The 235,248-nt window shown below is 38.4% G+C and overlaps 4 protein-coding genes across 10 annotated transcripts; 1 reads left to right on the top strand and 3 right to left on the bottom strand.

Moving 5' to 3' along the window:
• Nucleotides 1-14,941: 14,941 nt before the first annotated feature.
• On the bottom strand, nucleotides 14,942-59,211 carry NEK1 (NIMA related kinase 1). 2 transcript variants are annotated; one of them, XM_066317608.1, is made up of 34 exons: nucleotides 59,021-59,211; nucleotides 56,320-56,468; nucleotides 56,146-56,242; nucleotides 54,050-54,147; nucleotides 52,399-52,482; nucleotides 51,924-51,991; nucleotides 51,715-51,801; nucleotides 50,588-50,642; nucleotides 49,015-49,215; nucleotides 46,507-46,567; nucleotides 44,758-44,915; nucleotides 42,464-42,523; nucleotides 42,281-42,328; nucleotides 42,117-42,188; nucleotides 38,930-39,111; nucleotides 38,716-38,847; nucleotides 34,890-34,992; nucleotides 31,891-31,974; nucleotides 31,265-31,348; nucleotides 30,678-30,755; nucleotides 29,567-29,662; nucleotides 28,898-29,071; nucleotides 27,366-27,434; nucleotides 27,052-27,283; nucleotides 25,785-25,937; nucleotides 24,960-25,145; nucleotides 24,253-24,373; nucleotides 23,970-24,052; nucleotides 22,831-23,048; nucleotides 22,113-22,267; nucleotides 21,023-21,234; nucleotides 18,896-19,029; nucleotides 18,484-18,616; nucleotides 14,942-16,501 (listed from the first exon to the last, which is right to left on the bottom strand). In XM_066317608.1, the coding sequence occupies exons 2-34, from the start codon at nucleotides 56,434-56,436 to the stop codon at nucleotides 16,488-16,490; spliced, it is 3,849 nt and encodes a 1,282-aa protein (XP_066173705.1). In that variant the 5' UTR covers nucleotides 56,437-56,468; nucleotides 59,021-59,211; the 3' UTR covers nucleotides 14,942-16,487. The 2 variants fall into 2 exon arrangements, with proteins under 2 accessions (XP_066173705.1, XP_066173706.1); XM_066317609.1 differs by lacking the exons at nucleotides 14,942-16,501; nucleotides 18,484-18,616; nucleotides 18,896-19,029; ... (3 more) ...; nucleotides 23,970-24,052; nucleotides 24,253-24,373 and adding an exon at nucleotides 25,597-25,657 and having other exon boundaries at nucleotides 25,032-25,145; nucleotides 30,678-30,770.
• A 368-nt stretch (nucleotides 59,212-59,579) lies between these two features.
• On the top strand, nucleotides 59,580-121,663 carry CLCN3 (chloride voltage-gated channel 3). 4 transcript variants are annotated; one of them, XM_066317610.1, is made up of 14 exons: nucleotides 59,580-59,881; nucleotides 69,974-70,149; nucleotides 97,940-98,097; nucleotides 99,081-99,180; nucleotides 100,759-100,946; nucleotides 101,593-101,715; nucleotides 103,019-103,225; nucleotides 104,796-104,876; nucleotides 106,048-106,593; nucleotides 110,618-110,804; nucleotides 112,098-112,496; nucleotides 114,305-114,521; nucleotides 116,846-116,921; nucleotides 118,587-121,663. In XM_066317610.1, exons 2-14 carry the CDS (start codon nucleotides 69,990-69,992, stop codon nucleotides 118,743-118,745), a joined length of 2,601 nt encoding a protein of 866 aa, XP_066173707.1. In that variant the 5' UTR covers nucleotides 59,580-59,881; nucleotides 69,974-69,989; the 3' UTR covers nucleotides 118,746-121,663. The 4 variants fall into 4 exon arrangements, with proteins under 4 accessions (XP_066173707.1, XP_066173709.1, XP_066173708.1 ...); XM_066317612.1 differs by lacking the exon at nucleotides 116,846-116,921 and having other exon boundaries at nucleotides 59,583-59,881; XM_066317611.1 differs by lacking the exons at nucleotides 59,580-59,881; nucleotides 69,974-70,149 and adding an exon at nucleotides 84,863-85,122.
• Nucleotides 121,664-123,657: 1,994 nt separating this feature from the next.
• HPF1 (histone PARylation factor 1) lies at nucleotides 123,658-132,482 on the bottom strand. 2 transcript variants are annotated; one of them, XM_066317607.1, is made up of 8 exons: nucleotides 132,397-132,470; nucleotides 131,086-131,245; nucleotides 129,048-129,234; nucleotides 128,466-128,564; nucleotides 127,290-127,440; nucleotides 126,487-126,574; nucleotides 125,710-125,882; nucleotides 123,658-123,907 (listed from the first exon to the last, which is right to left on the bottom strand). In XM_066317607.1, the coding sequence occupies exons 1-8, from the start codon at nucleotides 132,451-132,453 to the stop codon at nucleotides 123,776-123,778; spliced, it is 1,047 nt and encodes a 348-aa protein (XP_066173704.1). In that variant the 5' UTR covers nucleotides 132,454-132,470; the 3' UTR covers nucleotides 123,658-123,775. The 2 variants fall into 2 exon arrangements, with proteins under 2 accessions (XP_066173704.1, XP_066173703.1); XM_066317606.1 differs by lacking the exon at nucleotides 123,658-123,907 and adding an exon at nucleotides 123,916-124,411 and having other exon boundaries at nucleotides 132,397-132,482.
• A 59,499-nt stretch (nucleotides 132,483-191,981) lies between these two features.
• Nucleotides 191,982-212,689, bottom strand: MFAP3L (microfibril associated protein 3 like). Of its 2 annotated transcripts, none has more exons than XM_066317604.1 (3): nucleotides 212,637-212,689; nucleotides 200,821-201,222; nucleotides 191,982-197,185 (listed from the first exon to the last, which is right to left on the bottom strand). In XM_066317604.1, exons 2-3 carry the CDS (start codon nucleotides 201,101-201,103, stop codon nucleotides 196,323-196,325), a joined length of 1,146 nt encoding a protein of 381 aa, XP_066173701.1. In that variant the 5' UTR covers nucleotides 201,104-201,222; nucleotides 212,637-212,689; the 3' UTR covers nucleotides 191,982-196,322. The 2 variants fall into 2 exon arrangements, with proteins under 2 accessions (XP_066173701.1, XP_066173700.1); XM_066317603.1 differs by lacking the exon at nucleotides 212,637-212,689 and adding an exon at nucleotides 203,789-203,838.
• Between the last annotated feature and the right edge of the window lie 22,559 nt (nucleotides 212,690-235,248).

Raw genomic sequence — 235,248 nt, 5'->3', positions numbered from 1 at the left:
AAGTCATACCCGGCTCGCCGGCCTGCGGCTGCCAGGCCCTGCAGAAGGAGGAGCCGGGGTGCCCGGGGCCCGCGGCGGCCCGCCCAAGGAGACTGCTCACGCTGGGCGGGCTTGTGCGGGGCGGGGGACCCTCCCGGAGCCTCCCCCGGCCGTGCGCCCGCGGCTCCCGGCGGCTCGGCGGGACGCGGTGAGGCCGCGGCGGTTCCCGCTCCGGGGGCTCGGGCGGCGCCGTGCCGGGCTCGGGCAGGGAAGGGCACCGGGCTGCCGTGTCGCGTCCATCGCGGCCCTCGGGTGCGGCTGTGCCCCCCGGGCCGTGCAGCGCGCCTCTGGTCAGCTCGAGCGAACGTGTCCGTGGGCATGGTTACTGCTGGACTTGGCAGTGCTGGATTGGCAGCTGGACTCGCTGATCTTAAAGGTCTGTTCCAAACTAAACGATTAAATTAAATAAATGATGCCAGAAAATTGGTGAGTGCCTCTCTTCACATACTCCCCCTCACACACACAACCACACACCTCTGTATTCAGGAGATGATGCACTTGCTTTCGGGGTGTGTTGTGTGAGATACTTTTCTACAAGACTGTTGGAGTGAAGGAGGAAGTAAACCCTAAGATACATACAAATCACCATAAAACAAAAAGAAGTTAAAGCCTGCTCTTTTTAAATCAAATGAGACCCCTTGTCTGTGGGCGATGAAAAAGCCAGACAAATGTTTAAGTTCCAATTATTTGTCTTGCCAACTCCAGCTCAAAAAGGAAGCAATCCAAAAGCTTGTGTGTAGTTCTAGTTTTCAAGCTGACCCTAGGAAATGGTATGAAATTGTGTCGGAGGAGGTTTAGGTTGGATATAAGGGAAGGTTTCTTCACCCAGAGGAAGGTTGGGCACTGGAACAGGCTCGCCAGGAAAGCCATCACAGCTTTCCTGTGATGATTGACTGATTGATGAAAGACTGATTGAGTTCAAGAAGCATTTGGACAAGGCTCTCTGGCACGTGGTGTGATTTTTGGGGATGTCCCAGCAGGGTCAGGAGCTGAACTTGATGATCCTTGTGGGTCCCTTTCAATTGAAGCCATTCTATAACTTTAAATTTGCTGTCATCTTTACTGAATTCTGTGTATATATAAAAAGTTGCCCTTTTTTTTTTTTTTTTTTCCTTTTTCACACATGGATTGTGTAGGTTTGGATAAGCTGATAGCATGGTAGGCTTTTCTGTCTTACTTTCTGGATATGCTAACTTGGTTGTTTCCAATGGTAATTATATTCTCTGATTATTAGGATTTCCAAGTAAGTATTCACACTGCATCTCTAATATTTTATTTTATTTTTCAGTCACAGTAGTGGAAATATTGAAGCTGCTAAATATGTACAATTCATTAAGAAATAAGGTTTCCTCCCCCATGAATTCTGGAGTTTAGGAAAACTGATACAGATGGGCTTCTGGTTTATGTCTGTGCTTTCCAGGGAGTATTGTAACATAAATAGAAGGGTATAAACATCTGATACATAAGAATATTCCTATGTCTCATAGTATTCCTCTGTCTTGCCATGTCAGTGCTGTTGCTACAGAAAAAAAGTGACTTTTTGAAATAGAGACTTGTTGAATCTAAACAAAGTCTCATCTCACAATTGAATTTCACTTTTGGACACAGCTTCTTCAAAGTATCTCATGGTAATAATTTGCCAGCCTTTCTAGCATAGTTTTGTAAGCAAGACAATTACTGTTGTCTAAACTTAGTTTGCTGCCTAAGGAATGTAAAATATCTATTAAAACAGTAAAGGAATTTACAACACAAGTGGTGCACCAGGGAAGCAAGATGAAAGTTCAGGGAAGCAGGATAAAAAGATTACCCTTTTATCAGGGCTGGTCTTTGATAGTGTTTTATGTAAAGTCTGTAAAATACTAAATACATTGTGGAATACAAACCAAAGCAGTAAACACTCTGAAGAGTATCAGGTAAATATGTTACTTCCTGAGCAGCAGCTGTAGTTAATTTTCAAACAATTATGATCCATGTAAAAAAAATTGTGGGCGTGTGTGCACATGTGTGCCACTGCCCTCTTACACATGAAGTGTTTGACTCCGAGAGGCTGGAATATTCTGCTGCCAGGACTGAAAGGAACAGAATTGCTGTAACATTGAAGCATTTATTCTTTTTACTACCAGCCATAACCAGTGAATTGCACTCTTCAGACATTTTTACATGAGAAGCCTCACTCCTTGAAATTGTCCCATCCTTATGCACAGTTCATTAGTTCCTTGTACAGTTTTTACTAAGTATATCATGCAAAGAGCAGAAATCCCTTAAAAACACAGATTTGAAAGATGAGGCCTTCCACTTATTCAATCACCTGTATTTCTAACATTATAATGTCTATTAATATTTGTTTGTATTTTACACATTTTTAGTGTAATGAATTATACTTCTGTCAGTGGGTTTCAGGCACAATTTTTTTTCCAATGTATGTTGTTTCTCTTCACCTGGAAGCTGTAGAGTAAAGGAAGAAGCAAAGGACAAGAAGAATAACAGCAAAAGACAATGTCGGTAGCAGAAAGAACTGGTAACACCTTTTTCTTTCCTTTTTTCTGTGTCAGCATTCTTAGTGCAATAAACCCACTGTGTTCTCTGCATTCCTTCTCTTTCACCAACACCTTCTTTTTCTCTCTGGGCCGAATAGCCTAAAGGCCTCTTCAGCTCACTCCGTTGAAACAATCACACTTTCTATTTTAACTAACTTACTGCAATAATTCCTGGTTTTGGTACATTTCCAAGTACCCTTAGTTTTTCATCTGTCTTTAAAATGTGAAACAGTCTATACTGTGCCTGGCTTTGAGCAACACTGGTTAATTGATAAGTTGGCAGCTCACAAGCAAGAGAACAACATCTGCTACACCCTTTGCTGTAGGAGGGACATTGAATATTAGATTATTTTTTATATGACCACTGTTTTCTATCAAACCTCTAGAATCTTAATATCTTTCCAGATATTCCATTAGGTTTTGCCAGTGTATTTTTGGGAAGAGGGGCTAAGAGATGCACTCTAGAGTCATCTGCATCTAGTTTCTTAGGAAATTTAATGGATAGGTAGTGTGGGATATTTCAGAATTGCACATTTTTTGACACGCAAATCTTAAACATAAAGACATTTGGCAACTAATCCCCTAAATACACTAATGCACTACTGAACAACACCAGGTCCAATCTTTATTCTAATCCTACAGAATGCCCCTGAAGATTGTTACCCCTGACAGCAGGGATAATCCATGTGCCTGAAAAAGTCATGTTACTGCTACATATATTTAGAGTAATAAAACAAAACTAAGTGCCATGTAGAGAAATGCAGGCCTGCAAGAATAAACATATGAAGGCATAATTAATTAATTTGTGAATTCCATCCTGACAGTCTTCAGATAACTGCAAAAGGCTCAAACATAATAAGACTCACAGAACAAGAGGTGTTATATCCTATCAAAAAGAAAACACAACAGTGTCTTGTGGCAGTCATAGCCTGAATTCATTTTATTTGTAGGTTCATAAGCATGTTTTTGTTTTGAGCTACATTTTTGTACTAAAATATTTTTTAGTATTTTTTTTAAATTTAGTTAGAAAAGATCATGTTTTTTCATTAGCCTGTCTTTCTCATGCAATATAGATCTCAAGCACAGACCAAAAAGATTAATCTTATTTCCTTGTAAAATGATCCCTGGAGATATGGTGGTAATACCCTTTCAAAGGCCATGCAAAATTCCCACTGACATCCCCTTTAGTGAGAGTTTACTCTGCTGATGGCCACACTCATCTTGCTTTACACTAGCAAGTACAGCACATCATGAAGGATGGCCCATGACAAACTTTCTTAGGTCTCTGGTGGAAATGAGCAAAGATGTTCTTTAATGACTTAATTCCTTTTTCATTAAAGAGTTGATTTTTTTATTTATTTTGGGGGGGGGAGATGTGGTTTTGTTTTCAGGTTTTTAAGGAAGCTAGGAGAGGACTGCAGTTTGATTTTGCTTTGGTGTCCTCGTTTATTTGGTTTGGTTTTTTTTTCAGTTAGTACCAGCTTTAAATTATATAGTCAGAGTTACTGTTGGCAACAATTCTAGGAGCAAGGAGCTCAGCATGGTTGATACTGATCCAATTGGTTTGCTGGAAAACTGAATTTTATGCTATCCTTAATGCACTTTCTGGATTGTGAACTAGTTTTAACTACATCAATGACAAATATACTTCTAAGGCTTTTGAATTCTGCCAGAAGGATCTCTGCTGTTCAGGTATTGGTGAGGAATTGGGAGAAATTAGTTGAAAAACTAGAAGCCAAAATATACTGAAAGCCAATCTTTATGCTGTGTTCTAGGCATCCAGCTTTCTTGATTACAGTATCATTTGTATATTCATGTTGTAAACCAGTTCTCACTGATAAGGTGAAACTGGGATTGTAACTTTATACATAATGCTGCTATTGTAAGAACTCAATTTGAGTCACAGGGAGGAAATGTGCAATACAACAAGTGTCTATGGCATTAAGGAATAAACATGTTACAAGTTCTCAGGGTTTGGGTGAGCTTTTTGTTATAAGACATTCCCACCAGGTTAGTCACAGGAAAACACTGTGCTTATGGGTGCTTATGATCCCCATAACCTAGTTGCATCATTCAGTGCTGTACTTGTAGAAATGCTATAAAGTGTTGGGTTATGTAGTTGGTCAAGAACTTGATTTAAATATTCATTATGCTGATGGAAAAATTGTGCCTGCATCTCATTAACCAGCAAGCTTGAATTTGCCCTTACTACAAATAAGGTTAAAGGAAAAACAAAGGAGAATGCATGTTTAAAGAAATTAAGCTAGATGGTACAGCTGTGAAGATTTTAGAAGAGGAGCAGAAATTAGAATCCATTCTTAATATGTTTATTCTAAAATCAGAATAACTTTTTCCTTCCTTGCATACAGCTGATAAGCTACAGACCTAATCTGTGAAGCTGCAGAGTTGGCCCTAATGCTCCTTTGCCCCTCTAGAATTGGTGCTCTCTCCACAGGGGAGATTCTAGTGGGGACAGAGCATGGAAGACTGTGTTCAGTCCTGCTCTAGGTATCTGCCAGCCCCATTAAGGTCTGGTCTCTGAAAGATTTGTAAGTGATTCAGGATGTAGTTTTAGAATTATTGACTGCCCTAGACATTTTGGAATGCTTACATGCTGTTTTAATAGTTTGCTATATTGTTAGCAAATTGTAAGCTATTAAAAAGCTATTAGTATTTTCCCCACTTGCAAAGGCTGCATTCCAGACACAGGGTAAAGCTCTTTCATATGAACAGTAAACCAATAATCATATAAATATCGAAGTAAAATTATCATGTTACTGACTCTAGACTGAGATCAGGCAGAAATGTAATAAACCACTTCCAGTGATAGTGAGCTGGAATGACTAAAGTCCTGTTTTATCTTGACAATTGTTTGGAGTTTTGGACACCTAAATGTGTTCAAATACACAGATGAGAAGAGTTGCACGACATAAAACAATTCTTCTTTTTAAATAAGCAAAAATATCATGGCAGATATTCAACATTCATCGAAGTTTACTTAGTCTTCATTACCATTCCTCATTACCAAAGTATCTGGAAGAAGCCAAATGTCTGGAGAGTGGATACTTGGCACATATATTTTTTGGGGAAGAAAAAAAAAAAAGGCAATTTTAGATAGGAGAAAGAATTTCTGAGAAGAGTCAGAAGCACTTTTGCATGTGAGCTGCAGAGAAAGAAGGAGGCTGTGGGTTTTAGGAGATGTCTGTATCCATCATGTCAGGTTACAATTCCTAGATTCTGCCTTGTTATATTTTGTATTTCTAGAAACACACTACAGCTTCGCTCTTAAAATCCCGTGAGAAGATAAAGCTAGTCAATAAGATTCACATACAGGGAAGAATTCACAATACTGTGCTATTTTATCTAGAGGGCCCTTCAGTCAAATTAACCCTCCAAGAGCAAACATCCATGGTCAAAGCCTTGGGGTCCTCCAACAAGTAACAGCGTGGAACCTCAGATCTATTCACACTTTCACACCAAATAAATCTTTAGAGCATATTAAGCATTCTTTTCAGTCTTTCTAGATGAGAAATTTTCATGTCCACTCAGAACATAGGATCTACAATAGGTTATGTAAAGGATTTTATTTCTCCTTTGGGTAACTGCATGACAACATAATGAAAATTCAGAAATTTCTGCAGGTCTTAACACACACCTTATCCAAAGTGTCTTATTGCAAGAGAACTTATTGGAAGTGCATTTACAGAGGCAGACCTATTTAAAACCACTTATGCTTTTGTGGTCATGAAAGCTAAAGTGTGACAAATGTGTAGCAATAATGTATCTGTGGTGTGGTTTGTGTTGTTTTATGATGAGTCCTGCAGTTCCTCCTACTGTCCAAATCAGGCAATCTGTTGAAAAGTACCGTAATCCCTTCACCTGCATCTCTTCTGCAGAGAGTTGATTTGGATTTTGTCCCGGAAGAGTCTGTAGCTGTGTTACACTCTCAGACTTAGGAGCAAGGACTGGTAAGATGCTCCAGGATAAATATGTGACATCTTCCCATGTCACATGAATTCATGATTCATAGGTTTATGAATTTCATTAAATTCATGTGTTTTTAGAGCAAAATCTACAAGATTAAATTCTAAACTAAGTTATTTTAGAATTTCAAGTGCTGCGACAGTTTGATCATTTGCCAAAAAAAAAAAAAAAAAAAAAAAAAAAAAAGTTGTCATGTTAGTTCTTAAAAGCATGCACAGCTAGTTTTTTTTCAGTGAGATTTATTTCCCTAAAATAGCATTTTCTTACTAAAAGTGCCTGCTGGGCAGAGCTATGTGACAGGCAAGTAGGATTATCAGCAAGTTTACTTTTCAAACATCTCTGCCACACTTGAACAGTTCTGCTGTGCTGTCATACATTAGTGATGAGATAGATTGTGAAAGAGTTTGTGTACTAGGACATAAAAAATTTAAATGTTACGGCCTTTAATGTGCACTACCATTTTAGTTCCAAACTAGTCAAAGCAGTATCATTGTACCAAGGGAAAGCATTTTCTCTGACTTTAGTATCCCATTTTGGAATGTACCCTCAGCTCCAAGGAAAGTTGCAGCCTCATTTGCACAGATTAGGTGTCTCTTGGTTGTCTGAAAGGTACAGAAGCTCCTTTAGAGCTTTGGTACTCTGCATTTCCTGGTCCACTTGTGAAAGGATGTAGGCAGAGGTTTGGATGTGATCAATGTATCAGCCACATACTGTGCTTTTGTCCATGATATCTTGGAAGCAAAAAGCAGGGATTTCTGATGTAGCTTGACTTTGAAGGAAAGTTTTTACTTACATTGGGATGAAAGTAAGGGAATAAAGGGACAAGTTCCCCAGTGATTTTTTGCAGAATCACTATCATTCTGCTACTACAGTTCTTTATAAACAGAGGAATGTAGAAAAAATGACCCCAAAACTATCTTTGTTCAAAATAAGATTAAGGAAGTGAGATAAATTTATGGAGTATTCATGGCATTACTTTGGATTTCTTTCATAAAGCTTGAGACTTGGCTTCTAAGTCAATAAGGACATTGAGACACAAAATGACTTCTCCGAGGCCGCTAGCGCTACAAGTCTGTATAATCACTTTGTGATTGCCAAAGATTTCTCTCTCTCTCTCTCTCTTTTTTTTTTTTTTTTTTTTTTTAAGGATTTGTGTCACTTTCACTCCCACACATCTGGCAAGAGAACTCTGCACTGGCTTAGCAGAAAAATCTTATCTCATAGATCATTACTAGCAGTAAATTCCAGCCTTTGTGCTTACTTACATTGTCCCACAGCCTTGAGTCGCTGATTTTGTAGAACTAGGAATGTGGGCTGTAAAATATTTACTCACTAGCATGTCTCCACTGCCAAAAGAAACCCCAATCCCAAAAAAACCATGCCATGCCTCAAAACCAAGCCTCAAGCTCTTTCATTGTGAAGTCAGCTTTGAAAATGTAAATCACATGAAACTGGCTCTTGAGGCCAAAGAAAACAGGCAGCTGGATTCCATCCCCCAGCTAAGAATCAGCCCTTAAATGCCTCTTACATAGACACTTTATATGAGCTATAGTCAAACTCATTTTCAAGTAATGTTTTCCCACGTGTCTCAGAAAATGCAAACAGCAACTCTGTGTGTGGATGGACTGGGGCACTGACAATTGGTAAGTGTGCCAAAAACCTGCAAACTGCTAATGCAGTTCTACCACAATTCTTCTCTAAGGTCACACCTGTGCTAAAAAACTGATGTATTTTTAATCCACATCATAGTCCTTGTATATAGCTAAGGCAGCTGTGCTCTAAAGAACTGTCAGCAAATGGCCTGTGCTAGGTCTTTTCCTGCATACTAGTTCATACATTGGTGAGCATTTTTTTCTGGTATTGTCTTCTGGAAACATTCTTATTTATGGGATTTCTTGTGCTGATCCTTTTCTATAAGACATGTGTGGGGAATAAAAATGCAGAGTTACGTCATATGTGGAAGACTTGGCAACTTGTTGCAAAAAAGACTGGAAAGATAAGAGAAGGTAAGACAAACAAGACAAGGACTAGCACACATGCATTTATCTCTACAGGTTCAATTAAATAATGTGCTGGGGAGGAAGCAAAAGTAAACTACAGATCTCCAGTTTAGCAACCTGTCTCCGGGAGTAGAATTAATCCTACTATTAATAAGCAGGATCAGCGTTAATTACGACTAGCAAGTGTTGCTGGGCAGCAAAAGCATTCTCTGGGTGTGGGGAAGTATGGTATGGAGACACTTGAGGTGCAACATACCCTCATATTCCTCATAACCAGATTTCAGAGGAAAAATTGGCAACTGGCATATAATAAAGCCAGAATATTTTTCAAGAGTCACAACAATCATTCTTGAGTAGCTTACCCCAGCAAAAACCCACAGAATAACCAATCAGCTAATAATGAACATGAAATGCCTTCCCCTTTGTTTTTGTAGGACAAATTAATGTTTTGACTCTAGGTAGTGTTGCATAACATGAAACGTGTTAGTTTTAACCAATATACCAGCACAATCCAGGAACAAGCTATAACTTAATTTTTGGCATCTTTATTTTCAGTTATCCCAGTGACTATTAGTGAGTGCATGGAAATATTTTTTAATCAGTCCTGTTACACATTCACATATCCAGCCATCAAGATTGAGGTTAGCGTGTTATAGCTGCTCCGGGAACCTTAACTCACTTGCATTGACTTTAGGAGGATTAAGTCAGAAACAATACTATTTTAATGCCATTTTTTTGTATTTACTTGGCAAATACTCTTGTCAATTTAAAGTTTCCCATGGGAGGTATCAAGAGGTCACTGAAATCCTCCTGGGCGAGGGAGGGAGAGTTGTTGAAACCATGGCCTCCATGCTGCTTCCTTCAGTATTTTTCTTCATGTCATTAGTGCTGTACTCGGCACTTTCCCCTCAGCTTCCCTTGGAAGAGAGAGTGAGCAAATGTAAAAATGTTAGTGAGAAATGGAGGCAAGAAATATAGAAAAGGCTTCCCTGCTGTTTTATTTGGCTACTTCTAGGCCTCAGTAACAGTAAACTTAGCCACAGAAAATTAGTATAGAATATATTGTCTAGTATGCACGAAACCTCCCAGATGCTTTCAGTGCATTTTTCCCCCAGTTCACTCTGTTATTCTACACAGTCTTCTGGCCAACGATCACAAAACCTTCTGACCTCTCTGTTATCCTATGGCAAGAAAATACAGTTCCCTAAGGATGCAAAAGCATCAAGATTTCCAGAAACAAGGTACCTGCAATTTCCATGACCATCAGTGTAGCTGTGAGCAGCATATTCTTCACCCGCAGACACTACTAAGACATAAATGCAGAATGGAGGGATAGGGAACACCCCACATCTTACAGGCTTGCCAGTCTCCTGAATTCCAGCTGAAAGTACCTGAGTTTAAGTGTCATAGATCGCTTTGTTAAAGCTAGTGACTGTAGGAAGTGATCTGACATGTGTCATACTATGGATTACTGTGATCCTCTAACAAGCCTCCATGGGTTATTGCGTGATAAGCAAGGAAATTACACAATTAGTAAATTATTTCAGTTATACATTTCTCACCTTTTTAACTGCTCTAAGGCAGAATAGAACATCTGTGGGGATTTTGCCAGCAAGTGAAAACAAAAATAGTGCTAAGTAAATACATTATAACTTGATTAATGCAAGAAAAGCACCATAGGCTACACAGATTTTGCTCCTCAGCTAGCCTATTTCAAATTGTATGTTCACACATAAATTTCTCTTACTAACACTGCACAAGCAGTCTGGCACCATCCTTGACAGATGAGCTTTAGGAACTGTTACAAAGTGGTTTAAGTTATAGCTCCATCTGTTATATCCCATCCTTCTGATGGAGATTATGTTCACTGTGGCAGAATAAGCAGAATGGAAGATGTGTTCATATCCTCACCAACTGCAGCTCAGAGTCTGGTGCCTTGGCTCACACCCATCTTCTCAGCAGTTTAATCAATGACGCTCTGCTTCGTGCCCAAGCTTGAGGGTGGGCGAACATTTCCTTCTGCTGGTCCTGATAATCATCAGCAGAGGGAAAGAACAGACTGTGGTGAACAGGAGAAGCTTAACAAATCACAATGGGACCTGACTCAAGCTTTCTTTAATTGTACTGTGAGGAAGGAGGCCTTATGACAGTGCTCATCCATGCTCCACTACTGTTTTGTACAGCTAGACCAGGGTTGTGGTGGAAAGTCTGCCATTAATGATCCGAGCAAGGCAGTTACTACAGTATCACTGCATGGTTAACAAAGGTTGTGGGCCAGGACTGAACTGTGCTTCCTTTCCCACCTGGCAATGTTTGACCTCATAGTCTGTGGAGTCAGAATTTGCTGAAGTTTCTGGACAAAGAGGATTATCCAGTGTAGAGAAAGCAATAGTGGTTGCCTCAGGAAATGTGACAAAGCAGTATTAAGTGAATAAAGTGAGTTAAGTTATTCAGGACATTGTGATCACGAACTGATGTACTAAAGGCCACAGTGGGACTGGATATATAGCCTAGAGCAATCAGGCTTTTCTACAGCTGGAAGAAAAGTACTGTATTACTAAGCTAAAAATCACATCAGGGATATTTTAGTGCCATTGAAATAATTCTCACGTATGTAACAATAAACAAAAGTCTACTAAATAAGGCTTAAAACTACTGAGTATAAAAATAAAGTATACTCACATTTCTTATAATTAAAATACATAAAACTATGTCCAATGTTGTGTCCAAATTTACTCTATTGAGAAGCTTGACTGTCATAGATTTACTCTTTCAGGTTCTTCTTACAATGTTTAAAGAAGAGGATTAAAATACTCCAGATGACTATGTAAGCTATCAAAACTGATGTCAGTGGGAAAGAATCAATTAAATGTGTTATAATTGTGGCAAATTAGTTGCATTTTATTTCTGTCTCTCAGATATCTTTATCAAGAATTGTTACAGATTCCCAGAATAAATTATATTGGAAAAGACCTCTGAGATCACCATTGTCACCTAGGCCATGGCAGTAAGTGTCATGTCCAGTCTTTTCTTAAACACACCCATACAAAGGAAGAAACAAAATTTAGAGGAAATAAAACACCTACAGCAATTGTTAAAAAGCAGTTTTAAGGAGGGCTCAAGTTGGTAGAGCTCCACAGTAAACATAGTTGTGGGTCATCATTAATGGCACCTCAGGTTTTCTGTCCTTTCTGTATCTATATCAAATCAATCACTTCAGAAAACAGCTACATACCTTAATTTTGCAAAACTTCTCTGTAGTTGCTGCTACAACCAATCTGAATAGTTGAATAGCAATAAAACAAAGAACAGTAAGAACATTTGATTGCTCATGTGGGGAGGCAATAGAAAAAAAGGTATGGCATCCTTGAAGTATTGCTTGAGATTGAAATTTTTTAAGAGAGATAGAACCACAGTCTTTTAGCAAACAATTTGAATTTAGGGAAGTTTTATTCTGTATCAAGGACACAGCCAAAATGCATACTTCATCCCTTCCCCTTAGGGGAGAGATTACTGTCAGGACTGTGTGCAGGATACAGCAAAAATTAGGGTATGATTGGTTCTCTTCTCTTCAGAGCATGTCTGCATCAGCTCAAGCCACAGTCCTATTTAAATCTGAACTGTATTTTTTCCTGGCTGACTACAGTCCCTAAGGGAACATCCATCAGCCAAGCAGAAGTGAATCACACAACGCCCCAGCCTCACACTTGATACAGTCAACCTCAGGGATGACTTACAAAAGAACCATCACAGCCATCCTGAAACTAAGGAAATGCTACCTCGCTGGAGCTTTCCCACTCTGCAGCCTGCCCATGGCTTTAGCTTGTGTTGTGCAGCTCATGTGAAAAAACTCTCCAAGTCTTTGGCTCTGTGAGTTCTCTAAACTGTAATGTTATAGAGAGTGAATGGAATTGGCTAAATCCCATCTTGGTTTAAAAACGTCCAGGAAATAAAATCTGGAAGAGTGAACCAGATCAGAGGTGCTCAAGGCAAGCAATTTAGGAGCAGCAGCTGAACTCATATATACACACACATACATATATATATACATACACATCTCATAAGTAACTGCAAATTAATATATCTTTGTGGATGCAGCTCAGTTAAGGCTTTACTTGATGAAGAAGTGTTTTTGAGACTCTTGCACAAGCCAGCCATTTTAAGTGCTACAATTTGAATTGATGAACCCATCAGCTCAGCTGGAAAACATATCAGCTTGGAAATGCATCTGAAGGGTGAACTGCATTAACACACAAATTTAATTTAAAGAAAGCTCTTTATGGGTTTTAAAACTACTACTTAAACTATAAAAATTGGTCCATTTAAACTGCTTTGATAAGAAATGGCAAAAAATGGCTTAGAAATGGTAAACACTGATTTCTATTTCACGCTAAATTTGAGTCTACATGGTTCATGAATGAACAAATGGTAAAAGAAGATTTGAGAAAGCAGTTATTTGAAAAGAAAAATATTTAAAAGGATTGAAAAGTTACATTTCTATATATGCCTTTGGTTAATCACAGCTAATAAAATTAGGTAGAGTGTAGCTTTATTTGAGCTCTAATGTAGTGCTTATAGTGGAGACAGAAGTCAAATCAATAATTTAGTCAGGGGCATGCTTCTACCCCAGACTCTGGAAGAGGGGAAGATTATACAGAGCCCAACCATGCATTTCAACTGTTCTAAACGTCTTATATTTTATTTAAATTTCCATCTAGTAATTTGTGGAAACTGGACATACCATGCCATAAAGCTACTAGAGAACATCCAAAGCAGGGCTACAAAAATGGTGAAGGACCATGAAATGAAGCCATATGAGGCACAGTTGAGATCACTTGATCTATTCAGCCTGGAGGAGACTCCACTGCAGTTACAGTTTCCTCCTGGGGAGAAGAGGGGGGGCAGACACTGATCTTTTCTCTGTGGTGACCCGTGACCCGAGGGAACGGCCTGAAGTCGTGTCAGGGATGTTTAGGTTGGATATCAGAAAAAGGTACTTCCTCCAGAGGAAGGCTGGACACTGGAGCAGCCTCCCCAGCATGACCGCCAGAGTTCCAGGAGTGTTTGGACAATGCTCTCAGGCACATGGTGTGATTGTTAAGGGCCAGGAGTTGGACTCTACGATCCTTGTAGGTTCCTTCCGACTCAGGATATTCTGAGTCTATGATCCTCCTATCCTCCAGGAAAAAGAACGTAAAGATTTGTAAGCAGATCAAGAATTGTGTATTTCCAGAAAACGGCCTTGTACAAGGAAATAAATAAACCGCAGGGCCTTACGGATCCCTGTCGCGGCCCGGCCCCGCCGTGTCCCCCCGCAGAGCGTTCCAGCCGAGCGGGGCCGGGACGCCGCGCCCGCCCGCGCTGCCACCCGGCGGCTGCCGGCCGGCACAACACCCCCGCCCCGCCTGCCACGGAATGCCGGCAGCCACAGTGTGTCAGAACGGCGACCTGAGTGGAGAACGCGTGATGGAGCAAACACACAGCGTTTATGCTCAAATGAGAGCAAGAGGGACACAGAAGCAGTAAAAGCTGAAGTAAGAATTACTAATAAATAATGCAGATCTCTCAAGAGCACGACGAGCCCTGTTAGGAATGAGGAATGTGGTAGACTGGAACTTGAGTTAAATCAGCCATTCCCTTACCACACCACAGAAAAACCTGCGCTCTGATTTGGTTCACGCTGCCCAACCAGATAATACATTTTTCTGAAGTTTCTTCTAGTAGTAACTTCAAATAGGCACTCATCAGGCCTCTTCAGGCTTTGTTCTTCAAAAAAGGCTTCAGGCATCAGCACTCGTGGTAGAGTTCTGTACCTATTCGGCTCAAACCAGCTCATTACCCAGCGTAAGGAATGAAGACTGTCAATAATGGTATGATTTCAATTTGAAGGAAGTGAACACGGCCCAATCCTTAACTCCAGTAAGACTGTATCACCTTAAGGTGATTCAAAACCATACAGGACAGAATATACCAGTTGTATATTTTGTTGTTTCCATAGTTATTCTATATTATTTTAAATCTAAAGGTTTTGAGTCCTCCCTTCCTCCAAAAGGTGGGCAAGGCATAATTTGAAAACTCAAACCTGAAAAAGGAAAATAATTCAGAATCATTCTTTAATAGTGTCTTTAGGGTACATTTGCAGAATGTCATGAGTGACATAGCTCATGAGGATCATATCTCTGAATAAATTATGCAGTGAAAAGTGGAATGGAAGAGAAGCCTGGTAAAGGTTTATTGTGGGAAGTTAAGAAAAAGGAAATAAAGGAAAGGGAATGAGAAGAGAGGCAGCATAGCCCAGAACCAATGCTGTTTTCAACAATTGATCACAGTTTCTCATCAGAAGTAAGAGGTGTTTATCGAAGAAATAAAGATATAAAGAAAAATCTATTAAAGGCAATTTATTATTATTATTATTAGTTTAATTCTCACCGCAGATTCCCACGATACTGCTGAACTAGAGTAAGTTTGGTATCCGTCTAAAAAATTAACACTTTTCAGTGAGCAAAATTTTAATAATGACACCATAAAACAATTATACAAAAATCATATACATATTTTGACAGTTTAAATAATATATATATATATACTTGTTTTTACTTTGTGGAAAAGCAATTTTTGACAGTTTTAAATTATGACTGGTTGTAGCTGAAAAAAAAAAAGAAACCAACCTATTTTTCTCTGGTAGGGCACTTATAAGTTTGACAGTTTATCAAATTCATAACAAGAGACTTACTGTAATGGGTAAAGCTGATGCAGAGATGATGACTGGAAAACAACAGAATCCCTAATGTCTACCCTGTATAGTACTGCTTTGACACAAGGAACAAGGAAATGTGTGTCAGAATAAACCTGGTTTTGCTTGTAGGGTGGTGGAAACCAAGCTATACAATACAGGAGCCAGAAGATATTAGGTATTACACAGCACTTGTGGCTGCAACGTTTCAGTTTCTCCTGTGGCTGCTGGAGCAACGACCAGAACACTCAGACTTCAAAGCCAAACTGGAAACTCCCTCCCCTCTTCAGTTCAACAGTGTAGTACATCATCTTTGACCAGATTACAAAAATTCAAGAGAGGTAAACAAGTGGGATTTTTGGGAAGGGGATAGGAAACGGGAAGAAGAAGAAAAAGAAGGAGAAAAATTTTGGTAAACAGTATTCTAGCTCCAAATGGATTTTACAACCTCAACGCCCCTCCAGACATTTCAATGAGGACTTTTATGTACCAGTTTGCCCTGATTCAGAAACACCACCAAGATATTTCAGATATCACAGAAGCCTCCAGTTTCAAAATACAATAAAAGTGAAATGCTTGAACTGAACCACTAGATTAAGATACTATTAAAATACAACCATGAGAGTCAATAAAAACAAAATAATTTCTTTGTGTAGGTGCAAAGAAAAGCTACTTGAAGTATTATGAGTAAATAGCTAGATGTATTTCCACAAAACAGTAATTCTTCCAACTGTTCTACCATACCAGCTACCTGTTCATACGGCAGAAATTGTGTTTTAATTATAGGTCTCAGTTTTTATCAGAATATATACAGTTACTTATTTCTCTCTCTCTCTCTCTTTTTTTTTTTTTTTTTTTTTTTTGAGAGGTTACAGATTTGGGTTTTTTTATTTCATTTGTTGAAGTTTTTGAGTTTTGTCGATTTTATTTTGTTGTTGTTGGTTGGTTGCTGTGGGTTTTTTTAAAATTTGGGCACTGAATATTTAAGGAACACGTATGCAAATCCACACAAGAGAACTCTAAAGGTATCTCAGTTTAAAAGGCATGTTTTCTCTCTTTCATACAATCAACACTCTTTTTTGAAGTCTTGCCTCTCCTGACCCATGCTACATTCTCCACTACGATTTGTTGTTCAGCTGTGCAAACTTCAGTCACTGATACGTAGTAAGGACTAATAAATTTCCTGAGTCAAGTTTATTCATCATTACCTGTAAAAATAGAAGAGGGGGAGAGTGTGTGAAAAAGAGAGAGACATACTTTTGTAGCCAAGCCAAGCTAGGGCTACAAAACAATCTAGAAACCACAATTCAGTAAGCAATAACACAAGAATCCACTAAGTCTGTCACCAATGAGGTGACCATGACCAAGCTGCCTTAAAGCACTACACACAAATATTGAACATCATGTCATCTTGAATTAATGAATTTAAGGTAGCTGCACCTCAAGTGGCCTGCTTCAGTTAGAACAATCCTCTTAGGAAAGAGCAATGGATTTTCTCCCAACATTTCTTATTTGAAAAGTATAAGGCTTTTGAGACAGAAGCTCATGAAGATCCTTCTATTTGTCACTTGTCCTCTCTCCACCCCTATTAGCATAGGACTTTTTAATTGAAGTGTCTGAAATGTGTAGAATTACTTTTTCTTATCATTTTTTGGATGCTACCACAGATTGGTAAAATACAGAATTAGAACTGAATCTAATAAAAATAGCCACTTGTTAATCAGCATTTTGCAAGATGAAAGTCAGCTCATTTTAATAGGATTCATTCAGACAACAGCTTATAATTTATATGCCAACATTTCAGCAAATTTTCATTTAAGCCTTTTAGCACTAGTTTTAAAATATCCTTAAGAGTAGCAAGAAAAGAAAATGGTGACACTATAATAACCATTTTCTTGTTATTCTACATTGCCAGTCTTTTGGACACTCAAAAAATGAACTACTACGATGTATCTTTCTAAATCTGTTATTAAATCAATAAATTGTGCCTGAAAAATAATTTTCAGACATTTCTCTGTCATACTTCTCTAACACAGCATGAAAACAACATGGAACTGATTGTTCTTACCTAGTAGTTCTATATCAGCAGAAAAAAAAGAATCAGGAAAATGTAATTTGGATTAGAATTTAAAAAAAATTATTATGTTTTTATAACTAGTTTTAAGACACCTCCCCCAAGTATTTACATATAAAAGTCATAGAAAGCCTTACACTTACTTGACCTTGCCCTGCCAATGTAACACATTTGTAAAAGAATTTAAAAGATGCAGAAGGTACTTATTGGTTAACATACATTAGAATATTGTTTTGAAGATTGAAATGCATTAAATGGTGATCATTATACACACTTCTAAAGCCAATATATGATGCTTCTGATTTCTATAAAACTGATTAGAATTTTAAATTTCTTCTTTTTCCCCTCTCCAGTGAAGACTTTCGCCATTAGAAATCTAAAAGTATGTAACAGCAGTTAAATTTTTGACATGAGAGAAATGGAAGAAACCAAAACCATCCCCTCACTGATGGTGGTCTGAGGGGTTGTTCATAAGAGTGACTCTGAGAGATTGAGGAACATCTGCCTTGTAACCTGTGCTAAGCTGGGCAGGGCTCCAGAGCAAAATAAATTATTTTCATGTATTACTGAGATGCACCAACTCAGATGGATGGTGCACACACATCAAGGTCTTTTGAAAAATGCTTATTATAGGATAAGGAGCTTCATGAAATTTTCAGAAAAGGAGTGATGGTGCAACATATTAAAAGTAACATTAGAGAAAGCATAAAATTATTTTAGCTAAAAGTTCATTAATTCTTAAGATAAAATTGGTTTTGATTCTGCAAGTTTTGTGCTGGATTTCCTTTCTCCCATCTGTGAAACTAAACTGTTTTACAGAAATTAAATAATTATACTGTACCTTTTGTAAGCCAATTATTGTTACAGTTGACTCTACATGCAAATTCTGTTAAGTCAGAGCGGTCAGCAAAGTTTGCCACATTTTGTTACAGGAATAAAAACACCCTTTGTTAAAAAAAATTAATTAATAAAGCCAATCAATATACCAAAGCACAGATATGTTGTATATTCTGTGATAGCATGATAATATATATAAAAGTATATTGGAACCTGTATTGAATATGACCAAGAAAGAACACAAGATAAGCCGTAATTGCCAGGATACATTGAGATTACCTTCTTGGTAGGCTCCATCTGCCATAACAAGGTGAAGTATTTTGGCATACAGGTGTTTGTGTTCATTTCCAAGAACAGTCTGAACTATGGTTGAACAAATATCAATATTTTCATCTTCATCTTCAAGTATAGACTAGGGGAAAGAACAAACCATGTTGCCAAAAGTAAAATGGGTATAAAATTAAATAGTTCAAATTTATTAAATGCAATTCATGGTATAACCCAATGCTTTTCTCTTTAACCCAGTGGCCAGGCATCTTCTCTGTTAATATTTTAGTGTGCCAAAACAGTTTAGAAGACTATAAAACTCCCCTTTTATTCTAGTCACACAAAGAAATTAGTTAACTGGCACAGCAAACAGTTCTAGGTGCTTGTTTCTTAAAATATTTCCACTTGAGTTCATTCCACAAACCTTTATTTTCTCATAAACTTCAATTAATTTATCAAAGCCTATTTCCTGTTCCAGGTTATATCTCAACTCTTCTAAATGGCTGAAGATACTATCACATTCTTCACATTCACTGGCAATCTCTCCATCACTATTATCTAGAAAGAAAGAAAACAACAGTAAAATCCCCTCAGTTTTCCTACATTCTTGATGTTGTGTCTAAATCTCTAAAACAAATATCCTTTAAAAGCAACCAAACAGGTAAGCTCAGGAGCACTGGATGATGTTGGCAGACGTTCTGACAATACGCAAGAGAATAGGAATAGTCCCTTTCTTGAAAAAATCCCAAATCCCAAATGGGAAGCATCCAGCTACCCCCTCCAAATCCCCACTCTGACAATTAGCCATAGGGGTATTCAGCCTGAAGGAAAACACAGTATTGTCTTAAAGTAAAATTCCAGTTAGCAAACTAGGTCAAGTTCCATACCACCACTATAAATTTCTGAGGTGAAACTCATGAAGGGTGTGGCAGCTGTCCCACACAGGGGAAAGGACTTCTTTAATGAAGCAGCTGTCTTCCAGCAAAAAGTAAGGACATGCATGTTACCCATCCATTACTTTCTGCCCTGAGATACATCTTGTTCCATGGAGAAAGTCTAAAAAGCCTAGTACTAATTTAGCCACAGAGTTCCTTATTCTTTTATAAGTGCAAATTAAGTGGTGCAATAAGATACAGGAGAGAAATGAGGGTAATTTTGCTTAGGCTACAGAAACCTTAAAAATAGGTTTATAATAGTAAAACATTAGGCAAATCTAACAAAAAGGATGTTTTAAAACACACAAGACAGAATCTCTGTGTAAAATTTCATTGTAAAATGCAAGAAAAAATACTTTCTTAAATAAACATTCAAATTTGGAGAGAACTTGTCTATCAGGGAAAAACTTAATACATTTCAGAGCATATAATATCAAACCTTAAAACACTACAACCTGGTAGATCACAGACTTCATGACATAGTATTTGAACTCTACTACTTACAATTCTTATATATGACTAGTGTAAGGTATAGTCCTGACCAAATCACATCCTTCATTCAAGTATCAACAGTCAAATCAGTAAGAAATTAACATTAAAATAAAAAGAAAAGTTGTAGATGGGTTAAAACACCACCAAGTTATTTCTAATTTTCTATTTAACATCTAGACCTTGAGCAGGTTTTGTCTCAAATTCTATCTGTTACCCTTTTGAAGGCTGGCCTGCCTTCCTCCCTGCCCCAGCAATGAAACTTGAAATTCTTCTGGAGTATCTAGAAGGTAGGACACTGGCATTAAACACTAGCACTTGCAACAGCAACAGAATCACAGATACAGATAGTATTGCATGTGCTGTATTGCATCAGCGCTTCCATAAAACTAAAGACATTAACAAAGTTTATTTTACCTTAAAATAGTTACAGGAATGTATTATTAATGTTCAATTCGTTGAAAATTTTCTTCAATAAAAATTACACAAAAGCTTTGTTTTAGATGTGTTACTGATTTTCTGCATCTTTTCTTAACTATATTTCTAATTGCACTTAATTTTACAGAATTTAAAATACAGAAGTGAGACTTCGGGACATTGTGCACATTTAATGCAAAATGCTCAAAGCACTAATTAATTTATCTGTTGCACTTTTAGCCTGACTGTGTTAATACCTAATTTTGGCTAAGGACAAGGTGAATAATTTCATGTTCCTTCTGATTACCTGTTAAATTACTTAACTATAATTTAAGCTGAATCCCAGATACTCCAGTCATGTCAATTGCCATTTCTTTTTCACACTTACAGCCATGAATTATTCAAGATATACAATGCATTCTGTCTTTGATCTTCCTTGAAGCCAAGTTTTATACAAGTTAGAGAAAAAGGCACTTACCAGCACTACCCAATAAACAGCCAAGCTTGAATTTGCAACATGGAATGTCGCTTAGATGCTGACCTTAGCATTCAGAAAGTCTGAATATTATCTGATTTTATAAAACTTATGTAGAAAAACTATCAATTAGAGCTTTACTTCATTGTAAGTTAATGAAGCTAAAACATTATTCTGTGTCTGAATTTTTAACATGAATAAATAACTTATAAAACAGGTATAATAGAAATTATACCTGACTGCCATTCTTCATTAAGAGCACTTTCACTGCTGGGGTTATTTTCATCTCCTTCATCCAGCTCAGTACCATTTGTTATGCATTCCACAGCATTAGCCTTTAAAGTAGACTCCTCTTCTTCACTCAATTCCTCACTAGGCTGCTCCCTAAGCAACTGTTCCATCGAATCCTGGAGCTCCTGCAAATCTGTATCTGTCTCTCCGAACATACTAAAGGAATGTGGTATAAAGTTGATATAATTAATACTTCGCAAGACAAAACCTGTAGAAAGAGCTCATTTCTTTTGTTAAGCAGCAAACTGAAAAGCCAGCCCAGCTGCAGGGGAAAGAAAAAAAAGAGACACCCTCCACCCTCCCTCCCCCAGCTATTTGTGACCCGAGTCCCACATGACTACTGCATTGATACCAGTGGATCATGCAACACACAAGGAATAAACAGATAGCCCACAGTCTCATAAAAATAGAGTTAAGCCCTCAATTCAATTTAATTAGTAAGGCAATTTCAAAATCTTTATATTCGTGCACTATTACAGAACCCTGGCCAATATAACATTTTCAATCCAGATAAAAATGTATCTGGAGCAAAAAAGAGATCTAGCTCTAATCAGAATAGATACACTGAACTATCCAAGACGTGGGGGTTAGACAATTCCAGGGTCAGATTTTGAAGCCCCTGAAAGAATTTGGGGGACTTGAAGAACATTCTAATACAACAGTAGAGGAGACAAATGAGCAAGATTCCCAGAACATAGTAAAAAAGGAAATATTCAAGAAATTTTTATTTCTAGAAGAGCAATAGCAATCAACTTCGAGTTGCTTGAGCAGAATGCAAGTTGTAGACACCAGACACAGTAGCACTTTAGAGAGATTTTGGGAAGGAAATTCAGACAGCTAGTATATGCAGTATACCCCATTAGCTCCTCAGTTCTCTAGAACAACACTTAAAGTAAATGTTGATTCAATACAAAATTTTTAAAACCTGGGTAAAAATTCCATGCTGGTATAGTGTGTATAACAGTTAGTGTTTACCATAAACATTCTTCATCTAAGATGCCTGTTAAAATACTTGATAAACTTGATACACTCACATATCCTCAGAGTCAGAGGGTCCTTCTTTGGCTTGCTCATCTTCCGTGTCATCTATTTCAAGATTGTGTTGATGCTGCACATCCGCTACACTGGGAACATCAACTAAAGTTCTGTACAGTTTGTAAAGATCTGGGAGTGAACATGTTCTCAACATCTACAAAGGCAATAGAAGGTCTGCTTGGTAACAATATTAAAGACAGTTTGAGTTTACAAAACACTAAAATGACATTTCACTGTTCTTCAGGCTTCCTGCTTCATAGCCAGAAGCTGTGCTAGTAGATTAAATCCTACAGGCAAAAAAATCACTTGGTTGGCACAAGTGACAAGGTATCTTTGCTGCCCTGTTCAGCAATTGTTTATGATGGAAAGGTAGTGATAATTCTAAAGAACTGCACAAAAGGGAGAAAGCAGACAGGGCAAGTTAGGAATGTCTTCATGAACTCCCTCAGTAATGTCTCAGAGAAAGGATGGAATTCTTCCATTAACACCTGGAACATAGAATGCTGAATGGTGAAACCAGAAACTTACACTGCTGCATGAGTGTTGCTGATACCATGAGCACAGTGCAGTTGAACTACAGGGCAGACACAGCTAGACAAATAAAAACACCTGCTGAAAGAGTTGTGCCATCTGTTCTGGCCTCATTCAACTTCATTAAGAAAGTAAGAATAATACTATAGAACAAAAACGTATTTCTTTGTAGTTTTTTAAACTTGCCTTTGGGTCGTTTGCATCAAAAAGTCCTGTAGAGAGTCCAATCAACAGAGAACTTTTGCCTTTATTTCTTGCTGGCGATATAGAACGTGAACGAGGTACAAAAGACTCTTCCTGTGAAGACTGAGCTGACAGAACTGGTGAGGCTGTTGGTACAGCTGCTGGCTGTATTACCCTCTGGAATAAGGGTTCAGCTTGCTGAGAGTCACTGGAACAAGTTTCTGATGTGGCAAAAGAAAGTCTGTTACAAATTTAACTTGATTAAAACACCAAGATACTTAAGAAAACGTAACTACTGTAAATACACCTAACTTAATTTCTGCTATACAATTAGAGGGAAAAGTAGATAGCACTTTAAAAGTATTAAAATATTTTTTATTGTTTTAGTAAATATGATTAAAATGTGAAATTTTCTCATTTTAACTTTTGGAGAATATACAACCCCAGCTATAGCTTTTTCTGTTCTCAGGCCTTCTGTTTGCCCATTTTCCAGTCCATGTCTGATACTGTGTCATCTATTTTCACTTGTTGCTTATCACCTTATACTAGAGTTCTTTGAAGTTATCTCAATATAATTTGCCCAAACGGGAAAAAAAAAAAAAACTATCCAGTTTGCTTAAGCCACCATTAACTAGATGCAAGAGTAACACAAATGATATTTGGCAGTATTGACCATGTTTTTTCTGAAGTTACTTCCCAGACTTCCAAGAACAAGCAATTCTTCTATGCAATAAAGATAAAAGATTGTCATTAGGAGCCACTTATGACATTGAGCTGCAGCTCAGTATTAATTTGAGATGTTCAGAAACAAAGCAACACTTTGAATAAGTAAATAATTAGATCTCATAACATCCTAAACAGTCATTTGAAAAAGCTGCAACACTGAGAAAGTTAACATTTATAATTATGAGCCACTGTCCCGTTCATTTATATACAGTGTAACTTTCTTGTAACATGTTTTCCTCCAAAGTGGCAAACATAATGTCCACAATTCATCTTCCTAATCTTCCAGAAATGTCCTTTTTAGAAGTAAGAACCAAAGAAGCAAACAAAAACTTGCTCTTTTGGGGGTTAATGAAATGAGAAGGGATGCCTCAAGCACCCTACACAGCCAAGCCATGGAACCTGAGACTTGCACTGACCTCCTGGAGCTTCCTTTTGTGGTTGCACCATGTTGAGCTCTGCTTTCTCTGAAGCCGCCTCATTCATTCCGTCAGGTTGTGCCCTATTATACCACATCACATCAAGGGGAAATACCATGTAAAAAATGGTCATTAGTCTATATAAGTCATCAAGTGCACGAAAACTAACACAGCAGCAAGCAATGAAGCTTTAACTAAGTGTGATTTTAACTGACATATCCAAATAAAACTCAGTTAAAGCTCAATTTTGAATTGGAGAGAGAGATCAGTAGAGAGTACTTACGTATCCTCTTTCTCTTTTACCCACACTTCATTGACAGTGCAAGGAAACTCCTTATTCTCCTTACTCTGGTGCATTTTATCTTCCACTTCTTCCAGTACCTCCGCTTCCAAATCATCAGGCTCTAAAACAAAACAGTTATTTCTCTTATTAAAAATGAATCCCAACCAAGCAAAAAGATGGGGGAATACACTTTTTAAGATTACACTTAAATCCTTTAGCTGTAATGATTTTCTGCATTTTGCAGCAACAGCAGAAGTTTTGTGATCTCAGAGCTAAAAGTTTTGCATTTTGTCTGATACCAGAAGAGCATCTCAAAGCTCCAATGAACTGTGAATTCTAAAAACCTCAGTAACATGCCCCCAGAGATCAAAAAGATGCTGGTATCATATAGCGGAAAAGATTCCAGTACAATTGTTGGCGAGAAACAAACCAAAACCCCACCAAATTAACAAAAAATTTGAAGCACTTCAGAATTCTACTTGTACTCAAGTTTTCTACAAGCACACAAAAAATTTTTCTGGAAATTTACTAAATACATTACTGAACAGATTACAAACAGGCATAGAAAGCACCTGATCCTACCTAAAATGCCTTAATAAAAAACTGCGTATTATTTATGGGAAGATATAAAAGTAAACAGGGTCATTACTTCACTTATTGCACTCAATAAACAGATTTTAAGTAGAATTACTGATGAAATGAGTTACCATCCAGCATAATAGGTTTGCTCTGTACCAGGGTGGGTTCAGTTCTTTGAGACTCTTCTGGTACAGTCGTGACAGACTTGGTAACACCAACTTCTACTGCAGACTGAGCTCCAACAGGAGAAAAAGCCTTCTCTTTCTTCTCCTCTGATGAAGACTGATGACCTCCTTCAAGAAGTTCTGCTGTACCTAATAGAAAATGAATCTATTATTTAAACAGTGCTTCACTGTATTTGGGTAATAAACTACACTGGTTAATAAGGTAAGTTAGGAAATTCTGTTTCTTTAAAGGAAAACACAAAGAAAAAGTTTGCATGCTTTTAGTACATCTATTATAAAGAAGAAAGCTAGAAATTTCATATGTTACATTATCATTAGTACAAGTTTATATCTGGAATAAATTTAACTCCTTTTTTCCTTAGAAAGAATGAAGGGCAGCAGTTGACCAGGGGAAAAAAAAAAATCAACTGATATGGTAAGCCACATGCTGCCAACAAGGTTATAGGAAGCATATAATGCAATATTCAGATGATGACGTCCTTGAAAAAAAATAGGATTGTTTCTATTAAAAGGCAAAGTTTAAGACTTTTCAGCAAAATGAAGATCCTTTCCTTTCAGCACACCCTGGTTAATTTCTTACCACTTCACTGAGTTTGAAATATTTTGTGTCCTCCAGTATCAGCTTGTGCTTACATTCAGAACTGAGGCAACACCCAGAAGCAGAAAGCAAGAGAGAATATAAGAATATGCTTCTATTACTTCAAAATTTTTCTCAGTAGATAAATTGTCACTACACTTGGAGTGCAGATAATTACCCACTGTGCTTACCATTTATCTCATCTTGTTCCTCAAGTATGTCAGTTTGCAGCTGCAGCTCTGCTTCTCCGAGGATCCTCAGAACTGAATCAGTAGGGCTTTTGCCCCAGACTTTCCTGTGAGGTTCACCAATATCTAACTTAATTACTTCCCCCAGAGTTTGACCTTTGAGACACAAACACAAAAACTTTTCTAAGTTAGAAAATTTTGTTCATTTTCTATATCATAAACAATCAACCTCCACAAAACTTAAAGCTAAAAAGGCTACAAAGCCAGAACTCCTGTCACCTCACCCCAAGTCTTGCAGCCTAAAGACTGTGCTTATCTGGAGTTTTTCTTCTGCCATTTCCAATCAATAACAGGAGTTATTCAATACCAGTTGACATATGCAACTCAGTAACAGCTCTTTTCAGAAATTCAGGCACTCCAAAAGAAAGCAGTATGAGAAATATTTAACACTGACAGGGAATGGTCTTGAACTTCACTTGAAATGGTAAACTAGAAAGTTTCTTGTCTTGCTATCCCCCCCTTTGGTACTTATTTCTGGTTATTTTCCTTCCAAGAAAAACAGGATATAAAGCAACAAAGAAAAACAGAGTAAAAGAAGTTTCTTGATCCAATATTCTAGCACTATAAAACTACTATGCATAGATGCAAGTCTGTCATATTCTCAATGATTATGTCTTTCTTGAATGTGAAACAGACTTTTAGTAAAATATACTGAAAACAGGAAAAAGCGGTTCCAACCAAAAGAACAGAGAAGGCAGGTAAAAAATCTGGAATAACAGTCTTGATTTAAGAAAGGATTTAAGCTAAGAAAGGCTCAACAGAAATAACAGATATAAACTGAGAAAAATCCTCAGTTGTTTGGGCTTTTTTTACTGATAATACAATATAACAGGATTTTTAAGTTAAATAAGAAACTTTCATATATTTTAAATGCTTTTTATTCTTTTTGTTAAATTAGTGCCTATTTAAAAGACACAAGGAAAATAATCATGCATTTAATTAGGTAACTGTTTATTTTTGAAATTATTTATTGAGTCTCCTTCAGGCCATTTAACTACTCAGCCCGTGCCTCACTCCTTATTTAAGGGAATACATAACCACCCACCTTTTCGAAACAGATAACAAGACTGATACTGAAACTGATAACAAGATGATAATAATAAAGAATACTTGCTTTATAAAAACACATACTCCACATGGCAAACTAATTTACTAATACCACGGTGACAAAAAAAAAAAGAAAAAAAAAAAAGAAAAGAAAAGTACTTACACTCTGTTCCAGAGAGAGAATCTTCCAGCGATAACTGAGCTAGAGGAACGACCAACTCAGATGCCCCAGATTCCCATTTTTTGCGATCTCCCAGAAGTGGCTGGTCACCTTGTTGTTCCTTAACATCTTCAGATCCAGCTGATTCAGAGGTATTTTTACTCCCATTTTTTCCTTTCTCATCTTCCTGAGCTTTAAGATTTTGATTTAATCTCCTCAGAATTTCTCGCTTATTCTGAAAAAAGGACCAGCCTTTGTATTAAGATAGTTCCTTTCCTAAAAGGATACCTAAATGAAACTGTATATACAATACGTACTTGTATTGTAAAATCTGGCTTTTTTATTTCCTCCTCAGATTCCTGCACAGCAGTTATTACATGTTCATCCTTTAAGTCCAAGAAGCATGAAATAGAAAGTAAAAGGACATGTCAGAAAAAAAATTTCTTGAGAATAGTAATAGACATAATAAAATCTTTCCAACGACAATTGCAGGTAGACTCAAACAGAATGCTTGATTATTCAGTTTTATTCTGTTCCAAAGACAAAATTTCAAGGGCACCTTCCATCTTTGAACCAATCACTGTCTGAAAGTGATGAGCAAATGAATCATCCAATTTAAACAGACAAACGAGATTTCAGAGCATGAAACACGTAGAGATAAAGCCAGAAATTACCTCTACAGCAAGATGCCACCAAATTCCTATGCTACAAATGAGTAATTCTACAAGAGAACCAAAACAGTAGCAAGCACAGAATCAAGTATAATTTGTGAAGAAAAAAAAGAAGGGAGAAGATACAACTTTAAGTGATATGTAAATAAGCAAACTTATTGAAGGCAAGAATGTAGAATTTATAATCTGTGTACAAGGCTTGTATTGTCCATTTCCAATTGGTCTGGGTGCTATTTTTTAGTCTGTTATAGTCACAGTCTTGCATTACTGTGAGACAAAGTGTCCACGCAGGAAAAACATGCTAATGATTTTAGTATTTGTTGTGATTTATTTTTCCAGCTATCATCTGACATCTTTCAGTGTACTACATTTTATATATACTCTTTATTGTAAGTTTCACTCCATTCCCATAGTCATAGCCTTCAGCGTTGAATACAGTGTATTACACTACACTGAAATTTAGAAATGGCTTAGGTACAAGTATGCCAGCTAGCATTCAAGTTAATGCAGACTTGAATGTACAAGGTTAAACACACCTGCTCAGTTTCACAATTTTAATATAAAGCAGTTGAGTGGAACATGTAAGTATTTATAGTATCAGGACTGAGAGTATGCAAAATAGAAATGACAATGCTCTTTTAGACAATAAGAAGAGATAGCACTAACAGATTCAGGAATCTTAAGCTTTGTCTTCTCTGTAATACTCAGCACATTCAAGCTCACTGAAAATAATCAATCATCAATATAACATAATCCTATAATTCAAAATTTATCTGCTCACTTCCTCTGAGTAACCAGCTCATTGACTCCTCCCGTCAAGAGGCTGATGAAAACGATGGAAGTTGATGTCTTCTTCGACTAAACATAACTGCCCTGATCAGAATGGAAACTGCAGCCTAGGGTTTGTCATAAGCTATTTTGTTCAAAACATGAATTTCACTTTGAGAGTACAGATGTGCTTCAACAGCTTCCAAGCTTTGGTTTCTTTTTACTTTTTTTTTCTTTTTTTTTTTTTTTCTTTTTTTTTTTTTTTTTTAATTTCTTTTCCCTAATTAGAAGCAACAAATGTCCTTAACAATTTTGTTTCTACCTAACCTATACATTTTCTCTATATTCTCTTGCCAAGCATTATTTATTTCCTTTCCACTCATTTTACCCTCTTAAGCAAAAGTACCTACCACACCCACTTCCTTCAAAGCAGAAGTCATGGAGATGACAGGTACACCAGGCTTCATTGGGAGTTGTGGCTTAGGAAGAGCTGCTCCAGGCTCTTGTAGTTCATTCAGAGGACTATGTTCTATAGCTTCCACATGAAAAGGCACATTAGGATTCTTTACCCCTTTTGCAATCAGCTGTATAGATTCAATTAAAAAAAATTAAATAAAAAATTAACTTCAAGACTTTGCACATTAAACACAGTATTATCAATTAGTCTCATGTAATCCTTACAAAAGGACAATAATGCCACACATTCATATAAAACACAACTACCCACTGCACATCAGTTTGTTAGCTTTATATCCTGCTTTTTCTAGTCATATTATTATTACTAGTTGGACATCTTGTTCCATAGCACACAAAAGTAAAAGAAGATAAAATAAATTTTGGTCATTACCAGACCATTAATAATTGGGGTTAATCCTAACGATTCTTAGGTTTGACATTTTAAAGTCTTCCTGCAAGCATACCTAAGATTAGGCTTCTAATTAGGGAATTCTGATTGATACAAGATACTCTCTCTCCACTTTCAGAACTACTTGTCTTGAAAAATCACAGTATAGGATTTTATTTAAACAAAGATATGGCCCTACATACTTTGACTGCAGGTGACAGATTTATTTTCTTACATGTTCTTCCCAGGCTCTTTTCTCTCTTTCATATGCTTCCTTTCTCTTTCGCTCCAACTGTTCCTTCAGAACTGCAGCACGAGCATTTGCTTGGGCCTACAGTAAACAAGGCAAAAAAAAAGACCAACATAAAATCATCAGCAACCTAGTTCACGGAACATCTTAAGAAGGAATATTCCTTAGACTACTCATTTCCCTTTCTCTCACTACTGTACAGACTGTGAAAGGAGGACTTCACTGACAAAATCACCACACAAGTATAACAACTGGTCTTTTATGTTGGAATACTGGCAACTCCTCAAATTTTAATTACAGTTTGATTTGCACGGTTGCATTTTTAGTGTACATCATAATCTTAAACAGAGTGATGTAAAATTAGAATCTTTACTTGAAATTAGTTTCAAAAAATATTCAATATTCAGTTTAAATTTTACCAACTTACTCAAACACAAAAAATGTCACTGTTTCATCTCTAGTTTTTGGGTTAGGCACAAAGTTAGCTTGTTTTTACACTGTACTTTGCAGATGATGGGGGAAAAATAATACAATTGATAAGAGCAATACTTGCTATGTATAATATTGTGAAATAGTTATTGATATAAAGCCAACACATGGAATAAAGTTTTAATCAAACAAGAGATTTCTGTGAAGTGCATCCCTTTTAAATGTAATTCATCACAGGGTTACAGAACTCAATCCACACATAGCCCATGTCAGCCCATTTAAGGAGTTTTGCCTTCCTTTATTCTTTAATTAAAATAAACTATTGTCTAAGGTATTTTCCTTACCCTTTCAGTCTCAAAATGCTGTTTTACTTACCCTTTCAGTCTCAAAATTGCTATTAGGACTAAAACTACCCTAGAGATAAATCTCAAAGGCTGGGAGAGGGAAAATCCTTGACTTGAAAGGATAGACTACACTATGTCTCAGCATATTTTAAAATTGCCAAGATAAAGCAGCTGAACAGACTTGTTTGCTCAATACAGTTAACCCCCCCTTGTTAATGATACATGAACAAACTACTGATACCAAAATGAAATATAAGAATATGAATGAGATATAAAACATATTTGGCAAGAGTAACTTCCATCTCCTCCCACTCCACACTTACCTTCTGCATTTCTATCTTCTTGCGTTTCAATTCTGCTTCCTCACTAGAGTCCTGTCCATCAGAACTGGCAGCTTCATTCTGCAAAGTGAAAGTCTTCAGGGAATTATCATCAGTTCATGTATTTAAAAGCTGAGTGATACACTCAGAATATTTTAATTGCTGTATGACTAACTTGTGTCAGTTTCACTAAGTAACTCCTTGCTTAAATGCAATGTCTACTTGAACAGAGCTTGATCTCTGACATCAGTGGGGGTTTTGTTTATTTGCTTGGTTTTTCAGGGACAATTGCGTTTAAAAGATGTGAAGCTTTCACAAGTCAAGAAAAAAGCAATGTGCCTCTTGTTGCAATGATAGTGGCCTACAATGCTGGGCTCTCACATGCCACCCCTCATCACTGCTCCATGTTCTGCAGGTGAGGTACACAAGAAAGGTTTGATGCTCTTGAACTCCAGTTTTTTTCACAATATGTGCTGCCAAAATATATACCTCTATATAAAACTGCCTAGAACAGAAGTCTTCAACCAAGGGTAAAAGAATATACCCCACAATCAACTTCCATGAGTATTTAAGATTATTTTTAAACCAACCTTATCTCCACGAAGTTTCGCTCTAATCTGTTGACGTTCATTAAAGTTTTGTAGCCGGATCTGTCTCAATCTTGCCAAATACTCCTAATGCAAAGAAATGACACAAGTTTCAGCTCTATGGAAACTCTCTCCAGTATAGTTAACTTAAAATATATCAGATTCCACAAAAAAATAAAATGGGTGAACCACCCCCCCACCCCCCAAATTATTATAATAACTTCATTAGCATTTACTAACCTCCAGAAAAATTCTTATGTAATGAAAACAAAGAAAATTTGAATGTATGTTTCTTAGTACTAATAATTCTATCTACATTTTACATTACTGAAAGCTAGGAAAGGTTGCATTTATCACAACAGGATTAGGATATAGCAATATCTATGTGTATCAAATTCAAGAACCTCTCTGAGACAGACTGATGTAAGCAACTATTATTTTGATTATTTTAAAAACCAAAATAATTAAACACACCCAATCAACATTAACAGTAAATTATTTCCTAGAAATTTAGAAAGTTCTTTAATTTTGTTACACAGATGGAACCATGCAGGGAAAATGGGCACAGTCAAGGTCAAAATAGTGCTGTTTTTGTGATGAGCAAAGTGGCAAACATGCAGCAAGCATACCTCTTCCTCCTTGTTTCTGGATTTCCTTCCTCTTGCAGAAATGGACCTGCCTCCATAGGTATCTGCCACGTTTTGCAGTGTACCCTGTTTGCCATTTAATGGTATCAAATTTAAGGTGGCTGGGGCAGTAAAATGATCTGCTTTATCCAATAACTGTTCACTTATAAGAAACCAAATCCATCAAAGATCTGCAGTTCTGAAGTTAACCAAAAAGCCTTTTTCACTTACATGAAACATGACAGCAGAAACTAAAATTTCTGAGTAGCCAAAGAGAGAGACAAGAGCTCTAAGAATGTAGTTGCCTTCTCCCTTCAATTCTAATTTTCTCATGCTATATTAGAAAACCTAAATTGTGATGTGTATGAGTTTTCTACATCTGGATTATATAAAAATGGTGGCACAGGGTTGGGATTTCTGCCACTGCTGAGTCAAGTCTAAAACAGAAAGTGGAATCTATTTATGTTCTTAGATTAAGCTTTTTTTAACAACGATGACTCAAAAATCTAATAAAGCACTTCACATTACACCTAACAAGCTGTGCTAAATGTCTAATACACATGCAGTGTATAGACTCGGTTCATGTGATGTACTCTGTGACTTGTCAATAAAAGGATTTCAACCTTTAAGAAAGTTCTCTACAGAACAGTACAAGAATCTTTTAACTTCATGTTTTTTGCTTGGATTAAAATAAAGAATACTTGAATTATTTTACTAATGATATACCACAAATTTTTGTTGAACAGGTTATAAATCCTTGATTTGTTAGTGCAACGTACAATAAAGACAGCAAGCACACATACATGTGACAGACCTTCTGCCTTATAAAATGCCAGGGGCTCTGGCTTTCTCAAGCTTGTTTGTAGACAACAAGGTAAATACTCCAGTGTAGGTAAATACTCCAGTGAGTTATTGACTGGATCCAAATTTTCTGGTTAAATATCTCTCAGATTGAGAAAAATTAATAGCTCAAGGAAATAGCACACTACTGCACTTCTGTGGTTTAGTGACCAGGGGATTGGAAAACAAATTAAAGGAACCATTTTGTGGAAGAGTAGTTCGTATACATTCATAAGGGCTCCATGAATGCTGGTTTCAGCTTGAGCATTATTAAGCCAATAGAACAGAATATTTTCCATACTCATCTATTCAGAAAATATTTGGTTTTATTTTTAACTTTTTAATACATGTTCCTGAGCTTTACAAAAGCTAACTGGCACTACTGAAAGAATTTCATTGTTCTTTGTTCTAGCATTGAAGTTATTTTAGGTATTTCCATCACTGATGGTGATTTATGCAATTGCTCTTAAGAAAGAAACTGGAAGCAAGATTTTTGAGAACTGATTTTCTTTTTTGTAAATAGTTAATTTTACTCATCTGCCTACATTAAATTTTCAAAGACCAGGACACATATTTTGCAATGCCACACAGCGACAGTGAAGTAGCAAATTAGGTCAGCAGCTGTCCTATAAAACAGATGTCTGAAAGTACCATCAACTCAATTAGTGAGTCAAGTTTAGACTGTCAGTTCAAAATTAAAATTGACGGCAATTATATCTAATAGAAGCTGGGTAAATTACTGGCAGTCATCAGACAGAATGCTGACTATTAGTTGATGATTTTTCCTTTCAGATCAACATTGTCCAAACAGGAGCCTATATAAGAACAACTGCCAGCTAGTCAAATTATTGTCCTGCACAAATAGAAGGAAGCTGTTGATAACATCTGCTTTCAATGGCAAATCGAGGAATGGATTTGGTACTCTGGCTTCAAGTTGTAATTTTTAAATATCTGGAAGTTACTTTTTTAGCTGTTCAGTGACCTCTCTGTTTTATTAGGGGAACCATCTAAGAAGAAAACATTTAGGCTCATCAAGCACATTAGAGAAAACTGAGAAACATTAACTTGAAAGTTTGGTATCTTAAATTAATTCATCCCATAAATTTATATCAATGCCAACAATGCCAAGAACCAAATGGAAGTAGGTACTACTAACAACTTGTCCGAGAAGAGGCAGTGACAAGAATTGCTATTTTTTTTCAAAATTATTTACTGGTCTTGAAGGTTTTATAAAACAGAACCATAGTTTTAGAGAGGAAGACTCATATTTTAAAACACATATACTAACCTAAGGATACTTCACCATCAAAGCAGTGAATCAAGTACCTAAGAATTGCTTACTGTAAGTGGAATAAACCCTGACATTAAGATCTGGCTTTAAATCATAATCTGATTATCAGGTATAACTCAGGAGATGCTTCTATAAATCTACGGTTGGTCTCATCTCACTGCTACTGCAGCACAGACAGTTGAATTTCAGCAGCTGACAAAAAAATTGTCACTCAATTGCATATGAACAGTGCAGAGAAGCACTCGAAAAGTAAAACCCTCTGTGCTATCAAAACCCATAGTCATTTCCAATATATGTTTTTAACAAACTTCCTAAAGGAATACTGAATTTAGAACCATAAGCATAAAGAACATTTTATGACACTATCTTCTACTTAATTTCTAAAAAGTAAAGGTTTTATAAAGATCAACATTGACAGATATGAATGACTTTATAATACCTTTTCAACAAGCAGAATGCGTTTTCCTAGCATGCACTACTATGTCTGATGATTAGCTGCATCAGTTTGATTAAACTTCATTTTTGATTCAAGCTACTGTATAACACAAAGTTTATTTTAACCATGAATCCAAAGTATAAACAGCAAAAATGTAAATTAATCTTCTAAAATTCACAATAGCAAGTTAGACGCATGCAAGCAAAGATAATTTCCTTTGTTAATAAGTTTCAAGTAATGAGAAATGTACTGTGCAATTATGTTACATTTTATTAAAATTAGCAGCTAAATGCAGAAAACTTATCTCCCACTCTCACTCTTTTTTTCAACACTTAAGGAAAATATTAAGTCAGCATTTCACTTATGATGCTACTTTTCAAAGACTCACAAAGCATGCTCAAACAGTAATACACACAGGAAGACCCGATTTCATACCATATGTCCCTGAGCTCGAGCTTTGTTTTCCATGGCTTCTCTCTTTCGTTGCCAGAATTCTTCTACTTGCTTTGCTCTATCTGCAGCTATCCATCCTTTTTGCCTGAGTAATTTCAACACAGCAAGATGAAAGTCTCCGAAATACGACACTCTAAACACCACCACCCCCACTGTCTTCCCCCCCGCACTTATTCTAACTAGAACACGCAGGGAAAAAGGTAACTTTATATGAGTAAGGCATCTTTGAAAAATGCCTTTCATCAGCCAAAATACAAGTCACACTTCCACAAAATGGAGGAAAATAGGCTTAGTAAAAGAAGAACTATTAAAATTGAGAAGAACTATCAAAAAAGAAATCCAAAACACTGCAGTGTTGTCCTTCCAGATCCTTGTCATCAAAACAAAAATGAATGTCAAAACACAATCTTGATATGATTATTCCTGGAAGTGTCTCAGCTTGTTTCATTACTGTTATAATTTGTGAAAAAGAAGACTCCTTCAAGATTTCCCTTCAGAGATGAGCAAGAACTCATCACATGAGTCAATCAGTAAGGTCAATACTGTGACATCTTTTCAAGACTGTCCTACATTTGCAGTAAGAGCTTCTACCACTTAGGGAATTACTACAATGCTACTATTCTCAGTGTTCTGGCAATTCCTTTCAGGGAACCTTGGGGGATTTTTTTTGTTTGTTTTCAAAGGGTCCTGAAGGAATCTTCCTACCCTAGAATTAGCCATAACAAGATGATTGTTTTTTGACAAGTTTCACCCCAGGTCAGGGACCTGCTTGGGAAGACAAAAAGGCTACATTTAGGTTACCATAACTGAGCATCCTGCAACTCTCTGAGTACATTTTTAAGATCATAGAGGAAACATACTCTGACAAATTTGTTACAAGTAGACCCAGAGAAGGTCTGTACTAAAATAAAACCAAACCACAGAGAAATGGTGTAAGATATTCGACAAATGGTAGAATGATGATGCCTTTCCAAGGTTCCCCAACTCTCCTTTAAGTGAGGACCATTGAGGGTTTGGCAAGAGTCAGGAAGAAACTGGAATATGCTGATAGCAATCATCCACTAGGCTGAGGCAGTTAAAGAAAAAATAGTTTTGCAATACAGAAAGCTCTAGTAATCCATAATTAATTAGCACACTAATTAAAATATTTGCATTTTATTATTTTGCTCTTTCACCCCCCAATCAAAAAGGAATTGATTTTTTTCCACATGCTACAATTCATTAAAAGACAGAGATAAAACTACCTTGATACAATAAAATAAACTGCTCTGAAAAAGGCAAGACAATCCACACAGCTGTTACTGATAAAGAAACAAACACTTGCCAATTTTGTGTACACAGATCCAATTCACTGAAAGATTTTTACTCTACCTTTTAATTACATGTGAACTCAATTGGTGGATAGTGAAATCTGTGCAAAGCCCTGTCAATGCAGTTGAAGTTTGTCACATATTATGAACCTTACAGAGTTGCAGGAGAAGTCCTTCCAAAAAAAACGCAAACCAAGACAATCCTATTTGTCTCAAACCAAATTCACAGGAACATCTTATCTCAACATTATATGAACATTTTATGAAAATGGTTTTTTCTTACTCTAAAGGTGCGTGACTCATTTTGCTAAAACATTTCAACTAGATTTCTTCTGGGCTGCACTTCTGCCTGAGACAATTTTTCAAGATTGCTGACACTGAATATACTTAGCTTTACAATAGTGGTAGTACAATGAGAAAGACTTCAACTTGAAGATTGTTTAGCATCTTCAATATATGCCCTAGATTGACTATCTTCACCAAAATTCTTGTTATTTAAATTCTTAAGTACAGGACAGAAATAGAGCTAGGCTGGCTATGATAATAAAATTGCTTCTAGGTAAAATACAAATTCTTAACACATTTAAGATGCTAAGAAACAGTACCTAGCACCACTTTAAGGCTAACATAATCCAGTTTATACAAAAAACCCCAATCTCTACCTATTTTGAAACTTCTGGACAGTGTTTTCATTGAGTGCTTCTGAATTCATGTATTTGATAAATACTGAATTGATTTCTCTTCCCAGTCTCCATGTTACTTATAAATTGCAGCACTCTGCTATAGCTGCTCTCAATTTTTATACATTTAAAACAGTTTATCCAGATGTAGACAAATATAATCTAATATTTTCAAATGTACCAGTCAAACTGTTTCCTAATCTAGGCAAGAGTTGGTGATTGTGTGCTTTGTGCAATCCACTGAGAATAAACAGAGGAGGAAATACATTTAAATACAGCTGGCAAAATATACCTTCCAGTACTGGGTTGTACCAGGAAGGATTTTAATTATCTCACAACAGTCCAACCTACTATAAATATAAAATATACCTTGGAGATTTCAGATATTTTGTAATATCAGTGTTAAGCACTATGTTACTGCTGCAAATTTTAAAATAGCAAAAAATCTATAATTGCAAGTGCATATTATATTAGAGCATAAAATTGAATTAATTTAGTTTACAAGAATCTTTTTTTTAGGCACTTCCTTTTTCTCACATTAACTCCATTTATTTCTTCCTCCATGGAACAGATCGTTGGCTCTGCAGAAGTTTAAATAATGAAGGAGAAAAATTGTGCCTCTAGGAAAGTCAGTTAGTAACATTCACTGTACTGAAGTTCCAGGAAAATGGCATTGTCCCATTTACTAGTCACAACTGCAAATATAGTTCTTTGGGCAATATTAAGAGATCTAAAGGAGAGCAAAGAAGTTTTGAAGAAGCTATTTGAAAGAGTGAAAACATTAAAAAGAAAATCAGTATTTGCTTACAATCCTTTTAAATATAAAAATACTCTATTTACAGTAATTAGACTTAGATCTTCTAATCCACTATTTGAATACTGAATTAGAAGTCACACACCATTATAACACCTGGCATTCACATCTCAATGAAGAAAGCTCCTTGAAGTTTTCCACTGATCAATAAACATGAGCCAACAATTCTGGGATCATTCTAGATGCTTTGCAATACTACAAACACTTAAGTGCAGAGAAGGCAGGAAGAATAAGATGATGGGAGAAGGACACATCTTGTCAGCTAACACAAAAAGTGGAACAACGAACAAAGCAAAGGAGGAGGATTATGATGTTAGCTACAATCACATTAGGCCAATTATTTTGTCTGAAATCTACTTTAGGTACATTTGCTTAGTAAACTATTTTTTCCATTATTGGAAAAGCCAAGATCTCTGTGGTAACTGAGCTAGCTGAGATGGATAATACCTTAGCCCAGGTAGCCTATGCAGAAACCATGAACCTGACGCCATGGGAGGTGGGATATGGAAATTAGGTTGCTAATGACATCATTCCAAAATAGGTCATGTCTCTAGTTCTAGTTCTCATTTGGTTGGGACCTTTGACATATAAAGTCATGCCCCCTGCCCCCACTCAGGATTGGAGCCCTGCCCCCAGATAACCTCATATATTGTTAAGTTAGCCACACCCCCAGGTCTTTGGATGCTGCCTCCCAAACCACATGGTTGCTGTGTTTGTGATCGGACCACCACTAAAGTTCCATTTTCGGGCACTCCAGCACTTCCTGTCCCGTTTATTTTTGCCACGCTCTGCCTGGCTGGACCAGACCCGGAATCACAGTGCTGACTGTGATAGATCTCCATTGGCTCTAAAACAATTGTGGTCTGTGAGGGACCAACACACAAACAGACAGGACAATACCAATGAATAGAAGCGATCTGGAGACATGCTCAACTACTAAATGAAACCAGACAGAACAAGAATCTAACATGTAGGGACAGATTCATGGATTATCATAGTCCAACCTGTTTATATTGGCTTGTTTAGACACCTCCTTCAATCTTTTCCCTTTTTTCCTAACTGCACCAACATCGGGTAAATGGTGATGACCTGCAGGTCCCTTAGGAACTCCTGGACGTGTTCCAGGTGGAATTCCTCTGTAGATAAATATGCACAGTAACTTTTGTTACTTTCATCTAAAGCAGAACACCAGTAACTTCTAACGGAAGGCAGCCATACCTTTCAACAACTCCTCGGTCTTGTAGTTTTGCCCTCAGTTTGGCCTCCCTCTCTTCAGCTACTCTGAAGACATTTTCCTTTTGCTGTTGCATCTGGTCAAAAATAGCATGATAGTGTTCATAGCGTCCTCTGGAAGACACAGGAAAAGGACCAACACCACCTCCACCGACATAATATGGTGCCTGGAAACCAAAAGGGGCAGGGTGGAAATCTCAAATACTGGTTTTAATCGGCTCTCCTAATTTCTACCTCTTCAGCAGAGTAATAATATTAACATATTCTGCAACAATTCTAAATTGGTCTTAGTTTTATCCCTGGCATGCCCCTATTTTAAAGAACTAGAAGATAGATAAATAATTTTTTTTGGTTTGTCCAGAATAAAACACCATTTTAGCTTCCTTTAAAAATAGTCCAGTCATACATGAGCCGTCTGTCACACATTTTGGAAGTCATTGAAAATGACTCCATTGAAGTGTAAGCAGAGATAGATAATATTACACGGCAAAATCAACGTTTTAGCAAAAAACCCATTACAATTCCAACTGAAGTAATGACAAGTGACTTATAGCCAAACACACAAGTATTTTCATGAAGCTGGAAACAGCTGAGCACAGTTCTAAGTTTGTTGAATCATTAAGTACAGATTTATCTGAGAACCCCCACTGCCACCAACCTATAACTTGATTTCCATCACTAGATTTGAGCTGCTTCTCTACTAAAGCTCAGATCAGGGGAACATCTACCACAAGGTACTGCTTTATGCCAATTATCCCTGTCATTCTCAAAGCATTAGAATTCCTGCAGAATTTTCAAGTGAAAATAATGAAAAAAATAATGTTTCAAGCAGCTATGTACAGTAATAGCCAAGGATGGATGCAGAAAATGTGAAACTGGCAAAACAAGGTTAAGGTTGTCAGCACATGCATAAAAAGGTTTCCTTTATGCCTGGGTGAAGCAGTCAAATAGCCCATGGTAGTAAATCTATGGAATGTGTTTTAACAACAGTGTCAATCTTCCTTCCAGAGTGGTGTGAAGTATTTAATACAAATTCAAACAGGTGAATACAGATGTGACAGGTTTAAGACTGCTGGTTTAGAAATTCTTGAAGAGACTATATTTGACAATGCAATTTATCTCACATTCTGAGTTTTAGTTGTTCAGTGCCCATCAATGGCTCCCCACAATCCAGATGAGAGTAGTAAATCAAGGATTTATTTAGAGATTCAAACAAATATGCAGAGAGACTCTTGGTCTGAATAAAAATAACTATGCAAGACTATAATTTCTACAAATAGAAAAGAAAAAAAAAAATCTTTCTTCAGACACTATTCAAGGTTTCACCTATCATTATTAGAGTTCAGTTTCCAAAATCTAGAAATACTAGAGAACGATCACCATTCTCTAGGCAAATACATGAATATTTGATATGAAGCAGGTGCTCATGAACAGTCTGGAGAACAGACTGTTACAGCTCCTGTTAAAACCACAAACACAAAGCCAAACGCTTGCCACCTCTTTCTCTGCTTTTCCTCAGAAACAGGTGCCAGCAATCAACCCAAAAAGAAAACAGGAGGACAGAATCAGGCAGTGCATGACTCTGTTGTGCCTTTGTGAGAGGCGGTATGGTTTGTGTTATTGGGAAGCTTGAACAATGCTATTCAACAGCATTGTCAGGGAGCTGCTGGATATATTGCTTCCATGCTGAAGAAAAGAAAAAGATAATTAAGTCAAGAATACTATAATAGTATATGGAAACCTGAAATGATGGTAAACTAGTAGCCTGCAGCATGACTTGTACTCAACTCGCCAATTTGAAGAAGACATTTCAACGATTCTTCCACCTACTGTGACGTTTTACACCAGTGACACTTGGTGAAAACAGACACACTCACTAGACTCAGTTTCCCTAGATAACTGAGAATACAGATTGCAGCTGGAGCTACAATAGACCAATTCATATGTTCACAGTAAAACTCTGAGTTAATCAGAAACACTGTTCAGCAACACATGCAGCCCTCATCCAAATGTGAGCATGCAAGCATATCATGTTGTATGGGAGCTTGTATTGGTGCCTGCCAGCGTGATCTTGAAGGAGAGGAGGACACAGGGGGCAAATTACATTTTTTGATTTTTTTCATTAAATCGGCACTTTGCAGTTTTTAAAGTCTGGTATGCTTAAGTTTGCATTTATATTTAAGCTTTACTTATATGATGTATGGCACACATCCAATGATTTTATCTATTTTGAAATGAAATATTTAATAAGCAGCTACCGACACCTGGGTCAGTGTTTGTGTATTCATTTTTGTACAAGGATCAGCAATAAAACCTCTACCCTTTCTGACTTTACTGCTCAGTCAGATTGCTTACAAAAACCCTACTAAGCATGTTTATCCCCAGTATTTTTGTAAGACTCACTACCACCACAACAAATCCCTGCTTTTCAATCCACTTTCTATGGTTAGATAGATTTACACCATAGCACTACTGAAATTCCTGCACTGGCTCTGTCTGATGGAAGTACCCAGACCCTTATATTCAACTAACCTTGATGAGACTACTTTCCAGGACAGTTACGTTTCCATGAAAACTATGACACGCCCAAATAGGGAAGAAGAAACTGTCATAGGAATCAGATTAAATTATGCACAAAGTGAATGACTAAACAGCACACTGCATTATAAGAAGAATTGGATTTACTCAGAATTTTTTACCTCCATCCTGAACATCTTACTGATATATAGAAAAACTATGTTGCTAAATAACAAGGAATGTAGAAGCAAGTGTTTAATACCAGAAATGAGGTCCATTACTATAGTATGGAAACTTGTGAACAAAAAAATTCAAGAAAAAAACTTGAATGTGAAAGAAGCTGTTCATGCATACAGTTAGCACAGGAAAAGCAGCAAAAGCAGGTGTGGAAATAAGAAAGTGGTGCATGAAAACCATTACTGGCAGAAAGAGAAGAGATTCAGAAATTCAGGAAAAATTAAAATGAAAATTGCACATAATCTCCAAAAGGCCAGGGAGGAGCTGTTACAGTCTATCTCAAATTATCCACAGATTAATAATGGACAGCCCCAAGAGTTGACCTCCAAGAGCAGATCTTCCTGAAAAGAGAAGACCATTTCATATAATCAAAGGTGGGGGGAACAGACTGCACCACATTTCTGCATCTGCTGCCAACCTTAACACCACTTCCACCTGAACCAAGCACATTCCTCCATCCTTGTTCCCTGGCTCTGTTTATTCGTTCCATCTGAAGGAGAAAACAATACAGGAAAACAAGATTCAAGGAACCACTAAGTAAAAATTGAACTTCACTCTTAATAGATTTTTAACATATTTTACCCTTTCTTTTTCCAATCTTCTCATTTCATCTGCCTTTGGTAAACTGATCTGCAATGTGCAAGGATTAAAGATGTTAAGGAAGTGGAAAATCAAACTACTGCATATTCTTACACACCACATCACAAGGTATTTCATTAAAATTACTATGGAGGAATAAGGAAAAATCTGAAGACTCTTGTCTACCTGCTCTCTCTGGCGTTTTTCTTTTTCAGGCAATTCTAACCTTTTCTTTTTTGAAGGTTCCTGAAAAATAAGCATATAATTTGGTATTTATTACTGAGCCATTACTCTGAAAGTCTCTGTCAAGATGGGTTATTGATCCAAATGCTGGTGTATGTCCACAAAGATTAAAAAAAAGAAATAACTGTTATATAATTATTGAGAAAAAAAGGTGAGGAGGAAAGGTTTGAAGGCTGTATTTTGTTGTTCTTGCTGTGGACTTGGCTTTTGCTCGGTTTGAAAACTGATGATTTCACGATGCCTCAAGTTTTCCTTCTTTTTTTCTACTGGAATAATTTTCACCAGTGGGATTGGAAATGCCTGCATAAAAGGTGAAATTTCAAATTAGACAGCACAATGCCAGAATGAGAGAAAAGTTCTATCAGAAAATATTCTTTAAGTCACACCTGAGTGTGCACCAAACGGGGTTTAAAATACTTGATTATTCAGGAGGTTTGAAGTGAAAAGCAATGCTAGGATCTAGTGGTACTTGTTCATCCTGTACTAAAAGTTCTTCAAAGGCTGAACAAAGTGATTTTTAAATCTGTTTTGTCTTAATTTTTTCTTCTCTGGTAGCATTAGTCTTCATTACAATCTTTTTTTTATAGTAACTCTTTGAGGAGGCCTAGATATTAAGATTCTTTTATTTGGAGAAAAGATTTGCTAGGTTATCTTAGGCCTCTTTTGCTTGGTTCCAACTCTAATGTTCTTGTTACCTATGACAACACAGTCACCACTGAATACCTGCTAAAGAAGCAGCTGTAGTTAATAAAATGTGCTGCTTAAGCCTCTAAAAAAAGCCATCATTACTTTTAAAGCTTTTTTTTCTGACCATACTAAAATACAAAGAGCTTCACAGTATTTTCTTTTGACAACACGCAGTCCTGTCAAATGGGTATTTTAAAACCAAGTATTACAGAAGTTGGAAACCTTTAGAGACTTGTAATAACATTAATGTAGTATTACTAAATAAAGAAGATGATTGTTACATCCTCCTCTGAAAAGCCAGCTAAGAGCTGCCAGCTCAGACTCAAAGAACACTCATATTAAGTTGTAGCCATTGTTTCTATCCCACATCTTCTCAGTAGGTACAGTTCACAAAAAGGCTGTCTTAAAACAGCAGCATTACTGACTGCTTCCATGTGGGAAGAGGCTATTTCCTCAGTCTCTCTCCACTGCCACATAAGTCTCAGGGCAAGCTGGATCAGGGCTGGCTGGTGAAATCCATGACAGAGACCAATAGATGGCTTTGCAACCAAGCCTTAAAACACATAAACCTCGTGATATCATAGGGACACCCAAGAAGTCTGCACTCTCCCTTCTTGCTTCTTCAAACTGTGTTTCACGAGCCAATAAGGCTTGTGTGATTAATGAGCTTTTCTCTAAACCTCTGATAACTGTTGAACTTCATAGATAATTTGTATCTCAAGGATAATTTTCTATCCACCTACAAATTCGTCAGATGCATAGAGGTTTTAGTATTATGTTCCCTGAAGTGCCATGGGAGAAGGAAAAAAACCCCAAAACAAACCCCACAACTGTTTTACTTATTCAAAAGAAAATCTGAATTAGTTTTTTTTCTGAAGCAGCAGCCTCTTGGTTGCTAGATGTTTGGCATGTGCATCTAGCTCAAAATTAGCTGTAGCAAAAAATCTCCTGTCCATCCAGTAATTAATGAAATAGAATAAAAGTTTTACGTAATAAGGAATACAGAGAAGACAACAGGAAGAAAGATCAGAAGTACTCTATGACAGTATACAGAAAACTTTCTCATTAGCTCATGGAATTAAAACTGGGAAACACCTTTTTCAATTACAATTTCTCTGGCTGACAATGCTTTGTAAAATGGCTAGAAAAAGTTTGCATATTTTGAAACTTTGAAATTATCTTGGAAGAAAGGAAAAAGATGCAAAAGGTTCCTATTCAGTGTCAATGATCTTGGTATACCTGACAGGCTTCCAATATTTCTAGGAGTTGTTAACATCAACAAAGCAAACAAAACCACACAAAAGTAATTTAGCCTTGGAATTAAAATCCAAGCCTAAAGTAGGAGTTTACAAAAAATGTATTAAAACCAAACACATTAAAACCAAATTATATTAAACAATTAATAATGAAGCAAGCCAAGCATTTAAACTATTACTTTCTCTGCAGGTGCATGAGGCATGTCCACACACCAAGATATTTTGAGAAGGAAGGCATAGTAGTTAAATAAGGTATAAACAAAACAGCTCAATTCAACTAACTTAGCTTCTTACCTGTCTAATTTTAGTCAATGGCTTCTTCTCATTAGGCTTTTTAGGTGCACCACAAGACTTCCTGATAGTTAAAGGCACTCCATATTTTGCAGCAGGTTTGGTAATTTTCTGAGCTGGTGCAACTGAAGTCAGTGTTTGTTCTTGAACTGGTCTTTTAGCTGAAAAGAAAATGAAAACTCCCAATAGAAAAAAAAAACACCTGGTTTTGAGCTACCCAGACTGAGCAGTGTATCATTATTTCCCTTTTCCAAAGTCTTAGAACAGCAAAACTGGAGAAAGATGGGTGAACTGTGTGTCAGAGACCAAAGTCATGTTTAAGGCCCTGCCATATTTGTTCTGCCCTTGCGCAGAAGACAAGACAATGAAGAAAACTTTATAACTGGTGGGAACTTGACCCTTGAAAGAGAAACAATGTATTGATCCATCAGTGGGAACTTTACCTGTGAAAGAGGAACAACGCACAAGGGAGCTGTTTTTAGCATGGAGGTGGGATCATGAGCGGCTGCGGCCTCATCTCACCCACCGGCCAGATGTGAGATGAGGTCGTAACTGAAAAAATTCCACCCCTGAGAAGCCATGAGGTGTGGTTCTGGGGTGGAGGGGTGACAAGGACGCACACCGTGTAGATCCAGGGGACATCCTGAAGGTGCACTGCCTGCCTGCCCCCCCTGCATGAGCACCATGCTCTCCATGTCCATCTCCTGCCCAGCGGTTTTGCAGGAACCAGGGGTTGGTAGGTAATTTTTGCTGTTGCTAGTAATAAAAGTAAATTTGCTTTGCAGTCACGGTTGAGTTTTAGGGTTTTTTGTGCATGGGCATCCTCCTGAACCTGTAACAAACTGCTAACATTTCATTCACATAAGCTGATGTATTAGCTGGTCTAAGTTTGATGTTTGATAAGAAAATAGAAGAAAACAATTTCCAAGCTTTTACATCTTAAGCCTTTAAGCTGGATAACTGACACTTAATTCAGCTGCCTTGTTTTACTGCACAGTGGTCATGCACACAGGGAAGATGTTTCCTAATGGAATGGAAAGACAGGCCTGCCTCCACTAATAACACTGGACTGAAACTTGCAATGCTAATGTCAGCAGAAGGTGATATCTACAAGAGCTTCAGTGCCCATCAGGGACACCGCAGAATAAGAGGACAGAAACACTACCAAAAGATAGCAAAGCCCTTGCCAGAGCAACAAATAATTACAGGAAAATAAAGTAATTAGGAAGGAAATCTAGGGGGAAAAAAGGGCAAACTAATGCAGTAAAATGAAATAAGACTATCTTGACAGAATTAATCTGCTTTGTTGCCACTAGCAGAAATTTTACTGAATGAGATTGGAGCCAGGGCTTTATCTTGGAATATTTAATAAAACCAACCTCCCACATTTTTTTTTTTTAAGAAATCGTACTTCTCATTAGCCATTTCTCATTACTAAGGGATAAAAATAAGTCATACAATCATAGCTTATGAATTAGTTCCATTATTTGCAGTCTAAACTGTCTCCTTAAATTGTGGAAGTGCAGCATACTGCAAAGGGAAAAAGTACACTTAATACATTACAGGCCTGTAGCTTGTACTTGCGTTTATTTGTACCCAACATATGTCCAGCTCCCTAGGGGAGGAGAGGAAATCGCTTCTCCTCTCTTTTTTCCTGTAAATCCAGTCAGGTATGAAAACACACCATTTCATACAATTTACACACATGACCCTGACAGAGCTGAAAATAAAGCAGCGTAGATTCTAACTTACCTGGTGAAGCATGTGGTCCAAACTTGTGGAAAATTTTGTGACTGAATTCTCCTGCAATAAGCTAAACAAGTTGAAGAGTTAGTCAATAGTACCTGTGACCAAAGCTAGGAAGAACTCATTTTCAGAGAAGTGTGCCATTAGCAGCAAGCATCTAACTAAGAGCATTTATTACATTTAAATGAATACTCAATTTTATGCATTGAATTTAGTATTACTAACACCAATATGGAGCTGGAGTATTTTAAAACATTTTTGGCATAATTACTCAAGCAATTAAAAAAAACAATTTAGTGTAACTTCTGGGTGGCACGTGTTATCCCATTTATGAACTAGCTAAGAATCTAGAAGAAAGTTAAAGTGAGCATCAACACAATTTTTATGCATAATTCATTTTAGATTTCTGAGTAGCTGCCAAAGTTCACCTCAATTTCTCATACAGCTTGTGTCAAAAAAATAGTTCTTTAAAAATGTTTGCAGTTTTAAAGCGTTGCTATCCTTTTTAAGATGGGAAGATGACCACATACGTGGATATCTGGAAAAACAAACATGGTGTGCTCTCAGGCATATCAAATTAACATAATAAAATCTGGAAGCCATCTCACTGGGATGAAAAGTTTGAGACTAGACAAAGAATATTCAAATATTAATAGTCCATCATCTTAAATGCTGTAGGTAGTTTTGAATCAAACACCTCAAAAACTGTAATAGTAGAAATTAAAAATATTCAAGGAAGAGCAGCAAGGATAAATGAAATGTGTCAGTTCAGGAACAGTCTTTACAGAATCTTGAACTACCCAGATTGCTTTGATTTGTACCAGTCAGTACAATGCACCAGTCAGTTACAATAGATACTGAGGAGTTAATAGATACCTGGAAAAAAAAAAAAAACCACAACCCAAAACAAGAACCAAAGTGCAGAATTTTGCATCTGTACATGATGGCAGAGCAAACTTCAAATCTATAGAGTCTGGCATCAAAGATTCCATAAGCCAGAAGTCACACAGTTTCCTATTAACGGTATTTCAGTGATCTTGAAGCTTTATTTCAGTTGTAACAACTGAAGTATGTCTCCACGATAACACCTTTACTGACAGAAAAGAAACCTAACTCTTCAGTATCTTTCAAAGAGCCCCCTCTCCTTTTTAAAAATTGATGCTAATTTAGATCTTTTCTTTAATGCACCTTAGTAACTATAAAGCTTAAGAAAGAATTTACAGAAAACTGAAAGACTGATTTCCTGACATTTAAGAATAGGATTTTAGCAACAGTTGCAACATCCTGAAGATCTCAACTATGAAATAACTTCTAAGCCTAGGCTAAGGAAAACAGAGTATAACAGCACTAGCTAGCCATGGATGACACTGTAAGAAAATAAGCATTACATCTGTGTTACAGAATGACGACCTCCTGCTGAATATGAATACAGACTGATACATCTAGTAAAATGTGTTTTCTGTGTGGGTTTTTTTGTTGTTGTTGTTTCAAATATCACGTAACACCTCTAAGTCAAACACAGCACTGGTACAGGTGGAAAAATTGTGCCTGAGTATTCGTACTCAATCTAGGACAAATTAGTATCACCATCTGGTGACAGAGGTAGCCTATTACTAATTATACTTTGACTGACTAACTCCAAATAAAAATTTCATATCCATTCTAGCTACTGGAAGTAAAATCAGATCAAACTACTATTGTTGCAAATGTTAGAACAAACTTATCGGTAAAGACTTCTGAATTTTACCTTTCTTTGCGACTTCAGTCTGAAGTAAGTTGAAAGTCTATTTCAACACAACAGAAATTCCAATTATGTATGGCCCTTTCATGACATTTCTTTAGTTGTGAGTTAGAATCCATTAGAATTATTTATACTGCACTTCCTCCATGCCCTTTCTCTTCTGTATTTATTTACCTCATATTAGTACTATTATTTGCTTGTTAATCTTCACCTCTTTTGACGAGATTCATATTAAAAGGACATTATTAGATATCAAATTATATGAATAAACTTCAAACAGAATAGGAAGCAACTTCTTTAAGGGTATATACACATGATATATTAAAATCCCAAGAAATTTAAAGATTATTTTGCTTAGCATTATTTTCCAGAACAGGCTCTCAGGCCATTCCAAATTACAAACAAAAAAATGGACTGAAGAAATTCTATACAGCAACAATGCTGAAATAATTGACAGCAGCATTTTATGAAAATATGCATATCTAAACAAACCATCTCAGTTGTGAATCCTCACGATACAGAATAACACAAAACAATGCACTTCAGGGAATGTCACTTTAGATTTACATTGGAAACTACCAAACACTTAATAATTTGAGACTTTTCTTTACATTTCATGGTACAACTATTTTTTCCTCAACTGACCTTGTCTATGAGAGCTCTAAGGAATACCATTGCTCCGGTTTTCCATGTCACAAATTAACATCAGAATAAAGAAAAAGGAAAGTCCTATGATGTTTTTAGCAAAGTTAGAATTAAAACTAACTCCATACCTCCGGTGTGAGAAATTTTTCAACCCGTTTGGCTATAAAGTTTTTCTCCAATATGGAGTTTACTGATGGTCTATTCCTAGGATTCCTTTTAAATAGCTGGGACAGCAGATTACGCAGGTCATAGGAGTAATGCATAGAAACAGGAGGGAAAGGTCCAGAGATTATCTTCAAGACCAAGTTCTTCATGTTACCGGCTTCAAACTGTATCACACAAGGAAGAAAACAGTTATTCTTATCACCTGCAACACGCAAGGCTGCACATACAGATGATGATGAAACCAAACTAACAGTGAACCAAACTTCCTTTGCCTTAACATACACATTTTCAAGGTCAACACCTGCAGTTCAAAATAACCTGTTGCCAAGTGTTCAAATTAAAATTCCAACTAAAAATACCTCACAAAACAGGTATTTCATATTATGGAGACATAAATGTTGCTAAAAATAATTATTTCCCTCTACATCTAGACCGACAATGACATATAACTAAGAAAAAAATTATCTGCTTGATCTGCTCTTCCAAAGGCTTTGAACCACAACATGCCTTCTTTCCTTTTTAGCAACCCCCCATTTCAAATTACAGAATATTAAGTATTCACACTCATTCAGGGTGAAATCCAAGGCAACGGTCAGACTTCAGTTTAAGCTCAGGTAACAGAGGGCAGCACTTCAATTCCTTTGTACAGTAAAAAGAAAACAATACACCTCACCCACCTTACAGAAAACATACAGTTGACATCAACTTTCAAAAATTAAACACAGCAGTGTTGCCACATAAAACACCAGGCATGAAGAAATTACAAACTTGGAAATGAAATCCTTATCTCTTGAAAAATCTTCTTTTCCATTTTTGTGCTGTTATAATATTTTTCTTTTAATAAAAATAGCTATGAAGAAGTTTCAAATAAAACAAAACCCACAAAAAATCCATAATAGGATAGAAAAAAAAATCCCAAACATTTTTGTTTTTTCCTAACTGAAAAATGAATGATGAAAACCTACTTTTCATACTACACACACAAATAGACAGAAGAAGAAAAAATTGGATAAAGGCAACTCTTCCACCTTGGGAGTTTTCGAAGGACTATTTCTATTCTAAACAGAAATACATTAATTTATCTGCAAAAAAGCAGAATCCAAATTCAGACTTTCAGTGAAGCTTTCAATGAATTCAAGCTTTTTTGGGAATAAAACCCAAACCAACCAACACCCCAAAAACCCCAAACAACAACAATAAAACAAAAAAAACCAACAAAACCTCCAAACCAGCCAAACAAAAACCCCACAAATACCCCCCACTATTCCTAGTATCATTTATTACACCACCTAACAATTTTTTTCAGCTAATACAATCCATTAAACAAAAGTGCCAAGATATCTGAGAGGCTGGCATGAACCAAAACACCAATAAAAATGTTGGTTGGCACAGGAAGCAGAGATGAAAATGCTGAAGGTAATTTTCAAACAGCTACAATAAAAGCCTTTCATCAACTAAAATATATCTACATAACATCAGAAATAAATTCTGTTTGAAATCACTGTTCTTTCATATACACACAAAGTTTCTACTCACCGCATGTTTAAGTGTACACATTTCATAGAGAACACAACCAAGGGCCCAGATATCACTAAATCAAAAAGAACACATTACTTTAAAACTTAGTTCTAGGTTAACATTGCCAAGTAACTTGTATCTGTAAAGCCTATCCCTGAAGAGGAAAAGGGTGGATTTTTTGAGGGTGTGCAAGCTCCCCTCTTTGGCCTACTTTGACCCTGCAAAACCCCAAGGAAACAGAAACCCCAAAACCAATTCATCAACCAAAATAAAGCCTGAAAAGTGGATGATGCCATTTTGGCTTCCAATTTAGAACCATCTCAACCACAGAAATTAGGCAAAATACAGACAAAGGCCTCTTTTGTTTAAATATATACATTTACCTGATGCCTTTGAATTAAACAAACAAAATAAAAAAAACCCTTCATAACCTAATTCAGCAAATACAATTCTCAAATTCACTTTATTCTGTTTAGCACTGACTGAACTTAACCTCACTCATTACAGGATTTCGTTAGAACACCATTGGATAATTAACCACATGTACAAGAAATTAAGGGGAAGGAATTGTAACATTTTTTATCTTTTAAGAAATCCATTGAATTGAGTACAAGGCAGTGGCAGCAATGAATGCAACAGCTTGGTGCAGTAGAAGGGTAACTCACTAACAGCTGTTTTAATTACACTGGGGACACTGTTACCAGGTACAGACTACTGCCAGGTCAGCAAAGGTGTAAGCCAGGTATCTGTAGCACTTTTGTTTCCTGGAGCAAGCTGAGCCACCCATCTATGCGCATCATGTGCTCAGATCACCAAATTGCTGCATTTCATCCTTAACAGAATTTCACATTGATAGTGCATAAATGGAGGCAGCACAACCACTGTGCAGACAGGCAAAAGTAGAGCCATAATTAAGAACACAACTAGATCTAGAACTTGGAGCATTAAGGTAAGTCATCTCTCCATGATAATGCTTTCTACTGCAGACCTACTAAGGTACCACCTCTACAGTGAAGTTCAGTAGCTACTTGGGTAAGAGATAAACTAAGAGATGTTTGCCATCATTTGATTAGAGCACCTTTAGATTCCTAAAAAGAACTCATTTTCTTTTTACCAAAACTGTTCAATAAAATCCTTAGCAGTACCTTTTATTGTTGTAAGGCTTGTTCTGACATATTTCAGGAGACAAATAGTACGGTGTTCCTATGCAAGTGCGTGCCAACTCTGCAGTACTAAGACAAAAATAAGGATGGATGTTAACTGGTTAACTCACATGACGTACACAGATTGTGTTTTCCGTGACCAAAGCAACTTAAATTAAGTCAGAGGAAAAACAGTATCAAAAAGGAATTACCTGTTCAGGACTCTGGCGATTCCAAAATCTCCCAGCTGTATTGTTCCATCTTTGGTTAAAAATATATTCTTGATATAGAAATGTTAAGAAGTCTGTTAATTAAAATATTCCTACAATTGCACACTTTTTGTTCTCTACATGTTTTGAGAAGAACAAAGTTTTTTACCATTCAATCCCCCCAAAGTCATTGTTATTGACTACTATGGAACACCAGACTTATACAAGTCCTACCTCATTAACATGAGAAAAGACCACTTCACATTGTCAAACATAACCTTTTCTGTCCCCACACATAAATACATGAGTAACACTTGTAGTTCCATCTAATAGCCTCATCTGTTTGTACAAATATATAAATCTCCTGCAGACTGAAGAAGTGTTTCCAGTATTAGAAACATTTTCATAAACAAACTAGGAAGATATGACTGCAATCACTTTGAAAGACAATTCAGTTAAGAAATTGGCAGCTACGTACCTGTGACTTTATGTCCCGATGCAGGATTTTTCTATCATGTATATGTTTTAGTGCTAAACAGATTTGTACAAACCAATCCAGAATCTGTTCACAAAAGAAAATGCAACATGAACTTTGTCATTTATCTGAAAGCTTCACCACTTAAAAGATATTAGCAAATCAGACTTTAATTATAACTATGGATTTTACCTTTCTCCCCTCCTTACCCACTCCATTTACACCACAGAATAATTAAAAACGTAATAGTACGGTCACTATAACGCAAACCTTTTAATGAAAGATGCTTATTATGCAAATTTGATATTAATATTGAGACTGCTATTTTTATTATGTATAATAAATCTAGCCAAGGTAGGCAATATGGATGTGATTGGCTAAAATGCCTAAGATGTGGAACTTGCAAATGAAAAGATTGTACTTTTGCTGTAGCCAATACAAGGCTTCTTGCACTCACTCACTCAATAGACCAAGAGTCTTAAGAAGCCAACTGATGCTCACAGAAACACTTATTTTACATGTAGTAATTTTGTGTATTTTACCTTAAAAAGAAGAATACTACAAAGTAGATTTTGATGAAAAAAGCAACAAACAGCTAACTAGAAAATTACGAACATGCCAACAACACGCTTTTTTGGGTAAATGTGCAAAAATCAGAATTGAGGAAGTGACTAATGACAAGAACTTTGCCATGTGAATAATAGTTTTACATTCACTACTTAGAAGTACATACATGACAAAATTATAGTATAATGCAAGGCATAATTTCTATTTTTCCACTTGAAGTCTTTCTTGTAAAAGTGAGGTCAAATGAGAAAAATTTAAAAAGTGTTACAAAATATATCCCAAATTTTTCATATACTACTAAGGCTTTCAATCCCAGGTAAACTGAGATCCTACTGGATGCAGACACAAAAGCATAGGAGCAATTTATAAACAAAGAAACATGTCAGTCCCAACAAAAAAACCCACCCTGAATCCTTCATAACTTACTTTTACTTAATGTAATCAAATCTGTACTTAAAACCAAATCCTCTCATTTATTCCAAACTGTGCCACTTCTCTTTCACTAAAAATTACTTTACAACCAGTTTTGTGGAAAAAGAAAATGTATTGGAAGCATATCAGCAGAATATTAAATTTCTATTACTTGCAAAATGAACTTTTGAGTGATGCCAACTCCATATTGCCATATTTCATATTATTATACTTACAAAGTATATTATTTTATACTTATGACACATGAAAATCAGTATTACAGTACAAAAATCCTGTGGCATTACATCTTTAAAAACATTATTTCAGAGGTTTAAGGATATTCATGTCATCTTTCAGTATTTTTCATGTCTCAGATTTGGTTTACTTCACAAGAGATCAAACTTTTAAAAGCATCTAACACATACAGACAAAATCTCAAGTAAGGTAACATACCCAGGATTTCCAAATGTATTTTCTTTCTGGGTTTTTTTTTTATGCAGTTGTGGTTTTGTGTGTGCTTTTAATGATACTACACTGACCAACAGCAACAAGAATGACTATTTGAGAATTTCCTTTTAGATTAAGCAACCACATCTGTGACGTCAACCAAAATAATTTCAAATTCATGAAAAAACTATCCTGCAACAAAACACTACAGCAGCAGTTTTGTTGTTACCTGATCTTCAGAGAACAGGATTCCTTTCTGGGCATTTATCTTTTTAAATAGGTCTCCTCCTTCACAGTAATCCATCACAATGTACAGACAGCCATTTTCTGTAAAATAAAAGATGAAGTATTTCAAAAACACAAAATAAGACCCTTCTTTACTTAACTTTCTAAGTATCTTCATTAAAGTCACAGCAAAAGCAACAAAAAATTACTTTTTCACATGCAGCTTCAGATATAATTTATTAGTCCATTTTTTCAAACTTCAAGAAAAAAAAAATTATTATTTCCAGTTTCACAACCTAATTTTTCCATTTTGGTAACATTGGACTACTTTGATAGGGAGAGAAAAGAATTACATCTGCTGAACCAATGCCCAAACATGGCATTCAAAACCAGCATGAAATTAAAGGTGTCACTTTATCAATGCAATATAAAACCAATCTTCAAACTTTTGTCAAATATCCTATAGATCCCCCTACCCTAAAAATAGGGATCTTAAGTTGCCTCTATTTGCCTTGTTTTTTTCTTAGAATTTTACCTGGACTTGCCAGAACATGACAGCCATCAGCTTTCATACTAGACATGAGCAGTTTATTTCAGTTTGAAGAACAGTAAGAGAACTTCCAGCAGATAACCAGAGATGGAAACAATTATTTTCTCATTTTTGAATGAAATCCCAGGAGACTTCAAAAAATCCCATGCAAGTTTCCAGTAGGAGGTATGACCAAACATAATACATTTCATTCAAAGGTATGTTTTTTTCCAGTTACTGATGAAAAAACAGGTTAGGGAGAAGCAAATTGCAAGTTGCCAAGAGTGTAAGAACTACACTACTCACACATTAGGTGTGATTTTGAGAAAGGACGAGTAACTGCAGAAAATCAGTCACATGCTGTTCCATAGGAAAAAAAACCCCTCCTATTTTGTGAAAAAGTTAGTCACAGCACTTAATAAACTTTGAATTAAAATAAATTGATTCATCTAATTCACTTAAATTTCACTCCCACAGAATGCGTCTGAAATCTGCCTTTCAAAACATCAAGGCCTCAAAGCTGTTTCTCTGTTTGGTTTATTTTATTATTGTCTTTAATTAGTGCTATTTTAAAAGATGATTCTAAGAATCTATTTCTTGCACACCTATTGCTGAAATAATTTACTTTTATAAATTTTATATTCAATGTATTCAAAGTCAATGTGTTCTGGCAATAAAGATGCAACACAAAGTCATGTGAATTCTAGATTACAGGATCTACCTTGTAAGAAAAAAGCAGTCTTAAAGAACAGGCCTCTACCACAATGAAGAAAGCAGTGTGCATATATAAACTACAGCCAGTGTGGCTGTGTAATATGATTAAGTCACAAAAATCTAATTTAATGAAAAGAAAAAGTGAAAGCCCCAGGCAAAAGGCATAATAAAGTCAGCAGAAAGGAAGGGAAGAAGAAGACATCAGAATCTCTAAGCAGCACTTCAAATAGTATTTAGGACCTTTTAATAATATTTTAACTTTTATAATAGGTTTTTGGAATCATTTTTTCTGTTCTGCCCATTTCCCAAGACATTCACTGTGAAGACAATGTAGAATTGTATTCCTCCTTGCTTCCCTGCCTGATGAATTAAACAGTCCCATCTATTTTTCCAGTTCTGAAAGCAATTATATGGTTGCAGTTACTGAAGACTGCACTCTTAGACAACAGACTTGGACATAAAACTGCTCTTGCTAGGTTATCAATATCCAAATTTAGACTGTAATTTAATCTACACGAATTTAACCCACACAGGCATTCCAGTTGCTAGGGTATATTCAAGGAGACTTATGCTCTGGAGAAGCAAGAGAATATCCTTCATTTAAGCATGAACCAAAACCAATGCATGTAAGATATAGTCACGAATAGTTCATTTTTTGCCCTTTTTCCTGAATTACAATTATTTTTAAACATGGATGAGAATTCTAAAAAAATATGGAAAATAACTGAATTAAGTAATAAAGATATGAAAAATACTGATTAAAGAGAGAAAACTCCCTGACTTTTGGGCTAAGTGCAGTAAGTAATGCACAGAGTCACTGATGTTACTTCAGGTTCTACTGAATTAGGTAATCTTACCTTCAAATGACTCCCTATAGAGAACAATATTTGGGTGTTTCATGTTAGCCAAAACAGCAACTTCTCTCCTCGATTCTTCTCTCTCCTTATTTGACATCTGCAGAAGGAAAATAATAATTTGTGAGAACAGAAACACAAAAAGAATGGATCAGGAATTTATTAATAATCACTCACCTTAGAGATGTTTATTTCTTTAATAACATACTGTTGGCCATTCTCTTTAGCTTTGACAAGTATTGCTTTCCCAAAGGATCCTTCTCCAATCTTCCGTACCTTGATATATTTATCCATAGTTCTCGTCTTACGGCATCCTTACTCGAGTACTGCAAAAAAAACCAGAACTAACACAGAAAAGCCATAACATTTTTAATTAATTAGATGTACTTAGTGATCTAGCCTAATCAGGGCATGGTACTTTGGTTTTTTTTCTCAAAATGTTGATCCATTTGTCTCTTCGGTTGCTTTTCTGTAAATCATCTACTCTTAGTGTCAATTCAGTTTTGGTACAGTTGGCTCGTTTGGGCCAACAAGGGCTGCATAAATAAAACAGGTTTCATCTTTCATTTTGACTAAAAAGGATCTGTTTTGTCTTTAAATAAATCAGTACAATCAGTGCCAAGGCTTCTGATTCAGCTGGCATACAAACATCATAGAGCTATAGCACCTGGTTAAAAATCTTTCGTTCAACTTTACTTGGAAGAAACACAATGGAGGCGAGGGGAATTCCTATGCATTGTTTCTTAGGAAGCACTAAATCCAGCTTTTTTATCACTATAATGAAGCTAAAAATTGACTGATTTCAACAGATCCCCATCACATCTCAAATCATTATTCAGTATAGAAAGGTGTAGCCTTAAGTCTGACTGAAAGACTCTTTTCATGTTGAATATAAAACAAATGTTTACAAAATGGTACAAACCAATATTTTTCATGTACTATCTGACCATTAGGCTACCTTTTCAGATAAAAAGGAGTACTCAGGTGAATTGTGATAGTGTTTAAGGTTCTATATTAAAAAATACTTTGGTAAAAACAGGACACTAGGAAGCTGCAAGCAGAAGTAATGGCAATATACCGATGTGTCAGAATAGCAGAGGGAAAGGGCAAAACAAAGACCAAAGTGGAAAACAACAGAGTAAATTCACAGCAGACGAAAAGATTATAATTTTTAAAGCAAAAAGAGCTTCCATACTCTCCATAAGCTAAAAAGGACAAAAGTGTGCTAAGATTTTCTCCACTTAAGCCTCACTTTGAAGAACTAAGAGCAGCATTTCTGCTTTGCTGTACCCAGCTTCCCTCCAACAGGAGATCCTAGTAGCTTAGATTGAAACTTCACACACATCACGGGTCTCACAATCAGGGTCTCTCCTCAATTTGAGATTTTTTTTTTCCCCCAGAACTACCTTGTACTAGACACAGATGCTGCTTAACAGCACCTATACCATGAAAGCAGACTAAAATGAATAAGCTTGATTAGCATAGCAAGACAAAACAAGAGAGATCTAAAGAGATCTGTTCTGCAAAAGAGGAGATGCAAAGCCTACTAAGACTAAGCATAACTACCAGGAAAGTAAAAAGCTAAAATTACAGGCCGGCAGTGTCTTGGTAAGGCTGTTTTTTTGTTTTTTCTTTTTTTTTTTTTTTTTTTTTTTTTCTTACAGTACATAAAGATAGTTTAATGTAAAGTTGCACTTTTAAACATAAGAAAGACTTGGTATTAACTTCAATATTCTCTTTCAGGCAACAGTAAAAGCACAGCAGGTAAAACACAATTTGAACTTCGCTTGACTTTACTCAAGTTCTCTTCCTACCCTACTTTATGAAACAATCAGCGTTGTTCTACAGTTAAAGCAGCTGCATTAGGCATAGCTCAGGGCTGCTTCTCCATGCTGCTCCGTACAAAAAAACTGGCCAGTAACCAGCCTTTGGGCGAGAAGCTACAGTTCGGTCAAAAGAGGTATATAACCTTCTGTGAGCTAGATAGCTTGTTTTTTACATGTGGCAAGGGAAAAAGAGGCTTCCAGAGAAAGGACATCAGCGCTGACAGGGCGTTGTCTTTTCAAGCCCACGGCGGTAAGTCAGTTCATCCACTACGGACACGCAGGAAAGCCGCACAAGTCACACCCCGAGGCAGGGCGACCGCCCTGAGCGTAGGGCCAGGCCAGGGCCGCGTACGGGGATGGACAGGGCAGGGGCCGAACTGGGCCGCGCTCCGCAAGCGGGCCCCGCCAGGCCGCCGCCCCCGCACAGCCAGAGCAAGCCCAGCACCGGGGCGAGAGGCGCGGACGGGAAACCCCCGCCCCAGGCTGGCTGGCAGAGACCCGGGCCACCTGCCCGGCTCCCGGCAGGGCCGTCCCGCCCGCCCCGTCCCCACCCCGCCTCAGCTTCCCCCGCGCCCGCCCCGTCCCGTCCACACCCCGCCATACCTGCCCGCCGCGGCCACGGCCGCCCAACCTGGCCTCGCGCCTAGCAAGGCCCCGCCTCCTCCGCCCCTATTGGCGGCCCCGCCCCGAACCTCGGCTCCCATTGGACGAGCCCGCAGTGGGGCGGGGCCGCGGCCCTGCTCGCCCGCCCTGTCCGCGTTAGCGGCACTTCACCCTGGTAACGCGCGGCCGGGGTGACGTGACGGGCGGGGCGCGCGCGAGTCTCAGCGTTTCGGGGGGAAACCCCCAAAAGAGCAACAGCTGTGCCACGAACGAGCCGCGACCCACGGCCCCGCACGGCTCTGTACAGCCCCGCACGGCTCTGTACAGCCCCGCACGGCTCTGTACAGCCCCGCACGGCCCCGCACCGGCGGTACGTGTCTGCCCCACGACTGCCTCGGGGCGGGGTTCCTAGGGGAAACGTGCCCCGGCGGGCTGAGCGCAGCGCTTACCGGGGAGGATCGGGCTGCACCTGTGGCTCCTCCGTTCCCGACGCCAAAGCACGCCTTAATGGCACCTATGGGCAAAAAGCCTCGTGATTCACAACGTGCTTTTTCAGTCCTAGTGCCACAGGGGACGGCGTCCTCCGGGCTTGTTAACCTTGCAAATAAAAGAACCAGAGGGCATTTTCTCAGGAGAAAAAGAAAAAAAAAATGCACTCCTTGACTTGAAATGTTTTGGTAGAACTTTCATTCGCTGTGTATTAAGTGAACCCCACACTGGCCTCAGCACCACACAGCTGGCAGTACCCAGGAGTCCGTGATCAGCCCGACCTCAGCTTAAGGGTTTTAGCTGCATTTCTCTGCAGGTAAAACCCTTAAGTTCTCGGGGCCTCCGCAGCGTCTGGAACTGAGAAGCGGCACACTTCAGCCCGAAGCCGAACGATGCCGCGATGTACCCAGCACCCCTCGGCCGCCTTTACCCGGGAAACCGCCTCCACCCCGTTCTGAAGCGCGGGACCATCCTGCCTCCCCCCGGGCCCGCAACCCACCCTGGCATCGAGGGAGCCCGGCACGGGCCCCTCCCGGGCCTCCGGGAAGCCGCGCCCCTCCGCGGAGGGCGGGAGCGGGGGACGGAGCCGCGGCGGGCGGCCCGCGGGAAGCAGAATCAGCCGTGACGGCGATGCTGACCCCGGCGGCCCGACGGGCGCCGATTCTGCGCGGTGGGAATCCCCGCCCTCCCCGGGCCGAGGGGGCGGTGCCGGGCGGCGGAGCGGCCGCGGGTCTGGGGGCTGCGCCCGTGTCCCGCTGGCGCTCGGAGGGAGGATGAGCCAGCGCCTCCCCGGGGATCAGCGGGCGGCACCGCCTGCGCAGGTACGGGCGGGGCGGGGCAGGCTCGGCTTCCCCCGCGGCCCAGGACGCAGCGCGGGAGCGGGGCCGAGGCGGCGGGAGGAGGGGAGCGGGCGGCGTTCCCCCGCCGAGCGGCAGCTGCGCCCCGCCGGCGAGGCGGCTCCGGCCCCCCGGGGACGGCAAGGGACGGACGTGGTGGCTCCGTGCGCGCCTCTCACGTCGTCCGTGCGCCTCCCCCGAAAGGCCGGAGTGAGGGGGGGAAGCCCCGCGTGTTTACGGAGCCTGAACACGGCGTGTTTGTACCCTGTCACCCCATCCCGGAGTTCTTCCGGGCAGCGCTTGTGCGCGCACGGAGAGCGGGGCCCCTGCGGCTGGGGATGCCCAGGGTCTCCTCCCCACGTAACCGGCGCTGGAAGGATTATTCTGCATGAGTTGCTCGCTTTATGTTGGCTCACGGGTTTGGCTAGTAGGGCCGCTCTTAGACAAGAGAGAGGTAATGGGCTCTTGTTGGAGCCTCATAATTAAATGGGCGTGCAGGTCAGCGAGGTTAAAACTGAATATTAACTGCATTCTTTCATATTATCTTCCCTCCTTTTCCAAAATTCTTCCCTTCTCTAGCCAAAACCGTGGAAATGGCTGTAAAACAAGTGTGTATCAATTCTCACTTAACATGCATGGTAACAGTGGGAAATCGTGTGCTGATATTGAACTACGTTCAGTGTAGTGTAGTAAATTTGCTGTGTCACACTTTAAAATACGAAACTAGGTAAAATACGGCCTTACAACCAAATTTAAAATGTTTCTGGACCTAACCTATGTTAGAATAGATGCTTAAATATTTTTGGACACGTACTGGTAAATGATAGTCATTTGGGTGTGAGGACTCGCACCTCATTTTTGAGGTTGTGGGACCTCTGAAGTTTCTGGGGCAGAGTCTGTGGAAGAAATTGTCAGGGGAATTGGTGTTTTTTGCTTTTAGATGGTTTTGTTTTTGGTGGACCTGTGAAGGGGTTTATTTTCAGTATCCCTTAGCAACAGAGATACTTCTTTGCAGATACAGCTATTTGAATAAAAGATGTGTTGGTATGACAGATTTGAAAGCAGATAGTCATCAAAACTGTTTCTCTATTTAAAGAAATGTCAATATGCTGTAATGTAATATTAAAAAAAACATATTTGTGCATTATAGGAAACATACCTTTGTGAAGCATAATAAAAGAGACCTCATCAGCTGTCACTATCGGTTTGCCTAGGATAAGTCTTTCACTGAATAACTGTCAAGTATTGAAAATTTGATGTCTTGTCTCTTTGGCTGGCAAGCAGATGTAAACTCGGTGCAAAGTTGTCAGAGTGGGAAGGAGTTTTGCTCTGGGAAAACTTCAGGTAGCTTGAAACTCACAGCTTGAAACACAATGACTCTGCATCTCTCTGCAACCCATGTGAAAAGAGAATTTACATGGTGTTCAGAAAAATGGAGCTTGTTTCTTGTTTGCTTCTGTTTAGTATTGGCATGTGGTATGTCAGTCCTAAAAATTCGTTCCCTGATAATGCTAGGTATCATACACAATGTGTATTGTAATGTTTCTAGAAATGCATTTTACTTGTTGTATTCCAAGGTTTTCTTTGCCCAAATTTTTACAGTGCCCTCTTTAAATGGTTTACCATTCCACTGTTCTCTCTGTGATGCATACTTGCAAGTTGAAGTAGTCCTGGGTAAAATTCCCCCCACTGCCTCCCCTCTTCTCCCCTTGTAATAAGAACAAGCCTATCCAAATTCTTGACCAGGAAAGACACTTGAAGCTGTTGGCCTTAGCTCTTTATGACTGCATTGCTCTGAACCACTTTATTTTATGGATTTGTCAGCATTTTTCTCATGACCATGTTGATATTTCCTGTTGTGCTCTCTTGCCCACCAAACGTTTGTAGCAAGTTGATGTTTGTGTAACTTGCAAGTGAAAACGCACTTTGCTGGTTGCTCTACGAGCAGGTGGGTCTGGCTGTGTATTATATCTTCTCCTGTTCACTGAATATGCAATTTGGCTTTTTTCCCCACAGGCACACTTCGCTTTGGGGTCTCTGTGTGTGTGTGTCTTATCTTGAACAGCAGAGTTGCATTCCTTGAGTGTAAACATTAGAGCCAGGACAATTGTTCCAAGTTGACAACCATTGCCAAAAGGCATTCTAGGAACATTGAGATAGTTTTTTCCTGCTCTCATTTAGCTGACTTCATATGCATGTGAATAGGTATAACTGTACAAATCAAGTTTTCAGGGTAAAGTCTGATAATTATTTGGCAGTAGGGATATTTTTAACTTGGTTATAAATTAACAAAAAAAAAAAAAAAAAAAAAAAAAAAAGTAGAATAGAGGCTCTACTGCTGAAGAGATTTGTGCCAGAAGTGATAGTGCTAATTTGTTTTAATTTCCTAATTCAGACTATTTTGCATATTCCTAAATTTCTTGCTTTGGCATCTTGACAGCAGCAGTAACCCAATAAACTCCAATGGTTCTCAGCAGTGGCAGTGATCATGTACATGGAACTGCTTATTTACTCTCTCTGCTTATTTTCCCAAAACGAAGATTTCAGCTTAGTGTCTGTGAGCAAGTTCCCAATTCTGCCCTCCTTGTTTCCGTTGCTCGTTTATGTCATAATCTTAAAGTGCAGGTTCTGTGTTGTCTGACTTGCTAAAGCTGTTCAAGTGTCAGGTCAGCTTTTTACCTGTGCTTGTGAATGAGGAGGTTCTGCAATACAGTGCTTGTTTATATGCCATGTTTTGGAAACTGAAGATGCTCAGAATAGTAGAAAGTTGACAATTACAAATTTTTTAGAGTTGTTTAACTTGAAACTTGTTTGTGAATTTTGGAAGCCTTTATAAAATTATCTGAGAGAAAAAAGTCTAGACAAAACAATGCTCACTTAAATTTATTAGAATAAGAGGATTTTAAAACAGATAATTTTTTTCTGCTGGGAAATGTGCTCTGCTTTAAAAACATAGAAACTGGAAAATGTAAACTGTAGAGATAGTAGTTATACTTAATGAACTGGTATTTTTTACTACTGGAGAAGGGAGTTGATGAAGTAATTCATAGGCTTCGTGTGTAATAGAAAGAATTCTAGACAAAGCTGTCAAAATGGTTATGAATCTGTTTACATCTGGAGTACCCTTATTAGTTTGTGTTATGTAGTAAGTAGTCTTGAGTGTATATCCAGGAAATGAATGTAAAGAACAGAATTTATAACTTCATAGTGGCTGCCAGCAGCTATTTTAAATAACTTGGAGAGAGTCTAGTCAGGTATTTTCTCCTTGAACTTTCTAGGCATTCAGCTGTTTTGCTTGTTAAGCATTTTCTTTAGGCTTTCTAGTTACAGGAGTATACTGTGCTTACTTTGTGAGGCTAAGGAGGAGTAGTAAATAAAGTGAATTAAACTTGGTCCTGAAGCACAGGGCCTTTGATTAAAACAACCTTTGCTGTTATTTTTTTTCTCCTTTTTTAAATATGTTTTGATAATTTTCTCTAAAAGGTTCAGAGGAGATAAAGTACTCAGATTTGTATTTTGCATGCTCATACTGTACTGAGAAAGAAATGTTTCCTATTTGAAATAGTAAAAATGGCATTTTGCTTTAGTACTTTGTTTAAATTCCAGATAGAGCTGCTGGAGTGATTTCATATTTTGAAGTCCTGCCAGTGTAAATTCAAGTACTTGTTTTCCTGAAAAGATAAGTTTGTGTTTGAGTTCCTTCTACTTTTATCTTCAAATTAGTGTTCTCTGGCAGATTTCTTGGATTTAGATGTGTTATCTGCAGTTTTTGATCTACTGCAGCTTTCCCCCCTGAGTTTTCTGCTTTTAATTTGTCTCATGTATATGTTGGGGAAAAAATCAGTTCTCCATATGCTTCTAATCACATTTACATTCTAAAAGTAAATCTACAATTTTCCAGAATATATCTAGAAAAGAAAACTGAAGATTGCTTTAATTGTTGACTTTTTGCTTCTTGTCTTACAGACAACTTTAAATTATTTTCAGTCTTACTGACTTAGCAGTTTTCTTCTGTTTTGTGCTGAGATGTGAATACACTTTTTAACTTAGGCAGTAAACCTTCTAAGACAGCTGAGGAGACCTAACAAAATGTACACTAAGTATTTATGTCATTACCACAGTTAGAAAAATCTCAGTGTTTATTTCTAACAAATTTTAAAGAATGTTTGGGGTTTTTTTTCCCCCTTTGGATAGGTAGGAGGATTGATTATTTTTAATTAATTTGATCTATGAACTCACCTCATCTCTGTGGTTAGGACATATTTAAGATAACTCACCTTCTTCGGGGGTCTGTTAGCTAGAAGCCCTTTAGTAAACTATAGGTGGGGTTTTTTGTTTGTTTGTTTGTTTTGGAGGGGTTGTTTTGGTGGTTTTTTTTTGGTAATATTAAAAATCTCAGATAAATCTAATTTCTTTTTTTCCTCATAAGACACCCACCACGAGTCTTGCTTTCAACATGATAGCACTGCTGAACAGCAAATTTCCCTCTGGACTCTCCCGCCAGAAATTGTTTACCATTTGTAGACCCTGATGAAATACACATAATTTTGGGATATGCCCTTGCCAATGTTTCAGCTAGGTTTTATAGCTGGAGAGAACAATATTCAAGTGAGGGGAACTTGTGCATTATGAACAGCTAACACATGTGATTTAGTAAATACTTTGCTTTTGGTGCTCTTTGTCCATCTAAGGGCTTCACTCCCTTTTGATTTTTTTTTAAAATCCTTTAGTTAGAGTATCTATTTTCATTGAAAAGCAGGAACAGGCTATTAACAGTCTTGTTTTTTAACATCAGAAGTTCACAGGTCTCTCTGAACCGATTTATATATTTATTTCATAATTTGAAAATTACCAGAATGGCCACCAGTAATGGTTGGAAGTGCTGTTTTTAAAAAAATGAGATGGCTTCTGTGTAGTCCAGAAAGGATGTAAGCCATGAGCCAGATCCAGGTGTTGATGACAAATCAGTCCTTCCTCACCTCACTGCCTTAATGCTGGCGCTTGAGAGGATCCAGAGCAAGAAACAGAGCAAGTCTGTTGTCTGGGGCTCCTGATCTTGAAGTTTAAATAGCTGTAGGTAGCCCATCTGTCAGTTTATTACTCTGCTACTGTGATGGACCTCCCTGAAGGGGAAGGAAACGCTCAAGGTTCATAAATGCTTGTAGTCAAAAGGAACAACAGAAGTCAGAGGGTCTGCAAACAATCCAAAAGTTTTGTTAGTGCATTACACACTTGGCATGAAAGTTGCTGTCTTAGTCTGTAATAAGTGCATAGCAGTGGGTTTTAGATAAAGGGATAGGGTGAAAGGGGAAGATAGAGAGCAAAAAAGAGATCACTAGTTATAGTTCCAGTATCATTCCAGTTTATGAGATGTCCTGGAGGCACTCCTGGGCTTGCTGGAGGTACTTTTTAATATATAGGTTTTTCCTCACCGGGAAGGCAGGTTTCTTGTTTTCAGTGTAAATTACCCATAGTGCACCATCCATTCTTTCAGACCTTTCTGGAAATGGGCTGGAGAGCTTCAGGGGTCTTGGATAGTCTTGATCCCTCTCTACAGTCCATGCCCACACCTTGGACTCACTCCTGTGCTTGTGCTGTCCAGTGTTGTGCTTGTCTCTGGAAACTAGACCAGGGATGTTTGTCCCAGAGGAGTGCTGCCCTACCTCTGCGTGGCCCCTTCTCCAGCCACATCTTGTTCTTTCTCATGTTAGTACCAACAATCATCTGTTATTGCTGACAGTCCTTGGCTGGCTCCACAGCCATCCAGCTAGCACTGTTTGAGGCATACGCATTAGCCCCTTGTCTTCTGGGACTCCACAGTTACACCTACTGAGAGGAGTGCCCAGCCTTTTTTGTTTCTGGTGACCAAAGGCTTGTCACTTCTAACAGAGTACACTGGATGTGTTCCTCTTTGGCTGGTGTTTTCTTCAGTTCTTTGAAGCTGGAGAATTGTTAGTAGGGAGAGTAAGGACCAGGAACCACCAGGGGTCCCCACAAGATTTCACAAGTAGTGGTCCTGTGCCTGTGCTGTGTTTTGGAGAGTTCTATAGGATTTTTTCCCTTGATCTCAGGGGCTTTAGTATGTCTGTAAAGACATTTTAATTCAGACCTTAAAAATCTGTGGTAGCTGCGGTTATTGAGAAGATGCTTCAAGTTAGACTTAGGATAGTGGTGCTTTTTCACATTCCAATTTCACAGTCCTGAGTTGTATTGAACTTAAACAAAATTGCCTGAAAGATGCTCAACTCAGGTTTGCCTCTGAACTTAGGAATCTGGGCATATAGTTAGGGACTGCTCGGTGCATTTCTTTGAGAAGTTGAAGAAAAGTAGTATGAATAATGAGATTTCTGGTTATTCTGATGATGTGTAAAAGCTCTGCTCCATTGTATAACCCTCAGGTGACTTCAGCACAAGTCCACATTAAAAACTGTAAAGAGACACTGTTTCAATGTTTTGTCATCAAACAGAAAATAAGCATTTGTCCTAAGACTCAACAAACAGAAGTTACATTGTCTAGAATGGAAACTGCAGTGTAGTTCCTGCCCTTCAAAACAGGAGTATGGATTTTATCTTTTAGTTGTCTTAACAAGTTGCAATGTTATTTCTCATTTCAATATGACGGCAGAAGGAACACCAGAGACTTCTTATTTTTGCCAAGGGAACTCTCATCTTTTCTTTCCTGGACTGAGTATTTGCAGCTATGGCTACTGACCCATTAGTTTAGAAACTAGTACTGTATCTTACATGTATTTAGGCTTGCTCCAAGGCAGCAGCCATGGACACAGTTGTGTACCATGATTTTACTAAGGATCAGTACCTGCCTGTGAAGTGAAATCTTTTGAGTCATATTTGATTTTATACTTAATTCAGGTTCATGCTAAGGAATTATGTTGTTAGCTTTTCTTTTTCTTTTTTTATTCTCCCCTTCTTTTTAAACTGTTGGCTGAAAACCCCTCCAAGTCTTTACCACTCATGGAGCCGCTTGTTACTGTACCTGTGTGGGAGACTACTCTTCAACTCTGATAGCAGAGTTTTTTCTAATGTATCAATAAAATGGGGTTAGTTTTGTAAGTTTAAATTGGAGTTTTCAGATAATTCAGCCAGTTTGGTTGAATGCTGGTAAAGATTCACATTAGTAATTTGGTGAATGTGAAATGCCATTGGAAAGTACTCTCATTAGTGACAGAGTGTGAAAGAAGCAATGCCTTCCATCAGGTAGGCTGATGTCTTTGTGCCAGTGGATATAATTCCTCTGCTGTCACAACTGTGGGGAGCTATAATCTTTCTGGTTATGACATTTTAGGGAGTGGAGACGCAGTGGTTTTGAATACTTTACACAAACTAAAGTCAATGCCGTTGATGTTTGGCATCATATGACCAGAAGCATGAGTTTGGTATTCATCCGGTAATTAGGCTCTCGGGTTTTAGTTATTTTTTTGTTGGCTTCCTTTTTTTTTTTTTTTTTTTTTAAGCTGAGGAGATAAAAAGTACTCTTAACTAAGATTGTTAAGATTCAGTAGAACATAAATATGAATGTTGAGAGGTTTTGTTGCAATTTTAAAGCTAAGACTGTGCTTTGCAATATTGTCTTTTCCTGCGGTTTTGTCTATGTGGTTCTGTTCATATTTGAGTATGTCTCTTTCCTCCCTGAGTGTCAGTTTTATTTTGGAAGCAGCTGTGAATGAAACTAATCTAAGCTTTACCTACAGATATTTTTGGAAACTGACTTTTTATCTTCTATTTCAAGACAACCTAGGAATCTACTACAAAAACTCAAACCCTTTTGGGGGTTTTAAAAATTATTTTTAAACTCAAATAGCTTCGGTTAACTGGCAGTGCTTTTTCATAACTTTGTTTTTCCAAAGGTGACCTAAAAATTGACCAAGATCTTTCCTGAAGATCACAGGTTTGGGTTGAAAGGGACCTTAAAGATCATTTAGTTGCAACCCTCCTGCCATGGGCAGGGACACCTTCTACTAGGCAGGTTGCTCAGAGTCCCATCCAACCTGGCCTTAAGCACTCCTGGAATGAGGCATCTGCAGTTTCTCTGGGCAAGCTGTTCCAGAGCATCACCACCCTCACAATAAATAAAAAAAAAAAATAAAAAAAAATGGATGGGGTTTTTTTTGAGTGCTACAGAGAATCTGCCTATGTATTTCTGTAAAGGTTAGCATAAGTATTCCCTACACTTTAAGTTTGAATTATTCAGTATCCTTAAGAATTTTTGTGGTTGAAGCTTAACTGGAAGTTTTAAGATTTTTTTTGTGCTGTTTTGTGAAGAAATAATCTGCTAGTGGTCTTAAAAACACAGTGAGAAATTCCTCACAATTCATTCACCTGTTTTTCAAACCTGGAGTTTGAAAGATGAGTGTTGTTCTCATCCTGCTTAAATATTTTCATGTTGCAAACAGAATAAATAAATGAAAGCTAGATATGCTAAGTCTCTGGTAAAAATAGAAATGTAATTTTCATGCTGGTGAGACTTAAGAGAAAAAGTGGCCACAACATGGCCTCTGTTTTTGAACTGCTGTAAAATTTTTGGAATTTCTGAGTTTAAAAATTCTTTCTGAAGGGCGGGTTTATTTAAAAACTAAAAAATATGCAGGATTTTAAGTTAATTTAATATGAGAAGTTTAGAATTCAGTGATAAAAGTTTAATTCTGCTTTCATCTTTTGGGCAGGTGTTTTGGCATAGACCCCCATACATATATGGATACATGTTAAAATTTTAATTTAAGAATTGGTGTGGGAAGTGTCTCTGTCATTATTTGTCTGCTCTTAAAATATGCACCAGTTGGATACTTAAAAATGAGATTATGTATATATAGAATGCCTGACTGTCTTATAACAAATAGTTACTTTTGAAAGTTTTTAACAGTTAAATCACTGAAAATTCTATATTGCTTTCAAATTTTTCAGCCAATTACTCTTTGGTTCCTGTCACTGCATTTTCTCTATTGTAGAATGTATTCTTCTTATGTGTAAATCTTGTATCAATAATTTTAATTGTGTCTTCTTTCGCTTCATGGGTGCATAGCATTCTCACTAAGTGCTGTACTCAAGTAGGGTTTGGTGGAAGAGATAGGAGAGCTAGAGGACAGATGACTGCATTTTAGCTTAGTTGTTAGTACTGAAGAGAAAAACTGAACTTTACACTGATTTTTTAAATCAGGATTCTTAGTTTGAAAAAGAGCTCTTTTGTTAAGACCAATCATTGTGAGTTTTTATTGGTTTGTGTTTTATTGTGTTGATTGTGTTTGCTGAGTTCTTTGTTGTTGTTGGGGTTTTTTAGTTGGTTTTGACTTTGAACTATTTGTAATCTGGAAGAGTACTTTAAAGTTTTCACTCTACCCCCCTTTTGAGGAAATAACAAGCCTTAGATGCCTTTTATTTTTTTCCTGCCACCCCTTTGAGGTGGTGATACAATTTTTTTTTTTTAAATTGAGACACAGAGAAGTGTATTTATGAGATAACAGAGCACATTCTGGAGATTAACTGATTGCTTAGATCAGCTGTCAGCAAATGTCTTGTAAATCTGGATTTTTACTGGCCAATTTTGCCTTTTCCATAGACATATCTCTGCACTGGAAGTGGTTCTCTCAGCTGACTCGCTTCTCTGCTTGACCTTTTAATTGTAGAGCTTGAAAGAGAAGCAGGATGTCTGACGTTGGAGAGCAGAAAAGTGCCTGTGGTATTAGACTGCAGAAAACTGCACAGCCTTACGTACTTTTTCTGCTATTAATGTAGCTGTTTGTCCACTGCTCTCCTTTACCAGTGTACTTCCTGCCTGCACTGGATTTCATTAGATTTTCCACAATATAATATGTCTGTGTGCTCATTGCTTTCTTTGCTCTCTCTCATCACAACTGGTAAGATATTCTGCTTTAGCTCTGTGCTCTTCAGTTTGATTGTATTTTTTCTGTACTGCTGCTACTTTTTTTGAACTTGTAGTATTGTTACTATAAAGAGTTTTCCCCAAAGCATGAAATAAAATTCTTGTTTTATTTTAATATAAATATCTTGGTGGTTTTTGAATATTCAAATAGGAAATAACTTATTTTTTATATATACATACAGGTTATAAAGCAGCTAAATGGAGTCTGAGCAGCTGTTTCATAGAGGCTACTATCGAAACAGTTACAACAGCATAACTAGTGCAAGCAGCGATGAGGAGCTTTTAGATGGAGCAGGTGTAATTATGGATTTTCAGACCTCTGAAGATGACAATCTCTTGGATGGTGATGCATCCATTGGTAAGTGAATTTCAGCTTAAAAGATTGTCTGAGTTGTATATTTTGTGTTGTGTTTTTTTGTGGTTTTTTGTTGGGTGGTTTTTTGTTTGTTTGTTTTTGTTTTTGGTTTTGGTTTTTTTTGGTTGGTTTGGTTTAGTTTGGTTTGGTTTTTATATGACCAAATCTGATCCTTTTCTGTTAACATTATGTTTCCTTCAGAGAGAGGCTTTAAACCTGAAAGGGGCTGAACATTCTTCTATGTGCTTTCCTAACAATTACATTGTGTGGGATGACATCTGATAAAAGGCAGATATTAACATGCTGCTGACAAATGTAAAACTTACTGTCAAGTAGAAGGATGGCTATTCTGCAGCTACCTGTTCTTTGTTCTCTGCACTGGAATTTTGGAAGTCTCAATGTCTCAATACAATTTCTTCGATGCAAAAATTAATGCTGTTTTAATCATTACTTCTAGAGATAAATCTGTTTTGCTTCATTCAGCTTCACCTCTAAAAAACAGAGGCAAAAGCCAAAAGTAGAGGTGTTGTTAGAAGCAGCAGAAGGCACAATATCAGTGGAATTTTTGACTAGATAAAAAGTTGCAAAGAAAACTTTCTACAGTGAATGCTATAAAAGCACTGAAATAATACAAAGAAGAAAGAACTGAGAAGCTCTTTTTTTTAGCATAGGGAAACAGTTCACATATTGGAAGTATTAGCATTCATTTAGCAATAGTCAAAGAAGTGAACTGAAGGAGGGAAATGAAGTAGTTTCTGTTAAAAATACTAAACTTGGTTAAATGTGTACTCTGATCAGTTCCTCTCACTTTGTTTAAAATTGAACTCTGCTTCCTGGACTTTTGCTTTTTTACTGCCTTTTCCTCTTTTCTTCTTCCATGAGTTGTTTTCCTTCCATGCAGCGTCTCTTCCTCCATATGTTTTCCCTTTGCTGCACTTAGCAGTTGGATGTTGGCACTGTACTGATGATTGTGCCATATCATTATAAGCATCCTTCTCACCCGTATTCCTTTTAATTAGATGTGTCTTAAATGTGCAGTTGTTTGACTTGTATACTGATACAAGTTAAACAAAGGCCAGCACACCTTCAAGCATATTCCTTCTGGCAGATTACTTGGAGAACACCAGCATGCTAAAGTCTAGTGCTCAAGAGTTGGGAAATTATTAGAGCTAGCTTCTCTATATAATTCTTTGTTCTAAATGTCTGGCACTGTTAATACAGTGATGATGTATTTACTACCTGTACTGAAAGTCTGAAGCTGGTCTGGTTATTGTTCATATAGATAATTTCCATCACTTCAAGCATGAAGCAGAAATGAGTTTACAGTAAAATGAATAGTTTCAAAGCCAGTGTTTCAAAGCCTTTGCTTGTTGTGAAATCAGATCCATAAATTGAGTCCCAACAGATGAGGTGGTTGTTTTGTTTGCATTGTCAAAATAAGTGCTAATTGTTGCGCATGCCAGCAGCTCCCATCTTGTTCTAACACTGAAGTTACAAAATGTGGGTTGGTACATGAATATGAATGTATTTTCTTTCCTGGAACTTTTAATTTTTTGCTAATGACTTACCTGCTTGCCCCAGTTCTGTACTCCCTGTAAGAGGCAGCAATAGTAATAAGCCCTATTATTTTATTTAAGTGATTAGTGATTTATGTGTCTCAATACATGGAAAATGTTTTATTGTTCAGCAAATAATAATAAATATCTTAGTAGTGGATCAGAATCTGATGTTAGTTTTCTTTTTAGGGTGGTAAGAACATACTTTGAAAAATGCTACACATAAACTTTGGTTCAGGAGGTGAAGATCCGTGTTTCTAATTCCTTAGGTGTCCATATGAGTCAGGTGTTGTTTCTTTTGTGTTTTTAATACAGCAAATCACACTGACAGGACAAAACAAGGGCTTTTTTGCATGTGCCCATTTTGTAATCTTTCTTACTCAGCATCGTACATTTGGGGTTTTTGTAATATTATTATTATTATCATCATTTATATGCTCTTATCCTTTAGCTGTATTTTTGTTCTGTTAAGTCTAAGCACAGATGGATTCAATATGGACAATATGGAACGTTTCCTACCTCCTGAGGAGGGGCAGGACCATCCCAGTAACTGGAAGATTACATGCTTCTCAGTTCTGCCAGCCCTCCAGAGCATGATGTGAATGCAGAGGCCTCAGGTCTAACTCTGTGCTTTTAGCAGGCGAACCCTGACAAAATCAGAACCCCTATTTGAAAATATGGTGTAGTTTAAGTCTGTGGGACTGGAAGAATTTATAAGGCTGGTATCTTAGCAACATTAGCAAAATGGCAATAATGTATTTGTGGTTAAAATTATTGTGGAAATAATGTAGAAAAATTGAAAGCTGCATTGCTGCAGAATGTAAGCTTGTAGTACAAATGAGCACAGACATCTATTTATGCAGTCTACATAAGTTGCCATGGACAATAGAGTGCACTTCAACATTTTACAGTTTATGTAATAAAATGTAGAATTGCAGATTTTATTAAAAATCCAGACCATACAGTGAGAAGAAAATAAAGGGTTAAGCAATAGTCTTTCTTTATCTTTCTTTTTCAGCTAATGAGAATGGAAACGTAAGTTGCACATATATTATATAGATAAAAGTCTAACAATATGGAATTGCTAAAGTGATTGCAGTCTTTCCCCCTTGTTCAGAGGGCAGTAAGTTAACAGAAGAAGTCTGCTTATTTCACTAGGCTTGCTCAGTCCCTTTGCTCTCAGGACAGCAATTCTCTAAAGCTGCACTGTACTGCTATTCACATTGCCACTCATACTTAAGTACTTAACTGAGGTTTAGAAAGCCACTGAAGCTCTCACACAGTGGTGAATATGCCTTCTGTTGAAAGCATGTGGAAACTGGATGATGTTGGGAAGGAATGCTACCTCATATACTCCTTGTCTTATGTGGGAAATTCTTGATACTATACGGGACTAAACAAATGAGCATTATCTGAAACCAGTAATCAGAAAGTCCTGTCATCTAGACTCTTAGGTTTCTTCGGTATTTAGTTGATAGTGATTTGTCTTTTTAGTGTCATCTTTCTAGAAAGGTTGTGGATAGTTCCATGTTGGATGATCACCGTTACCTTAAACCAGTGCTGTACAACCATCTTGCTTTTCTTAACACCATCTGAAAGCATGTATGTGACCTCTCCTTTAGTGTCTCATATGAGGAAAATACAGAAATTGTGATGATTTAGTATTGTAAACCAAATACATATATATGTATAGTAATTACATGTGTACTATGTCTGTTGTGTTCCCTGGTAGCTGTTTTCTTTGCATGAATGACTAATTTTCAGTGGCAGTTGTTGTGGACAACAAGTAGGTATTATGAAATTGTGAATTCTTTGAGTGTAGTGCATTTTATTATTTTATTATTATACTAAATAATTACATTGCCATGCATATGGATGCTTGAATGGCTTGTACCAAAGCCCTGCCTTGAAGGGATGCTGCCTGTCAGCTTTGAACAAAACTTGCTTTTGTTGCTTATCAAAACTTTGTAGTACTGAAGTTAGTGTCTTTACTTGTTCAAGGGCTGGCTAATGAGTTGGTGATTTTATACTGAAATGGAAGCATCCGCCTCTTTGTATGGAGGATGTGTTACCAGAGCTCATACAGAAAAGTACATCCATATCTGTGTTTTATTTTTAGACTGTTTCCCCTGCTTCTTGCTAGGTCAGTTTAAAGATATTATACTTAACTCTGGAAAGCTATAAATTTTTTAATAGTTAAGTCATATAAGCTAATATTTACTGGTTTGAATTTTACAGAGCTATTCTATTTAGATTTTAAACAAAATTTTACACTAGGATAGTTCATTATCATTGTTTCTCATCGATTTAGCAGAGGGGAAAAAAGAATTCTTTCTAAACAGAAATGAAATCTCCAGAATGGAAATATATTATTAGATTCATATTTTAACTATGGAATGTGATGAGAAGATGAAATGTCTAATCAGTTCTTTTTCTCTCAGCAGTGGTTTGCCTTGCCTGTCTCTAAAGTTTGAGAGAATCCCAATTCTCGGCTATTAGCTGGCCTTGAAGGGTTTAACAAGTCTCTTCAAAAGATATGACTTTTTCCTTTTCTGACTCAGGGTTAGCCAAACAGCAAGGTGAAACTAAGAGGTCTCCATAATTTTGCTCAGAATTGAGGGTTGTTTATATAAGAGAGGTCTACATCAGTTTTGACTGTTTTTTATTTAAATGTAGGGCAAGCTTAGTAGGAGGTGGATTTTTGTACTGTTGTCAGACTGCAATTTTTTCAAGGCACTTCTGAAATCAGATGATTAAACTTTACTTGCAGTAAAAATGGTTTGCAAACAAATGACCTCACTGGTGTTTACATCTCGAGGTACTTTGATCTGTCTATGGGAATCAGAGTCCTGAATGAGCTTGCATTCTTCTCGGCAGCTATAGATATTCCCGCTTCAGTTAAAGGAGCTTAGTTGCTTATATTGTGAGTTCAGTGTGGAGACAGTTTACAATTTGCCATATGGTGTTAACATAAAATTGGCAATACTTAACCTTACTATGACAACCTGTAAACTGGTAATTCAAAAGCTGCTGCTACAGCCGCTACTCTGCTCCTTGCTACTATCTCATTGCTGTTGAAAAACAAAGGAATATGCCAGCAGGTCGTAGTGTAAAACACTGCATCTCTGCTAAAACCTCCTTAACCATGATTTGGAGTCCCTTGCATAAAGAGAGATCTAAACAATCCATTTTCAGTGCCTTAAATACTGACACTAAAAATTTTACAGTAGTGAACTAATATTATGGCATTATTTGAGGAACAGAATGCATCTTTCAGCAAGTGCAGGCAGTTCAATATAATCAAGAAGTTTGTACCACAGGGGTGGGTAATTTTTCAAGCAAAATAGTTTTGATTTGTTCTTTCAAGCAAGAGCTAGTTATCTTTTCCAACAACATATGAGTGTTATTTTACATGTATGCTTGTTTCTATTTAGCTATTGCCCTTTATAAATAAAGGGAGAATACAAAGAAAATAATAAAAGTGCTCACTCTTCCTGTTCCTGTTGTATTCTTTATATGTGGAAATTACCTTAATGGATTATTCCTATTGTTCACAGCTGACATGAGGAAGAGCCTTTGAAGTAATTTTGCACCACTGACCTTGTTTTTATTATCCATTCATTCCATCCATGTGTTATAAAACTGACTTGACTGAACAGTCATTAATGACAGTTTGACATATCACCTTCCTAAGTTACATGCAACTTATTTTCCAAGTTAGCAATATTTGCATTAAAGAGCTCACTGCCAGTCTTAAGTAAGGGGTATATTCACCCCCAAATGATGCCATACAGATCAAAGCATGAGATAACATGACTTGCTGTGATCACAAGGGCAAGCATGAGACACTGCTAATTTATAGACTGAAATTAAATGAAATTAATTTGTTGGTAACTAGTTATAATTTACTTTTTCTCTATTGGGTTGTAGTTAGGCTGCAGACATTTTGCCTGTGTTTCATACTACTAATGCGGCTAAACACAGGATATCTGACAGTATTAAACCATGATTTCTTCTACTCTTTTTTATTAGTAATGCATGAAGTGTGTATTGCCCACGTCTCTGGAACAATAATTGTTATATGTTATGTTTACATGGGTAACTGGGCTAATTAACAAGGTTCTTCTTCAGAGATTTAAAAATTCTTCTAAACATCCCTTCACTTCCCTATCCCTCTCAACTGACTGGAAGATTCTTAGTTTAAGGAAAAAAAATGTTTTATCTTACTTGTGGGATGTCATTATGGAATGAGTGAATTTCAGTAAGTATCTGTTTATTATGCTAGTTATTTCCTGAACTCTAATGTTTGTTTGATTGGGCTTTTTATTGTAGTTATTGTCCAAAATGTAAATTCACTTGATATTGTTGTAGTTGAACAGCTTGTAAAGATGTTATAGTGTTACTTTAGTCCATCAGATTATAAATGGATTGGTGTGGCATTAGGCTTTCTGAGGGATGGAAATTACAGCAGTGTGAATGTAGAGTTTGAGTAACCAAGTAGTTTCTTGTTCTCTTAAGTGATTGAAAACAAATAATTACCATTTCAATTTCTCATAAATACCATGGTCAGCTCTTTTAAGGACTTGTTTGTCAACCCTACTAACAGTCCTTGAAAGGTGTTACCAGTCCTTCCTGCCAAAGTTTTATTTAGCACGTGAGCCTGATGCTCTGGAAGAAGATGAATTCTAATAATCTATTCTTTCCATCTTTTTGATATTATATAATTTTGTTGGCTTCCTTCTACTGCTCTCCTGAAGTGCTTAAAGCACATTAGCTTTGTCAACAGATGCTGCTGAGGAAGTTATTAGCAGCTTGACAGCTTGGTGTAGTGTTAGGATGTGTAGGTCCTTCTCTGTGTGAATAGTGTAAAGGGAACGAATGAAAACAGACGAAGTGTAGTGGCATACATGTAGAAAGATGAGTCTGAAATATAAAATAAAATAATTCAATATAATATGTCTATAAAATCTTTAGGAACTAAATGGACTTTTTTTCCTACGTATTTAATACTATTTCATTTATTCTTTTTAGTTTTGATTTGTTCTTTCAAGTCAGCCAAAGAAGGCAGATAGGATTTTAAACAAATTGATGTTGGGCTGTACTCTTGGTTTCTGAGAATATTCTTGCTTGCCAGCATTTTAAAGTGAAAGCTTTTCATCTGCTTGGATTAAACAGAAATATTATTCTGAAAGATGATAGCATGATGTCACTGAAACAGGAGAACAGCTGTACTGAGTCAAACCACAAATCTACCTAGCTCACCATCCTGTCTCTGACTGGGGTTAAAGTCAGTGCTTGAGGAAGACTAAGGACAGGGTAAGAGATAGGCACCACAGTACTTGTACAGCAGTTTTTTCTACCTGATGACCTCTCTCATCTGAATGGTGGGTTTTTATCCTTATCAGTGAGTGTAATTTTCTTGAACTGAGCTTTTCTCACAAATGCCATTCTTTAGCACCCAAACCATCCCTTGCAAGCTCTCATAGCTTAGCTATGTTTTATGTAAAGCACCACCTTCTTTTCTTTATTTTGAACCTAAATCCAGGTATAAATACTGCTGACAACAGATATAGGTGCCAGAGTCTTACTTTGGTTAACACTGGCCTGTATGTTAGCATGGACTGACACGTGGATCTCCTTGTCGCTTGCCCGTGTATGGCATAAATGCTTAAGCTCTCTTTTGTGTTTTTTAATTTACATCTACAGTTGTAACTGCAGAAAATATTTCTGCTGATACAAAAAGTTTTAGGGGGTATTATTAGCTTGTTGAAGTGAAACTGCTGTTGATAGGAAAAAGGTTTGATATGGAACTAGAACAGGGTGTCCTGAAACTAGGATGACTTCATTGTTGTGCCAAATGCACAAATACCCTGATAAGCCTATCATGCAGTGGCCATACGCATGTAGAAACTAACAAGGATTAACACGTGAATTACGTGGTGCTGTCACTGTTACTAGAACAGATGGTGAAAATTTTATTTCCATTGCAACTTATTTTTTCCTCTCCTTAGTTATGTCTTTTTCAGGTTGAGGTCTTCTTGTTGGATTGATTCGACCTTGTAGATATCCCATCCTCTGGATCTTCTTCACTGCCCCCTCCTGAACCCTTTCTAGTATCTCTAATTTAAGGGAGGGGTCAGAATTTCACACAACATTTGGAGGATGGGCATGTCCTAGAAATGGAGTAAGTTTATTCTGACTACTGCTAAGTACTGAGCCCACAGTAAATGAAATTCAAATATACCTGGCATAATGTAGTATTATGTATTAACAACATACAGAATTGCTGTTGACACCATGTTCACAAAGCTTATTTATTTATAAAGAAGTTGTAATATTTTTGAAGCTAGAAGGTTAACTTAACATACATACATGCACATATGCATGTGCTGTTTAGGAGTGGTACTTCCCAATTTAGTTCTCTACTGAGACCCTCGAAATCATACTGCTTGCTCCATTGTCCCCCCCATCCCTGCCACCCTCGTGGGTGGATGGAGAGGAGAACTGGAGGAACAAAACGCAAAAATCACAGCTTGAGATAAGAGCATTTTAATGGAAACAGCAATGAGATAAGAAAATGAACTTTCTTAGAGTACTTTCTTAAGAAACAGCAACAATAGTAATAACAAATGTGTACAAAAAAAGAGAATTATTTACATGCAAAAGTTCGCACCTCAGAGCCTGACCCAACCAAACCCTACTGCAGCCATGTTTTCCCAACTGGAAAGGAAAACCTTTCTTGGAAATTAGAGAGAGCCCCATTTCCCTGCCCTAGCAATGATGTGAGGTGGTATGGAATAACATGATGTCTTGGTTGTGTCCCTCCCACTGAGCTGAGCCAGAAGCAGGACAGTGCTCTATCTAGGGAGGAATATGCCTTGGTGCTAGAATGTTCTATCCCATGCAGTCAAGTTGGAAATAGTGGCCAACAGTAAACAAACCTAAGAGTAGGTTTTAGGGCAATGGGGCAGGTAAGACCTATATCCTTGTATGCATTTAGGTGTGAGGAAAAATAGGACAATCTCTGCAGCAGAATTTTGACTAGTCTGAGAAAGGGGGGAAGTGAATTTCAGGGAAGGATGCCAAATCTTCTTGTTGATGCATTGTAACTATAGCTTCAGCAAATTGGAGTGTGAGAAGAGAACGCATATGCAAAGGTGAAAATGCAGCAGTACTTTCTTTTCTTAGTGAAAGCCTACCCTGTAAATTAAAAGTACAGAAAAAATATAGAAAGTAGTTAAGAGGCTCTTAGAGAATCAGAGAGAGCAACTTGTTTGCAGAAAATAGCTTGCTTTTCTTCCAAGTCTTCCTCATGTGACTAATACAGAGAAGTAGATATTTCTAATGTCAGTGTAAAACTGATCAATGGAAAGAAACCAAAAACCAACCAACCAAAAAAAACCCCCAAAAACCCCCAAAGACTGAAAAGACTAACGCACATCTCTCACACCTGGTATCTGTATGGAGTCCGTTGATGGCAAGTGTTTTCTTCCAGCCTCACTGGGTTACGCAGTAGGTTGTGTTACGGACAGGCCTGGAAGGAAGAGGAGAGAAAACTGAGAGACTGGTCTTGCTTTCAGTGCTTTGGGCCAGGATGTCAAACCAGTCTTTAGGGACCAAACTTTTTTTTTTTCCCCCTCTAGTTTATTTTTGGTCTTAGGTGTTAATGCATCATGATTTTATAATTACCTTTTTAAAGTCTATTTTTTCTTCTGCCCTGAAGTTTTTGCATGGCAGTGGGAAACCTTTACTGCTCTTTCCCTGATTGGCAGTGAAGGTTCAACTTCCCTGAGGGGAAGTCAGTCTCAGAATTGATTACACAACATGCCTGTGGGTATATGACCTGTTCTACTGCATTCTGTTTGCTGGTTGGGTTTGACTTCAATTACCACATTCTGTGTCTGGACAGTGAATAAAAGCACCATTGGAAGTTATACAAAACTGTAGGGGTGTAATGCAAAAACCTGTGGTTGGCCAGTAAAAAGTGAGTTTATTCGGTAGGAACCTGAACTAAAGTATTCTCTGGTGGGTGAAATGATTGTGAGCAAAATTAAGTAACAAATTTGTGGGAGACAAGCAATTATGAAAAAAGAACTGTGGTTAAGCTATTTTTTTCTGTATAATAAAATGCAAATAGGGAAAAATCTTAGTGCACAGCAGAAATACACAATTTCTTCTGTGGTTTTTTCTTTTTTTAACTTCTGTGTTTCTTAAACCCCATCTACCTGAAACTACTCAACAGCATATGCTATATATATATGTTTTATTCTGCTTTTACATTATATTTGGTCTAAAATTTTTCCTGTTGTTACCTGTCTGCCTTATTGAGGCTTTTGATAAGGTGGCAATGATAACAGTCTTCTATATGTAGCCTGATAAACTGATCAAGGACATAAATCTGTATACTCCTAGTGAAGGAATGAAAAGACTATTATTTACAATGCTTCTAAAATAACTTATCCTTGTTTTTTACTGTGTATCAATTTGAAGCTATGTATAACTGTACTTTTTTTTTTCCTCTCTCTTCCCTTCCTCCCCATTTTCTATCTTTGTCATATCATCCTGGACCATGTCTGGGAAGTAGAACTGAGAGAACAGTGCTTGTCCTTTTATCATCTTTCATAGCCTGTCTCACAGCAGGCTGTGTGTGACCCATGAGAAAGTTGTATGATTTTATGCAGAAGGAACAAAGTCAGGCTGAAGGGGCTGCAAGAAAGTAAACTGAGACATTAAGAGAAGTCAAGCCAGTAGAGGGGTTAGACCTGGGCTAAATTTGTCTGCATAGATTAAGAAAAGAGTTAATGAAAGAAGAAATTGGGAGAAAAGGTAGGAGCGTAAAGCTGGAAGGAAGAGTAATGATGAGGCACAGAGTATTTTGAGATATTTTAGGTATACTTTGGGCACTCTGTTGTAAATGGATGCTTTCATGCCCACCCTTCCAAGAGAAGATATATATGAGTTAAATTATTTTCAGAATGGTTGAAGATGGTAGCTACTTTGGTGAGTGCTCTATATGTAGCATTTTTCAAGAGAACATTACCTTCTAGGTCTGCTGAAAGAAAAGCTTTAATTTTGAATAATAATAGGAAAGAAAATGACAGTTAAGAGTCATTAAAATCTTTTGCATCAGTCACACTAACGTTTGTAATTATCAGTAACGTTTTTTGGCATCTGTTGTCATGCTGATTAAATCATTCAGCATCCTGAAACTTACATTTGTAATTTCATAAAAGACACAGTTTTAGTTTTCATTATCTGATGCAATAAAGTTATATAGTCTGTCACCAAAATAAACCAAGTAATTGGGAGAAGTGAGAGCATGTTTATTTTATATGTAGCAAGGTGTTTGGCTGTCTTCTCTAAACCTAACTTGCCTTTTAATATGAAATGGTGGGAAGTGCTGCAGAGTTAAGGTCCTCCCTCCAGCTTTGGGTTAGCAGGCTGTCATATCTCCCTTTCTTTTCATTGGCTTTGTTTTATTTCTTCAAAACATATTTCCCTGGGTGTATCTGATTTGTATAACCTCTGACTTGCTCTTATATTGTCAGATACTTTGCCTTGAATGTGATTCTTTTCCTTCCCTAAACTGTAAAAGATAAAGTGCGGAGAGAGGATAAAAGTGTCTTTTGTCATTCTTAGTATGCCATAAAGGTGTGCCACCTGTGTATATTCCAGTATTTTCAGAACAATGGACTTCTGCAAAGACAGGTGCATCTAAGCTACGGTTAACCACAGCCTGTGCCTGCAGTGAACAATGGGAGCACTCAGATGTGTGAAGTTATTTGGGCATGGAGGATTTCTGGGATTGAGACCTCAGTCTCTAATTACTGCAATGAAATTTGGAAAACAAGCTGCTATACAAACCTGCTGTTTACATGTGAGCTGTTCTATGTACTAAATCGGCAATTTGAAGGCGCTCTCAGCCATTTAAAATAAAGCTATTGTTAAACTTGATTTAGCCTTACAACAAGTGTTCATAATATTCTGTGCTCCATAATATCCAAAATACAGAGCCACCATTTCACTGATTATAATTTTGGAATTTGCATAACTTCACAACAGAAATAACTGACATACTTTTTGAAATCTAAAGTTGTCCATTCAAGCCATGCACTTTTTCAGATCAGGTAGAAAAAGAGTAATTTGGTGTTTAGATATTTGCAAAAAAAAGAGACTCTCTGTCATGTTAGTATGCATAGTCTCCTTCTTTTGTAAGAAAACCAAAACAACAAAAAACTAAAACTGCCTTTCAAAGTACTGTAGGAAAGGGAATACACAGAGTGGTGATGGGTATGAACAATGAGAACACAAGCTGCGGATAACTGAGAAGGGAAAACGACTGCTCTGCTATTTAAGAGTAGACAAAGGATGGTATTTGGAAGCCAGTCTATAAGCAGTGACCTTGGAAGAGCTAGTTTTTTTTTATTAGGTGGACTCTTGAAATTTCATGTAGCAAATATGAAGTCATCTATTTTACACTGCAGGCTTCTTGGTATGACTTTCCCTCATATCCACAGTTTATCAGTTACGCTCTCCAACAACTTATATCCTTTACCTTTTCCAGCTCAAACTGAATTTCAGTCATGGGCAGAAATTTTGCATTTGCCTTAGTCCACTGAGCAGGTTTAGGCCAACAAGTGAGCCATTTCTTTGTTTTGACTGATTTTTATTATCAGTGGTAAGACATTCCAGGTTTTCAGTAACCACATCAAACACCTAAAGTAGAGCTGATCTTCTGGACTTTGTTAATGCAAGTCCTTTATAACATTTATTTCACATTCTCTCAAGTATGAAGTTGAATTTATAGTGTTGTCATCTATAGTCAACATATAATAAATGCACTAACGGTTCATTCTGTAATAATTCCTGCTTCGGGTTACTGTTGTATTTCTTCCAGCTATGAATGACTTTTTATTTAGAGCCTTACAATAAGATTACAGACTACTTCCAGGTTCTGCTGAGGTAAGGAGTTAAGAATGCTCAGGGATTTCTGTTGTACTTCTCTGGAAGTAAGGGATATGATAATTTGAAGATAAGAGGTGCTTAGGTTTGTCTTTTCACAGGCAGAAATAAATGGCGATAATATATAATGGCTCTGAAAGTTTTGCATGTGCAAGATCTTAAAGATTCTAGGTTTTTTTTTGTTAAAGAGGTTGTGGGATGACCCTCTTAAAAATGCATTTGTTTGTATAGGTGATAGCAAATGGAGCTGTCTGGTTTTTTAGAATTGAGTATCTGTGGCTCAAAGATTCCCTTTGTCTTGGAGATAAGATGGTCTTTAAGGTTTTGAAACATATTTTGCTGTATGCTCATTTGCCCCCTCTTTTCTCACTTGATTTTCCACCTATAGAGGTACCAGCATTTTCTCAATGTTTGTATCAAAACTGTATTTTTAATATTTAGTGTATTTATAAGCCTGTGAAGTAAATGTAACACTTCTTTGTGTCCTGCTCTGTCCTCACAATGATCATTTGCAGTATACAGCCTGTAACACTGGCTTATAAAAGAAATTATTTCCCTAAGAACATGTATGGAAAATTATTTAAGAAACAAATGCATTTGAAAACTAAAATAACTGTCTTGTCACACTTACAAAGCTGCAAAAGCATACACAATAAAACTAATTCCTTGTTTGTTATGTGAATGAAATGGAAGCTGGGCCTTGGTGCAGTAGACATGCAAAATATTTAACTTTGCTACCTGCTGAAGGGAAAGAAAAGAAAGAATATGCACACCTGTATGTATTTCATTACCGTAGTTATTTCATTTCATTATTTCCATATGTATTTCATTACCACTTGACCAACTATGGAAATCTCATGTAAAATAGCTTTCTTATCAAGTTTTCTTACCCAGCAATTCCAAGATAGGACCAGGACAAGATCATACATTAAACATAAAATTGTATATGGATTCAACATGTAATAATACCGTCTTCAAATGGAAGCATGTAGTCAGTGTAAGATTTCCTGTCTTTAGATACAGGCTGTTGGAAGTGCCTGGGCTTTGCCAGTGCTGTAACAGCCACTGCTTGATGATGCATCACATGAACGCCTTGGTTAGCATTCATGTGGGTTGTTGCCTATTTTGAGCCTGTGACTTTTAAGGGACTCAGACCACTTTATCAATGTGTAGAGTAATGCGAGCTAAATGTGGACTTGTGTTTTTTACGTTTTCTTCCACCCCCACCCCAAGTTTTGTAGTCTGAGTATGGATGTTACACAGTTGTAATGCCAGAATAATCACAAAAAATATATGTGTAAAAAAGTCTATCAGTCACTGCTATAGGACTGAAAGTTCTATGTCAGTGGGGGATAGGGGGTTGATGAGAGTGGGATGAGCTGATCCTGTGGAGCAGAGGGGTTGGCTTTTGGCAGGTTTATGTTGTTGTTCCTTGGAGGTAATCGTTTTGATGTTAGAAAAAAGTAAATAAAATGCCTAGGAAGGAGGCTTCTCCCCAGCCCCCAGCAATGCATGAATCTTCCAGATAAAATGCGATTATAGGTGTTTAGAAGCGTCAGCAGGCGTGGCTGCAGAAAGGTGCAGGGACTCTGGGCAGCTCTTCTGTGGCAGGTTGGCCTGTTTCTCTGAGGCGGGCCCCACCGCTCACCTGTTGACAGGGTTCGCTTTGGCGGGTTCGCCCCTGCGGGCGCGGCCCTCCCGCGGCCGGCGGGGCTCGGCGCCTTGAGCTGCAGCGGGCGCTGTCCGCTGTGCCGTGCGGCCGGGGCCGTGCGGCCGGGGCCGTGCGGCCGGGGCCGTGCCCCCGCGGTGCCGTGTCCCCGCGGTGCCGTGCCCCCGCGGTGCCGTGCCCCCGCGGTGCCGTGTCCCCGCGGTGCCGTGCCCCCGCGGTGCCGTGTCCCCGCGGTGCCGTGCGGCCGGGGCCGTGTCCCCGCGGTGCCGTGCGGCCGGGGCCGTGCGGCCGGGGCCGTGCCCCCGCGGTGCCGTGCGGCCGGGGCCGTGCCGCCGGTGCCGTGTCCCCGCGGTGCCGTGCGGCCGGGGCCGTGCCGCCGGTGCCGTGCCCCCGCGGTGCCGTGCCCCCGCGGTGCCGTGCCCCCGCGGTGCCGTGCCCCCGCGGTGCCGTGTCCCCGCGGTGCCGTGTCCCCGCGGTGCCGTGCGGCCGGGGCCGTGAGGCGGGCGGGAGGCGCAGGTGGCGGGGCCGCCCCGCGCTGACATCAGCGGCGGGGCCGAGCCCGCTCCGCAGAGCCCGGCGCTGCAGAGCCACGGCGGCGGCGCAGGCCGGGCCCGGCCGAACATGGCAGAGGCCCCCGCGGCCGCCCTTGCGTGAGCAATGCCGCGGCCCTCCTGAGCCGGCAGGCGGGCTTCGTGTTCGTCACGTCCATGGATGTCTCTTCCGATCCGTATCTGCCCTACGATGGAGGGGGAGGAGACGGCATTCCGCTCCGGGAGTTGCATAAACGAGGTATGCCGAATTGGCGTTTGGGTTACTTGTTTGCATAGCTGTACGTGCGGGACCGCTGTCCGCGTTTGAGACAGGGTGGGAAAGGCTTGCTAATTTTCGACCTGCTTTGTTTCGCCTGCCCGATGCCTTTTGTGGGAGGAGAATTCAGTTCTGGCTGGTTCCTGTGCTGTCAGGGGTTGTTTTCTCTGCGGGCAGATCAGTCCTGCTTCACATCTCATCGTCCTGTGACTCCATCTTCGATATGTGGCAGCCTTGCCTTTCGCTCTCTCTCGGGTTTTTTCGTGTGTGTTTTTTTAATCAATAAAGCCATCTCGTGCAGAAAGAAAACCCTCCAAAAACTGTGTTTGTCTTCGACTACGACCAAATTAGCTAGTTACTGAAGAGGATATTTACCTGCTTTCCACTAGCGTGAATAGGAACAGCGCTTGTTCCTATTTGAAGTTTCCCTACCTGGTTTTAAGACTTGAGCGGTTGTTGCCGTCTTTGATATGCCAAGGGAAAGCTCTGCAGTGGTAATGTGTCAGCTCAGCAAATATTGATGAAGTCATAAGGAACTGGTACTTTAGGGTACGTTCTTTACACTGTTGCTTATAAGGAAGCAGAATTGAAAAGAAAAGTGTTATCAGCGTCCGGGGGGTAAAACAGAAATCTCTTTTGAGCTTACTTTTTGTTTCTTGCTGCAGATTTAAAGCAGAATACGTTCTGTAAAGATTTGGTTTTGTCCTGAGAAGTTGTAGTAGTAATAGAAGTTATGCCTTCAAATTCTGAGGATATAAGTATGTTTTCTTGTTTGGATTGAATAGTCACAATGTGGTATTTAAAACAACAAATGTAATTAATTCCTACTTTTGTTTCAATTGGGAAGTCTAAAATTAGAAACTTATCAACATTTATAGCTGCTGGCGTAAGCATTAGAGAGGAGGTAGGCTGAGAATAGAGATATGATTAACATAAAATGATTTTTTCTCTCTGTGTTATTTATTGGTTTGCATGTCCATGCAGACTCTTATCTCTTAAATAAATTAGCTCATCATTTATTTTCATCTAACATTTTATCTTTTAGTAGTTTACATAGAAGGTTATTTGTTGTCTTTTCATGATTCTTAGAATGTTTTCTAGCATATCTTGAGAACATCAACAAGTTCCAATACAGTTTCTTTTAGACTAGCAAATTCTACACTGTCTAGCAAGTGTTATATAGTTCTCTAAGTCAGATTTTAGAACCACTTTTGAGAAATCAAGGCGAGTGTGTCTTAAAAGATTTGCAAAATGTGAGTTTGGGATCTGACCAAGGCTGACTATAAATACTTGAAGGGAAGGTGCAAAGAAGGTTGGGACAGGCACTTTTCAGTGGTGCCCAGTGACAGAGGCAATGGGCACAGAATGAATACAGGAGGTGCCCTCTGAACATCAGGAAACAGTTTTTTACTGCGAGGTTGACTGGGCGCTGTAACAGGTCACCCAGAGAGACTGTGAAATTTCCTTCTTCAGAGATACTCAAAAGCCATGTGGACATGTCCTGGTGGCCCTGCATGAGTGGGGGGTTTGGACAAGACAACCTCCAAAGATGCCTTCCAACTTCAGCCATTCTGTGAGTTTAGGTTTGTAGGTAGATTTAAATATGAGAACTGTAAAACAGTCCTAACATGACACTTTCAGACTCTTCAGTTATAGTTAGACATTGAAATGTGAATTTTTACAGTCTAAAAAGTAGATAGTTGTAGTGCAAAGTGATGTCTGGCAGTCTGGAGTATTGCTGTTAAACACACTGTTTGAAAATACTGTAATGAAAAATGTGGAGGATTCAGCTAGGTAGTTCCATTGTGGTGACACTGCTGGGGGCCAGCAAGACAATTCTCAGTTGTGAATTGTAATTTTTGTGGTTTCACTCAATTCTATTAGGGCTTATGCTTCCCATATTCTAGTACTGTATTTCAAAACAATGTTACTGGTGCTTCTTGAGTTTGCTCTAGTGAGTTTTGATTAAAAAAACCCCAACCAACAACAGAACCTGAATAGTGTCACTGTAATCTCATGCAATTCAAATTTTTCAAGTGCTTATCAAACCACGACAATATGTCTCATAAGAAGATGACTCCAGACTTATTTCAATAGATGTAACCAAAATTTGTGAGTATTTCCTGCTGGTTTACAATGTCACAGTAATCTGTTATTGTGATTCAGCTATTAAAATAAAGCTCAAAATGCTAGCAGACAAAACCAGAAATTGAAAGTAAATTCTTGACGTTTCCTTGTGTACTACCAAGATTTTTGTTTTCCTGTCATGTAGATTTCACAGCATTGTGATAACAGGCTCAGAGAAGGTGGGTAAAGATATTCCAAGAAAGCAGACTTAATTGTCAAAGGCTGGTGAATTTTTTCCCTTATTCACATACTGACAACTCCTATGTCCTGCAGAGTGATGTTCACGTCATGCAAAATTGCTCTGTAACATCAAAGCATTTGTTGCATTAATTGACTGCAGTGGCTCACCCAAAGTAGCTGTACCTCAGCAATTATGAAATGACTGTTTAAATTAGCAGGGGTCTTTGAGGTTTAATTAACGGCCTTCTCTAATGTTCAGTGAGGTGAAATACAAAGTATTATAACACATTATTATTAAAGGCCTGGTCTGTTAGCTTGTGTTAAGATTTTTTTTTTCCTGTGCAAGTACACTATGAACCATGAAGTGGAAAGATTTAAAAATTTGTATTTATTAGTTGTATTTATCTTTTTTGTTGATTACTCACTACTATCTCTTTAAAAAAGAATCTAAACAGATATTATTGAATACTTCTTACCAGGAGTTCTTTTGACTTGTGCTGTCCTACAGCTTTTTCTTATGTGATTATAAATGCATTGCTCCAGACCTACTTATCCTCCTTGATACACAAATAAAAATTCAGAAACACAGTTCCCTTCTGCTCTCTTCTCTACTGAATTACAGTTTAAAATACTACTTCTCAGAAAGGGTTTAAAAGTTCTGATTTAGGATTGCATAAATCCCAAGTAACTGGCATGTACATTTTTGTAAGAATTTTTCATATAACAAACCATATACTGCTACATATTTTGTGTACATAAATTACTTATGTTGCTCTTGGATTTATTTCTGTATCCTTTTTACTACCTTGACCCTTTTGAAAGTTGAGAATGATCAGTATCTTGGTTGTCTTCCAGCCATTCACATACATGCTCACACTCTGATTCCCTTACCCCTCCCCCTCTCTTTATTATTCCTAAAGAAGCATTCATTTTACCCGACTTTAAAATTTGAAATCAGAGCAATAGGAGTTCATGTATAGTGGCCAGGGTACTAGATCAAGCAAGACTTGATCTTTAGTAGGTGTAAGCTTTGTTGACGCCTAGTTATTTTCTACGTTTACATAAACAAGTTTTAGATTTAAGAAACTGGAAGTCCTCGAGTGAAATTAATGAAATTTTGTTTTGCTAATAGTCTCTGATTGAGTCAGTAGCCACGAGATGTGAAAGTTATGAATAACAGGCTGGATTTATTGATGACTTAGTTTTAGTAAGCCTAAATTTTTTGGGAGACAAAGTAAGTCACAATTTCATTTATTGTGCACCAGTCACCAGCCATGAAGGTGCAATTTCTCTTACTTAGACAATACTAATAGTAACACAGAGGAAACTTCTCAGCCACCTGGGGCCTCATCTGTTACTGCAAGCTGGGGGAAGAGAGTCTTTAATAAAATCCTAGGAAGACTTTGGGTCAGATGCATACTGAGCCAGTTCAGATCCTCTTAAGTGATCTATTAAAACTTGTACTTTTAGGCTGCATTTCTGTTTAAGGACCTCTTATGTTTAAGAATTAGTAATAAATCAAAAGTCAATATTAGTGTGACCTTTGAAATAAATGGGCATGAAAGTTGTGTACACATGCTCAGAGCTAGAGCTTGACCCTGAAATTCTATTGATTGCAGAGGGAGAGTTTAAAAATTATTTTTCTAGATTATTTACATGTTCTCCACAGAAAATGTGATCATGATTGTTATCATTCTCTAAGTACTTTGAGAAAAAACATAACTTGGAGAAGCTCAATGTGAATATGGCACTGTGTTTCTGCTGGGCTTTGTTTTAAAGTTCCTTATATAAAAGAAGGATAAGGTTTTCAATAATGAGTTTAGCATATTTGACTTTGTAACATAAAGTACCATCAGATGTAACTACAGTTCTTTTAGGTAGTTACAGGTTCCCTGTCTGTGTGTGCTGTAGAACTGGTAAGGTTCTCTATGAAGGATGTTTCTCAATTTTGGAAATAATTTTTGATGTATTTTCATTTGAGATATTAGAAAGCTAATGAACAGACCGAGATGATGCCCTCCTTGGGCCTGAATGGGCTCTGATTGGGATAATCATATTAGCAGAACTATTACTTTTGCTGCATCCTGTCTTTGCCCTCTAAACCAACATATAACTAAGTTGCTTTTATGTACATGCAGCTGTAGCACTTAAAAATCTAATTATCTAAATTTCTGGTGTTCTGACTTTTATGGCCTTGGTCATTGTTAGATCATAGGTAACTTCCCTTTTGCAATGTTTGCTTTATCTAAGTTTATTTATTTTTATACCTTCTATTTTTCTTATCTCCTTCATTATTCATCTTACATATAAGTTGTAAATTTAGTAGTGGGAGGATCTCAACTTTTCACTTACCTACCTGAAGTCCCTATTCATAACTAAATATAGTCTATCTGCCTTTACAACTACAAGAAAAGAAATCTGTAACAATAAATCCTTTTTTTGGTGTTGCATTAAGAAACAGAAATGTTTGTTTCACATAAAGTGAAAAGCCAAAGCTTATGGTTTTGTTTTGTTTTTGATTTTTTTCCCCCATGTCCATTTGTGGTGGACACAAATCTTCAAAAGTCTTGGTTTAACTCCGAGGTGCTACTGTTGAACTTTGATTTAACTCCTACGTTTTGAAAGGTTATTTTAAAACCCAGATCTGTTTGGGGGCAGATGAAATGGAGGGTATTATCATGCAGTACTTTGGTAAATAGTACAACTTATCCTTGTTCTTCAAAACTTGTTCTGAGTCTTCCTGTTTCCCATTTATCAGATTTTTTTCCAGCTGATTTTTTTCAGTTTGTGTATATATAGTTGTGTCAATTTTATTTGCATTTTGACTGTGTTGCAGAGCCAAGTTTCTGTTTGAAAGCCTTTGATGCAGTTAAAAGAGCTGAAAATTCATAGTTGCAGACAAAGTGGAATGTATTACTTGATTACAAAGACTTCAACATGGTTAATCATGAACAGTAGCGAATAACAGTGGCATTGTTTGCTGCACTTCTGATTCTAAAATTTAAAAATTGCTTCTAGCCAGGAAAAGGAAATAGTGCTTAATTACTCTTTTTGAGTGGTTACAGACAAATTTTAATAAACTGATGATTGTTTCTTCTCTTTTTAATTGAAAGCCTCATATTTTGAGGTCTGAATATGGAGACAAAAAGAAGCGGAGGCACTAACACACACCTCGTGTGTACAAACCTTTGTTACAAGCATAAGTGAGCCTTATGGTGTGGGTTGCCTGCAGGGTGCTTCCCTGCCTCCCCTCCCCTTGCCACCTAATACCCAAGGACACACGGGTGAAGCAAAGCCTTGGATTAGAATCTGGCCTCTGGAAAGCTACAGCTCCTGCTGATTTTAACACTCAGCAGATTTGGATGGTCATGTTAGGAGGAGCTTATTCCAGCCTTTATTGTAATCTGACTAGCTTAATTTTCACTACCAGAGGTGCATTTATGTTTTTCCCTCCTCCTTTCACACTGCTGAGAGTAGCCCAAAGCAGACACGTTGCGCTGCTGTCAGCCATAAGAACAGCAGCTGAGGCATATGCTGTGTAGTTGTGTATTGTTTAGAAAAAGGGATGGGTGAGCAGCAGCAACTATTCTTGCTGTAAGAGTTAGCAATTACATAGCTTGTAGAGAAATACCTTTGAGAAATTAGGTCCTGTTATTGCTCTGCCTTTGAATACAGCATTTGCATTGTTTATCTGTTGTTGATTCCACAACTCTAGAATGTTTATAAACCTTTGAGAGTTTTGAGCTCTGTGAAATAGATGTTACTGTATAGTGTCTGCCATTAATATTTATAGTTTTGAGTTGTTTCCGGCAGAAAGTTATAATTAAAATCTAACAAACCCCCAAGGGTGTGTTTATGTATTTCAGGATAACTGGTCTGACAGTTTGTTGCCATGGAAGGGAGTGAACTTGTTGCTCCCCATGTATTCTCTCAGTTTTTGCCCTTGCACTGGCTCTGTTTCTTCTCCAACAGCGCAGAGACTTAATTCTAGTTCCATATAGCGGCAGATTTTGTTGTTGTTGTTGTTGTTAGTTTTGTCTGCTTATTTGGATTAGCATGTTGGCTTGGTTTACTGTGCAGTCAGATCAAGGGTGACAAAGCCGATCCAAGGGTGAGAGTGGGAGTGTGTGGCCAAGAACAGCAGGGAGAAATAGGGGGAGCAAGTTCTACTCCTTGTGTGCCAGCAGTCAATTAGATCAGCTCAGTCTTACTGTGTAATTATGTCCCAAGAGGTATGTCTCATTTCTTAAAATGGAATAAAGTAATATAGGCTCAGTTTGAGACAATGGGATATTTTGTGATGTGTATTCAGAGGATGGATATCATGTGCTGTACAGTATATTGAAGGAGTCTTAAGCTTTATCATAAGATTATGGTGCCTTGTTAACTCTGATAGCCACCCTCTTAAGAAGCCTGTTCATGTCCCAGTTCTGTGCCTTATTCCCATTTGAGGATGTAGCTGTGAGGATTTACCCAGGTGATACTGAGTAATTGTTCAGATAATCATGTGGGGGATTACCACATAAAAGTCTGTCGTGCATCATTTGACTACCCAGGATGTAGCATTTGTATTAAATCTTGATGTTTCTCTTCTCATTATTTTTATGAGAAAAGAATGAGCACAGCCTATGAGGAAAGAGTTGAGGAGGATTTTTAACAGTTACTCATTAATTGAGAGTGGCATGTATGTTATAAAACCCCTTTCTTGTGTGAAATAAATTAGCTATAAATTTACCAGGTATTTTTCTTTAAAAAACACATCTTTCAGCAGCTACATGTGTTCCAGGGTTACTTTCAAACTTGAAAGAAGTCTCCTGAGTTGCAAAAAGACAAAGCAGTATGGGATTACTGCTGCAGGAGGTGAGGCAGCCATTAAAAATACTGTGCATGTCCTCAAGATTGCTGTGTGTAATCTACATAAATCAGCCTTCTCTCATGTTTATCATAGTTCCAGCATAAATCAAGATTGAATACTGCTTGTATGAGGCACACCTATAAAATATGAAAGATATATTCCTAGCCTTGATGAGGGACAAAAGGCAGGGAGGAATCCTGTTATCTAAAACAGCTTCTGTGAGTATAGCAAAATATTAGTTCTGTAATTTTTTTTTCCTAGTGGTTCTATCAGGAGAAACTAGCTAGGCAAAGCAGGAAGTTGGAGCAGTGTTGGCACCCAGCAGCCACTGAGTATAACTTCATGTTCAAAGAGAAATGCAGGAGAGCAGTATGGTAAGGACTGTTCATTTTTTGTCAGATAAAGTATCAGCTCAAGCAATTTTGGATTATAGGTTTTACATTCTCAGTAAAATTAAAGAAGAAGAAGAAGAAGAAGAAGAAGAAATCCTTCACTTCTTCAGATACAAAAGCTTTTTTATGGTGTTGGAATCCACTTTTCATAATCTCGTTTCATTTGTGTAGCAGTTTTGTTTTTCTTGTACTTAATTCTCATCAGGTGTCCCAAAGTATAGTGTTTTACTGCTAGCCTTAATGCTTGTTACACTTCTTTCTTTTAACGTTGTGCAATTTTTTTTTTTTTTAACAACTTCAGTTGAAACAGTTCTTCACAATACCAGAGCTGATTGCTGAGAAAGGATTGTGCTCAAGGCTTGGAATTACATGCATGGAAGGATAACAGAAGTCAGCTGCCTTTCTAGAAGGTAGTTCATTTGGGATTTATGGTGACTGAATCCCCCAGAAGTTTCCTTTTTCTGCAGAAGTATATTGTTTTTATTATCTAGAAGCTTACTGTCTATAAGCTTGAAGTCTGTGATTGCAGCAGGTTACAGGAGTTACATGTTGAGATTCAGGACAGCCAGCACAGCTTCATCAAGGTTCATACCTGACCAGCCCAGTGGTCTTCTATGACAGAGTGATTCCATCACTGAAAAAGGGAAGTGTTACAGATACCGCCTATCTAGTCTTCTGTAAAGCCTTTGACATGGTCCTCCACAACATCCTTCTTTCTAAACTGGACAGAGGTGGATTTCATGAACAGGCCATAGGATGGGTAAGAAATTGCTTGGGTGGTCACATCCAGACTATAGAGGTCAATGGCTCAGAGTCTTGATGGAGGTATGTGACAAGTGGTGTCCCTCAGGGGTCCATACTGAGACTGGTGTTCTTTAGTATCTTCATTAATGACACAGATGAAGGGATCGAGTGCATACTTGGCAAATTTGTAGATGACATCAAGCTGAGTAGTGCTGTTGACATTCCTGAAGGATGGGATACCATCCAGAAGGACCTGAACAAGCTCCAGAAGTGAGCCCGTGGGGAATCTCATGAGGTTTAACAAGACCTCGAGGGGGTGTTGGTGGATGAGAAGCTGGACATGACCCAGCCGTGTGCACTTTCAGCCAGGAAAGCCAAATGTGCACTTGCATCCAAAACAGGAGACAGAGGAGGTTCTCCTATCTGCCCCACTCTGGTGAGACCCACCTGCAGTGCTGCATCCAGCTCTGGGTCCCCGGGATAGGAAGGACACTGACCTGTGAGAGCAAGTCCAGCAGAGAGATACCAAGATGATCACAGAGCTGCACTAGAGCTGTGAGGAAAGGCTGAGAAGGTTTGTTCAGCCTGGAAAAGAGAAGGTTTTGAAGTGGTCTTATTTTTTGCCTTCTAGTACGTGAAAGGAGCCTACAAGAAAGATGGAGAAAGACTATTTACAAGAGTGTGTAGTGACAGGACAAGGGGGAATGGCTTCAAATGGAGAGGAGGTTTAGATTAGATATTGAAAGAAATTATTTTTTACTGTGATGGTGGTGAGGCACTGCATCATGTTGCCCAGATGCGCTGTAGATGCCCCATGCTTGAAAGTGTTCAGGGCCAGGTTGGATGGGACTTTGAGCAACCCATGTAGTGAAAGGTGTCCTTGCCCAAGAACTAGATCATCTTTAAGGTTCCTTCCAACCTAAACTATTTTGTGATTTTGCCTTGTTTTTGCAAGATGTGGAAAGACTTTATTTGCTTTGTAAGGATTCTTATGAGTTGTACTTAGCCTCTGAGAGGATCATTTTACTACTATTTCCTTCTCTCTGGGAACATGGGTTAGTTTGGAATAGCAGTAATAAAAAAAATTCTGCATGCAACTTTCACCATTAACTTCCAGTCTCATAAAAAAACTTAGGCAAACTTATATGTAACAAAAAGGCTTTACTTTCTTTACAGCTCCCGAATGGCTTAGGTGGCCTCATATGAACATCAGAAGGGTTTTCTTATCGTAGCTGGAGGTTATGCCTGTATATCCTGTATGCTAAGTGCTTGTTGTGGTTTTTAAGACCAAAACTGCTCCTATTTTGGTGAAAAGCATGTAGCCTTAGAAAGCATCTTGAAACTTGAGGACTGGGGAAGAGGGAGAGGAAGGAAGGGGAAATACTTCTGAAGGTTTGCGAAGAGCTACAGTTTATCTATGTAATGATGATTTCTTGCCTGATGGTTGGAATGTTGTGATGAAATACTTGCATTCTCGCAAGGGTTTTAACATTGCATTGAAAAAGTACATTTAATGACACTTTGGAACTGGGAGTAAATAGTGAGAATTTGTGTGTTAATGCTGATGAAGATCATTATCTTCATAGCTGGAAGGAGCATCTTGCTGTATGAAGTGCTAGAGAAGGAAGGGTACAAAAGGACAGCGAAAGCTTGGAAAAGTGTTGAGTCTTAGTAAAAAGTATATTTCTTTAAAATGTCCTTTAGAATAGTTGTATGCTACATAGATGATAATACTAGCAGGAGAATGTCATCTCAGACTTTTGTATCTTAGATACAGAGCATCAGATTTTGTAGAGTTGTCCTCTTCATGGTCTTCTAAGGATGCCTTTCTACCACACTGCTGCCTGCTTTCTCACTTGGTACAAGATTACAGCTATTCAGGCTATTCAGCTATTACATCAGGCACTCATGGAAGCTCTGGATTCAACAAAACCCCCTCTTCAGTTTCATAACTTCTTCTGTGTCTCTCCCTCATCATACAATAATGACTTATATTCCAGTCTTTGGTGTGCCAGCAACTGTTGGCAAAGTAGGAACCCGACATAGTTTCAGTGGGATTTTTACTGTATCTAGACCATGACCATCCTTTGTAGTCGACTCCAAGTTCTGTTATGGGTCAGGTGCAGTATAGTAATAATAAAATGCCATCTCTGATGTTGGCATCTCTGATGAGTCCCTGGAGAGAATTCCGGTTTAGCACCTTGTGATATGCATAAAATAATCTGTTACTGTTTGTGATACACTTATAACTCAACTTCCTTTGCCTTCTGTGGCGTAGGATTGCATTGCTCCTTGTAGTTTGATATTGCTTCATATGTAGCAAATCATAAAACAAGCTCCTCCAGAGCAAAGACAAGCTTTTGCCCAACCCCACTCATTCAGGTTCAGGAAACTGTGAGATCACATTGTAACTTTGTAGGAGGTTAATGATTAAGCTGTGGGTGAGGTTAATATATGTCTCTTGCTTTGCCAAAGGAAGGTAATTTCTTGTAAGTATAATATTTTAATAATATATTATGTTACTGTCTTAATTTTGAGAGCTAAATTAATTAATAAACTGTAAATTTTGTTATTATCTCTTCCACAAGATCACCTTGGCCTTTCAGCTAGCCAGACATGTATCTTAGGCTTCTAGTTGGGAGAAATGGAAATGGCAAGAGAATTGAATCCCATATCCTAAAGCAAAGTTTTCACAATCACCTCTATTAGCAAATCTGATTTAAATTGTTGTTGTTAGCCTTTTATTAATGGAAGCATAGGTAATGCTTCTTTACGTCTGCCTTAAGAGAGACTAGCTGCAGCTTTGGGAAGAGATTTACAGGACTTAGCTATGGGAAATAGATGAGGGGGAATTTAGTATGGCATAGACTGGGGAAAAAAGTATTAAGCTAAAGATGGCAGCCAGGGTCACCTAAGAGAATGGTATTGGTATTACTGGGGAGTTGTCTGCCACATTTGCATTGTATTCTGTGCTTTTCTTTTAATCTTTATAGAATTTGTAATAATAGTTGTTTGTGGATCTTGAAAATTATAGATTGCATTTTGTCTTAACATGAATTTTGTATTATTTTCGTGTTTTGTCTTTCACCACTAAGAAAATGTCCAAATAAACAATGTTTTATATAGTAGGCATCAACGTGACCTTTTAAGCAATAGATGACTCAGGCACCACTTCGGTCAGAGTGTAATACCAGGTGTCATACTGCTTCTAGATCTTAGAATTCACATTTGTAAAGGGAAAAAGTGCATTTTACTTCTATATAAATCGAATTGTGAGCTGTTGTGAGGGCTTGGGCTGGTGAACTCAGCATTTGTAACATTTGGAAATTTACAGGTAGGTCCTTTGACAAGCTTTTTTTTTGTTAGTTTTGATTTTTTGGTTGGTTGAAAATTTCTGCTGACAATACCCAGAAGCTCAATTAATGAAGCCTGGAATTAAAACAACAACAACAACAAACCACCAAACCCAGCTTAAAAAAAAAAAAAAACCCACCTGTCTAAACATCCCAGTGTCAATCTAGTGAAATGAGTTCTGGTGTCTGTCTGAACTGGTAGAAATCTTGGTCAACTTGAGCCTACATCTTTACGAATAGAGATTACTGTGGTGTGCTGTGTACTGTTGGGCATATTATTTTGTTCTTAGTCAAACAAGTGAGAACTAAGGAAAAAAAGCTAATATATTACAGAATTTATGACATTTGAAAGCTTAAAAAAAGTAAAACTTCCTTATATCACTTTTGAAAATGGAAAATTTCTCAGTACCCCTCTTGCTCTTCTTATTCTTATCAATGCAGTAAATACTTGTGGGGCTGTTGCTGTGCAAGCCACTTGTGAAGAAACTAGCTAGTGATGACAAATTAGCAGAAAATATTTTCTTTATATAGTATTTCCAATTTTTCATGACCAAGGACTGTTCTATGATTTACCTGAAAAAAAAAAAAAAAAGAGTATTTGTTTGGCTTTTTGTTGCTTTTTAGCTGCACTTGCAATCTTTTAATAATGCATTTTAGGTTTGGTTTAGATGTGTAGGAGAGATTGATAATCAATAGAATGTATATTTAGAAATAACTGGTAACATATGAAGGTACTGTGAACTTTGTAGCTAATCATCTTTGCCTTGTTTATGTACAAACAGATTTTCCTCTGGTAGTTCATAAACTGAAATAAACTTCAATTTAGATGTGTGTCAAAGCTGCCCTTTTTCTCCACTTGCTTCTATTGAACTTTTTCTGGAGTCTGTACAGAGAACAGAACAATAATTTGACTAGGACATTACTGTTTAACCAATGGAAACACAAAGTCACTAACACACAAATTTAACTTACAGCTGAATGACAGTAAAAAGGAGTGGCCTGCAACATTGAGAGACCTAAATGACAATACAACATGCATATTGTGGAAAGTGTCTTAATTAGTTGCTCAGAAATTTTTGTGCTATGAACATAGTTTGCATATTTCATTTATTGCAGAATTAATTGATTCCTGTGTTGCTCTGCTGTAGGAACTCATTATACAATGACAAATGGAGGAAACATCAACAGTTCAACACATTTACTGGACCTTCTGGATGAGCCAATTCCTGGAGTAGGAACATACGATGACTTCCATACCATCGACTGGGTTCGAGAGAAGTGCAAAGACAGAGAGAGGCATAGACGGGTACTTGACATAAATAACTGTACTTTTTTGGTTGGATGTTGGAGTTAAGGTCTGATGTAGTAACACATACAAATAGATGCATGTACTTTACATTTGTACATAGTTACACCAGCTGGAACTACTTGAATACCGTTTCAAAAGTACTGCTTAGTTGGATACCTGCAGTCTTGTGGCATTATTTTTACTTGGAAAGGAAGCAGTAATTTAACAGGGTGGGAATAGGTCCCTGTCACCCAAATACTATTTTTAAAGTACTGCATTTTTTTGCATGCTAGTATATTTAAGGCTATTTCCCGGTGCAGATGAATTTGAAATAGTACAATAGTGGTTTTGGTGGTGCTTGTACAGAAGAGTGAAGTGTGATGTACGTTGCTTTTAAATGGACACAAATGTGTCTCTGCCACTGCAGCTAAGTGCACAGAGTAAATAAGGATAAAATAAGAATAGCAACTTTTCCAGTACAATAACTTCAGATGTCATTACAAATAGTTGTCTAGAACTACTATACGGTAGTTATTCAATTTCTTTGTTTTGTTTTACTTTTTTTGTATTTATCTAAAGATAAAGATGTTTACATTTGAAGTACAGGTTTTGGAATTTGAATCATACAAAATAGCTTTTTAGTAGTATGGTAACAGTTTAATTGAGGTTCAAAAATATTTAATCTGTAAGAGGGAAATAATGTTACAATTCATGTTTTTAGGTGTGTGCCATAGAAAGTATTCAGTTATCCTAATAATGTATTTCCTGGATTTTAGTTGTTTAAATTAAGCAAATACATGTTTCTCTGTTAATTGCTTGATGTCTGAATGATTAAGCTGATTTATCTATGTAAAGCACTAAATGCAAGCTGAGCACTTGTGGTTTCAAGAGAGGGTTTATTTGCCTGTAGCTTGCATCATGCAATTTGTATGTCATACTTTCTTTTCATTGTTCATATTACAGAAATGCATACAACTTTACATACTAATTTCTCTTTGCAGATTAACAGCAAGAAGAAAGAATCAGCATGGGAGATGACAAAAAGTTTGTATGATGCATGGTCAGGATGGTTGGTAGTCACATTAACTGGTTTGGCTTCAGGTAAATGAAAACACAAAGAATTCTTTTCTTATATTTGTCAGCAGGTATAGTTATTGTGTTTTTTCTTTGTTCTCCACCAACCCAGCTAAAAGCTACTCTAGTACAACAATTCCATAAGGGAAGAAAAAAGTTGACTATCTTGATTGACAGGCTTCACCATTTTGAGGTGAATGTTTACTGATCAAATGGGAACCAAAATCCTCACTGAATTTAGAGAGAGTTTCTCAAGTGTTTTTGAACTTATGCCTACTAAACTGTCAATGTTCTTTAATCCTGTGATTGAGATTTATGTTTTCCCTTTTTGCAAAATTTTGGTTTCTACCTGTAGAATTTCTGAAAATGTTGATTGTAGAAGTAGCTCTGGTATATGTGTAGCTTTGGTAAGCACTCTTCCTTGTAAAGCATGTGTTTATGGATTAGTGAATTCTAGCTATATGTTTATGTCATACTTTACAGAGGTTCTTGCACAGAAAATACTGACTTGAACGGGTGCAGTTTGTTGACTATACTTCAGTTCTCTCTTTCCTTCTTATTTTAGAATGAATTTTACAACTAAAACCATCCAATAGTTTGTGGCCAAGCTGTCAGGCAGTGCAGCTGCTTTTTCTGTTAGTATAGTTTGAAGTGACTAAAACCTGTGGAAAGGAAAGGTCACAAACTTTGTCCCCAGTTTTTCAAAAAAAATTATTTCAAACAGACATTTTAGTTTAAATGTTAGGAAATTAGTTTTGGAGTAAGGCTATGCCTATTAAAGAGAATGGTAACGTTATAATTACTGCTTAGGTATAATGCATAATCACTTTCACAAATCACATGTAATATATGCGAAGTTTGTAGCATGTTTATATACTTCTGGATGCACAAACCAGGAGTGTTTAATTCCTGGATATTGTTTCTTATAATTTCAGTGGGAACATGCAGTATAGTGTTCTCAACCCCCTAAGCTGCTGTTTATTAAAATTCCTTTATTCTGTTTCTGAGCAACAAAGTGAACAAATTCTGGTCTTGAACACTGGTAGATTTTTTGGTGTCAGATGCCTTCTCTTATATGTCTATTGGATCTTAAATGGTACAACTTTGAGTTCAGTCACAAGGAGATCTTATGTTTATGTGTTTTAATAATTTGGATACTGCTTTTGACTTGCCAGCACATGGGCTAGAATCCTTTTCCTCCTTCTACACAGGTGAATCCCATCTCTTTCCAGCAGGCTTGGTGCCAAATAAAATGGTGCATCACAAAAAAGTAACAGTTCTCTTTTTACTCTTAACTCCTTGGTTTCAGTGGGCTGTTGGAGAACTATGGTATAGGCAAAAAAACCCCTACCAAAACAAAACAAGAAAAAAAAATCTCATTTAATTTGGGAAATACACAAAATACTTAATTCTTCAGTGAATACTAGTCTTACCATAATGAAAACAGGATATAATCCTGAAAATCAGTAGTATATTAAATGTCTATTTAATTAAGTTTTCTGTAATCATAATTTACATCAATTAATCCAAGCACATTGCTTCATTTTAGCTGTGTGTGCTATTTCTGTTTACCAGAACATTAATACAAAACTGTTTCTACAACAGGGGCATTGGCAGGATTAATTGACATAGCTGCTGACTGGATGACTGACTTGAAGGAAGGCATTTGCCTTAGTGCTTTATGGTTTAACCATGAGCAGTGTTGCTGGGGTTCAAATGAGACCACATTTGAAGAGAGAGATAAATGTCCGCAATGGAAAACATGGGCAGAACTAATAATTGGGCAAGCAGAAGTGAGTATTCTTTGATGGTCTTGTTCAACAGCTTGACTGAATAGGGGAAGAAAATAATGGTCTTAAGGTTAGGATTCTAAACATGAATTTGGGTTTGTCCTCTCTGTGTCATTTTTCAGCATTTGAATTGATTAATAGATTACAGTGCAATAAATGTGTATTTCATGAACTGCAAGGGACCTTGGAGTACTGCAAATGTAAGGAAGTTATGAGAATATAGAACTGTTAATAACATGAGAATGTGATCATAGCTGTATGTAAATTAAATCTATTTATTGTGCTCTTTGATAACTAAGAATAGATTTGTTTCATTTTTTCTACCACATTTTTTAAATAAGGAAGATTTACTCTATTCAGTAGATTTTAGCAGCTGTTAGCTATGGAAAATATACCTGTTCTATGTTTAATTTTTCTTTTTAAGATGAAGTGTTAGAATGCTTTCTACCTTTTATAACCCAGTCTGTGCTAATGTGTAGGTGTCATGACTTTGTGCTTTTCAAACAAAACTCTCTATCTTGGCAATAATTATCGTGCTTCAAAATGTGTGTATAAATGTACTTGCAGCAAGAGTACTTTTGGGTTATTTTAAGTAGTGATTTTGCTCTTATGTCAAATCTATTTTCTGACTTTTTGTTTTTGCTTTTAGGGGCCCGGGTCATACATAATGAACTACATAATGTACATTTTTTGGGCATTGAGCTTTGCCTTCTTAGCAGTTTCTCTGGTGAAGGTATTTGCTCCCTACGCCTGTGGCTCAGGGATACCTGAGGTGAGGTCTAACTTAATTAATATATGTGTATTATAGATGTTTTGTATTAATGTGTAGATTACTGCTGCCTTAGTGGGTCGAGGGAAGGCAAGAGGAAGCACCCTGTGCCTTTGAAGAAATACATTAATACAAACATTCAAATTGAAAGCATGTAATTGTGCTACTTGTTTTTTGAGAAAATAACCCAAAATAACTCCTGGGCCAGTAGGTTTTGCTTCTGTCAGGACCACTTTTTAAGGAAGCATTTGGAAGCATATACTTCTGCAGAATGATTTCCAAATTTCCCCTAATCCACACCCCTCCCTATGGTGATAAGAGAGCAGTGATTCATTGACACAATATGGGTCTTTTGATAGAGGAATCAATCTTTTGTTGCAGTGGCTTTAGTTGCCTTAACTAGCACGAGCCAATAGACAGTCACAATATGAAATGTGTAATATCCTCAAAAACTCATTGTTTACAATTGCTGCCTGCTACTACACACAGAATGGGAGAGAAAAGTCCAAAGTCAAATCAGTTCTGGTCAGTCTCACATCTTCAGTTTTTCTGTAAACATTTTTTTAATCCAGCTCTGTTTAAGCCTGGAATAGTTCTGTGCCATTATTCCAGAAGAAATTTAATCTGAAATTGGTTTTCAAATCTAGCTATCTTTACTTTCTAGACACGGCTGCCCAGTGTTTTGTGTACATCCTGTTTATGGACATGCTGACCTATGATAGTTGTATAGTATTTACTTTATATGAGCATATTTTCCAGGCTAATAATATAGCATTGTTAAGCACAGTAATGCCTTTGGCAAGTGGCACATTTTTCTGGTGGAGATAGGCTGATCTTTTCTATCTTTATGTGAAGAGATCTGCTGTTGATTTTTAAGCAGTGGTGGTAAAACATGAAGAGAAAACAGGTGGTACTGGTGCAAATTTGGATATTGCTGCAATAGATGACCTTGAGTATGGTTTTTGCAGGTTTATTTTTCCTTTGAAAACTTTCTCCCTTTCACTCAATACTTTACATAATAAACTAATGAATCCAATCTTAGAAGCTGCTGCAGATTAAATTTCTACAGGATATAATTGATAATGTAGTTAGTTGTATGTTATTTTCTAGTGTTTAGAGTAAGTTGCAAATTGAAAGCTGGCAAGCAGACTCAGTGTGGCAATCTGAATGATACGTGTCTTAAAGTGTGACAAAGCTAGTCATTTGAAAAGGCTGGCTTTGAAGTTCTGCAGCTAAAATAAAAGGACAAATTATCTTCTGAAAACTGAAGAACGGAGTAACAGCTACAGTTTTTTATTTCTTCCAGATAAAAACTATTTTGAGTGGCTTCATCATCAGAGGATACTTGGGGAAGTGGACTTTGATGATAAAAACAATTACGTTAGTCTTGGCTGTTGCATCAGGTTTGAGTTTAGGAAAGGAGGGTCCTTTGGTTCATGTTGCCTGCTGCTGTGGGAATATTTTTTCCTACCTCTTTCCAAAATACAGTACAAATGAAGCTAAAAAAAGAGAGGTAAGTTCTTGAAAAGGCATTTTTAGAATGTATTGAATATTGGTGCATTTACACAGATTTGTTTAAAAGATGATATTTGTTCTCTTGAACAATGTTTAGTGGTTATCAGTAGTTACTTATTATGTTAAAACGAATGTATTATCCCCAGGATTCTCACAGGTAAATAATTTCCATGGCAGAGTCAGTTTGTGTTTCTTTCACCTCAGAGACCATTTGATTTTATTTAACTTCTTTCTGTGCTTGTCTCTACATTTTGGTAATTTATGAGTGTCTTCAATTGTGAGGACAGCAGAGTGCTCGGAACCCATTTAAGAAGTGTTCCTGGTGACAACAGTGTCTTCTGCTCTGTTTTAGTTCAGTGTTGTTAATGAGAGTGTGGTGGGTTAGACTTGGTGCTGCCATGCAGTTTTCTCATCCCTCTGTGTTTGCAGGACCGCAGGAGGGGCTAAGATGAAAAGCTCAGAGGTCAAGATGAGGACTGGGAGATTCCTCACTAGTTACCATTGCAGGCCAAACAGACTAGACTTGAGGAAATTTACTTGACTGCCAATAGTAGAGTAGAGAGAAACAAAAACAAAACTGAAATTATATTGCCCCCACTGTCCCTGCTTAAAAGGCTCAGCTTCACTCCAAACTCTTCTGTCCCAAAGTGGCACAAGGGGATACTTAGTCTCTGCTGCTCCTTGGTACTCTTTCTTTGCACCACTGTGGGGCCCTGCCCAGGGGAGAAGGTCCTTCACAAACATCTTCAGCATGGGTCCTTTTCACAGGATACAGCCATTCAGGACTGCCCCAGCCTGGATCACCCACAGGCTGCAGGGCTTGCAAGAAACCTGCTCCTGCTTGGGCTCCTTTTCACTGACCGTGGCTCTTGTCAGGAGCTTGCTCTGGCATGGGCTGCAGGGTGAAGATCTGCTCTGCTGGGGTCCTCCATGGGCTGCTGGGAAACAATCTGTGTCACCATGGGCTTTGCCATGAGTTGCAGGGCAGTCTCTGCTCCAGCCTCCTGTCCAAACGAGTTCTAAGACACTCTTTCCATCCTTGTCACCAGCTTTGTTTCCCTCCTTTGGATGCAACCAAGGACTTTGATGTTCTTGATGTGTGGGGCCCAGAACTGCACAGAGCACTCAGGGTGAGGTCCGCCCAAGGCTGTCACCTCTGTTGGTTGTCTGCTCATGCTGTGCTTGATGCACCCCAGGATGGGGTTTTGCCCTCTGGGTTCTGGGGCACACCCTGCTGACCCACACTGAGCTGCTGCTGCCCAGCACCCCCAGATCCCTCTTGGCAGGGCTGCTCTCCAGCCACTCGTCTCCCAGTTCAGACTCGGTCCTGGTGTTACTTCATCCTAGGTGTGCAGCACTTGGACTCATTAGACTTGATCCCATTGATCATTGCTCAGGGCCTCAATCTATCTAGATCCTTCTGCAAGGCTTCCTGTCCCTCAAGAGAATCAGTGGCATGTCCCAGTTTGGTATCATCAGCAAACTTAGCTTATAGCTATAGTGAGGTTCTGTTGTTCATGTTTGCAACATGAACTGCAACAATCCCCCTCACCTTTATTCTTTTCCAGGTGTTGTCAGCTGCCTCAGCAGCAGGAGTTTCTGTAGCCTTTGGTGCCCCAATTGGTGGAGTCCTTTTCAGTCTGGAGGAGGTATGTCAAGAGATGGCACTGAAGAATAAATATTTTTTTAAATCTCTCTTAGTTTAAATAATCTCAGACTCCTTTAAGTATGGAGTTTTACTAAGGAAATTATTTTTAGACTCATATTTCAAAGCCATGAGTCCTGTTACCAGCAAACTCCTAAAGATTTTTTTTTTAATGAATGCCAGCTTTACTTTCTTCTCAATTATTTTATTCTGGAAAAGGGCTAAGTTTGTTAATAATTACAGTTTACATACAGATAGAGATACAGCAGCTTTTCAGTCTAGGAGTTTATTGTGGAAAAAAAGAAGGAATAGGCTCTTAAGTTTTGAAAAAGGCTTTAGAAACTTATTGGACAATTTTGTAAAGCAATTTTTTATCTATTACTTGAAGCTTCAGACACTAAACACAGTTGAATATAATAATTATTAAAATGGCAGATATACTGTAAAACTTACCTCCAAAGTAAGCAGATTGTTTTCTCCAAAAAATGATTTATGTTAAATTAGTTTTAATTGTAATTTTCAAAATACGTAAGAATGTTATTTCTGTCATTGGCATTTTTAAAGACAACTAAAACCCTAAAAATCTCTGAATTGAAAAGCAGGGAAAATTTTCTTTCAGGTATAATTTTGTTATATTCTTAGGGGATTTTGGGAATTTCTCTGTTGCTGGAAAAATGCAGGAGAAAACTGTCGTGAAATTCAAATTGGGTTATGTGGGGCTTAAGAAGGAAATTGCGTGTTCTGTTTTGAGGCCTTTTGATTTTTTTTGTTAGTTTAATTATACTTCTTAAATATAACAGATCTGTGAGAAACCTTTCAATATAGGTTGAAAGGAGATGAAAATATTAGCAGGGAATCTGAGAGTGCATCTAGTGCATGCTCTGGTTTTCATGAAGGCTAATAAGAGATACAAAGCAGAGCAGCTTCTAAGCATAAATTGCAGTGCATCATTTCCTAACAGTCATCAAACAGCAGTGGTTTTGACATTGCTGTAGTATTGACTTGAAATCTTTATAGAGTTGTTGAGCTTTTTACAAAGTGCCAGTGCTCCAAGTGACAAGAGTAATTTTTTTAGCTTATAGCATGTGACCAGCAGTATTCTAAAAAGTGCATAAACCTGTCTTTCCAGGTTTTTAATCGAATCACTAATAATTCTCATGTATTGTCTTTTGCAGGTCAGTTACTATTTCCCACTGAAAACTTTATGGAGATCATTTTTTGCTGCTTTAGTAGCTGCATTTGTTTTGAGGTCCATCAATCCTTTTGGTAATAGCCGCCTAGTCCTTTTTTATGTGGAATATCACACTCCTTGGTACCTTTTTGAACTGCTTCCTTTTATTCTTCTGGGAGTATTTGGTGGGCTCTGGGGAGCGTTTTTCATCCGAGCAAATATTGCATGGTGTCGTCGACGCAAATCAACAAAATTTGGGAAGTATCCTGTCCTGGAGGTTATTATTGTGGCAGCAATAACAGCTGTGATTGCATTTCCTAATCCATATACAAGGCTAAACACCAGTGAGCTTATTAAGGAGCTCTTCACAGACTGTGGGCCATTGGAATCCTCCTCACTCTGTGACTACAGAAACGATATGAATGCAAGCAAAATAGTAGATGATATTCCTGACCGTCCAGCAGGCACTGGAGTCTATTCAGCTATATGGCAGTTGTGTTTAGCACTCATATTTAAAATAATCATGACAGTCTTCACTTTTGGTATCAAGGTGAGTGTGAATGCAGTAGCTCTTATCTGCTGTGATCATTTAATTACTGCCTTTCTCATTTCCCATGTCTCAAAGCTAGAAACTTTGGGGTTTTTTTTCATGTTATTTCTTTTAAAAAAAGTCTTTTAACTTTTGGTTTATAAGCAAGTCTTGTAGCAAACAGTATTAACTTTAATTAAATTCAGAACAGCCCTTTGTTCAGCTGAATAGAAACGTGTTAAGTGCAGTAGGGAGCAGTAACTGTGTGGATGGATGGCTGTTTGTATCAGCCTGATTCAGCACTAAGGGATGATTCTAAAATTTCCAAGAGCAAAGTTCAGTATAACCACTCAGGTTCCCTACTCCTGTTACTTGGAAGAAGAAGAGACTGTACTCCTTACACTAACTCATTGGTGGTAATTCTTATATCCACTCTCCTCATTGTTCACATAAATATAATTACTACAGATGTTAAAGGGAGACAGTGATGATTTCTTTTGCTGTATTTTCAGTATTGCATATCATCAGGAGAAAGCGAGCTCTGTTCACGTGACTGTAATAGGAATTTCTTGTCCATTACAAGCAGTGTAGTTTTTGGTTTTCCCAGTTGTTTCATAGATCTGTTTTGGAGGTGGCTTCAGCTTCTCCCCAATCTGTGGCTGTTTTTAAATGATGATGTATAACTGTCATGCCTTCATCATTTTCTGACTTGTCAGGTTCCCTTCATAGTTTTTTGCAACCACATAATTACCAAATATGTCTTAATTTCAAACTTCTGTAGAATGTTCACTGAACAAGGTTTGTATTTAAATTTGCCTTAACTTTTCAGTTCAAGTTGCTGTTCTATGTGACAGCGTACATGAGAAAACACTTCTTTCTGTGAGGGTGTTTGATCATTGGAATATGCTGTGCAGAGAACATCCTTGGAAATACTCATGTCTTGACTGGTTGCAAGCCTGGACAGCCTGCTGTAGATGACCCTGCTTGAGCAGGGGTAGACAATCTGAGGCAGTCATCTTCAACCTGACTATTCTATAACTAGAACAATAACATCATGTTATGTTTCTCATGTTTCGATATTTTAGAAGATGTGGCAGGTTGTTGTTTGAAGTTATGTTCTATATGTTGGCTGGTGGGTAAGAGGAATCTTAGAGTGTGTGTTTTAAATTCTAGTCTTCCTTAGGTCCATAATTTGGACAGTGTTCTGCGATGTGACCACTTCAATCTGTTGTTTAGTTCTGTATTCACTTACTGAGTTTCATTTATATCGAGGACATTTTTTTACCATTCACGTGTTTATGTACATCTGTCTCTTTTGCATGGGGTTGTCACCACAAGGTCACACTGCATATTAGAATTCACTGGTTTACAGAATGGGAGTTTATACTTCATTTGGATTTGGTTCCTTTTCTCAGAACTTCAGCATGGTGGAAATATTTTTGTGAAGTTGTGAGAGTATATTTATTACTTTGCCAATACACAAGGAGTCATATTGCTGTCACTGATGGAACTGTGCTATATGAATTTCTTGGAAGCTTTAAGGCATGTGATTGGTTAGAATGTCAGCCAGGATCTGGAGAAGAGAATATTACTTTAATGATACTTATTTGCTTTAGGCTTTATCTCTGTAAAAGAAACAAATTCAAAATAGAAGGAAATTAAAAAAAAAAAAAAGAAAAAGAAATAATATTACATTGTCATTCAAATCATTATAAAGAATCCTCTGGGCTCTCCAGTTCTGTTCCTGGAGCTTCCCCAGAGGAACTGCTTTCCTGTGAGGTGAGCAAAGCTACCCAGCTGCTTCCAGTGGGGCAAAGTGATTCCTGCTGTGGACATGCATTATGAGGATGCTGATATGGCAGGGGTTTGGCACATTTTGGTTTGTTTTTCTTTTTTCTTTCATACTTTTGTACTTATACCGTACTGCTTATTATCACTAGACTCATTATTAAATGCTGATCAACAGGTGAGAAGGAGTTACAGTTCTGCCTCAGAACATGACTGCTACATGTCATGTAGCAGTCATGCAATACCACTACCTACACTACCAAAGAAGTGGAAAGTTGTACCCATATCCTAATCTTTGCTCCTTCGAAAGATGACACATGTGACACAGAACAGATCTTTTCCTCTGGAGTGTAATTTTAGCTTGCTCAAAAGCAAGCCCCAGGGAAGGAAGCTGAGAAGAGGAAAAACTTAGCTGTTTCCCTGTTTTCCCTTCTCTGGGAAGATTTCTCTCCCCTTTGTGGTTTGGTATTCATGGGCTTGTGCAAACAAATGGACCTGTAAAATCATAATTCCGGTTAGACTTGTAACCATTATCCACATATGATGGAAAGCAGAGAAGGAGCTAGTGCATAAGAAGTTATATTACCAAAGGACCAGAAACAATTTGGATACAGTTTCCACATGGATACTGAATTTCTGTGGCATATTGCTAGCCCAGTATCTGAGCCAGTTTCAAAGGTTTATTTAGTTAGTTTTATATTGGAAATACAGGATTTTTTTTCTGGGTACTGTTGTACTGTTCACTAAGAAAGAATTTCAGTCACGGGAAAAAAATGTGATTTTAGCAGACAGGAAGGGACTTAGATGCATAATTAATTGTGGGAAACAACAGTAGTGGTATAAATGCACAATTTGAATACTAGACTAATATGCTAGCATTGAACATTACCTCCATGAACACTGAAATATTAGGTAGTTCAGTAGAGGAATTAAGGATTATTAAACTTTTTCTCAAAACCCATGCTGCTGACTCCCTAACACAAAGTTTGCCTTTCCTTGATTTGTTGGTTAGAAATCATCTTTGCGACCAAAAATATAGACAAAATATAAAGTAATAATAATTACAAACTATGTTTGCTTTTCCTTGGTTTGTTGTTAGAAATCTTCTTTGCAACCATAAATACAGAAAAAATATAATATTAACAACAATTCTGAAATATATTTCTGCACCAGCTATTGAATACCACAGCAAAACCCTATATTTTGGTATTCTACAATACTTAAATTTCAGAGCTTTACAGTAGAAGAAAAATTACATATGTGTCCTGTTACAGCAAGAATGCAATATTTAATTATATTATTTCAACAAGATGGGATGAGGTGTGCATTTAGACAAAGTAAAAATTCTACCCCTTTTTTGTAGTCACATCTGTTCCTCAGTCACACAGTATAAGATACTTTGATGTTAACAACTGCTGTGAGAAGAAGCAGCAGGCACTTACAGTTTATTAAGACATTTAGGTACCAGTATGTCTTTTGGAAAGATTAGCTTCATAAGGAGAAGAAAAGATACACAATGTTATCTTTATATGAAACTGCCCATAAAAGCAAGTTTTGCAATAATATTTTATTAGGCCATGGTTGTGTGACAAGGCTTTAATTAGTAGCAGAAAAACATTTTAAGTAACTAAAATTACAGTAGCGTCTTTTTTCCCTTTAACTTATTGTGTTACTTGCTTTTTGCACTGGGGATTATCTTGCCTTTTTCTCTCTTAGTGTGTTTAGCATTCTGTGTACACTCACTTCTACAGGAAACAGCAATAATAGTACAAAGCCTCTTTTAAACATCACCTGTTAATTTATAGCAGTGTCAGAAAGCAGTTTAGGAAGGCAGTCTTGTTTAGTAAGTGAATGTTGACTCTGAGGAACATGAAGGAATAAGGGAGCTGGGAAATGATAAGGAACACTTTTCAGTATGATTAGCACAGCTCAGACTGGACATGTACTTGGTAGAGAATTGTGCTGTTGACACTGAGTCTGGTTTGTGGTCCTGTATTGGTGGTAGATTTTCTCTTAAACACAGTAAGATATAAAAAAAACACACTCGTAAGATGGATTCTGCTAATGAGGTCAATCAGAGATATCAATAGCATTCTGTTGAATTCTACTAACCTTCCAAGGTCACTTTACATGGTTTTAACCTGACAGTTTGAGCATTTGCATCTCTTTCAGAAAAAAAAGTTACAAAAAGTCACTTGTTAAGCAATGTGTCAGGTATGTTTCTAGTAGCATGACAACAGTTCTGTTTTTGTTGCAGGTTCCATCTGGTTTGTTCATACCTAGTATGGCAATTGGAGCAATAGCAGGAAGAATTGTAGGAATTGCAGTGGAGCAGCTGGCTTACTACCATCATGACTGGTTCATTTTCAAGGAGTGGTGTGAAGTTGGAGCTGACTGTATTACACCTGGTCTTTATGCCATGGTTGGTGCTGCTGCATGCTTAGGTAAATAAAATATAACAAATTAGTATCTGATTTCTTCATATAACAAAATATTTATTAAAAAATGAAAGGAGGGATAAAGTTATGCAGTTTTGGAATACCTGTTTATAGGGTCTTCCCTCCAGACTAGTACATTCACATCTCTACATAAGATCCTCAAATCCTTGGGATCTGAAGAATAATGTGAAATCTAAATTGATGAGAAATAGGAAAAATTTACTAGTGTTTGCTTTCTCTTTTTGGTATCAAGACATGTCATTACTACATTGGTCAGAAAAATCAGTTTCTTGAAATGTATTAAGTAGAGCATTTACAGTGTCAAATACAGTTAAAATTATTAGAAGGAAGTGGTGTGATCAGCTGCCACATCTATATGAATTGCAAAAATTTTTCTAGAAATGCATGATCCAAACAAAAGTTTTAGAAGTGTGTAAGGTATTTTTAACAAGTCTTAATTGTTGAAAATCAGCCTCATGGAAAGAGGCTTAAGTTAGGCACCTAAAGTTGTCCTCGTTTCTAACTTGGTGGCTGTAGAAATTAAACGTAAAAGCTGTTTGGACAGATTCTGCAAGAAGTAGACATTTTCTTTAAGGAAAAGTGCGTTTGGGTAATGAAATTACTGAAACAAACTTAGGTTTTGGAGAGTTGTTCCAGTTTTTAATAATGTATATTGAATCGCTCTTGAATGCATTGAAGGACAGTTCATATTCTTTCATTGAATGAGGATATGGCATCAGAAACTTTAGCAGAAAAAAATTATTTTAAATGGTAACAAAAGAAAAATATAATCCCTGTCTTCTGTTGTCCAAGAAAGAGATTTCTTTTTATCAGATCATAATTCTGGTTAGCTTTTGTAATTAAGCAACAGCATTAAATTCCTAATCCTTTGGACAACATAGTTCTTGATTTGCTACCTGCAATGTTTTTGCATTAGTTCAGTTCTTTTTTCAGTTTCTTATTTTGCTGGATTTCTTTGCATTTCACAGTACTTTTAACCCTGATGTGGTATGGAGATATACACAGTTCTATTCTTAGTTTACATTAAATAACTGTACATACTTTCCAATTCCCTTTATTACCTCTCTTTCTATTAATTTTCCCTAAAACTCTCTTTTTCACTTCTAGAAGATTTGTGTTAATTTTCTCTGTCTGCTTCTGTTGGTATAATGCAGAAGAATGTTTGTCAGGTGACCTTCATTTCAAAGTTACATTTGTAGGTCTCAACAGGAAGGCAGAAAATTCTAAAATGATTGTTATCTGATACTCAGATGTTACTGGCTATCATTTTCCTTGCAGGTGGTGTGACAAGGATGACTGTGTCCCTGGTAGTTATTGTCTTTGAGCTAACAGGAGGGCTGGAGTATATTGTGCCCCTAATGGCTGCAGTCATGACCAGTAAGTGGGTAGGAGATGCCTTTGGTAGGGAAGGCATCTATGAAGCACACATCCGACTGAATGGGTATCCTTTCTTGGATGCAAAGGAAGAATTCACTCACACAACACTGGCTGCTGATGTGATGAGACCTCGGAGAAGCGACCCGCCTTTGGCAGTTCTGACACAGGATAATATGACTGTGGAAGACATAGAGAACCTGATCAACGAAACCAGCTATAATGGTTTTCCTGTAATTATGTCAAAGGAATCGCAGAGACTTGTGGGTTTTGCTCTAAGAAGAGATTTAACTATTGCAATAGGTAATTAACTTTCAATGCTGCATTATTATATGTGCCAATTTAAATTGTTTTATATTATTTTATATTTAAAATAGAATTTACTCTGTATGTTTCTAGACTCCAGGTTGGTTTAAGTATATGATAATATATCTTCAGTAACAGGCTCTGAAATGAAGAAAATCCTCATCTCTTTGTTTCTGTTGTAAAAAAAAAGTTGTCATACTCAAGTAAGACAAAACATTATCTAATCTGGTATTTTTTAGTTTTTGAGGCTTTTGATAGTATCTCATTTCCTCAAGTAATGCTATACTAACATTCTTCAAAACTGAGTAATTCTCATTTTTGACCAGCAGTATTCTGTGAGAATTACTATCCAAATAATTTTTAAACGTATATCCTATTTCTTTCTGACAGTGTGTTACTAACTTTTTATATAACAACCAAGGTTGTAATTATGGAGAGGGAAGTGCAATATTAATTATTGTAGGTTTATGTTTTTCAAACTGTTTGTGTAATGGGAAATTTGTCCCTGGGCACATGAGCCCTGTTTGGGACATCTCTTTCTGGTGAGTGTTAGTGCTTGTGTGATACTTAGGACAATGCTTTGTACACTGGCAAGAAACGAAATAACCAAAGGAAGATACACACTGTTATGTAACAAAATGTTGCAAAACTGTAACATTTAGTGCATGAAATAAGTGATGGAAGTTGCATCTTAAACTGCTTTTTGTAATACGTACCTCTTAAACAAAGACACTTGAGAAAGGGACAGAAGTCTCCAGCAACATTTTAAAGCATTTTTATGAACATAACACTTCAGTCAGATTTTTGCCTGTGCTCTTACTACTGTGTATACCGTGGTATTACATTACATAGGATGTATATGTACAAAACTTGGATATTATTACCGACACCGTACTGGTTTAAGTTTGCATTTACTTGGGTAAATGGGGGAATAGTAAAACATTCTTCTTAGAATACACTTTCACAGATAAGGCTCGTTTCAGCTGCTGAGATCATACAGTGGAAGTTGCTTAGTCTTGGATTGCATTTGTCTTAAGAATCATTGTGCCCCGGCAGCCAGGAAAGCCGAGTGCATCCTGGGGGGCATCGGGCACAGCATCGCCAGCCAGGCAAGGGAGGGGATTGTCCTGCTCTGCGCTGGGGCAACCTCACCTTGAGTCCTATGGACAGTTTTGGTTGCCAGATTATCAGAGGGTTATTTAGAGATGATCCAAAGGAGAGCCACAAGGATGGTGAAGGGCCTTGAGGGGAAGCCATATGAGGAGTGGCTGAGGTCACTTGGTCTGTTCAGCCTGGAGGAGACTGAGAGGAGACCTCATTGCAGTTACAGCTTCTTCGTGAGGGGAAGAGGAGGGGCAGGCACTGATCTCTGTGGTGCCCTCTGACAAGACCTGAGGGAATGGCCTGAAGTTGTGTCCAAGAGGTTTAGGTTGAATATTAGGAAGAAGTTCAGGGGGCTGTCAGTTGTTCAGGGGGTTTTTCCCTGAACAACTTTCCCTGGCTTTTCCCTGGCCATTACTTCAGGAGCTGAGTATGTTATGTTTTTAGCCTTGCCACCTCTTTATAGTAAATAAAAGTTACTTATTGGAGTAAGAAAATTAGTTGAATAATGACTAAAGCTGAATGGCAAATGGCTTTTGTGATTTTTCCACAACCACTTCGTGGGGATAAAGCAGTGGCTGTGGAAACATATGTTTGAGCCTGGTAATGTTGATTGAGCTGTCTGTCTGCACTGACATCTTACTCCAAGAATGTAAATTCTTCCTCCTCTGCTGTTTTTTCCCCCTTCTCTGTCTTTCTTAAAGAAAGTGCTAGAAAGAAGCAGGAGGGGATTGTTGGCAGTTCCAGGGTATGTTTTGCCCAGCATACCCCATCGCTTCCAGCAGAAAGCCCTCGACCTTTGAAGCTCCGAAGCATACTTGATATGAGCCCTTTCACCGTGACAGACCACACACCAATGGAAATAGTGGTGGATATTTTTCGGAAGCTGGGTCTGAGGCAGTGCCTTGTAACACACAATGGGTGAGTAAAGTGACAGCAATGCTGTGCATTTCGTTAGATGCAGTAATTTTCACTTCCAGGATCAGAGTATTTATTTGAACCAGGATATACACCAGGATCATGGAATTTGAACCCATACGTTTGGTATTGCAGCTGAGGACCCCAGCTGTTTATTAAGAACATCCTGTGCTGTAGCACCTCTCTCTGAAATTGTTTGCCTTCCTTGTATTCCAAGTAAGCAGGCAGATGATTTCAGTCATTTAATGATGCTCTGTTAAAAACTTACTGCCATTCAGCAAGCTTGGTCTGTGCAACTTGCTTGTGGAGGAGATACAATTTGTCTTGCAGAAATTTAGTCTTGTGCACTGCACAGTCTAAGGGCTGTATTTCCCGGTTATTATCTGTGTTCTGGCAACATGCAATGTATCAGAACATCTACAAATACTGGGTTCATAAAGAGTAAAGGAGAAAATGATCCAGTCAGTATCTCTTCTTCTGGTATCTAGTGATGGCGATTACCACCAAGTTTTTTGTTTTTGGAATACTAACAACTAAACTGCTGCTAGTTCTGGAACTTCAATCTGCAACTTTTGTTTCTACAATTCAAAATATTTCAGGAAAGTGATTTTAAGATTTAGAATGTTTGTAAATGAGACTGTTGGGAGCTGTCCAGTGATTATCTACTAAATAAATCAGCCCCCAGCATGGAAACGAAATGTTCACTGTAATTGCCTCTTATCTAAACTGCTCCTTGTTTTCTACATGATCTTTTTCTGTGCAGCTTTTCATTTAACATTCTGCTTTCCTGTATCTCTTGCATTAAACACTTCACATGCAACATCCAAGCTCCTACCACCATAGTATCTTGCTTTCCCTTTAGCATGTGTTTTAAAGCACTTGGGGAGGGAAATGTTGTCTGCTCATTCATATGTTTAGGATTGATCAGTGTCCTTGAGACAAGAAACCTGAAATGACTGGGACTTTTGTAGTTTCTCTGTGGGCAGAAGGACTGCTGCTATATGTGGCAATTGTTTAAATACTTCATTGGTTTCCAAGTTGGGATTTTTTCAGATGTATTTTAAAACACATTTATTTAAATGTTCTCCCACCTCTTTTTTGGCTTTTTTTCTTCAATACATCTCTGCATGGAATGGCAAGTAGTGTTTCCAGAAGCCTTTCTCTGGTAGGGAAAGGACCTAATGATCGGACACTTAGAAGTTAGTGTGGGCATGCACTTATTCTTGTTTTGGGAGGGAAATTGAAATCGATGGAACTTGACTGAAAAATATTATGATTTTTTTTTCATAGTTTCTGTTGTGGTTGAGTGTTCAAACATTGATATTGATGCTAAAATCTTCTCTAAAAAAAGCTTTATTGTGCAAAGCTATGTCAAGCTCTACTATAAGCTTTTAACTATTTTTATGATAAAGTAGCAGGAAGTATGGATGACTTTAATAATTATTTTATCCTACTTCATTTTACAAATTTTTGACATTCCACAAGTACACTGTCCATTACAAGACAAGGAGATCATCAATACTAGTACCTGTGGTGTTTAGTCATGGCATATAGCCTTGTGGATATCAAGGACTAATTTAAATTTTGACTGGCAGATTTCCTGGACCCTGCATATACCTGTTTAAAGACCTGCATCAACATACTGGTTCCAGTTCAGATTGGATTGTACAGAAATTGGTGCAGATGACAGAGAGAAGACTGAGCCTTAATCCTCCAAATTTATACCAGTATATCCATTCCAGGAAGTTGCTCTTGATTTGTCCTGCCATGAACAAGTAATTTGTCTGAATTTGTCTAAGGACACCAGATAGCCCAGCTCTATAGGGCACCTTTGAACTTCAGATGCTATGACTTTACATGGTTATTACTTTGTTCATCCACTGTGGCTTGTTAAAATGTGAATAATTATCTCTGTGTGTGAGGAGAAATAACTGTTAGACAAAGGAAATTCAAAGTATATTTTAGTTTCAGTGCTTTTAAAACCAAAAAATATGTCAATTGAGGGTGAAGGGATAAAGTTTGCCACCTTGATGTGTACCTGATATGAGAAACATACTACCCTGGGGTGATTGAAGAGCCAGTTGTGTTCAGCATTTTGGCAGAAAAAGGAAAAAAAGCAAAATCTGAGAAAGGTTAATGACTTTAAAATAAATTCTCATTTAATTATCTCATTAGCTCTCCTGCAACCATTCTTTTTCTTTTTGGTTTTTTTTTTTCTGGTTTTGTTTGTTTGTTTGTTTGCTCTAATCCTTTTTTATTATGATTAGAACTTTTTTTTTTTAATTTGATTTCACACCCAGTTATTAGCATAACATAATCTGTTGCAGGATTGTCTTGGGGATCATCACAAAGAAGAACATATTAGAGCATCTCGAGCAACTAAAGCAGCACGTCGAACCCTTGGTGATTAGATATATCAGATCTCATAATTAGACACATTAGAAGTCAGGAAGCATGAAACTTGTGAACTGTTCAGGGCTTTTATGACATCGGCTGAACACTGAAATCTTCTTATGCTCAAAATTTGTATTAAACGTAACGTGCAAAATCCTTTTTGTAGAAATGAAGCTCTAAATGTGAACATACTGTTAGTCACAACATTAAAGAAAAGTAAACAGTAAACTTTCTGATACTTGTGTTGTTGAGATCACATTGATCCAGCTGGTTGATCTCTAGAATTCCCCCAGTGGGAACGCACGCAGCTAGGAATACTTTTTCTCTGCCTAATGCAAATTAAGATTTTCATACATGCTAATTTCTTTTTTTTTTTGCTTTGGACAGCTTTAAATAGCTGTTAAATAGCAAAGTATCACATCTTTTGAGAAGCAAAGATAAGCATGTTTTAAATGCATCATTAGATCTTCCCTGTAATCCCCTTTTATCAACATGTTTTTAAAAAAATATTTAGCAAAAATTTTGCTAAAGTGTGATTTAGCAAAATTAGATTTTATGTATGTGATTCTGCCGCTGTTACCTGCAGCCATCAGTGCACTCCTTTACAAAATGTGCAGTGATACCAGCCACCAAGTGGCCTGCTACTGTGTTGACTGTTGACTTCAGAATCTAGATATGGTTTTAACCATGATGTTGTGAACTAACCCATTAGATAGGTGGTACACTTTGTCTTAATTTGGACATGGGTTGCTAGTTCCATGTCTACTAAACATACCCGCCACATTTAGCTGCTAATGTGCAAAACATGCTAATTATGTTCTCATTTTATGCTAATATTTCACAAGTATTTCATGCATCCTTCAATAAGACAAATTGAAATGTACTAACCAGAATAACAAGGGCAGCAGCTCATTCATTCTGCTCTTTGCTTCTCTTGTGATATTATCCTTTTGGACAGTCTCACTCTATTTGATGTTTCACAGTTATAGTTTTAAAAGACCCTGTCATAAGAGCACAGTATCTAAATTGGAAAATTAAAATTTTATTATTCACAGTTTTTTTCGAGGGCTGTGAACTCAAAAAACTAATTAACTTGTTTATTATACAAAAGTTTCACAGCCAGTACAGTGTGCTCCTATGAATACATTCAATCTGAGCCGTTGTTTCAGACTGGAAGGATCCTTCTAGTTTAAAAAAGGAGGGGAGTTGGATTTGCTTGATTTGGGGCCATCAAATGGTACATCACTTCTGATGGCTAGGTTGGAACATGCCTCCCTTATGAAATGGGATCACTGTCACTTCTTTTTCATACCTCTCTTTTCTTTGTCCCTCTTTGTTACTTTTTTGTTGGCATATGCTAATCAAAATTTGATTTTTGTAGAAACAAAAAGTTAAATAAAAATTGTAATGGGCTCTACTTGTATGACTTGTATTTCATTAAAATGGACTACAGCTGTCAGAGACCATCTGATACAGTGTCTCAGCATTGCTGTGTTTTATCAAACTGGTGGTTCCTCAACATTTTGATAAATAAAATGTTTCTGTTTAAATAAGAAAATCAGGCTGTTTACTTTTGCTCTATTCCTGTCAACAAAAAGGACTTGGCTACAGATTTGTTCCACTTCGTTATTTTCCTGCTTGGATTAATATCAGTCTTCCGTTTATCCTTTTCAGGCGCCTCCTTGGCATTATAACAAAAAAAGATATCCTCCGTCATATGGCCCAGACGGCAAACCAAGACCCCGCCTCCATAATGTTCAACTGAAACCTATAGCTGAGGAGAGAGAGGAAACGGAAGAGGAGGTTCATTTGTTGAATAGCACAACACTTTAGTCTGGGGAAAACTTCTAAAATCAGAGACGAGCTGGGTTTTTACATAACAGTGCTGCTGGCAATCAGGAGTCAGTCTGGGGGAGCATGTGGCCAGGAGGAAGGCTGATGGGAGTGTGGGAAGGGAGAGCTGCTGTCCTGCACTGGATGCGTCCCGAGACATCAGGTCTGCCATGATAGTGCAGTGGGTGAGCCGTGCAAAGTGGTGCCATTCTCCAGCCCAGCCTGGTACTTCAGCATTGAAGAGATGTTACTAATCCCTGTTTCTGGAGGGATCATTCTGAATTGAGCCATCTTGTGGAGACTGAAAGGTCTTGCCCTTTTTACCATTGAAAACTGTTGTGTTAACTCATGAAATGTATTAACTATTACTCGTCACCTTTCTACATTCCAGAAGAGCTTTATTTCTCTCTCTCCTGAGCCGTAACAAAGTCTCTTTAAAATTGGTGTGCCCTTTTGAAGCAGTTGTTTCTCATATTGAGATGTACTGTGAGTTACTGAGGTGTGATCACAAGAAGGGAGGTTTTTCTTGTGCCATTAAATGTGTAAGTTCGTACATGACGAAAAGCTTGGGGCAGTGCAGATGCACTGCAACAAAACCAGATTGAACAGGTAATACTTTGCGAGAACCATGCGAGACTTCTTTCAACCCGTCTGCTGTCATGATATGAGAAAACTAAAACCAGATGAAACCAGTATTTTAGAGAAAAATACTGGTTTTGCTGCAGAAAATATCAATAATGTGACCTGGTCTTATGCAATTTTTGTATTATTGAACACACTATGATATATACCAATGTTGTGCAGTATAAGAAAAAATACTGCTATTCTACTAGTTTAAGAGCTGGAACAATTCTGTATACGTGTATCTGGTAAAAAATGCATGCTTCAACACTGGAGATCTTTTTCCCCCCTGTAAAATTTGAGAATGGTCATTTTTATTTTTTGTTCACAAAAGACGCTCCACTGCTGACATGGTAGGAAGAAATGTAACTCATAATTTGCACTAAATGTATATTATTTTTCTTGAAGTTTTACCATTCTTTATTTATATTTGTATGGATTTAAAAAAATCTATTAAATATGAATCAGTTAATATCTCACATACCTAATTACCTTTTTAATGTGATTTTATAGAATAATTCATAATCCTCTGCGAGTAATGGAGGATTAGCAAATGTTTACAACCAGATGAAGGGTTTCAAGAAAATGGCTTCTTTATGATCCAGCATACAAGATCATTTTCAAATGCAACTTTCACTGCCGTTACCTTGGATTTCCTTTTTTCTTTACTAACAAATAACTGGAACAGTAATAGTAAGGTTTCATTAAAAAAAAAAAAAACCTGCAGGATTTTAAAAGTAATAGGAGAAAACAACTATTAGATAGATGGCTTTTGACTCTTCTTTTCTTTTTTTCCCAACTATATAAAGGTGTAAATTATATGTAGTCACACCTGAGCAGCAGGGCAGAATTGAATCCAGTACTTGAAAATTTGGCAGGACTTTAAAATTCAGCAGCAACACACATTTGGAGGTGAACTGACAGACCCCTAACTTCATTATAGTACATTGTTTTGTTTCCTATTCGTTTTGTCAGACCACCACCAGAACTGCATGCAGAGGAAAAATGACAATATGCTATAAGCCTAAATTAGGGAGGAAAAAAAATCAGGAAATCTGGCTGACAAAAATCATGTTTTGTAATATGAGGTTGGATAAAATTTATGTCTTTTAACAATTATGCTCACAAGACTTCAAAAATGGCAAGAATATAAACACTAAAAGTCTGAAATTATTATGTTAGTATCTCTAAGGCATTCATCACAATTACCTCAAACATCTTTATTCACAAAGTACTCAGTATGGTTTTATCTCAAGTACAATACCACAGTGAACCAAAATTCTGGCACTTTTGGTGAGTTGCACAAAAATGGCTGTGCTTAGGTAAGTGCACTGTTGAATTTTAACTGATTTTTCTTAGTAAAAAACTGCCATCTACATTTTATCATCTCAGCTCTAGCAGCAACTGGAACCAGTAGAAAGTGAAATGTTCCAGGGAGATCACAGTGATCAGGCCCTGTATTTAAAACAAGTTTGGAAACGAAACAGGGACTTGGGCTATGTAAAAATGAGAGCATGGCAACAACCAGCTGTACTCTCATGTGAAGTCAGTGCTAGTTGTTAAAAATTGCTCTGTTACATTACATAAGCCTGAAGAAGAGGAAACTTCACAAAGAGCAGGATTTGGCCCATTTACAGAAGGCAGGAAGTTGTGTGTGCCACTGATTTCTGTTGTCTGATTTTTTTTCTGCAGTGGAAGAATACAAACTCACTGCACATACAAAAATCACTTTAAAATCTCTACCATGTCTGATGTTACTGTAAAACACTGCTGTGTGTACTGTATTGCACCTAATTCTAGAGACTGCTGTCTGAATTAAAATACAGTTCACACTCCTGCTGTGTTTCATTTCTGTGTGGATCCTGAGTGCTGCACATAAATTGTGCATTTCTGTTTTCTCTTCTTAACCTGCGAAGCTTTCCCTGTTGACATTTAAAACGTCTGCTGGTAAACATACAGTAGAGTTCTGTTAATGAAATATGTGTGCCTGTGCTGTGCAACAGAAAATTCTAACATGAAACTTGCAGCGCCTTACTCAAGTTACTAATTTAAAAAGAATAAAAAAAGGTGGTGGATGGGAGGGGGAAAGTGTCAGCATTTTCTTATTTTTTAAATCATTCAGATACTGGTTCATGAACAATACATTCTTTGTTAATCTGTGATGTTGCCTAGAGCTGTATTTAATATTGATCTTAATGTTTTTATTTATAATAGTGTGGTAGAACTGCATATCATTACAGTAAAAGTTCTCATTACTGTGATGATTTAATCAAGCATTAAAAACTTCTGTATGACCATTTACTGTTCTGTCATGTTTTCTCATTGTTTTCACAAACAGGAGTTGTGTTGATTTTTGCATCTATTTTCCCTGAGAGAAAAAAAAAACAGCTAGAATTTTACATACAAAACTAGTAAGGTTTGATGAAAAGAAGGAAGTTTAGGAAATGCAATATTTGCATTGCCTAGCATTTGGCTATAAATCGGGGGCCAAATCAATTCCATGAAACCCATCTGCCCTAGGTGGGCTATTTTTCCAAAATAAAAATTCAACTATAGAATTAAAATAGTTTTGATTTAAAAGAGCTGAACGTGGATGCTCCTTTATTGTCTAAAAGGCATCTGTTGATTATGTACACATCACACAATGGCCTGGGTTGGAAGGGACCTTAAAGATCGCCTTTGATGTTTGCTTGTTCCAACCATCCTGTCATGGGCAGGGACACCTTCCATTACACCAGATTGCTCAGAGCCCCATCCACTGAACACTCTGAGGGATGGGCATGGACCTCCCCTCTGGGCAACCCATTTCAGTATTTCATCGCTCTCATAATAAAAAATGTCTGCCCCCCTCTAGTCTGAATCTACTCTTTTTTTAGTTGAAACCGTTACTCCTTGTCCTACTGCAGCAGGCCCTGCTGAAAATTCTGTCCCAGTTTCATGATACACAGCACATCAGTCATTTTGCAGCTGCTGTAACAGATTTCCTTCTCCAGCAGCGGTTAATACATGAGTATGGATGTGCAGTCTCAGGTCCTCATTTTCGCAGATCTAAGTTCATATTTAAGTTAAAAAGTTGAATTTTTAAGGTCCCCTCCACTGCAGCCCTTTCCATGATACTGGAAACTGAATTACTTTTTTAGTACTTGTATGATTGGAGGGCATTAATATAAAGGGCTCCTGTACTTGAAACATAAAAAGGAAAATGAGAGGGAAAGTACCTGTTTTTTTAATGTATAAACCAAAACTCTAGGGCCTATGAATGTGTGCATGTTTGTGCTTGAATAACTAAACATTAATATGCTGAGTGAAAGGGGTGAAGTTGTCAAATTTACACAAGTAGCTGTGGCATGTAATTACCTTATGCATTTGAAACTCAGTACTTTTGCAGCACTCTTTTAACTGTGATGTGTGTGGAGGTACATTGTACCTCCACTGCTCCCTTCTACCATAAAGTAACATAGCACTGGCAATCCATTGCCTTAGGAGTAGGAATGACTTAACATTTGAGCATAGTGCTAGTGGCCTATAATCTTTATCAGTAGCAATTAGTACTGTTGTCCTTATGTACTGATGTGAATTGCTACAATGGAAGTCAAGTCACTGGATGGTAGCAGGGCTGTTGAGTAAGAGCCAATGTTATTTTCTGTTGTTCCTGGACTGTTTAATCAATTGCCTGAGAATAAACCTCCAAGTGCAATACTAAGAACACAGAACTGGGGGCTAAGAACCTTGAAAACAATTAATTTGCACCTTGTACAAAATCACTTAGGTTTAATTTTTAAATGTTTAAAACTGGAGATTGCTTCTTCTGATTAGCAACGTAGCAGCCACAGTGGAATTCTCTAATTTCTCTTGTAATGTCAGCATTTCCTTCAGCCCATTAATTTCCTCCCACCTGAGTCAGCTCCAGCAACGTAGGAGAGGGATAGTGCTTTGCCACAGAAAAAAAGGCTGCAGTAAGGAAACGCTTTACCCGAGGGGTGGGACACACCTGGGGAAACCATCACCGGAAGCAGGGACACGGGGCCGGGTTGGCAGACGGCAGAGGCAGGCGGTGACCCAGTCACAGCGGCCCAGCCCTGCCCTGAGTCACTGGCGCAGGTGCTCCAAGCAGTGCCGGGCAGCGGCCCGCCTTCCCGTGCCCCCTTAGAGCAGCGGCCCGGGTCTGGCTCCCGGGCTCCGCAGGGCAGCGCCAGGCGGGCGTGCCAGCGCCCCAGCCGCGCAGCGCCCCAGCCCCGCTCCCCGGCCCGGGCCCGCCGTGCGCAGCCAGCACCGGGAAGCAGCGCGTTCCTTAGAAAACCTTTACTGACCGCAGGGGACACCGCCACCCAGTACAAAAAGACCCACAGACACACAAAGACAAGCCCGGTCCCGGGCACGCAGGGCCGTCCCCAGCTGCAGCCCCCGGCTCAGGGCGCCAGCTGATCCAGGTCCTCCTCCCGCCGGTTCCCCAGGTGCTGCTCGATGATTTCCGCAAAGAGGTTCCTCTTCAGCAGGGTGTAAGCCAGGGGCAGCAGCTGGCCCACCGTCTTGTGGAAGTACTGCGGGAGAGAAGGGAAAACAAGAGCCACCCTCGGCCTCAGTGGCTTTGTTAATTCCGGGAGCAGGCCCACCTCCTGGCTCTGCCCCACTCACACTGCACCATTCAACCCCTCCCCAGGGGGCTGAGCACATCCTCATGCTACGCCTGTGACAGCCACAGCAAGGGCAGGTGCCCGAGCTGCCGCAGCGAGAGAAAAATGGAGTGTTAGCAGTGCAAGAGATGATGGCCCCACTCACTACAGCATCCCAAGCTGCAGCTTGCAGGTGAAGTCCCCTATCCCTGTCACAGTCCCATGTCTCGTCCCACCCTGCAGTTCGAGGGGATTACAGTGTACTTACAGTAACCATTTAAGCACTTCAAATGTATAAACATCAGAGCATATTTAGCATTTGCAATCATTATTGTACGTGTAAGTCCATTGTATCTCTCAAACGAAGGGGACATGATTCAAGTTCTTTTCTATGTCTTGGGCTACAGATAAAGTGTCACTGTTTCTCTGTCTCTGTAAGTAAAGGGACAGGAAGGCTCCAGTCAGAATTGGAAAACAGCTCCAAGTAGGAGCTCCAAGACAGGCAGGGACTTAACTGAGCAAAACATATGTATGAAGTTACTATTCCTTCTGTTTACTAAACTAGGAATGAAGGTAACTCATGAAAACAGCTGCTAAGTTACAGGTGTTTCAAGCTGCAGCATAAAACAGACAAGACATATGACAGTACTGTAAACACTATTTTTCACTGCAGGACTTTGTCAGTGCTTAGTCTCCTGCTGAGAAGCACAAAGCAGGGAAGATGAGTATTTGCCTCCACCTACTCAAGAAAAATTGGAGTAACCATTGCATTCACTGCCCTTCCAGTTGTAGGAAGGATGTAAGCAGCTGAAGCAGCCTAGTCTCTGAAAGAAGGGTTCTAAATGAGCAGGATACCAAAGGAAAACACCACACGTTTTCAGATGCTGTATGGAACTAGAAAGAGAGCAGGGCATGAAATCTAGGAAACACATTAGCAATTTAACAGTGTATGGCAAGAGCAGTCAGTTTTCATACATTTCAATGGCTAAATATTTTAACCACTGTTCAGTACAGCTCTTTTGGGCCCACATCTAGTATCGAAAAACTGATCTTTCCCATGATATTCTGGAGCACTATTTAGCCAATACTAGTTTTGCTAGAAGCAGCTGCTTTGCAGGGGTGTTTCTATGATGATCCATTCCTATTAGGTTGATGCTGAAACCTCATGTGTTATTTTCTAGCCATGGACTAGGGACATTACAGCCATGATCCTTTTCATCAACAGGCCAGTTGCTAATTAAGAACAAAAAGCATTAATATGATTTTTACGTGTAATAAGTGCCATTAATTCAATCCCCTTACTGATGATAGTCACTGTTCAAGAACTGGGGCAGAGACTCTAGGTGGGAGGTGTCCTACGCAGTACAGGCAGGCAGCTGACCTGGGTTCACATTCTTCCAGCTGGAGTTACTACAAACATCAGGCTGTTTCTTCATCTGGTTGAATACGGTTGCCTATACAAGTAGCTGGGGACAGGGGACTCCAGCTATTCATTGCATTTGATCAGGCACTTCACACTCTGCTTCTGGATTGCAGGGCTGGGCTTTCATACACACAATTTTAAATTCAATGCGGAATGATGTTGTGTGACTTTTCAAGTCTTCATGAATTAAGGATATTCTTGTATTCTCTGATTTCAAGGGATACTTAATCTACAGCAGAACAACCTCTAGCCCATGTAAAAAAAAAGAAAGCATAATTTTGTGAAGTATGATTGTTGTAGTACTCACATGTGATCCATAGCAAAACAGGTCCATGCCCAGCTCATACCCCATTCCATAGTCACATTCATCATTAGCAAACTGAACAAAGGTCAGCATTTCTTGAATGGGTGCAAAGGCCTTTACTCTCTCTTCATCAGTTGGAGCATCAACAATGGCCTTGCAAATTTTTTTAAGACTGGCTGCAAAAACCAACAGCAGATGTTCCAATAAAGAAATTTAATATTGCACAAAAGTATTCTGTGGCAAAACTATACCCATGTGTCACACTTACATGTAAGGTAAGTGGGCACACCCTGAATTACTGGTGAAGCTTCTCCCTTTCCTTGGAAGGTCATTCTTGCCCCACACCAATCCCTCTCAGTTCCTCACAAAGGGAGACAAGCATTTGTGTGACGAAACTGCATCAAGGAACTCATTCTGGTTAAAATAACACTGGGAGAAGAGGGTGGATAAGAAACCCACACATCCCTGAATGCAGGTCAACTTTCTGGATCTACTTCCTGCATGGCTTTGACACAATACAACACAAATATTGACAATACAAAAGAAAAGGTAATCTAAATTACTACTTCAGGCATTATTGTCTCAAATTTAGCACGTTTCATTGAGTCTCATCAGGTTCCTTTAAAGACAATATTTTGAGGTTAAGTGTGATGGTTAGGTCTTCTAGGTTTTACTCCCACCACTCAAATTTTTCAAGTAGAAAATATGAATGCAGTTTGCTTTTTACTGAGGGTTGTTTACTTCAAAAAAGCAGAATGACACAGTAAATAAAATGTTTACCATTTGTTTCAGGAAGTTCTCTGTATCCAACATCATTTTTGTCTACAGGAACAACTAGGCCTGCTCCATGAAATGCTTTGGTCACCACCTGAATAAGACACAGAAAATGGAACATAGTACCATAAGACAGTACTGTGACTTAAAAATAACTCACCTCATTAAACACTAACACCTGACTGCTGGCGGTCAAACCTAATACGGTGTCCTGGCCCCAGGATATCAACTTACTTTCAAATTATATTGCAGGTAATTTTAAGTATTGAAGTTTGAAACAACTGGAAACTCCATTTCAGTCAATTCTGAAATCTAGGTAGTCATGTAGTCACTTCTGTTACACTGCACCACATTTGTTTAGTCCCCTCCTACCATAATTATTTTTGATAGGTATGCAAAAACCCTTTTATTATCATCCATATCATCCTCATTGATCCTGTTTTTAACAGATCCAACTCAACTATTTAGAAAAATCTTCCATTTAAAGCAGTTTTCTCCACACCCTCTATTTAATTCAGTTTTTAGACTACTGTGCTTACTGGGTTTTTTGGTGGTGGTCTGTTCTTTTTGTTTTGTTTTTAATTGAATGTCGAGCTATGATTTACAAAAGTAAAGTGTTTTTATTAATTCCTACTATTTGGAACACACTTGTAATCTTCCCTCTCTTGAAGTTTTATAGAGAGCTGATTACCTCTGGAATTCTTATGAAGCATCCTTACTGACTAGAAGGATGAAAAAACACAAACAGGAAGTAAATAAAAAAAATTTAACAGAACTTAGTTCTCTCCAGTAGATGAGGAAAGTCATACTTTCTTATCTCTCTGTTTCATCTTCAGGGTTTTCTGTTCCAGAGAATAACCCAGTTCTTTTGCTGTTCTTGTTAGCTTTTCATCTATGTCTTTCAAAACAGCGTTTTTCTTTTTATCAGCCACTTCCTTAAGTTTTTTTGACAAAAGTAATCTGCAAACAGATGAAACATGTCAAGTAAACAAAAGAAATAGCCTTTTAAACATTAAACTTCTAGATCTTAACAAGTTAGATTAGCAGTCCTGAGTTTATTTACACAGACTTGAAAATGCAAGCCTCTTAACAAGAGGCAAGAAAATAATTTAGCACAAGTAGTACTTGGGCTTTTCTTATCTGTACCTGCATTACCAATCTAGTTTAGGCAATCTGCAGGTGCTGAAGGTTCTCCCAGCCTCAGTAACTGTTCATCTTTCTAGCTTAAGAATTCAGTTTGCTGTCTCCATGCCATATACACCATTTGTCATCCAAGTCATGCACACAAATACATATTTATGAGCTTCCCAATGGTACTTTCAAAACAAATGTCCTCGTTTAACTCTGCACTGCACAAGGGTTCTTTTGCAGATGCCATTCTTCAGTCTGCTTTCACTGACACGTGTCTGTCCTGAGAGAGCTTTCCATTTTTAACCAGCAGGGATGAGATCAGTTGTTTACATTCCTGACCAGGAGCATGTAAAGCTCTGTAAATCAGACTGAACTACATATCCACGTCAGTGTTATCCTGCCACAGGGCAGAAATGGTACTTCTTGTAGATATTAATTATATAGAAAAAAAAAAGTATTTTTATGTAGGTAAGAACAAGAGTCAGATGCTATTCATCTACTATGATGCTCAGATTTCCTTCACCACTGTTTGAGATGCCCTTTTTCTACATACAAAATTATTTTAACATACCCAGTGGATATTGTTTCCAATTTAGAACCTGTCACTACCAATATATATAAGGAATTACATAATTAACACTTATCTATTTTAGTTCTGAAAGGAAAACACTGTCAAAAAGCCTACAAAGGCTTTTGAGAGAATCTTAAAACTTGCCAGCAGAGGCAGAAAATAAATGAGGGGTTTCTTAAGAACGACATATAATAAGTTAGTTTCATTATTCCACATCCCACCTCCCAATTATCAATTTCTCTCTATTCTGTTCTTTATAAATAAAAGTAAATATGAACCTTACTTGACTGCAGCAAAGACATTATCACCAACTTGTGAAATCACACAACCCTTCTTAGCTTCATTTGCACCAACCCACACTGGGAGCTCATCTGGCACATCCCTATTGATGAAAAAGTACACACAAAATAGTCAAGCCGTGTCCATTTCTCCTACTTCAAAGTAAAACTAAATTTATCTCCTCACCATGCTGCCAACTCCTTCAGAAACCTACCAAGAAATGCCCTTAGATCTAAAGCTCTAAAATCTTACAGTAAGCTTTGAAAAGAGCTTGCATCCATACATGCAGAAAGAATACACGTTCCCTTTTGGCAATTTGTTCTTCCCAGTACCACAGAAAAAGTTAACAATTAGTGAGTGAAAGTGCTCTGGATTGCTGGAGAAGGTAGATTAATATTTAAATTTAGTCTTCAACTTCTGTTCTCCCGCGATCTTTTTTAATAAAAACATAAAGCCATGTGTTAATATCCTACTACAAAAAAGAGATTCTTGTTTGGCGATAGGACCCAAGTTATGTTACATGAAAAAAGTGGCCAAAAGCTATGCACAGTTGTGGTGGAGCAAGAGCACACAGGGTATAAAATACCTGAAATATCCCATGTGATACTGTGTTCTGCTATCCCCAACAAGTATAGTCTGAAATTCTGGCGGATCATAGAAGAATCTCCAATGAAGATTGAAGTTCACAGCTGTTGATTTTGCTTTTTTGTGTTTTCCAGCAAGAATATCATATGGTCCAACCAGCTTAAGTCCAACACTTGACACAAGTGCATCTGAAAAGCAAACCATGAATAAGGTGCATATCTAGACTGGGTAGTTCTGATGTTGCTCAGGTATCAAAAGTTTCCATAAATTCAGTCAAACACTATTCACCAGACAAGGAAAGCTAAGACACTGTTTTGGCCAGACAGCTTTCATTCAAGAGTTATTACACTTCTAATATAAAGTAGCCAAGTAGCCATCAACAGTCCAACATCTGGATGGAGATGGGCGATGGGTGGTGTCCCTCAGGGTTCTCTACTGGGACCAGTATTGTTTAATATTAACCTTTATCAATTACACAAGATAGGATCAGCAAACCTCAGCAAATTTGTAGATGACACCAAGCTAAGGGGTGCAGATGACACTCCTGAAGAACAAGGTGCCATCCCAAGGAACCTGGACAAGCTCAAGAACTGGGCCCATGGGAATCTCCTCAGGTTTAACAAAACCAAGTGGAAAGTTCTGCACCTGAGTCAAGGCAGCCCCTGGTATCAGCAGAGGCTGGGGATGAACAGATGGAGAGCATCCCTGCCTAGAAGGACTTGGGGGTGTTGGCTGCAGCTAAAGCAGGGGAGGGAGGGGATTCTGCCCCTCTGCTCTGTTCAGGCCCCACCTGCAGTGCTGCATCCAGCTCTGGGGCCCCAGCACAGGAAGGACACGGACCTGCTGGAGTGGGTCCAAAGCAGCATCATGAAGATGATCAGAGCCCTAGAGCACCTCTCCTATAGACAGGCTGAGAAGGTTGGGATTGTTCAGTCCGGAGAAAAGGCTCCAGGGACTTTACTGCAGCCTTTTAGAACTTTAGGTATTGAAGGTAAGGACAAACATTTTAGCAGGGCCTGTAGCAAGAGGACAAGGGGTAATGGGTTTTAACTAAAACAGGGCAGATTCAGACTGAACGTAAGAAAAAAAATGCCTTATGATGCAGGTAGTGAAACACTGGGACAGAAACATGGTGGATGACCTAGAAACATTTAAGGTTGGGTTGAACTCAGCTCTGAGTAACCTGGCTCTGTTGAAGATGTCCCTGCTCTGTGTAGGGGGTTTGACTAGGTAACCTTTAAAGTTCCCTTCCAACCCAAACCATTCTATGACTCTGAAAGATACTGTCACTTCTAGAGCACACAGGGAAACCACATTCTGTTATATAATAATCTTGAAGAAGACGAAATCCAGATTTAGTAGTGCTTACACTCAGTTAAAGTCTTTTCAACCTCTCATCCCACCAGAGGAGGCTGTGGGTGCACAAGAAGCTGAGAGAGAATACAGCTCGGACAGTTGATCCCAACAGTTGATGACCAAAGGGATATCCCATAGAATATTGCATCATGCTCAGCATGACAAAGACCTGCTTTCTTGGAGATGGCTGAACACCTGCCTGCACACAGAAGGTGGTGAATTAATTCCTTGTTCTGCTTTGCTTGTGGCTTTTGCTTTCTCTATTAAACTGTCTTTAGCTCAACCCACACATCTTCTCACTTTGACCCTTTTGATTCTCTCTTCTGTCTCACCAAGAGGGAGAGAGCAAGTGCCTTTGTAGTGCTTAGTTGTTGACTGGGATTAAACCATAATACATGAGGAAACTTGAGTTCCATACTAAACATTTTAAATGCACTTGCAAGAAAGGCAGATTTAGATCACATTTAGTTCCTTTACATTGCACAACTTCAGTAATTACATTTTAGAAAGCCTGAAGTGTACATCTTGGTGATTATAGCCAGTTTTAGTTCACACTCATGTAAATATCTTCCATCTCAACTGAAAAAACTGAAGCTTCATTAAAATGCTGACCACCTCCAGTTTGCCTGCCTTAGGCTGCTTTTGGGATTGAAAGTTAGAAGAGGCAAAATTTAAAACCTCACCACTTGGTTTCTCAGGATCTAGCTCCTCACAAAACTTCCAAAACTGGTAGAAGTCCTCAGGCAGTCTAAGCCGATAGCATGTTTCTGCTTCTTGGCAAAGACTGTTGGGATTATTTGTCTGATTTGATCTTCTCTTCTTGACAGCTCCATTTTTTTCACTCTATAGATTAAAAAACCAAAAATCAACAACCACAAAACCAATCCACCCCTCCAAAAAAACTCAAAAAAACCAAAACAAAACAATTCCCACAAGTCAAAACAGAGTTTAGTTGCTTTCTGTTAGCTCTACCAAAGGATTCTACAGAGCTTTTATATAAATGGAGGAACAAGGATTAGATCAGTTAGGGCATGTTTGTTAGTTAAAGCAGCATATATACAGCCTAGAACATCTGTTTTGGACAGAACCCATTAAAAGTGCAGTCTGACAAAAGTAGCAAACATGTCTGAACTAGCAAACTGCTACTTTGATATTAATGGGTCAGTATAATCAACAGAAGCACTTCTGTTAGTTAATCAAGCAAAGGAGCAAGCAATCCCAAAGTTTAATCTAATTCTACACTGTTTTAAAATGACCATTTCCAATCACACTGCAGACTTCATACAATATATTTATGTGTTTTACAGACAGTTGAAAGTAGGAGTACTATTTTGTCGCATCAAATTACATAACACAGCAATAATCTTCTGGTCGCCATTAATTTAACTACTGTGCTATTCAACATCACGACTACTGCAGTTTTCAGTGCAGCATTTTAGAAGCATCTTGCACGTGAAGTTGCGTTTAAAAATGATGTAACGTGAACTGAAGCAGGCTAGGAAATCATCCACACGGGCACACTCTACTGGAGCAGTAGCCTCAACCACCCCATTCCCACATAAGTCTCCAAGAATCGCTACCCTCTCCCCATCTGAAAGAATAAAATAATAATAATAAAATTAATTCAGAAGCAACAAGGTTTCTTTCTTGTTCTAAAGACAGAGCAATGCGGCGGACCCTTCGTCTCTGAAGCAGGGCCGCCGCCAGGTAAGGCGGGTCACGGCGCGTGTCCCCGTTCCCGGCGCGGTCCCGGCGGGACGATGCGGCCCAGCGCGCCCCGAGCGCGGCGGTCCCCGCCAGAGGCCCGGGCGGAGGAGCGGCCGCCGCGCGGGGGAACGCGGGCCCCGCGACCGTCCCCAGAGCCGGGGAGCGAAAGAGAAGCAGGGGCAAGGAGACAGAGCACCGAGAGACGCCACAAGGCACCCGCGGGGATGCGGGCCCGCGGCCCTCGGAGGCGGCTGCCCCGCGGCCCCGGCCGTGTCCCCGCCGTGTACCTGCTCTCCGGCCGCTGCCGCCGCGCCGCGCGGCCTCCGCTTCCCGCCACCTGCCATGCGCTCCCGCCGCCCGCATCCCGCGCGCCCGCCGCGCGCACCGCGCCTGCGCCGCCCCGGAGCCGGGCTGGCCCCGCGCCGCCGCGAGGGGCCGGGGAGCTGAGGGAGCCGGAGGGGCGGGGGCGCCGGCAGGCCCGGCACACAGCCATGGGGGCACCCCGGATGGCCACTGCTGCTGGAGACAAGTCGGGAACTCAGCGCCATGTTCCCTAGCGGTAGATACGCCACATAGATACGAGTTCGAGGCTGATTTTTTAAAAGCCTGATTACATATTCGTGCAAGTTCCTGTAATACGAGTTAGGGTGGTATATTGGGATCAGACAGAGGAAGAGATAACCAAAAGTGTAATAATCTTCAGAGCTAAAGGCCCAAGAGAGAGAAAGCAATACAGGTTTCCAGGAGAAGGCGGGGGGGGGGGGGGGGGGGGGGGGGGAAGCGCAGCCCCAATCCCCTAATCTTCTGCTTTAGCATTTGAGAGCTGCCAGGAATATAAAAGCAGCATCACAGCTTCTGTTCAGTGAAAGAACCGTGGCAGCCGTGTGTAACATGCCGCAAGTGGGACGCGTTCCTCAGTTAACGCGGCCCGTAATCGCATTATGCAACATCCGCTGGCACTGCTCAAGTGCTTTGCATGGGAGAGGGCCTGGAAAACCAGCGGCCCAGGAGGCGGCAGTGGAAGCTGGTTATATATAGACCTTCACTTTTTTTGTTTCAGTAAGCGAAATCGCAGTGGGTTTATTTAAAGAAGCATTATGTAGTTAAGCTACAGGAATTGGTGAACTCACAGTGCCTACCAGAAAGAAAGGTGCATGTATGGCATAAATAAATACCGTGAGATCTTTTTTATCCTGCAGCCTGTTAATGTGGTAAATATTTGCTGTGACATAGATTATTGACTTTCGTCTAGGAATAACTGCAGTGCGTTTCAACCACCTGACAGCTGTACGACTCACAAAAGCTCGATGATGCTAAGTCAGGCTACAGCATTCACTTTTAAGAGTAACACACAGGAAACTTGATCCTGACTGATGATGGTACTGCCTGTACATAAAACAGCAAGGTTTGCTACGGTATAGATGGAGAACAAAGTCTTCATCAGTCTCATTTTTCAGATGGAAAAAATCGTTGTTTTAATCAGCATACCTGTTGTCGGCTTACCAAAATCCTGCATACACAAGGAAGGAATATTAAATTTCACGTCCAAACCTTGTTTAAGGATTTACATTTCATTGCCTGAGGTTAAGCAGAAACGAGGCACAAAATCTTACTAAGAAACCACAAACCTAATTTTCTTTCTGAAAAGTGTCAAGAGCAACTGGCCTGAGGTTTCTTTGGGAAATGCTTTCTAATGTTAGTCTCACTCCTAAGTTCTAGTATACAAAACCCTTAGCTATAATGCAGGCTAGCAGAAACCCAAAGGAAAAACAAGTAAATAAGGTCAGCATGAAAGCATCTACTTTTAGTTTGGGTCAAGAAGAAAACAACAGCTTTTCAAAGTTTTCCACCTTTAAAGAGTTTGACGTTTGCCTCTTATAATATTTTGTGTTATAGCTTTGAAACAGAAGTAACGTAAGCATCAAATAAATTTGTAATAGCCCCATTTTAGATATGCCAATACCTCACAAGGCAAACTTATACTGGAAAGAATACAAACTGACAAGAAAAATACTCAGTGTTAGTGCTAGGTGTCTAAAGCCTCACTTGGAGTGATTTTACCACTGGAGCCTTTACCTACAGCTCATGAGCTTTATTGATTAATCAAATTTTTTTATTCTTTTCTCCACACAAGCCATTAAAGACTCCAAGAATACTTCTCTTCTAAAACAGTCCACAGTTTGGAAATAACCCAGGACAGAAAAAAAGCACGTAATCTAGAGAGGAGGAGACGAAATGCTCTCCATCTGAGAATCCTGGTCTCCCACACTTTCCAGACAGGTACCCCAGCTACTAGATTATTGGTTAAGAGTACCAGTGTTTGGCCATATTTAAGATAAAAGAATTTTAATTTTTTTTAAATCACATTTTATGTTTCTATGCATATAGCGCAATGCAATCTTCTTGTAAGTACCGTCCAAACAATATTAGAATGAGTACCTCAAAAGAAATAGGTAATGAAATGCCCAGTTACCTCATCCTGTCCTGTCTTAGAATATTAGGCAGGTAACTCAGTTCCATTAAATGATGAAGGTGGTTGTGTTCAGAATAGTAATTTTGTATAGATAAAAAGTAACTTTGGGTAGATAAAAAGAGTATTTTTTAGTTTAGATGTATCCAGTCCCTGGTGGCAGCTGATGAGGTCTTTTCCAAACAGCACTTTTGAGCCTAAGTACACACTTAGTATTCAAAAAACCCTTTCAGCTTCTCTTCAGTTAAGTCCACCGTCATCAATTCTTCTCTGAAGCATGGAAATAGATTGTGGGGTGCCACTAGAGAGGCCCTTAAACAAGAAACCCTAAGATACTGAATGATCTGGGCACCATAGTAATTTTTTTCCTCTCTGTGAACAAGTGGTAACTCTCTCTGTATGAGAAGTAAGAACAAATTATTTGGAGGAGGATACAAAGTCCTAGATTTGAGAAGCATATATAATTCTATATTAGTAGTCTTATTTTCATTCATTCTGGTAACTCTAAGGCTGTAACAGAGAAGACTTTTTACAAAAGATAAATGACTACAGCAGAATTCATAAAGCAATATTTTAAAGCCTCCCCTTCAAGCTAGAAAATATAGCCACCTGTGTGTGTATATATCACCAGACTTCTGAATCAGGATAAACTGAGATTATCTCAAGATAATTTTCTGTAAAGTAGCTTTATCAAGCTCCACAGTTGTATGATTAGTCCCCCTCTGAAGTGGGCCTGGTTTCTTTTTTGTTTAGATTGCTTTGGTTTTGTTAATTCGTAAATAGGCAGAAACAGATTTTTTTGAGAAACCACAGAAATGAAGTATGTTTCTTTGAAACAGTTTTTCAGACCAGCTTTCTCAAAAGGTATTGTAGATACTTCCTGTGTATACACACACATTTCCTGATAAGTTTTATTTGCCTTTTGAGGTTATCAAGACTTTAGAGTTTTATAAGTATTTTTCCTCTTCTATATTCATTTCCAAGATTATTGCTTGATATCCAAAATATAACCTGTGCTATGCAAAAGGAAAAAAAAAATCTCAGTTCTGAATTTCAGAGTTTTATGGGTATTAATTATTGTGAAGAAAGCTTTCATGATTCAAAAGCCAGAATAAAAGTTTTGCAGGGTTGTTGAAATCAGATTTTTGCTTCCTCATTGCCATTCACTGACTCTTTCTTACTCAAGAGCCTTCCATTTCATTGCTTTCCTTTACTCCTTACAAGATGAAGATTTGCTCACCTGCGAAAAACACAAGGAGTAAATTAAGCTACCCTAAACCAGATATTCTGTGCTGAGATGTTACAGATCTTTAAGGACAGGGATCTCCAAGACAAAATATCCATCTAGTCTGGACTGCATTAGCAAATTACGTGGGATGCAATGCCTATGTTCACAAGCTATTTTCCCTGCCCTTCATCATATGCAGTCAAAAGGTAACTGTTTATGGTACTTCTTTTAGGTAGTTTCAAAGAGCACCTGAGCAGCAAGGGATACGTGTGTTCAGTCTCCTCAGCCACCACAACATACTGATAACTGGGCTCTGCAGTGTAAATAAACATAAACTCTAATTTCTGCTCAAGGACTAATTTTTACCAAATGTGATACTGCATTTTTCTTGACACAAGAGGGAGCCATTTAAATTCTTCTTACTAAAAAAGCAGTCTAAAGAATGAAGACAAAAATAAATACCTGAATACACGAGTGGCCACACTGATGTCCTTTCAGTATAGACATCATATTTCTGAACCATAGATAATGTTGCCTTATTCTATGCAATCACAGTGCATGTAGCATCTGCTGGATTTTTCTGTATGCAGCTATCACACTGGGGATGTACTGAATGCAGTGTGGCACAAATGCAGTTAAATTATGCTTTTAAAATGGTTTTAACACTGTGGTTTATGTGACTGTTCTTAATGAATTGCTTTACAAAGTTGCCAGCCTTGTTTTCAGGTTAAGCCGCACATAATCCTCAAACCACACAGAGCCTCTGTTCCTTGGATTATTAGCTTCTGTAGGGCAGCTCCACATTTTCAGGTTCACTGAAGGACACATCCTCCCTTTCATCAAAATAAGGATGAGCGGGAGCTGTGGACACTTTTCAAGGTCAAAGCCAAGACATGTCTCCAGGAGGGTTGTGAGCGAGCTGTGCTGCAGCAGAGCAGAAAGACACACAGTGCCTCTGCTGACTCATCACCTCACTGCTGCTTGTGATGACAGGTTGCCCTGGATCCCTGCCAGTTCCCTTTGCAATTCTGCAAGGAAGGCTACATACACCAGGATAAATGAAATAATACAATGTGGAGGGGAAGTTATAACTGGGAGAAAACTGATCAGGATACTGCAGGACATGTATTTCCTAACACAGCCTAGAGGTTTCAGGACATTTTGTGTTGTGAGCCTTCAAAAAGGAATATGGGTGAAGATACAAAGTCTTTCTGTGAAGGACTTGAAGTTAGATTAATATTTTAGAAGATAATATTATTTAGGCATCAATTCAATGGGCCTTGCGATAACTGCTCTTTACAGGAGTGTAAACCGATGGCTTGATAGTGCTGTAATTCAGCATTTGAACCACTTATTTAGATCTGGTAGCTAGCAGTAGACTATGATTTTATGGTGGCAGAAGTGTTTTACTGCAAGCCAAACCCTTTCTTTCTCCTCTAATTTGAATACAGGCAAACCATTCTGATTGCATAAATTATGAGTGCTTTGAGCACAGAACATCTACACTATTCTGCATTGAAATTACTTGTTAGTCCTGTGGTTGTACAGAACTGCAATTTATGTAGGACCATTTGCCATAAGCACAAGTTTTACAGATGACCATTGACGTACTGTTATAACTTGCTTGGTTTACTTGAAGTACAGCCATGTATGTTTGAAACACAGTGAGGCACAGTTCATCTGAATGCATTATCCCAGGAAGTTAGGAGTTGTCTCTAAGAATGTACTCCTACAAAAGGGCTGCTAATGTGAATACCTACCAAAACAATGTTTTCCCTTGTGAAAGTAAACCATAGAGTTAGTAATCCAGTTTTATTTCTGGTCAGCTATTGGAGGCAGGATAGATTGAACCAGGCCATCTAGGTAACTATATTTTTGGGGGAATTACATTTTTTTGTCATGTACAGATATTCTGGTTCTCTTAATCTAAAAATTTAACTTAAATTCTTGCCTGCATATGTACAAAATACTGCATACAGGTGAGGAGGAAAAAGAAGTATCAAGTCAAATTTGTGCCACTGGAGGCAATAAATGAAAAAGGGAAGTTTTAGGTCTGATACATAAAAATAGTCTAATAGCAAGTAATTTTAAGTCAATGACTACTGTGTAGCTACCCCTTGTGAGGTTTCATATTTCTTATATGCAAGAAGGATCACTTGATAAACATGTTTACGAGCAAGACAAACCCTTCATACATTGCTTTACCATTAGTAACTCCTAAGACTGGCATGTCTTTCATATGGTATCAGTAAACACCACCTCCCAGTCTTCAGTGTCAGAACCTCGAGACCCTATTTTTATGGGACAGTTCCCTCACATTGAGAGCAAGTCACATTCTGCTGTAACTGGATATTAAAGTGACAGTCACTACAAATAAAGAAATAAGATGCATCCCCGAAGTTCTGGTTGATGGTATTGACATTTTATCTAGTACGTATGCTTTGGCTTCCTCCCCCAAGAAATAATGTGGGGAGGAGGTAGAAAATTGTGGCTCTGAGTCACTTTGGCTTAGGATAGAGTGAGTCAGGAACTCAGCAGCTCAGCTGGGAGAATTGATCATGTTCCTGTTATCCGAGAGACACAGAGAATTGCTGGTTATAACTGACAGGCAAGGTTCTTCCAGGGGCAGGGTAAATCCGGTTTTGTGTTTAACATCCTGAGGGACAGGAGACTAGATCTTCCAATAAACCATTTGCAAATCATAACTTTTGTAGCCATTATTGCTGTGAGAGTCCCTAAACTTGAGGGTTGAGTATATAGCTTAGGGTGAACAATCCAATTATCTTTAGCAACTTCTGTAAGAAGCTTTTCTTCTTGCATTTTTCTGGGCACCCTGGCAACCACAAAAAATATTAAAAGGAACCAAAACTGGGTTTAATGTATGCCTTAAAGGCAGTACTAAAGTATAACATCAACTTTGGACGTGTTCATATTTAAAATTCTTTCCTCAGACCTGCTCAGACGTTTCCAGTCCATATGGCTTCTAGTGTAGCAGTACAGTAAACTTCTGCTAGCTAGTAACACAAAATACCACATATTCTCACCGTGCCATTCCCAGCTAACAGCTTCAGTGCCTAGGGCTGTGTAGCATTAGCACAGTCTGTTCCCAAATAAGTTACCCTTTCTGTCTATAAGCATGACTAATTAATTCAGGTGCAGCACTGAAGCTGCCACAGCTCTACTCTTTCCAGTCTGGAACTAGTCAGCTGTGAGGCTCACCTGGAATTGCTATGCCATGACATTGCACAACATAGGGAACACTGAGAAAACACCCTACTCTGTTTTCCGTGATTCCATTCACCTTTCATCTGCCTTACTGTAAGCTACCCTAAACAACTGCCACAGCAGGAAAATCTCTCTGAAGCCCTCACCCATGGTTATAGCATATGCAAAGACAATTAACTCTGGCTAAGGCAGGCTTATGCCCAGTATTGGGAAACAACCCTTCTCTCACTGGGATCGTGGTGGGAGAAGGCAGAGCCTGGCATTTCCCCTTAATGCTATGGTGGTCCTGGTCTTTCTGTTCCTTTCATGGGGCTGAATCTACTCTTAGAACAGTTAACACGATTAGGACAGTTTCCACTGGGAAGCTGCAAATACAGTATGTCCAAAAGACATTTCACACCACAGGATGAGCCTGACATGCTTCCTTAACTTAAAGGCACCTGCTTAATAGCCCCAAAAGGTAATGGATACTTCTTTAACAGTAGGATTTTGTCTTTAGCATCATCACTGTTCCCTGTTGAGATTCTGTGAATTTAAGCATTGTCTATTGAGATCTGCTACCTTTCAAAATCCACAAATACCCACAGCTTTTAGGGATATTCTTGAGTATAATGAAACTGCATCTGATCACATGCTTATAGAAATATGACAGCTTCATACGCCACTAACTTAGTTACCAGTACATCCAAGCTTTAAGCAGTCTTTTTTCATAATACACAGACAAAAATACACAGATATTGCTTCTGTCTTGCAAGCTCATATGGCACCCCTCCAAGGGACTCCTCAGATAACAGGCAGTAGTACTGGCTAGCCAAGGCTTTAAAAAAATACCACCCTATGTCACATACTTCCCTCAAAGAAAAATCCTGAAAAACCCCAAAACAAGAAAAAGCCTTGAAAATGTCTCCAGCTAACAAAAAAGAAAAACTCAAACAAAAAACCACAACACAAAACAAACAAAAAACCCACCAAAACCAAACAAGCAGTACCACACAAAAAGCCAAAGTTATCAAGAGGCTCATGCAGGATTACACATATGCAAATCTCCACATGCAGAGAGATCAATTTTCCAGTTTAGAGACCAACAACCATCATAAGTTTATCAACACCACCTTTTTCAACAAATAGAAGAATATTCATATTGCATTGGTAAAAAATTTTAAGACAGTGTCTATCTTCATCCCCTTTGCATGTTATTCTGTATTTACACAAGAAAACAATTTGATGATTACCTGTTCTATTTAAAAATATATTCTAAGCTTAGGAACACTACATACAAAATGCCTGATGTCACAAACAGTTTTGTGTTATGTTTAGAGCCAAATTCTTTCAGTTCTACCAAGTAAGCCAGATCTTGCCAGTCAGCTCCCTTCCATTTGACTTTTTTTTAAACATACTTTATAGTACTCAATCTCAGGACAGCTTAGCTAGTACCTCTGCTAATCAGCAGTTGTTGCTTTCTCAGCAGAAAGATAAACACACCAGCTATTGTGAGACAAGCTCCTTATTCTTCTACTTTTCTCAGAGCAAAAGGCAATAAAACCCTCCTATTAAATTACACATGCCAGCAGATTAAGAAAACAAACAACTTCCAATAAAAATTCTTACCATTGCAGGTCAAAGAAAAAAAAAAAAAAAAAAAAAAAAAAAAAAAAAAAAACAACCAAAAAAACCTCCAAACCCAAAGCAGGGCAAAAAGCTGTTACTCTAGGGAAAAAGTTGTATACCTTCTTACAAGGAGGCTTGTTCTCTTATATAGTATGCTCTTACTAAGGTATCAGCACTGGCTTTTGCGTTGCAGGGTCTCAGCTGTACCTGCTTTCTGGCCATTTAACCCCTGTCTTTCTGGTCCCAGTTTTCAACAGATCTAAATGCAAAAAAAAATGCTTAAGGTTTTGGATTGTTTAGTAGGACACAGCTTAAAGCATTTGTAGCACCCCACAAAACACAGCATATCTCAACATAACTGCTTTTCTCCTGGATAATTTCTTACTCTTTACCTTAATTGTTCCATTTTCTTTTTTCTACTTGCCTGCTCTCCCATTTGTTGCGTATCAGAAGAGATAACAGGTGTAAAAGATCATCTGAAAAAGAAAAGGAGGAAGTTAGGCAGGGACCTCATCACAGAAAATGCATTCTTTTATATGGGAGTTACAAGTCTGGTTTTATTTTGTTACAGTGACAAGGCTGGTTTAAAAGAATAACAAAACTTCTTATATTGTTTCTATCAGTCAAATACTTCTATGTAACTAAAGGGAGATAAATAAGGAAAAAGGGGGGAATGAAGACCAGCAAATGGGATGGATGTTGCAAGAAGGATTTGTAGAAACTCTTGTTGAATTACTGCTAATTGTGCTTTCACTGTAATTGGACCATGGTGCATAAAAAAACCCACAATCCTTGGATGTTACTCAAATATTCTAAATCACACTTCTTTTTAATGCAAACTTTTTAAAATCTCAGTGTCTTCATAGTGTCACCTACCCAATTAAACACATAAATACACCACTTAAGCACTACTGATTCTTTCAAATTGGTATTTATTAGGTGCTCACTTGTCAGACATGTATGTTCAAGTCTACACAATGTCATAAGACTTCCCTGAGACATGCATTGAGTTACAATAATTAATTCTAACATATTTTAAGACATTGTATGATGCACTTTACTGTATGTGAGTGTTGTGATCAGTAATTATTTTAATTGTCTAAGAAAGAAGGTAGGCACCTGTACTTTTAGACGGTTCTAGCAAGGCCCATTGTTTAGTTGTGCAAAGTGCTGTGGCTTTCAGCTGACCAGCTGGCATTAAGCCATTGAATAAAATAGGCTACAATCTTTGTCAAACACCTTGGTTATATATAATTGTGGAATAACATCTCAGAAACCCTGTAGAAAAGCATTTGCTGTCTAAGTCTTCTTAAAGAAAAGGTGAACAATATTTTTTTCATAGAATCACAGAATGGTTTGCATTGAAAGGACCTTCAAGATCACTTAGTTCCAATCCACCTGCCATGGGCAAGGATGCCTTCCATAAGGCCAAGTGACTCAAAACCTGTCCAACCTGACCTTGAACACTTCCAGGAATGGGGCATCCACAGCATTTCTAGGCAGCCTGTGCCAGTGAGCATCACCCTCACAGTAAAGAATTTCTTCCTAATGTAAACCTACTCTCTGTTCTTTTGAAGCCATTCCCCCTTGTCCTATCACAACATGCCCGTGTAAAAGGCCCCTCTCTGTCTCTCTTTTAGGCCCCTTTTAGGTACTAGAAGGCTGTTCTAAGGCCTCTCTGGAGCGTTTTGTTTCCTAACCTGAACAACCCCAACTCTCTCTGTCTTCCTTGGAAAGGTGATCCAGCCCTCTTGTCATCTTCATGGACTTCCTCTCTACTTGCTCCAACAGATCCATGCCCTTCTTATGTTGAGGACCCCAGAGCTGGATGCAGCACTCCAGATGGCATTTCGGAAGAACAAAATAGACAGAATCACCTCCCTTGGCTTTCTGGGCTGTAAGCACATGTTACGTGTTACTGGTCATTCACAAATATTCCCAAATCGTTTTCCTCAAGGCTTCTCTCAATCCATTCTTGCCCAGCCTGTACTTGTGCTTTGAATTACCCCAACCCAGGCGCAGGACCTTGCCCTGTTGAACTTCATGGGGCTCTCACAGGCCCACCTTTCAAGCCTGTCCAAGGTCCTTCTGGATAGCATCCCTTCCCTCCAGCCTGTCAATGGCAGCATGCAGCTTGGTATCACAAGCAAATTTGCTGAGGGTGCACTCAATAGAGCATGCCATGGAGTAGGCAGGGACTCCAGTGCAAAGCAGTCTCCATGCTCAGACAGCTATGTGAGGGGTGACCATCTGCTTGAGTCATAAGATAATAAGAAAATTATATAGAATTTGATTTATACTTTGTAACAAGCTATCATTTAACTTTGCCAATGTCTTCTCTCATATTCACACCATTAATATATTTAGCTTTGCTTTGTGATATGACTAATACGTATTTCTTGTTTTTCAACTTCCCCTCCAGAAATATATCTTTGCAACATTTAACATTCTAAGTAAAATAGTTTTTGATTTTGCTTCATTTTTTTGGGAAAAAAATTACAAATCCAGAATAAATAAAATGAACCAGCAGAAACATAATTTGAAGAAGGTAGGATTATTACAGTTATTATGGTGTGTACATACACCTGGAAATGGATATAAAGCACAAAGGACTATTGTTGTCATCCTACAGCTGATGGCACACTCTTCATCTTAGTATAACATGATATTGGTAACCAAGTGTTTTTTGTAGTATGAGACAAAACCCAAGGCGTCAACAAAACAGGGAGTTTTGTCATGAGAGACATTAAGAATTGAAATATTTTTAAAAAAAAACACTCTGTTTTTGTTTCTTTAAAATGAGGAAAGATGATTTAACTACATGGCTACTAACAGTAGCAGGAAGCAAGCAGTTGAATTTCCATAAATTAGAAAAAGCATTAACCTCTTACAGTTCTATCTTTTCTAAAGCAAATGAAATACTGTATGATATGGCTGCATTGCTGATTAATAATATTACTTATCAGCAACTCTTAAATTAGTCTATGACCACAAGATTAATTAGTTTAATAATTTGGTTCTTTATTAATTAAGAAATATGTATCTAATTGCTAATTCCTTATGTTTCTTAGAAATCCTTCTCCAGGATGGTGTTTTCTTTCTGCCCGTATGATATTGCCTCTAGAGGCATGCAGCAAAACTGCTGAATGTGCTTTTTCAAGAAAGGAGGTAAATTACATGGTATCTGGTACTTCTTACATACAGGTAGTTTATGCATGTGATCTTATTTCCATGCAATTAATTTATTTCTTCTCTCCTATTCAGTTCTGACAACATCTTTGGATTTCACTGAACCGTTCCACAAGTGAAAAGTGGATTTCACTTTGTAGGAGCCTTAATCCAGTGGAGAATACAACATGTGGTTAAGAAGTTGGGAATCCCTTGTGAGTATCCTTCAGAATAGATAGAATAAGGTGGAAAGTAAAAGTTCATTACATCTCGCTTTGAACCAAAATGTGTTCACTTAAATGAATGGTTTTACTTGGTAGCCACTGTGACCAAAGATAGTTGTCATGGAGATCTTGATAGGATAATAACTACCTGGGCAGAGCTATAAGGCCATAGATACTGTAATCAGGTAGCCATTTACTCTGGAAAATATGGGTTTCTATCTAGTAAAGGGGACTGGAATCAGTTGATTAAAATGAATCTGCTGTAGTAGGGCCCAGTAATGAGATACAGACTTTTTTCTTGTCTATCAAAGGCAATTACTGCATGGCACTTTGATTTATTCACTGGTAAAAATATTCTAAACCTGTTTAGAGGAGCCCAGTTGTGGATGCTAAAGAAGGTTTTGTTCCGGAAGTTAATTTTGCTCAAAGTTCTCCTCCCTTCCACATTGTCTGCACTCTTGTAATTACCATGATTGTGTTCTTTCCTGTTAGGCTGAATATCTCTGTATTGCAGTGCATTACAGTGTACACATAACCAAAGTGCCAATTACACCACTTGAGATAAATATCATCCTGTACAAAAAGAATGTGCTTAATTGGTCTTGTTTAATTTGAGCATTTCACAGTGCAAGTGCAAAGGGCTAAAATAATCACACAATTGTAGTTGAAAATGTTTAAAAAGTACTTGAAGCACTTTTGTGAAACAGATGATTGGGAAGCTTATCCAGTCCTCTGAGTCATACTAATCTGGTTATCCAGGAATCCAGAATTCAAGCTGAACGTGGATACTTCTATATAGTTTTTGGAGCAGTTTCCTGAGTTCATCACATTTTTATGTAGTTACTACAAAAAAAGAAGATGGCAACTGAAACAAAAACATGTTTTTTTTCCAAATCAGGTTTTAGGACTCTGAATCTCTCCAGGATCACGGCTTGTCCTTTAAAGCTATATAAGGTAACCAATCAGAAGCATCCACTTCTTTACACTGGCATCGTGTTGGAGACAGTTGTGTCTTAGATTGTAGATATCCCTTGTAGGATGGTTAAAAATAAAATTGTAATTCAAACTGGCTCCCTCTGAGTTTCAAAACTGTCATGAAAGCAATCTGTTCACACAGTACTGCTATACAGCAGGACTGGATGCAGTCAGGATGTGAATAAGGGTGCTATTGAACAGCACAACACATCCTCTGTAATGTGAGATGGAGAGCACATCAATCTGTGCAGAGCAAATGGGGTCGAGCAGGAACTGTAGCTCCTTTGTGTGCCCCCTAGTAAATATGTCCTTCCTCTGAAAGCAAAAATACTAAAAATATATAGGGCTTCCAGGGGACTTGGCTATTTGATCTTCAAAGTGAATGCATACGCAATTTTGGTCAAATATCTGCATGCATGAAGCAAATCAGTGGGTCTAGTCAAGTGGTTGGTACACTGGAAGACTCCCTAAATAATTTTCCTTTAAACCCATATTTACTGAATGGAAAAAATGTATGAGCAGAAAATAATGAAATGGAGGATCATTTTTGCACAGGTGTTCAGGAAGAGTGAGGAGAGAGTCTGTGTTTACTTTCCTAGTTTTTCTGCAGAGAGTAAGATTCATGGAATGATCTCTGTGATGGTTGAGTGTAAGGTAACTCTGAAACCACAAACATAGCCAAGTTGTTCCTCTTTTGAGAACACTGGTCTGTGTACAGATATGTTTACATCTCTGAAGAGAACAAGTAGTCTAACAGAGTGTCTGAAGTATCTATAAGACCCTAGATGTTTACACAATCAAATGAAAATCTAAGTCTTGACTTCACCTACAAATGGATTGAATTCCTGCTGTTTGGCCTTAACTCAAGATCAATTTAGAGTCTGTTCTTTGCTATCCGTACCCAAATACATGCCCCTTGGAGGACAAACCAGTTAGAATTTGTGAGGTGGTGTCTTATTACTTTCATCAGAGCATTAAAAATAGCAGTTCAATACAGTATTTAGTCCTGCACATGAAAGGTTTAGGTGTTAGAATGGATGATAGTTTCAGGCTACAAACCTGTTTAAAGACTGCTTTGTTATCTGAATTAGCTAAAAGCAGGTATGTCTGCTATATAAATTGTGGTAATAGCTCAGCCATGAAATGAATGTCCCCCAAGACAAATCCAGCCAGTGAATGGTTCTAACTGCAGCATAATTCACTAATGTGAGCAGAATAGCAGTTCACAGTCATATAATGACTGAATCATTGCTGTGGAAACCTGTACTGCTATTTCTACCACAAATCCTGGTTTGTATGTCTTAAGGAGACTCTGTCCTTTTGGAATGCTGTTCTATCTGTATTCATGATTGTATTTTTAACCTTCAACATTTTAAAAAAATGTAAGGAATATCCTTTTGATCTGTTTTCCAAAAAGGTACCATTCACAGTGTTCACCTGAGACAATTTCATATCTATTTACAAACTGGGAAAGAATTATCATTTTTCTGAGTGTTGGGAGAGAATGAAGAAAACATGTAGTTTGATTTTACATTTTAACCACTGCAGTTGTGACACTTGTGCAAAGATTGGGTCAAGATGATTTGGGTGATAAGAAAGAATTGCTTAAACCATTTTTCACAGTGGTAAGTCCTAGACTGTAGCCTGTCAGTTTATTGAAGGAAATCAGTTGCTGTCTTACAGAGATCAGGATTTTATATTACCTATGTTATCTGTACAGAGTTTCCAAGAAAAAACTTCTGATGGGCTGGTAATCCAAAAAATTTCTCATAATTGATTGTCTGTTTGTCCAAAAGATTTATGTATTTGTGTCTACTATCAGCATTTGTGTAGAGGAAATCTCTCTTTTGTGTCTTGCAAAACTTGATTGTGTTTGTAAAAATTAATGTGGCTCTCTTCTGGCATATAGTATGCCAGAAGAGAATTTGCATCAATTCAAATTTGAATAGAATTTGCATAAATTCAAATTTTACTCAGGCTCTCCAACACTTTCTAATTCCCTGTCTTAATTTCTGGTGACCACTATTCTAGGAAGAGATGTCCTTTTGGCTTGTGGAGTTATATAGAGGAATAAGGAAGCAATGCAGGAGTATTCTGTGGGAGTTGATGCTAAAGAAACTTGTCTCAAGGTGTGATACAGCTTACTTCATATTTGTTGAACTCTCTGTCAGTAGAGAAGCTGTGACTTTGTTCAGTTTTAAAATATGATATGTTGTCATATTTGAAATATGATATTCATCTCACAGAGGCTAGCTTTTGCTAAATTAAATTCATACAACTAGAGCAGCTCTAAATTATAATGTACAGTCAAAAGATTCTGTCAATATCCCAAAAAAGCTGTGCTAAAATTTTATTCTTTCTGCAGCAGTAACTTTATGGTGGTCCCTGAATTCAATATTGCCAATGGAAATTGCTAGCAATGTAGCCTTGGGCTTTGACACTTTGATTATCTGAGACATGGATATTCTGAGCTTCAGTCACTATCTAAGGAACTGATGAATATTCATAAATTATTAACTAAATCCTTCCCCAAAAGTAGAGTAGTGGGAGGAAGTAGATACTTCCATTGCTGCTTTTCTTATTTTGTGCTAGTCCTTACCACTTGTGAATTGCAGAAATAAACGTTGGCTCCTGTTGTAGTAAAAATCATCTTGCTTGGTTGTCTTGTGCGCCAGCAGTCAGGTCCTCTTCCCATGGACTGTGCTGTTGCAACTCACCTGGTGCATACCAGCTGGGAGATAAATCTTATGCAAGATTAAAAGTCTGGTGAAAATATGTGTTGTTACAATAATAGTAGGTAAAATTGCACTTTTTCTTTTAACTTCATTTGTTCTAGAGCATCTTATCTTCCCATTTTTCCTTTCAATCCGTTGATTACATGTACAGTGTCAAAATCCATATGATAATGCCCCTTTCTGTCTGCAAACCAGATTCTTTAGCTACCAGCTTATAAAATAAATTATTTGATCAGTTCAAGTGCCTTTGGATCCCTGATATGAATGACCTTTGCCCATTCATATTTGGTTATCTGAAAGCATCCTATGAAATTGTGTCTTTTGGAATCTGTTGGTAACATAGTGTTGCTAAGTCCCATCATTCCATTCTGCTATATGAATGTAACTGGCAGTGTAACTGGCATTTCATAGGTACTTGGTTTCTCAATCTGAATGCTAGGTCTCAGCTACTCTGTCTATACTGATGAATTGCTTTTTTTAGACTCTCATAATGTTAGTAGCTCTTAGAACCCACTGGTTCTAGGTATTTGGGTTATTGGTATGCCTTAGGAAGTGATAGTTTTCAGTCTTGTGTGCTTATCATCTTTTTACTGTGACAAAAAATATTTGTGTTCCTTTTATATAGCAATACTAAGGCAATGCAAAATTCTTTGAATTCACTTCCACAATACATCAATAAAAATATTTTAGCATTACCTCATATTATCATTGTACATTGTATCATTGTATCAATTATCACTGTACATTTGCTCTGGCCAGAGAAACAATATATTAATCATCTATATCCATATATAGACATATGTCTGTATGTATGTATATATGCAATAATACATATGACAGGAATTTTATATTTTTGAGTTAGAAGTAGCAGTATGGTAATCCACAATTTGCAAACATTGATTCTACTAAGTTTCCCATGATTAGGAAATAGTCCCTGAATTGGAAGGCAAGGTTAAGCACGTTTAGGTTTCTGGTGCCAAGAGAGAGAGGAGAATTCTGTGGTTCTTCTCCAGATCATTCTCTTAAATTTCTTCCTCCTTGGAAGCAATATACACAAAATGAGTAATGCTTATGCTGGTGTGGACCAGGCACATGCACTTGCATCCAGAGAATAACAAATGCTCTCAGATCCCATGATACAGGCAGAACCACAAAGGCCAGAACAGATTTAGATTAATAAAAGGTGTATTCTGTATTTGTAACAGATTATCTGTAAGAAAGTATGTTCCTCAAGTAGCTAATTTTTCTTTTTTCATAGAGAAAGTTAAACTGAAATAATTTTATTTGTAAAGACTATTATGGCAATACATGGAAATTAGACTAATTTAATTTGCCTTTTCATTCCCTCTTTCCTGATGTTGAAAAGGCTGGATTATTTTTACCAGTAAAGATTGTAAAAGGTGCTGGTGAAGCCTTGCAGATGACCTTTGAATTTACAAAGACAGTAATTTAATTCTGTTGTCATTATGAATTGTTACTGTTGGGATAGCATTTTTTATGTCATCTAACCTTCTGTGCAATGAGCTAAGTGCAGGACTAGAAAGAATTTGCCTTCACACAAAACTTACTTATTTCAAAGTGTTCCTGTAATTTTGGTTTTTGTCACCAAGCTATAGAAAATGGTAATTGATTAAATGTATGTATGTACATTCAGTAAGATGATTTGAAATAGGGTGAAACTTCTGGGTGGGGGGGAAGAAACAAGTATTAAATGTCAACTAGTGAGAGGTACTCCTTTACCTCACTTAATTGGCCGGTCAAGTGAAGTTGTAGAAACAATACAGGTATTTCTTACATGGCTACACCAACTATGATGCCAAGCATAGTCCATAATCTTTCCTGTAAGGTGAGCATATGTATAGTTTAATTGTTGAATAGTCATAGGAAATTAGGAAGAGGATTGAAATGGTATCTGTTTAGCCTTTAGCTGTTTTCAGAAATCATATCCTAGAACATACTAGAGTCCCTTTCATGGACAGCTTAAGACGCATTTTGGAGTGGGTGATATTTCTAGTGCTCACTAGTTTTGTTGGAAGGCTCTTGCAAAGATGCATTTTACTGATTAAACAAGGAGCCTCTTCCTAATTCTGGCCTAAGTATTTGTGGCCATTATGAATCCATTTGTCATTTTGCCAGTGTTCTTTAGCCCAGATTAATCTCTTCTTGCTGGTGCTCTGCTATCTGATTGTGGCAGGTTGGCCCTGACTGGATGCCAGGTCCCCACCAAGGTGCTCTACCATTCCTCTCATCAGGTGGGCAAGGGGAGAAAATATATTGAAAAGCTCATGGGTCAAGATAGGGACAGGGAGAAATCAGTTGCCAGATGTCAAAGACAAAATGGACTGGACTTTGGGAAATTAATTTATTGCCAAAAAGATCTGAGTAGAATAATGAGAAATCTTACTGAATCTTAAAACACCACTCTTGAACCCCCCCTATCTTCTCGGTCTCACATTCCCTCCCCATTTTCTTTACTTCTCCCCCCAGAACAGTGCAGGGAGACAAGGGAGGGAGATGTAGTTACTTCTCACATTCTTTACCATCTGTGAGATCTCTCCTAGGAGAAGGCCCTCCTCGATCATCTCCAGTTGAGTTCTTCCCATGGACTTCAGCTTTTCATGAACTTCTCCAATATGAATCTCTTCCATAGGGTGCAGTCCTTCAGGGGCAGACTGCTCCAGTGTGGGTCCCCCACAGGGTTACAAGTCCTCCCAGCAAAACTGCTCCAGTGTGGCCTCCTCTCTCCATGAGACCACAGGTCCTGACTGAAGCCTGCTTCCCAAGGGACCACAGCCTCCTTTGGGCATCCCCTTGCTCTGATGTGGGGTTTTCCATGGTCTTGCAAGTGGATCTTTGCTCCACCATGGACCTCTGAAGGTTGTGAGTTTGAACCTCACATGGGGCACCATTTGCGATGGTTCTGGCTTCTTTTTCCCTGCCAGGATCAGGATTAATACACGGGAGTTGAAGTTCATGTTCAGACTTGGATGTTTATTATTTCTTATCTATGTACAGACTCACAAGTTGTAAGCTCTGGCTAGCAAGTTAGAGAAATGAGGTAAAAATGGAGTACTTCTCTATCCCTTCCAGGTCTTTTCAAGGGCGATCTGTCCAATTATGAAATGCCACATAAATTATTTTTGTTTTAAACCCAATAACTAACTAACTATTTGAAGTCTGCAGTGTGGACTCCATCAAACAATTACAGGAAATCACCCAAACCCATGAAGAATGAAGAAGGTAAAGAAGGACCTAGACAATGCCCAAAGTCCTCCATCTTGACTCACATGTATTACTATATACTAAAAACTTAAATCTTCTGTGAGATCACACAATGCTATTCAAACTACACCCACAACCTCAGTGCTGTCACTCAGTCTTGGAAGCCTGTTCCAAGGCCCCAAGTCAAATGTGGTGCTTGCTTGAGGGTCAGCACCTTTTAGCACAGAAAGCCTGAAATTTTCAGCCTCCAGGGTTCCAATAGACCTCCACGGGTTTTAGGGGCCCAGCTGCCTCACCATGCTCTTCATCAGTGGTTGCAGAGGAACCTCAGCTCTGGCACTTGGAGCACCTCCATCCCCTCCTTCTCCACTGACCTTGGTGTCTGCAGAGCTGTTACTCTCTTTGGCTGCTGTTTTTCTGCAGATTTGTTTTCTTCCCTTCTTAAATTCGTTATCCTAGATGTGCTACCACCATTGCTGATGGGCTCGGCCTTGGCCAGTGGCCTCTCTGTCTTGGAGCTGACTGATCTTGGCTCTGCCGGACATGGAGAAAGCTTCTGGAAGTCTCTCACTGGAGCCTCCCCTGTAGCCCTACCAATATAAAAAAACTGCCCTTCAAGCCCAGTGCATATGTGGTATCATAACTAGCTTAATTTTAATTTTCCCGGTGTAAATATGTCAGTGTCTCTAGGTCTTCCCTTGGAAGACAGAGAAGCCGTCTATTCTTTTGATTATGTTTGAAGAATTGTCTGCACAGATCGAGTTTGTATCTTTTTTAACATAGATGTTTAGAAGCATGGACTGCATTTGTGCTGCAACACCAAAAGTGCTTTATACAATAGCATTTATACTTTCTTTTCTTTGTTGAAAATAGTTTTCCTGATGCATCATATGATTTCAGTGGTCTTTTTCAAAGCTGTATCAAATGGGTGTCTTGAGTATCCTATGATGATCATCCTTTTTCTATACTGCCTCCAGTTGTCTGTATTTCATAGCAGCCCTCAAATGCATAACACTGTATTTTGCAGTATTAAAATTTAATCCAGTTTCTATTACTTCAGTCCTCAAGGTCATAGAGTTCTTTGTATATGATATTCTGGTCCTCAGCCAAGACTTTTGCTGCTTCACAGTTTTACATCAGCAAACAGTAATTAATACATGTATTTTTTGTGTCCAGGTCATCAGTGAAAATATTAAGAAAAGACTCATCCTCAAATGGATCCTTAAAGATCTCCTTTAAGACCTGCTCCTCACATGAGTAGTTCTATTTTCAGTACATATCACTATATTTTGTTAAGGCAATTTCTTACCTATCTTGCATTTCTTGTTCTTGTTTTCTTCATTATGTCCAAGTAATATTCCGTGCAGACCAAGTCAGTGCTGAAAGTAATTGTGTTCCTTGGAGGTGTCTGCTTATCTTTCAATCTTTTCTGAAGTACAGATGTAATCTTTTCCAGTTCCATTGGTTTTATTTAAAATACTTCAAGTTATTTAAGGAAAAAAAACAGGCAAAATCATCTTTCAGTAGAGACCAAGGAGACAGCTAATAGATACTTTTCTCTCTGTGTGTATCTATCAGTGTGAATATATGGGTACAGAGAATGATGGGGGCAGACTTCCATGTTGGAATTGTTGGTGTATTACTCAGAGTCTGAGCTTTAGGAGTCCCAGCCATGTGTCTGTGCAGCTGTCTTGCTCACCATCAGATTCACATGGCACCTACTCCTTGTTTTCTCCACACTGGTATTTAGGAAAATCATTGTGCTTGCGTGACTTTGTGTTATTTCAAACAGAGTATTTTTTTCTCTTGGAATCTGTAATGTTTCTAAATATTTATGTAGGATCACCTAGGGTCTTAAAATACAATCTTTTAATAGTATAATATAATAGTTTGAATGTAAGAAATATTTTAATGGTACTCCATTTCTCATATCTGTGATATGTTGCCGTAAGTCCATGATGCTCATGCTCAGTTTGTCCATTCACAAAGCTTTATTATTTTCGCTCCATATAATATGGGACTGACTACAAGCAAAGGTGCCAGCCACAGTTGGCCTGGTCTCAGGAGAATGTTCATAGTTAGATAACAACATTGCTTTGTGGATTTGCTCTCATTTCACTGCACATCTCTTCTGGTACAAAGTAGTACCCTGACATCATGGTAGGCAGCAGTCCAATGGTGTCTTGGTCCTTACCATATGCATCAGACTTTCACTTAACTTTCATATACTTAAATTAATTACTCCCATTCTATGTGAGTCAATATCATCTTCAGTCAGATGGTGGTTCTGAAGTCTGATCACCACGTCTCTCCTTCTAAAGAGAACTAATTTACATTTAACACAATACTGTACTGAAAAGATATTTTCTGTCTCATCTATATTCAATAGCAAATCTGTGCTTTTCAAATGGAGAAGATCCTATGAACTACTGCAAACCTACAAATGCTTTTGGTAGCAGTAGGGGCTGGCACCATCCAGTAACCCACCTGCATTCTAAAAGTTAAGATTAATGGGAAACTTGTGCTTGTGCAAAATTTTATTGACTGGCCCTTGAAGCCAGCTAGACCACCAGCATGGATCCTATAAAACCTTTTCCCCTACACAGAAAATTCACTATCCTAAAATGGAGATTCTCTGATGTCCATTCACTTTTAGCATTTCTCTATTTTTATCTTGTGTAATCATTCTTATTCAAAAGCTTTCTTTCATATTCTAGTCATTAAATGCCAAAGGGACCCTCATCGCAGATGAGGTCTTTAAGGGCTATTGATAATGCACATAATCTACAAAGATTTGAACCCAAAGTTAATGGAAAAAGCCAAAAGCTGAAATTAATGTTTTTACCAGTGAGTGTAATTAGCCAATAGAGCAGTTTCTGTAGGAGTAGCTGATCCACAGTCATTAAAATGTCAAAGACTTACTGTGTTTTTGTTTGTTTCCTTGTATTTAATGTGAGCCATATGGCAATGAACAATACTTCATTTTGAGTATCCAAGAAGGGGAACTCTTATTAACAAAAGCTTTATAGTAGCATGTGTGAAAGAAGGCTTTCATTATACTTGTGGGGTTAATTTATATGGGGCAATGTTTGGTCTCGGTTAATCCATCTGTCCAACATTTTAACAATATTTTAATGAAACTTTGAGCCAGATGTCAGTGTAGAAAGTGTTGCCTATTTTAACCATTCAGTGAAGTACTGAGGAATGAAAACCTGAAAACCTAACTCTAGAAAAGGGGAATTACAATGATCATCATTGATTTTTACTGGGTCAGGATTTTTTGTAGCACTTATATTTCAACAACAGAAATAGCAAAATAAAAATTGATACATATTCAAGATTACCATTAAGCATGTAAGAGGCAGTTATTGTAAAAGCTGCAATTCTCTCATGTGTAGTGGCTCATAATGTTTTATAGTGTTTTATAATATATAACCAAAAAAACACCAACCCACAAGAACATGACCTTTGTAGAACATAAATTGTGACTCAGCTTCCTTCCTAATTCATAATAGTCACAATCTGTCATTGCTAAATGAAAACTGAAATAATACTGATCATTTTTATCCCTTTGACCAAAAGTTTCCAGCAGATACTAATCTATGTTCATTACATACAATCTTTAACTGCGTGGTGAATCATTTGATTGATTACTTCTGGTGAAGGATCTTAGCAGGACTTGAACTTCAGTGATCTTTATGGGTCACTTCTAGCTCAAGACATTCTATGTTTCTATGATTCTATAATCAGGGCACTACTAGACTCTAATTGTCCTGACCAACCTCCTGTTGGGCCTCTGTCTACACCTCTGTCCATGGGCCTGGGAGCCTGATTTCAGCCCATAGGCCTGGGAGCCTGATTTCAGCTTAGCCCAGGACCTTCACTCCCTGTCTGAGCCATATGAGAGGACTGCTGGTTTCCAGCTCAGCCACAGCCTTTCCTGGCTATGGGCTCTGTTGATCAAGACCCTAACCTGAAGGCTACTTTTATGGCTTGACCTCAGACCTCCCTCATCACCAGGACTTTTCCTGATGATACGTACTCTTGGTTGAGCTTGACTGCAATCTGTGTCTGTCCTGCTCTATTCATCTTGCCTGAGTACTGTGGAGCTGGCTCTGGCTGGCAAGACACCTGGTCTGCTGGCTGGACATCATGCTTGTCTTCCACCTTCCCATCCCTTAGGGAGCAACCAGACCTTATTGTACACTGCTGTAACTGTCTACAGGAAGAGATAGAAAAACTTGGATTCAGCTTCTGTTCCAGTGGACAAAGGGATGTTGCTCATGGATGTTGGGATCATGGGTTGAATCAGTCTCTGAAATATTAAAAAGAAATCTGAGGCAGAGTAGTTTAATTCTGGTATAAAAAGATTTTGTTTAATGGTTACATTCATGAGTCTGTGGTTAAGGAGTTGTGACTAGGCCATGAGCTATGCTTGGCCATGGGCAGCAGAGAATTGAATCTGTTTGGGACTGTACTTTGCAAACTTATAGATAACACTCAAATCTATTGCAAAACAAGAAGCTTTTATTAGGCTGTCATTTCTTAACTTTAGAATACTTAGGTATCACCTTACTATCTTAAGTGGCTGTGGGCAATTCCTGCGTTCTTGATTTACTCTGTCTTTAAAATGTCACTGCTTTCAGACCTTTGAGTGCATTTATGGCCATATAATGTTTTAGTTTCTGTGGCTTTGGAGGCATATAAGTTTTACTTATCCTGCACAGCATTCCTATCTCACTCCCTCTCCTTACTATGTGTGTAAAATTTTTGTTATCAGACTATTACATCTAGCAGTACATGACTCATGGCCCATTGCAGCTCAGTCAAATGTCACTGTTATGAATATATTGCAAGATGAGCCTGCCTTGCACATCTTTGGTGCAATATTTATTATTCAGCTCTTGCTGGAGTGAGTGGAAAGATACCCATGAGGCTGCAAAGACGTCTGGAGCAGGTCTGAGTCTGCCTTTAGTGTGCCTGACTACCGTGCAAGAACAAAAGGCCTATTTTTATACTTGGTAGTCATCACTTTTATGACTTTAATGTAGTCACTACTGGTGACTAAAATGGAAGCGTCAGTGTATTCTGGTTGCAAGATTCTACACACCCAGGGCCTCTGAAGAGCTCATAGATTTTCATGCAGGGTAACAACCAGTTAGATTAAGAACACCTCATCTACTTCTTGAACAAGAGGGCTGTAGCAGAGGTCCACTGCATTGTCAGCCATGATGGTCTGCCCGCCAGTCCTACCTAATGTGAAAATTGCCAGCTCGCTCACGTCCATCCCTAGAGCTCTGTGCATTCCCACTACTCTCAACATAAAGAGCAAATTTCTGACCTTCGCAGTCTCTCCATCCTTGCCTTTCTTTTTTTGCTTTAACCCTCAATAATGGCATTTCATTCCTGTTGTCTTGAGCTCTTTTGCTGGTTACGTACTCCTGCCTAGGCCCACAGTTGGTTTTCCCCATATTCTCTTGTTTCTTTGAATTCGGTATCTTCACATCTGTTGCTCTCTGGGAATAGTTGAAGATACCTCCATAGATGCACTTTGATGCCATTCCCTCAGTTCCTCAGATGCATTTTTTCCTCTGTTGTCTTCCATGGCCCTCAAGACTTACCTTTTTCTATGGCAATCCACTTAAAACAAAACCTGTTTTCTTATGGTCTCAAAGCGTTGTTATAACTTAATTATTAAGTAAAATTGTGGAGGCACTAATGCTTTCTTAAGAAAAAGCTGTTTGTTTAATATCAGTCAAGATAATACGTGTTGTGTTAGTTTATTGATGATCCGCATGAAGGGATTGAGTTTACCAGTAGCAAATTTGCAGATGACACCAATCTGGGTGCAAGGGTCAATCTGTTGGAGGAGAGCTCTGCAGAGGGACCTGGACAGGCTGGATAGTTGAGCTGAATCCAACAATATGAGTTTTAACAGATCAGGTGCTGAGTCCTGCACTTTAGTTACTACAGCCTCATGAAGCACTAGAGGTAAAGGACAGAGTGGCTGGACAGCCATCAGGCAGAAAGGGAGCTGTGGATGCTGAATATGAGCCTGCAGCGTGTCCACATTGGCCAAGAAGGCAAATAGTATGCTTGCCTCTATCAGTGATAGTGTGGCCAGCAGGGATTCTTCTTCTGTACTCAGCACTGGTGAGGCTGCACCTTGAGTGCTGTGTCCAGTTCTGGGCCCCCAAACTTAGGAAGGACATGGAGAGGCTGGAGTGTGTCCAGAGAAGGGCAATGGAGCTGGTGAAGGGTTTGGAGCACAAGTCCTGTGAGGAGCAGCTGAGGGTGCTGGCCTTGTTTAGCCTGGAGGAGGCTCAGGAGAGATCTTATCACACTCTACAAGTACCTAAAAGGAGGTTGTAGCTTGGGATGGATTAGCTTCTTCTCCCAGGCACCCAGTGACAGGACAGGAGGACACAGTCTTCAACTGCACCAGAGGAGGTTTTGGCTGGGCATTAGGAAGTTCTTCAAGAAAGAGTGATTGGGCATTGCAATGGGCTGCCCAGGGAGATAGATGATGGAGTCATGATCCCTGGCAGTGTTGAAGAAAAGACTGGATGTAGCACTCACTGCTGTGGTCTAGTTGACAAGGCAGTGTTAGGTCATAGGTTGGACTCAGTGACTTCAAAGGTCTTTTCCAGCCTAGTTGATTCTGTGATTTTGGGATTCTGTGAGTATTAATAGGATCTGGGCTTGGTTTTCATGGTTATGGTTATGTTTCTTCCAGACAGGCCCAGCCTAACCATTTTTATATGCAGTCAGAGAAATCCCATGTACAATTTGTTGTGAGCAATATGATTAAAATGTACCTTTTTAAAATGTGTCAAGAACATTTGATATGGTTACATTTGATCTGTGCCAGTTTGTGTAGGCTCACTTGTTTGGCAGAGCTCCACAATAGCTGTCATATCCCAGCAGGATTTTCCTGGCTATCACAGTAAAAAAAGAATTGACTAGCTCAATTTTAAAGCAGGGGAAAGAAAACAACATAAAATAATTAAAATTATTTACAAGACAAATGATGCAAATGGTTGGAGCAGTCATCATATACATTTAATCCCTGCTTAAAAATCTTCTTCTACTTTTAAAAAAGTAAAACTGGGTAATACTGATTTTATATTTTCTCTTTGGTCTGACATTTAGTCATTTCTACTGCAGGAGGTGCAAATTCCCTTAAAATAGTATTTGCTGAAAATATATTACTTGTATTGTGCTGTAAAATACAGACCAAATGAGTATTTTGAATCTTTTGCTCCTACTTGACTGGTGTTCTTTGCTAAGCCTTGAAATTATCTAATTGATTCTTCATTGAGGCTGATGTGAATTAAGACTACCTCTGCAGAAATAAGTGGAAGAATAGGAAGATAAGAGCATGGAGAATACGGCTTAATATCTTTGGAGAGAGGTGACATTTTTGTCTTAAAAGACTGTCAGCTCTTATAGTATTTATGACTGATTCTCAGAAGACAAATGCCTAAAATTAAATGCTTCAGATTTGCAAGTGACAAATGAGTCATGGGTAGATGCAGAGAAAAGAAGAAAACCAGCAATGACAGAATGTGGGTGTTAAGAATAATAAAAAATAAATCTGAGTCTGATAGCTGAATATTCATAACTAACCTCATTTCCATTCATTTCAGATTTTTAGAAAGATGCTATTTGAATTCCATTAGCTAGTTTTTCAACATCAGCAATCCCAAGTAAGTTGAATAATTTGTTATCCAAAAGTAGAAAAATATTCAAGTTCAAACCTGAAAATCTATAGTACATGTGAAAATCAATAATTTAAAAAATATTTAACTTTTTGGAAGAAGATCATGTGTGTTTCTCAGTTGTAATGGGTTCCGATTGTCCATGACTCTATAGCTATTTTTTTTTAAGTATTAATAATAGTTTTGTGGAGTGCATCTGTTCATTATTTCTCCCAGAGCCTTAGCTTGATCTTCACAGTACTCTCAATAAGATCAACTCATCTGGATATCTGGTTGCTTAGTCTGATACTAAGGTGATAACAATAAAATTTGTCATGTGAAACCGTGGGATCATATTCCAGTGCATATTTCCTCTCCTGGAAAGGCTGTGTCCAACAGCCTTTTTCTTAAGGCAGGCATATCTCTAGCGAATTATCAAAGAGGATGCAGATGGGAGGGGTGATAGGAGCCGTCTCTGCAAAGATGTTACTCCCTGAGGTGAGAAAATTAAACAAATGAACAAAGCAATTTCTACATAAATGCATTATACTGCCTGCAGTCAGGTTCACTTTTCCTTTCAGTCTTGAAAAATGTGCTGAATGAAATAGCAGATAATAGCATCTATGTATTTAGTTGCTGATACACTGAGACCACATTTCACAAATTCAGAATGTTTTTAAAGAAATTAGGTTTGAAAACTGGTTATCATACCAACATGGAAAAAAAATCACGCTTCAACTTCTGATGACAAAGGAGAAAATAGACTCTGCTGTTAAACTTTAGTTTTTGATTACAGGCAAAATATCTTTGTCAGTATGATTTCGTGGGTGCTAATTGTCACTAAATATTCTGACCCTGTTTGACACAGGAGTGCACAATTCCTAACCTTTGTGTGTTAAATCCTCTTCAGGAAAAAGTGTACCTTCTGTTCCAGGTAACAACAAGAAAACTTTATTTTCTAGGTGTAATGTGAAAAGAAAGAAAAATACCTCTAAAGAGGGGAACTTACTGTGTTGAGTAAATCTATCCCTGGCCTTCTGTCAGGACGTCTCTATGCCGCACTGAGCAGTTCTCAAAGTAATTGAGACCAGCCTGAGTCAGGAGGATTCCTCTGGAATAGATCCAATACCAAGAACTGTGTCCCCTGCTTCTCCCTTCTGATCTTTTCCCTTGCTGGTTAGTGATTGCAGCCCACTGTGATCATTTATGTGGAGAATATGAGAACTCCTATCTTAGCACTTAGTAAAGGTGATTAAAAGAAAAAAGTGAAATGCAAAGGGTTAAATGAAATTAAGGAATGAAATACCATCAGGTGATTAAGTAAAGAAGTGTCCAGTATGACAGAGATATTTGAAGACCTACTCATAGTGGGTCTCACTCTTGCCTCACTGGAATTCAAGGCTGACTCCAATAAAGACCAGTAACACCACCATTAAAAAGCCACAGGACTTGATGACTCAGTGGCTGGTACTTAATTTTCTTAGTTTAACAGTAGTATGAGTGCTCTGCATCTGTAGGGGGGTCAGTTCCTTTTCTCCCTGCCAGGTTTTTCTGCTGCCACTTCTTTGATGGCTCTACTCGGAGGGATTTTTCTACTCTGAGGCCTTTTTTCTTAGGGTTGTTTCTTCCTTCCCCTTCTTATGCTGTTGTAGAGACTTTCTCTCATACTCTTCTCAGGCTGCACTGAGTAAAGGTGCTGTTTCAAAAAATAATATCAAGGACTTAGTACTTTAATATTTAAAGTAAGAATTTGCTTGGAGCAATCCTTGGACAGTTTGAAGCTGCAATATGTTTCCTCACTGACAGAATTTTCCCTTCTACTATGTGAGCATAGGCTCAAGTATGTATGCTGCTTACTCTTCAAGCTTAAAGCTGACAGTTCTGGCCTGCTCATAGGAAGATGGTGTTGATTTATTTTGGTGGTTTTATTTTGGATTTGTTTTGGTGTGGTTTTTTTTTTGTTTTTTTTTTTTTTTTTTCACTTGAGCACTGAAGGTCTTTTGTTTACTGTCTCTTCCTCATTTAAAAGAGAGGTGTCTCTGGCTGATTGAAGACCTGGGAAGAAATCAAATTCATTCACAGGCTGTAGAAATTCAGTGTTCTGTTAATTAGCATTAACACCACTGGGAAAACAAACTAAATAAGCAGCCAGTTGAAGGAGCTGCACAAGCACACCAAGATAGATGTGACTGTAAACTGATGACTACAATTAATTTCATCAGGGAATTAAAATAATGTTCAAAGTTTCAGTGCTTCTGAAGTATTTTCCATTGGGCTTCTTTAGGTTATTCCAAACTAAAACACAAATCACGTGAGGAACAGTTGGTGATAACTCTTTAAGCAATGTTGCTGGAGGATTGGACTAGTCCAGGAGGAAAGGACACACATATATATTTCCTTTATAATCCTCCAATGCCAGCTGCAATGTAAAAGCATCTTCTACACTTCACAGCCTCTTCTGTTAATGTAGGTGCTCTCATAATCATATTTGTACTTAATTCTTGAGGACTTGATCCTTCAATCTTTGCAGGAATAAAACTGAACTGGTTTCAGCTGCAATGCGGAGACAAAAGATATGATCAACCTTGTCATCAGACCACTGTCTGTGTTTGTAGTGAAGAATATTTAATGCTGATTAAGTTCATCCTGTAGCCTTTAGGCTTGGTGGTATACCTAAACTAGACCTTTCTTCAGACCAAATCTTTGAAACTCCCATATATTTTACTTGGTGGCTGTTTATTTCTCTTCCATTTCTTTTACTCTTCTGTGCTTGGATCAAACTGCAACACCATGGGTGTACCTTACAGACAGCATTAAGAATTTCAGAGAGTTAATCAAGTTTGATTTTCCTCTAATGAATACAAGAGTTGTAATTTAGATTCAGGCAAAGTATCAGTTAGTTGTTTATCAAATGAGTGAACAGGGCCTGGTCCTTCAAGGAAAATTTTAAGAGTTTGGCAAACACTAATATTGAGCCTTCTGATCACTATTTAGAGGTTGGCCAAGTCTGTAAAGTTGCCGGTTTAATGACCTTTCTAAGGTCCTTATTGGTCTTATGCTACCACCTTTGGTGAAATCCAAGTTTTCAGTCTAACTTTGGCACATTGGTAGGTATCTGACAGCCTTTGGCTGTGAATTCCTTGGTTTTATTTTTGTTTGGGTAAAAATACAGTTAATCAGTTGGGAGTTTACTTTTCTTGTTTGATTGTATATGTCCTTATTCTGTCACAAGTCAGAGACAATAGCTGCTCAGGATTCTACTCATTATATGTGTCATATATTTGATATCATTTAGTATTCCTCTTCCTGATGTAAGGTACAAATCCTTAAAGCATCCTATCATCTTTTTTTGTCAATAGCCAGACATTTCTCTTTCTGATACATATTTTTACAGAGTAGGTGTTCAGTGCTGCACAGAACACACCAGATAAGGCTTTACTGTTTATAAATATAAAGGCATTATCTCCAGTTTTTTTAAAATGTAGTTTATCTGGCTTTCTGTAATAATATGCAGGTTTCTTTGGATACAGTTAAGCTGCACAGGTGGCTTATTCTTTCTCTTAAATGTGTATCCTCTTCAATGTGCATAAGTACTCAATTATACTGTCATGATGATCTGAGGTCTTTTGGCATTTTCCAACAATCTTCTCTGGACAGTGCAAACTCAAATAACTGTATGATATGACATTTTGCCACCTTACATTTTTTTTTTTTTAATACAGCACAGTACAATCCCTCTGGTAATTCAGTAATATTATATATAAACAGCTGCTGCAGTCTCACAGACACTGTTTAGGCTTGATGACTCACTGGTTTTGAACTACTAATTTGCTTTTTCTTTCATATCCCTTTTTCCAAGACTACCTCTTTTTTTTTTTTTTTTCATTATGTTTTAGGTCAGTGGTTTTCTAGGGCCTGGCACTTGGATATTTTTTATCATACATTTGAATAATTTAATGAATGCCAGGTTCATGTTTGAGCATGAAGAGACAAAATACAAACTGTTCTTTCTTCAAAAATACAGAGCTTCTAGCAATTTCCTAGTATGTGTTTTCAGAGGTGTGTTTCTGTGTTCTTGAATTTCTGAAAGGAAGGTCATAAAAACTGTCAGACAGGATTTCATTGCAGATTTCATATGACAAAGCCTCTTAAAATTCAACTTGGATGATGTGGATAGAATTTAATCATCTGAAAAAAATAATAGGTAACAGTTCAAAAGTGCCAATAAATATAATCTGTTACTGTGTCCAATATTTCCACTGCCAGTCATCAGAAAAAACAAAGAGAATTATCTACTGTATTATCTTAACATGTACCCACTCAGAATATGCCTTAGTGCCTAAAACATTCATCCAGTAGTCTAAAGGAATATTCAAACTATCTACGGGATTACCCAGAAGTATTGACACTATGAACTGAAGGGAAAATATGATTTGACTTTGGGAATAATTCAATTTGGTCAACAAAATGGGAAGAAAATTTTTGCCATAATCACAAGGATCTTCAGGAGGGCTAGAGACACTCTCTTTCTTAGTGTCTACTATTTTTCAGTAGACTAATGAGTGGAAAAAAATAAAAAAATAGCCCAAATTTGTAGCTTGGACAGTATATTAACAACAAAAATGTATTCAGCAACAGTGATGGGTTTTTGTAGTTATGTGGAACAAGTTGTAAGCTGGTTTTATTTTGTATTGGATTTGGGTTTGTCTTTGGCTATTAAGTAAAAAGATGGAATCTTTCTGCAAAACTTGCTTTGTCAAGGAACAGGACATGGAATATGTTTCCATTAGATGTCCCTTTCTGATTTTCCTAACTCATAGTTATGAGTTAATTTAACAGAAGCAACTGTTTCTTTCACACTTCATAAAATAGAAAAAACAATTGTCTATACACTTATAAAGAAGAATAATGATTTAAATGGCACATAGACAGTATTTGCCATAAATAGTCTTATTATTAATGGATTGTTCTAAAGACATTTTCAGAACAATAACTTCTTAATATGTAGTCTAAGAAGTATCTAAACTGAAAAAAAAGATCAGATTATTAGCTTGCTCCTTTAGCTGTCCTACTAGAATATTTTATTTTGCATTTTTTTCATCTATGGATAGAATTTTTTTTTACCAAATACAGATTAAAGATGAGAAATATATATTGGTTTTTTTTTCTTCCAAAGACAACCAGAGCTTTTATTTGTAAAAAATCCCCAAGCATCTGAGTAACTTTTTCTACTGTATAAATGACTGAACCTTGTAATAATTTTCTTTTTCAAACTCTGCCATTAAGCATTGTAATTCATATCCATGCTCTGTATATCCTATAGAGATGTGTACGGTTGGGTTTGAGTGGTTTATTTTTGTGCATTTAGTTTCCACTTTTGTTAACCTAGAGTGCTCTTGGGAAGATAAATTAACGATTTCTGTAAGGCAATATGTACTTTTGGAGAAAAAAATTTATTTTGTCCCAGAAATAATGATTTCTTCTCTTTCTACTTTGTAGCCATTGCTGTGCATGCATTCAACCATTTCCTGTTCCCTGTGGGCAAAACAGCCACCTACAGTCACATCCTCCTGTATTCCCAAAGGCAAGTCTAATAGGGAACTTTCCTAGTTGTCACTGAGTACCTGTGGCAACAAGGTGTCTCCTACAAACTTCATGAATTTCCAAGACTGCTTGTCACAGCAGGTCTGATAATCTAGCAGGTTAATGTGATATTCCCAGCTGATATCTGGGAAGTGGAAATCTCTCATTAGGACCAGAGGTAACAATCCAGAAATTTCTCCAAATTGCCTGTAGAATCATTCATCAATGCTTACATCATGGTTAAACAGTCAGTAGCAGAAACATCATCAGTAACTCTAAGGGTTGTACAGTCAAATCTTTCCCTTACCCATAGTGGGACACCTCCACTTTGCTTGCCTACATTCCTGTGTTTGAAATAGCAAGTACTGGTTGGCAATGAAAGAAGCAGAAGCAAAGAAAAAGGTGATGAGGAGATGATAATGGGATTAATAACTTATTTAGTTTTTAATATTTCATCTATTGCTGCTGAAATTCTAGCTATTCTACAAATGCCTTCCATTTTCTCTTATCACCTAAGAAGTCTCAAGGCTGTTTGGAGAGATTTGTTATTTTAAATGCTTTGCAATTTAAGATATATAATAGTCTGCTTGCAGCAATTTGCTAGACAATGCTGTATGCAGATGTTCTTCAGAGAAAGGGTGAATGTGAACTAATACCCCACAATGTGCTCAGTTTGAATCAGAATTTTAAAGCCTTGGAGACAGAGCACCTGAAAGACATTCTTTAATGCAAAACTGGAATATTTATTTAGGTTTACTAAAGATCGTAGATTCCAAGCCTGGTTTTGGTTTATGTGTCTTTGCTGATATCAGGTAGGTATTCAAAAGAGGTGAACTAAACAAATTTTGCACACAACCTAAGACTCCTAAGTGAAGACATTCTTCATGTTTCTCATGTTTCTCACAGAATGTGAAATGATATTTGAATGCAGATATATTTATGCAGTTTAGATTAGTGACATTTGCTATCCAGGCAGCCCATTCCTACCTGTGATTTCAAAAACAAGCAGAGGCCTAATGTCTCACATGCCTCACAGGAGTGTGCCATAGCTACAAAAGCTTAAGTGCATTCCATCAGAAATTGTAAGCTGTAAATTGATTGATGTAAAGCACTGAAAAAGAAAAAGGCAGTATAAGAAATATACAGACAGTGTCACATTTATTTAATGGAAAGGTAAAAAACTCAGTAGCCAGAAAGTGGGAAGACTGTTGGGCCCAGCTGAGACCTTGAACCTGTGAAATGACTCCATGTACCTAGCTGAATAAAAAAATGCATGGAAGGTCAATAGAACATAAAAGAAGAGAAAATCATCCAAGTTGCCTGGAAATTTCAAATTGGAAGAAGAGTACACAGAGAATAAGGATAGAGGGGAATTTACAGATTTTGAATGGAAACTTTCATATGCCACTGAGATTAAGTCAGCTGGTTAGAGCATTGTGCACATAAATGCCAAGGTTGTGGGTTTGATCCCTCTATGGGTCCTTCACTTAACAGTTGGATTTGATTATCCTTGTGGGTCCCTTCCAACTCTGAGTATTCTATTATTCTGTGATAACTTATGAGCAGTCCAAATAATAGAAAAAGGGGAAAAAAAAGAGGGTTCAGAGGGTTTTGCTTGAGTGAGCAGAGTTTTATTTCTCCCCAGGATTAGCTGAATTGTAAAACAGCAGGAAGTAAATAATTCACTACAGTCCCAGCTAAGTGAAGTTTTCTGTAGGAGGATAGTCCTGTCTGTACACAGTAATATCAACACTCCTGGTCAGCTATTCCCTGACTTAGAACCTTTGGGACTCCTTTCCGGGCATAATAGAATTGTAGTGTCAAGTATTATTGGATGCAGAAGTAGAATAATCTGGCAAAAAAAAAAAAAAAAAAATCAATCATCCTAAACCAGATAGATAGATTGATAGATTCCCTGAAATATTTACATAGAGAAATCAGATTAAGTGATGAGTCTAACCAGCAGTTTCTGGCCCAGAGATATAAAGCAAACTGTTTTAATTCTGTACAGCAACAGGCAGTAGTACAGCCACTCATTAGTCACACCCTCCCAGTGGGTTGTAAACGATTTATACTACCTGCTTTCAGTCACATGTTTTATTTGGAAGAGCTAGGATTCTCCATTTGCTATAAATTGTTTAGATTGTGCTACTGCTGAAAGTCTATTAGCAGAGTAAAGGGGTTAGAAAATAAATAGTGCTACTGCCATGCTTCTGAATTCATCCTTCAGGCAGATTTTTAATAAATGATGAGAATGTGAGACAGCAGCATGGAGTCTTGAAGAACTGCCAGTTTTGCATTAAAGAAAAGTGGAAGAAAAAGCAGTAAAGATAACCTGCTTAGAATTGATATTTTTTGGCTTCCAATGCATTTTTGTAGAAGCATTGTGCTGAAGTAAAGATGTTTAAGCACGTATTTATGTATCAGTCCTAACTGTCATAGATTGACAAAATATGGTGAAAGCAGTATCAGCTATTTGATGTGTACTGATACAGTTTAATGTTGTCAAAACTGATTTCATGCAGGATTTTTTCATTTTCATATAGTATTTGATTCTCTTTCACTGAGGACCCAAGTCAGAAACAGGAATGGACCTTAGAAGTGGCTGTATCTCATTGTACCCCATTTCATAACATTTAGTTTTGAGGATTTTACTAGTTACTTCAGAGGAACTTGGGCTGGGCGCTTAATGTCTGGTATGGAACATTTCAGTCACATTGTTGTCTTCCTAAATATCAAGTTTCTTTTTTTTTTTTCTTTTTTTTTTTTTTTTTTTTTTTTTTTTTCCCAGTGCCTATGTTCAGGCTTTGTAGAATTTGTTCCATAGCACAGCTGATGTGTTACTGGCCCAGCACCAGAAAAGTGAAGCACATTGTTCCTACTTCAGTATGCATCTATTGCTGTTTTGTTGGCAGGAGGGTCAAAATGTGTTCCCTTTATGTGTCTTTCTGCATTTGGTGGGCGGTGTGGAAAGAATTACTGCAATTACAGTCTGAACTGTAGTAACTAGAGAGACTGTTACACATAGCATAGCACTGTATTCAGATGTGTGTTCACCCTTGTTTACATATAAAGTGGAATTTTATTCTTATTTACATTAATGAGAGTTAAGAATAACTTAAGTAATTTGGTTTACATAAATGCCTCTATTCTTCTATGTGGAATAGAGACAAAGGTGTTAGACTAACATACTGCTCAGCCTAAGAGACTCAGTGTAGGAAGATAATTGGATTATCTTTTTTTGTACAGCAGTTTCTGTGATCCTTCAAGAAACTTTTTGTTTGTCCCCATCTGCAAGGCCATATTGTCAGGGAATAGCTAAAAGACATCTTAAAGTGGCATCAATTATTTTCACCTTTATACTTTGTCAGTAGTGTTACAACAGTTCTGTATATCTGGAATGTCTGCCACACTTAAGCACCACCAAATACAAAATGTTACTTAGAAATGTATTCTGCCTCACAGATCATCAGTTCCACACTCAAGCTTCTTTTTTCTCTGGTAAAATTCCCACTGGATTTTGAATTATATCACTCCTATTGATCCCAGTAAAGGACATAACATTTAATATAACATTTTCTGTTATATATGAACAGCCAACTAAAACCCTTAAATAAAGGTCAACATACTGACTTGCTTTGCTTGACACAATGCAATGATGATCAGGTAAAACCCATATGTTGAGATGTCAGGTGTGTTTTAGGCCTGTCAGACACGGCACTAAATGGCCACAGAAATTAGACTGACACAAACCTCCCTGCCCTGCATCTATATATGCAATTCCTATACTTAACTTTTCTACCTCTAATACTTGGTAGGATATATGGTTATAAAGATCTATTTGAAAAGTATTCAGTCAATACACTTTTTTTCTGTAGAGTAAGATGAGAGCAGAGATCTAAGGTAAAGGGTAGAGGTGGTCAAGTTGCTTTTATTCAGTATGATAAAAACAAATACTATGGTGTTCAGCCGTATGTCACGTGGTGCTGCTACTGATCCAAACTAGAGCAGAGCTGCCATGCACAGACCTGCACTGATGTAGTTGCAAATAAAGGAAGTGTGGAAACTGAGCTATAATGCTAGGAAAAGTGTTTACAAAACAACGAAGAAAGTAATTTTTTTCTTTTTAATTTCCTTTTCTTGTATTTCTTTTTTATTTATCTTGTATTTTTATCATTGTAGTTGTGTTGAATTCAGACAAGGATTTTTTTTGATGCAGTTCTTTTTGGACATTTGCAAATTATTCTGATCAGTAACAGTGAATTGTGACAGCTCTTTACTAAATTTTAGTAATACCAGATACCTCATCCTAGCCTTAGGACAAGAAGCTGCAGTTTTAGAATATAACAAGATGAAGAGTACAAAATAGGCAGTTTTTATCAAAAAAGTGTCCACATTTTCATTAAATCTTGATGCAACTTCGAAAGCAAAAAGAATTGTCAGGGCTGAATAACAGCCTGTATGAGAAAGTATGATTTTACAGTGTTGATGATTCAGGAGGCCTGTTAATATTGGCAAATATATTTGTGAAAGCTGCTTGATAGATGGAGAGCATAAGCTGTAACATTTTAATTGGACATTTTGTTGAGGTGTTGTAGAAGATGGATATAGTAGAAGCAATGCTTCAGTTACCAATAGCTGAAATTGTGATTGAATAAAATTTCCATGTGTTTCAGATAACTCTCTACGAAAACAGAAAGCTGTACAACACCATTTTCATAAACAGCTTTCTTAATGATGCACACAGCTTAGCAATGACAGATATGGGTTACTGACTGAAGAAGAACAGCATACAATGGCACCCAAAGGAAAAACAGAGATGCTTTGTTTTGCTTTTAAACAGCTTGTTTTTCACTGCAATAGTACAGTAACCGATGCTTGGAAAAATAATTTCAGTGAAAGTTTTGACAATGAGGAACTGCAAGTTCTTCATACAGCTTTAGCGTATTTCCTAATGTTTACAGCATAGTCTTACATTCTTCACTGGAGCTGACTGGAGTTTTGTCTAAGTATAGAAAAGAACATGGAATTTAATTGATACAGCCTAATGATCTATTAGTTTCTTTTTTGTTCACACTTGGTCTTCAGTTTTGCTAGTGGTGTCGAGTCAATAGCTCTAATCCTGATGTTTATAATTGGTGATAGACTTGAAATTACTTGCCCAAATTTAATGGAAGGCTGTCACTTTCCCAGTCAGTGAGTCCACATTGCAGGTATATAGCACAGTAAAACAGTCTATAAACATGTTGCAAAAAAACCCCATTTTGAGTATTGTCAGTTTCTATCTCAAATCACCATCTTATCTAATTTGGTATGTTTTCCCTAAATTGTCACCTTGGAGATTGAGATTTGAACTGATTTGTTACCAGATGCAATAGTTCTATTAATTATTGAGGGAAGCACTTCCTAATTCTGTGACCAGGGGAGGAACCCTAGCTCCATGCTGGGATGAGACCTTATTGCACACTCTCTCCTCTCTGTGTCAGTCTTCAGTGAAAGTGAACCCAGCTGTGTGGATTAGGCAGGCACCCCCAGGATCACTGCTGAGGTTTCAGTCTGTAAAATCCACTTGGTTTATATACAGCCTGGGAGTGTTTGTTTTTAATAAAAAAAAGCTCCTGGCCATAGGAACTGTGAAGAGAGAAGCTTCCTCTATGAATAAAGGCTTGAATAAATGCCCTGACAGCAGAATTTAAAAAACTATCAAAAATCTGCTAAGTTTGAGATTGCATGATCTTTTTTTTGGTGGACTGGTAATATTTTCCTTCTCTACAGTTTTGTTTGGAAATATATTTTTACTTTTGTTAAGGATGTCTTCTCTTTGCTACGATAAACATTGCGGAGATGATGCTTGTCAAACAGATGAACCCCGTGTGTAATTCCATTGGCTTCCCTGGAGCTTTTCCCAGTGCTATTTGAGGAGAATCTCAAATGGTACAAAAATGCTTTCTCTCGTTGAAGCTCTTCTTGTTCTGCATACATGGAAACAATGACTGTAACTTAGCCTTTAAGCCTTCGGCTGTTTGAAGAGCTGACTTCCCTACTAAGCTTCCTGCTGTGAGTCACTGGCATTAAGTCTAATAGCGATAAAGACACCTTGTGTGTCACGTTATGTCTCACAGCACTCAGCTTCAAAAACAGGTCTAGAATCAACTCTTCATCCTCTTCTGAGGGTGGTAAAGATGCTGGGCTCACAAATTGAAACACACACCCTTCTTTAAAACAGACTGCACTTGAATGTCAAAAAATACCTGTCTTTTAAATAGAACAGTTTTGTAATGAAAAGGTTCAAGTTTTTCTATGAACCTCTTTTTTTTTCATGAAGGGAACAAAGCATTTTTCCCCTTTTCTCCTTTCCCCATATGAATCCTTTACATGTTTTATTTTAAAACTAAACAATACCCAGCTTCAATAGAATATATAAAATCATAGAATTGTTAGTGACAGAAAAGACCTCTAAAATCATCCAGTCCAACTATTAACTTAGCACTGTCACCTTCACCACTGAACCATGTCCCTAAGTGCCACACTAGATGGTCTTTCATTGCTTCCATGGACAGTGATTCTACTACTTCCCTGGCCAGCCTCTTCCAGTGCTTAACAGCCCTTTCAGTGAGGATTTTTTTCCTAATATCCAATCTAGACCTCCTCTGGCACAACTTGAGACCATTTCCTTTTGTTCTGTCACAGAACAACTTACTTTGCTCTCCCAGACTTCTCACTTCCACCTCTTGACTCAGAACTGGTGTATCTATCAGAGATAAACAGTTGATTTTCTTTTTTTAATTTTTGAGATTTCCATTTCAGAACATTTTTTATCAAACCATATTTACATGTAGCAGTAAGGAAGAATAGCCTTTACAAAGTGGTAGAACTTCCTTGGTTTCTCTGGAGAAAACTTGAATAAACAGGTTGATGTGTTTTCTTTTCCTTCTTAGCTTCCAAGACAGTTGATGATTTGGTACAGTTAGTTTCATAGATTTTCACCCACTATTTATTATACAGAGGGCAGGGAAAAAGTGGATCAAGAATCACATTGATTTCTAGAGGTACAATCAATATTTATATCCTGCATCAAAGCACATTTTAATTGTGATGCATACACATGAATTGTAAAGTCACATATATTTCTGGGGGATTTTTTTTTTTTTAAATAGGATTTTTATTGGATTTGTAGTTTTGGAATTGGATCAATTTCTACTCAAATATTTACTGAGATGTAACAAAACCTTTAGTTGTGATTTCAAAAACTATTACAGGTGACCTCTGAACAAAATTATCTCTGAATAACTGGGGATTAACTGGGCAAAAAGCTGAGAAACTCCTTTCATTTCAGACCTCTGCTCTCCTCAAGCCCTGTCTGTGTGAACCTCTTTAGAGAAGCATTGAAATTAAGCAGATATCTGTCATTAGTTTCACAGTCTCCTCCAGAGGCACTCAGTGTTCTCTTTTCTTCTTTTGTAATCAATTAGGATGCTGTTGAATGACAGGAAATTCAAGAAGTATGCTTGATGCTGATAAGGAAATAAACTGCTTGTCAACTCTGAAAGCAACATATAAATAATTTTGACTGCTTCAGGAAAAAAAAAGCCCCACAGAAACCTCAGACTCCCCCTGCAAAAAAATTTGGTGTATATAGAAGCCAAGTGCATTGAAAGGCCAGTTTTGGGTTTTAGCTGGGGCTGACTGGCAGCTTGAAACATGCAGCATTTCTTAAGATGACCGTGATCATATTAAATTGAATTTCGTTGCAGAACATGGTTTCAGGAGCTTACTAATATTCTGCCACTAAACTGAATGGTAACTTTGCTTTTATTCCCTTTTATACAATGAAAGAATTGATTTCACTCTGGTTACTATCAAATATTTCTATCAAGAAGAAGCATAATCCCACAGGTAACGTCCCAAGAAATAAATATTTGGGGGAAGTATTTGGAATGAATGGGATGTCACCAAGACTAAAGTATTAAAATAATTAGTATGAAGAAAGATTCATATGCAATTGTGAGATACTCTTTTACCGTGTACTATTTAAAATAGAACTAATTAAATCCAACAGCTGGTTCATTATAGACAAAGAATAGGACAGAAATCTTATAAAAAGTGTGAACAAAAATTCTTGCGTCATTTTTTGTTCCTAGTGACTGGTTAAATCCACTTATGTTGAGGATGGGTCTCAGGTTTTTCTCATCTGAGATTCAGGTGGTTTTGAGTCTTTTCCTCTCTGGAAAGCCCTGAGACAGAGATGCAAGAATAAAACAGTCTCAAGATTTGTTTCTCAAGGTTTCTTATGTTGTTTATTATTTCTTATCTTACAGTTTTCTCTGTGCCTAGCCGAGGTCTGTTCAGCAGCGTGGGCAACAGGAGACTCCTCCTCAATGGGAGGTCGCTGTCCTCTTATACCAAAAATTCCGTGCCTCTTGTTTACAATTATTTACCAATGCCTATCACTTACACTAAACAGGTCATCTCTACTCTGACCCAATCTCCTTGAACTACTTTGTGCCACCATCACAGCAGAAGATGGAGACCAAGGAGAAGAAGAAGTTAGGGCACCGCCCTAAATCCTTCATCTTTTTCCCCATTCACCTCCATTCTAAGAACCCCAAAAGTACAGAATTTTCCACCCTATGATAAGCTAAACTACTGTCTTTCACACCTTTGTGACTTGCAATTTCTCTCTCAGAGTTGGAAGCCTTTCCCATGGACTGAAATCAAAGACTGTCCTCTTGGGCTCTGTGCCAGGGTTTCCAACCCTCCTGAACACACCCCAGACTCCCCTGTACAGGTCCCAAACCCTCTTGCTTGGGTCTCAGACATCTCTGCCAATGTCTCTGACCCTCCAGGGTGACCAAAGGGATGCCCTGGACTCCGACAGATGATCATGTTTGCCCTGGTGGGATGTCCTGGGAAGGAGTGAATCTTTTCTTTCTTCTCTCATAGGCAGCTCCTATGCTGACTCAGAAATCTGTGCCATGTCAGTGACAGCTCAACTCTGTGCAATGCAATATTTAGCCAAGGTCCCACCTGAGCATCAGTTCCTCCATCAAGCTCCCCACCCAACAGTGCCAGAGCTCTTTCTAGGGCAGAGGTTTTTGGGTATTGATTTTACAGAGATTAGTGTACATTGCTCCATGGAGTAGGGTATTAGAAAAATCTCTTCATTTTATTTCACTGCCAGTCCTACTCTGTGATACTGCTAAGTCCCCAAGGACTCATTTCTTATGTTTGAGTGCTTTGATAAGTCAGGCTTTTGAAGGGCTCTTTGCCATGAGTGTGTCTTTGCTGAGCTGGGGATAGACATGTAGGACCAACCTTGGCCATCTCTGATTGTAACACAGTGAGGGGGCTTCTGGCCTTTCTGAGAAGAAAAGATCACATACAGAGTAAAAGACTGATAAATACAGAAGTGGCCATGTATGAAACTCTGTTCTGTCCAAGTTAGACCATCTCTAAGACCATCAAGTAATCATTAATTTTTTTCAAGGAACTTTATCCTTCATTTTCTCTGTATTTTATTTACTTGCATTTGAATAATTTCTATCCTCCCCTAAAAGTGCCTGCTTTTATAGTGAGATCAGAATTCCTTCATTCCTCAGCTCTAAATATGAAGATGAAGTTATCAATAAAGGCAGATGATATAGGGCTAGGAAAAAGTGGTCCCACTGGAGCAAACGTTTCTTCATCTGACCACCTCTATGTCTTCCATAGTGTAGTTTGATATAAGCAAGTCAGGACCAGGGTGCTCAGTCTAAACACATTTTAGTGAGTCATTCTTTTCTCTGAGGAGTTGCCCTTGCCCAGTTCTCCTCTGTGACTCAGTGCAGCTGTAAATGGTGGGGCATGTTTTTTTAAAGGGCACATACTGAAACCTTCTTCAGAACAAGTTCATCTGCTTTTACTACTAATTTCTCTATAAAGTACATTTTGTTCTCTCGTAAACTCTGATTCCTGGCACTGGCAAATTCTTAAAGGCTGGACTGCAGTCACAGAAATGCTGGAAGTGAACAAGAAGTCCTTAAGTAACTCTTACTTATATAATTCTTTTATGCATATGAAAATAGATTTTACTGATTCAATCAAAGCTATAAACTTGGATATAGAGAAAAATCACATTCTTACCTGTGATTAAGCCAGAGGTGTCCACTGTTAATGGTATTGTACCATCAGGATTTAATGAAAACCTTTTAATTTGATGGACTGATCTTTTCTCAGACTTTGCTCATGCTAATTATATCATCATGTGAAATTGGGATAAAATTTTGCTGTCTTGCTGCAGACAGAAGATATTTTAATATCTGAGGTGCTTTCTGTGTGACAAGAAGACACTTGTTTGTCCCTGAAAAATTAGTGCCTCAGGTATGGGAGAAAATCTAGTAGATAAAGGCACTGAATTTTAGACATAATGTCAAGTCACATAGATCACTATGTACCTTCTATGTTTTACTATGGCTATTCGACTAGCAAAGGAATAAAACAAACCAGGGTATTCTTTTTCCATGCTTCTAGTTTATGAACTCATAACTGCTCAGAAATTTTTGCTTTGGGGTGGCATACCCTACTCTTGCCCTGAACTCCTGAGTAATTTCTAATCAGCAAATTCAACAAAAAGCCCAAAAGCAATAGCTATTGTTTTAATCCTAAGAAAAAATGTTACAAATCTTGGAAGAAAAGAAATGATATGTTTGTTACCTTTCACACATAAAGCTTGTGCTGAGAGTATTTTCAGACATGACATTTGCAGGCAAAGTTTGACTTGCAAATGAAGCATTAGACTTCATTGCTTGGACCTGACTCCAGTTCATAAAAGAATTGCAATATCATGTTAGTAGTATGTAGTAACTGGTTTTCCATGACACTTTTCATGGATAGATCATCTTTTTCCTGTTTTATGGTTGATGGCTCCAAAAGTGGAGGATTTTAGTCTATTCTCCAGACCAGTTACAAAGCTCAGGTTTTCTAAATGCCAGTTCAGTGCTCTGTATTCCACTCTGCTAGAGCTGTGGCATTCAAGCTGTGTGCTTGTGTGTTCAGATAACATTGGAAAAGTCTGAATTGGTCATGAAGTAGAAGTCTACACTTTATCAGCTGGTAAAGTGTTGCTTTCCTTCCTGAACAAGGTTAGCATGTATCTGTAATCACAGCCACTGAATCTGAAGCATGAAGCACTGTATGCCATAGTGCTTGAGCACATAGGCAAATCAGACATTTCTGTGGAGCACAGAAAAGGAAAACAGCTTGTTTTCTTAGATTCTGCATGGCTACCCACCTTAAACCACACAGAGAAGCTGCTAAAGTTAGATGATAGTTTGCAGCAAAGAATTGCTAATCATTGCTTGCCCTCAGCAGAATGACACATGCTGTTGCAAAACAAAATTCAAATTGTGACTAATACCACAAGGTTTGCAATAAGGAAGCAGCTGTTTTCATTTTAAGCATTTTCCATCATGATATATGAGTAAAAGAGAGAATATTAAAAAAGACAACATGATAATCAAGATTAGGATTCTACGTGCTACAGCTGAAGATCTTCTTTAGATAGTTTCTGCACTGACTGCCACATTTCCCTTTGAAAATGTGTGTATCTTTTTAGAAATATATCAGATGTTGATCTGGGATTTCTAGGAATGTAAGCCTGAATACGTTTTTCCAAAATATGATTTGAAGCTTCAGTGTATGCCCCTTAAAATTATTGCTGCAATACATGTAGTGAAGCCGTCAAAAAATGAGTATTTTCCACCAAAAAAGTCAGTAGGAATCAGAGAAAACTCAGTACTACATGTTGTGAAAGATCTTGATTCAGACTAGCAGCATTTAATGTAGTTTTTAGTGTCACCATTTTATTCTGTCAATCACATCCCACAAGAAAGCTCAGCTTTATTTTGCTGGAGTTCTTGTTTTATTTTTATGAATTTATAGCTTAGCTTAAAAAGGAGTATTAAATCAATATCTATCTACAAAGGGTACTATTATTATTATTATTATTATTATTATTATTATTATTATTATTATTATATCTGTGAATATACCGTCTCTTATGTGTGAGTCTCAAAGAATTATACAACAGTAGGTATTTTTACTGAGTTGATTGGCAAGACATCAGGGATAATACTGACTTTGGAAGTTATTGAAAGGCTAGTTTTGTCAATGTTAAAAAAAAAGTTTTGATACATTTAGATTAAAAAGCTTTACTGGATTTTTGTGTTCTTGTTTGGAATCATACATCTATTTCAATTTATTTCTTATTTTCTATTTAAAAAATCCCAAGTGTGAAAATGATGGAGCAGAAATGCAGCAAATAAAATTGTCCTTTGTAGAATTTAGAAAATGTTGAAGGGCTTCTTCCTAACTTGAAATATCACAATATTTTGTTAGGTAAATCTCTGTTTTCCATCCAGGTCTAGTCTTTATTACACACTTGCAATTTCTGTTTTCCTCCAATAGCTGCCAAGCAGGGAAATTTTTGAAAGGATATGCCCAGCATGACAACACATGCTGATAAAGCAGGACACCCCTTCAAAAGCCACTTCTCTGTGTGCCAGATTTGGCTATGGAAGTCAGGTCATCTTAGCCCACATTCTCTTCTAGTGCACACACCTCCTATTTCTCAAAAGCTGAAATCACAGACTTGGAGGTGGGGCTGCCCACCCACCAACCTGTCAGAGTCTGTCACAAATCAGCAGCATGAAATTATCTTTCTCAAAAGGCAACCAGCAGGTATTAACACCTAAAAATTACTAGGCAAAGCCACAGACTGTTTTTTAAAAAAGTACTCAGCAGGCATCAAACTGCTCTGAGGTTTTTGGGCTAATTTTTTGAAGTAAGTAATGCATATTGTACTGTATAAATGATATATACACTGTCATAAATAGTGGGGTTTTTTCCATAATGTGTATAGAGTGTATATGTAATGAATGTGCTTATTCTGCACAAATTATATGCATCCCAGATTCATACAAAGTGATGCCTCCCAAAATACAGGAAATCAGGCAAGAACACCAGGAGTTCTATGTACATGAACAGGGAGCTCCTGGACAAAGTCAAACACAGAAAGAAACCCTACAGAGCAGGGAAGCAAGAACAGGCATCTTGAGAGGAACACATGGTGATTGTCTGAGCAGCCAGGGATAAAGTTAAGAAAAATAAACCCCTGGGCACAGTCCCTCAGAGGTCAGTATTGGGACTGGCACTGTTTAACATCCTTGTTGGTGACATGGATTGAGATTGAGCACACCCTCAGCAAGTTTGCTGATGCTGCCAAGCTGTGTGCTGACATGGTGGAGAGAAGGGATGCTATCCAGAGAAACAGCCTTGAGAAATGGATCCATGCAAACCTCAGGAAGTTCAATAAGGCCAAATGCAAAGTCCTGCACTGGGGGTGGGGCAATCCCAAGCACAGGTACAGGCTGGATGAAGAATGGATTTAGAGCAGCCCTGAGGAGAAGGACTTGTGGGTGTTAGTGGATGAGAGGCTGGACATAAGCCAGGAAATGTGCACTTACAGCCCAAAAAGCCAATTGTGTCCTGGGCTGCATCCAAAGCAGAGCTGCCAGCAGGGCAAGGGAGAGGATTCTGCCTCTCTGCTCTGCTCTCATGAGACACCACCTGGAGTGTTGAGTCCAGAGGTCCCCAACATAAGAAGAATGCAGACCTCTTGAAGTGACTCAAGAAAAAGTCCATGAAGATGATCAGAGTGCTGGAGCACCTCTCCTGAGAAGACATACTGAGAGAGGCAGGGTTGTTCAGGCTGGAGAAGGGAGGCAGCCTTCCAGTATCTAAAGGAGACCTACAGCACAGCTGGAGAGGGTATATCGTGATAGGACAAGGAGAAATGTCTTTAAACTGACAGAGGGTGGGTTTAGACTAGGGATTAGGAAGAAATTCTTTTCTGTAAGAGAGGTGAGGCTCTTCTCTGAACAGGTTGCCCAGAGAAGTTGTGTCTGCCCCACCCCGGCGGTGTTGAAGGCCAGGTTGGATGGGTCTTTGAGCAACCTGGTCTACTGAAAGGTGTCCCTGCGCATGGCAGGGAGATTGGAGCTAGAGGATCTTTAAGGAGGCTTTCGGCCGAAAATATTGTAAGTCCATGATTCTTTAGAGAATATTTTGTGTTGGTAAACAGTCAAAGAAAGAATGTCAGCACCTTTGAAGGGCGTGCAGCAGACTGAGGCTCAGTCCTCCCTTCTGCCATGTATGTTCCATGTCTCCCTGGGTACATGTAAAATGTAACCCTATCCCTATGTATGCAAGTAAAGAGACACTGCTGCCGTTGACCAGTGTATCATGATAATCTTGTGCCTTGACTGCACAATGTGAAATGGGTGTTCTGAGTTTTCCTATTCCCTGCCAATTTTTTTTCTTGTCTGTTTAGCCCTTAAGTTCATTGCTTCCTGAAACAAAGATGATGTTTTATTACGTGCATGTTTGTACTGCACTGCAAGGACATGCATCTGAGTTGGTGCTGAAGAAATAAATAGCGTAATATAAATAAAATCTAGCGTCAGCTGATGCATCAAAGACAGATAAATCAAATGAAGAAAAGACAAACATGTATGCTTGGAAACAGTGCCTTAGATCAACGTTTTGCTTTAGAATTGGGATTTTTTTTGTGATACAGAACCATTTATTTATTACCTTTTGAAGTGAGTTTTCAGCTTTGTTTCTGTTCTGTTCAGAGATTAATGAGGGATTCCACCCTTGCATGAATATTTTTACTTTGTTGGGCTAAACCTTTGTTTTCCTAATCAATTCAACTGACCAAACTAAATTAACTACTCTGAGAATACAGTCATAGCAAATCTTTATATGGTTTCTCTAATAAAAGTTTATTGCAGAGTATAATTAGAAAAGGTTGAGTGCTTCCATTAATTCTGCAGTGTTTTCCCAGTCGTTTATTCTGATCAGCCAAATATTTTCCTGACAGGATGAATATAGGCTCAATTAAAGGTGTATGCAAATACATATTTATCATTGTACCCCAGAAACAACATCCCACAGGAAGGGAAACAAAGCAGGAGTTTTCATGAGGTTCAGCTGGCATTTGCTGTTCTCTCAGAGCTGTAGGGATGATGGAGCACTCTGTGGGAACGTTAAAGTGTGGGAATCCCACTTATGTGGTTAATGGTGTTGAGTGATGTGCAGATCAGTGAGATGTCCCCAAGGAATTGGTACCTCTGTTTCTGCTGCAGATATTTTCCCCTAAAAGCACAGCCTGGGCAGAAGCCATGATGTTGCCATATTTGTCTAGCAGCAGCAGTAGGGCAAAAATTTGTGAGAGTTAATCCTACTTGAAGCATCATTAATTCCTAATGGGGGTTGTGGAAAATAATATTTTAGAGATGCTCTCCTGCTTGAAATCCCATGCAGTCTAATCCTTCAGAGTACTTACAATAGTAATGACAGAAAACTATGCATGGATCTGGTTTTTTGACTTCTACTGTGCTCTCTGTTTATCTCTTTTTATTGAAAAGTTGGCTAAAATTAGGCCTTCACAGGAATTTAAAAAAGATTCATCCTTAGGATTATGACCTCAGGATCCTAAATATTATGTATATTTCTCCTGCACTTTGTGATTATCAAAGCTCCCAATAAATGTTTGAGAGTAAATTTTTACTGAAATAATTTTCCAGTAAAATAATTTAGTTTAGAAATAATATAGTTTCTAAACAGCACTGTTATGTTCAGAGAAAAGCTAATGTGGAGCAAATCTGTAAATGTGTTTGTCTTACAACACTCCCACCTCCCTTTTTTATTGCCAATTTCAATGCAAGATTTCACTGGAATGCATACATTTCCATATTTTAGTAAGAAAAATACGAGGTGTCTTTAATGCAGACACCTTTGATCATCTCAGGGAGATGACTTCATAGTTTTGTTGGGTAGCCTCATAATGTATGTGTGAAAATTCTTGACTATTATGAACACAAGAGAATGGAAGTATTTTACCTCTCCTTAAAACGCTTCTGAGTCCTTTGCAAAATAGCACTTCAGTGATTCCTGAGCTGGTAAATTGGCTGCTGCAGCAGTTCCTAGCAAGGTCAGCACTGCAGTGTGTTGTAGGTAATGGAAGACAGCTCTTACAGTGAGTGTGTTTCCTCCTCCCTTAGAACTATTCCCCTCTTCTTGCTTGTACATGGGGGTGGTGATGTGTGCATGCACTTGCATGGGAAGCTCTTACTTCTTACTTTCAGTTAGCTCATCACTGGACTATAAATGTGTGGAAGTTAAAAGGCTTCATATTTTTAATAAAAATTTCTAATAAGCAGACACTAAACATATGGTCAAATTGTTTCTAAGCTCCTTAGTGCTTTCAAAGATGCCTGTCCTGCTCTCCCCCCTATGCTACTCTGTGCACATACAGAAGGACAAAAGATACACAATTAAAGTTATCTCTCTTTAAAAACATTTCCCATTTTTTCTGGAAACAATAACTATATTGCAGTATCACTGCAACAGTATAATCCTGTTCCTTAGACATGCAGCTAGATTTTCTGAAGGGCCAGGGAAAGAAGGATCAAGGCAAAATAGTCAATTATCTTCCTAAGAGAACAGTTAGCAACATTTTCCTAGAAGAAGCTGAACTTTAACCCACAGCCAGATGGCTCAACAGCTAGCTGTTTCTATGGACCAGGTTTGTGAGCTCATTCCAGTACTTTCCATTCATTGCAGAGCATCCAGCATGTAGGCTATAAGAATCTCTGCCATGATGCCACTGATATTCTTCAGGGATCTCAGGAATGGATTTGGCTCCATTGCTTGTTGGCCTTTTGTACTCTGTGAAAAAGATTTTCCATTGTCTATTCAGGAAAACAGTTGTGTCTTTCCATACTGAGTCCAAAGGAGTGGCAACAGATGCCTCATCATCCATTCCAATTAAATAATTTTAAGAGGGAAGGAAATCCTGCCATGGTGCCTGAGTCACCAAGCTACACATAAGAGACCAGAATTTTTTCCCACTGCATACTAAATTAATGTGTCCAGATATAATTACTTTATCACTTTTTCTGATATTAGGAATATGGGAAATCTTTTCTGGGTTCCTAGTTGAATGGTAATGGGTGTCTTTTACTGAAATTTTGGATAGAACATGGAGATATTCCTGTGCCTTTTCAACAATTTATCTGAGGCAAATATGCCATGGTTTGTTCCACAGTTTTGTTCTTTTTGATTTTGTTTACTTCACCATGGTCTTCACTGTGGGCTGCAGAGGAATCTCTGCTCAGGCACCTGGAGCACCTTCTCCTCCTCCTTCTTTACTGACCTTGGTGTTTGCAGAGTTGTTCTTCTCACATATTCTCACTCTGCACTTCACTGGCTGGAAAATTACAACTGCGCCACAACCTTTGTTTTGATTTCTTCTTAAATATGTTATCACAGAGACATTACCACCATTTCTAATTGGCCTAGTTTCAGCCAGTGGCATGTCTGTCTTTGGAACCACTGTGGATTGGCTGTTCCAGACATGGTGGAAGCTTCCAGCAGCTTTTCACAGATTCCACCTCCCCCACCACTACCAAAACCTTGGCCATGCTAACCCAATTAAAAAAAAAAAATTGGAAAGGAACACAAAGTAAAAAACCTCTGATTTTCTAGAGCTCTATTTACCATAACTATGAAGAAAAACTTAAAAATATGTCCCATGCTTGGTTATACAATTTTATTCAGGAATGGCTATTTCTGAGTAATTCTATGTGTGGGTATCATTATTCCATAATTAGCATGACTCTCATTTTTGGCTTAACTCCTTTTCAAAGTGCATTAAGTTGAGCAAGATGATATCCATTTGGTAAAGGAACTGAAATGTAAAATCAGCCTCCTGAAAAATACCTTTCTGTCTTAGTATAATAAGTTTACAGGGTGCTTTGAACACAGAAGATGGGAAAGATCATACCAAGGTCACTGTGAGCCCAAAGTGGTGACATTATTATCATGATTGCCCTATTGAGCTAGTAATGAACTACATACCTATTTTTTATGATAAAAATCTACAAATGTGCAACATGGACCACAAAGTTCAGTTGAGAAATGCTTTAAACTGAAACCTGTAGTGAATCATCAACAGGAAAAAAGGAACAATTCTACCCCTTGCAGATAGAAGGGGCTATATAGTGGGTTTACATTACCTGGATCCCATGTGCCCACCAAAATGGCTCTGCCACTCCCCTGCTCTGCTGGACAGGGAAGAGAAAATATGATGAAAGTCTCCTGGGTCGAGATAAGGAAAGGGAAAGATCTCAGCAATTATCATCTGGGTCAAAGCAGAGTCAGATTGGGGAAATTAATTTACTATATTGTCAAGCAAATCATAGTAGAGTAATAAGAAAGAAATCCAAATCTTCAAAAACCTTGCTGCCATTCACTCTTGCATCCTAGGCTCAGCTTCAACTTCTAATTTTCTCCACCTACCAGCAGTGCAGATGGATGGGGAGTGGGAATTGTGGTCAGTTCATCACATTGTGTGATGTGTCTCTGCTACTCCTGCCAGGGGCCAACAGTCTCTCCACGGCATCACAGCCTCCTTTGGGCATCCACCTGCTCCAGCATGGGGTCCTCCATGGGCTACAGGGGCACAGCTCCCTCTCCGTGGGCTGCACCACGGTCTGCAAGAGAATCTCTGCTCTGACAGCTGGAGCACCTCCTGCCCCTCTTTTTCCACTAACCTCAGCATTTGCAGGGCTGTTGCTCTCACATATTCTCTGTCCCCTCTCTGGCTAAAATTGCACAGTAACTTTCTGCCTTAAATTTGTTGTCTCAGAGGCACTACTGCCATCACCAATGAGCTTGGCCAGCAGTGGGCCCATCTTGGAGTTGTCTGGCCTTGGCTCTGTTGGACAGAGGAGATGTTTCCAGCAGCTTCTTGCAGAAAGCCATCTCTGGAGCCCCCCTGCTCTCAAAATCTTGCCAACCAGTACATGCTGTTAGGTAATGTAACTCAGTACATGCTGTTAGGTATAGGCAGTCAAGCATAGGATGTGATACCTAGTCTAGTACACAGATGTTTTTTCACTCCAAGGGACTCAGAGAGTGCTTATTTAACAAAGAGGAAATGGTCAACTGATATTGGGGATAAGGTGGAAAAAAATATGAGTTATGACCACTGGCTCGATTTTATATGGGAGGTAGCTTATAGAGGGTATCATTCTTCAGCATGATAAGACACTTTTTAATGATCGTTACCCAAGTTGTCTGTGTCTCTAAATGAGGGAACCATTTGCAAGAAAAATCTGCAAACTATTTAGCTGTAAAATGAAAAAAGAGGTACAGGTAGAAAGATGTTTTTGATGTGCATCTTTAACTCCCTTTGTGCTAAAGAGTGATTCTGAAATAACTGTGTAATAAGGAGACATTCCACACCCAGGACTATGGTGCCTCTAAAGCCATCACATCTATAGGCCAGGGCATCAGAGATGTTGCAGTGAGTGCCTGTGTGTTTTGTAGTGTATCCAACAGGCAGCAGGTTGAGAGTATGGTTTACTGGTGTCCAGAGAAGAAGGAGGGTTTTCTGTTGATGGGTTAGAGTTGATGGCAGAACTCTGAGAATCAGAAAAATAGTGGAGAGCAATTTTGGACCCTGGACAGCCCAAGAGGAGTTCACTACAGTCAGCAACTGCTGTCAGCTGGCACAAACTGCAATTTCAGCACCTCTTGTTTGCCAGAGCTGTAAAAAATATAAGCATCACAAGGCACAAAATACAGACGCCACACCCCAGTATGCAGGCCTCATGAGAGTGGTTGTAGGGAAACACTTAACCCCCAACACACAGGCAGACATTCAATCACATGTAAAGCACAGTGAGACATTCAATCAACCTTAGTGACTTCATCAAGACTTTGGAGACTCTAGTGGTTTTCATGGTTTGAAGCAATTTTCTGCTGAAGTGTTGAAAATAATCAGAGGAACTTTTGAGGAAATAAAACAGTGAAAAAACGTTTTGTGGGAGTCTGTACTTCCTCTTAATGCATGATACAGAGAAGAAGTAAACATTGCTTAGAAGTGAGGAGTTTCATACAGAAGGAGGTTTTATTTTTGTATCAGTTTGTTCCTCTTTAGCATATTTGAATTGTTTACCTTTTGCTACTTTCTTTCTGTTGCCTGGAAACATTTAGTAAGTTGTTAGTGCCAGAGCATTAGCTGATTTAAGATTCAACTGGAATGAGCTCTAACACAAAAGCTTATCATCTCTGTTTTCAAAATATCCCAGCAATATCAAATTAAAGGGCTTTGATCAACTAGAAATTAATTTTTTCAGGGTAACAACATAGAATGTACTTTAAGAGTAATATCAACTTTTTGTTCGCGACCTTGTATGCCTTGCTGAACCAAAATTTCTCACCAAAACCATTATCCCTTTTTCTGAGAACCAGATGGATGATGTTGCATGCATTACTAGTCACTAATGCAGTACAATTATTTTTTTAATTTCTCCTTCAACTTTCAAATTTCTTTCCTGATTTTAATTTCAGAAAGCTGAGAAATCTGCTATGTGATACCAGTACTTTGACTCTGCAAGGTTGTGGACACCTCCCTGACTTATGCTGTTAGCTCCCATTAGGGTTTATGAAAGTGTTTGACCAGCACTGGTATTTGTGCTATACTTATAGTATAAGAAGTATAGCAGACCATGGTGTACCTCCACACTGAAATCATCCACTGTGAACTTGCACCATGTCAGGCACATCTGTGAAAGGTTCACATCTAGCATTCTACAATAAATATCCCAGCAGTTATAAATGCCTGGTTCAACATGTGGGAATCTCTAAGAGGTATTCCTAAGTCAAAAGCATGATAATTGAAATGACTTGAGTATATGAAATTACTTCCAGGAGAATTCATGCTAGTGATCAGCTAATACCTACCTGTAAGTGTTTATTTTACTTATGGGACTGCCTGAAACCTATTGATATCTCACCTCAAAATATACACCACTGCTCGTAGGTGAAAGAATATTAAAAGGTTCACAACATCACAGAATCCACACTATTTAATTTTAAGTAAGTTTATTTCATAATATTTAGTGCCTAATGTCCCAACTGTATTCTAACTCATAAGCCTTCACTACATCTTCTCTAAGGTGTTTCCCAACTAAATGAGCTACCAGAATTAGCTTCCCAAAGTTCAAGTTGAACAAGCAGGTATCCAACTGTTCTGATAGATGTTAACTGGTTGAGATGGGAAGTGATGCTGAGAACTGTCTGATATCTCATTTTAAACACAGTTGCATGTGTATTTCATGTCTCAGTTCATCTGAGACCCCACTTCTCTCCATTCTGAGCATGATCATATACATAGACTGTACCTGGTTTTGAATTTACGGGAAAATCTTGGAAAAAACAGAAAGCTGCCATGCAGTAATGGGGAACAAAGAGGCAATAGCAGGGAAAAGACTGATGGCAATTATTGGGAAAGAGACTGCATCCTGCACAATGGTACTATTCATATATATAAATCACGTGCTCATGTGTTTTTCTGGATCTGGATTTCTTTCAAACCACAAGTAAGTGCAAGAAAAAGCAGAATACAAGCATAGATTTTTTTGGTGGAGGGTGGAGTTCAGGCCCACAAAGAGAAAGTCATGGACTGTAAAGGAAAGCTGCAAAAGACCTGGAAAAGAGGAGAGAGCCGAATGCCACTTTGCACAGTTGTAGTTTAGTGTTAGTATTTAGAACTGAATATGCTTATTTGGTGAGTTTGAAGGTTCTTTTTCAGCCTTCTGTTAATCTTTGGTTGTATTTTAAAAGAAGGGGACTAGATGTGGACTCAAGTAGTTCTGAGGTAAAGACCAAGGCCATACTTTGGTCTCTGAGAAGGATGCCTACTGTTTCAGTGCAGAGTAAGGTTTTGAAAGCTTTTGTAGGAGTGCATTATGAAACCCTGAATTGGTATTGGTGACTGTGAAAGATATCAAGGATGTGGAGTGTGGTAACAGGTTACTGAATATCCTGAGTGCTATGCAGTGCAGAGCTAAAAGGCACGTGGGTCACAGCAGATCCCTGTGAGATCTGGGCAGTGTTAATATGCAGAAGGCAGAATACAGCCAGTTCATCTGCTGGATCAGAGATCCTGCTACCGTGCTCAATCTGTTCTTTTGTCAGATAGCCAGCTGGCAGTCTAAATTCTGAGCCATATATATTCTTATTTTTAGTGTTTGTTTGTTCCATAATAAAAGTATGAGAGGTGTGGAAATAAAATTGCAGCTTGGTCAGCTTCATTTTGAAGCAGACATTTTGAGTGGAAAATCGGTGGCTATTCTACCGCCTGTGTATTTTCCTCTACACAGATATGCACAGAAATAGAAAAAGTTTCTATTAATTGATGATGATACATTAATGTCATGTAAAGATGTGGTGAAACAGGAAGATAATTGGATTAATGAGTAAAATACAGTATGTAAGCCCTAAGATCTAACAAATGTGACACAGTGCCTTATCTAATGAGTGTAAGTAGAATCTCTCATGAGACTGGAGAACATAGTACTCTGTACTGCATAATCTTCCATTCCCATCCCAACCACACAGCCATAATCATAAGTCATTCATGACAAAAATCAATAATCTTAGTTTTCCTGAAAGCTTCTGTTCACTGTTCCTAGGAACTGTTTTTTTATCTTTTCTCAAGAGGGTATTTAGAATTTAAGCTCCCTCTCTCTACTTGTTTATGTACAGTGCTGTTCATCTGCCAAATGACCAGGGTGCCAAGTTCCTGCTTGGCACTTATGGAACATTTTCCTTTCAGCCCCTTGAGAATACATGCTTTGGCCTTTCCAAAGCCAGCAAATTGTCAACAGTTATGAAGTGGCATGGCCTAGGTTGAAGTAGACAGAAAGGTTATCAGAGTGTCTCCTTTTTTGTGGCTACAACATGACACAAACTACAGAGTTATTATGATAGCTTTTGAAAGAAAAAATATCAGGGGAGACTTCTCTTTTTTATGATTCTGCATTTCAATAAAATTTCTCTAATTGCATGGGTAGAGCAATAATGTTTTTGTAGCATATATTATATCCTATAGCAGACTGTCACATGAAAAGGAAAAATGTGCATCAGCAGGCTAGGCTTGTGAAAGACTGTAATTTTGCTCCAGTAAAATCTGCTTTTCACAATCCATTATATGGTAAGTCAATATAAAGTCAACAGATCTCATTTACACAATGGGAATCCTTACTGTAGTCACTTTCCAAACAAGGTACCTGATCAAAAGTGTTTGCTATCAATTCTGCTAACTGACAGTTTCTTAAAACCTTTTATTGTTACCTGGAGGCAAGCTGAGGACAACCACCATCACTGAGAAAATATTGATTTTTCTGGGATATCCTGCCTTTGTTCTGCAAATAGTGAATAGACACAGAATAGAGTTTATGTCATGGTGAGAAGAAAATGTTGTGATTAAGTCTGGAATCTTTGTTCTCTTAACCTTTCAGCACTCAGTTTTTACAAGTTAAATGAAAAAATATAGAACACTGTTAAAACACAGCAATAGGTCATGTTGTACTTTGTTAATCTGGCCAGCATTCTTCCATTACAGAAGGAGAAGATGAATAAACACAGAGGGCTTAACCAGACAGAGGCTTTAAATTTATCAATTCATCTTTATGTGCCTAGCTTTTGCACATCCTCCTTTGGAACAGAATAGTCAGTCTGTTTGGTCTCTAAGGACCAGCTTTTACATGTGTGCTAGCAAGTGAATCCCATGCCTTCTTGTAAATTAGTAATATGGAGAAGCAGGGCAAGAAGAGCCACAGCAAATATCTATTAGGATTAGACAACCTTGTAGCTGCTTAATAAGAAGTGAAAACTGGTTGGTCAGAGCTAGAATAGGTAGGACAAGGAGCTATTGCTGATCTGCCAAAGTGTGACATAGTTCTTTAGAGTAGAGAGGATACGGACAGGGAGATGATTTTGCTGGAGGTGTTTTCCAGCAGTAAGCGTGGGACGGTCATCTTAATTCCATGTCTATTGGACTGTCCTAGGCTGCCTCCACCTCACTCTCACCCTCCTGTTCCTGCCTGCACCAGGTTTGGACACATGCTCAGCATCACAGTCCTTTTCCATTTGAATGCTGGCAGGCGTGTAGGAGAGTCTATGTGGTACACTACAAAGGTAAGCTTACACCTGCCAGTACAGCTCTTTCCTTGTGCATTCACACGGTCTTCAGCAGCTGCCTCACTGAAGAGCCCATGTTTAATCCCCCTTGAGAAACAACTATAATGTAGTACTATAGCAGATAAAAATAGCATGGGTACTTTGGTTACAACATCAAGCCAGAAGGAAAAAATAGGGTTCTCATGCAGAGGTCTGACTCCACCATCACAGCACAGAGTCTTTGGTGCTGCTCCCAGTGCCCATCTCGAGTCAGGAAAAGTGCTTGAGTTTCAGATACAGCATAATCACCTGAGCAGTCTGGGAATTACATCTTGCAACACTGTCCATAGTCTCCTGGACGCTGCTAATTTACATGATCTACAATATCGTTTGCCTCCTTACAATATCATGGATTACCCTGAGAAGTGTCTGTAGCTACTGTCTGACAGCTGACAGCTGCCTATTGGGATGAGCTTCTGAGCTGCAGTGACCTCCTCTCTTGGGTGATATTTTAGCTCCTGTGTCAATTTTACAAGGTCCCAAATAATTTCCTACAGTTTTGGTTGTTTTTTTTTTCACTGAAAAACATGTGAAATGTTAAGTCCTTCAGAGGCTTTCATCCCCTGTTTCCCTGCTGGGAAGAGATGGATTTTCCTGAAGTTTTTTTTCTGGAATTGGTGTAGAGTAGGAACATAGTTCTCAGTGCTGGTGTATCGTATAACATTTGGCTAATGCTCTAGTGCTATTTCTGGTAACTGCAACAGGAGTTATATTGTTGGGGTACATCTATTATATGTTCTGATAAAATAACTAGTAGTCTGATGCAGTCTACATGAATAACAGAGATTTGGATCCTTTCACCTCATTTAGGGCACATATATTAAAGAATGAGCTCTGTGCTTAAGAGAGATTACATGAGGATTATGAAATGTAGAAACTGTAGTTGCAAAAAGCAGTTTTATTCAGAAGCAGATTACTGTCATTTTACTGCATGCTTATGAAAACTGGAGTTTCTACTTAAACCCAGACTCCATTAGCCTATGTACAAATACAGCATTTCAGTTAAAAAAACCTGGAAAATAATTTAACAATTAATTTGAAATTCATGTAATTTACATAGTGTCCTGAAGCTCTCTGCAGTCTCTTTAGAAATGCCAACTTTGAGAGGCCCTTGCACTCGGCCAGCTATGGATGAATAAAGTAAACCAATCAAGGTAGAGGATAATTGATGTATGGATGATGCAAATGTGCCATTCCATCCACAATGGAAAAAGAAATGTCTTAAGGCAGAGGTATATCATATATTACTTTTTTCAAATGAACACACAGAAGAACATAACATGCCCACAGACTCACAAATGAATGATGACATTTATTCCACTCATGTCTTGGGAATTATGGATTTACGTGTTCTCTTGATGCAGTTAGGTAAAAAATCTGCTGCATTCTATTGATTAGTTCATCCTGCACCATCTTGGGACTAGTTAATAGTATGTCTGCATAATTAAAATTGAACTATACACATAGGTGTGAGGAATCCTGCCCCAAAACAGGCAACTGAAAAAAAATCACTAGAATCCTCTGGTTTATTTTAAAATGTGAAGAATTTTAGAGCAAGCAAAAAAAAAAAAAAAAAAAAAAAAAGTCCAAGCAGTAAAACAAAACACAAAATAAGATTTTGGACTGGGAAAAGGAAACAAGAATATAAATCTTCAATTAAATATTGATTTTTTTTTGATCTCATAAAAGGAGATTACACAGGATAGAGAATATTTAACCAAGAAGACAGCAGAAAAGAAATGCACATCCACTAAACTCCTAAAGAAGCTTCATTGACCTAAGCAGAACCATAAAAAGGACTGAAAAGATCTTCCCTGATAAAAGGCATTCTAAGAGAAGGACTGTGAAATATGTTTCATAGTTTTGTGATAATTAATTTTGATATTGGGAGTGAAAATGTCATTGTTTTTAGGAATCTCCTTCTTCTTCACCTGAGTATGTTTATGGTAAAACAAGTTAGAATTTAATATACTTTGAAGATAAATCACCTCTGGGTGTTTTCAGTGAGCAAAAAATATTTCCCCCCTTAATCTTCTTAAATTTCTCTTTATTTTTAATGCATTTTCCTGAGGCTGTTTACTCAGCACATATTAAAGAGTAAGATAAAAAATGCGTTTTGAATAGGCAAGATCTATGTGTGTCTCCTTAGAAAGCAGCTTCTTTCTCTGGCTCTTTTTTTTGTTTGTTTGGTTTGGGGTGTTTTGGGGTTTTTTTGTGGGGTTTTTGTGGTTTTTTGTGGGGTTTTTTTTGGTTGTTTTTTCTTTTTTTTTGGTTTTGTTTTTTGTTTGTTTTGTTGTTGTTTTTTTGGTTTTTTTTTTTTTTTTTTTTTCTTTTTTTGGGTTTTTGGGTTTTGTTTTGTTTTTGGTATTTTTTTTTTTTAAGTTCTGTTTTCTGACTAAGGTAGTGTTCAGCAGCAGAAAGGAGTTAAACGATACCCAAACAGCTCAGGAGCTGTCTGTCAGTCAGGGCTGATCTTGAGGCAGAAGAAGTAAGATGCTTCAGAAAGAGGGAAGTCTTTCTGGCATTTGTTTTGCTTCTCTGTATTTATCAATTGAGAATGACTGGGCCTGAATTGTTAATAAATACCCAAGGTTTATTGTGTGGTAAAATCAAAACCTATACAAAAGAAGGCAAATATATTTCAGAAGGTCCAGCTTCTGCATCTTCAATATGAGATCTCAAACTCTGTGGCTCCACAACAGGACAGGGTGGTAGTCTGCAAATGGCATTTGATACAAAGCTAAATTGTCCTGAAAATAATTTTTAAAATGGCAGATAAGGGAGAAAAGACTCTTTTTGATAACTCTGGTACTATTGTCATACCTAAGGTCCTTAGCCAGATAGGGAAAGTTCTGGTTAGAGTAGATGTAACACGAATCTGTTCTCAAAATAGAAACTGGCTATAGAATGGCAAAATTATTTGATAGTGATGCTGAATTTCTATTCAATCATAAGAAAGCTTTTATATGTATTCTTTATGCCATACAAGTCTGGCTTTACTTTTCTCGTTTTTGCCTTGTCTTGTGGTATGAAATAGCTTCTCGTAACATAAACTTGAGTGTCCTAAGTCTGCCACATTTTTCATTTGCTGCCATACATGCTGATTTTGACTAAGAAATTGGTAACTTAGCTTCAGTTTACTTAGCTTCTGTTTTTGCCCAATTTACAGACTTACACATGATACCATAGACTCACAAGTCAGCCTTTACTGGAAGAGTGAAATGACTCAGTTTGGGCCTGAGAGCCAGAGAGCTAAATATAGTACACAGCATTAAAGCCTGGTACAGCTGGGGGAAAAAAATCCATTCGGGGACTTATAAAAGGTCAGTTTGGAACAGAGGTGCCTGGGGTGCAGAAACACTTGCACTGACAACTAACTTCATTCTCTTCTTATTTGAGAAGTGGCACAGCAGAGCTGCTGGAGACAGAAGAAAGTATAGGAAGGTAAGACAGGGAGAGAAAATAATGGACATAGAAAAGGTTTGAGCTGGTTATTCCAAAAATGAGTGCAGGATGTAGGCTATCAAATATCCATTTCTGTGGGAAAGTGGTGTTGTGGCACTGTAAACAACTTGTTGAATGTATACAAACTCAGCATACTCTGTGCAAATTGTTTATTGAAACAATGATCAATGTACAAGCTACATGACATTTCATTTTGCCACTTCAGCATGAACTTTTCTCTTTGTGGTTTACAGCTGTGAGCTATAAAATCTTAACAGTTATTTAAATCATAATACAGCAACTGCTTCTCAAAAGAACACATTCATATTTGTCTTACATTTCTTGTAAAATCAAAAAGGATTTAATAATAAATCAAATATAACTTATGATACTTTAGTGCAAGCATTTCCTTTGCATCTAAGAAGCTTTCAGTTGTCCCACTAAATATGGCATACTTAAGAGGCCAACTCTTAAAATAGCATGCTGCCAAGATATCCCATGAGAACTTTGAAAAACTGACACTGTTAACACTTTCTAGAATTAGTTAATCTGACCAAACTGACAGTCAGAAAGCCCTGGTTATATGTTACAGTACTTTTGTCAAAAGTTAACTGCAAATCAAGGAACTGACATAGTATCTACATTAGAAGAAAACAGGCACTGATTTAAAAAAATCAACATCTGCTCATTTATGCCATTTCGCAAGTCTTATGGTTATCCAGTAATTTTTAAGCACAGGAGTGTACTTCTGCGCCTTACCAACTACCAACAAACCTGCACAAAAATGCTGGTCTATGGGTTCTTTTAAATTTTTTTATATGACAGACAAAAAAACCCTGAAGGGTAGGTTTCATCACAAACATGCTGAAATCAGAGAACAAAAAAAGGATCAGCAGTAAACAAATGCTGCTCAAAAAGAAAATGCTGAGAAAATAATGAATACTATGTTTAAGTGGTCTGATTAGTATGGTCTTACATTTACTGAAAAAAGAATAAGTTTAAATTCAAATCCAACACTGATTTCTTCTGCTGCAGAAATCTGGTCATCTTTAATGAAATTTGGCAAAAATGTTTGAAAATGGTGTAAATATATTGTGGAAATCTTTTTTCCTTATTAAGCCTGGCTTGGTGTTCCTTTGCTTTTAGAATACAATTTCAGTTGGACTGGATTTTCCAGATTCTGAGTGTTTTAAGAACCATTAGTGTTTGGTGGTACAATAAAAAGAAAAATGTAACGAAAAGTGTGCATAGTCCAATGACAGGAACAGATTAGTGCCCCTGAAGTGCTTAAGGTGCATGAAAATATATAACAATGCAAACATTAATGTTTTCTTAGAGCCATTATTAATTTTATATTTTTTAATTGTGGATTTGGACCATAAAGTAGCCATTTACTAAGAAATACTGCAAGACACAATTGCATACTTTATAATAGCACAGCCAGAAAGTTTGGAACAGGAAAGACAGGTTTGGGTCTTGCTTCCCATCTGTCTTCCACAAAGGAAGTTCCTGAAAGCATATGAAGAGCTTTAGGTTTAGAAGTGTCATATAATGGATGCATAAGACACTGAGCAGCAGACACAAAACCACCAAAAACCCACATACACCAGAACCATCAGTTCTGTATATAATCTGTATTTTCTTCATCTACATTGCTGTTTAGCTTTTATTCTGATAATAACACAAAGCTAAATGTCCAGACTGGTTGGAGCAGATCTACCTGTGAACTCTCAGCTCTGAGTGACTCCAGTTCTAGAAAATTCAGGGTTCCCTTTGACCTTGCAACAGCAAGAATCCAGCACTCCATGTATTGCATGTATCTAATCCAGGTACCTGTTGCTTATATGTGGTTTGTAATGTGCATTTGTGTGGTACTTCAAACGTGCCCTTTGTGGGCAGCCTCTGGGGAAAAACATCATTTGTATCTTCAAGGAAGTTTACACAGTGATAGTGAAGAAATCTATAGAGATTATTTGCTCTCAAATGTTTCTCAATAAATAAATAATAAAGAGGCTGGAGAACAGCCTGAGAGAAGCAGTCAGGTTCAGAAAACCATAGAAATACATGAAGGGGTCTGATATCTATTGTAAAAACTTCATCGTTTAAAAAGATTAAAATTAAAATATTGCAATAAATATTTTTACAACTTCAAAAAAATTTAAAGTGTAATTTAAATGTTATTTTTATGCTTTCAAGGAGAACATCCTTGCTTATCTGTGCAATCTTAGTTGCGCACCAGGAAGGTAACTTTAGAATGCATGGGAATTGTTTGTAAATGCTGGACAGGCAGAAACATCAATATATCTCTTCTCAGGAGGTTAAGGTGAATTAAAGGAGTTTAGTGCAAGTTCCTGCTTTTGTTTCTGCCCTTGTCCTTTTTCATATCAGAAGCAAATCAAGTAACTTGAAAAAATGATGTGAACACCAAACAGAAAAATCCTTTGGATTCAGACAAAAGTTACCAGTTTACATCATACTACTGTCAATCACACTGGTCAGAAGTGAGATTCTTTATGGTATTCTCTTCAACTAACTTCTGGTTTACATTTATATTGCTTCACTGGAACTCAAATATTTCCAGTCACATCCCTAAAAGGGACTTTGCCCTTGCATGTTTCCTTTTGGGCATGTGCAAATGCAGTTTGTATAGAAACCTGCCACTGTGGTGAGCACAAGAAAATATGAGACACCTGAATGCTGCCATTTCTCACAAGTTGGTTGTAAAATCTGAAGACCATTATTAAACATGTAATTTTTTTAAATAACCACAAAAAGATAAATATGGAGCCTTCTCTGCATCATCTGTGTAAGTCATGGGGTATTCCTGTATTGCACTGCTGGTGAGGAAGTTGACATAAAACCTCAGTTCATTATCAAGGGTGTTTTTAAGTACCTGCAACATTGACTTTGTCTGGTCTTGATTACCCGTGCAGTTAATATAACTGATTGCCTCCAAGAGACACCTTATGGAGATGTGGCTACTTCATTAAAATGTCCAGAGAGCCATCCATGCATCATCTCCCCACAGACCTAAGAGACTTCTTTTTCTACAATATACTTGATTCCAGATTTGTTTTAAGTATCTATATTTATACTACAGTCCTTCTTAAACACTGTAAGGTCATAGATTGTTCATTAGTTCCAAACTAAATGCGTCAGGTAATTAAGTAATATGCTATTAACCCTACAGAAATGCCTTGTAAGTGCTTTCTTTCCAGACTCACTGCAGAGAAGGTGCTTTTTATTGTCTATCTGCAAGACAAATTATCACTTCTCTTCCACTCCTGGCATTTCCTGGCAGAAATGTTGATCCTTTTTAATGCCACAATTGCTGTGATCATTAAAGCTTTACTGGGATAGAGTCACATGTACTTGAGCAGGGAACATCCTACATGTAGGAGGTTCCCAAAATCTCAATTATATCACATTTAACAGCTTGCATGACTGTCTTTGTAATTTTATAGGACACTTGATTATGTTGGGTTTTTTTTTTCAGTTTGGATACAACACTCTCAAACTGATGCTTATATATGAATTTAGGCTTGATATTCAGAATATTTGAATTTGCTCAAAATTAAGAAGCCAAATAAAAGGGTATTTTTCCATTTCAGCCTTGTCATCAACTGATTACTGGCGTTTGCAGGACTGTTATGGAACCTGCATATCTTCTAGTAAGGTGGTACATAGTTACTGCTTCCAAATTACTACAAAACAAGACATCTTGCATATTTGCAGCTGTTTTCCATATAAACTTCTGGCAACATAGAAAATGCTCAAATGTATGCAAAAACCCCTGCAGAGCTGTTGGACTGCAACTTTCTGTAAGATGTTTATGGGCTTTCCCATCTGTAATATACATTTCAAACTTGTTTCTTCATGCAAAACAAACGATTGTTGGAATCTTCATTCCATAAAAAAGGGAAAACTATTTCCCATGTGGCTAAGCAGCATGGTCTCAAATGAAATGGAAACATTTTAACTTTCTTTAATAGCCCTCTAAATCACAATGCAGCTGAGCAAACAGGCTTTGTAAATGGGATCTATTAGGATTTTATTTGGCTACTGGAGTGCTGCCTCTTGGGCAATATTTCAAATTCACAAGTTAATATTTGCAAAAATGCAATAGATGAAAATCACGAGAGTGAAGGAGGAAAATGGAAACCAGTTTTATGTTTAGTAAGTTCAAGTGTCCTACATCAAAGACTACCAGTGACTTCCAGGAGGCCACTATAGGTGACTCCAACCTAGAAAATGCTGAGGTAAATGTTTCTTGGAAATACTCCTAATCAAAAAGAGCAATTAATATTAATGTAATAGCAATTACTCTGCCATACATCATGGTAAACCAAACTCAAACTGAGAAGAAAGTGCCAAATAATCCACTTACATGCTTTTGCTATGATAGTCTCCAGGTAAGGCTTAGCGGCAAGTACAATATGTATTTTTAAAAGAGCTCCACCTGATTTTCCTGCAATGCATAGATTCAGGAGTAACTATCATACATGGCTTTCATATATAACGCATGTATTTTTGTCATTTGCCAATGCTGTGTCATCAGAACTGAGTTCAGCAGAAGGCTCAGGAGGGGGCTCCACAGGAAGTGCTGGTGTTTGAGGAGTGTCTTCTTCCTTGGTGTCCAGCTGCATGCTTTCCTGTGACTGACCATCCATGCAGTCCTTTTTGGACAATGGGTGAACTGACACTTTTATTGCAATCTGTTGAGGTGGCTCATGCAGTGACGATGCGTCCGAGTCAGCTGTGGGAGATTCACTGCGCGTCAAAGCATTTGGGATCATATAAAGCTCATCTGCTTCAGTGGTTTCCTGGCCTTCTGCTGCCTGCCGCACAAAATTCTGTCCTTGCTCCTCCAAACCAACAACCTCCATAATTTCTTCCATTATAGTCCTGCAGTTCATGATGAGAGGTGGTAAGGGTACGCTCCGAGCAAGCTCTTCAATATAGCGAGCAAATTCCATGGTCTTAAACTGGGTTACTTTGGCAAGCTCGAGCGTTTTGGCTGATGTGATAATTGGGATACGCTTTGCAATCTCAAAGGCCTTCTGAAGTTTCTCTGCCCCTTCTGTTCTGAAGAATTCATTGATTGCTTTCTCGGTTTTCTTCAGATGACTGCTCATCATACATAATCGAGTAATGTTCAGTATCATAACAACGGTAAAAGCCACAAGGCAGACAATCATGTAGTAGATTCCCATATCTCCAGAAGTGAAAACAACCCTCAGCGTTACAGTATTGTTAACACTGCCATATGTATTAGATGCAACACACGTGTATTTACCTCTGTCTTCAAATGACACACGGGTAATGTTTAGTAGCCCATTGTCAAGAAACCACCATTTTCCTGTTGGAGAGGAAACAGAGTAACTCAGAAGTATTTTATCACATGATCAGCACAGTCTTAAACATCAGCTTTATCAAACTAGTTTCAGGTTTTGGAAGAGGGAAATAATGTTCACAAGAAGAGAAAGAATTTACCATCATAAAGGCCTGAGATCCTAGCTGTGTTACTATCAAATCCCTGACATCAACTCAAAGCATTCCCTAAAAGGGTCTCCTAAAAAATGCTAAAATGCATCACATCTATCTCAATCTTGTGGTCAGTTAAGTTACAAAGATAAGACTACTCCAGAGAGCCTCCCAAACACAGGTCACAGTTCCTCAAAGAACAGGATCAATGGGATTGTGAGGAGAAAAACCTACTAAACCCTCCTTGTTTTGTTCTCTGACAATGCATTTGCTTACAAATGAATTATTTTTGGTGCTATGTTATGGTATCTCATAACTCTGTTAATGTAAACTTTAAAAACCCTAGCATTTCATACATAATATACTACATTCCCTGCCCTCAGAGGTGTTGAGAAACTGATTTTGAAGTATGATTTTAAAGAGAGGGAAGTAGGATAGGAGGACTAAAATAGATGGGAAGGAGATCAGCCATGACAGGGTTTTGGTTTACCTTGTTTGTCCATAAGAACCTCTACACACCACAGAAGAACTTCTTTCATCTTTAAAAGTATTTTCTATCAATATAATATAATTGATAACTTTGTCCTCTGCATGGACATATACATTTCATATACATGAATGCTTCATATTCTTAGAAGCTGGCACAGGAGAACAATTTAGATATGAAGCCGCATTTGATATGTTAAAAAGCCCTCACTCCTGTCACTGCTAAAGTGATTCAAGAATCACCTATTTACTGTATTTGCCAATATATAGGTAATGAATTAAGACTTTTAGTTCTAAAATTAAGATTTTAGTTTAGCTTCATTTTTATTCAAATTTAACTACACTATTTAAGAGTTGATGATGTATATTTTTTCTTTAATTGGGGTGATATAACTTCTTAAATTGCAACTTTGCTATAAAAAACATAAGTCAACTCCAACAGGAAAGCCTGGTGCCAATTATTTTCTTTGTGTAAACCTAATATTGGAAGTGTTCATATGGTGGGGAACAGCCAGGAAACAGAATGCATCTGTGTCTTCTGAACGCTTCATACAGGGAGATGTCATACAGAAGATTGCCTTTTGAAGCAATAACAAAGGCTGATATAAGCCAACAAGATCAGCTAGTACATACTGCTGCTCAGAGGAAGACTCAACTGTTTTCAATCTCTGTAACACTACCTCAAGCCATTCCTGACAGGTATCTGCTGAATGTAGTAAAGGAATTTCAATAGCCTTCACAAAAAGGAATGTCAGGTGTTCACCTGGTTTACCATCAGTCTTTTTTTTTCTTAAACCTAACCTAACCAACTGCTATTTAAGTCTATTAAGGCAGCTGAAAAAGACACAGAACCAGTGATCAGAGAACTAAACCTATGTAAAATCCCTGTGCAATCATGTAAATCACGAGGTAGGATTGCAGTCCTGCCACAGGTTGGTGCATACTCTGCTTCTACATTTATTTTATACTTTTCACAGAAGTTCTTTCATTGTTAGGAAGATTGTTTTAATTTTTTCCCCCCTTATTTCTTTCAAGGAAGGAACTGTGGGCAATTCTGAAACTCATTAGGCAAAAACCCCTTTAATTCAGAGTAGTTACGGGCTTTTACCACGTTCAAAGTTTTTTTAATTAAATATGGCTTACTCAAATTGGTTTTTTTACATTATATCCAGTAGAAGCCTATGTAGAAAGTATTCCCACAAGATCCCTGCCTTAGTTCATGTGTACAGGCAGCTGTTAATTACATCTTTTTATCCTCTTACTTAGAAGTTTTAACTTAACTGAAGCAATATTTTTTACACCAGCATAATTCTTGAAAACAGCTGAATAATTTTGCCGGCAATTAAAAAACACAGAATAAATAAAAGCTCAGTATAAACCAGATATTCACATAAAATAAAAAAGATCACTCCAACCTGCTAAAGTTAGGAAAATGCAGAGGAAAATTCCTTTAAAGAGGAAATGTTAGCATCTGTAACAGATGACACTTCTTCCTCCACCTCCAGCATAACAAAAAATGCAGAGTATTTGCTGTTCAGTATTTCTTTGAATTGGTATGCTGGTTCATTTTGCAAAGTAGGTTTTATTAATTGTGAAATAACAAGATGCCTTGTGATGTATCCTGGCTCCAGCTGTTCTAAATGACATAATGCCATTTAACTGTGACTCAGTGACTGGGTCTGTGCCAGTGGATCCTGACAGACATATTGACCCTCATAAGAGAACAATGATTCAAAAAGGTATTATTGCTGGGTTTTGATAACAATTCAGTGCCATACTTACCACATAGAAAGGTCTCAAGCTAGGAAACATTTCTTACAGAAAGAAATTCTTTGTTGAAATTCTAAATTTAAGTGATGTTCTCTTAATACTGCATCTGCAGTTTTTACTGATTTGGTCAAAGTTTTTGCTCACCTCCCTAAATATTTGTTTTAGATACCTCTCTCAGCTGACTACACAAAGACCTAAATTTAGATGCCTAACTAAAGGGGAAATTTTCTGTTAGTGAACCTTAGCAAAACACTCCAGCACACTAATCACTGTATGTGGCCACAACCACACAAATCATGTTCAAAAGTCTGTTTAGTAGCTCAAGTAGTTTCTTTCTCTAGCTTTACTCAGAAAATGATAAGCTGTACTGTAAAACACAACCAGTTATGCAGTAAGCTCTTACAGATACACACTGCTCTTTCACATCAAGCTGGGTCAATCGTTACACCCATCACAGCAGAGTTCTCTGTCAGGTCAGCCATTAGTCAGGCATGCTGTCTTACAAGTAGGCGTTTATTTCATCATGCAGTGAACAAAGCAGTCACTATGGAAGGATTACATGCGAAAAACAGCTTTCATATACCCACACTCCCCTCAAACACTCCCTAGAAGTATAACTAGGATTATCACCCAAACCTTCCATTTAAGGAAAATAAGCTCATGTGTAATTATGGTCTCTGGCAAATGCCACCCAAGAGTCTTAACTAAAGCCAGGAAGGCTCAAATTTGGCCTGTCTTTCTGACTGCTGTCCTATATAGGTTTTGCACTTGGTTGTTCAGGGCATCTCCTGTTTCTCACACTACCATGGCACTGCATGTAAAGACAGCAGGCATATTGGGAGTTAGCTGTGTTGAGTTCACGCCAACAAACTATACTCATATGTCATGAGAATCCTCCTTTGAGTTGGGAAACAGCTTTTTAATCTTTTTGTGGTACCAGAGAAGAAGAAAGGAGGACAGAATAAGAAACAGGAACAGATCTGAAGTCTTCCAATGAAAAGATGCCTGTCTACGCCTTCTGTTAATTGCTTCAGCTTCTTGCTATGTGTTGCTATAAATAACACATAAAAAGTTACTGTTTTCTTCCAAGGTGCATAAAAAATTTATAACTGCCACCAGGTTTTTGTTTATTTTCACACAGGAAAATACCAGCCAGGCCATTAAATTCAGGTTATTTTTCAGGTTATTTTTCAATTTGCTGAAATCAGAAGTGTCTCTGGACAGGCTACATCAGTGCTATTAGTAAGATCCTACCTTTATTCTCCTCCTCTTGGAGCAGGTGGCCATTGGAATTGTACCATCTGTAACGTGGACTGGGGCTCCCTTGGACATTGCAGTCGATCAAGGCACTATGGCCCTCCTTGACTATGATGTGGTCGATGCGGGAGATGACCGCAGGCGCGGCCCCCGGCTGTGTGTCAGTGCGGTTGAAAGTGCTGTTACTCACATCCTCAGCAGTGGTCAAAGCTGCTAAAAAGATGACAAGGCGTGTGGTAGGCAGAAAGTACAAAAAGTGGCGGCTGTTCAGTATGTCCATTTTCCTTCAGTGGTGTACACGACTGACAGGGAACTGGTTCTGTTGAATGCAGGTCCTTGAGGTGGGCAGGTCACAGGAGAGTTCTACTTTGATCTGTGCAATTTTATGTTTAAAATATCCTATAAAATAAATAAATAAGTACAGTGAGACAGCATACATAAACAATCCATTAGATATGCTCTTTTAAAATAGTGACACATCCATTAATGCATTTCACAATCATCAGTGCAGTGTCTTGTCTAAATGCTAATGTTATCACAGTACATACCCTTACTGGAAAAAGACACATACATTTTCCTGACAATGGTGTTGTTCAAAGTGATAGGCGTAGGAGATGGCTTTTATCACCTAGACACTTAGCAGCATTTTAGCTACAGTAGCAGCTACAGTTTTATGCCAAAAGTTCAACAGATTTTTTTAAACTTTTTTTTTTTTTTTTAAATTCCAAAATCAACAGGAAAAATGGAGGTGCAGCATGTTTAAAGCTGTCACTACCAGCTTGGTGCTGCAACTCCATCACGTGCATGGTCTTAGGTGAACTGTAAAACATGGTGTAAGAAAGAACCGTTCCAGGAAGGGTTTTTTGGAGCTAATGTGAGAATTCTTGATATACACATTTTTTCCCAAACACAGCAGCACACACAGCAAAACATATCAGACCTTTCACTTTTCTTAAGCTACTGCAGTCTAAGATGAAACATAGCATGGAAGACTATTCTTAAAAGAAGGTATTTCGTGCTTGATAAAGTAATTTCAGTGTTGTTATTTTTTAGAGCAGATTAGTAAAGAAGAGTATTTGCTAGTGATATAATTATGGTTAATGTGCCTTTGAGATACAAACGAAGTTAGGACTTTTCCGTTCCTTATGTGGCATTAAGAATTTTGCCTGGTACTTTTTGCACACTCTCCCTCAGTATTTTCCCTCAACTAATCACCCACAATGAGGCCTTTCTGAAGCAGTGATTTCAGTTTCTGGACAGAGGCGGGGAGGGGGTTACAAATGTGCTTTCTATTGACCTCATTATGCTCCCAGTGAACACAATTGGCATTCAGTACTGACTGAGGGCACAGTGTTGGCCTCAAAATGAGCACCTTGGAAAATTTCACTCAAGTCTAAAGGCCACAAATCGTGTTAAAATCGGAGAATGCAACTATACTGTATCTACTCATGTGTTTCTAAGGTAAATAACTGAAACTTAATGAAATTTATTAAATAGAAGAATCTATCTAGAATCCAAATACAAGATTTGATTAATTTAATAAACTAATGAACTTTCCCCAAATTAACATTTCCTTTTCAAAAAAGTTTATATTTTCTTAAATATACATTTGACCCTTAGTAACTCAACTGCCTTAGCACACAAAATAACTGCTGACAAGACCAGTTCTCTAGATCAGTTCCATATATAAAGGAAACACTAAAATAAAAAGAAACAAATGAAAAATCCCCTTCCTTATTTTCCTCTGTATTCAAAAAAGAAAGAAAGCAACATTACTGTCTTTCAATGGTAATATTTGCTTTAGGTTGTTCTGTTATGCATCCTCTCTTTTCTGTAAAGCAATGAACTTTCATACAAATAGGTGTTATTGAAATACAGGTGTTATTGAAAAAACAAATTAATTCTCCCATTTTACAGGATGAATCATTGCTAGAAATGAAAAACTATGTTTTTGTAGATAAACTGGTGGCATGATGTAGAGGTCTGTCCCAGCTTCAAGCCTGTCCTTGTTTTTTTCTCTGCTTTTATTATTACTGAATGTGGAAGTATTTCTCTTGAAGAGACAGAATAATTTTTAACTTTAAATTAATATGCAAATCTCATTTGTCATATAGAGCTATATAAACAATGACTTCAGAAATCTATTTCCAATTATGCAAAGCATGTAGAGTCTGTGCTTTTGAAGGTACACTCTGACTCAGCAGTTTGGGAAAAACCTTCAGTTCTGCCTATTCACTTCACTAACTATTTACATCTCATTTCTACTACTCCATTAACCTTGGAGACTGACATTCTTCATGATTACACATATTCAGTCTATAAAATGTTTCTGTACAATGTGACAGATCTGCATTGCGCCATACAGAAAAGCCAAAATCACACTTCCTGGCAAAGAAGCAGGCAGAGACTGGCTGGATTAAGACAATGTGAAGGGCAAAAGATAACAATATAAACTGATTAAGCTTTGTGTTCTAATTACTGTCTGGGGCTTGTTATTACTGTATTTGGGTCTATCATATATTTTTACAGCAGAAAAATCAGTAGCAATCAAAAAAAGGTGTTTATTGTGGAGAGCAATTAGCATTCCAGAAGGAAATGAAATAGCATCTTACCAGTGGCTGAACAGCAAACCTGTAGGGAAGGGGCCAGCAGTGTATTAGGAAACTCAAGGTAGCTGATGGGCCCCACTGAATGCACACAGCACAGGGATGTGGGTGGAGGTTTGGAAGGTGTGGTGGCAAAAAGGTGTTGCCTGTTTTGTGTGTTTACCTGTTTTGAACACAGAGCACGTGGAAGCAGAAACTACCTCTGTGTAGTGATAGCAAACGTGACAGGTCCACAATATGGCCAAAGGTTCTATTGCTTTTCTGAAGGTAACAGTGACTCCTTCATTCTGGCCCAGAATGGAACCTAAATTTTAGGAAATAGAGATGAATAATTTATGTCTACTGTGTAAGATTCTTACCTACTCCTTCTTCTTACTCCTGGGAATGTACTTTCTCATGTATGTTCCTGGAATGTAGAATATTAAGAAAACACTAAATACCTCTGTAGATTCATTTCTATTTGAACTAACTACAGTTTAATGGCTAATATGAGGAATAATCAGGCAGTAGGTTTAAAGCAGAATGTTTGGAAATGAAGGTTGCTGCTTTCATATGCCATCCAGGGAAGTGCTTCAGTGTGTTTGAGAAGACAAGGAGAGAGCTCTCTGAAGAATGGTGTTTCAAAATACAAGTTTAGGCAAATGTTCCCAGGGCAACTAGGAAGCAGTAGGCAATCTTTCCTTTGGTGTGCATCCTCTCCAATCTTATCAGGAAACAAAAAGAGATGGAAGAAAGCAAAGAAGGTTTTCTTAGCCTCAATTGACACAAGAAAGTTACAAGGTGGCCTTGCTGGGGGGAATGTAGAGTCAGGTTAGGAAAGCAGGAAGAAGCTGAGAGAGAACTGAAAGGGTACAAAATGTGCTCACAACCAGATGCTGATGCAAAGGAAGATTTGCTGAGGGCTCCTGACCTCCTGCTTTGCCATAGGCACAAGAGCAGCCTGAGGATATCAGAACACAGACCTGGGAGCCAGCTGCTTTGCTAAACGTAAGTGATGTAACAAGTTATGGTTTAATCACACAACTAAAGGGGGAGAAGACTGAGATCAAAACAGGACTGCTAGTGATATCTGGCAAAGCAGGGAGAGAATCCAGAGTATTGGAGAAGTGGGTACAGTACTGCCACCCCGGATCTTGGCCACGGGAGGCAGCATTAGCTGTGACCCATGACAAACTTGATGAAGGCAGCCAAAACTATAATCTTTTAATCTGACCTAAGTCAGAGAAAACTGGATTGACTAGACTAAAACAAAGATTCTTGTAATGACTGCTTGAGACTGAGAGTAACCCAGTACTCCAAAGAAGGAATCCTGAGATTTGCTTTGTAGGAATAGATTGAGTCTCGGAGCATTTTTGCCATGAAAAGATCACTATCAACAAAGACCAAATTTCTGGTCATGGAAAGAATGTAATCGCCAAAGCATATGAGCTATCTGTAATATACTTACAAAAAAAACCCCTCTATACAATGTAATTAATGTGTTATATATATATAACATATATAATATATATATATATATATATATATATATATAACTTTTAAATTTGTGGTGCATGAAATGGAAAAAGAACACCCCTGGCTATTCTGAGCTATGTTTTTCACCCAAAGCTGTGGGACACGGACAGGCTTACCTCTTAAGATGGAGGGAAAGGAATCCCTAAGCTATCCTCCAGCACCTAGAACATGTGTACAGGAAACTGTCCTGCTGTATTGTATATGGAGCAACATTTAACACTCAACAATGCTTTCCAGTGGTCCATAGATTAAATCATTCTGTTTTTAATTTCCCAACCCAAATGGCATAAATTTAAAATATTAAAGTAACAGATTTACCAATTGTGAGAGTAACTTCCAAGGAAAGACTTGAGCCACATGAGAACACATGACAAGCTTTTCTTCTAAGTGACATGAGAGCCAACTCTAGCATGCTCTCTATGCATTTCTATCCAGAGAAGTCCCCTGGAATGTACTCCAGAAAAAGCAGAGCTGCAGCATGATAGTTTTACTTCTAATTAATGTGAATCACAGACAAAAGCTGCAGTTACAACATCTCTGTCTAAAATAAGGCATGAGTCTAAAGAGAAGACACATCTAGGACCAACTAGGAGCATTAATCAGAGACATGTTCTGACTGACCATTTATTTTTTCATGTCATAGATGTGTTTGCTTCCCATACTACTGCCACCAAAGAAAAGGGGTGTAGGGTCATGATTGTAAGTGCTGCATTTGTGCAGAACAACATGATGACAGAGCACAAAAGAACAGAAAGGAGGGCAATGATGTGTACCTTTTCCTGGCTTGCTCACATCTGTAAGACTGGCCTGTTCTTGTTCTTGGAATAATATGTAATCTTATTAACAGTGAGGTTATTCAATTCATAAGTGAAGCACAAGAAGCCAGCTTACTGCATAATGCATAAATTGTGCTCCCATAGCTTTAATATCCCAATGCTATCTTCCTTGGCTTGTAAGTGACCAAGAAAATTAAATTATTTTCATTCTAGTTCTCACTTGTCTAAATGAAGTATAAAGGCTGATGCTACAAAACAAAATTAAGGCTAGTTTTTTATTATTCAAAAACTACTTGCTACTTTTCCTAGTTTCCCTAGACAATGTCTTTTAAGAGTGGGCAAAAGTAAAAGTTAACAGGTGTTAGTGAAACAAGAATGCAAATGAAGGAACTTATGCCACACAGGTGAGAAGCTCACTGCCAGTTCATAGGCTTGTGAGTGAGAACCACCTACTGAAAAGGTCTAATTATTAGGATCTAGACTTGCAGACAAAAAGAAATGTCACTCATTTCCAACTAGCAGAAAATTTCTGACTTATTTTTCTACTCATTCGTCAGTTGATAAAATATTAATGCTAGGTTCCAGAAGAGCTGCTCTGTTCATTCTCCTGAAGTGGAAGATTTCAGTCCATAGCTTCATGGCTTTCTGTTTCCCTGGCTATGTTGAATAGATGACCTGCTGGTGATGTTTGTAAGGTGAAGAGCTTCCTTTTGCACATCTAGATTGGGGCTTCCCAACTGGGAAGCAGCCCCCAGTTTCATACTTATTTAGTCTCTTCAGCAGCCTTCAGCTGCCTGGGAACTTTAGGAAACCTCCCAACAGGGCTGAGCCCTGGCCATGTGTGCTCAATCACCTGGTGTCACAGTTGCTGCCTTCAGCCACCTGATGGAGAGTATAGAGAAGACAGACATGGGCTCCTCAGAGATGTGCTATGGAAGGACATGAGACAAGGGACACATACTGCAACAACAGAAATTATGAATATTTATGAAAAAAACTTCTATGCAGGTCAGTCAAGCCCTGCAATAGGTTGCCCAGCTGGGTTGTCGAATCCCCATCCTTTAAGAAGTTCAAACTTGACTGAGCTGGCCCTGCTTCATAAGGCTGTTCAATCAGACAGCCCCCAAAGCCCCATCCTCCTCCCAACCTAAAGAAACTCTAATACTCCACAAACACAAATACAATAATTGTCTTGGGGAAGACAACGTGAAAAAAAATATGTCCAATCTTAAAAATTAGTATACAGGATGCTGGGAAATTGTCTTCATTATCTCCTTCATAATGTTTTGAGTAGCAGTATTTTAGAATGATAAGGCAGGCTGAGAGTGTACAGCCTGAAAAAAAAAAAGTATTTGGCCTTCTGCATTGTATTTACATGATATGAAGGGTACATCTCCTCTTCACTATACAGAGAAGCCTTATTTCCAGCCAAGGTAACTCTGAGCATCTTTGTTGCCCTCCATTGGACTTGCTTCACCCTATCCACATCTTTCTTGTGCTGAGGACCCCAGACCTGGATGCAGCACTTCAGGGGGGGTCTCACAAAGGTAGAGGAGAGGGGAAGAATCATCTCCCTCAAGGTGATTGTCTCCGTTTCTTGACACAGGATTAAATAAGGGCTGGGAATCTATGAAGATTCAAGAGGGACTGTATATCATTTACAAGTACAGATTCATAGATTATGACAGCCTATGATGAATGAGGGGATTTAACTTCTGTATATGGATTATCCCCTGAGTGTATGACTCGGGGCAGTGAACAGGAAGGGCTGTCAGTATGGCAACCTGGAGACCTTTTCTAGCACTCCTGTCTTAAAAAAAATATAACAAAGGAGCTCATAAATGAATTGTATGTTTTGCAGGCATTGGTCAGTTCTTACAGGCAAACATTTGTCAATCTGTCTTGTAAAGTGACAAATGATAAATAAACAAATAAAAAAAGAAAAATCAAGGTATGTAGCTTATTCTACCACTCATAGCAGAACCTGATCAAAACTTAGTCATTATCAGTTTTTGTCTTCTAAAATTATTTTGGTCTGACACACACAACACTGCAGGGGGATAACAAAGGAAAGAGGCATCATAAAGATAAAATTGTCTTACTTTCAGGGTTCCATAGTGCAACAAGGCACTGCAGCAAAAGAGTAGTAAGCAATAAGATGATTACATATTTTAGATGTGCAATTGAAAATTAATGTTACATCCAGGCTTTTCATTTAGGGAAAGGAGCATATGCCTTTCTATTCAGCAGCTGTACAACGAAAGAGTTTTCATGTTGCCTTTATAAGTGTGTAAATGTTTTAGATTTTTTTTTTACAGTAAATTTCTTCTCAGTTTCTCTTTATCTACTTCATGTCTCTCTTTATTCTCTTTATCTGACTTCATGTCTCAATATTGCAAAACTAGCAAGCACATGGCATCCTAGAGCTTCACTTTAAATATTTGAATGGACCCATCGATTTAACCATGTCTTTGAATGGTTTGATGTGCACTGTCCTTATGTCAATGAACACTCAGCGATGCTAATTTATTAACCTAAAAAGGAATTAACATTTTTTGGTGGGTAATTATTTGAAATGTTATTTAAAAGTACCTTTAACAATGCCAAACCTTTGGAAAATCCCCTTTTGATGACACAGCTCCTGTAATTCCAGCATCTCCACTGTATCAAATCAGCTTTTCGCAAAATATAGTGAAGGACAAAAGCACTCAGGCAACTTGAATGCTTAACTTCTCATTAAAAGGTTGTAATTTGGTTGTGCACTCTCATATGGACTGAGAAATCTAACTTTTATTTCCATGTGGTATTTTAATGACTGCAGCAAAAGCAAAGCTCTATATTTAGTGGAGAAGCTTGCTGGTTTTCATCGAGGCAGGTACTGTCATGAAAATGTCCTACTGAGTTGTAAGTTACCCACATCATAAAGAAAGTTCAACATTATCGATACTGGAGATTTTTCAAAGCCCATCTTATGTATGATTAGGTATAAATGGTTTGAAGAATTTTATTCTTAGAAATAAAAACTTTGTTTATATAGATTATCTAGATTTACTTGGTGTTTGTATTTATTTGGAGGCTGTACAATTTACCATTCAATATAGTTTTGTATAAAAAGCTCTTATTCCAGAAACATTTGTATGGCTTTAAGAATCCCTTGCTTAATTCCTTGCAAACTTCCAGCAAGCTGCTGGTTCACTGTTGCAGTAAATGCAAACACATCAATGCTTAAGAGTTCCCTCTGTTGAGAAAGGAGGAACAATGAAGATGCACAGAGAATCCCTCCCACATTTCCATGTACATCTGAACTCTGCCTGGCCTCACCAACTTCTACAACTCTTCCATTTTCTTTATGCACCTTGCATCTTTTATTTATTCCAGGATTCTGTAAGCATTATTCTGCCAATAGTTTAAAAATCAAAGTCAGCAAATGCAACAGATCTCATATGCTCTTGGCAAGGCTTATGAGACTGCTAAGAACATAGCAATGCAGACTGTGGCCCAGTTCACTTCCTTACAGTTCCTCCTTTGAGCTCTGCTTGTCAAAGCTAACCATCCCTTAAGCACATCTGGTGGTTTTATTTTTCCAAAGGAAGAAGGAAAATTCCAGATGTAGGACATTTAAATATAACACAAAATTAAAAATTAAGTTTTGCTTAAACAAAAATATGAAGGACTTTGCAGGCTAAAAATTCTATTTAAACTCTAAATTTTGAAAAACTGAATGTTTTCAATGCTGATATAGCTTATATTATGCTATTTCAACAAAAGATTCCCATATTATTTGGAACATATAAGAAAAAAGAATAGGAGAAAACAGATTTGAGTATGACTAATTCTTCTCTATCCCTATAGAACTGTAGGAATGATACAATTTTTAATGATTGGCTTTCACATTTATTGGTTGCTGGGATACAGGGCAAAGAGGTTACACATAGATGCCATGATTAGGACAGGATTAACCTTGTCAGAGGGGGAATTTAAAGGAATCTAAGCGCTCATGACTGATTGCAATTGAAAGTGATTATTTCAGATTAAAGGTGTCTGCGCCTCCTTCCTCCCCAAGTAACAAAGGGGACAGAAGATGAATTCAAACAAGTTTGCCCTGCCCCACACAGCAGCTCAAGTCTTGCTTGTACCCAAATGTGATAGATTTAGCCCTCTCCAAGCATGACTGTATATTGCCATGTGTATGCAATAATTTAGCTGAAGGCCCTCAAGAGTTTACTAAAGAATCTGAATAATTTCAGACTTGTGTGCCAGTTAGGTCTATGCCAATTGAAAAGTGTAACAGTAAAGGCACAGTAAAGGCACATTACTTTTTCAGTATCCAGTACTGTGTGTGTACTACACAGTCACACACATAGGACTGGGAACCACACACACACACCCAGTTGCAGTGCTCTGGCCCCTGTGTGACTTAAAAATATCAGCAAGAATCTTTTCTTGGAATAAAACTCTCAGTGTGGCAGACCCATGCCAATTAAATATTAGGTCTGGTTATTCCTAATGCAATAAGAAATTCCTCCACATATAGTGGCCCTTTTCCAAAATAAAGTTATTTACACACATCTGTATAGAGGTTGTTATTGCTGATAAATGCTCTAAAATGCTGCTAGGGATGACTTTAATCACAGTAACTGGTGAAAAGTGATAGCCTCTCCACTGTCTTGGAAATGATGTTTCTAAGGTGGGTCTGTATATGGACAGAAAATGCTACTGTTTTAATTGTTGAAACTAATTAACAAAATAAAGGATACAGAGAGATATTTGCAAAAGCCCACAAGTCTGCATGAATGGATGGCAGCTCAGACTTGCAGGAATGAAAAATTCCAGGAAGTATCAAAGACCTTGGTGTTATGCCAGTCTTCTGGTGACATTATAACACAATCCAGGACATCTCAAAGTAGGATCATGGGCATTTGTGCCTGCAAAGACTTCTAGTAAAGGTGCAATTTGCTGAGAGAGAAAGAAGACCTTGCTAGCACAGCTTGGTACATACAGGTTGCTTTTAGCTGCTGGCAAGTCACTCTCCCTGTTGTAAACTGCATCCACATCTCACTGGTGCCTTACACTGGGCAAGAAACTTAAACTACAAAAGAAATGCCAGCCCCACATTCCAAACTCTGTAGACAAGAACTGAAATGGGGATTTTTTTCCCATTAAAATCATTTCCCAGAAGCCCCTGTCATTGTGTCACAAATGTGACCCTCTGTTGGCTGGGTTTGGGTTTTGTTCCCCTGCTTAAAGCAATCAATGTGCTTTAGCCAGGTTCTGTGCCAACTCCATCCTCCTCCTCTGAATTTGTGCAGGACCTTTCTAATTGGGGCAGGAAGGCAACTGGAAATGTATGACATAGATCACTTCAGAATTCACTACCACACTCCCACCATGTGCTAAATGTTTCAAGAGTAACTGATTTTATCTCTGAACTTTATGAACCTTCAGGACAGGAAACACACAGTGGACACATAACGTTTTTGTTTGTTTGTTGTGGATGTTCGGCTGTTTGTCCAGGCCTCTGAAAACTCCAAATTCTTCAGAAAAAAATGGGTTCACAATGTGCATTCCAGCTGTGTAAGCTGCACTCTGCATCAACTGATGTTGATATGCTGCAGTCTGAATGAGACTGATTTCTAAAAAAAATGGATTTCTAGTACAGCAACCACAAGTATCTCAATGGTGCAGCTGCTAACTGTACACGCTAAGCCAGACAAAGGATTCCTGCCATGCAAAACATCATCTCCACTGAAAAAAGATCTGCTGTATTTTGTCCTACTGCAGGGAAAAGAGGAACTCTTTAACAATATAACATCTCTAAAGAACTAAAATGCTACATTCCCCCCTCCCCCCTTCCCTTAAATTCTTTGTGTTCTTCCTTTTGAAATAATTTTTCAGTTCTTCAGACAAACATGCACCAATTGAGGTGGCATGTAGGATCTTGCTACAGTTGGTACTTTTATTTCCCCAAGCAGGGTTATCAGGGTAGCTTCATTTAAGATGCTTCAATGTAACAATTGAAAGAGGGCTGTTTTAGGAAGTCTAGTCTCTTACAAGACTCTCCAGACAAAAGCACTGGAAAAGTGCCTGCGTAGTAGCGCTCTGTGTTCTCTAAAGCTCCCTTGTCCGATACTGCTCAAATTGGTTCTCTTAGGAAACAGGATTCAAAAGATCATTTCAGGACCACTCTGAAGAGTTCGATTCTAGTTCCCTCAGGTCACTTATCAAATTGAGTGTTATCTTATGAGGCTATCCTGTGAAGTGAATGAATAATTAAAGCAAAATATCAGGAGGCATCCTTTATTTTAAATTGAAGGCAGTATAAGTTAACCTCTGTTTGAAGACAGATAGAAGCTCTATCGAAGAGGTCTATGCATTGAGGTGTCATCTCGCATTCCCCTTCCCAGGGCGGGACAGCAGCGAGCATCCTGCGTGCAGGAGCTGGAAAGCTCCAGTAAAGCCTTGGGCTCATTGGCTTTATTTTTGCCCAACAAAACCCACTTTCCTTCAAGACTCGGTGCTGATTTGAAATAATCTCCTGAACTTTCATGCTGAACACAGCATTACTGCGTTCCCGTTGCGCCGGGAGATACCGCGCTCCACGCCGGGCTCGCAGCGAGCGACAGCCGCCGAGGGAGAGACGCCGTGCGCGGCGAACCGAGCCGCAGCGCTTCCCCAGCACGGCCACCGGACCCTGCTCCGGCCCTCCAGGCTCGCCCGGGGCCGTCGGCGGGACAGCGCGCCCGGGGCTCACCGCGGAGTTCCGCAGCCGCCGCGGCACCGGGGCCGGCTCGCAGGTCACCGGCAGCCGTGGCAGGTGCGGGGGGCGCGGGCGATGGAGGCGGCGGCGGGCAGCGCCTCCCCGGGACCGCCGCCCGCCCGCAGGGGAACCGCGGCCCGCGCCCCCCGCGCCGCTCACCTGCCCGCCCGCTGCCGCCGCTCGCTGCCGCTGCCGCCGCCGCTGTGCCGCCGCCGTCGCTGCTGCCGCCGCCCCGCGGCAGCGCCCGCTGCCGCCGCGCCCCTCAGCGCGCCCCGCGCAGCACCATGCCGGCGCCGGGCCCGCGGCCGCGGCCGGGGCGGGCGGAGCGCGGCGCTGCCGCAGTGCCGCGCCGTGCCCGTGCCGTGCCGCGCCGTGCCGTGCCGTGCCGTGCGCTCCCGCCGCTGCCGGCTCCGGCAGGAAAGTAGGTCAGGGCGGCACTGAGCATGCTCGGGGCCGGGCCGGGGGGCGGCCCCGGGGCCCGCGGGGGGCGGCAGAGCCCTCGGCCGTGGGGGTGAGACGGGGCCAGGGTCGTGCGGCGGCCGCGGGCGAGGCGGCGGGGCCTGAAGCGAGCGGGCGGCGGCGGGGCCGCTGTGAGGAAGGCGGGGGCTGCGAGCCCCCTCTGCCCGCGCCGGTCATCGCATCCCTGCTCAGCGACCCTTGTGGGAGCAAGTGCTGCCGGAAAGGGCTAACACCCCAGCGCGCTTAGATAATCTTGAGAACCAAGATGCTGCGCTTCAGAGAAATGGCACTCGTGCTTTCCCCCACGGGTTTTCTTCCTAACGCGATTGCAGCACCCATCTCTGGTTTAAACTCAGTCTGAGAGGTCCCAGCCTGTGGGGAAGCTGACGGTGACTATAGATGTCTAAGTGCTCTGTCAGCAGAGGGTAAAGCTGTCTTTTAACTTGAGCAAAACGGCTTGAATTTGGTTAGTGCTATCTGTGCAGGCTGTGCAGCTGCAAAAAAAAATGGATTAGCGTGTATGTGGACAGCTGCAGGCAGGAATCTGGCAGGGACCAGGTGTTTGCCGATGGTGTCCTATGCCACTCTCTCATGCTTCCTCCCTGACCTTGTGGCATCAGAAGAGGAGCATGCAGAGCGACCTCCAGCTGAGTGGCAAGGCCAGTGGGTTAAACCATGGAGGTCTGTATTTCTAGATGTTTGTAGTATTTTTATAGCCAGGCTTGGACCTTGGTCTTAATACCCTCTTCTGATTCTTTCCAGGGAGTAGTAGCTGAAGCTCCTCTGCTCATAGAGGAGTAATCAGATGAGAGAGCATTTGCTGAAACTGCAAGAAAAAGCTTGGGTTAGGACTGCATTTCATTGCAGGAGGAGGTGTATGTGAAGTACACTGTGGTATACATCAAAGCTGGTCTCTAGTCTGCCCAGGGGAAACTGAAGAGAAATAGCAGCAAAGGATTCAGAAGGAGGAAGGCAGACCCACTGCAGGAAGCTGGGCATGTTACATCAAGGGCCTGGGCTCCTGGACCCACCACCTTGCATGGTAAGATGTGCAGGGGCTGAACATGGATGCATCCAATGCTTAGGAGTGGTGTAGGCACTGGTGACATCAGGCTGTTGACAGCCAGGGATTCTTGTGTTCAGTGTCTCCAGAATGGAGAAAAATGAAAACAGTGGGGAAGATACGTTTGGTGTTGTCAAACTTGGCAGCTGAGAGAAGAGGTCAAGGAGTGTTCTTACTAACTCTTCCAACAAAGCATTTACTTGGTGGAAGGAGCTGTTTAAATCATAGGTCCTTGTTGGCTACTGACTTGTGATTTGCGCTAACTTGACCACAATAATTATGCAGTTGTTTTTCCTTCTTCCTATCTTGAAGTACTACTGGTTTTGAACACAATTGAGTGGAATTAATTTATCAGTTAATGATAGAGAATTTAGATAGTTGAGTCTCCAGTCTTATGAAGTCCTTTAAGTCAGGTAACACTCTGCCACTGTTTGGATGCCTGTCAGATCTGTATGTGATACAAGGCCGAATTTTTGCATTTGGAAAAGTTACACATCTTTCCTTCTGAAAGGATCTATCCTTTCAGGCTCCTCAGGTTTCTGTGAACATAAGCCTGTGTTGCCAGCCACCACATTACTTGCTCCATGCCCTTTCCTAGGAGATCACTATCACTTGTCAAGTGAGCATGTGGACTTAGTGATGCATTTTTCCATCCCATCTTCCAATAGTGCTTGCACCAGCTGTGTGCAGAGGACTGGCCCACTGATTTGACTAGGAGCTACAAAAGGTCTTCTGGATGTGTATCCTACCTCTGGTTAAGCTATAAAAAGCTCCCTAATTTACCTGGCATTAAATCATTATCTACTATTATTATAGATACATGAAAGTGCATGAATGATAAAATTGGCAATGTTGTTTTGTTTTTTCTTTATAATACCTGCTGTAGATAAACCCTGACATTTATTTTATACTTAGTGCTACAGTGACCAGATTCTATTCCTATAAAACTATAGGACTGTTTGATTAAAGGCAGCCTTTTACCTTAGAGCAAACAGAACTTCGGTATTGCTAATAGTTTTATCAGAACAGAGTAATCAGGGAAGCCTAGTAATCATGCAGTTAAAAATCTAAGATAAGATTAAATTGTACATTTTGTGTGGTTACAGTCCCTCCATCCACTAGGCGGAGCAGCGTACAGGAATGGCTGAGACAAGCGTGCGTGCCACACGATGTAAGGTAACAGCAGAGCAACTAAAGAAAAAAGGAAGTTTTTAAATAGTTCGCTCAATACTATTTATTAATGTGTATTAATGTATTAATATGCCAGTCAACATAGATAATTGAAGGGATATTCCATATAGAAATTAATTTTAATAAAGTAAAAAGGAAATTTTGATTTTGAGAAATATCTTGTTTCAGTATGGTGAAGTTACTATTTTGTTTCTTTTTAAAAATTTTTAGATCCAAGTATGATCAGATCTTGCATGAATACTGGTGAGAAAATAACAACTTTATTTATTAGGATACATGCATGCTACTGTACCTTATTTAAATTATTTTCTGTAATGCCAACAGTGTTTTAGTTTTAGGTGTATCTGTTACCCAAGATTGTTACCTTAGTCACTAAAATCTCTAATCACGTTATCCCATCTGAAAGACTGAAATTCCAAGCTAGACCAACACTGTTTTCTTTTTTGAGTAGCATCTCATTTTTTGGGAAAGATGTGGACAACCAAAAGGCTTGCAAGTGATCTTGGGATGGAGAAATCATATAGTCCTGAGAACTCCTGGCCTGCACTAAACATGCCAGAATGGTGTGGGAGGAGGTGTCACTGGAGGGGATAGGTGTTCCCACCTTGAACGAAACAGCTTGGGTGTTAGTTCAAAGCACTTGATTTATTAATTTATTTTGACCAGCATACATTCTTGCAGCAAGGACACCCTTCTTTTGGTACCTAGCTTTGTATTTGTCCTTTCAGAAATATCTTAGTCTGATGTTTCCCAGAGCACTGTGGCTTGCGTTTTGTTCTTGTTTCTCCTCCCTACATTTTGAAACAACTCAAAATAAATTAAAAAAATATTAGGCATGAAGCTCATGAACTTTTGGTGGTTTTTATTTGTACCTCATAATAACACGTAGTGCTAACTATTTCTCTTCTGCATTTCTGGATTTGATATTTTCCTGTGGTGGTTTCTTTTTTATCCTCCACAAGTGAACAGGAATGACCAATTACATTTTATTCCTCCTTATGCTTTATTCTTTAGGACATGGGATTACAAAAATAACTTGTTTTATACCTTTACTCCCTCTGCTCCTTGCAGAGGAGGAAAAATTCTCAGCTTGTTTTGAGGATGACATTTTCTGCAATGATCCACTTTTGTCACTTGTTTTGGGGGGAAATTCTTTCCTGAAATGTGTCATAGACAGTCTGCAAATGAAACAAACCCACTGATTATGTGGTGACTATAATATTATCTCATGTAAATGCATATATGATTCTTCTTGAAATTAACAGCCTATTGTGGTTGAATTTCCTTTTTGAGGTTCTCCTAGCTTTGCAGTTTATTGTCTTGATGGAAAGGTCTCCCCCTGTCATACAGCTTGTGGACAGTTTCTCTATGCACTTGTGGCTATGTTGAAAGTGTTGTTGCTCAGGCTCTTCAGTGATGTGTGCTGCAGAAAATCTAGCTGTACTGATATGCTAAGGCAAGGGCAGATATGTCTGCATAAATTATTGGCAGCTGAGGAAAGAGTGAAATCCACACCTCTTGTGATCTGAAGGGAAAATTCCATAATGATGTTACAGAAAACTGGATTCTGAGGGCTTGGCACCACTGTTAAAAGGTTACCAAACTTTTTAGGACATGAAGAAATAAAACAAGGTCTGGTAAGAACCTCTCTGTCCCCATCCCTCCCCCAGCACTAAGCTTTCCATGTATAAGCTGAGGCTAACTGAGAATACTTCATACAGATAAAAGAGTTTTGGTTCCTTTCTTTTTCTGTGTTCTTTACCACTTCCCTGCCCCATCACTTCCTGCACATTTCCTTCTAGCCACTGAAAACTGGAGACAGTGTTGCTTCAGAGAACACTGATGAGATGAAGCTCAAGGCTGGAAATGAAGTCATTGGGCCAGACAGAAGAATTTCAGTTCTCTGTCAAACCTGAGAGAGCTTTTGTCTTTAGACAGATATATTGGATGACAAATGGATTAGTGGGGATGCTGGATGAGCCAAAAGCCTAAGAACTGCTATCTTAATAATGTCAGATGCATCAGACTCTTTAAATCTTTTCTTTTCTTACCAAATAATCTTATTTAATTTCACTTCCTGTTGTATGAAACAAAGATCATTTCTCTAATCGCCTTTGCTGACCTCGCCTGGCCCATGGCTTTCCAGCTGAATAAACAGAGATAGGGCAATAAAAAACAAATCTTCACCACTAATTAGCTTTTGAAACATCAGTGTTTACTCTTCACTGCATGAACCGACTATCAGGCATTACACCACCATGAAAACAATCTACAACTGCATGTCATGAGTGTAAAATAATACAGGGCACCGAGTATAGTGCTGAACTGCGACTGAATGAAAAGATACCGGGCATGTTGCATGACCTTCAGCAAGATTCAATGTTTATGTCAGTGAGAAAGATGAGCCAAAATATTCATGAGGCTGAAAGGGGGAGAAAGGACATGTGATCTTGGAACAGTTAGAGTTATGTATTCTTTGGGGAAAAGATCAAGATGATTATGTTAATATTACCATTTATGTTACACTCTCACCAGAGTGAGAGTTTGAGGAATGTGGCAAGCTCTATGTGTTTTATCCAACTGTAAAAATACAATAGATGATTTTAGAGCATCAGTCAATACTGAGTTTATTCCTTTTTTGTTTTGTATTTTTTATGAAGCAAATGCTTTCAAAAACAAGGTGAATCAATAGGTGTGAATTATCAGTAAGGTGGCTATAAAATGAAACTTTTAAAGAGTATAATCAGGCTTTATTATGTGAAAGCAGAAAAAAAAAGACAACAAACGATTTATGACTTTATAAAATAAAAACAAAACTCACAACTGTTTTCAGTGATGTAGCTATGTTCTTTAGAGATGCTATACACTTAGCAGAGGAAGTTGAGTATATTGTTACAGGAAAAAATAGGAAATGTGTCTTTAAAGATACTGTTCATCATTAGAAATGAGAACTCTGCTTTTCAGCATGGTCTGCAGTTGAGTAGCACTGCTCAGAGGCATTGGTGCAATAAATGCAGAGTATGTCCTGACAGAGATGGTGTGCCAGGCTGGGCCTTTTTACTCTCAGAAACCATGTGTCATCAGCCCCTCCATTTTCTTATTAGATATTCACAAAAGTAATTTATTTTTATGAATAAATGAAGGATTTCAACTAATCTTATAATTCCACAGCACAACAGTGAAATTAAATATGTGAGTAATTTCAGTGAGTCAAGCCAAAACTGGCATACACCAAATGAGAAGTAAAAATATTGGGTGTTGAGTGTCTGAATATTTTCTGCTAAAGAGAACATATAAGAAGTGAGGTGGTATTTTTTCACTGCAGCCATTTCATTTTGCCTGCAGTGTACGGAGGTTTGACAGTAGCAGTTGCCCACAAATGTTCTCAGACCAGTGTTGACACAAACAGAATTACCACATTTTTATCCATCTACTTCATATAAATCATCTATCCTTTGAGAAGGATAAAACCATACAACCTTGGGACACTTACAAGGGAAGTCACCCACTAGAGTCACTGTGTTTGAAATCCAGTGGGGCACATCTTACAGCATTGCCTGGAACAGTATATTCAGATAGTTGTACTTTTAAGAAACTGAAACCTCATCTATTTGCAGGTGGTGATCCTGGGCTAAATCTTTTGGTTCCTGACAAGTAAAAAACCGTTTCTGAGATCCTCAGGCTTTTCTCCTGGCAGTTTCTGAGGAGAGTCCCAACGTATGAAACTATTCTCCATCCTGCTGAGGTAATGATTTCTCAAATTGACAAAAGCAGTACTGAATTTCCTAAATGGGGTGCTCATTTTTGCACAGTTCCTGGAAAAGGCAAACGCTACACTGTCCAGCTGAATGTTTTTTGGTCCTGAAAACCACATTTGCTGATAATTTTCAGTAATATTTTCAAGGACTTTTTGCTTTTCTCCTGACTGTATTTTATGGCTGGTAACTTCAATGGATTCTCACTTTAAATACTGTGGTTTGTGTCATGTCAGTTGTGTGGTGTAACAGTTATCTCATTGAAGCTCATTTTTAACAAAGTTAATTTTTGCTACTATGATGAGCTTTAATCTTTCACTACTTTAAAATATAACTTCTACATTTCCATCATCACATTCTATCAGTTAATCAGTGTATTTATGTCTTTTCAGCAATTAGTTCATTCTGCTAATTAAATTTACTTAACCAGTACTTGAACCTTTATCCAGAAGCACTTTCTGCTGCAGACTTTCAGCGTTGTCACAACTCAACCCTGCCATCTACTGGCAAGTATTTAGTAATGTTTTTTGTTGTTGAGGTGGGGATGTCTACAAATTTTGTGTACCGAAAAGACCACCTCTACTCTGACACACACAGGCTGATTCCCTGTTGTTCACTGGAAACATACACCTGATATGCACAGATTTACATGGAAAGGGATCAAATATGTAGTAAACAAGTGCTTTTTATTCTCAGTTAACATTTTTGCCATCAAGTTATCAAATCTCTCATCCTTCCCTCCCACTACTCCCCACCACACAAAATGTGGTATCCCAGGACTAGGGAAATTGGCTGGGTAGTCCCCTGGCCTCACGGTTCTCTGCATGATCAGAAAGCTTGGGAGTCAGCAGTCAGGAGGTCCACAGCTTTGATGCCCCAGAGATTTCATATGTGTGAGTCTGATTTCTAGTTCAGCATGCAGTTGTACCCTCAAGATCACCAGGTTTTCATCTGGAGGGACAAAAGAAGCAAGCATTTGGAAAGATCAAGTGTAGTAGACGAGCTGTGGTAGAGGAGATGTGCATATGCCAGTGTTGCCAATCTCTGCTTGCAGGTGATGCTGTGGAATGGGCTCTTGGGCTACTTGGTGCTATTTTGTCCTCTCTAAGTTACTAGTAGACTGCTGGCATCTGGAAATACTGGGTTTAGTAAAAGACAAAGGCTCTTCTTGGTTTGCAGAACTCCTGTTTTTCTTGCCTTGTGCGGTTGTGTAGCTGAGAGGTGCAAAGAACTTCTTGTAATGTGGTCAGACATGCACTGTTGTTCTGGGAGCCTCTTTGCCTCAAAAGCATCAAAGCTGATATTTTTAAGGATGTCTAACTAACACTCCATGCCATGCTCTTTCTTTACCCTTCCTTCCTATACTTCTTTGTGGATGAGTTTTGCTTTAGTTGTTCTACAAGACATTATCTGCTCTGAAAGATAGAGAAAGAAAACCCAATGCAAAACAGTAAAGCAAAATTTGCTTCATAAAACCATTGAAGGAATTCAATAAGTCATCTTGCATTGGTTTGCAAAGACTGGAAGTTATGTCCCTGTTTAGTGAGCTGCCATGCACTGATTCACAGCCAAAGCTGTCCATACAGGGGTCTGTACCCCTTAACACAAAACAGACAACTTCACCAGGTCAGCTACAGCTGTATGTGTTGCATAACACGTTAACAACACATGTTCAGTCCCACCAAATAAACCCAACAGCAACTTCAGCTGTGCTGAGCAGGACACACTGCTTGGTCAGACTCATTCCCAGACATCTGGGAATGTGTCACTGGATGTGGCTCCCTGCAGAAGGAGCTAGGTTAGGTGTGCCAGCAATGCAACTATGCCTAGTGACAAATAGTGTAGCAACTGTGACAGCTCCCCATTAGCAAGCAGAAGTTTCTCCAGAATGGCTTTTCAGTGGAAACAGCTTTGCAAATGAAGTATATTAAGTATCTGATTCAGTTTTCATTTTAAGAATAGATTAAAAAGCAAGATACAACAGGTGAGTAATTTTAAAGATTATCACGTAATAGCAGTAGCAGAGATTTTTGCAATCAAAGTCTCATTAATGCTTTCTTTTCTCTATGTACTAGTTTTCAAAAGAAATGATATTTCTTGGTAGAAGACCTTTCTATTATGGAGGAAATTATGTAACTTTCTTTATGACAGGAGAAAAGACCAAAATTGTTATCTAGTCTCTGTTAAAATTGTCATTTTACAGCTCACCTCCCCACAGAAAGACATTGAATAGGGTTCATATTACTTCCAGATATCAAGAGAAAAAAAGTAATTGGTACCAGCACATTGTCTGGGTGCTAATAATATTTCAGTTTTACCTTGTTGAAAAAATAATTTATTCCCACCATATATTAGAAGGGAGGAGAATTGGCACATTCAAAAGCTTACTGTGATTATGTGTAATACTTGCATTTAAGCTCAAAGCCATTTTAGGTTATTTAGTTTTATGGAGGATTGTCTTCTACACTATAATAGATGGTAAGGTTTTAGAGCCTCAGACACAGGATATCACTTACCTAGACTGAAGTAAGATGAGCTGCAGAAGGTACTGCACCACAGATGGGACTGGGGGATCTTCTAAGATCACTCTCTGATCTTAGAAGAAGAATCTGCACTAAGCATAAACAGGGGAGGGAGGGGCACAGAAACTGCTTGAGCTGTTCATGATCAGAAGACAAGAAAGAAGGATATTTTGGGTGACTGCCAAGGAAATAAGTTCTAATTTTCTGCTCCAGCACTGAACTACAACTGCTTGTCCTTAGGCTGAGAGATGGGTGGGACAGAGTGGGATAAGTTACTGTGATGTTGCTCTACCCTCCTGTGAACACTATGTTTCTTTCTCGAAGTCAACCAAATGCTGTGTGTTGAATTATTTTTTTCCTCCAGCTACAATGTATCTCTGCATATTAAATAGAAGTGTTTCTTGAACAAAAGGACAATTGCAGTCATATCTGAATCCTAAATGAAAACAAAAATATTCTGGTTTAGATTCTCCTGTCACATCATCATAGTGTATGTGGCAGTAGAAGGGAAAGTCTCTTCCTCCTACCCTGCATTTCATGTCCTGAAAGAACATCTACTGTCTACCCTATTCAGAATGTGTTATTTTTTCGCATACATACCTGCTTTTTTCTTCTGGTAGGTTTTAAGAGCTCATTAAACCTGCTTCTTCCCTTTCACAGGACTCAGATATTTATGCATCATAAAACTCCCTTTTTGTCTACAATACAGGTTGATTTTACTGCCTACTTTCATTGTTCCCAAGCCTGCATTAATGAGACACCCTAGGAGAAATCTTAACAGATAAATTGCCTAGAAGTTAGAAAATGGTATAATGTACTAGAATAAATAAACTTGCAAGAATTTTTAACACTCATAGACTGCCAAAATATTAATTTTTGCTGAGTTAAATAGGATTATTCTTGTTTGCAGAAAGCTGTCTATGGACTTTTCAGAATAGATAGACTTACTAAACATATTTGAAAAACAGGAAGAATAAAGCAGAGTAACTGTCTGCCCAGCCTCCCACCCAGTAACCCTTCCTGCTCTGATGTGGGAATCACTGCTGTGAGTACATTGAGCATGGTCAGGAAAGGGTGACCACAGTAACTTTAATTGGCAGAACAAACAGGGTGTGTTTGGTATTTCTTATGTTTTCTGTAGGATTTTATTCTGTCTCTTGCTTTCACTGGTGCCAAATACCCATCACCTTTAGCACTTGTGCTGAGTAGCAATGATTTGTCCCTCCACTCTGAACAGGGGATTGTTGTCAGTTCTTGATTACTAGAGAGATGCTCTGGAGGGGACAAATGCCATGGCAGGGGCAGTTCACCCTGAGATGCTCTTTCCCTCATTCCTCATGCACTTAGAAGCCAGGAGTCATCTTAGGTAAACCCAGCTGGTGTGAGGCACGTCCAGCTACCTCACAGGTAGGTCCATTCAGGCAAATATATTAAAGATATCCACATCAGGTATTTGGTGGGAGATTCAAGGACATGGGTAATTCAAGACCTTTGAAACAGCAACAGGAGCATGTGGCTTTGTCTTCACTGTGCTTGATATCTGGGTAATTGGTTTTTCTTTGCATGATATATATATGGTTCATGTACTGATGACAAATAGTTGTTCAAAATATTTGCAGCTCTGGAAAGATAAAGTGCTTCCACTGTGGGTGTTTATTGTCTGATGAAAAATACATCGCTTTGAGGAGTTTATTTCTGGAGTCCAGAGAACAGCTTAATCATTTAGAAGACTAATTTATGAAACTGCTGTAAAATATCATAGTATGTAGAGTAACTTAACATGGGTACAACATGGCTTATAAAATAAAGCAGTTTTTAAGGATAAAAAGTGAGGTAATTATTTGATAGAATACCTATTATTAATAAATATAGAAATGAAGATATATTAGAAATCAACACTGTTCTTATTTTATTTGGAAAACATAAATTGGTGGCAAAGTGAATTAGATGTAAAATCTATTGATTTTTAAGTCCACTGAGACTTCTAAAATATAAAAATGAAATGGTTATCACTCAAATACCATTCATTCTCATAAAGTGAACTCAGTTTATCTGAATGGATTTCCTATTATTTGTTTGATTTGTATATAGTTTATGAAGATATTTTCAAAACTACATTTTGTTTTGAAGCACCTTCTGTACTGTGAAAGAGATTGAACTTTGTCAACAATTCTTTATGGAATGTAAGGTAATGCATCAGACTTGCTTAGGTCCTCCTGTGTGGAGTTATGTAGAGGTGCTGCTGGATGGGTCCAAGCTGCTTTCAGATTTTACATGGAGAATTCAGAATTCACTATTTTGGGTCTACTCTTATATTTCAGGATCTCAGCGTTATATAAAAAGGATATGAAGCCATTGGGATTATGCAGCCATGTTCTTATGGTGTGACGAACCTTACAGCTGACAAGGAAGTGACACTGCTAAGCAGACAGTGTATCTTCTTGGGCCGTTTGTTGATGAGCATGAACAAACTTATTAAAAAGGAAAAAAAATCATTGTGCACTTTGGCCACAGTGAGAGCCAATAATAGTCCTAAATTACATGTCCAAGAAACTGGATGTTCTCAACTCCTGGGCTATCAAGAGGGCATGGTGTATCTTTCACCAAATTGCTTAAGGTGTTTGCTCTGAGATACAGCTTATGCATCTCCAACAGGGGGTTTGTATACTCATAATTAGGTTACAGGGATACTTTCAGGATATCTTTTCTGGATATTCTGATGTTTGCATGTACTGTGCAAAGTAGTATTATTCAGAGTTACTGGGAAATTCTTGATAGTTAATGAAGGTAAGATTGTTACTTTTTTCTTGGTGTCTGAGTAAAGTTAGACATGCATCAATAAAATAAATGCAAGTTTCAAAATGTTCCAGTTTACAAAATAATTTTGTTTTGATCACTTGATACAATTTCTCCCTCAGTTTCTCATAGTGTCCTAAAATCCTGCTGTTGAAAATATAGGAAAAAACAGATAAAACAAGCATCCTAAAAGAGAAGCTGGAGTTGACTTAATCTGAATACCAGCAACGAACACACTGAATGCTAACGTCAAGCTAGAATACTGTGCTGGGAAGGAACCTCAGGCAGTAGAGTCATTATACATTTTAAACCCCCTGGCAAACATTCCATCTTGCTCCCCTCCATGCTGTTCTACTTGAATTTGAGCCTTCATTCTCTCGAGTCACAATTGATTTGACTCACTGGTTTAGGATGGCACACAGACTGCTGTCTCAGGCTTCACAATTAATACTTTAATGTAGCACCCTGTCAGTGTCGGAAATAACTCTGCTCTGAAATGAACCAAATGGGAATGGGGGAAAAATGGGCAGCACTTCTACTTGCCTGGGACAGTCTCCAATGTCTGCAATCAGGAAACACAGCAACAGTGTCTCTGAAAGCTATCTGATATACACAAATCATATATGAGTGAGAGAGAGTTCAGCTCTGGAGAAAAGTGTATGGAAACTCTGAACTGTATCAGGAAAACTGCACTGATATGTCATGTTGCATTTGCTCCCTTCTCTTGGGCAGATGCATGATTTTGCTCTCCACCTTCTGAGCAATGGAGCTTGGCACTTCAGACACCCAGAGCTCATTCTGTCTTGCTCTTCTCACCTGCACTGTATGCTTTGCACCAGAATAGCTCAGAGAACTTTGTAATTATAATCTGTATAGGTTTAAGTCTCCAGACATTAACAATTATGAATTTACCAGTATAATAAAAAAGATTTTGACTGCTTACAGATAATGACAATAATGGCACATTAGTGAGGGGTCAAAGATGTGTGGCTTTTTGTATGCGTCCACTAAGTAGAGAGAAATCTAACCATATGCTGTTATCTTCCGTTTTGGTACTCAGGCTGGTGTTGGTCAGTGTAGACAAATCCTTTGTCTATCTGAGCTGACCGACTGTGACAATGTCCATGGTCCATTGCTACCACAGCTGGAACTACTGAGATCTCCAGTGCCTTGACTTGGCTACTACTGACCACTTTTCTTCTCACACCCTAACATTCCGTGGACATTCTGACAATAGGCTGGAGGCCAGTAAGTATTTTCAGAGTACTTCTTTGACAGTGGAAAGGAGGGTGTGTGTTCATGTGGTCCGTAACAGCTGCTTGAACATTGAGAACGATTCCTGGTTAGTAATGGAAAAAATGTTTGGTTATTGCATGGATGTCTCTTGCCAGTACTCTAGTGAAGGAAGATATATTGCAGACCTAGAAAACCCCTCTGAAGTCAGTGACTGTGGGACTGGGAATGTGTTTGTTCTGGAAAAGTAAGTAAGTCAGTGGCTTGATAACAAATATAATTGATGTTAGAACAAAAATTAAAGCTGGAAAGAAAACCAAGACTGTTGCTAGAATATTTGTTAGCCTTTAGAACATCTGGGTTTTTCTCCACTCTAGAGGAATTTTCTTAGTTTCCTTTTTTTTATTTTTAAATAATGGTTGTAAATTGCATAATGTGCACAATTATTCATAAAGAAAAAGCAAGAAGTAAATGAATTTTGGGGACTACAAAAAACCAACAAGATCACACCACTTAAACTCTCTATGGTTTGAGTAAATACATTTCTTATACTTTCGTCTTAGGTGCAGGCCAGGTTTCACTGGGGCTGAAAGAAGCTGGTGGAAATACTGTGTTGGGGAGAGCATTTTTGAATATGAGAGTATGGTTACTCAGATCTCCCTGGTTCATGGTGTCCTGTTAATATATTCATGCTTCTTCTAGAGTTTCACATATATTAGTGTAGAAACTGTAAAACTGCCAAAAGGTCACACCCTGGTCTTTCTAATCTTGAAGTTGAAAGATATTGATACAAAGATTCACCCACGCTGGCAATTAAACATTCAAGGGGAGACAAGCATTTCTCTTTACGGATGTTTTCCATGTGCATCACATTTAATGGAATTTTATTATATTACGTTCCCAAGGGAAATGGCATGCAAATAATGGATCAGATCCAAATCATCATAGTAACCATGTGATTTCTCCCTCACAGCCCTTGAAATTTTATTGTCTTCTGAAAGAAAACATCGCTTGACTGATAGCATATTCAGAGCGTTGAAAATTTTCAAGACAGGTAAAACTACTTGAAGAATAATTTTTTTCCCCGAGTGGCAGTTTTTACTCACCCCTGTCTCTATGGCTTCTTCCATGATCATCTATTGTGTTTTGAATGTTTTCTTAATTGTAATCCTTGAAACCATTCCAATGGAAGGACAGTTTTTCTCTGCCAAGCCTGTCAAAAGAAAAGATATAAAATCAATACTTTATTGATCCTGCAGGTCTCTAACACTGTCATACTGAAAGTAGCTTCAAGGTGGGCAAGATCTCATCTGCAATACCATGGGTAAATTATTACACAATTATTTTACACTAATGCTTTATGAGATGACCAAGCAATTCTCTTTTTCTGGACCCTGGGCTAGGTTTCCTTTTTTCCTTTTGTCAGTCAATGATATTCCAAAGCAGTAATGTACGCAGTTCAGCGTAACTTAATCAGTGTTTGCTTTAAAGTAAATGTTTTAAAATAACTGAAAAAGCATATTTATCCTCCATTACTAGCAGAAAATGCAGAGAAATACTGTAATGCTCTCTTCATTTAATTTGGTATTAGTCATGCTAATTGCACCTTTTCTCCACAGCATGTATGTGTGTGTGTGTGTGTGCACACGGGAGCATATGTGGACCCTCTGCACACATACTCAGAGTCCAGCAGCTTGGTACGCTGGATCTTTCCATCACTGCATGATGTGATCTGTACCTGCTGCTAAGTCATTATATTTGCGGTAAATCATGGTACTGCTTTGCCTTGTATTTCACTGTGAAAGCTGTAAGCCTCTTGAAACCCTTCCTTCCCAACATCCAGACAGCCTAATTGCAGCTGACACTTTTCAGTGGGGACCTGCTAACTTCATTTGCTATTGTGGGCTTTCACAGAAGTGGTGGACTGTAGGCTCATTGACAGATCAATCTTTTCATTATCAGCATATGCAGCTGTTTGAATACTTACTATTCCCTCATTCTTGTCATTTTCTGCTTATTATCAAAGAAGCTAAAGTGTTTTGTGGAAAGCCCAGCTTCCCAGTCCGTTTTGCATGGCAGTTATTGTTTAAATAAAACAGACAGCATCACAAAAAAACTTCCTGGGAAAATACATGTCTTATATAATTACCTGTGAATAAAATTATGCTGTGAACATAAATCTGAACTTCAGAGCTGTTTGGTGCGGTTAGAAATCTTTCTAAATTGCTTTACTATTTATTGCAGTTCTTAAAAAAGCAAGTCCAGCAGTTTTAGCAACAAATACCTTGCATAACTTTTTTATTCCACAGTTAGTGACACCTCTACAGCTTATCAGGTGAAAAGATATTTCTCTAAAGGAAGTATTCCCAGTGTAGCCTTTACAACTTATATGCAAGCTCATAGTCTGCAAACCAGCAGACTATTGCCTTAGCTGTGCACTTGAGACACTGCTTATCACACAGAAAAACTCTGAGTCAAGCAGCTATTGGCCCCAAGGCAGCAGGATAGGCACAAAACTTCTTCACTGCATGAAGCTGCTAGAGTTTTGAGTTACTGATGATTTTCTCTGCCAAAACCCATAATGTGGATTTGAAAAGAAAATAAAGGTCTAATTATGTTTTGTGCTTTATCTGAAAGATATGACTTACCTACAGAGAGGTGAATGTAGCAAAGCACAGTCACTTCCCATCACCTGAGTGACTCTGAACTTTGGTCCCTTCAGTGGCTGCTCTCTCTGTGAGGCTGCTGCTGTTTGCAATGTTTTACTTCCTCACTAAGCTAGGAGACAGCAGGACAACCCTTGGCAGAGCTGAGGGTGATTTGCCTTCAGATCTCCGTGACATTCCTGATGCTGATGAGTTGCCAGCTTTGTGAGCACTGCAGACTGATTTTACATGCCTGGCTTTACATGCCTGCCTCCTGCTTGCAGACTTCTCTGAGAACTTCTGGTAAAACTGCAGGTGTCACTTACAATCTGTGACGATCTGGGTGACTGAGGCACTCTGCTCGTTGTCTCTGACCAGCCCACGTTTTCCTGTGAGGACTTTACTGAAGATGCATGGCAGGGTGTCTCTTTCAGGATGGGCTCCCAGCTGAAATCTCCCTAACTGCCATGTTCAGAAATGTGTGAAAATTGTCCTGAAGTTCATCTGTGTGTAGTCCATAGTGTCTGCCTCTTCTGTAGTGTCCTTCTGTTCTTCTGGAGTGACCTTGTGCACCAAGTGAAGAGGGGCTTCTCTGTCAGGCTGATTTCTGGAAGCCTGGTGAGGTGTTACTGTGAGTGTGACCTGTAAGTTTAAATCCAGAGATTATCATACTAATTTAAACCTTTTCAGTTTGGCTCCACATGTGTCTAAGTGTTCATATGCAAACTTTCATTTCCAAAGACAGGCAGAGGCTGCCTTACATCTTTCCCTCATTTGATTATGTGGCTCACTGCTGCTGCTAACAGATTACATTTTCAGCTATTATCAATTGCTCTTAGATATAATTTAGTCTTGTTAGATGTAGGAAGAAAATAAAACAAAATAGGTCAATTTGTCATCAGCTCATAATAGTCTTGCCACATAAAACCTTTCTGATTATTACTTTTTAAGTTAGTCAATAATGCCTTCTGAGGCTATAATGTAAGTGGAAATGTGGCATCCAGAGTAATATGAGACAGTACATGTGCACAGCAGACATTGTCTCATGTCTAAATCATCACTGTATCCCTACTGCAAGAAAAATAAGTTAATTTTCATAGAAATTCAAATAAAATCTCTGATTCTGGTCAAGCTCTGAGCATTTTAACATGTTTGAAGTCCTTCTGGCACTGCTTCTGCCTTAATAAAAGACAGTTTTCAGCAAGATAGGCAGATATGAAAGGCTGGTGCTCATGGCCGTAAATTTGCTTCCAAATTAAGGTTATGTAGCCTTCTGGGAGTAAACAGTTATGCATGGAATTAGACGTTGTTTGCGTAAATTTATAAAGTCATAGCAATTAACAGGGCCTGTTAAACTAAGCTGAGAGTTGGTGTGAGCCAGTGTCATTGGGAAATAAGGTCTGAGATGGATCACTGGGTATCATGGTGGATAAAGTAGGGTTGGACCTCTAGGCATAAAAGAAAAAAAGGCTTTGAGTTCATCGCAAGTTACTAGGAAAGCTTTTCAGAGTTCAGGAAAAAGCTAATCCTAAAGCAGTTTTTAGGTTATGAACAGCTTTGGCTGGGAGGAAGGTGAGAAGCTACGCTGAGTAAACTATGATTTATGCAAAACGAAAAGCAATCCAAACTTCACCATAAACCTAATTTCTATCTGGTCTGGAAGAAAAATGGGACAAAACCCTCTCTGGGGGAAAGAAGTGGGGTACAAGTGTAGTTCCAGCTGGGGCTTGAATTCAAGAACTTCAGGGCTGAAAAACTTCAGGTAAAATGCTCTTCAAATACAATTTTCTTCTTTGGATTTGCTTGGATCTTGGCAAATATAGCAGCAGCACAGATGATACCAATGTGTGCTGAGCACACTGACCTTTCAGCAACTTCCCTGTGTGTCAAGCATTGTATCTTTCTGGGCCTTTGGGAATTGCAGGATGCTGGAAGCAAACCTAAGTAAAACTATAAAAAAATCAATGCTCTTGATTTCAAAGAACAGCAAAATACATGAGTCAGTCACAGAGACATAATCCCTTACTACCCTCCTTGTCATGCCCAGCCATGATTTCATTGGAAATCAATTTTAAGTGCTATCCTAGAAGGGTCTTCTTCTGACTATGTTTTTCACAAGTCCTTTGATTTTTTTTTTTAATGAAAGCTTTAAAAAAAAAACCTAAGAAGGTGTCTGACTAGTGGTAGCTGATGAGTTAATTGAATGCCTGGCTTTGAGGAGAAGTAAAAAAGTATATCTAACTATTACCTGGTCACTGAAGAAACTGTCTAGCCTGCTTGCACATGGTAACGGAGCTGCACACCTCTGGGTAAAAGCTGTTTCTCACAGTGTTATCTAAATAAAATAAGTAAAATAAATGGCAATGAAAAATTCTGTTGTACATTACATGTGTTCTATAAATGTAACGCATGGTAGACTTGGTCTGTAAATTACATGGCCAAGGAAAGTTATGGCTGAATCGGGGAAGGAAGTCAGAAGGTCTAGGTTTTCATCTTTATTGTAGGCTTCCTCAGGAACTTTGGACAACTCAGGAACTTTGGACAAAGTGTAAATATTTCTATTCTGTAGTTTGGACAATATCAAGACACAATATTTGTGTCTTGATGTTGTCCAAACTACAGAATAGAAATATTTACACTTTGACATAAATATACAATTTTCTTTTTGAAGAGGATCTTAAGATAAAATGTTTTTCTGGGTCACTAAAATGCATGCATCTGAGCTTGTGTGCTGTGGCATGGGATTGTTCACTTTCTTACCTGAAAAAAGATACTTTTGCCTACTTTTGCTCTGATGTTGTGCTTAGGCATAAAGAAAAAGTATCAAAACCAATATTTATTGTTGCAATATCAGACACAAAAAGTACAAGGCAGGCAGCAGAAAGTCAGGCAGGAAAGCTCTATTTTAATATTTCTTACTCCATTTATATATACTTTTTACAGAAGGCAAAAGATTGGCTACACAGGTTGCCACCTCTTTGACCTTGTAGGTGAACATCACCATCAATCATAAGATTCATCCCAGAGGAGAAATATGTAAACAAAGGAGATAATTCTAAATATATACATAGTTTACATGGAGCTGTGTGAGAATGTCCACTATGAAAATGCAAGCAAGAAGGCAAAGTAAGGCAAAAAACCTTATAGCAACAATGTATAAACTACAGTAGTTTATATCAGTCTGTGATTTTGCTTCATTAGTATCTGTTAGCTAGATTTCATCATGATTTTGGGAAGTTGATGAGTCATTGCGCTTGTGATGAGTGGATCTTTGTGGGTTAAATTATTGTCTCCTATTTCATCATATTCACATTGCACATAATGTGGAGCTGCTCTCCCTTAATTTGCTTTATCATTAATCAATACAAGTAAAAATTAAGGAAGAAGTTCAGAAGGAATTTTCATGCGCATGGAGTGTAAGACTGAGAGGTGATGCTGCTTTTGCTAAATAGTATAAAGCCAGCTTGCCAAGGACAAGCCCTGGAGGTATCAAAAATATAAGATTTGCTTTTTTAAAGTACAATCAGTAAGAGGCCATTCTGTGGTCACTCAGAGGCAAATTGAGAAAGAACAGTGTTTGGCTCCCCAATGACTTGTAAAGGAGAGGGACTATTGAAATCAGCCACTGTACTTTGAAGCCTCACAAAGAGCACACCGCTCAGGAGCACCATGTCAGGGAGAGAAGGAAGATGTTCTCTGACCTGTGTAATGAAGCACTGCTTCTCCACTGATCTCAACTGTGTAATTAGAGGCTTGCTTTATACAGCAAATGAGATTCCAGCTTTTAAACATTTTTTTAATAAGACAATTGAAGACTTGAGGCTCTTGGCTCTTTTGAATAGAATAGAAATCTTGAGCATACTCTGGAAGTTGATAGTACGAGAAAACATTTTTAAGTTGTGCTTGTCCAGCAGAGATGATTTTGGAAAAAGAATTAAACACAACTTTACCCATAATGATCATGGAGAGAAAAGAGAGAATCTTAGGCTTTTAATATTCTTTTAAAAATTGCCCAAATGGCACAAAAATAGCCTGGATAGCTTTTCTGGGATGGTGTTAGGAGACAGCGTGTTTGACTTTGTATCTTGGTGAATGGTCAGTTGAAGCATTGAAGAACTTCACTATGCTGAGCTAATTTTTGTGGGAACAGAACTCCAGAGGAACTGACTTTTAAGATGAGGAGCTGGTCAGAGGCTGGAACACCTGTCCTGTGAAGAAAGGCTCAGGGTGTTGATGTTGTTCAGCCTGGAGAAGAGAAGCCTCCAGGGAGACCTTTAAGCAGCCTTCCAGTACCTGAAGGGGACCTGCAAGAGAGCTGGATAGGGACATTTTACAAGGGCATGGAGTGATAGGACATGTGGGAAAGGCTTCAAGCTGAAAGAGAGTAGGTTTAGAAATAAAATTAGAAAAAAATTCTTTACTGTGAGGATGGTGAGGCACTGGGGACAGATTGCCTAGAGAAGTTGAGGTGCCCCATCCCTAAAAGTGTTCAAAGCCAGGTTGGATGGGGCTCTGAACAACTTGGTCTAGTGGAAGTTGTCCCTGCCAAGGCAAGGAGGTGGAACTAGATGATTTTGAAGGTCCCTTACAACCAATAGCATTCAATGGTTCTGTGGTATATATAATTGAATACATTTCATTCTTGCTTTAGTATAAGTGGGGTTTTTAAGCTCAGATTTGACCAGTGGTGAATGATAGCTTGGGTCATTCACCTCTAACTACAAAAATACATTTAAAGCAAAGGATTCTTTCAATATGTTTTACTATTTGCATGTTTTAACTGGGGCAGATGAAAATACATCGCTCATTTTGAAGGAAAAATTGTACATGACAGGAATACTCAAAACCAAAAGCAAGTACTTACCTATTCCTACTGAAGAATACAATTTGGGTCACCCTCTGTCATAAAGAAATCAAAGTCATGCAAGCAAAAAGAAAAATGTATTTATAAAGTAGCTATAGTCTACATTTTCTTCATTCCACCAAAGCGTACTGACAGTGCGTGACCTGTGATCGTGCAACAAGAACAAGTGGAATTAAATTGGATTACTCCTGGAGCTGTTTTATTCCTTTCACCATACTAGGGAAAGGACACCAGACACTAGGGAAACTAAGGGATGATTATGAGCCAGGTGAACTGGAGAGCTTTCAAATTACTTCACATGCAGAACGTGTATTTTTCTCTCTAAGTTATATTCTAATTATATTCCCCTGTAGGAGGGACAGAAAATAAACTGAAGTCTGGTCAAAGTTGCATTAAAAAGTTGTCTTTGACAAAAGGTGCCTTTCATTTACACAGATTTATCACTGCGAGTTTTCTGTGACTCAGCAAACTGCGGGGTTTGGCTGTCAGAATGAAATAGTCTCTTGTGGCACAATGCCAGAGTTCAGTGTGCTTTCACTTAGTGTTATCAGAAGCTGAAAGTCAATAAAATTTTATAGAAGCAAAATTTTCCAGCATGTCCATGACCTTGCTGGAGAAAGTTGTGCATTCAGCAGTGCCAGCTACTCTCTATCAGTGTTCAGAGGTTGTCTTCACTGTGGTTTGTGTCTAGAGTTTTGTACAGGAGGAAAAGGATGAGTTTTCATGACATTTTAAATTCTAGTCTTACGATGTGGTACAATTTAAACTAGATTATGCATTATAAACCCACCATGTACTGAATTGGTCTCTCCATCTTGCTTTATCAAGAACTGCAAGGCAATAGCTCTCCATAAGAACTTCAAAAAAAGGATAATTTTCATTTCTGCAACACTCATATGGTGCAGAAATCTGGCTTATTTTTCTGAACATCCTGTGTATTTTTTTCTAGGTGGAATAAGTTTCATTATGTTATTATGAGCCTAGCCCTTAAGCTCATGAAAGCATTTGCTAAATTTTATGAAAATATTCTGGAGAATTAAAACTGGAACTTTAATTTGTATTAATGGGTTTCACAGTCCAGAGAGTGCATATCTTTTCACTTCAACAGTCTAATGAAATAGATCCCATATGGCCTCACTTCAGGCTTCGTGACATTGGCTGTGTCTCACAGATGGGGTTTCTAAAGTTTCCCATTGCCTGGATGCTCTGTGCTCTCACTGGTCTGTTCTTTTTCTTTCACAGTAGGATAATTCCTCTCCTGTTAACAGGATGACTGCTCCTTTATTTTCAATAAGCCGGATACATCGTTCACAAATCAATTGGCAAAAACTTCCAGTCTGTTTCTGCTGTAGAAATACTGCAGTGGATGCTAGTGTTCTGCTTGGTGTTTTGGAACCTTTCTCATAAACCATTTAATTATGTTTTCTCTTTCCATGATTACCTTCACTCTTATCTCAATCATTTTTTCTGGCTGCTTCACCTGTCTGTATAAACTAGATAGCAAAGTGGTGTAATCCTTGGGCTGGAAACAGAGATATGTGCTGATAAAGGACCACTTCTTTTGTAAATATTGAACTTAAGTCCTGAAATACATGCTGGTTAAAAACCCATACTGTTAGATATTAACAGATGATACTTACCAGAGCTTAGCGTTGAAAATCAGACAAAAACAAGAATAAAACAAATGGTGGCAGCTCCTTGCAAATTCACTTGAAAAGCCCCTGGGAAAAGGTGGTCCTTCAAGTAGGTCAGCACATAATTTCAGTGAATAATAAAGGCAATGAATACATGTGTGTAAAACCACCTTCCTGAAGTCATAGATGTTTTCAGCAATTGACTCATTACTACCTGAAACCAAAGCATACCAGAACTAGTTTGATACTATCTGGTGGAGAAAATAAAATCTTATTTGCTGATAAGACTGAGTGGGGAAATAGGGCCCTGGAATATAATATAAATCCAAACTTCTTCTCCTGAAAAATATTATCAGGTGTATATGTTCACCCAGGGCAGTTCATACTCAGCAGCACTATGCCATGTTTATTGTTACTTTGACTTTTATGTACCTTTGCTGGTTTTGGCAATGGAAAATCAAAATTTTATGTAACAGCAGAAACACATCACCTACATACATGCTTCAGGAACCCTCTTTTCATGTATGAAAAAGGTTGGAATAATGGTACCCAAGCAAGACACATCATTATAACTGCTTTATTATTTGAATGCTGCATTCTCAGTTAGTG

Source organism: Sylvia atricapilla, chromosome 4 (assembly GCF_009819655.1).
Source record: "Sylvia atricapilla isolate bSylAtr1 chromosome 4, bSylAtr1.pri, whole genome shotgun sequence".
NCBI classification, from domain to species: Eukaryota; Metazoa; Chordata; class Aves; order Passeriformes; family Sylviidae; genus Sylvia; species Sylvia atricapilla.
This window is presented reverse-complemented; position numbering and strand designations above follow the sequence as displayed.

Coding starts and splice junctions, on each gene's coding strand:
- NEK1 (XM_066317608.1), bottom strand. CDS start 56,436: ATGGATAAATATATCAAGGTACGGAAGATTGGAGAAGGATCCTTTGGG. Junction 27,284..27,365: donor AGCCAGATTTTACAATACAA/GTACGTATTGTA, acceptor TCCTTTTTTCAG/AATAAGCGAGAAATTCTGAG. Junction 24,374..24,959: donor CAAACCTATTATGCTGGATG/GTAACTCATTTC, acceptor GTTTTGTTTTAG/AGCCTGATGATTTGGAAGCG.
- CLCN3 (XM_066317610.1), top strand. CDS start 69,990: ATGGAGTCTGAGCAGCTGTTTCATAGAGGCTACTATCGAAACAGTTAC. Junction 99,181..100,758: donor ATTAACTGGTTTGGCTTCAG/GTAAATGAAAAC, acceptor TTTCTACAACAG/GGGCATTGGCAGGATTAATT. Junction 116,922..118,586: donor AGCAGCACGTCGAACCCTTG/GTGATTAGATAT, acceptor TATCCTTTTCAG/GCGCCTCCTTGGCATTATAA.
- HPF1 (XM_066317607.1), bottom strand. CDS start 132,453: ATGGCAGGTGGCGGGAAGCGGAGGCCGCGCGGCGCGGCGGCAGCGGCC. Junction 127,441..128,465: donor AATGTCTTTGCTGCAGTCAA/GTAAGGTTCATA, acceptor ATCTGTTTGCAG/ATTACTTTTGTCAAAAAAAC. Junction 125,883..126,486: donor AGAACTTCCTGAAACAAATG/GTAAACATTTTA, acceptor TGGTTTTTGCAG/CCAGTCTTAAAAAAATTTGC.
- MFAP3L (XM_066317604.1), bottom strand. CDS start 201,103: ATGGACATACTGAACAGCCGCCACTTTTTGTACTTTCTGCCTACCACA. Junction 197,186..200,820: donor CCAAGAGGAGGAGAATAAAG/GTAGGATCTTAC, acceptor CCTCTCCAACAG/GAAAATGGTGGTTTCTTGAC.